Here is a 251,658-nt window from a genome sequence, read left to right on the forward strand (position 1 = left end):
AGATGCGGTGTCAGTGCGAGGGGCGGGGCGGAAGGGCGTGGCCTGTAAAAGGGGCGCGGTCTACGCGCGAGGAGCCGGGGGCGTGGCTTGGCAGGGGGCGGGGAACTAGCTGAGCGGGGTGTGGCCTTGATCAAGGGGCGGGGCTTGCATTACGTCACAGGGAAGCAGCTGTTGCGGTGCGAAGCCCAGAGTATCACAAACACAAAAGGGGCAGCTCAGTAGCACGTAGATAGCACTGTGACTTCACAGCGCCAGTGTCTCAGGTTCGATCCCCCATTGGATCACTGTCTGTGTGGAGTCTGCACGTTCTCCCCGCGTCTGCATGGGTTTCCTCCGAGTGCTCTGGTTTGGGTTTCCTCCGAGTGCTCCGGTTTCCTCCCTGTCCAAAGACATGCAGGTTAAGTGGATTGGATAGGGTAGAAGCGAGGGCCTAAGTGGGTTGGTGCAGACTCAATGGGCCGAATGGCCTCCTTCTGCACTTCTACATTCAATGTTCTAGGCTGCACTACTCCCTTTTTAGTCTCTTGACTACCCTTTTGCTGAGGTTTTGTTTGCACTTCAGTCCCACGCACCTGATCTATGGGCACCCGGTGCGAAAAAGGCAGGGAAAGCGGTGGACTTGCTCCTGGGCCTGGCAAAACTCGCCATCACCAGGTCCAGGCAGCAGGCGACTGAGGGTGTCATCCGGCCAGACTTTCTGCCGCTCTTCCGCTGCTATGTTTGCGACCGGGTGTCCCTAGAGAGGGAGCATGCGGTGTCATGGGCACCATCGAAGTGGTGGCCACCGTAGAGGCTGGATTGCTTTATAGATTTTGATTGGATATTTGGCAAGTTTCTGTTGCTCTTTGTTTTGTTCGGGCAGTGCCCCTACCAGGAGCGTCCCCTTTTAAGTTGTCTCTGAGCTTGTTTCTGTTCTTATATTAAGTTGATCAACCTCAAAAGACCGCCAACACATCCCAGCAACAAATAAAATAGCTATTTACTTGCATAGGCACACCACAACTTTGGCCAGGAGAGCAGGCGCCTAAGAAATGTATTACTGTTTTGATTTGGACCAATGATTTATATTCCGTTTTCCTTTAATGCTGTATTTCTGGGAACCAGCAAACTTTTAATCTGTAGACAGAAACAAAGTCAAATTTCAAATAAAAACGTGAGTTCAGTTGTTGGGAATCCTGTGGCAAATAGCTCTACTCCTGGCTTCTTCATGCCTGTCCAACGTACAAGTCATGTGTGATGGAATACATCAAATCAAGGTATTCAAGATGATAAAAGGCATGGATAAAGTATATGTGGAGTGGATGTTTCCTCTTGTGGGGTATTCTAGAATGAGAGGTCATAGTTTTAGGATAAGAGGTAGCAAATTTAAACAGAGTTGAGGAGAAACTACTTCTCTCAAAGGGTTGAGAATCTGTGGAATTTGCTACCCCAGATTGCTGGGACAGTGAGTAAATTTAAGGAGGACTTAGATTTTTAATTGGTAATGGGTTGAAGGGTTATGGAAAATGGGCAGGACTGTGGAGTTAAGGCCATGATAAGATCAGCCATGATTGAATGGTGGAGCAGACTCAAAGGACCAAATGCTCCTAAATCTTATGAACTTCACAACTTATGGACTGCAGTAGTTCAAGAGAGTAGCTCACCATCACTTTATCAATGACAAGAAAATACTGGACAATCCCAGTGGGTCTGACAGCATCTGTGGAGAGAGAAGGGAGCTAATGTTCTGAGTCTGGATGACTCTTTGTCAAATGCTTTGAGGACCTGTGTTTGAATCGCACCATGGCAGATGGGGAAATTTGAATTTGATAAAAATCTGTAATTAAAAGTCTAATGATGACCATGGAACCATTGTCAATTGTTGTAAAAACCCATCTGGTTAACTAATGTCCTGTAGGGAAGAACATCTGCTGCCCTTACCTAGTCTGGCCTACATATGACACTTTTATTGCCCTCAGGGATGTGCAATGAACATTGGCCCAGCCAGTGCTGCCCGCATCCCATGAATTAATGTTTTTAAAAAAGGATCACGAGTAGGAGAGCATAAATCTAAGGTAATTGGCAAAGGAATAAGTGGAGACATAAAGAATAACGTTTTCATCCAGCAAGTGTTTAAGATCTAGAATGCCCTGACTGAGAGTGTGGTGGAGGCAGGTTAAATGAGCGCATTTTAAAAGGAATTGGATTATTATCTGAACTCAAGAAGGAGAAATGTGCAGGGTTATGGGAGGAAGGTGGGGAAATGGCACTGGATGAATTGCTCATTCCGAGAGGTAATGGAGACATCATGGGCCGAATGGCCCTCCCGTGCTGTAACAATCCTGCGATGCCAGTCCAACAACTAAACTAACCATTCATTCGAAATTTTAATTTATTTCTGCCTGCAGAATAAAATGGTTGTCGGTTCCCATAACAGGATGAAGCAGGAACAAATCCTGCATTAAATAAAATGCAAATGGATTATAAACGGAATATGAGTCATTGGACCAAATTAAACCAGGAATGAACTTGGCGCGACTCCGCTTTAAGAGCTGATTGGTAGCGGGAGCCAATCGGAGCTGGGGAGGGCGGGACGTCCGGTTAGACGGGGCGGAAGTTGAGCTGAGAAGATGGCGACGATCAAGGTGAAGCAGGACTTACCCCCTCCAGGGGGGTATGGGCCTGTGGATTACAAAAGGAACCTCCCCAAGAGGGGTCTGTCAGGTAGGATGGAGAAAGAAGCATCTTTACTTTAAAATCAACCTTATTTTTCCACAATAAATGGGAGAAATGTAAAGGAACAGAGGGACCTTGGATTGAATACCCACGAAAGAGTCAAGGCAGGTGGATAAGGGTGGACAGAAGGCCTACAGAATATTTACCTTCATTTGCTGAGACCTCGAGTGGAGGAGAAGTGAGGCTATGGTCCTATATTCCTCTAATTCTGCTACTTTGTTTAATGCCCACCATGGTCTGAGGGACCTTATCTGAAAAGGGATATCATTGCGTTGGAAGTGGTCCTGTGAAGGCTTGCTTGACTCGTTCCGGTGATGAAGAAAAGTTGAACGGGTTGGGCCTCTTGGAGTTTAGAAGAATGAGAGGTGATCATGTTCGCCGGATTGTCACGGTGGAGAAGGAGGCCACTCGGCCCATTGTGTCTGCACCGGCTCTCCAAATGAGCACCATGATTTGCTGCCGCTCCCTTTCCTGTTCCTTGTGCCCCTGCACTTGTTTCTATTCAAGTAATTGTTTAATGCCCTCTTGAATGCCTCGATTGAACCCGCCTCCACTACATTACCAGTTGTGTCCCCCAAACCCCATGCACTCGCTGTGTGAAAATGTTTTTTCTCGCATTGCATGTGCTCTTTTGCGCATCACTTTGAATCTGTGCCCTCTTGTTCTTGATTCTTTTAACTAGTTCACAGTTTCTCCCTATGTTTTTGAAACATGTAAAATATTCAGGGGTGGGGCAGCGGCCCTAGCCCGGACCTTGGTGCCCCAGGCTACCCCCTTTTTCTTTTTGACACGAACGGTCCCTTGGGATCATTTGCTGTCAAGATCCGACATTCATGCTGTTCCTCTTTGTAACTGGGATTGTCTGCGAGTAAGTTAGGTGTTCTGGTGCTCTCAACTGTTGTGTCACAGCCTTGGAGCATTAGTGTCCACAGGTGGGCAGTGCAGTGGGAGCACTGCAGTCTCATGGCGCCAAGGTCTCCGGTTTGATCCTGGCTCTGGTTCACTGTCCGTGTGGAATTTGCACATTCTTCCTGTGTTTGCGTGTGCTTCGCCCCCACAACCCAAAGATGTGCAAGATAGGTGGATTGGCCACACTAAATTGCCCCTTAATTGGAAAAAATGAATTGGGTACTCTAAATTTAAAAAAGAAAAATGAATGTCCACAGGCGGTTAGCAAAGGACATGTGATGCTCCCCTTTCCTTTGCCTGCTCTTATTCGGACATTCTGTTGGGTCCTCTCTACTGTATCCCATGGCCATTTTCATTTCCTTGAATGTTCCACCTGGGTCTGGTAATGCTAAGCTTTCCAAAGATGTGCAAGTTAGGTGGATTGGCCATGCTAATGTTATGGGCCAGGGTTTAGAGAACCCCAAAGCTTATCATGAAGTTCACCTGACCCACAACTTTTAATAGATTGTGGTATGGGGAGCACATGGCCCACTCTACAGGTGTGGTACAGCAGAAATTGAAAAGTATTTTTTAAAGCAAAACAATGTTTATTCTATGAACTCAAGTTAACCTTTTGAAAACATACAGTGAACATCTTAGCAACCATTAATTCAAATACAACCCCCAAAGAGTACAACACTAAGTAATGCTTACGCTGTCCTTTTAACATCCAGAAGACTTACAAAAAACATAACCTTTAACAGAAGCACATCAGGTTAAAGTCGCTACTGAAAACATTTATAATTCTGATTTCACCAAATGATCAAGCGATAGTCTTTTCATGGCAGAGAGAACAGCAGTACACTTGCTCTGTCTGGCTTCAGCTCCAACACTGAAAACGAAACTAAAACACACCCTGCAGCAAACAGCCTAAAACGAAATTAAAAAGCTGACAGACAGCCCAGCTCCACCCACACTCTGACATCACTGATAAACACCCATTTCTTAAAGGTACATTTCTTAAGCACCCATTTCTTAAAGGTACTCTCGCATGACACTAAATTGTCCCGTAGTGTTCAAAGGTTAGGTGGGGTTACGGGGTTGTGGGAATCATAAAAGTGTCTGTGAACCTATTGTAAGAACTCAACAGAGTTCACGAATGTCCCATTAGAGAGCTGGAAACCAGCCACTATTATCTCTGAGACCACGCAATTTCAGTCTCACATGACTGAGACCACGCGATTTCAGTCTTGCATCAATGTGGGTGACTTAACCTGCCTTCTGAAGTGGCCTCGCAAGTTGCCCAGTGGCAGCACCACCATGGCAACTAGGAGACGGGCAGTAAATGCCAGACTTGCATGTAATATTCACCATATGCATTCAATATGAGTCATACAGCCCATAGGGGTTCTATATAATTCCCCTCCCATCAGTGCCCTATGGCCGAAAGGTCTTAGACAGTGACCTTTTTCCCCCATTGCGCCTCAGCTGTGGCTGCCCCAAGCTTTAATGCGTTCCTCAGCACATTGTCCTAGGCTTTGGAATGCGCCAGTCTGCAACGCTCAGTCAGGGACAACGCTTTGCACTGGAAGACCAACAGTTTCAAATAGGCCAAAGAGCAATTTTTAACTGAGTTGATTGATGATCCTCCAGAAATAGCTGATGTTTTGTCTCGGTGCCTCTGAATGCAAATTGATCAATGAAACAACTCAAAATACCGTTGCACCATTTGTAATGACCCTTTTGTATTGTCGGTAACGCTCCTTTGACTGGACTGAAGCACCTCCAGAGTGAAAAGTGTATGTAGAAAACCCTGAATATTATTGCGAATTTGTGATCATTTTGAAGCACAGAAAATAGAAGCAGGAGGAGTCCATTTGGCCCTTCGAGCCTGCTCCGTGCCATGCAATATGATCATGGTTGATCATTCAGTTCAGTAACCTGTTTATGTTTTCCCCCATATTCTTTGATCCCTTCAGCCCCAAGAACCACATCTAACGCCTGCTTGAAAACATACAATGTTTGGCCTCAACTGCTCTCTGTGGTCGCAAATTCCACAGGTGTACCACTTTCTGGGTGAAGAAATCTCTCATCATTTCAGTCCTACAAGGTTTAGACAATATCCTAGGACTATGGCCCCTGGTCTGAACGCTCCAGCAATCGGGAACATATTTCCTGCATCTAGCTTGTCCAGTCTTGTTAGAATTTTGTAGGTTTCTGAGATTCCCCCTCATTCTTCTGAACTCCAGCGAATACAATCCTAACCGATTCAATCTCTCCTCATATGTCAGTCCTGCCATCTCGGGAATCAATCTGGTAAATCTTCTCTGCACTCCTTCAGTAGCAAGAACATCCCTCCTCAGATAAGGAGACCAAAACTGCCCACAATATTCCAGGTGTGGTCTCAACAAGGCCCTGTATAATTGCAGCATGACATCCCTACTCCTGTACTCAAATCCTCTCGCAATGAAGGCCAGCACGCCATTTGTCATCTTTACTGCCTGCTGTACCTGCATGCTTGTCTTCAGTGACTGGTGTACGAGGACACCCAGGTCTCGTTGCATATTCCCCTCTCTTAATTTATAGCCATTCAGATAATCTGCCTTCCTGTTTCTGCTACCAATAACTTCAGATTTATCCACGTTATACTGCACCTGCCCTGCACTTGCCCACTCACTCAACCTGTCCAAATCACACTGAAGCATCTTTGCATCCTCCTCACAGCCTCTCGCCCAGCTTTGTATCGATTGCAAATTTGGAGCTATTACATTCCGTTCTCATCTAAATCATTCATTTTATTGTGAATAACTAAGGTCCTAGCACCAATCCCTGTGGTACTCTACTAGTCACTACCTGCCATTCTATCCATCTCAATACACTATCCCCAATCCCATGTGATTTAATTTTACACGCTAATGTCTTGTGTGGGACATTGTCAAAAGCCCTCTGAAAGTCCAAATAAACCACATTCACTGACTCTTCCTCACCAATTTTACTAATTACATCCTTGAAGAATTACAGCAGATTTGTCCAGCATGATTTCCCTATCGTAAATCCATGCTGACTCTGATCCTGCCACTGTTTTCCAAATGCACTGCTATTAAATCTTTGATAATGAATCCGAGGGGACTTCCGGTGGCGGCAATGAGCGAGTGAGCCGCACAATCGGGGGCTCTCACTCCGGCGGGATTTGAGGACCTCGTTCCCTGGTTTTGCGGTGAAAGGACGGCCACGGTGGGCTAAGGAGCGAGCAGAGCTGCATGGAGCTGCGGGAGAGTAGAAAGCAGCGCAAACTGGAGAGGAAGGGATAAAGGCAAGGTGCAGGGGAAGCTGACCCGGGAGCAAAGATGGCGGACCTGCGGACCTCGGACCCGGCGATCTAGCAGGCACTGGAAAACATGCTGCAGGTGATAAAGAGAAGTTTTGAGTTGTTGAAGCGGGATAACTTGGACCCACTTCAGAAGGCAGTGGATCAGCTGAACCAGAGACTGGATGCCCAGGACGAAAAAGTTAAGGAGCTGGGGCAGGCGGTGGAGGAGCAGGCGGACGCGCAGATGATTGCTGCGCTAGAAGTTGACGGGTTGAAGGAGAGACAGAGAAGACTGCTGGACAGAGTAGAGGAGCTGGAAAATAGAGCCCACAGACAAATCTGAGGATCATCGGCCTACCGGAGGGGGCGGAGGGAGCTGATGCCACAGCGTTCGTGGCGGACCCGTTGATGCAGCTGATGGGGGCTGAAGCCTGTCCGCGACCGCCGGAGCTGGAGGGGGCACACAAAGTACAGGAGAGACAGGTGTGTGTCCCCCCCCCCCCCCCTGTCTGATGGTGATTAGGTTGCAGAGATTTGTGGAGAAGGAGCGGGTGCTGCAGTGGGCAAAGAGCGCTAAGAGCAGCATGTGGAATAACAGTGTCCTTCGCATTTACCAGGACCTAAGCCAGGAGGTGGCCAGGCGGCGAGCAGCCTTTAAACAAGTTAAGGAGGTGTTGTTCAAAAAGCACGTGAAGTTTGGTCTACTCTTCCCGGCCGGTCACCTTTCTGTGTACACAGTTGGAACTGTATTGTACCTGGAGCAGCCTCTCGTTGCTGTTTGATGTTTACATCTTGTTTGATGTTTACATCTTGTTTGATCTTTCCCATCTTAGTGAGACTGCTCCAGTGGGTCGGAGTGGGGGACAGTGTGCTGGGGAGTGGGGAGATGAGGTCGGGGAAGCAATGGAAGTGAGACAAGGGGGCGCCGGAGAGATGAGTCACCAGGCTAGCAGATTGGGGGGATCTGAAGTAGGTAATGCAAAGGAGGTCGGGGGTGGAGGCAGCCAAGAGGCGAGCCAGGAATGGCACGGCGCATGGGCCGGGGGCGGGGCCCAAGAAAGGTTATGGCTGACCGGTGGGGTGGGGGGGGGGGTGGGGGGGGCGGCGAGGGTGAACATATATGCGCCGAACTGGGACGACGTTGACTTTATCAAAAGAGTGCTGGGGAAGATCCCGGACCTAGACTCCCGTAAGTTGATAATGGGGGGGGGGGGGGAATGGATGGGGGACTTTAATATGGTCCTTGACCCGGGGCTGGACCGGTCATGTCCCAGAACGGGCAGACTCCCAGCAATGTCAAGGGTTCATGGAGCAAATGGGGGTTGTGGACCCATGGAGAGCCAGACAGCCGACGGGAAGGAGCTACTCGTTTTATCCGCATGTTCATAAAGGATATTCTAGGATTGATTTTTTTTTAATCGTGAGCAGGGACTGTGTAGTGGAGGTAAAGAATACGGAATACTTGGCAATCACTATCTCGGACCATGCCCCACACTGGGTGGACCTGCAGGTCGGGGGGGCGAGTTACCAACGCCCGCAATGGAGGTTAGGCGTAGGACTGTTGTCGGAGGAGGGGATATGTGAGAGACTTCGGAAGTGTATGCAAAATTACTTGCAGGTGAACGATACGGGAGTGGTTTCAGCAGCGACCCTGTGGGAGGCATTGAAGGCAGTAGTGAGGGGGGAGCTGATCTCAATTCGGGCTCACAGGGTCAGGGCGGACAGAGCAGAAATGGACAGATTGGTTAGGGAAATTCACTGGATAGACGAGCATGCGGCGCCCCGGGGGAGGACCTACTCGGGGAGAGACAGAGATTGCAGGCGGAACTGGGGGTGCTATCCACGAGTAGGGCCGTGGAACAACTTAGGAAGGCGAGGGGAGGGGAGTGGTGTATGAGCATGGGGAGAAAGCCAGTAGATTGCTAGCGCAGCAACTCGGGAAGAGGGAGGCGGCCAGGGAAATAAGTAGAGTGGTTGATGGGGAGGGGAGCAGAGTGGAGGACCCGGCAGGACTGAATAACGTATTTCGGGACTTCTATAGTAAGCTGGACACTTCAGAACCCCCGGAAGAGCCGGAGGAGATGAAAAGGTTCCTGGATGGACTAACCTTCCCAAAAGTAGGCAGGGGACGAGTGGACGGGCTGGGGGCCCCGATTAGAGCGGAGGAGGTATTGGGGGGCCTAAAGGCCATGCAGTCAGGGAAAGCCCCGGGACCGGATGGATACCCAGTAGAGTTTTACAAGAAGTTCTCGGAGATAGTGGGACAGGTCCTGACAAGGGTTTTTAATGAGGCAAGGGACAGAGGGACCCTGCCACCGACTATGTCGCAAGCCACCATTTCGCTGATACTGAAACGGGACAAGGACCCAGAATCCTGCGGGTCATAAAGGCCAATCTCCCTGATCAATGTGGTTGCCAAGCTCCTGGCCAAGGTCCTGGCGATTAGAATTGAAGACTGCGTACCGGAGGTGATTGGGGACGATCAGACAGGGTTTGTGAAAGGCAGGCAGCTGACAGCTAACTTGAGAAGATTGCTTAATGTGATCATGATGCCCTCGACGGGCAAGGAGGTGGAGATAGTGGTGGCAATGGACGCTGAGAAGGCCTTCGACCGGGTGGAGTGGGGCTATTTGTGGGAGGTGCTTGGACGCTTTGGGTTCAGGGAGGGACTGGTTAATTGGGTCAGACTATTGTACCAGGCCCCAAAAGCTAGCATTAGGATGAACAGGATCATGTCAGATTATTTCAGACTACACCGCGGGACCAGGCAGGGGTGCCCACTCTCCCCGTTGCTGTTCGTGTTGTCGATGGCGTTGACAGCTGCGAAGGGGTGGAAGGGAATGACTTTTGGGGGGGGGGGGGGGGGGGGGGGGTGGAACATAGGGTCTCTCTCTATGCGGACAACCTGCTCCTGTACGTGTCGGACCCACTGGCCGGGATGGAAAATATACTGGAAACATTGAGGAAGTTCGACCGGTTTTCAGGGTACAAATTAAATATGGCCAAGAGTGAGATGTTTGTGGTGCAGGCAAGGGGCCAGGAGAATAGACTGAAGGAGCTGCCATTTAGGCTGGTGGAGGAAAGTTTCCGGTACTTGGGGATACAGGTGGCACGAGACTGGGGCAGGTTGCATAAGTTAAATTTGACTAGGGTGGTGGAACAAATGAAGAGGGAGTTTCGGAGATGGGATGCACTCCCGCTGTCACTGGCGGGGAGGGTGCAGACTGTAAAGATGACAATCCTCCCTAGATTTCTGTTCATCTTCCAGTGCCACCCGATCTTTATCCCATGGTCCTTCTTAAAAAGGACTGGCAAAATCATCATGAGCTTTGTCTGGGTGGGAAAATCCCCGCGGGTGAGGAAGGCGATGCTTGAAAGGAGCTGCAGCAAGGGGGGACTGGCATTGCCGAGTCTGATAAACTACTACTGGGCGGCTAACATAGCCATGATAAGAACATAAGAACTAGGAGCAGGAGTAGGCCATCTGGCCCCTCGAGCCTGCTCCGCCATTCAATGAGATCATGGCTGATCTTTTGTGGACTCAGCTCCACTTTCCGGCCCGAACACCATAACCCTTAATCCCTTTATTCTTCAAAAAACTATCTATCTTTATCTTAAAAACATTTAATGAAGGAGCCTCTACTGCTTCACTGGGCAAGGAATTCCATAGATTCACAACCCTTTGGGTGAAGAAGTTCCTCCTAAACTCAGTCCTAAATCTACTTCCCCTTATTTTGAGGCTATGCCCCCTAGTTCTGCTTTCACCCGCCAGTGGAAACAACCTGCCCGCATCTATCCTATCGATTCCCTTCATAATTTTATATATTTCTATAAGATCCCCCCCCCTCATCCTTCTAAATTCCAACGAGTACAGTCCCAGTCTACTCAACCTCTCCTCGTAATCCAACCCCTTCAGCTCTGGGATTAACCTAGTGAATCTCCTCTGCACACCCTCCAGTGCCAGTACGTCCTTTCTCAAGTAAGGAGACCAAAACTGAACACTATACTCCAGGTGTGGCCTCACTAACACCTTATACAATTGCAGCATAACCTCCCTAGTCTTAAACTCCGTCCCTCTAGCAATGAAGGACAAAATTTCATTTGCCTTCTTAATCACCTGTTGCACCTGAAAACCAACTTTCTGCGACTCATGCACGAGCACACCCAGGTCTCTGCACAGCAGCATGTTTTAATATTTTATCATTTAAATAATAATCCCTTTTGCCGTTATTCTTACCAAAATGGATAACCTCACATTTGTCAACATTGTATTCCATCTGCCAGACCCTAGCCCATTCACTTAGCCTGTCCAAATCCCTCTGCAGACTTCCAGTATCCTCTGCACTTTTTGCTTTACCACTTATCTTAGTGTCGTCTGCAAACTTGGACACATTGCCCTTGGTCCCCAACTCCAAATCATCTATGTAAATTGTGAACAGTTGTGGGCCCAACACTGATCCCTGAGGGACACCACTAGCTACTGATTGCCAACCAGAGAAACACTCATTAATCCCCACTCTTTGCTTTCTATTAATTAACCAATCCTCTATCCATGCTCCTACTTTCCCCTTAATGCCATGCATCTTTATCTTATGCAACAACCTTTTGTGTGGCACCTTGTCAAAGGCTTTCTGGAAATCCAGATATACCACATCCATTGGCTCCCCGTTATCTACCGCACTGTTAATGTCCTCAAAAAATTCCACTAAATTAGTTAGGCACGACCTGCCCTTTATGAACCCATGCTGCGTCTGTCCAATGGGACAATTTCCATCCAGATGCCTCGCTATTTCTTCCTTGATGATAGATTCCAGCATCTTCCCTACTACCGAAGTTAAGCTCACTGGCCTATAATTACCCACTTTCTGCCTACCTCCTTTTTTAAACAGTGGTGTCACGTTTGCTAATTTCCAATCCGCCGGGACCACCCCAGAGTCTAGTGAATTTTGGTAAATTATCACTAGTGCATTTGCAATTTCCCTAGCCATCTCTTTTAGCACTCTGGGATGCATTCCATCAGGGCCAGGAGACTTGTCTACCTTTAGCCCCATTAGCTTGCCCATCACTACCTCCTTGGTGATATCAATCCTCTCAAGGTCCTCACCTGTCATAGCCTCATTTCCATCAGTCACTGGCATGTTATTTGTGTCTTCCACTGTGAAGACCGACCCAAAAAACCTGTTCAGTTCCTCAGCCATTTCCTCATCTCCCATTATTACATCTCCCTTCTCATCCTCTAAAGGACCAATATTTACCGTAGCCACTTTTTTGTTTTATGTATTTGTAGAAACTTTTACTATCTGTTTTTATATTCTGAGCAAGTTTACTCTCATAATCTATCTTACTCTTCTTTATAGCTTTTTTAGTAGCTTTCTGTTGCCCCCTAAAGATTTCCCAGTCCTCTAGTCTCCCACTGATCTTTGCTACTTTGTATGTTTTTTCCTTCAATTTGATACTCTCCCTTATTTCCTTAGATATTCACGGTCGATTGTCCCTCTTTTTACCGTCCTTCCTTTTTGTTGGTATAAACCTTTGCTGGGCACTGTGAAAAATCACTTGGAAGGTTCTCCACTGTTCCTCAACTGTTTCACCATAAAGTCTTTGCTCCCAGTCTACCTTAGCTAGTTCTTCTCTCATCCCATTGTAATCTCCTTTGTTTAAGCACAAAACACTAGTGCTTGATTTTACCTTCTCACCCTCCATCTGTATTTTAAATTCCACCATATTGTGATCGCTCCTTCCGAGAGGATCCCTAACTATGAGATCCTGAATCAATCCTGTCTCATTACACAGGACCAGATCTAGGACCGCTTGTTCCCTCGTAGGTTCCATTACATACTGTTCGAGGAAACTATCGCGGATACATTCTATAAACTCCTCCTCAAGGCTGCCTTGACCGACCTGGTTAAACCAATCAACATGTAGATTAAAATCTCCCATGATAACTGCTGTATCATTTCTACATGCATCTGTTATTTCTTTGTTTATAGCCTGCCCCACCATAATGTTACTATTTGGTGGCCTATAGATTACTCCTATCAGTGACTTTTTCGCCTTACTATTCCTGATTTCCACCCAAGTGGATTCAACCTTATCCTCCATAGCACCGATGTCATCCCTTACTGTTGCCCGGATGTCATCCTTCAATAACAGAGCTACACCACCTCCCTTACCATCCACTCTGTCCTTCCGAAAAGTTTGATACCCTCGGATATTTAACTCCCAGTTGTGACCATCCTTTAACCATGTTTCAGTAATGGCCACTAAATCATAGTCATTCACGATGATTTGCGCCATCAACTCATTTACCTTATTCCGAATACTATGAGCATTCAGGTAAAGTACACTTATGTTGGCTTTTTTTACCTCTGTTCTTAATCTTAACACCTCGATCAGTAACCTCTCCTAAGTTATATTTCCTCTTAACCTTTCTCCTAATTTTCCTTGTCGTCGAACCCACATCTTCCTGTAACAACCTGCCGCATCACTTACCATTAATGTTTTCACTTCCCGTTTTATTTCTTTTAGTATTCCTGGTCCTATTCACTGAGCTCCCCTCAGTCACTGTACCTTGTACTGTCGCCCTTTTTGATTTTTGACTATGGCTTCTCTGCATTACACTTTCCCCCTTACTGCCTTTTATTTCTGTCCCTGTTTTACTACCTTCCAACTTCCTGCGTCAGTTCCCATCCCCCTGCCACATTAGTTTAAACTCTCCCCAACAGCTCTAGCAAACACCCCCCCTAGGACATCGGTTCCAGTCCTGCCCAGGTGCAGACCGTCCGGTTTGTACTGGTCCCACCTCCCCCAGAATCGGTTCCAATGTCCCAGGAATTTGAATCCCTCCCTCTTGCACCATCTCTCGAGCCACGTATTCATCCTCTCTATCCTGACATTCCTACTCTGACTAGCTCGTGGCACTGGTAGCAATCCTGAGATTACTACCTTTTGAGGTCCTACTTTTTAGTTTAACTCCTAGCTCCCTAAATTCAGCTTGTAGGACCTCGTCCCGTTTTTTACCTATATCGGTGGTGCCTACGTGCACCACGACAGCTGGCTGTTCACCCTCCCGCGCCCAGAATGTCCTGCAGCCGCTCCGAGACATCCTTGACCCTTGCACCAGGGAGGCAACATACCATCCTGGAGTCTCGATTTCGTCCGCAGAACCGCCTGTCTATTCCCCTTACAATTGAGTCCCCTATCACTATAGCCCTGCCATTCTTCTTCCTGCCCAGCTGCGCAGCAGAGCCAGCCATGGTGCCATGAACCTGGCTGCTGCCGCCTTCCCCTGGTGAGCCATCTCCCTCAATAGTATCCAAAGCGGTATATCTGTTTTGCAGGGAGATGACCGCAGAGGACACCTGCACTGCCTTCCTACTCTTGCTCTGTCTTTTGGTCACCCATTTACTATCTCCCTCAGTACCTTTCACCTGCGGTGTGACCAACTCGCTAAACGTGCTATCCACGACGTCCTCAGCATCGCGGACGCTCCAAAGTGAGTCCATCCGCAGCTCCAGAGCCGTCAAGCGGTCTAACAGGAGCTGCAACTGGACATACTTCTTGCACGTGAAGGAGCCAGGGACAGTGGACGTGTCCCTGAGCTCCCACATCGCACACGAGGAGCATGACACGGGTCTGAGATCTCCTGCCATGTCTTAAACCTTCGGTTAACTTGAACAATTTCAATTTCCCCCCAAAAAAATTTAACTAAATAAATAAACAATGAAGAAAAAATAAATAAATATATATATATATATTATATTATATATACCAATGAAAAGAAACAGAAACACTACTTACCAGTCACTTACCAGGGATAAAAAAACACTTCCCCCCCCCCCCCCACCCAGCTTTGAATTCCCACCTCGATTCAAATTCCTAAACTCACTCTTTGCTGTCTCACTCTGGCTGTCTTCTCTGTCTCACTGTCTCATAAGGAAGTGGATGGTGGGTACGGGGTCTATCTGGGAGCGAGTGGAGGCGGCTTCGTGCAGGGGCACCAGTTTGGCAGCCCTGGTCACGGCTCCTCTACCGCTGTCGCCGGCCAGGTACTCCACCAGCCCGGTAGTGGGGGCGGCCCTGCGGATATGGGGCCAATGGAGGAGGCATGTGGTGGGGGGGGGGGGTGCGTCTGTCTGGGCTCCAATATGTGCTAACCATCGATTCGCCCCCGGGAACATGGATGGAGGGTTTTGAACATGGAGAAGGTGGGCGATATGTTCCTGGAGGGGAGCTTTGCGAATTTGAGGGGCTTGGGGGAGAAATTTGGGTGGTAAGGGGAAATGACTTTAGGTACTTACAGATGCGGGACTTTGTGCGCAGACAGGTCCCATCCTTCCCACGCCTCCCGCCAATAGGGATCCAGGACAGAATAGTCTCTGGAGGAGAGGGTAGAGTCTCTGATATTTACAAGGTGCTCATGAAGGGGGAAGAGTCCCAGACGGAGGAACTGAAACTCAAATGGGAGGAGAAGTTTGGCGGGGAGATATAGGACGGGCTGTGGGCGGAAGCCCTGAGTAGGGTTCAGTTTAAGGTCGTTCACCGGGCCCACATGACGGTGGCTCGGATGAGCAAATTCTTTGGAGTAGAGGACAAGTGCGCTAGATGTGTGGGAGGACCAGCGAACCAAGTCCACATGTTTTGGGCATGTCCTAAGCTTAGGGGGTACTGGGTGGGATTTGCAGGGGTCATGTCCCGGGTGCTGTAAACAAGGGTGGTGATGAGTCCAGAGGTGGCAATTTTCGGGGTTTCGGAAGACCCGGGTGTCCAGGGGGAGAAAGAGGCCGATGTTCTGGCCTTTGCTTCCCTGATAGCCCGGCGGCGAATACTGCTGGCATGGAGGGACTCAAAACCCCCGAAGACCCAACTATGGCTTTCGGACATGTCAGGTTTTCTGGGTATGGAAAAAATTAAGTTCGCCTTGAGGGGATCTGTACTGGGGTTCGCCCGAAGGTGGCAACCATTCATCATCGACTTCGCGGGAGAGTGAACGCCAGCAGGGGGAGGGGGGAGAATAGAGTAGAGTAGGAGGGATAACTAGGCGGGTAGTGTCTAGGGGAGAGGAGCGGGCATGTGCAGTATGGTTTGATTGAAGTATTGGTTTTGTATTGATGTTTGCACATTTCTGTTATCTGTAACTGTTTACAATGCCAAAAAATACCTCAATAAAATTGTTTGTTTATAAAAAAAAAAGATAATGGATCCCAGCATTTCCCCCACTGCCAACGTCCGGCTTACTGGTCTATAATTCCCTGTTTTCTCTCCAACTCCCTTTTTAAATAGTGGGGTTACATTAGCTGCCCTCCAATCTGTATGAACTGTTCCAGAGTCTATAGAATCTTGGACAATGACCGGTAATGTATCCACTATTTCTAGGGCCTCTTCTTTAAGTAATCTGGGATGTAGATTATCAGGCCCTGGGGATTTATCGGCCTTCAATCCCATCAATTTCTCCAACACCATTTCCCTACCAATAATGATGCCTCTCAAGTTCCTCCCTCTCACTAAACCCTGTGTTCTCCAACATTTCTGGTATTTGTCCTCCTTTGTGAAGACAGAACCAAAGTGTGTATTTAGTTGCGCAGCCATTTCTTTGACCCCCATAATACTCTCCCCTGTTTCTGATTGAAAGGGACCTACATTTGTCTTCACCAATCTTTTTCTCTTCACATATATCTATAGAAACCTTTACAAGTCAGTTTTTATGTTCCCTGCAAGCTTACTCTTGGACTCCCTATTTTCGCCGCCTTAATCAATCCCTTGGTCCTCCTTTGGCTGAATTCTAAACTGCTCCCAGTCTTCAGGTCTATTGTTTTTCTTGGCCAATTTGTATGTCTTTTCCTTGGATCTAATACCACCTCTAATTTCCCTTGCCAGCCTTGGATTGGCCTTTGCACCAGACAAGAATAAACAATTGTTGCAGTTCACCTATGCGCTCTTTGAATGTTTGCAGTTGCCGATCCACCTTCACCCCTTTAAGTAACATTTCCCAATCCATCAGAGCCAACTCTCACCTCCTACCATGTTGTTTCCTTTTATTAAGATTCAGGACCCTAATCTCAGAATCTACTATTCACTCTCCATCTTGATGAAATGTTTTGAATGGTCTTTCAGATGTTTTACAAATAAAGTATATTCTTGCAAAAAAAAAAAGTAAATGTCAGGCTTGCCAGAGACACCCAGGTGTCGAGGAGGACTTTGGTCTCAACGTAAGCTGTTCTCATTCATCTTGATCTTCTGACGTAAACTTTCTAATGTCTGCATTATTGGCCAGGAGTTCTGCCACAGTTACTTGTACTTCAGTACAAGTGTGCTGTTTGTGGGGACCAAGTGCAGGTCAGGTGATTTGTTTTACAGAACCCCTCCGTTCAGTCGGTCACCTGTCAGTTTAATTCTCTGGTCACTCTGTCGGCCTCTGACACTGATCCAGTGAAGCTCGAGGATAACTTTCCAGACTCCGCAGTGAGTTTGACAATTTACTTATCCCATTATCATCTAATTTTGTCTTGCACCATCATTCCCTTTCGTCAGTTAACCTCTCCTGCTTCCCAACCTTTAAAAAAAATTTTAGAGTACTCAATTATTTTTTTTCCAATTAAGGGGCAATTTAGCGTGGCCATTCCACCTACCCTGCACATCTTTGGGTTGTGGGGGTGAAACCCATGCAGACACGGGGAGAATGTGCAAACTTACACACGGACAGTGACCCAGGGCCGGGATTCGAACCCGGGCCCTCAGTGCCGTAGTCCAGGTGCTCACCACTGTACCACCGTGCTGCCCCTCTGCTTCCCACGCTTAATCTCTCCTGCTTCCCACCCTATCACAGACCATTCCTTACGTCCCCGTCCCCCCGCTTCTGTACTTTATTCAAACCTGTTCTGAAGGTCAGCAACTTGAAATATTAACTCTGTTTCTCTCTGCGGATGCTGCCGGACATTTCTAGTATTTTCTGTTTTTCACATTGCAGTCGCCACCTGTATTTTTATACCCGATAGGTTATAGCATGTTTGGGATTGGAATCGGAATTTTACTCTTTGGATACTACAAGCTGTTTAAGTGGAACAGGGAGAGAAGGTACGTCGAGCATGTGATGTCTCAGATACTTTATTCTTGGCTCAATTAAAACAATTGTGTTTTAAAAGTCAAAACTTACACTGTAGTTCTTCTGACCATTTAGTTTTGGAGAAACATTCTGAAAGCTTACCACATCCACAGTGTCTTTGTTTATTTTTTTTAGTTATGTGCTGTTTGTTGATCGCAGTCAGTGTCAGGGCTGGCGGGGTAGTTACAAAATCTCACCAGTACATGAAAAGGAAAGGTGTTGGTGGGTTGGGTGCTGGTGGGAATCTAATTGGATAACTTTCTCAGAGCAGCCACGGGCTCAGTGAGCTGAATGGTCTCCTTCTGATAGCTCTCTGGTGACCTCTGCTGGAGAATGTGCATATGTACACAGAATGGCCTGCCTCTGTGCAGACCCTTCGATGAAATCCACTGTCAAAAAGCAGAATTGGCAACTTGTGGAAGATATTGTGCCCTCTGGTGGAGGTCAGAAGGCAAATCTTCAATTTGGGAAATTAGTTACTTTTCCCGGAGGTTTCTCCATGTGAGCCACCTACCGTAATCAAACTTTATTCATCACTGCTACCCTCATAATAGCCATCTGTTTCAAACCACTTGTTTATCTCCCTTTTTAAAGAAACATTACAGACCCTACTTCAACTGCAGTTTTCAGCAGAGAATTCCGCATTCCAACCTCCCCTAATTAATTTTGCAATTATTCATTTTATAATCTCAAAGACTTCATCACTTCCAGTGGAAGGACAAGCCCTAAATTTTAATCTCTCATAATCTTTGATTTATAGTGACTCTCCGCTCCACCTTCTCCATTGTATGAATGTTCGTTCTGTAGTGGGGTGCTATGTCTATCAGATTGACCAGAGTTGCTGGATTATACAGCAGGTCAGTTAGCAACTCAAAGATCCGCTCCTTCGCTGAAACGTTATGCTCAGATGTGAAAGATCCAACAGTGTTATTTCAAAGTGGGACCAGGGGAGTTCTCCCCAGTGTCCTGGCCAATATTTATCCCTCAACCAATGCCACTAAAATATTGACTCATAGAAATTGCCACACAGGAGGAGGCCATTTGAGCCATAATGCCTGTGCTCGCTCTTCACCTGTAGCTAGCTACAAGTGTCCCATTACCTTTCCCTTTCGCTGCGTCTTTTTATATTCTTCCTTTTATAAATACTTCCACGATTCCCTGATTTTAGAGTTCGATAGCTCCAGTCGCGAGCAGCAGAAGATGGGGAGGGCCAAGACGTAGTTGGATGATTAACCTCATGTTGCTGTTGTTGACAAGCTACAGTGACGTGCGAGGAAGGCACAGGACAGACGAGGGTGACTACAAGACATAGGGGCAGGTGTAGACCCTATGTCCTGTTGTGTCTGCTTTGCAATTCAATATGATCATGGCTGATCTTGGGCTCCAGCTCTGTTTTCCCCACCTGCTCCCTGTATCCCTTAAAGAGATCAAAAATCTGTCTGTCCCAACATTAAATATATTCGATGATGGACCATCCACAGCCCTCTGGGGTAGAGAATTCCAACTATTCAAAACCCTTTGAGTAAAGTATTTTCTCCTTATCTCAGTCCTAAATGATCAGTCGCTTATGCTGAGAGTGTTTTAAATTCCCCGGTCAGTAGGAGATATGGAGGAGTAAGGCCATTCAACGTTTTCTGTGTCTGCAGTATCAGGCCCCTTCTGAATTTTGTAGGTTTCACTGATATCGCCCCTCATTCTTCTAACTCTGGAGAATATAAGTCCAGTTTACTTGGCCTCTCATCAAAGGACAACCCCTTCATCCCGGAGATCAATCTAGTGAACCATTGCTGTCCTGCCTCCAGCACCGGTATATCTTTTCTTAAATGTGGAGACCAAAATTGCGCACAATATTCCAGATGTGATCTCGGCAAAGTCCTGTACAACTGCAGCAAGGCTTATTTTTATTCTTTTACTCCAAACCCCATTGCCATAAAGGCAATTATCTGAGCATGATCACATTGTTGTTGGCGCGATCTTACTGTGTGCAAATTTCTTGTTTCCTGCATTACAACAATGACTCCACTTCACTTTGGAACATCCTTAGGTTGTGAAAGATACTTTAGCAATGCAAGCTCTTTCTTCATTTACCTTCTATGTCATTCCCGTACTGATAGCCGCATCTTAAGAGGATATTTTATATTTGTTTCCACAATGAAGAATGAATTTCTGTTTTCATTAACCAGTTTTAATTTTGGTTTTGTGAGTCTTTCTTCTGCATTCATCCTGGGTCACATTTCCTGTTTGGTATATTTTTTTCCAGGCGCCTTCAGATTGAAGACTTGGAAGCCCGTGTAGCATTGCTACCTCTGCTGCATGCAGAGCAGGATAGGAGGCAAGTTTGAGAGGAGTCGCAAAGTGTATTTTAGTGAGGAGATGGACCCATTTGGAGTCACAAAGTGTAATTGGTGTTAAATAAACACAGGCTTGGGTCAATGAGAGTCTAATCGTTAAGTAACCACAAACTCGGGTCAGTGAGAGACCAATTGTTGTTTTGGAGATCTTGGCTTGTCAGTTGTAGGCTGCAACTCCGATTAGCATTGATTGTACAGACAGAGATAATAACAGTCTACACCCTCCAGAGTTTCTACACAGTCGAACCCCATGCTTGACTCCAGGAAGCAGCCATACTAATGCTACCTCAATCTTAAACAAGAGCTTTGTCATGCAATATGATTGGTAGTTAGGGAGCTGCTTTCTTCAATGGTGAATGCTGAAATTATCGCAGACAGATTTCGGGGAAATAATGTTACATTCCTCAAATAATATCAAGGCCATCATAATAAACCTGCCTTTTGAACTCGGGCAGTTTTTCATTTTCTGTAATTAGAATAAAAATCACAAGGCCAGGCTCCCAAGTTCACGTTTACATTCCTCGGCGTGTTTTTACACAGGCACCTTTTATTAATTTTTTAAAAAATATATTTTTATTCTCCACCTTTTCAGCAAATATACACCCAACAACACATAACCAATAACAAATACAATAGCAATCCCCCAATCAACAACCCGTTCATCATACAAACCCAAACCTCTCTTTCCTGCCCCCCCCCCAACCCAAATACAAAACAAGAAAGAAAATGAGAATCCACGGTGATCCCATACATTGTAAACAATAAACCGTACGCACATCCCGCCTCCCCCCCCCCCCCCCCACTTAATGTTCAATGGCATCTGATTCTTGAAAGAGCATGATAAACATTGCCCATGAATCGTAGAATCCTTCCATCCTTCCCCTCAACTCGAACTTCACCTTCTCAAGTGTTAAAAATTCCAGCAGCCCCCACCCCTCTCCCCGCCACACTGAGGCCCAGGGCAGAGAAGCTGAGCTCCACCCAACAGGACCCACCTTCGGGCAATCAGTGCAGCGAAGGCAAAGACATCCATCCCCGCACCCGCCTCCAGCCCAGGCTGGTCCGACACCCCGAATGTGGTTTCTCGGGGCCCTGGTTCGCAACTCACTTGCAGCACCTCCGAGATGACCTTAAAGACCCCCCTCCAGTTTCGGACAGGCCCAAAACATGTGAACCTGGTTTGCTGGGCTCCTCCCACAGAGCTCACACAAATCCTCCATCTCCTCAAAGAGTCGGCTCATCCTCGCCCTCGTGAGGTGTGCCCCTATATACCACCTTCAACTGTATCAGCCCCAACCTTACGCATGAGGTTGAGGTATTTGCCCTCTGGAGCACCTCACACCCCAGCCCTGCCTCCATACCCTCTCCCACTTCGCTTTAATCCCTTCCAATGAAACCTTGTCCTCCCCCAGTATCACCCCATAGACGGGCACCTTTTATGTAGCTTTTTCCAGAATGGGAAGTTTAGATCCTGTTAAAGTCTTGATCGAAAGGATAACTAGAAATCCTGTATTTGAAGAAGTGCTGTAGCAATGAAGATACGTTTGTGTATCTCTACGAATAAAAATTGTTGAAATTTGTCTTTCTGTTCTGTTTCCCTTGCATTTCTCTGATGCTCTGCCTGTATTTTATTAAGGACTCTGCGTCTCTTAAGAGAGAATCTGGAGGAAGAGGCTAAAATTATGAAGGATGTTCCAGGCTGGAAGGTAAGTGGGGCTCATTTCATGTATTTGCTTTTCTTTGTAACAAGAAACTATTACAGTAGTGCTACTTTGTTTTAATTCATTCAGGGGATGTGGGCCTCACTGGCTAGACCAGCATTCATTTCCCATCCCTAATTGCTCTTGGGAAGATGGTGGTGAGTTGCCTTCTTGAACTGCTTGAACAGTCCACGTGGTGTAGGTACACCCACAGTGCTGTTAAGGCAGCAGGTCCAGGATTTTGACCCAGCAACAGTGAAGGAACGGCAATATATTTCCAAGACAGGATGGTGTTTGATTTGGAAGAGAACTCGCAGATGATGGTGTTCCCATCTATCTGCTGCCATTGTTCTGGGTGGTCGAGGCTGCGGGTTTGTAAGGCGCTGTTGAAGGAACCTTAGATGGCCTCAGAGATCGGGACGTGGAGAGGATGTTTCCACTTGTAGGAAAAACTAGAACCAGAGGACATGATCTCAGACTAAAGGGACGATCCTTTAAAACAGAGATGAGGGGGAATTTCTTCAGCCAGAGGATGGTGAATCTGTGGAACTCTTTGCTGCAGAAGGCTGCGGAGACAAAATCACTGAGTGTCTTTAAGACCGATAGATAAGTTCTTGATTAATAAGTGGATCAGGGGTTACGGGGATGAGAAAATATCAGCCATGATTGAATGGCGGAGCAGACTTGATGGGCCGAGTGGCCTAATTCTGCTCCCATGTTTTATGGTCTTAACGAATTGCGGCGATGCATCTTGTAGATGGTACACTGCTGCCACTGTACGTCAGTGGTGAATGGGGTGCTTTGTCCTGGATATTAGGCACGTGATCCAACGGCACACTGAATCCGATAAACAGCTTGCCGAGCGCAGCATGGCCGAGAAAAGCGGGATCTACCTGGCTCACAATGCCTAGCAAGATGTTGTGATGTAAATCCTGCCCATTTTGGGCAGGATCATTTTTTTGCCAATCTGCATATTCGGGCGAGGCAGTAAGTCTCACTCTCCTAATGTGCAGATTCGCGAGGTACCTGACGCTTTGGGATTCATCCCCTTCACCTTGGAGATTCCCACAAACGGGGACCAGAAGGAACGGCACTTGTGGGGCAACTCCCGCTGCTGTTGGCCACCTCCAAGCCTGTCACTCTGGGCGGTGACTTCAACTGCATTATCAGTGCGGCTGGACGATCCAGCAGAGCCAACAGCAAACTAGACGCTGCGTCCAGGCTCCTCGTGGAAACGGTAAAAGACGCCAAGCTGCTCGACGTCTTCAGCAACCTTGCAGACGGAGCGCAGCGTAGATACACATGGTCACTGCCAGACGGGTCCGTCCGCTCCAGGATAGACTTCTTCTTTGTGTCCCGTGCTTTCACAGTCCGGTCCACCGTCGTTAAGCCGGTGTTCTTCTCTGACCACTGCCTCCTACTGGCCGACTGCCACCTGCAGGAAAACCAGGGGGCGGGCAGGGGGACATGGAAGCTGAATGTAAAACTGTTGACTCCAGAGAACCTCGAGGAAAGGGATTACAAAGGTTGGAGAACCGTGAAACCCCTCTTTGAGTCTCCCCATCTCTGGTGGGAAGCAATCAAGGGGAACATCAAAAGGTTTTTCATCCTCAAAGGCATTCAAAAGGTAAGAGAGAGACGAGGGGCCATGTCCAGGCTCCAGAAATGTATGCAGAATTTGCTCCAGCTGCAGTCGATGGGGGTGGAATGTCAAGGAGGATCTCCAAGAGGTGAAGAGCCAGCAAGCCTCGCTCCACACCTCAGAGGCCTCCAAGGTTATCTTCCGTTCCAGAGTCCGCTCCATGGAGCAGGATGAAAAGTGCTCACGCTTCTTCTTCCAAAAGGTGCACAGAGAGACCTCTGTGATCAGCAGCCTGAAGGAAGAAGATGGCTCTGTAAAGTCATCGCAGTCTGACATCCTGAGGATCAGCAAATCCTTTTATGCTGGACTGTATGATCTGAAGTCAACAGATAACACTTTCCCAGACCTTCCTGTCGTCTATCATGGAGGTCTTGGGCGACAGCGAACAGGAAAACCTGGACACACCGCTAACTCTGGAAGAGCTGACAAAGGCCGTCAGGTCCTTTTGAGACGAGTAAAACTCCCGGAAGCGATGGCTTACTGGCTGAGTTGTATTCGGCTCTGTGGGACTGGATGGGCCCAGACCTGCTGGAAGTGTACGAGAGTATGCTTCTGGATGGCAGCATGACAGAGTCCATGAGGAAAGGCATCATCACCCTCATCTACAAGCAGAAGGGGGAAAGGGAAGAAATTTGAAATTGGCGCCCCATTTCACTATTGAATGTGGATTATAAAATTCTAGCCAAGGTCATCGCCAATCGGGTCAAGTCTGCTCTGGAGTCGGTGATCCACCCTGACCAGACCTGTGCTGTACCCGGCAGGAAGATCTCAGATAGCCTCGCGCTACTCAGGGATACGATCGCCTACGTGCAGGACAGGAAGGTGGACACCTGCCTCATCAGCCTTGACCAGGAGAAGGCTTTTGACAGAATATTGCACACCTACATGATGGATGTGCTCTCCAAAATGGGGTTTGGGGAGGGAATTCGCAATTGGATCAAACTGCTCTACAGTTTCAATCAAGGAGTGGGAATCAGAAAAGTTCCAGATCAAATCTGGAGTCAGGCAGGGCTGCCCTCTCTCCTCGGCCCTGTTTGTGTGCTGCATAGAACCCTTTGCTGAGTCCATAAGGAAGGATCCTGGTATAAGAGGAGTGACGATCCCAGGCAGCGGAGATGTGCAAGTTAAGGACTCCCTGTACATGGACGACGTCGCTGTCTTCTGCTCGGATCCCGCTTCTGTGCGCTGGCTCTTGAATTCCTGCGACCAGTTTGAACTGGCCTCGGGAGCCAAGGTAAACCGCGGCAAGAGCGAGGCCATGTTCTTTGGTAACTGGGCCGACCAGTCCTTTGTCCCCTTCACTGTCAGGTCAGCTTACCTGAAGATGCTGGGGATATTGTTCGGAGTGGCTGGGGCGTGCACCAAAAACTGGGAGGAGCGCATCGCCAAGGTAAGACAGAAACTAGGCTGGTGGGAGCAACGCTCCCTCTCCATTGCGGGCGAAACCCTGGTCATCAGGTGTGAGGCACTCTGTGTTACTGCACGTAGCGCAGGTCTGGCCCATTACCCGACCCTACGCCGCAGCAGTCACCCGGGCCATCTTCAAATTCATCTGGAGATCCAAGATGGACCGTGTCCGAAGGGACACCATGTACAAACCTCGGGAGAAGGGAGGGAGAAACGTACCCAACGTCTCCCTCATCCTGTTGGCCACCTTTGTGTGCAGCTGCATCAAGCTGTGTGTGGACCCCCAGTATGAAAACACCAAGTGTCACTACTTACTGAGGTTCTACCTGTCCCCGGTGTTACGAAGGATGGGCCTGGCCTCATTGCCGCGGAACGCTCCAAATAGTTGGACCGTGCTGTACCACCTGTCGCTCGTGGAAAAGGTTTTGAAGAAAAACACCTTTGACCACAAGGCAATGAAGCAGTGGTCAGCACGTAATGTCCTCGAGGCCCTCGGTGGGGGGTGCGGGGGGGTGGAAAGAGAGAGAGAGACTGTGGAAGACGTTGGACGGTTCCCCAGAACTTACAAACAAGCACCAAGACCTAGCTTGGCTGGTGGTGAGAAAGGCCCTCCCTGTCAGGCTCTTCATGTACACCCGAAGGCTCAGCGCCGTTGCACACTGCCCTCGGAGCGGCTGTTGGGGAAATGAGACGGTCACCCACCTCCTTGTGGAATGTGCCTTTGCAAAGAAGGTCTGGAGAGAGATGCAGTGGCATTTGTCAAGGTTCATCCCGAGCAGCTCTGTGACACAGGACTCGGTGCTCCACGGACTGTTTCCAGGGACACACACCGAGACAAACCTCAACAGCTGCTGGAAGGTCATCAACTCGGTGAAAGACGTTCTTTGGTCTTCCCCGAACTTGCTGATCTTCCAGTGCAAAGAACTGTCCTCGACCGAGTGTTGCAGACTGGCACATTCCAAGGTCCAGGATTACGTGCTGAGGGACGCACTCAAGCTTGGGGCAGCTGCCGCCAAGGTGCAATGGGGAAAGACCACTGTGTAAGGTCTTACCAGTGTAAACCCCCCTCGGTCTGGGTCATTAACACTCCAATGTATAAAAGAAACATGACAATGTAAATGTTTAAGAAGGAATTGTAACATAAAGAACGGTATGTGTGTAAGGTTATCAAAATTGAATGGAAGAAGGTCAAGGGATTGTGTAACTCTGATGGAAATGTCCAGTCAAGACAATTCAAAATGTTCTGTAATGTTTATGATAGATTTTATGAATAAAGTATATCTTTGGGGAGGGGAAACTTGTGGGGCAGCACGGTAGCATTGTAGATAGCACAATTGCTTCACAGCTTCAGGGTCCCAGGTTCGATTCCGGCTTGGGTCACTGTCTGTGCGGAGTCTGCACGTCCTCCCTGTGTGTGCGTGGATTTCCTCCGGGTGCTCCGGTTTCTTCCCACAGTCCAAAGATTTGCATGTTAGGTGGATTGGCCATGATAAATTGCCCTTAGTGTCCAAAATTGCCCTTAGTGTTGGGTGAGGTTACTGGGTTATGGGGATAGGGTGGAGGTGTTGACCTTGGGTAGGGTGCTCTTTCCAAGAGCCGGTGCAGACTCGATGGGCTGAATGGCCTCCTTCTGCACTGTAAATTCTATGATAAATTCTCCGACTCCCAGGGGTTCAGAGACCCTCAGCGGCATGCCCTTTGGGCAGGGTGGTGCCCTGGTACTGTGGGTGCCAGCTTGGTGCTGCCAAGGTGCCCAGGTGTCAGTGCCAGCTGGCATAGGCACTGCCAGGGCGCTAAGCTAATTTTTTTGCATGTGCGATTAGGTCGGGGGGTGCCCTGTGTGCGTGTTGGGGGTGGGGTGCTGGGGATCCTCCCATAGTGCATTCGGGCTGGGGGGATGGGGTCGGGGATTACTTTGGGGGCCTCGGAGATCGGGATGCCATTTTAAAATGGCATCCCAATCTCTTGTTACACTGGGGAGGTCCGGCAAGAGGAACTCCTCTGTATAAAACAGGGCTACGTGCGGCCTTGGCCCCTTATACTCGAATAGCCATGTGTTTCTCGGTGCTGCGAGTGCCGGGAAACACTCCGTTAAATGCGCTCACTATGCGACTTTGTTCCCATTTAGTTGACTCAAGCCCGAAGTTTCTTGAGTGAGAGCAGCTCTGAGTGGAACGCATATTTATCACATTGCTGACTTGGGTGGGGTCACACGTCAGGTGCTTGATGTTAGTTCTGGAACTTGGGTTTAAAACCAGCCCGGATCGATGCAGTGTTACCATTGTCTTTACATTGACTGTAACAGTCACATGCAGGTAGCCCAGTGGCTCTCAAGCCTATCCCAAAGATCGTGGACAGACAGGTAATGCTGGGCTGATCTAAGAATGGGAAATGGAAGAAAAGTCTTGCATTGATGAAGTAAAGGACAGTCTTCTAGGGTTAGGGCTGCAGGAGGCTGTTGAAGCAGGCTGGTGGGTTTTCATAGCTTGGCTTGAAGTAGTGGAAGCACCAAACATCAGTATTATAGCAAGAGGAATAAGGCCATTTAGTCCCTCAGGGTGTCCGTCATTCAGTTGGATCATAGCTGATCAGTAACTTGATTCAATTTCTTTATCTTCCTTGTGATACCAGCAAAAAGGTTAAGAGTTTGCTCCTGACCAGCCTTATTTTAAGGCTGTGCCTCCCTGTTTGTGATTTTTCTCACTCGTGGAAATAGTTTCTCCCCCATCAAACCCTATGAACATTTTAAACACCTGAATTAGTTTGTCTCTCAGTCTTCTAGTTCATTCAAGCTGTCCTCCTACAAACCCTTGGTGTACTGTTCCGGTGAGTCTCTGCTGCACTTCCTCCAAGGCTGCTCTACACTTACAGATTGATTGAAGTGGGGGTGGAGAACGGTGAGTTTTATCTTGATGTAAGTAACAGTGCGTCTGTATCTTCTGTCGCAGGTCGGCGAGAGTGTTTTCCACACCGATCGCTGGACCACGCCATCGGTGGAGGAGCTGTATAACCTACGACCTAGGGAGGAATATCTGCGAGCAAAGATTGGATTCCAGTGGTACGTGTGAGGACCTTTACCAAGGATCTGACCTTTGCTTCCCTAAAGGCTATCTTCGCAAGAACTTTTGTTCCAACTGTGGTGTTAATAAAATTAATGTATGTATTTTGGAAGCTGCTTTTTGTTTTGTTTTTGTTCAATTTGCATTATTATAAGAATTATCGGTTTAATCTGTGTGAAAGGCTGAGAGCCTTGTGCGTATTTGTCACATCAGGAAGCCCCAAAGTGTTTTACAGCCAATGAAGTACTTTTTTGACATGAACTCACAGATAACGTACATGAAATGTGGCAGCCAAACTGCACATGGCAACCCCCGCAACTAGTAATGTGAGAATCAGCAGATAATCTGTATTCTGGTGATGTTGATTGAAGGATGATTATCATCCAGGATGCTGGGGTAAACTCCCTTTGCTTTTCTTATGTAATGCCATGGAATCCTTTACATGATTGTTAGGCAGGAATTTGGCTTAATGTCTCATCTGAAAGATGGATTAGACAAGACTTGAAACACACTTGATAAATGTCTTTAAGAATACGAGTGGGTTGGACAGGGTAGATGTGGAGAAGGCATCTGTACATGTGGGAGAATCCACATATGGGGTAATAAATACGAAAGCTACTAATAAATTCCCTTGATAAATAAGAATTTTTTTTCCGGAGAGGTTAGACTTTTGAACTTCCTGCCGCAGGAGCGGTTCAAGGTAAATTGCTTGCATGCTTTCAAAAACAGACTAGACAAGTGAATAAGAAAAAAGGGATTAGAGCGATTTACTGAAAGGCTGAGATGAGGTAGATGTAATAGGCGTGTAGACACCAGCACATCCTGGCTGGGCCGAATGGCCTGTTTAAATACTGTAATTTCTCCCTCGCCCATATCAATACAATTTAGCAGAATCCGGAAATAGCCAGGATCCATCATTGCACTCCAATCCATGGGTCCTTCCGTGCAATTTATCGTATGTACTGACCCTGTCACTGGTTGCACCAGGACCACATGTGGGAGCTGTAAGTGGATTTAGTTCTGAAAGGACGACGTGTTCCTCCTTTGTCACATCGACCTTCGGAATTAAATACTGAGCCGAGAACAATCCCTGTCCCAAACATAATAATCTTTATTAGTGTCGCAAGTAGGCTTACGTTAACACTGCAATGAAGTTACTGTGAAAATCCCTTAGTCGCCACACTCCGGCGCCTGTTCGGGTACACCGAGGAAGAATTCAGAATGTCCAATTCACCTAACAAGATTCCAGGGTCCCTGTGTAGGATTGTTTTTTTAAATCCGTCTCAAGCAAGAGTGTGATTTTATATGTTGTGAAAATGTAGCTTTCAGATCATGTGTCTCTGGTTTCTCCTGTTGATTTGTCAGGAGGCAGCTCCGCATCTTCAAAACTAATTGGGTGAAATTCATCAGGGAGGGACATGATGGTTGATGGAAATTAGTTGGGACAAGTGTACAGTGCACAGTTGGGTGTCAAAATAACAAAGAATGACATTGACAGATCAAGGAAGTCCAGCAGGTTAGGCACCTGTTAATTGCTGATCGCTGCTGAGCAGAAATCTAGCCAGACTGCACCCCTGGGCCCTGTGCCCAGCTCTGTCCAGACCGCACCCCATGTCCAGTTTTAGTCATCGAGTCTGGCAGGGTCAGAGGTAATACGGGAAATGGGCTTGAGATTCATCCCTCGGCCTGACGGACTGCGAGAGGAATTAGTACCACAATTTGAGATTTTCAAAGTGGTGTAGTAGAAATGGTAGGTTTGAAACACTAACTTTGACCCTGTATCTCCTGATCCTGAAATCAAATTTAGGGCAGATGATTCAGAAGGATGTCAATACTTGGACCAAGGACCTTTTGGGTGTGAATCCCTTCTGCAATATTTCAATGTTAAATTCTGTTCTCTAGTTTACTAATTTGTCACATAACCACACTACCATAACCTGTGCAGAAAATACTGGAAATGTGCAACACATTAAGCATCACAAAGATGTTCAGTGTGGACCTTGACACAAGATGCAGTCACGCCTGGGAATCCCGAGCCATCCTTTCTCATGCTGGTTGGCACTGCTCCAGCAATTTGCTTTGTCCTCTTATGATTGACGGTGAGTTACTCACTGCTACCTGTGTTGTGCCACCAAGGTCTCAAATGTGCTTATCTATTTGCTTCAGCTGTTCCAGCTCAGAAAGCTGCCAGTTGGAAGGGATTAAACTCCTAATGTAGGTTGACACTAGAGTGCAACATTTCAACGTCGGAACTTGCGGCCAGTTACTGGAAGGGCTCTTTTGGCAATTTAGCTTGTTGTTCAAATTGGGACAAATGAGATAGGATCTCCGTATTGGTGGATGGTATCCTGTATGAGAGTTTATGCAGAGAAACCGCATTCTTTTGGAAATCAAATTGCAGGGTCCCTGGGAGTGTATCAGTGTTTACAGCAGGCCCCATGGGAGTGTGCTTGCGTTTTTAGGAGGTTTAACAGGTGTATTTCAGCATTTACTGGATATTTCATCGGTATATGGGAGTGTGTCGGCAGACACAGTGCGATCCCCGGGGAGTGTATCAGCATACACAGGGCGATCCGGGGAGTGTGTCAGCATATACAGGGGGCCTCCGGGGAGTGCGCCAGCATTTCTAGGGTATTCACCCAAACATGTTATGGAAACCACTGGCTTGAAGTCCTGCAACTCTCCAAGAAGAGCAAAAAGTTCTCTGTGTCTGATAAACATTCCTTCAACATAAATTAATTAGTCCTCCAAATGCAAAAAGATCCCATAAACAGTAATGAGATGAAGTGGTTACTATATTTGCTAACAAAACAACCATCACTGCATTTGCAATTATATGTGAAGCACGTCAAGACATTTCTGAGATGTAAGTGAGCGTCATATAGTCCTCAATACCGGAGCCCCGCAAGGCTGCATACTTAGCCCCCTAGTACATTCCCTATATAAACTTGGCAAAATTCGGCTCCAACTCCCATCTACAAGTTTGCTGATTTCACGACCGTAGTGGGTCGGATCTCCAACAACGATGAGTCAGAGTACAGAGGGGAGATAGAGGACCTAGTCGTGTGGTGCAAAGACAACAATCTCTCCCTCAATGTCAGCAAAACGAAAGAGCTGGTCATCGACTTCAGGAAGCAAAGTGTCGTACGCACCCCTGCCTGCATCAACGGGGCCGAGGTGGAGATGGTTGACAGCTTCAAATTCCTCGGTGTGCACATCACCAACAATCTGTCCTCGTCCATCCACGTTGACGCTACGACCAAGAAAACACAGCAAAGCCTATACTTCAGGAAACTAAGGAAATTTGGCATGTCCACATTGATCCTTACCAATTTTTACAGATGCACCATAGAAGCATCACAGCTTGGTATGGCAATTGCCCGGCCCAAGAACGCAAGAAACCACAGAGTGTCGTGAACATGGCCCAGTCCATCACGTGAACCCGCCTCCCATCCATTGACTGTCTACACCTCCTGCTGCTTGTGGAAAGTGGACAGCATAATCAAAGACCCCTCCCACCTGGGTTATTCTCTCTTCCAACCTCTTCCATTGGACAGGAGATACAAAAGTCTGAGAACACGCACTTACAGTTTCAAAAACAGCTTCTTCCCCGCTGCTACCAGACTCCTGAATGGTCCTCTTCTGGACTAAATTGATCACTCAACGCATCTTCTCTACTGTATAGCTCTGTATGCTTCACCCTATGTCTATGTATTTACATTGTGTATCTATCGTATATCCTATGTTTTTCATGTATGATATGATCTGCCTGGACTGTACGCAGAACAATACTTTTCACTGTACCTCGGTACACGAGACAATAAATCTAAATCTAAAAGCAACTCTCTGAAATTCATGCCCATCACTGCATTTACACAAGTTATGCCTTTCGTCTCCACTGGAGGTCAGTATATGTCTTCTGTTTTTTACCTTTAGTCCAATCTGCTGCTCAATGTTTTTATTGCGAGGTGTTGTGCAAGGACTGCTACTAAACCACACTCTAATTAAAGCCCCCACATCTCTAAAACTGCATGGTTTAAATCCTAGAAGCAGGAATTAATCAAGTTGTTGAAAAACTGTCGGGTAACTTTAAAAGTTAGGTTAGGAAATGCTGCAGAAACTCAGTGGGTCTTGCGGCATCTAGAATCATAGAATAGAATGTACAGTGCAGAAGGAGGCCTATTGGGTCTGCACAGGCCCTTGGAAAGAGCACCCTACCCAAGCCACACCTCCACCCTATCCCCGTAACCCAATAACCCCACCCAACCATTTTGGACACTCAGGACAATTTAGCATAGCCAATCCACCTAACCTGGCACATCTTTGGATTGTGGGAGGAAACCGGAGCACCCAGAGGAAACCCACGCAGACATGGGGAGAACGTGCAGACAGTGACCCAAGCTGGGAGTCAAACCTGGGACCCCTGGAGCTGTGAAGCAACTGTGCTAACCACTGTGCTACCCATCAAGAGAGAGAAACAGGGTTAATGTTTCGAGTCTGTACGACTCACTACAGACCCTTGTTTTGTTGTTTTGACGATTGAGGGATAAATATTGGCCTAGGGGGAGCTCCATTGTGCTTCGAAATGTGTCATGGGATTCTGGGTGCCCAGCACAAGATCCATTTATGTGTCAATGATTTGGACTTAAAAATAAGGAAATGATTAAGTTTACTGACAATGCCCAAATTGGCTCTGAAGAAGAAAGATATCAAAAGATTGGTCAGGTGGGAAAATGGAACTAATGTGAAATTTTTTTTTTTATTCATTGATGGGATGTGGGTGTCGCTGGCTGGGGCAGCATTTATTTTAAAACAAATTTTTTTTAATAAACATTTTATTGAGGTATTTTTAGTATAGTAACAACAACAAAATAGTAAGAAGTCTTACAACACCAGGCTAAAGTCCAACAGGTTTGTTTCGAATCACTAGCTTTCGGAGCGCTGCTCCTTCCTCAGGTGGCCTGGTGATGTAAGACTTCTTACTGTGCTCACCCCAGTCCAACGCCGGCATCTCCACATTGTCATAATTTACACCAGTATATCATGGTGTGGACACACAGTGGGACCAATCAACACACACAACACCGCAGCCAATCACCAGTGAGAGCACACGCACTATAAAGACAGGGGGCATCAGAGTTCCCGCTCATTCGAGTTGCAGCTAGCTCGGAGGACGGAGCTCACAGCCTGCAACACAGACGTTCACCATGTGCTGAGTGCATCGACTGGTTAGGACAAGGCAAAGGTCTTTAGTTAAAGCTAGTATCCTATTAACCCACAGTCTAAGTAAGTTTAAACAGTTAATGATTCAATAAAATAGAGTTGCACTATTTCAAGTGTTGGTGACCTGTATGTGATCCAGAACACCCAACACATCACACATCATGAACAACAAAATAAACATTATACATGAAACCATAAACATAGCGCAAAAGCCATTTACATCTCGTACAGGTCCGACCCTTATTGACCCCCTCTACTCTATAATCTAAACTACTCCCCCCTCTCTCCCCCCCCCCCCCCTCGCTTCTGCTGCTGATTAATTTCCCGCGAAGAAGTCGACGAACGGTTGCCACCTCCGGGTGAACCCCAACAGTGACCCTCGCAAGGCAAACTTGATTTTCTCCAAACACAGAAAGCTAGCCAGGTCTCCGACTTCGGGGGCGTTGAGTCCCTCCAAGCTAATATCCCCCATCCTCTCAATCCCCGCACTCCGCCATAACCGGAACCCCCAGTCCATATTCCCCGGAGGAAACCGGTGATTATCACAGATTGGGGCCCAGACCGATGCTCCCACTGCTCCCACATGCCGCCTCCACTGGCCCCAAACTCTCAGGGCCGCCACCACCACTGGACTGGTGGAGTACCGTGCCGGAGGGAACAGCAGAGGCGCAGTTACCAACGCCCCCAAACTGGTGCCCTTACATGAAGCCCCCAGGGGCAGCATTTGTTACCTATCCCGAATCGCCCTTGAGCTGAGTGGCATGTCCGGCCATTTAAGAGTCACCCACATTGCTGTGGATGTACTCCAGACCAGGTAAGGATAGCAGATTTTCTTCCCTAAAGGGCATCAGTGAACCAGATGGGTTTATACGACAATCGACAATGGTTTCCTTGGCACCTTGGACTCTTTGTTGCAGATTATTGAATTCAAACCATCCGAGGGTCAGAGGCAGGCTTCCTCAAAGCATTGGGGCAATTTGTCAGCTTGTTCCAAGACCTGCTCGAAGCCAACAATAACTAGAAAGGAAGGGAAAAAAAATTAAAAGAATACTGACAAGAATACACAACCCTGGGGGAGGGGGGGAGGAAGGAAGGAGGGATCCTGAGGGAAATGAAGGGAACACCACAGAGGGTGGTATCCGCATAACCCAGTAACCCCACCCAACACTTAAGGGCAATTTTGGACACTAAGGGCAATTTATCATGGCCAGTCCACCTAACCCGCACATCTTTGGCCTGTGGGAGGAAACCGGAGCACCCGGAGGAAACCCACGCACACACGGGGAGGATGTGCAGACTCCGCACAGACAGTAAGCCAAGCCAGAATCGAACCTGGGACCCTGGAGCTGTGAAGCAATTGTGCTATCCACAATGCTACCGTGCTGCCCAATGACTTTATATGACTTTCTAACTCTAGGTGTGAGCGCCACATCGGTGTTGGCACATTAGGGCCGGGATTCTTCGAAATCCCGGCCAAGTGTTGATGCCGGCGTCAAAACCAGTGCGAGCGGCACCGGCGTCAACGGGCCTCCTGGCCAAGGCATTCACCCCTTGCTCAGGGGCTAGGACGGTGCCGGAGTGCTGAGCGCTGCTTCGGCGCCGAACGCCGGCCCGCCATGGCCGGCAGGATCCGCGCATGCGCGTGCCAAGGCCTGGCAGGGGCCTGGCGCGGAGGAACATAGGCCGCCTGGAATGAGCCCGTCTGGCGATCGGCTGCCCCCCGATCGAGGGCCTGGCCACTGTGGAGGTCTCCCCTGGAGTCGGCTACCACGCCCCCCCCCCCCCCCCACCCACCAGGACGGCCCCCGCAGCCAGAACGCCGAGGTGCCGCCGAGTAGGACCATACGCAAACGATGATGGCGGGCACTCGGCCCTTCGAGCATGGAGAATCGCCAGGGGGCCACTGCGGTGACCGCGCAGGCGCAATGGGGGTGAATCTCCGGACACCGGAGAATCGGCGGCCCATCGCGGGATCAGAGAATCCCGGCCCACGTCTCTAACTGAGGGCCTCAACTCTTAAGCCAGTTACATTTAATTATAGCAAGGTGAATTGCTGTGTTAGTGAAGGCAGATAATGTCATGATTAGTGAAGCAGATTTAGAGATCCAAATATCGCACAATCCTGCCAGCCACCTGGCAGTAACAATAGGAAAAGTCGGGGCCTGTGTGGTGGAGTGGGACAAGGTGCTGGCCTTGCTCCTCTCATCAGTTTAAGTCCAGTGTATACTGACATGGTTCAAATCTCTTCAGTGAAAGTGGTGTCATCCATTCACAATCCGGTTGGTCAAAGTCCCAGACTCCAAAAAGAATTGTGATTCTCTCTAACAGGACAGGTATAGCACAGGGTTAGATATAGAGTAAAGCTCCCTCTACACTGTCCCCATCAAACACTCCCAGGACAGGTACAGCATGGGGTTAGATACAGAGTAAAGCTCCCTCTACACTGTCCCCATCAAACGCTCCCAGGACAGGTACAGCACAGGGTTAGATACAGAGTAAAGCTCCCTCTACACTGTTCCCATCAAACACTCCCAGGACAGGTACAGCACGGGGTTAGATACAGAGTAAAGCTCCCTATACACTGTAACCATCAAACACTCCCAGGACAGGTACAGCACAGGGTTAGATACAGAGTAAAGCTCCCTCCACACTGTCCCCATCAAACACTCCCAGGACAGGTACAGCACAGGGTTAGATACAGAGTAAAGTTCCCTCCACACTGTCCCCATCAAACACTCCCAGGCCAGGTACAGCACGGGGTTAGATACAGAGTACAGCTCCCTCTACACTGACCCCGTCAAACACTCCCAGGACAGGTACAGCACGGGATTAGATACAGAGTAAAGCTCCCTCTACACTGTTCCCATCAAACACTCCCAGGACAGGTACAGCACGGGGTTAGATACAGAGTAAAGCTCCCTATACACTGTAACCATCAAACACTCCCAGGACAGGTACAACACAAGGTTAGAGACAGAGTAAAGCTCCCTCTACACTGTAGCCATCAAACACTCCCAGGACAGGTACAGCACAGGGTTAGATACAGAGTAAAGTTCCCTCCACACTGTCCCCATCAAACACTCCCAGGACAGGTACAGCACAGGGTTAGATACAGAGTAAAGCTCCCTCCACACTGTCCCCATCAAACACTCACAGGACATGGACAGCACAGGGTTAGATACAGAGTAAAGCTCCCTCCACACTGTACCCATCAAACACTCCCAGGACAGGTACAGCACAGGGATAGATACAGAGTAAAGCTCCCTCCACACTGTCCCCATCAAACACTCACAGGACAGGTACAGCACAGGGTTAGATACAGAGTAAAGCTCCCTCCACACTGTTCCCATCAAACACTCCCAGGACAGGTACAACACAGGGTTAGACACAGAGTAAAGCTCCCTCTACACTGTCCCCGTCAAACACTCCCAGGGCAGTACCAGCATGGGGTTAGATACAGAGTAAAGCTCCCTCTACACTGCCCCGATCAAACACTCCCAGGACAGGTACAGCATGGGGTTAGATACAGTGTAAAGCTCCCTCTACACTGCCCCGATCAAACACTCCCAGGACAGGTGCAGCACGGGTTAGATACAGAGTAAAGCTCCCTCTACACTGTCCCCATCAAACACTCCCAGGCCAGGTACAGCACGGGGTTAGATACAGAGTAAAGCTCCCTCTACACTGTTCCCATCAAATACTCCCAGGCCAGGTACAGCACGGGGTTAGATACAGAGTAAAGCTCCCTCTACACTGTAACCATCAAACATTCCCAGGACAGGTACAGCACGGGGTTAGATACAGAGTAAAGCTCCCTATACACTGTAACCATCAAACACTCCCAGGACAGGTACAACACAGGGTTAGATACAGAGTAAAGCTCCCTCTACACTGTAGCCATCAAACACTCCCAGGACAGGTACAGCACAGGGTTAGATACAGAGTAAAGCTCCCTCCACACTGTTCCCATCAAACACTCCCAGGACAGTACCAGCATGGGGTTAGATACCGAGTAAAGCTCCCTCTACACTGCCCCGATCAAACACTCCCAGGACAGGTACAGCATGGGGTTAGATACAGTGTAAAGCTCCCTCTACACTGCCCCGATCAAACACTCCCAGGACAGGTACAGCACGGGGTTAGATACAGAGTAAAGCTCCCTCTGCACTGTCCCCATCAAACACTCCCAGGACAGGTGCAGCAGGAAACACCCAGGTTTATGTCAATAATTTTGTGCTCTTCCAAAAAGTTCTGCTGTCTAACCCGTGCAAAGTCCTGTTCACCCATCACCTGCTGTGTTCACTGACTTACGTTAGCTCGGTATACCAGTTTATTTCCAAATCCCTCACCATCTCTAATTTTCTGCAACCCCCCTGTTTACGGCAAGCTCCAATTCCGGCCTCTTGGTCAACTGCGGGTTAGATTGAAATCTGCAAGTGATGCTTCTCAAAGACAAATCATATAGCTTGCCAATTCCCATTTCCTACTCCTGGTATTGGGATATGATCACTTTGGCTGAGGTCTGGGCATAAGGGCCTTGCCCCTGTCTACCTGCATTTTCAGGATTTGGGAGGGAGAGAATTGGAAATGGGACAATAGGAATATGTGAACGTGATAAATTGATACTCAAAGCACATTCTTACATCTTCCATAACCATTTTAAACCCCAAATTAATTTGAGTGAAGTGAAGTCGAAGAATGAGCAAAACCTCCTTAGCTATTTCATTGACAGTCTTCTCAAGCTCCTGTTCCCCCGCCAACAGCCCCATTCTGTTTCCTCTTCTCCAATAGTTTTGTGACTAATTGACAGTAAATGGAAAATGGATACCTTTGTCAACACAGCTCATGATTTTTCCCTGGACAGCAATGTTCTGGAGATATATATCAGGAGTCCCATTGGGACTCCAGGGAGCTCCTGGAGAGTTGGAAACCCGCAGCTGTCTTTCACACACTCTTCCTCTTTCTTTTTCATTGTGTGAAAACCGTGCCCTGGTGCTCTCTCAGCCTCTGATTTACTCTTACACCAAGTCCACAGGGACCCTCAGCTCCCACACTCTTCCCTCTCCCAGAACCCACACGGTTTTAAAACCCAGGTTTGACATCAACAAATGACTACCTCGCCGTCTCCATCATTGACACTCCATTCTATTTCTTAAGCTTGGCGGCACCCTGCACTCTGACCTTGGCGTCAGTTTGGAGTGGTAGAGCCCAGGTCTCTCATAGGCACTGCACATGGTTAAACACTCCTAGCTACAAATGTAATCGGATATATAGAGAATAGGAGCAGGAGTAGGCCATTTGGCTCCTTGAACCTGCTTGGCCTTTCAATAAGATCATGGCTGATCGGTTTGCGTTTCGAGTTCCATGCTCCCACCTACCCCCGATAATCTTTGATTCCCTCGCCTAAAAAGAATCTATCTCTGCCTTTAAAATATTCAATAACCCCCACCTACACCACACTCTGAGGCTGACAGTTCCAAAGTCGCACAGCCCTCGAGAGAACAAATATCTACTCATCTCTGTCCTAAAAGGGTGAACCCTAATTTTAAAACAGTGCCCCCTACGGGAGGAGGTGGGATACCGGTATTTTCACTGGACAAATAATCCTGAGACCCAGGACAATGCTCTGATGGTGAAACTTGAACTCCATAAAAATATGGAATTAAATATGGAATTAAACGACGACCATGAAACCATTGTCGCTTTTCATATAAACCCACCTGGTTCACTAACGCCCTGCAGGGAAGGAAATCTGCCATCCTTACCTGGTCTGGCCTACATGTGACTCCAGATCCACAACAATGTGGTTGACTCTTAACTGCTCTCTGAAATGCCCTCGCAAGCCACTCAGTTCAAGGGCAATTAGGGATGGGCAATAAGTTTGTGGCCCAGCCAGCGACAACAACATCCCACGAACGAAAAAAAAAGTTCAGGGCTCACCAACAAGAGGAAACATCCTTTCCATGTCCACCTGGTCAGGATCTTATATTTTTCACTCAAATCACCCCACACTCTTCTAAACTCCAGTGGAAACAAGCCCAGTCTGACCAACCTTTCCTCAAAAGTCAACCGCTCCTTCCAAGTACCAATCTAGTAAACCTCCTCTGAACCATCTCCAACGCATTCACATCCTTCCGCAATTAAAGAGACCCAAACTACACACCAAAGCCCTGTACAACTGCAGCATAACATCTTTACTTTAATGTTCAATTAGCCTTGTAATAAAGGATAGCATTCCATTAGCTTTCTTAATTATTTGCTGTACTAACATTTTGTGACTCGTGCACCAGGACACCTAGATCCCTCTGCACCTCAGAATTCTGCAGCCATTCTCCATATCAGTGGTACAGGTTGAAAATCCCTTATCCAAAATGTTTGGGACCAAGTGTGAATCGGATTTCGGAACTTTTCGGATTTCAGAATCTATTGCGCATGTGCAGTGCATATTGGGAACTGCGCATGCACAGCATGTTGGGAACTGCGCATGCGCGGCACGTGTTGGGAATTGTGCATCGCCTGGGAGCCTTGTGGGATTTCTCACTTGTGACGTCATGTTGGTGCTCAAAAACAATTGCCGATTTTTGCAATTTCGGATTATGGATGTTTAACCTGCACTCTGCCTTTTTATTCTTCCTGCCAAAGTGAACAACTTCACATTTTCCTAGAGTTTTGGGCACCAGAGAAAGAGATGGGGTGAGATGGTTTGATTGATTGGCTGGTGGCCAATGAATTGGCCAAAAGGCTGTACTCTGCCCAGTACAAGGTGGTGATTGGATCCTATCCCAGTGGGATGGCTTTCAGAGACCTGAGGGAGCAGTTGAGTCTTAGACACAGAAAGACAAGATCCTGCTTTCTCTCCATCTCCAGAAAGGCTGTGAGTGCTGGAATCCTGAAGCTGCAGAGAACCTGAATTAATGAATTTACAGGTGAACCATTACAGGCTGTAAAGAAAATCAAGAAATTACCCTTTCTCTCTCTCTTTCCAGAAAGGCTGTGTGTATATTTTTGAAACTACAGAGACCAGAATGAATCTACAGTAAAACCTTGAACTGAAAGCAAAGTTTGAAGAGCAGTAAAATGCTAGAAACCGCCATCTGAAACAATGACTCTTTTTTCCCTTTTACTTATGATATTCCCTCCTTTCCTTCCCTCTGTGTTTGTCTGTCTTGTGAGTGTGTGTTGGGGGGGGGGGGAGGAAAAAGTGGGGAATTAGATGATAGTTAATCAGTTGTATTTCATTACAGTCCTTGGTATAAGTTAACTGTAATTGTGCTTAAATTTACAAACCTGGTGACTGTAATTATTATGTGGCGATGCCGGCGTTGGACTGGGGCGAGCACAGTAAGAAGTCTTACAACACCAGGTTAAAGTCCAACAGATTTGTTTCAAATCACTAGCTTTCGGAGCAAGCTTTATAGCCAAGTTCCGCACACGAGTACGACCTCAACCGGGACCTTGGATTCATGTCGCATTACATTCACCCCCCACCATCTGGCTTGGGCTTGCGAAATCCTACCAACTGTCCTGGCTTGAGACAATTCACCCCTCTTTAACCTGGGGTTGCCCCTTTCTTTGGCTCTGTAAAGACTTAATCACCTGCAAATGCTCGCATTCAAAGTATCGTCTTGCATCTTTGACTTTGTCTATATAAATGTTTCTGGAATCTACCTCGTCATTCACTTGAGGAAGGAGCAGTGCTCCGAAAGCTAGTGATTTGAAACAAATCTGTTGGACTTTACTGTAATTATTGGGCAGCCAAGGGCCAAAGACTTTGGGTATTTTTCTAAGAATTATTGATTCATTCACTTGTGCTGTGATTCCAGGTCAAGTTGGGCTGGAAATGACCGTGTACTAGCCCAGGGTGTCTCAACAGTATATATACACTCACAGACAGGCACATATATACACACTGACCAATCCTGATATGCTTATGCTTCAGGCCAATCTCTTTCCTGTCTATTGAAGCTGGTGTGCTTCCGATTGGCTGATCTGCCAGCCAATGAGCAAGGGCACTGAATCACAAATCACTGTATTACTGAAGGCACAGATTCTGACAGCAGCTCACAGCCTCACAGCCTCAGCATCAGGACCCAGCAGATTCTCCCCATCTCCCCACACAAGAACAGTGACAACTGCACGAAGATATGGCCAACACAAACCACGGTGCTACACATCAGGCAGCATCCACCGAGCCTCTCAAATTCCTCAGGTAAGCAGGCGTCTGTGATAAATGTGCGGATGGCAGCCCTTTCTTGCTGACTGAATAGAGGTTTATTGATTCCTCAAAGGTTTAAAGCTCTGTGGTGTTTGACCTGCATCATTGCAAAGGGTTTAGAGCTATCTAAATGAGCGACCTGAAATGACTGAGTCTTAAATGTTCCCCTGCTTCAGGTTCAAATCTAATTTGCGTCCTGACATCCACGGCTGAAAGGCGGGAGCTGGTGATTGTGTACAGGGATCGTTAATGAGATGATCAAATGACAAATACACACTCGCCCAGCAAAACAAAGAGCGCGATGTGAACTTTCTAAATTTGCTTTTTCAGCACAGCAGGTGCGCACAAGATAAAAAGTCACACTCATTCAAATTTATTACTGTGGAAAACATTGAGGATCCCCGGAATCCTGGCGATCAACTCTGATTGCTTTGGGGTGTGTTGGGCAGGCGTGGAGATGCGAGTTTAAACCCCAGCCCCTCACGCAGCTGTCCTGGAACCTCTCTGACCACCAACTATTGCAGGAAACACACAGGGTGTTTGTTTTAAACCAGGTTTGAATACAAGAGGCTGGCTTGGGTGTGTGAGGGAATTATCCAGCATTGTTAGGTTGGTGGTTACGAGTCTGTGCCAAGCACCGTCAGCACAGCCTATGAGATTGAGCTCAAGAGATTGAATGATATGGAGGTAGGCGGGGTGGGGTGGGGTGGGGGGTGGGGGTCTGCAATGTAGAAGAATATTTACACAAAGCTCAAGCTCTTTGTACAACACCATCAATGACCTTTAGCATCCATCATATATTTTACGGTTAGCGTGCTACAGGTGACTTTGTAAAGCCATGCTTGGAGACAGTCAGGCTGGTTACTTCGCTTGCTGCTCAGGGAATTCCACAGAGGGAACGGAACACGGTGGGTTTAACCACATTGATGCCAAATGGCGCTTCTTGGGTTCGTCCACCGATGCCCTTTCCTGCGCACCCAATGGGGAACTTCGCTGATGGGGATGAGGTGATGAGGGGAATGGTGCACCGTTTCATAGCCCTAAATCCCAACCTACCCTCCAACTGAGCAAATTACTATTAAACTATTTTGCTGGTAGGGACAGCTGGTTTTCAAACTCGTAGAAGGGCAGCACAAGAGAATCGATCCCATTACTGTGCCCTGAACTCCCTCATCACTCCCTGTGTAAAAGTGTCGCAGGCGAGAGGCAGCTCATCAGCCAGAACATTCAGAGGATGAGGGTATCATGGGCATTTATTGCCTTGGCCGGGCTGGTTAAGCATGCTGTGGGTTTGGAGTCACATGCCGGTCAGTCAGACCACCTAAGGATGGCAGATTGCTTCCCTATTAATGAACAGATGGATCTTTATGACAATCAACAATGGTTTCATGGCCATACTTAGACTCTTAAAATTCCTGTTTTTTACTGAATTCAAATTTCACCATCTGCCAATGTCGGGATTTGAATCCCGGGTACCCAAAGTATAGCCCTGGGTCTCTGGATGATGAGTCCACTAGCAATCCCACTACACCACCACTTCCCCTAAGGTGCAGGGCTCTGTCAATTCTGGACACTGCACCTCATGAAGGATATTTTGGTCTTGGAGGGGGTGTCATGAAGATTCATCAGAATGATACAGGGGGTAATAGGGTTTAAATTACGAAGGCAGGTTGCACAGACTAGTCTCATTCTTAAAATTTAGGCTTGAATTTAGAAGGTTGACAGTGAAAATATCAAAGGCTTAGGGCAGCACGGTGGTGCAGTGGTAGCACTGCAGCCTCACGGCGCCAAGGTCCCAGGTTCGATCCCAGCTCTGGGTCACTGTCCGTGTGGAGTTTGCACAATTTCCCTGTGTTTCTCCCCATGGGTTTCTCCCCATGTTTGCGTGGGTTTCGCCCCCACAATCCAAAGATGTGCAGGGTAGGTGGATTGAACACGCTAAATTGCCCCTTAATTGGAAAAAATGAATTGGGTACTCTAAATTTATGGAAAAAAAAATATCAAAGGCTTTAAAATGTTAAAAGGATTCAACAGTGTCAATAGAGGGGAACCATTTCCTCTGCTGGGGATGGATGAGGGGGGGAGGGGAGGAGTCCACACAAGGGTGCAGAACCTTAAATTTAGAGCCAGGCCATTCAGGGATGCCCCCCCCCCCCCCCCACCCCTACACACACACACACACACCCTCACACACGCACACACATCAAGATGCTGGGGGTTCAACTAAATATTCAAGTTTGAGGTTGATGGATTTTTGTGGGGTAAGGGATCAAGACTTATGGAGTAAAGATGGTGAACAGAGTTGAGACAATGGTCACTCATGATATGACGGAATGGGGGGCTGGACAGCCCTGAGGAGCTGAATGGCCTCCTCCAGTTCCACGCTAAATTGCCCCTTCGTGTCCAAAAGGTGAGGTGGGATGACGGGGATAAGGCCGAGGTGGGGTGCTCTTTCAGAGGGTCGGTGCAGATTCGATGGGCTGAATGGGCTACTTCTGGCACTGTAGGGATTTCATTATTCTATGAACGGATCACACCCAAACTAGCAATTGTGCTCAAGGTTCCTGTGGGTTAGGTGGAGCATGAAGGGGATGAATCATTGGGGGTTTCTGTTCGTTTGCACTATGTAGTGATCCCGGTCACACAATGTTACTGCATAGACCTGGGGGATTGGGACTATCAGCTTTGCTCTGAAGCTCTCCCACAATTGGATACCTTGACTGAGCTCACAGTCCTGGCTATAACATGCCATTTGTGGAATTTAATCCAGGCAATGCTTACAGTACAAAGACAACCCCATTCTCATCTCCCACACTTTGGGGGCTAAATTCTTTCAAGCCCCAAGATCCTTGTGCCTTTATTTCAAGCCAAAAGGAGCTAACTCATTCAGGGGACTATTAAATATAACCCCAATAAAACAGATTTGCTGCATTGAAGGGTGAGTTAGAAAAGCACATCAGGAAAAAAAATTAACAGACATGAGGTGGGAGGAGCAGGATTGTGTGCAGCAAAAACACTAGCATTGATCAGTTGGGCCAAATGGCCTGTTGCTGTGCTGTACCCTCAATCTCAGGTGGGACAAATATAGGGCGGGATTCTCTCAGCCGTGGGCGGGCCGGAGAATCCCCGCGACAGGCGCAAATCGCGCCACGCCGCCTCGTCGCCGGCGTGGTTGGCGCGCCGCCGGTCGGGGGCCGCTCTACGCGGCCGGCCCGCCGATCCTTGGCCCCGGGATGGGCCGAGCGGCCATCATAAAAAAAGGCCGAGTCCCGCCGGCGCCGTCCACACCTGCTCTCAGTCGGCATGGAAGGGTCGGGGGGCAGCCTGTGGGGGTGGGGGGGAGAGGGGACCCGGCCCCGGGGGGGTGCCATCCGATGTGGCCTGGCCCGCGATCGGGAGCCCACCGATCGGGGGGCTGCATCTCTGGCTGGGGGCCTCCTCTCTTCCGCCCCGGCCCCTGTAGCCCTGCGCCATGTTGCATCGGGGTCGGCGCGTTGAACAAAGCGGATCCCGCGGCGCCCAGTTGATGCCGGGGTCAGCAGCTGGAGCGGCGTGAACCGCTCCAGTGCCGTGTAGGGGACCAGAATTGCTGTTCCTGAGACCGTGTTGACGCCATAGAGAAACGCGACGGCATTTCCGACGGCGTCAACACTTAGCCTCAGGATCACAAAATCCCGCCCACAAAATGTGGGCAGCCCCGCATTCAGAAACAGGAACAGGATTAAAATAACGAATCTGACCCCCAAGATCATAATAAGAAAATCCCTTTAATAGCTTTACTCCAGATTGTCCAGGACTCCAGGTTGGTTGTGGGCCAACAACAGATCTAAAAAAAGTTCCATTCATTGTCCAAATGCGTGCAAATGTCAACCCAGTTGCATTGTAACAGCCTGATGTGATCACAGGGTATCTGATGTCGCACTCTACATCATCTACCCTGTTGTGTCTGTGGTATTTTTAATGTCATTTGAATCATGACCAGCAGGTTGCAGAAAGGTTATTTTTCATATTTATTGCAAGAATATCGTTCCTCCCCTCTTGGCAGGCAGAAAAAGGTTCTTGCAAAAATGAGCAAAGTGGGCGCTCGCTAATGCTGCTCCAACGTTCTGTTGCCCTCTCAAAGAACAATAGAAAGAGGAAGAGAGAGACAAAGGGGAAAGAAGGAGAAAACAAAAGGGTTATGGGAAAGACAAAACAAGAGCTTGTGCTTGTTTTGTGTTTTGTGTAACCTCTGAAAGAAAAAGTTGGAGCTGGAGGGTGGTTCAGGGAGGGATCAGCACAGCGAGGATGTACAGAGGATGAGAAAGGCGAGGGGATTAGGACAAGGCAAACACCAAGGGAGGAAAGTTCAATGGAGCTCTGTAGTAAGGTTGAAAAAAACGTTTAGGTGAATGAGGGGTAGAGGGTTGAATGCTTGAAATGGAAATGAAAAGAAAATCGCTTATTGTCACAAGTAGGCTTCAAATGAAGTTACTGTGAAAAGCCCCTAGTCGCCACATTCCGGCGCCTGTTCGGGGAGGCTGGTACGGGAATTGAACCGTGCTGCTGGCCTTGGTCTGCTTTAAAAGCCAGCAATTTAGCCCAGTGTGCTAAACCAGCCTCCGATGAGAGAAGAAAGAGTGTGTAATTAGGTGAGAATCCTTTTATTGTGTCTGGCTCCTGAATGTGGGAGAGGTGTTGGGGCAAACTCTGGGAAATTGCCCACATTACATCTCTGGAAGTGGCATTAAATAAAACCTTGTCTCTTTTAAGACATTTATCCATGCTCATGTCGATGTATTAACATCTCCGCTCTAATTTGCCAGCAATCCTCATTTCACTCAAGAACTTGTTAAGTCAGCGTCCAACCACCAGAAATATTAATAATTTCATGTCTTAAAGCACTGCCGCTTTGGAGGGACTTGGAAGTTCAGTGGTGTTGCATAGCTACCTAGATCAATGATTGGTCATAGCAGTATTTCAGGAAGCACGACTGCCAAAAGGTTCAGAATAACCGCCTTATTGAAAATGAAGTGCTCAAGATGGGCCGCACGGTAGCACAGTGGTTAGCACTGTTGCTTCACAGCGCCAGGGACCCGAGTTCAATTCCCGGCTCGGGTCGCTTTCTCTGCGGAGTCTGCACGTTGTCTGCGTGGGTTTCCTCCGGGCGCTCCGGTTTCCTCCCACAAGTCCCGAAAGACGTGTTTGTTAGGCAAATTGGACATTCTGAATTCTCCCTCTGTGTACCCGAACGGGCGGCGGAGTGTGGCGACGAGGGGATTTTCACAGTAACTTTTCACTGCACTGTTAATGTAAGCCAACTTGTTGCACTAATAAAGGTTATTACTGATTAAGCTCAGGGTGGCTTGCCTTTGCTGTTAGTATTGGCTACTGGCATTTGTCATACTTCTGTTCTCACCGGCAGCGCACCGCCACCCATGGGTTTCCCAGCGACGTGGAGTGGCTTCACCGGGAATTCCCATTCTCAGCGGCAGGAACAGAGATTCCAGTGCCAGCGAACTGCACGCCATCTCCCACCGCGGAGAAACACGTGGCTGGGAGGCCGGAGAATCCCACCCATAGTGACCATTTTTTCTGCAGAAAATATTTGGAGATAGAATTACACTGAAATGTCTTAAAGCAAAGTGCAGTCATATGATCCCTCCATGGGCTTTCAGAAGTCGGGATTATTTCCTGGTCCCTAACCCTCTCCTAAGGGAAGCTGTCACTCATTTGGAATTTCATGGGGAATTTAATTGGCTGGATACAGGCTCACCGTCAAATTAAGGGCAGTGGGTGGGCTTCTGAATCTGGTGGGCTAATCACAAGTCATCTAACTTGCAAAGAGCATTAAGCTGCTCAAATTTTCAAAAATATTTTCGTATTAAAAAATGTTTTTTTTGGGTTAGCACTGCTGTCTCATAGAGCCGAGGACCCAGGTTCGATCCCAGCCCCGGGTCACTGTCTGTGTGGAGTTTTCACATTCTCCCTGTGCCTGCGTGCGTCTCACCCCCACAACCCAAAGATCACACAGAATCATAGAATCCCTACAGTGCAGAAGGAGGCCATTTGGCCCATTGGGTCTGCACCAACCCTTTTTGAAAGGGCATCCTATCCAGGCCCTATCCCCGCAACCCCACCTAACCCAAACACAAAGGAGCAATTTAGCATGGCCAATCCACCTAACCTGCACATCTTTGGACTGTGGGAGGAATCCGGAGCACCCGGAGGAAATCCACGCAGGCGCTGTGAAGCAGCGGTCCAAACACTGTGCCAATGTGCTGCCCTCATGTGATGGGTAGGTGGATTGGCCATGCTAAGTTGCCCCTTAATTGGAAATTTTTTTAAAAAATGTTTTTGTGCAGCCTGGTCACCACTTTGGGGGATGACTCCTTCCACAGTGCGGTCTCTGGCTGCTCCTGCACCCAAGAAAACAGGGTGGGCCTCAAAGCCTCTCTGGAGCACTGGGCTCCTGGCCTGCTGCAACCTTCCCACCTCCAGGCAACCGCCAAGGCACCCGCCATCTGAAACTCACATCCAACCTCCTCTAATTGGCCACAGCTAGAACTGTTCAGCGCCACATGCTGACCCTGAACCCATCTCCGTTAAAACGGCTCAGAGGTTGGATGGAGTTGGGGAACAATCACTTTGGCTAGTGGGTCTGTTTTTACCCCCTGCCCAGCTGCTTTCCCAGCCCCACTTGGGTTGGGCGGAGAGAGAGCGAGAGAGAGAGAGGGGTGGGATGGGGTGGTGGGGGGGGTGGAATTAAACTGCAGCCCTAGATTTTTCTTTAAAAGGACGCTGGAACAGCAAATGGTTAAAGGCTAATAAGGTAGGCTTTGATATTCTGATTCTTCTGAGACAGAATATAATAAGGAGCTTGCCAGCCTGTCTCAGAAACTAATAACGCCTCACACCCATTGTAACTGGAAGCCTCTGCCTCCTTTCTCGCTGTGAACATAAGAAATTGGAAAAAGACAAAGATGCAGACAGACCCAGAAAAGGCTGAAGTTAGAATGCAGGCGGGTGCTGTACTTTGCTGAAGTCAAACAAGGAGACTCACTGATGGGGGGGAAATATAACATGTTCATTATTTTAGATTTTAAGTAAAGACAAACTGCACTGATTAACCCAAGTCCACCAGATTGTAACTGCTGTCCCCTTCATAATCGTATCATCTCACACAAGGACTGTGGACACATTTACAAAGCCACATAGTTAGTTCAGCTGACAATTGTTACACCCCCCTGGTCATATGACCCTGGAGTAAGACAATGGGTAACATGGCCATCTCTCAAGATGTAAGACACCCAGATCCCTTTATAAGAATGACGAACAGTGACAGCCACGTGTACCATCTTCGGGAACCACCTGCAGGAACTAGCCAAAGCCCCATTAGGCAGCACCTTCAATCCACTGCCATCTAGAAGGACAAAAGCAGTAGATACCTGGGAAGCCCACCACCTGGAGGTTCCCCTCCAAGTCACTCATCACCCTGACTTGGAAATATATCGCCGCTCCTTCACTGTCTCTAGAGCAACATCCTGGAACTCCCTCCCTAACAGCACTGTGGGTGTACCTACACTTCAGGGACTGCAGCTGTTGAAGGGGGCAACTCACCACCATCTTCTGAAGGGCAACTAAGGATGGGCAATAATTGCAGTGATCTAAGCCGGGAATCGAACCCGGGTCCCTGGTGCTGTGAAGCAACAGTGCTAACTACTGTGCTACTGTGCTGCCCATAGGACTATTGCGATTAAGATCATTTGTTTGTGTGGAGGGTAAACACTCACACAAGTTGGTTGGGCCAAATGGCCTGATTCTGTGTTGGAAACTTAATTACATGTGCATAAGATGGAAAGACAAAGAAACAGTTACACACAACAACAACTTGCATTAATATAGTCCCATAGCATAGTAGAGCATTACGAGGCTCCATAGGAACATTATCCAGATAAATTTAAATCCTGCCACATTAGGAGAATTTTTTCTGGGTACTTGGTCAACGGGGTAGATTTTAAGGAGTGTCTTAAGTAAGAAGGGAGAGGCAGAGAAGGTTAGAGTCATAGATGTTTACAGCATGGAAACAGGCCCTTCGGCCCAGCTTGTCCATGCCGCCAGTTTCTATCACTGAGCTAGTCCCACTTGCCCGCATTTGGCGCATATCCCTCTATACCCACCCTGCCCATGGAACTGTCTAACTGTTTTTTAAAGGAAAAAATTGTACCCGTCTCTACCACTGCCTCTGGCAGCCCGTTCCAGACACTCACCACCCTCTGTGTGAAAAAATGTCCCCTCTGGTCTCTTTTGTATCTCTCCCCTCTTACATTAATCCTATGCCCTCTAGTTCTAGACTCCCCTATCTCTGGGAAAAGGTGTTGTCTATCTACCTTATCCATGCTCCTCATTATTTTATGGACCTCTATAAGATCACCCCTAAGCCTCCTACGCTCCAGGGAAAAACGTCCCAGCCTATCCAGCACTCTCCTTATACATCAGACCATCAAGTCCTGGTAGCATCCTCGTAAATCTCTTCTGCACTCTTTCTAGTTTAACAATATCCTTCCTATAATGGGGTGACTAGAACTGAACACAGTATTCCATGTGTGGTCTTACCAATGTCTTGTACAACTTCAACAAGATGTCCCAACTCCTGTATTCAATATTCTGACCAATAAAACCTAACATGCTGAATGTCTTCTTCACCACCTTATCCACCTGCGACCTTCTAAGAGCTATGAACCTGTACCCCTAGATCTCTTTGTTCTGTAACTCTCCCCAACTCCCTACCATTAACTGAGTAGGTCCTGCCCTGATTTGATCTGCCAAAATGCGTCATCTCACGTTTATCCAAACTAAACTCCATCTGCCATTCATCAGCCCACTGGCCTAATTGGTCAAGATCCTGTTGCAATCTTATATAACTTTCTTCACTATCCACCATGCCACCAATCTTGGTGTCATCTGCAAACTTACTAACCATACCTCCTACATTCTCATCCAAATCAGTAATATATATATAACAAATAACAGTGGACCCAGCACCAATCCCTGAGGCACACCGCTGATCACAGGCCTCCAGTTTGAAAACAACCCTCCATAACCACCCTTTTTGACTTCGGTTGGCAAGCCAATTTTGTATCCAATTGGCTACCTCACCCTGGATTCCGAAAGATTTAATCTTTTGCAACAACCTACCATGCTGCATCTTGTCAAAGGCCTTGCTAAAGTCCATGTAGACAATGTCGACTGCACTGCCCTCATCTACCTTCTTGGTTACCCCTTCAAAAAACTCAATCAAATTGGTGAGACATGACTTTCCCCCGACAAAGCCATGCTGACTTTCCCCAACTAGCCCTTGCCTGTCTAAATCCCTGTAGATCCTGTCCCTCAGAATACCTTCTAACAATTTACCCACTACAGAAGTCAGGCTAACCGGTCTGTCTTTCCCAGCCTTATTCCTACAGCCCTTCTTAAACAAGGGCACAACATTTGCTACCCTCCAATCTTCAGGCATCTCTCCTGTGGCTGTCGATGATTCAAATATCTCAGCTGGGGGGCTGGAAATTTCTTCCCTAGCCTCCCACAATGTCCTGTGATACATTTCATCATGTATGTGGATTTATCTATCTTGATGCGCTTTAATACCTCCAGCACCTCCTTCTCTGTAATATGTACACTCTTCAAGACATCACTTTTTATTTCCCTAACATTCGTGTCTTTCTCACCAGTAAATACTGATGAGAAATATTCATTAGGACCTTTCCCATCCCTTGTGGATCTGCACATAGGTTCTGGGAGATAATTCCAGGTTCAGAGCCCAGATAGCTGAAGGCATGGCTGCCAGTGGTGGAGTAAATCTATTCCGGGATGCTTGAGAGGCCGGAATTGGAAGAGTGCAGGAGGGCTGGGGGAAATCACAGCTGGGCGAGGACACACTGGGTTTGTAAGCATGAACGACAGTTTTAAAATGGAGGCGTTGCTGGCCTTGGAGTCAATGTGGGTCGGTGAGCACAGGCGTTATGGGTGCACAGGATCAGTGCCCCAAAGAAAGAGAGACAGGCAGGAGCAGACACAGAAATGAAAAAGATAAACTTTGATGAGCAGAGAGAGAGAGAGACGGAAAGAAAAAATCTTGAAAAGAAATGTCGCAGGCATATCGAGACCCAAGGGTTAATTATTCCGCTAGATTTTCACATGCCTGCGGAACCACAGTGGACTGGAGATTAGAATCGGAGCTTAACCATGGGCTGTGTCATAATATACACCAGTATATTATGGTGCAGACACACACACACTGATGGACATGCAGTGGGACCAATCAGCATACACAACACCGCAGCCAATCACCAGTGAGAGCACACGCACTTAAGACCAAGCTTACTACGGCCCAGGTATTGGCATTTTTTGATCCCATGAAGGAAACAAAAATTTCAACGGATGCCAGCCAATCCTGCATGGGGGCGGTGCTCCTGGAACGCGATGAGGCCTCATCATGGGCCCCTGTTGCATATGCGTCACGTGCCATGACCCCCACGGAACAGCGCTACGCACAGATCGAAAAGGAGTGCCTGGGCCTGTTGACTGGGGTCGACAAATTTCATGATTACGTGTACGGCCTCCCCAATTCACTGTCGAGACCGACCATCGCCCGCTGGTCAACATTATACAAAAAGACCTGAATGATACGACTCCTCGCCTCCAGCGCATTAAACTCCGGCGGTACGATTTCCAGCTCCTGTACACCCCGGGCAAGGACCTGATCATAGCCGACGCTCTGTCCAGGGCAGTCAACACCCCGTGTGACCCAGAGGGGTTTGTCTGCCAGGTTGACGCCCATGTGGCCTTCATGGCCTCCAATCTGCCGGCCACGGATGAACGCCTTATCCACATTCGCTGTGAGACTGTGGCTGACCCCCTACTACAGCGTGTCATGCGCCATATGATGGAGGGTGGCTCAAGGGCCAATGCCCGCAGTTCTACAATATCAGAGACTATCTGGCAGTAGTCGATGGTGTCCTCCTGGAGCTGGACCGCATCGTGATCCCGCACAGCATGCGCCAGCTCGTTTTGGAAAAGCTACACGAGGGCCATCTTGGCGTGGAGAAGTGCTGACGGAGGGCCCGAGAGGCTGTGTACTGGCCCAGCATCAATGAGTACATCGCCAACACGGTGCTCAACTGCCTCACCTGTCAACGGTTCCAGCCGGCCCAACCACGTGAGACCCTACAGCCCCATGAGTTGGTCACGTCCCCTTGGTCTAAGGTAGGCGTTGACCTGTTCCATGCGCTCGGCAGGGACTATGTTCTGATTGTAGACTATTTTTCAAACTACCCGGAGGTCGTACGCCTGCACGACATCACAACATCGGCGGTCATCCGTGCCTGCACGGAGACCTTTGCTCGTCACGTCATCCCACTCACTGTGATGTCGGACAATGGCTCCTGCTTCGCGAGCCAGGAATGGTCCAACTTTGCCAGCAAGTACAACTTTGTACATGTGACATCCAGTCCGCTGCATCCCCAATCCAATGGCAAAGCGGAAAAGGGCGTCCACATCGTCAAACGGCTCCTCTGCAAGGCTGCCGATGCAGGATCCGACTTCTACCTCGCCTTGCTGGCCTATCGTTCGTCCCTACGCGCCACGGGCCTGTCGCCAGCCTAGCTGCTCATGGGTCGCACCCTCAGGACCACGGTGCCGTCCATTCACGTCCCAGACCTCGACCACGTTCCGGTTCTTCAGCGGATGCAACAGTCTCGTGCACAACACAAGGCGGCGCATGACACTCGGGCGACTGATCTCCCTGCTCTGGCGCCAGATGACAACATCCGCATCCATCTTCTGGAGGGTGGCTGGTCTGCAACTGCCGTGGTTCTTCGGCAGGTGTCTCCCCGCTCGTTCCTGGTTTGTCTGCCAGATGGTTCCATTCGCCGTCGCAATCGGCGTGCCCTTCGTCCCGTTCCACGCTCGCTACGTGATCCTCCATCGGTGCCACGCCCTCCTGTTGTCCCCAACCTGGACTATGTGGGGATTCCGAATACTCTGCATCCTCCTCACTCTGCCGTGGCCCAGCCCGGTCCTCAGCCGTTGGCTCCTGACCCACCCTTGAGGCGGTCAGCCAGAATTCGTCACCCACCTCAGAGACTTGACTTATGAGTTTTACAATGTTGGATTCTTTGATCTGTTCTGTTATCCTCTTTCATCATTCCAGTAGTTTGTATATAATGTTCATTTCGTTGTTGGTGTGACACCCTATTTCTCTGCACCAGGCACCTTCCCGTGTAAATAGATTAGCCTCATGTACATAGTCATGTAAATAACACGCACACTCATAGTCAGGTATATTCACTACACAATATTTATTGTCACGCAGGCACATGTTCTTTATATAAAAGGGGGGATGTCGTAATATACACCAGTATATTATGGTGCAGACACACACACACACACTGATGGACATGCAGTGGGACCAATCAGCATACACAACACCGCAGCCAATCACCTGTGAGATACACGCACTATAAAGACAGGGGACAGGAGAGTTCCCGCTCATTCTAGTAGCAGCCAGCTCGGAGCACAGAGCTCACAGCCTGCAACACAGACATTCACCATGTGCTGAGTGCATCACCTGGTTAGGACTAGGCAAGGGTCAACAGTTAAAGTTGGTATTGCATTTTCCCCCAATTCAAGTATGTTAATATAGTTAACCTTATAATAAAATAGAGTTGCACCACTTCCAGTGTTGGTGACCTGTTTGTGATCCAGAACACCCAACACATCAGGCTGGAGAGTGGAACAGAGCTGAACGCCAGCAATGAGTCATTTAGATGTTTTAACAAGCGGCGATGGTTTGCTGTTTTGTGCAAATTGCCAAAACCTATCAGCAACTGCACAGAAGCGGCAGGCGCTATTTTATTTGACATCCTCTGCACGGAGCGTACGTTCGAGGTGAGGGCAGGCCCGTCAATCGCCTGATTGACAGAAAATTAGCCCTTCAGTGAAGGAAGAATTGAATGAAGCAAAGGCACGAGGAGAAAAATAATGACAATCTAATCTGTTCCTTAATTGTGTGTTTAAAGAGAATGCTGATTGTCAGGTGGTTCAAATTCCTTGGAATAAATATTCGTGTGTCCTGAGCTGTGTGTGAAAATAAATAGCGTCGCGATAAAAAATAACATTTTATTTTTCCACTCCAGTATCTTTCATCTTGTCACCTGAACATAGTTTATTTCCGCTTGTGGGAGGGTCGCCAGGCAGAGGATAATCGGCAAAGGACCCACAGGGAGCTGAGGAAACATTGTATTTACACAGCGAGGTATGATGATCGGCAATGCACTCGCTGAAAGAGCGGTGGAATCAGATTAAACTGTGACTTCCAAAAGGGAATTGAAAAGAAAAGGATTTGCAGGTCTACGGGCAGAGAGCAGGCGATTAGGATAACTGTCAAGGAGCTGAAACAGAAACAATAGGCGAAATGGCCTCCATCTGTGCTATAAGATTCTATGATTTCACTAAGAGTTCTGTCCCAATGGGCTCTCTTCATTCTCACCCGTGTGGCCCTTCTTCAAGATGCCTACCTGCAGTGTTAAACTAGATCTGACACTCCTAGTGCAGTACTGAGGGAACACCACACTGTGAAAATGCCTTCTAGATGAAGCCTTTAACAGAGATACCATCTGCTCTTTCGTATCAGCGTAAAAGGTCTCAGAGACACAATTTAGGAAGAGCAGGGACGTTTTCCCCCACGCCTTGGCCAATATCAATACCTCAACCACTTAATGGCATGGTAGCACATTGGTTAGCACTGTGGCTTCACAGCGCCAGGATCCCAGATTTGATTCCCGGCTTGGGTCACTGTCTGTGCGGAGTCTGCGCGTTCTCCCCATGTCTGCGTGGGTTTCCTCCGGGTGCTCCGGTTTCCTCCCACAAGTCCCGAAAGATGTGCTTGTCAGGTGAATTGGACATTCTGAATTCTCCCTCTGTGTACCCGAACAGGCGCCGGAATGTGGTGACTAGGGGATTTTCACAGTAACTTCATTGCAGTGTTAATCTAAGCCTACTTGTGATAATAAAGATTATTATTATAACTATCAGTCAACTCATTTGTGGAACCTTGCTGTTCATCGACTGGCAATCTTCAAACACTTCAAAATTAGTTCATTGGCATTGAGGTCCTTTGGCACAACTTGAGGATGTGAGAGATTCTACAAAAATGCGAGTTCTTGCGTTTTCTGAGGAACAGTAGTCAGGTCCAACCCTGTCATTAATTGTGAAGTCAGAAATCGTTGTCTAATAACCTTATAAAATATTCAGAAATTGAAGGAATATTAGAGAAATAGCTCATGTTCTGTCTCTCTCTGTCTTATGACGAAAGCTTCCATGGAATCTTGCTGGCTGACAAACACAGGCCAGGCCTGTTAGCTCTGCGAAGGACTTGTCTCCGGCACATGCCCTGAAATAAGATTTTTCCAGCATATTTCCAAGTCAGGATGGTGTGTGATTTGGAGGGACACTTGCAGGTGGTGGTGTTCCCATGCATCTAACATTGGAAGGAAAATCTCACAGTGTCACACAAATTGTGACCAGAGCCTAGAGCTAAAAGTGCAAAATAAAACACAAATTACGTTTGTAATTAAATAGATTCATAGAATTCATAGAGTCACTACGGATCAGAAGGAGACCATTCGGCCCATTGCGTCTGCACCGATCCTCTGAAAGAGCACCCTATCCAGGCCCATTCGCCCATCCTATCCCCGTAACCCCACCTAACCTGCATTACTTTGAACACTAAGCGGCAAATTTAGCCTTGCCAATCAACCTAACCTGCACATCTTTGGACAGTGGAAGGAAACCGGAGCACCTGGAGGAAACCCACGCAGGCATGGGGAGAATGTGCAAACTCCACACAGACAAGCCACCCAAGGTCGGTATTGAGCCTGGGTCCCTTGCGCTGTGAGGCAGCAGTGCTAACCACTTTGCTGCCCAAATAATTTGACATTTGTGATTGAAATTTATGCAATTCTCGTCATTCTTGGGGTGTGTGCATGTTGGCAAGCTGACATTTATTACTGATCCCTAGTAATCCTTGAAAAAGTGTTTTTTGCCCTCCTCCTCGAACTGCTTTAACCATGCGATATAGATACACTCACTGTGCTATAAGGAAGAGATTTGGACTCAGTGCAGTGGCTAGTATATATCCAAGTCAGGATGGTGTGTGATTTGGAAGGGGACATGAGAGTGGTGATGTGCCCATGCATCTACCGCCCTGTCCTTCTAGGTGGCAGAGGCCTGGGTTTGGAACGTGCCATTGAAGGAGGCTTGTAGATGATACACACTGCTGCCACTGAGCACTGGCGATGGAAGATTTCTCAATACTGCCAGAATTCAGCTGAAACGCGCCTACAAATTCTTTTAAAGCCCACGTCATCACTGGCCAACATTATTTTTTCAAATAAATTTAGATTACCCAATTATTTCTTTCCAATTAAGGGGCAATTTAGCGTGGCCAATCCACCTACTCTGCACATCTTTGGGTTGTGGGAGACCCAAGCAAACACGGGGAGAATCTGCAAACTCCACAGGGACAGTGACCCGGGGCAGGATCGAAGTCCGATCCTCAGTGCTGTGAGGCAGCAGTGCTAACCACTGCACCACCGTGCGGCCCCTAACATCATTTTTAAAAATTGAAATTATATAGGAGTGATGCATTTTGAGAAATACGTGTGTGCTTTTCCACTAAACAGCTTGTTATGTTAGCTTCATGGTCAACAATGGGCTACCAGTTTGCATGACTGGCCTGTACATCATTCTGATAATTGTACGCGTCCTTGCCTCAAATTGTTGCCAATTTCCTTTGAAAGGAAGGAGAGTGTCCCCCCCCGGGAGGGAGGTTTGTTGCTGTTTGCCACAGTGTGAATGGCTTATACCTCCGACTGATGTAGACCTGCACTCAAGGAACAAAACTGATTCTCCGCCGCACATCCCACTATGTCGCGGGAATTCCAGGAGAGGCCCAAAACGGAATTTGCGCCGTGCGCCAAATATTTTCTGATGCTCTCGGCCCGCTCGAGCTGGTGTGATCTGGCTCATGTCATCGCGGGGTGTGAACCAGGTTAGCACATTTAAATCTTCATTTAAATGCCGGGCACAATTCAGCGGACTTGAGTTAAAGTCAGCTGAACGGTAGGTTTAGCGGGGAGTTTTTCGGTGTCTGCCCCGTTATTCAATGGCACTTTGCTGTTTCTTTGGCCTCTGTCTGCCGAGGCTGCACTTAGGGGGATTTCCTTTATGGGAGGCTGGCCCAATCTTTCCCCCCCCCCCCCCCCTCCACCTCTCAGACACCCCCCTCCTGCCCATTTTTGAACCCCCCCAACCTTGGGGAAGCCCCCGGGAACTGCCCCTCACCCCCCTCTACCTGGCAAAGCCACACCGGGCCCAATCCCTTGCAGTGTCAACCTGGCACCTGGGCACATTGACACTGCCAGCCTCACATGCTGGTAGTGCCTCTGGCACCCTGGCAATGTCTGGGCGGCACTGCCAGGGTGCCCCACTGGCAGTTCAAAGATGTCCAAGTGCCAGTGAGAGAGCCTGGTTCCCACCCTGCCCCGTTCTCAACCACCCGGGGGGGGGGGGGGGGGGGGGGGGGGGGGGGGTCCCCAGTAATGACAACAGCCTGTGTTTGAGTCTTTCCATCTGAATGAACAAAGACTAAGCAAAGATATTGCTACAAAACGGGTGTGTGGCCTTTGTGATCTCACTTCACTTGTGTCCAATCAGCATGATAAATCCCAACCAGGGACAAAAGCAACTGCCTCTCTTGCCACTTTATTGACAAGTAGGATTCATTGGGAGAGCATTCCTACTGGACCGTTATTGGCACCACGTCGGAGCCTCTGTCCCGCTGTCATTCCCTGTGGAGAACCCAATCAAAAAATCTCCATTGACAACTGCATAATCATCATTATGATGGTTCCTCTTCTGTCCCTGGAAATAGCTTGATTCCGTTCCAGTGCACATTGGACCGCATTCTGCAGCTTAACGTTTGGCTGGGGAACTGGAGGGAAAGGGCAGTTGGACAGAGCAAAGGCAGTAATGAATATTTCACATATTGCTTGGAGATTAACTTTTAGCACTGACACAGAACGCACCATCTGCATTGAAAGCTATTGTCAACAAAGGAGCCATATAGTGAGGAAAGACATGCTGTGATGTATATAGTTTAATAGAAACATAATGATCGGATTCTAGCCTGGAAATTATTCCCTCCTCTTCCACCGCACACCCTTACCCCCTTCATGCCCTCTGCCTCCTGTCCTGTGCAATCCTGGAACAAGAAAAGAAAGAACTATTCATTTCTATAGCACCTTTCGTGACCCCAGGATGTCCCAAAACGTTTTACATCCTGAGGGATAAATATTGCTCAGCTCACTGGGGAGAATTAGTCTAATCTCTGTGAAAATAGCGGCCATGGGAAGTATTATGCCCACCTGAGGGGGGCAGACAGTGTTTGGTTTAACATTTTACCCAAAGGACAGTGGCCGGGATTCTCCAATCCTGTGGACAAGCTCTGATGCCAGCGTGAAAAGTGGCGTGAGCCACTCCGGCATCAACGGGCCTCAACTGGCAGCTATCCACCCCTTCCTAGGGGGCTAGTATGGTGCCGGAGTGGTGTCCGCAGCTCCGGCGCCCGAAAACCAGCGCACCACGGTTCGCGCATGCGCGTGGGTTCCCGTCTCCACGCCAGCCCCTGGGCAATATGGCTGAGCCCTACAGGGGCCCGGTGCGGAGGAACATAGGCCCCCACGGAACTAGCCCGCCCGCCGATCAGTAGGCCCCCCATCGCGGGCCAGGCCACCGTGGAGGCTCCTCCCCGGGGTCGGATCCTCCCGCCCACCCACCAGGACGGCCCTCGCAGACAGAACTCCGAGGTCCTGCCGGGTGGGACCTTCGTGACCCACGCCGGCGGGACTCGGCTGAACTTGGCCCGTCGAGGCCCGTCGAATCACCGGGGGGGGGGGGGGGGGGGAGGGGGGGGGGCGCTTTCAACGACCGGCGCGGTGGCGATCCTGCGGGCGCCCAAAAAATGGCACCGGAGAATGGGCTAGCCAGCGTCGGGTGGTATGGCGCGATTCTCGCGTCCCCGTCCCCCCGCCGATTCTCCGACCCGGCGCGGGGTCGGAGAATCCTGGCCAGCACCTCTGACAGCACAGCACTCCTTCAGTGCTGTACTGGGCACTGGCCATTGATTATGGCTTAAATCTCCTGGAGTTTGACTTTTAATAATAATCTTTATTGTCTCATGTAGGCTTACATTAACACTGCAATGAAGTTACTGTGAAAATCCCCTAGTCGCCACACTCCGGTGCCTGTTCGGGTACACTGAGGGAGAATTCAGAATGTCCAATTCACCTAACAGCACCTCTTTCGGGACTTGTGGGAGGAAACCGGAGCACCCGGAGGAAACCCACACAGACACAGGGAGAATGTACAGACTCCGCACAGACTGTGACCTAAGCCGGGAATCGAACCTGGGACCCTGCCGCTGTGATGCAACAGTGCTAACCACTGTGCTTCCGTGCCTGAATCCATGACCTTCTGACTTAGAGGCCCGCTGTGCCCTGGTTGCTCAAGCTGTAGGCACTCTCACAGGCACTGAGAGTTTTGTATCGACATGAGATTAACCCCCAAAAAACGTTGAAAAATCTAGAATAAGAAGGGTAGGAAAATAATAGAGTAATGGGCAGCATCCCAGTTGTGATATTGAGGCAATCAGACTAAATATTCATTCTCTATGTTATCAGGATTGCATGATTGACTTCAGTGAGGAGCCCGACCATGCAAACAGCAACAAGGGGAATGATAAGCGAACCAGCTTTTGCACGGTATCGCTGAACTACTGAAGCATTCACCTGCACTGACAGTACAGAAATGGTTCAACATCTCAGTAAAAGACAGCAAGGAAGAACCTGCTCTGTTAGTAGCAAATAAGCAGCCAGTTACACTCAATTCAAATAAATTAAAGGGTAAAACAGGTAGTCTAGAGTGAGCTGCCAATTCTTTATCTAGTGCCTGTTTCAGACTTTACCCAAAGGCAGATTTAATTTCCAGTACCGCAGTTGTCCACCTGTAAACACTTGGTCAGATGCCACAGTGGGACGTGAACCCACTTTCTTCCTCGTGGTCCCGCCAACTCAGACAAATTGGTCATCCTTTCCCTCCTTTCATCCAAACTGTGTTCATCACTGCTCAGTACTTTCTTCTCTTCACCCGCGCTCTCATCGCAAAATGAACCCAAACTCCAGACAGCTGGAGGTGGCACTTATTTGTATTGCTGTCAAAAGCTGAAGGTTAAAGCAGGCATCTTTGCACCTGAGGGGCTGATTGGTCGACTGCATAAGATTTTAGAGCTACAATTCAGGATGATGAGCGACTTAAATAAATGCAAACTTCTGGGGTCAGGTCTCTTTTTTTATTTAAATGAGAGACTTCTATAATCTGAATCAGCTAGAAAAATTAGAATAAATTAAAATGATTGAGTAGAATTTATCTGCTCATTTCCTGGCTATCCCCATCAAACACTCCCAGGACAGGTACAGCACGGGGTTAAATACAGAGTAAAGCTCCCTCTACACTGTCCCCATCAAACACTCCCAGGACAGGTACAGCATGGGGTTAAATACAGAGTAAAGCTCCCTCTACACTGTCCCCATCAAACACTCCCAGGACAGGTACAGCATGGGGTTAGATACAGAGTAAAGCTCCCTCTACACTGTCCCCATTAAACCCTCCCAGGACAGATGTACAGCACGGTGTTAGATACAGAGTAAAGCTCCCTCTGCACTGTCCCCATCAAACACTCCCAGGACTGGTACAGCATGAGGTTAGATACAGAGTAAAGCTCCCTCTACACTGTCCCCATTAAACCCTCCCAGTTACAGATGTACAGCACGGTGTTAGATACAGAATAAAGCTCCCTCTGCACTGTCCCCATCAAACACTCCCAGGACAGGTACAGCACGGGGTCAGATACAGAGTAAAGCTCCCTCTACACTGTCCCCATTAAACACTCCCAAGACAGGTACAGCACGGGGTTAGATACAGAGTAAAGCTCCCTCTACATTGTCCCCATCAAACACTCCCAGGACAGGTACAGCACGGCGTTAGATACAGAGTAAAGCTCCCTCTACACTGTCCCCATTAAACCCTCCCAGGACAGATGTACAGCACGGGGTTAGATACAGAGTAAAGCTCCCTCTACACTGTCCCCATCAAACATTCCCAGGACAGGTACAGCATGGGGTTAGATACAGAGTAAAGCTCCCTCTACACTGTCCGCATCAAACACTCCCAGGACAGGTACAGCATGGGGTTAGATACAGAGTAAAGCTCCCTCTACACTGTCCGCATCAAACACCCCCAGGACAGGTACAGCACAGGGTTAGATACAGAGTAAAGCTCCATCTCCAATGTCCCCATTAAACACTCCCAGAACTGATGTACAGCACGGGGTTAGATACAGAGAGTAAAGCTCTCTCTACACTGTCCCCATCAAACACTCCCAGGACAGGTACAGCACGGGGTTAGATACAGAGTAAAGCTCCCTCTACACTGTCCCCATCAAACACTCCCAGGACAGATGCAGCATGAGGTTAGATACAGAGTAAACCTCCCTCTACACTGTCCCCATCAAACACTCCCAGGACAGGTACAGCTCGTGGTTAGATACAGAGTAAAGCTCCCTCTACACTGTCCCCATCAAACACTCCCAGGACAGATGCAGCATGAGGTTAGATACAGAGTAAACCTCCCTCTACACTGTCCGCATCAAATACTCTCAGGACAGGTGCAGCACAGATTAGGTAAAGCAATGCTCCTCGCACACTGTCCCACAAAACATTCCCAGGACTGGTGTAGCACTAACCTATTAAACACTTCTAGTGAGTCCAAACATTCAACCATCTGGGCCCTAAGCTCTGGAATTCCTTCCCTAACCTCTCTACCTCTCTCCGCTACTTTAAACTGTTCCTTAAACCTAACTGTATTGGCAAATCTATTAGCCATTTGACTGGGTACCTTCTTATCTGGTTCACTGTCAAATTCGTCTGATTATGCTTTTGTGAAACACCGTACAATAGCGTATTACCGTAAAGGTGCTATATAAATGCAAATTACTGCCGTCCTTATTGGGTGAGTGGTAGCCCGCCATTGTCCAGTGGCGGAATCGTCCGGTCCTCCGACTGTCAATAGGGAACCTGCGGTGTGGGCTGCGGTCGGTGGGACAGGACAGTCCCACCAGCGGTATAGCTGGAAAATCCCACCCATTAACTCTGTTTTTGCCTCTCCATAGATGCAGCCAGATTTGCTGAGCTTTTTCCAGCATTTTCTGTTTTTATTTCAGATTTTCAGCATCTGCATTATTTTGCTTTTATTTAATAATATTCTTCTTTTCTATTCTTCCTGCCATAGAGGGTCAGTTCACATTTACCCACATTAAACCCCATCTGCCTATCCTTTGTCTACTCACTTAGCCCATCTATGTCCATTTGCAGACCTCTTGGCCGGGATTCTCTGACCCCCTGCCGGGTCGGAGAATCCCTGGGGGGAGGCGCAAATCCCGCCGCCCCGCGCCGGCTGCCGTATTCTCTGGTGCCGTTTTTCGGGCAGGGGTGGAATTCCTGCCACGCCGGTCAGGGGCCGTTGACAGCGCCCCCCCCCCCCCCCCGGTGATTCTCCGGACCCCGATGTGCCGAGCGACCATCCATTTTTGGCCAGTCCTGTTGACGTGCATTACTCACCTCACGCACAGCGGGACTTGGCAGGTGAGTATGCAGGGGCGGTCCTTGAGGGGGTGCGTGGGAATCCGACCGGTGGCCTGGCCCGTGATCGGGGACTACCGATCTGCGGGTGGGCTTGTTCCATGGGGGCACTTCTACCTTCTGCGCCGGGCCCCTGTAGGGCTCCGCCATATTGCCCAGGGGCCGGTGCGGAGTAGAGAATCCCCTGAGCATGCACGAAAATACGCCGGCTGGTCTGCGCATGTGCGGAATCACACCAGCCGTTCCGCGCATGCGCGAGGTCATGCCGGCTGTTCCGCGCATGCGCGAACTCGCGCCGTCCATTCGCTGCCGGCTGGAGCAGCGCCAATCTTTCCGGCGCCCACCTAGCCCCGTAGAAAGGTGAGAATTCCTCACCTTGGGGGGCCGTTGACGCCGGAGATGTTGGCCCCAGATTTCCCGCTGGCGTGGGGACTTAGTCCCAAGAAGGGAGAATCCCAGCCCTTATGTTTTCTTCACAATGTACGTTCCTACCTATATTTATGTCGCCTACAAATTTAGCAACCATAGATTTGGTCCCTTCATCCAAGTCATTGATGTAGATTATTAATACAGTAAGAAGTCTTACAACACCAGGTTAAAGTCCAACATGTTTGTTTCAAACACTAGCTTTCGGAGCACTGCTCCTTCCTCAGGTGATTCACAGTAAGAAGTGAATCACCTGAGGAAGGAGCAGTGCGCCGAAAGCTAGTGTTTGAAACAAACCTGTTAGACTTTAACCTGGTGTTGTAAGACTCCTTACTGTGCTCACCCCAGTCCAACGCCGGCATCACCACATCATAGGTTATTAATAGTTTAGGCTCCATGCACTGGTCCCTGTGGCACTCCACTGGTTCCAGCTTGCAAACCCAAAAATGACCCAGTGATTTCCATCTTTGCTTCCTGTTAATTGATCAATCCTCTATCGATGTTAATCTGTTACCTCCTACAACATTAGCTGGTAAGTTGTGTTGTAAACTTTGATGTTGCACCTTATCAAATGCCTTTTTGACATCCAAATACATCACATCTGCAGGTACCCCCTTATCGATGTTGCTTGTTACTTCCTCAGAGATCTCTAATAAATTAGTCAAGCATGATTCCCTTTCACAAAACCATGTTAGCTCTGCCTGATTGCATTACAATTTTCCGCGTGCCCTGCTATTGTCTCCTTTAATAATAGATTCTAGCATTTTACCAATGACCTGTTGTTTCCTGCTTTCTGTCTCCCTTTTGTTCTCGGCTAGAGGAGTTACATTGGTTATTTTCCAATCTGAAGGCATCTTTCCAGAATCTGTGGCCAGAATTTTCTAGTCTTTCATGCTGGCAACATCTTGTAGTCCCGCCGATGTGAACAGAGATTTCAATGGCTCACCGGTCCTGCCCAGGATTTTTCTACAGCAGGGGCGGGGGGCTGGAAAATTCCAGCATATACATGAGCCAGTGTTTGCATCTGTGTAATGTGTGAGAGAGGGAGAGGTACAGAGGCTGTATCAGTCTGTGCTGTATGAGTCTATGCCTGTCATAGTGTGTGTATGATTGTGCGTGTGAGAGACGCTGTGCCTGTCTGTGATGTGTACTGTGTGTCTATGCCTGTCGAAAGTATGTATGATTATGTACATGAGAGTGTGTGTGTGCCTGTGTGGGAGTGTGCGAGTGTGTGTGAGTGTCTGTGTGAGTGTGAGTGAATGAGTGAAGGTGGCACAGTAGCATAATAGTCAGCACTGTTGTTTCCCAATGCCAGCTTGGGCCACTGTCTCTGCGGAGTCTGCACGTTCTCCCCGTGACTGCATGGGTTGCCTCCGATGCTCCGGTTTCCTCCCACAAGTCCCAAAAGACGTATTGGTAGGTGATTTGGACATTCTGAATTCTCCCTCAGTGTACCCAAACAGGTGCTGGGGTGTGTCAACTAGGGGTTTTTCACAGTAACTTCATTGCAGTGTTAATGCAAGCCTATTTGTGACACTAATAAAGATTATTATTATGTGTGTGTGCGTGAGTGCGTGTGTGAGTGTGTATGTGTGTTTGCATGTGTGTGTGAGCGTGGGTGAGGGAGTGAGTGTCTGTGTATTCTCATGTGAGAGTACCTTTAAGAAATGGGTGTTGAGAAATGTACCTTTAAGAAATGGGTGTTTAGTACGGCAGTGATGTCAGAGAGTGGGTGGAGCTGGGCTGCCTGTCAACTTTTTACTTTCGTTTTAGGCTGTTTGCTGCAGGGTGTGTTGTAGTTTCATTTTCAGTGTTGGAGCTGAAGCCAGACCAAGCAGGTGTACTTCTGTTCTCTCTGCCATCAAAAGGCTATCTCTTGATCATTTGGTGAATTCAGAATTATAAATGTTCTCAGGAGTGAATGTAAACCTAATGTGCTTCTGTTAAAAGGTGTTTCTTTTGTCTTCTGGATGTTGTTTGGGGCGTTATTAAGGATTACTTAGTGTTGTATTCTTTGGGGGTTGAATTTGAATTGATTGTTGCTAAGATGTTCACTGTATATTTTAAAAAGGTTAACTTGAGTTCATAGAATAAACATTGTTTTGCTTTAAAAATACTTTTCCATTTCTGCTGTACCACACCTGTAGAGTGGGCCGTGTGCTCCCCATACCACAATCTATTAAAAGTTGTGGGTCAGGTGAACTCCATGATACACTTTGGGGTTCTCTAAACCCTGGCCCATAACAGGATATGTGTGTGTTTGCATGTGTGTGAATGAGCGGGTGTGCGAGTTTGTGTGATTGTGTGTTTGTGTGTGTGTCAGTGTGTGTGTGTGTGATACCCTCATAATCTTGAAGAATAGTGACTTGGGTGAATAAGCAAAGATTTTGGAGCCTGGATTATTGTTCCATTAGAGCCAGCTCCTGATGAGCTGAAGGGGAGAATGTTGAAGAGAACACAGACAGTGAAGGGGAAGTTGGAGGGGTAACGCATGAAATAAATCATGTGCCCAGGCCAAATGTCCACACCCAGCAGCTTCTTGCTGTCAAAGTAATTATGGACTCCACAGGCAGGGAGGTGGAATGGTCGAGTAAGTTGAGTTGGGCACAGCCCTGGTGATCTAAGTCTCATTTGATTACAGAGCGGAGCCGGAGGAAAAGATTGTCCTCAGTAAACACTGACAGAGAGGGAGGGCTAGAGATGATCTTACAGGAGAAAGAAAATCAAAATAAAGGGAGGGATGTGCCTTTAAATCCAAGGTATTCCAGCACTTTAGAAACTGCTACCATGACAACCACTGCTAAATATAGATGACTATCAGTGCCTTGGAGTAACAAGTTATGTGAGTGGAAAAAACAATTAACCCCTAAGTGCAGCTGCCCCCACTCCGCTTTACTCAATAACTTGTATTTATTGAGCACCTAGAATGTAGATAAACAGCCCAAGGTGCATCACAAGGTAAGGGACTAAATTGTTGCCAAGCCTTTGAAAGGGAGTGAGCTGTTTTTCAGCGAGGGAAAGCATTCAGGCCTCTGAGTCAAAAGGGAGAGAGTTCAATTAAATTCTACCCCAAACTTGAGCCTGTAATCTTCGGCACTTCTCCCAGCCGGCACCACTGAGGGAGCGTGGCACTGTTGGCAGTGCTGTCTTTGTGATGAGATGTTAAACTGAGGACCTGTCTGCCAGGTCAGACGCATGTAAACGGTCTCAAGGTGCTGTCGTGAAGAAGACTAAGGGAGTTCTCCCTGCTGCACCGGCTGATATTTATATATTCCCTCAACAAACATCACTTATATGGGCAGCATGGTGGCACAGTGGTCAACACTGTGGCTTCACAGCACCAGGGTCCCAGGTTCGATTCCCGGCTTGGGTGACCGTCTGTGTGGAGTCTACACGTTCTCCCCGTGTGGTGCGTGGGTTCCCTCCGGGTGCTCCGGTTTCCTCCCACAGTCCAAAGATGTGCGGGTTGGGTAGATTGGCCATGTTAAATTGCCCTTAGTGTCGAAAAAGGTTAGGTGGAGTTACTGGGTTACGGGATAGGGTGGAGGTGTGGGCTTAAGTAGGGTGCTCATTCCAAGGGCCGGTGCAGACTCGATGGGCCGAATGGCCTCCTTCTGCACTGTAAATTCTATGATTCCTATGATAAAACCTGATTGGCTTGAGGCGCAAAATTAGGTGGGATCTTGCTGTGTGCAAATTGGCTACCACATTCCTACAGTGCAACAGTGGCTGGTAGGAAGTTGCTTTGGGACATTCGGAAGTCATGAAAGGTACCGCATCAATGAACTTTTCTTTTCCGTTCTTCATAGTCCTTGGGCACACCGTGCTGGAGTTCACACATGGTTGTGCAGAGAATTGGTGATAGTGAGGGATATAATGAGGCACAGGAGCAGTGATGGGCAACCCTGCAGCCCACCTGGATGCTGAGTGCGGCCCACGAGACATTTTATTGACGTTTGGGTTTCCGCTCGTTTCCGTCCACATAGTTTAATTCCTACCTGTATGACTGAAATCACACGCACATAAAACAAGAGCACGCAATGTGAGGTGTGTGCTGATTGCTCACAACACTGACCGTGAGAGACATGCACTCCCTCTGTGTCCAATCAAAGTGCAAATATGTATTTTATTATTACCATTTGAAGTTGATGGCAGTTCTATTAATACATGAATGATTAAACATTTTCTAGAACTCATTTTGAAATATGCAGCGTGTATAATAGGTATTCAATCTTATTCTTGGGGTCATGGTTAATGAATATGGCTGGCTTCAATCTTGCGGCCCACTCAGGTGAAGGAGCCCACTCACCAGCCTCGGTTGCTCCTCACCGCAGTGGAGGAATGTGCTGGTATACAGCAAAAGAAACCATTTCCTGACACTCAGATTCTTTTCCAGGGTTTTCCCGTATATTTTTCCTGTATAATATTGGCCATTAGCTCTGACCTCCATTTTCAAGCAGCTGGCAACCTTCACAACAACATTCTACAAGGGGGAATTAAGATGCCTCTAGAGTCAAGGACGCACTTTAATAACATCGCCTGCTCATAGCACACAGATACAATAACAGACTGACTCCCACCAACTACAGGGCAAAATTCAGAAGTGTGATGGAATACTCTCCAATTGTCTGAATGAATGCTGCTCCCATAACACTCAAGAAGGTCGACAACACCTAGGACAAAGCAGCCACTTGACCGGCACCCAACCACAACCTTAAACATTCACTCCCTTCACCACTGATGCAGAGTGACAGCAGTGGGTACCATCTACAAGATGCACTGCTGCAACTCACCAATGCTCCTTAGGCAGCATCTTCCAAACCCACAACCACCCACCTAGAAGGACAAGGGCAGCAGATGCATAAGAACATCACCATCTGCAAGTTCCCTCGCAAACAACACATGATCCTGGCTTGGAACAAAGAACAACGAACAAAGAAAATTACAGCACAGGAACAGGCCCTTCGGCCCTCCGAGCCTGCGCCGATCCAGATCTTTTATCCAAACCTGCCACCTATTTCCCAAGGATCTACTTCCCTCTGTTCCCCGCCCGTTCATATATCTGTCTAGATGCATCTTAAATGATGCTATCATGCCCGCCTCTACCACCTCCGCTGGCAAAGCGTTCCAGGCACCCACCACCCTCTGCATAAAAAACTTTCCACGCACATCTCCCTTAAACTTTCCCCCTCTCACCTTGAAATCGTGACCCCTTGTAATTGACACCCCCACTCTTGGAAAAAGCTTGTTGCTATCCACCCTGTCCATACCTCTCATAATTTTGTAGACCTCAATCAGGTCCCCCCACAACCTCCGTCTTTCCAACGAAAACAATCCTAATCTACTCAACCTTTCTTCATAGCTAGCACCCTCCATACCAGGCAACATCCTGGTGAACCTCCTCTGCACCCTCTCTAAAGCATCCACATTCTTCTGGACGCAGTCCTGGAACGGTATCATCATCCTTCACTGTCGCTGGGTCAAAATCCTGGACTCCCTCCCTAACTGTGGATGTTTCAGCAGCTCAAGATCGCAGCTCACCACCTCGTTCTTGAGGACAATTAGGGAGAGGTGGGGATAAGGGACATATTAAGAACATACACTGGAATACAGTGGGGAAGTACAGTAAGGTGATAGGGTGAGATGAAAAAGTGGAGAGATGGGTTGAGACCAGTTTTTGTTGCACAGAATCTTTGTCAGGAATTTTCTTGATTGCCCCTCGTAACCTCAGGAGAAGATTGGCAGAAACTCTGCCTATACCACGTAAACACATCCTACTCAATCCGAGCCAACGCAATCCACTCCGACACAACCCATTCCACTCTTTCCAGCCCTACTCACTTTAATAAGATTATGAGGGAACTTGACAATGGGTAAATGCTGAGAGGATGTTACCTCTCATGGGGGAATCTAGAAGTAGGGGTACACAGTCTCCCAGGATATGAGGAGAAATTTCTTCTCTCAGAGAGGGCCGTTAGTCTGTCGAATTCACTTCCCCAAAGAGCAATGGAGGCTGGGTCATTGAATGTATTTAAGGTTTAGTTAGATGGATTTTTGATTGACAGGAGAGACAAGGGTTATGGGGACAAGCAGGAAAGTGGGTTAAGACCCAATCTGATCAGCCATGATCTTATTGAATGACGGAACAGGATCAAGGGGCCGAATGGGTAGTCCTGCTCCCATTCCTTATGTTCTTTTGTTGCATCATCCAGCTCTTTTGAACAATAACAATTTGCTTTTAAATGGCATCGTTAATGTGGTAAAACGACCTGAGGAGCTTCGCAGGAATTTTTATAAAACAAAATTTGACGGCAAGCCACAGAAGGAGATATTGGGCCAAAGCTTGATCAAAGAGGAAGATTTTAAGGAGAATCTTAAAGGAAGAAAAAAAGGACTTCCGGTGATGGCGGGCGGAGGCAGCTGCACACTGGAGGGCTCCCACTCGGGAATAGAAATTTCGGAGTTGTTTTTTAAAAAAATTCAGAGTACCCAATTCATTTTTTCCAATTAAGGGGCAATTTAGCGTGGCCAATCCACCTAGCCTGCACATCTTTGTGTTGTGGGGGCGAAACCCACGCAAACACAGGGAGAATGTGCAAACTCTACACAGACAGTGACCGAGAGCCGGGATCGAACCTGGGACCTCGGTGCCGCGAGGCTGCAGGGCTAACCCACTGCGCCACCGCGCTGCCCCGAAATTGTGACGTTTTAACGCCCGGCCCCAGGGGCAATGGAGGCTGAAAAGGCTGTAAGAAGGCGCAGGGAGGAGAAATGTCCAGGTTTGGGAGAAAAACGGCCGTGAAATAGGGGATTAACGAAAGTCCGCCGGGGAGTGAAAAAGTCAGCGCAGGAACGCTAAGGAAAGCGGAGGCTGGACACCAGGGGAGGCCGCATTGCTCACAGCCGAAGAAATGACCAAGGTGATGGCTGTGGGACTTGAAAAACAGTTCACAAAACCCATGGAAGCGATGAAGAAGGAGATGGGGGTGGCATTGAAAGTGCTGGTGAAGGAGGCAATTGCCCCGGTGAGGGCGACGGTATCGAGCGCAGTGGCGGAGGTGTGGGAGCAAGTTGAGACACTGAAGGAAGTGGAAGAGGCATTATCGCAGCACAGTGATCAACTCACCTCAATGGGGAAGGAGCTGCAGAGGGTGATAGAGACCAACAAAGGTCTGCGAGCCAAAATGGAAGACCTGGAAAACAGATCCAGGCGACAGAATCTGAGGATTGTGGGTCTGCCCGAAGGGGTGGAAGGCCCAAGGCCGACGAAATATTTTGCCACGATGTTGGCGAACATATTGGGGGAGGGGGACGATCCCTCCTGATATGAACTGGAGCGGGTTCATCCTATACCAAAGGCGAGTGAGCCGCCAAGAGTAGTAACTCTGTGTTTCCGTAGGTACAGCGTGAAGGAGAAAGTCCTGTGCTGGGCCCAGCAGAAGCGGGTGGTGCAGTGGGCTGGAGCTGGTATACGCATGTACCAGGACTTTACGGTGGAGCTGGCGAGGAGGCGGGCTTCATTAATTTGGGTGAAGAAGGCACTGTACATCAGCAAGGTGCAGTGTGGCATAGTATATCCAGCTAAGTTGAGGGTGACCTACAAATCCAAGGACTTTTAATTTGGGACAGCGGAAGCAGCAGAGGAGTTTGCGAAGGCAGAAGGACTGTGGCAGAATTGAGAAATGGTCGTGTACCGATGTAGCCTCATTTATTTTTTCACTGTGTGTTGGTGTATGTACTAAATGAGTCGACGCTGTATATATTTAGACAAGGGAAGAGTTGGGACTTTCATTTGCAATGATGGTTCTTTGGGGCTTGGGTGTGTATGCTGAGGTTGTGTGCTAAAGGGGATTTCTTGGTTTTCTTGGGACTGGGCAAGGGGGAAGGAGACCCGGGCGGGGGCCTACATGCTGGCTGGTTTAAACCGGCCAGTGAACGGGAGTGAGGTGGGGGGAGGGGCTGCGGCCATCGGAGCCTGGTAGAACAGGTTTCGGTGAGTCTAGCCGGGGTGAAAAGTTGGAGGAAGGAACCGAGGTTGGGGGGAGAAGTTTACAAGAGGAAGTGGAGGGGAGGAGTTTGGAGGGGGGGGTGTTGAGGGGCAAGGGGTTTCTACAATTCATGGGTGTCATTCACGGTACTCTTTTGGGGATTGGATGGCATTGAATATTAGGGGGGGGGTTGGGGGATGGACTGCATATGTCAATGGTGACCATAGGCAATTCCTGATTCCTTTTTCTTTTTTTCCACCTGTGGTGGTATGTATTAGGGGTAATATGGTACCTGTGAAGCCGAGAGGCTATTGGCTGACAGGTCCCGGGTCCTGGTTGGATCTGCCGACTTCTGGCTCCGCCCTGAAGGCGGAGTATAAGAGCTCGAGTTCTCCCAGCAGCCGCATTCTGTAACTGAGCTGCTGGGGAACAAGTCTTGCTTAATAAAGCCTCGATAGACTTCATCACTTCTCGACTTGTATAAGTCATTGTGCGCTACAATTTATTAAGCAAGCTTAAAAGACTATGGAGCTCCGGATCGCCCCGGAGTGTCTGCGGATCAGCCCTCATGCAGCAAACTCGGCGGCCGTGTTTAAACACTGGCTAGCATGCTTCGAAGGCTACCTTCAAACGGCCCCCGGCCGGACCACGGAAGATCAGAAAATGCAGGTCCTGCATTCCAGGGTGAGCCAGGAGATCTACACGCTCATCGAAGACGCGGAGGATTTCCCGACGGCGCTCTCCATGCTGAAAGGAGTCTACATTCGGCTCATAAACCAGGTCTACGCACGCCACCAACTCGCGACGAGACAGCAAATTCCCGGAGAATCGCTCGACGAATTCTACCGCGCACTGCTGATTTTGGGACGAAACTGCAACTGCCCGTCGGTGAGCGCGATCGAGCACATGGACCTGCTAATCAGAGACGCATTCGTGGCAGGGATGACTTCTCCCCAAATTCGTCAAAGACTTTTAGAAAGAGACTCGATAGGACTCTCAGAGGCACGGGCCCTTGCGGCCTCCCTCAATGAGGCCTCACAAACTGCCCGCGCCTACAGCCCGACCGCGCGGCAGTCCCTTGGGCTCCGTGGACCCCCGTTGCGACCGACTCCCCGGCACCCTCCACTCCCCAGCAAGCCTGCGCGGCTAGAGCGTCAGACCATCCCGGTGGGGCCCGCTGCTATTTTTGCGGGCAGGCGAAACACCCCCGGCAGCGCTGTCCGGCCCGCGCAGCTATTTGTAAAAGCTGCGGCAAAAAGGGCCATTACGCGGCGGTGTGCCGGTCCCGGGGGTTCGCCGCAATCCCCAGGGAAGAACGAGGACAGCAGATTCAACCCCCCCCCCCCCCAACGATCCATGCGCGACCCGACATTTTGGGTCCCGGACACCCCGAGGGGAGATGGGTGCCGCCATCGTGTGACCCCCCGGCCACGTGCGATTCATGGGGGCGGCCATTTTGTTCACCCCCGACCGCGTGCGATCCATGGACGCCGCCATCTTGGCTGACAGCCAACGGCCCCAGCATAGACTGCTTCATGGGGTCCGAAGAAAACGCCGCGATGCTACTACCACGACTGGCCTCAGTGACCCTGGACCAATCATGGCCCCGGACGCTCCAAATGTCAACAACAACGGTGCTGGTCAACGGGTACGAGATGCCATGCTTGATCGACTCTGGGAGCACGGTAAGTTTTATTCACCCGGATACGGTAAGACGCTGTTTTCTTTCCATTCGTCCAAGCGCTCAAAAGATTTCCCTAGCTGCGGGATCCCATTCAGTAGAGATCAAAGGGTTCTGCATCGCGAACCTAATGGTGCAAGGGAGGGAGTTTAAGAACTATAGCCTTTACGTCCTTCCCCAACTCTGCGCGCCCACATTACTGGGGTTAGACTTCCAGTGTAACCTCCAGAGCCTAACATTCCAATTTGGCGGCCCCATACCCCCACTCACTATCTGCGGCCTCGCAACCCTCAAGGTTGAACCGCCTTCCTTGTTTGCGAACCTCATCCCGGATTGCAAACCCGTCGCCACTAGGAGCCGATGGTACAGCGCCCAGGATCGGACATTTATCCGGTCGGAAGTCCAGCGGCTGCTGAAGGAAGGCAAAATTCAGGCCAGCAATAGTCCCTGGAGAGCCCAGGTGGTAGTTGTGAAGACAGGGGAGAAGCAGAGGATGGCCGTAGACTATAGTCAGACCATCAATAGGTCCACGCAGCTAGATGCATACCCTCTCCTCAGCATATCCGACATGGTCAATCAGATTGCACAGTACAAGGTCTTTTCCACCGTGGACCTCAAGTCTGCATACCACCAGCCCCCCATCCGCCCGAGTGACCGCAAGTACACGGCCTTCGAGGCAGACGGGCAGCTTTACCATTTTTTAAGGGTCCCATTTGGCGTCACGAACGGAGTCTCGGTCTTCCAACGGGAGATGGACCAAATGGTTGACCAGCACGGGTTGCAGGCCACGTTCCCATACCTCGACAACGTAACGATCTGCGGCCATGACCAGCAGGACCATGACGCCAACCTCCAGAAATTCCTCCAGACCGCTAACGCCCTGAACCTCACATATAACGAGGAAAAATGCACCAACCGTCTGGCCATCCTGGGATACATAGTGCGCAACGGAGTGATAGGCCCCGACCCCGAACGCATGCGCCCCCTTATGGAATTTCCCCTCCCCCACTGATCCAAAGACCTGAAACGCTGTCTGGACTTCTTTTTGTATTATGCCCAGTGGGTTCCCCAGTACGCAGACAAGGCCCGCCCGTTAATCCAGTCCCCTACCTTCCCCCTGTCGACAGAGGCCCGCCAGGCCTTCAGCCGCATCAAAGCGGATATCGCAAAGGCCACGATGCACGCAATCGACGAGTCCCTCCCCTTCCAAGTCGAGAGCGACGCATCCGATGTAGCTCTGTCGGCCACTCTCAGCCAAGCGGGCAGACCCGTGGCCTTTTTCTCCCGGACCCTCCACGCCTCAGAAATCCGCCACTCCTCAGTGGAAAAGGAAGCCCAAGCCATAGTGGAAGCTGTGCGACATTGAAGGCATTACCTGGCTGGCAGGAGATTCACTCTCCTCACCGACCAACGGTCGGTAGCCTTTATGTTCGATAATGCACACCGGGGCAAAATCAAGAATGACAAGATCTTGAGGTGGAGGATTGAGCTCTCCACCTATAACTATGAGATCTTGTATCGTCCCGGAAAGCTGAATGAGCCGTCCGATGCCCTATCCCACGGCACATGTGCCAACGCACAAGTAGACCGCCTCCAAGCCCTCCATGAGGACCTCTGCCACCTGGGGGTCACTCGATTTTACCATTTCATAAAGTCCCGCAACCTTCCCTACTCTGTGGAGGAGGTCCGTACAGTCACCAGGAACTGCCAGATCTGCGCAGAGTGCAAACCGTACTTTTTCAGGCCAGATAAAGCGCACCTGATAAAGGCTTCCCGTTCCTTTGAACGCCTCAGTTTGGATTTCAAAGGCACCCTCCCCTCCACTGACCGCAACGCATACTTCCTGAACGTGGTGGACAAGTACTCCCGTTTCCCCTTCGTCATCCGCTGCCCCGACATGACAGCGGCCACAGTCATTAAAGCCCTTGGCACCATCTTTACACTGTTCGGTTTCCCCGCGTACATCCATAGCGACAGGGGCTCCTCCTTCATGAGCGACGAGTTGCGTCAGTTCCTGCTCAGCAAGGGCATTGCCTCGAGCAGGACGACCAGCTACAACCCCCGGGGGAACGGTCAGGTAGAGAGGGAGAACGGTACGGTCTGAGATTCCTCCAATCGGCTATGCAGTCACTGGAATGTACCTGGCACCCCACCCTGAATGTAACGGCTGTGTCCTATCATCTGCACCAGTTCTGGGAGAACCTTGTCCAGAGGCTTGAGAGCTGACTGGGGCCCAGCTGGGACCTGGGATCCAGCAGACCTCTGACTGCTGACTCTCTTGGATGTTCCTGCCTCCACCTCATGTGCATCAGCAACTGTGTGGTGCTCACCAGATTGTGCCCCAGAGGCCTGTCCTCTAATGTCGCCCACTGAGGTGTGTGTTTCTGCGCTGGTGGAAGGTGGGGGTGATAGCTGTGGCGCTTCACCAGTGTTCTCCTAGGAGCTCTCCTCCGAGGTGGTCTCTTGCGTGGCAGAGGAGGAACAACTCCGGATGGCCTCATCAGACGGTGATCCTCAGAGACAATGGACATGTGGTCAGTGAGAGAGAAGGATTATTTTGTCTGACATGAACTACTCATGTCATCTGGGCGAAGGGGCAATGGGTCCTCACCTCTGTGGCACAGGCCAACCTCACTATCGGTGACTGCTCTCTCCTCGGTAAACCCCATGAACTCCAGGGCCTGACCCTCACGGGGGGGTGAGGACTCAGATCTCTGGTACTCTGCCCCCCCCCCCTCCCATCTTGGCCTCTCTCATTTATTATGGGCTATCTTCTCCTGCGGGGACAAAAAGAGGGCATTGTGAGCTGCACACTTGATGGGTCAGGGGGTCTATAGCAGGTGGCGTGTGTGGGCACCACATCAGGACATGAGGGGGTTGTGCTGGTGGATACCAAGGGGTTCTGAGGAACAAACAAGAAGATTGGTGTGGCGAGAGTGCAATATGTCAGCCAGTGATCTGTGATTGGGGGGTGGTTGGGAATTTGAGTGGTGGCAGGCGGAACTGATGCCAGAGGAGAGGTGGCAACCTACAGCTCAGTAGAGGTTGTTGGTCTTCTTCCAACATTGGACGGCAGGCCCCCTGGTCATGCTGCCCGTACTGACAGCCGTTGCCACTGCCACCCAGGCGGCATTGCTGACCCTGCTGCCGGTTCTCCGTCAGCCTCGGGGGAACAATATGTCCTATCGCGCATCCACAGCGTCAAGAAGCCTGGCCTGGCCGTCATCTCCAAAATGAAGAGCAGAACTGCGTGCTGCCATGCTTCTGTGTTGGCTGGGAGTGAGTAGTGAGGGAATGTTTTAGAGCAGCTCCCCCTTGTTAGCGGCAAGATGCTGAGGCGTGAGTCTAGTGAATCAGGCAGTGAGACAGCCAGTAATGGCGAGACTCAAGTGGGGCTAATTTTCACCACTAAATGCCGTTGGATACAGGCCGCGATCATGTCTAAGCGGTTGTCAAGGAACACCCCGCCAAACGCACTCCGTGCAGAATTCTCTGGCCGTGCCCACCCAGAGACCATGGGCGGAATTCTCCCGACCCCCCCACCGGGTCGGAGAATCGCCGGCGGGCCGCGCGAATCATGCCACGCCGCCCCGATGCAGAGACATGATTCTCCGCAGAGCAGAGAATCGGCGCCACTTGGGTCGGCGTGGTCGGCGCGGCGCCGGTCAGGATATGTGCTGACTCTCCAGCTTGGGCCAGCACGGGCTGGCGTGCCGATTCTCCGGCCCGGATGGGCCGAGTAGCCGTCATCAAAAAGCCGAGTCCCGCCGGCGCCGTTCTAACATCCTCTGCGTTGAAGGGGCCGGGGAAGGCCTGTGGGGGGGGGGGGGGAGGAGGGGTCCGACCCGGTGGGGGGGCGGGGGGGGCCTCCGTAGTGGCCTGGCCCGCGATCTCTGCCTCCCGTCCTCCTTTCCTCCACGCCAGCTCCTGTAGCCCTGCGCCATTTGTCGTCGGGGCCGGCGCGGGGAAGAAGGCCACTGCGCGTGCGCTGGTTGGCTCCGGCCCAACTGCGCATGCGCGGACCTCGAGGCGCCGGGTTCACGCAGGAATCAGCAGCTGGAGCGCCGTGGGCAGCTCCAGCGCCGTGCTACCCCACTGTGGGCTGCAGAATGGGGTCCCGGAACGGGCACCGACACAGTAGTAAAACACTCCCGTTTTTACGCTGGCGTCAGCACTTAGCCGCCCGATGGAAGACTCCCGCCCCAGCAATTCCCGCCCGAGGTCAATGGACCTTTACATGGTCCGCGTGCCGCGAGCGGGGCAAAAGAATCCGCCCTTAGAAAAGTTTCCATTGAATTGCGTCCAAAGTCTTCTCAAAATCCCTATAATTTTGAATGCCTCAAATAACCTTCTCTGATCTAAGGAGAACAGTCCCAGATTCTCCATAATTGAATTCTCTTATCCTTGGTCCATTCTGGTAAATCTCCTCTGCCCCTTCTCCGAGGCACTGATGTCCTTTCTAATCTGCACAGCCCAGAATTGGACACATTACTCTGCTGAGGCTTCACAAAATGTTTACCAACCTCTACCTGCCGGTCTTCAAAATAGCACTTTAGCCTTTCAGAATCCTCAATCTAACAGCACATGTAGGCTCTGCTCTTTGCTAAGGGAGGTAGGGTGTAGTAACTAGGATGTGTTGGCTCTGCGCCCAGTTTTGGGTTGCTGAGTTGCTTAATACACCTCCTGTCAAAGTCACTCCCCGCTGCTCCCCTCCTACTCGCCCACCCCCCACACCCTGTATCGCCTGCCCTGCTTCACACAGTCACCTGTGAAAGTGCCGGAGGCACAATGGGACCAGCCGAACTGTAGCTATCGCAGCAAGTGGGGGGGGGGGGGGGGGGAAGTCTGGCAGGTGATGCTCGAGAAGTGCTGAATAATTGAATAGGAAATGAAGATCACGCAGAGGCTCAGCTCCGAGGGGCTGGCAAAATTTCTCAACTCGCGCAACCAAAACAAAAATCTAAACGAAAAATTGGCTTTGCAATTGATAAAATGGGCCTTAGGCTGTGAGACGCAGCAGAGATTGTAGAGCCTTTGCATTGACCTTATGCGAGGTTGGACCTGGCTTTATTTCAACATACTTTATTTCAGATGGGACATTAGACTGAGGTTCTGCCTGTCCTCTCGGATGGACTTAAGGCCGGTATTTTGAAGAACAGCCGTAAAGCTCTCCTGCTGTCTTGTCCAATATTCATCCCTCGATCAACGTCACAAATACAGATTATCTGGTCGTTATCACATTTGTGGGATCTTGCTGTGTGTAATTGGTTGCCGTACCTCCTGTGTTACAACAGTGATTACATTTTTAAAACGTGCTTTATTGCCTGTTACAAATTTTGGAATCATCTGATATTACAAAATATTTTCTGGAAAGGCAAAATTCCTTTTTCTTATTGACGATGCAACCTGTCCCAATATTTTTGATAAATTGGCCAAAGAACCATTTGAGGCCTACCTTCCCTCTCAATCTTTCCCTCCCTCTGGGCCTTAGCTGCTCCATACGCGCTAGCCAATATTTATCATTCAATCAACATCCCTAAAAAGACACATTATCCAGCCATTATCTCAATGCTGACTGTGGGATCTTGCTGTGAGCAAATTGGTTGTTGTATTTCCAATATTACAGTAGCAACTACTCCTCAATAAGTACTTGATTGGCTGCTCAGCGCTTTGGGCGTATCTTGAGGTCATGAAAGGCGCAATATAAATCCAAGTCCTTGGGTGGGATTTTCCGGCCCTTCCTGCCGGCGGGATTGTTCCGTCCTGTGGCGGTGTCCATCCGAAGACATGCCGCGGGGAGGGGGGGGGGGAGAGTTCCTGTGGAGAGAAACTTTCCAGGCCAACGATGTTTCATCGGAACTGGAAAATGTTATAACTGGAAAACAGGTTGAGATCAGATGGAAGGCAGGAATTGTTTAAATGCACACAGGATGATGCTGCAAAGGTAAGGTGGGTAGGAACGGAACAAGTAAAGAGACAATAGATGAGTCTGGAGAACATATCAATGGTTCGGTAGAACCATCACCAGAAACCATTACCAGAACATGGGCAGCACAGTGGCACAGTGTCAGGGACCCTCTTCTACTATTATTGAGAGCTTTTTAGTGTCTTCTACTTTAACGACAGGTACAAAATAATTGTTCATGTTCTGCCATTTTCTTGTTTCCCAACTCCCCGATCTCATCCTCTATGTGAGCAATCATATTGTGACAATAGACAAGAATACACGGCACATAAAAAGGTTTTTTGAAAAACTACCAGAAAACACCAGGAAATGCTTAGCCGGCCTGGCAGGGTCTGGGGAGAGAGAGAAACAGAGTGAACAGGTCAGTGACCTCCCATCAAGGGGCTGGTTTAGCACAGTGGGCTAAACAGCTGGCGTGTAATGCAGAACAAGGCCAGCAGCGTGGGTTCAATTCCCGCACTGGCCTCCCCGAACAGGCGCCGGAATGTGGCGACCAGGGGCTTTTCACAGTAACCTCACTGAAGCCTACTTGTGACAATAAGCGATTATTATTATTGTCAGGCCTCAGCTCCTTTTACTCCTCTTCACATGGAGACATCGGAATTATTATGAAGCCTTGTCAGCTTTAATTCACTTTTTGCTGTAGAAATGGAAAGCAGTCTCCAGCCTGACAGGTAAAAGAGGAGCCAGGAAATCATTGCTCCGCCTCAGCAATGGGGGTGGGAGGGGCGATGCGGGCATTGCAACATCGACCATGTGAGGGAAAGGGTCTATTTTTAACAGTATTCATCGATCACACTGCTAGAAATCTGCCCCTGATCCTGCATTACTGTGGGTCAGTATATCAGATCTATTTAATTACTACCATGATAATGTTTGACGGGTAAGGTCTAATTATGATCTATTTTTGCTCTTACGAAAGTGCAATGCTAGGTGATTGAATCCTATTAGCTTTTTATTAATATCATTTCAGTGCTAAAAACAACCCCTGCTGCTTGGGACCTTTTGTGAAATATTTCAAATTGTCATCTGATTTTACACACAATGTTCATGCCCATATTTCATATCAGTATGGGCGTAGGGAATACATGCTGGCCTTATCAGCAACACCCACACTCCATGAGTGAAGAGAAAAAGTCCTAAATTCCAAAGTTGTTTTCCCCTCTGTCTCCTTCTCTCTCACTCTCTCAAGAAGGACTGGATTTGTGATGGAGTATATTCCACTTGCCTGGATGGGTGCGCTCAGGAAGTTCAACTTCATCCAGAACAAAACAGCCCACTGTCTCACCCACCTTGAACATTCACTTCCTCCAACAGCACACACAGCGGCAGCAGTGTGCACCATATGTAAGCTGCACAGTCTCAACTTTCCAAGACTCCTCCCAAAACCATAACCTGTCAAGGACAAGGACGGGAATATCACAAACTTTAAGCAAGACCATAATGGCAAAAGAATTGAGCAGGAATAAACCACATGGGCCATCGAGCTTGATGCTCCATTCAATATAATCATAGTTGATCTTTGTGGCTTCAACTTCACCTTCCTGTCTGGTCCCCGTGTCCCTTAATTCCTTAAAAGACCAAAAATTTGTTGATCTCAGCTTTGAATATATTCAGTGAGGAGCATCCATAGCCCTCTGGGTTTGAGTATTCCAAAGTTCACAACCTTGTGAGTGAAGAAATCTTTCCTGATCTCAGTCCTAAATGATTGGCCTCGCAGTTTGAGATTGCTTTCCCCTTGTTCTAGATTCCCCAGCTAGGGGTAAAAAAAACTCCCTGTGCCTACCCTGTCCAGCCCCTTCAGAATCTTGTATCATTCATTGAGATCACCTCTCATTCTTCTAAACTCCAGTGAATATTTAGCCAATTTACTCAGCCTCTCTACATAGGAAAAAAACCCACATCCGATGGTTCAGTCTGGTGAATCCTGCTTCCAATGAAAATATTTCCTTTCTTCAAATCAAATGCCAAAACCCATGCAAACACGGGGAGAATGTGCAAACTCCACATGGACAGTGACCCGGGGCCGGGATCGAACCTGGGACCTCGGCGCCGTGAGGCCACAGTGCTAACCCACTGCGCCACCATGCTGCCCATATATTCAATGTTTTAATATCAACTACTTCCTGTGGTAATGAATTCCACAGGCTCACCACTCTTTGGGTGAAGAAATGTCTCCTCATCTCTGTCCGAAATGGTTTACCCTGAATCCTCAGACTGTGACCCCTGGTTCTGGACACACCCACCATTGGGAACATCTTCCCTGCATCTACCCACAGGGGCAGGTCCCAGATCTACCACAGCCGGAATAGGATTTGACCCATGCTGTTGGTACCATTCTGACCTGCGTGCTGGCCATCCAGACAACTGAGTTGTCCAGCCTCTTAACGCAAGCAGTAATCCGACTTAATTTGCGTTTGATTAACAGGGAAGAATGTAGCAGACAATTCCCTCAGGATATTTAAGGGACTATTTGCATTGGGGTTCCTTTTTGTGATTTAGCAGTAAGGGACAGCACACGTCCCTGAATGACTGTGAGACAATGTTCCGCACAATGTGTTAGGCCTTGACTGACCTCAGGTTGTGAACAGTTTCAGGAAAAGTCTAAAAATATCCATCAATCATACCCACTGGAATATGGAAATGAAGAGACAAACTGCAGCTACCATTTGTAGCAGTGGATTAAGGAGGAAAATCCTTCAACTGAGAGGAAGTGAAAAATGCATTTCTGGTGTTTCTTAGCTCTTTAATCCTTTATTCTTTTCTCTCCCGTTTCTTGCAAGGTGCTAAGTCTGGCTCTTGCAGATCGTGCATGGAGACCAGTTTAATCTAATATCTAAATTAGCACTTTACACATTGGGTTGCCAATCCTCCAGGATTACCTTGGAATCTCCAGGAATTAAAATTTAACCCCAGGACATCAGCTGCAAGCAAACGAACGAGAAAGATCATAGGGGCATTAATTATCAGTTGTTGAAATTTTGGAAATGGGGAAAAAGGGATGTTTGATGAACCTGGGCAGGTGCTAGCAGGGGATCACGTGATGGAATCTCCAGGAATACCTCCAACTGAAGTTGGCAACACTTCTGCATGCATCTTTTTTTTCCTAATGTTTATTGTCACAGGTAGGCTTACATTAACGCTGCAATGAAGTTACTGTGAAAATTCCCATCTAGACAATGAGGGGACGCCAGACTGGGTCAGTGAACTACCATCCAATAACCCACACACCCACTGTGCTTGATATCAGGATAGGATTGAATTGTGATGGTCCCAATGTTTTCAGATTCCTCCTCTTCCTATCTCTGGAGTGCAGACCTTATAGCTGAAAGACTGCCTAAAGGATGTATGAGGGTATTTTCTATGAGGACAGATTCTATACAAAGAGCCTATGAAGAATGAGAAGTGATTTCATTGAAATGTATAAAATTCATAGATACCTTGGCAGTATAGACTGCTGAAAGGCTATTACCCCCTGGCTGGGAAATCAAGAATTGGGATTCATAGACTCAGGATAAAGAATCCACCATTTAGGACTGCGATGAAGGGGCAGCACGGTGGCGCAGTGGTTAGCATTGCTGCCTCACGGCGCCGAGGTCCCAGGTTCAATCCCGGCTTTGGGTCACTGTCTGTGTGGAGTTTGCACATTCTCCCCGTGTTTGCGTGGGTTTCGCCCCCACAACCCAAAGATGTGTAGGGTAGGTGGATTGGCCACGCTAAATTTCCCCTTAATTTAAAAAAAAGGACTGAGATGAGGAGAAATGTCTTCACTCAGACAGTTTGACCTCGACTATTTCTGATTTTAATTGCTCCATCATTGGCAGCCGTGCCTTCATTGTTTGGGCCCTAAGTTCTGGAATTCCCTCCCTAAACTGTTACATCTCTCTATTTCCTCCTTTAAGACACTTTTTAAAACATGGCTCTTTGACCAAGATTTTGATCAATATCTCCCTTATGTGACGCTGTGCTGTATGTTCTTGTGAAGCGCCTTGGGGTGTTTCACTATGTTAAAGTCACTATATAAATGCAGGTTGTTGTTGTTTGGAGTTCTCTAACTTGGAGGGAGTTGTGAATGCTCAGTCAATGAGTATATTCGCAATCTATAATAATAAAAATCTTTATTGTCACAAGTAGAATTACATTAACACTGCAATGAAGTTATTGTGAAAAGCCCCTAGACGCCTCACTCCGGCACCTCTACCACATTCGGGTACACAGAAGGAGAATTCTGAATGTCCAAATTACATAACAGTACGTCTTTCGGGACTTGTGGGAGGAAACCGGAGCACCCGGAGGAAACCCACGCAGACACAGGGAGAACGTGCAGACTCCGCACAGACAGTGACCCAAGCCGGGAATCGAACCTGGGACCCTGGCGCTGTGAAGCAACAAGTGCTAACCACTGTGCTACCGTGCTGCCCATAAGAGAAGGGCTCAGGGTGGGAGGATCAGATCATCCCTGAACTCTGCCCTTAAGGTCACCCATTATGTGCCCAGCACTTTTGGGCTGCGGACCCATTAAAAAACTAGACTACGGTGAAAATATTCCCTACCTTCACCACATTCCAGATCACATCTCATCACTGTGCAAAAATATATTGCTGTTCCAAACTCAGTTCGCGTACCAGCATTACAGACCGTGGGGGATTTCAGCCCTTTGAACCAAGGCGGATATAAAACTGGGTCCCTGAGGTAAGGCTGACAATAACAAGGTTTGAGTTTTGTTAATGATCCAGCACCTGTGACCATGAGATTGACATCAGTGTCACACTGAGGGAAAATAAACAATACCTCTGTGCAATACAAGTGGTGTGCGCTGTTTGTTGTCTTGTTGTTACCACGGCCATGTGGTAATAAATCTCAGAAAATGTAACTAACTTTGCATGCTGTTAAAATTGATAACTGCCCAGAAAGGGAAGCAAGGGTCGTCGGGTGGATGGCCTGAATTTCAGGATGGCGAGGGCTTGGCACCTGCCACCCTGAGAGTTGGTGTGGCACCCATCCCTTCCGACTCTGACAGGCCCGCCGCCACTTTACGCTCCATTGATGCTGGTTGGCAGCAAACGGGACTTCTGACCGCCCTCAGACAGAAGCCTCGCCTTGGCGAGATGACAGCCAATCAGATCGGTCGATCAGAAGAGGTACTGAAGTGCCATGTCTGAGCCTAAGTTCCGGTACCACACTTCAGTTAAGCACCCGAGGGTGGGTGGATAGAGAATACCCTTGGGCGTGAGGAGGGAGGTGATCTCGGTGTCGGGGGGATAGGGCAGGAGCTGGAGCTCCCAGGTCCCAGAGGGGAGGATGCCCCAAGACTGAGATTGTAAACCTTTTCTACTTGGCATCCTGCTTCAACGGACGCCTGCCAGCTTAAAAGTTGAGGCTGGGTGAGAAAGGCCCTCAAGAGGCCATTAACTGGCCTTAATAGGGACCTGGGCGGGCTTCCTGTCTGCCCCACTGTGAAATTGCACTGGATCATGGCGGGTGGGATCCCAGAAGGAATCCTATCCATGCAATTTTATGCTCGCCCCCACCCTACTCCCCGCTTTAGAACCCGCCAGAAGGAGGGAGCGTAAAATTCTGACTGATGTGTTTGCTTCATAGAACAACAACAACTTCCCATAGAATCCCTACAGTGCAGAAGGAGGCCACTCGGCCCATCGTGTCTGCACCGACCCTCTGAAAGAGCACCCTACTGGAGCTGCTGTTCCTCTCACTATGGTTCCACAAGAGATTATGCTAAACCTGGAATGGATCAGATCTCACACAGTGTTGCTAAATTAAGGAAAGATGCTGTGGTCTTGGAGAGGCTGCTGATCCTCCCCCTCCTGCCTGTTCCCCACTGCCCAGCAACCTTTTCCATTCAAAATTTATCCAGTTCCCTTTCGAAAGGTACTGCTTGCACCAGCACCACATTCCAGATCAGAACTCATCACTGTGCAAAAATATATTCTCCTCATCTTCCCCTCTGTACAGAGGGTGCAAGGTAGGACACATAGAATCATAGAATTTACAGTGCAAAAGGAGGCCATTCGGCCCATTGAGTCTGCACTGGCCCTTACAAAGAGCACGCTACTGAAGCCCACGTATCTACCCTATCCCCGTAACCCAGTAACCCCCACTTAACATTTTTTGGACACTCAGGGCAATTTAGCATGGCCAATCCACCTAACCCGCACATCTTTGAACTGTGGGAGGAAACCGGAGCATCCGGAGGGAACCCACGCCGACACGGGGAGAATGTGCAGACTCCGCACAGACAGTGACCCAGCCGGGAATGGAACCTGGGACCCTGGAGCTGTGAAGCAACTGAGCTAACCACTATGCTACCGTGCTGCCCAAGACACATGTCTTGAATAAAATGGGGCATGCAGATCGGTGGATTGTAAACTCAGTCCTTTGCGACCAAAGACATCCCAAAGCTCTTTACAGCCAATTAAGTACTTTCAAAGGTCTAATGTTTTGGATTTGCAATTGTTGCAATGTAGGAAACATCGCAGCCAATTTGCACCGAGCAAACTCTTGCAAACAGCAGTGTGATAATGATCAGATAATTTGTTTTAATTATCTTAAATCTGTGTCTGAACCAACTGGAAATAGCTTCTCCTCATTGACTCTATCAAAACCGCATTCTACAGCAATTCTGAACAGACGTATTAACTCCCCCCCCCCCCCCCCCCCCCCCCCCCACGGCAGCACGGTGGCACAGTGGTAGCACTGCAGTCTCACGGAGCCGAGGTCCCAGCTTCAATCCCGGCTGTGGGTCACTGTCTGTGTGGAGTTTGCACACTCTCCCTGTGTTTGCGTGGGTTTCGCCCCCACAACCCAGAGATGTGCAGGGTAGGTGGATCGGCTACGCTAAATTGGCCCTTAATTGGAAAAAATGAATTGGGCACACTAAATTTATTTTAAAAAAAGAAAAATAACTCCTCTTGACCTTCTCTTGTTTGAGAAGAACAACCTCAACCCCTCCAGTTTCATCATGTAACTAATATCCCGCATCCCTGGAATATTTCTCGTAAACCTACTCCTGCATTTTCTCCAAGGACTTGACATCCTTACGAATGCATGGTGCTCAGAATTGGCGACAACCAGTAATTTGGTGTGCCAAATTCTCTGCTCTAGCTGGTAGTGATGGCGGGACGAACTCGGAGCAGAGAATCTCGGCCACGGTCTGCCGTCTCAGATAGGGCGAAGCGATCGCATTGCCCTATTTCAGAGAATAGTGCAATTCTCCCCAGTGTCCTGCCCAATATTTATCCTTGAACCAACATCATATTAATAATAATATAATCTTTCTTGGTGTCACAAGGAGGCTTACATTAACACTGCAATGAAGTTACTGTGAAAATCACCTAGTCTCCACACTCAGGCGCCTGTTGGGGTACATAGGGGGAGAATTCAGAATGTCAATTCACCTAACAAGGTTGTGGAAGGTGCTATATAAATGCAAAACTTTTCAGTTGTTTGGAAGTGCAGAATTTGAGTATTGCTGAAAAAAGACGTATTGTCGAAGGTTTTTGGCTTGTACTCATCAGGGCAATCACAAAATTGTCTGGGGAAACAACAGCTTTGTACTGTATGAAAAGAGAGTGCTGAGAAGAACCAATCAGTCCACTTGCCAACCTTTCAGCACTCTCTTCCCATGCAGTATAAAGTTGTTGTTTCCCCTGACATTGTTATTATTGTGACTGCCCTGATGCGTACAAGATGAAAAGCTTCGACAAAACGTCTTTTCTCAGCAATACACAAAGCTTTCTCTTTCCTTTATTTACAACTGTCAAAAAGTATCCCACCTGCAAATTTATTCAAATGAGAGATTAGGCAATGGTGTGCAGAGTTACAGATCATGCTGCCTTCTCCCGCTGGTCTAAATTTGAACTTGGCCTTTGTTTGAAAGCACCAGGGGATCAGAGAAACTACAGGGGGGGGGGGGGGGGGGGGGGGGGGGGGCTGGGCTGCTGTGCAAACTGACTTAAGACCCAGCACGGGAAGATCGCAGGAAAGTCACGAAGAGGAGCTGTGTGGATTCCGACTGCTTTTCGTGCTCAGCTGCCTGCTCCTGTTTACACAGCGGATGTGTTGATCCATCACCTGCTCGTGCATTTCCACAAACACCTCTTACTTCTGCTGCACTGGCTACACACCTCGTGGGCTCGCGTCAATGTTGCACAGAGACATGCTGCTTTGCGTTTTAGCTGCTGTTTTCCCCACAAAGTTTAAAGTTTAAAGCTGCAGTCTGTTGCAGACAGAATAACATGCAGTCTGAAACACGTCACGCACAGAATGGGACCAAATCAAACACTTCTTGGCTAAACAGCTCTCCTGATTTAGCTCAGTAGGTAGCACTCCTGTCTCTGGGTCTGGGGTCTGATGGTTCTAGTCTCCACTACAGAGACTCAAGCTTCTGAAGAGGCATAGCACAGTAAGTGTTGAAGGAATCTAGAACTGGGGGGCATTTAATAATAAGGATTCTGGGGCAGCACGGTGGTGGAGTGGTTAGCACTGCTGCCTCACGGCGCCGAGGTCCCAGGTTCGATCCCGTCTCTGGGTCACTGTCCATGTGGAGTTCGCGCATTCTCCCTGTGTTTGCGTGGGTTTCGCCCCCACAACCCAAAGATGTGCAGGGTAGGTGGATTGGTCTGCTACATTGCCCCTCAATTGGGAAAACTGTGTTGGGCACTCTAAACATTTATACAATAAAAATAAGAGTTCTACCGTTTAAGACAGCGATGAGGAGGAATTTGTTCAGTCAGATGTTCAAAAAGCAGCTCTGTGATAATGGTACTTAAAGTGGATTGAGAGCTGAGATGTTTTATCTTGTTGATTGAGGGGGATTAAATATAGCGGTTGAGGGTAGTGTATTCATTGTATTGAGTAGCAGTGATTAAAGGGAAAATTGTAAACTATTTTCTGGTGTGATGTTAAAGATATTTTAATACTGTGTTCACAGAATCATAGAATTTACAGTGCAGAAGGAGGCCATTCAGCCCATTGAGTCTGCACCGGCCATTGGAAAGAGCGTCCTACTTAAGCCCACGCCTCCTCCCTATCCCAGTAACCCCACCTAACCTTTTGGATACTAAAAGACAATTTACCATGGCCAATCCATCTAACCTGCCCATCTTTGGACTGTGGGAGGAAACCGGAGCATCCGGAGGAAACCCATGAAAGACATGGGAAGAAAGTGAAAACTCCACACGTGATGTGGAGATGCCGGCGTTGGACTGGGGTGGGCACAGTAAGAAGTCTTACAACACCAGGTTAAAGTCTAACAGGTTTATTTGGAATCACGAGCTTTCGGAAGGCTGGAGGGGCTACGCTCCAAAAGCACCCGATCCATAGCCCTATAGCCAGGTGCAGATCCAGGTACTTTTTAGAAAGGTTTAGGGTCTCTGCCTCCACCACCAACTCGGGCAGCGAATTCCAGACTCCCGCTACCCTCTGTGTAAAAATATTCCTCCCCATGCCCCCTCTACACTTTTCTTGAATCTGTGTGTCTATATAATTGGGTTTCTGTCCAGTATCCTCGCCACTGGTGGGGTCCGGTGTGGTATCGTAGTATTAGTCTTTGGAATTCACTTCCCGATAGAGAAGCGGAAGTTGTGCCATTGAATATATTTAAGGCAGAGTTAGACAGATTTTTGAGTGACAAGGGAGTCAAACGGTATAGGCAGGAATGTAGGGGTAAGGCTACAATCCGATCAGCCCTGACCTTATTGGACGGGGAAGCAGACTTGATGGGTTGAATGGCCTGCTCATGCTCCCATTTCATATCATCATAAACTCACATGAATCTATAATCCAGGCTGACACTCCCGGTGCGGTATTAAGGGAGTTCTGCACTAAAAGCAGCAGCTGGTGGAAGTGCCAGCTCCTAGCTGAATTTTTAAATTGAGCTTCTATTGGTCCTGTCAGATAGATGTAAATAAGATCCCACAACCACGATTTGAAGATGGACGGGGAGTTTATGCCTGGTGCCCTGGCCTATGTTTATTTTTCAATCAACATAATCCTGTGCTCTGCCTGTCCTGGGAGTGTTTGATGGGGACAGTGTAGAGGGAGCTTTACTCTGTATCTAACCCCGTGCTGTACCTGTCCTGGGAGTGTTTGATGGGGACAGTGTAGAGTGAGCTTTACTCTCCAGCTGAGAATTCTGAATTCTCCCTCCGTGGACCCAAACAGGCGCCGGAATGTGGCGACTAGGGGCTTTTCACAGTAACTTCATTGCAGAGTTAATGTAAGCCTACTTGTGACAATAAAGATTATTATATTATTATTATTATTATTGTGCTGTACCTGTCCTGGGAGTGTTTGATGGGGACAGTGTAGAGGGAGCTTTACTCTGTATCTAACCCTGTGCTGTACCTGTCCTGGGAGTGTTTGATGGGGACAGTGTAGAGGGAGCTTTACTCTGTATCTAACCACGTGCTGTACCTGTCCTGGGAATGTTTGATGGGAACAGTGTAGAGGGAGCTTTACTCTGTATCGAAACCCATGCTGTACCTGTCCTGGGATTGTTTGATGGGGACAGTGTAGAGGGAGCTTTACTCTGTATCTAAACCCGTGCTGGACCTGTTCTGGGACTGTTTGATAGGGACAGTATAGAGGGAGCTTTACTCTGTATCTAACCCCGTGCTGTACTTGGCCTGGGAGTGTTTGATGGGGACAGTGTAGAGGGAGCTTTACTCTGTATGTAACCCCATGCTGTACCAGTCCTGGGAGTGTTTGATGGGGACAGTGTAGAGGGAGCTTTACTCTGTATCTAACCCCATGCTGACCCTGTCCTGGGAGTGTTTGATGGGGACAGTGTAGAGGGAGCTTTACTCTGTATGTAACTCCGTTCTTTACCTGTCCTGGGAGTGTTTGATGGGGACAGTGTAGAGGGAGCTTTACTCTGTATCTAACCCCATGCTGTACCTGTCCTGGGAGTGTTTGATGGGGACAGTGTAGAGGGAGCTTTACTCTGTATGTAATTCCGTGCTTTACCTGTCCTGGGAGTGTTTGATGGGGACAGTGTAGAGGGAGCTTTACTCTGTATCTAACTCCGTGCTTTACCTGTCCTGGGAGTGTTTGATGGGGACAGTGTAGAGGGAGCTTTACTCTGTGTCTAACCCCGTGCTGTACCTGTCCTGGGAGTGTTTGATGGGGACAGTGTAGAGAGAGCTTTACTCTGTATGTAACTCCGTGCTGTACCTGTCCTGGGAGTGTTTGTTGGGGACAGTGTAGAGGGAGCTTTACTCTGAATGTAACCCTGTGCTGTCGCTGTCCTGGGAGTGTTTGAGGTTGAGTGTTTGAAAGAGAAAAGTGCAGCAATTGCCATCCCTAACATCCTTTACACCGATGAGTCAAAAATTCATGAGAGAAGAACATCTTAACTTGGCTGACTGAACTTGTTGAGTAAAAACACCCTTAGGATTGTGTTGACTGTGATTCTGCAGCTGTTATTGAGAACTGTACTTGTGCTCTATTGTCATCCCTGTTGTTTTGAATGTTGTGCTTTTATCTAATAGATTTTGTTTTGAAATATGTTATGTTAGTTAAACATTCCTGCTATTCCAGGTCCTACTTGCACACTTGTTTCAAAGCATATTTGAAAGCATCTGATTTTAATTTTATTTAAAAATGTTTCCATTCTAATGAGAGACCAATGACTCATTCTGTTTAGAGCAGAGAAGGTTAGGGGAGATTGAATAGAGGTACAAGGAGAATTGTCAATCAGAGTATGGATGAAATAATAATCCTGAAGTATGTTGATGATATGGTAATTGTTGGTCTCATCATCAACAAGGAAGGAAACTATCAAAACTCAGTAGATAGGTTCATAGAATGATGTGTCAACATTTCACTTAAACTTAATGAAAACAAGACCAGGGAATCATAGACTTTAGTAAAAAGCCAGTTAATGATATTGGGCTAAATAATATGGGGAGGTGTGGATGGCATTTCCTCCTGGAAACTGCGGTAAAGGCAGATCGACAAGGGCCGAGTGGGACATCCGCTCCTCGTTGGGGAGAAAGCCCTCCCCCATCCCTCATCAGTCCCGGCAGCGCCAGGAGGATGTCAGTGGCCGCGGCTGGGACTGCAGGAGAAGACCAAGGCTCATGGGTACATGGAATAGATAAGTCCAGATTGCTAGGCTGGGAGGGTTAGGGTAACTTAGGGCGAGGGGCAGGGGGGTGAGGGTTGTTTTAAGGGAGAAAGTGTATAGGAAGGAAGGGGATGTTTGACGTAAGGGGGTCACCCCATAATCAATAAAGGGCAGCACCCGAAGAGCAACCCCTCCCCCTCAAAATCCCCCCCGCCCTGCCACCTTTCGTTCCTTCCCACACTTTAAGCATTTTAATGGAAATGATTTAGTTTCCCAGTGGCGCCCGGCTGCCCACGCCAAATGTTTTATGCCATGGGCAGCGTATTATCACGCCCAACAGGCTGGATAACAAGCCTAACTGACCCTTGATTATCCATTTCAATATGGCGGGTAGGCTGCTGATTTCAGCATCTGTCCACCACCTCCCCCCCCCCCCCCCCCCACTCTTCCAGTATTATGGGCATGATCTCGGGGTGGGAAGATGGTGGGGTGGGCCCTCACCCTATGTGACATGCCCCCCCACGGGAAACATGCCCACTAGGGGTGGGGGGGGGGGGGCACATAAACCTCAAGCCATTGTTCCTGTGAAGATTCATGATGTGGATGTTGAAATAGTTACTATCTGGGGCTGCGCAGTGGCGCAGTGGTTAGCCCTGCTGCCTCACGGTGCCGAGGTCCCAGGTTCGATCCCGGCTCCGGGTCACTGGAGGTGGTGGAAGCAGGGACGCTAGTGACATTTAAGGGGCATCTTGACAAATACATGAATAGGATGGGAATAGAGGGATACGGACCCAGGAAATGCAGAAGATTGTAGTTTAGTCGGGCAGCATGGTCGGCACGGGCTTGGACGGCCGAAGGGCCTGTTCCTGTGCTGTACTTTTCTTTGTTCTTTGTTCTTTGTAATAAATAGATCAGCGGAACATATGCAGTATGGAAAATTTGAGCAAAGTGTTTGGGGGTGGAGGTCGAAAGCAGGTTAGAAGTCTTCATGAATCCAGGGAAGCACGGTGGCCCAGTGGTTAGCACTGCTGCCTCACGGCACCAAGGACCTGGGTTCGATCCCGGCTCTGGGTCACTGTCTGTGTGGAGCTTGCACATTCTCCCCATGTCTGCATGGGTCTCACCCCCACAACCCAAAGATGTGCAGGGTAGGTGGATTGGCCACACTAAATTGCCCCTTAATTGGAAAAAAATGAATTGGGTACTCTAAATGTATTTTTTTTAAAAAAATAGTTACTATCTATAAGTATCACAATTGTTATGGGCCAGGGCTTAGAAACTCCAAAATGTATTATGAAGTTCACCTGACCTATAATCTTTATGGTGAATTTAGCTAGGATGAGCACAAGAATCTTCACTTCAGGTGAGATTTATCAGACTTCCTAGGTGCTTTTATCAAAACAAAATTTATTATAAGAATGTAGTTAACATATATAGAATCATAGAATTTACAGTGCAGAAGGAGGACATTCGGTCCATCGAGTCTGCACCGGCTCTTGGAAAGAGCACCCTACCCAAGGTCCACACCTCCACCCTATCCCCAGAACCCAGTAACCAAACCCAACACTAAGGCCAATTTTGGACACTAAGGGCAATTTATCATGGCCAATCCACCTAACCTGCACATCTTTGGACTGTGCAAGGAAACCGGAGCACCCGGAGGAAACCCACGCACACACGGGGAGGCTGTGCAGACTCCGCACAGACAGTGACCCAAGCCGGAATCGAACCTGGGACCCTGGAGCTGTGAAGCAATTGTGCTATCCACAATGCTACCGTGCTGCCCACATATAAAACACAGCAAGAATTTGTTATCAATTACAAACATAAAGAAAACACAACAGCTACAGTAATCTATGTATATAATTCTTAATGAATCCCCCTTAATAACTGTTCCAATTCAATACAAAGTCCAATAAACCAAAACCCCTTTCAAGGGAGTGGCCCAGCACAATGTAATGTCACTTGAATGAGACTGGTCCTTTCCCTGAGATCCAGACTCCAACCAGCAGATTCAAAACTCCTTCCAGACAGCAACTCTACCTTTAAAGTGACCAAGGCAGTTTGCCACACCCAATGTGCTTTCAGTTCCCTGGAACAGCTTTAAAATGAAAACAGGGAAACACTGTTTTTTTTCTCCTGCAGTCCAAAACAACAAACCGAAACTGAAATCCAAACACTAAACCCCCTCTCACCTGACAGCCACAGCCCAGCTCCACCCACAAATGGCATCACTGAAGCCGTGCTACAAGTCATGTGGTCAAACAAAACCTTTCTTAAAGGGACACTCACGTGACACAATAGATGACAAGTTGAATCGGAAGGAACAGTGTACAGATGTGGTGGCCAAGGGCCATAAATGATTATATTACCGTAGAATATAAAATTAAATCATTATGAGTAAATTCAACAATCATGGAGCTCTTCTAAACATGTGTAGCTGAGAGTGCAATTGTTGTTGGGTGTCTCTGTTATCTTAGGAAATGTTATCTTAGGAAGATAAGGGGACAGAGACTATTGAAGCAGGTGGGAAGGGTATTTGATGAAAAGACCTTTCTTGACAAAAATCTGCTCTCGAAGAATTTTGATAAAAATAAAGAGTGTTATGGAGCGTGAGAATCACCCCTTGTCTCGGTATTACTGCTGGCTGCATTCAGGGAATAGACTACAATTCGTCAGATTCAGGACAAAATCAGTTCCTGAACATGTTTGTGCCCCTCTTTATAAGAATATCTAACAGGAGATTGATGTATGGATGAGGATGTGCACTCTGGGATGCGACTCTTGATTAATTATTTTAATGCATTGGAATAGTTATTGACACATATTTTAATTAAAGTTAAATATCTGAGTTTGTTCATTTATGTATATTTCTTTTCTTGAATGAGAATAGTACCCGAAATAAATTTCCAAATGAAAAATAAAATGAAATTGAATGAATTGAAAATGTTTCCAGCGACAGAGGGAGCAGCAGGGGACACGAGTTTAACATAATTGACAAAAGGTTTGCTGAAATGAGAACACATTTTTTTCACACAGAGAGATGCTGTGTTCTAAAATGAAATGGCGCTAAGCAGATTCAGGAGTAGCTTTTAAAAGGGAACGAGATAACTACCTCAATGGAAGAAAATTGCCAGACTATACACTGACTCTTCCTGGGGTACGGGTCTATTACGAACCCAGGCCAGGCCCCAACAGTTGCTGGGATACTGCACCAAAACCTCAGCATTTTAGATTATTTGTAGGTCTTTGGGAAAGAATGATTTGCTTCAGGAGTAATTGCATTAAAAAAATAGGGATTTCTAAAACAAAACTTTATTATGAATACAATATTAAACTTTGAACTTCACACCCAAAAAGAACAGCTGACAATTACCCCTTAACACAACCATGCAATTTCACACTAAATAACAAGAAAAGAAACATATAGCTCTTAATCCAGCTTAGAATTAACAGGGCATAGTGTAATACTTGTGGTACAGAACAGATTCTGGCTCTTGTTAGAACCCCTTCAGACTCTGGCTGAATATCTTCAAAGAATTGCTTCAACTTGGTTTCAGCCTCTTCCTTGTCTTCAGGCAAGACTGCTCTGCTTTAAAATATTATTACTGTTTTTATTAACTATCCCACTTGGAAAGAATGGTGAGCTCGAGTCAGGCAGATCAGAACTCAGCTCCTCTCTCTCTCAAAGCTTCTCCCAACTCACTGCCTCTCTGCCTTTCTGAGCTCCACTCAGCAATTACCGGTCGAGCTGCAAAAGCACATTAATTCCCAGGGACCTCCCCAGACAAACCAGAGCCTAGTAACCTAGACTGAAAAACACATCCTTGTCAATTTCATGCTCTATTTACCAGAAGCAAAACAAAATACTTTTTCAAAGCACACAATATCCCCAGGCATTTAACTCTTAACTTGCCCCAACATTTAGAAGTCAATATTCCTAAAATCCTCCAATTGTCACAGGATCCACACATACTGACTCTCACTAGGGTACGGGTCCCACACACACTGACCCTCATTCGACTATGGGTCCCACACACATTGACTCCTATTGGAGTACAGGTTCCACATACAATAACTCTCACTGGGGTACAGATCCCACACACACGCTGACTCTCACTGGGGTATGGATTCCACACATAATATCTCTCACTGAGGTACGGGTCCCACACACACTGACTCTCACTTGGATCTGGGTCCCACACACATTAATTCTCACTAAGTAACGTTCCACACACACTGAATCTCACTAGGACAAGGGTCCCAGGCACACTGACTCTCACTAGGGTATGGGTTCCACACACACTGAATCTCACTAGGGCAAGGGTTCCCACACACACTGACTCTCACTATGGTATGGGTTCCACACACACTGATTCTCACTGGGGTATGGGTTCTATCAGAAGTGGACATACACTTTTGTGGGCTTTGCACTCTCCCACTTTGTGAGGCCTCCACATCATGCCCTGCCCTCTGGTGACGTGGTGGACCACCCCAAATTACACCAAGCTCTGCCTCAAGTTGTAAAGCACTGCCCCACTGACATCAAGCCATGCCCCCAATTACATCAATTCCTTCATGACCACGCCTACCCTCAGATCACACAATGCAAGCCACAAAAACCCTCTAAAATCGCAATTTAACTGCTCTTTAAACTTATGGGAACACGCCTGTAATTGATACATTGAAATTCACAATGCAATACCAAAAAAAACCAAAATCACTGCTTAACTGCTTTAGTGCTTTTTAACTTATGAAACAATCCTGTAATTGATTCATTGAAATCCAAGTCTACCTGTTGCCAGTATGAAGGTAGAGATGGTCAACATTGTGACCTATGTGTCTTGAGGCGAGAAAGCATGAACTGGCTGATGAGGAATGGGACGGGGAAATCATCTGATGATATGACTGAAGCATAGCATAGGCCAGTGCAGGACAGAATAAGCCAGGAAACGTCCAGTTCAAGAGCAAATACTCAAGTGAAGTGGAGTTTTCAGTCTAAGTCTAATATCAGTGGCTTTGCTGGCAACTGTCTGGCAGGATTCCGTTCTTTCTCCAGAAGAGAGGAGAATTTCTGAAGGCCAATATTGAGAGTGACCAGCGTTGGCAGTTACTCGCCAGTTATAACTGTCTCCATGTGACCACCAGCCATTATATCAGACCAGCATATGTTCTCTTTTGAAGAACAGAATTGAGACTGGAGAACATGGTCGAGGGACAGATTTTTAAGATTTTCTTGCTTCATCAGTTGTGTACAATACATGGCAAATTAGATAGCTTTCCTTCAGAACCTTTTCTTCACCAAATCATCAATAACATCATAGTAGGTAAAACCTTGTAGGGTTGCATTTACAATCATCAATATTGCTGAAGTGAAATGTTGTTGACTCGTTCTATTTCGTTGATAATTTTTCATTCTTTGCAATACAGTGAAAGAACTTCGGAGCAGACCCGATGGGCTGAATGGCCTAATTCTACTCCTGTGTCTTATGAATATTTGCCGGAAGCATTTGTGACAAGTATTGTTAAAGATATTTTCAGAATGGTTTCCACATTTGGAAAGGTTGCTGGCAAATCATTACGTACAAGTCTTTACAAATTAGCTGGTGATCTCAAAGCACAGATCTCATCATTATTGATGAAATTAATTAATTGTTTCACTTCATCTCCAAAAATATTTGGGTCTATGTCCTCCTGGTAGAATTCAATTAATCTCTTACTGCAGTGGTTCTGAGTATTTTCATCCAAACCTTTGTCAAAAAACATGCAAAATAATTTAACAGTTTTCTCCAGAGATTCACTTCTACTCTGCCATTGCACCATCATTGTGTCACAAATAACACTGACAATCTCAATGATGGTCTTCTCTTCCCCTTTTAAAATGATTTAATTGTCTGTAGTTTCATCAAAAAATAACTTACTGTGTCTTGTGCATCATCATCATCAGAGGGATCTGTATTCTTTGTTAATATTAGTGTCTCTGCTTTCACTCAAGTATGGTAATTTTGAACTTCCATGATAAAACTTCTAATTAAGGCAAATAATTTTGGAGCATTCATTAAAGCTGTTTGAACATCTTGCAATGATTTGCATTAATTCTTTGAAGTGAACAATTCTAGAAAACAATAAAAATTGCAATATTGTACTTTTCAAACTTCTCTGCTTAGGATTTTGCTTCCGCTTTCACACATGGTTTCTCTGATTTTGCGGTTGTGTCTCATAAGCATTCCTTTATATCGACAAAGCTCAATCTCAAAGCCAAAACAGCCCCTGCACGAGCGGACCACCTGATATCACAAGTTCTTTTGACCGTCAAGTATGACGTTCCAAGCGTGATTGCAACATATTCTACGATGCATGGAAACCCAAAAAAAAGACACAAGTTTTGAACAAAGGCAAAAAATGTATGGCTGCCTCACATGATTCAGCTGCTGCATCACAGATTAAATTCAAGGAATAACTGAAACATGGGATGAATAATGCATAGGGGTTTGCATTGTTGAGTCTTGCTTGTCTTTCCTGCAATATTTGCAGCATTATCGAAGCTCTGCACACGGCAATTTTTGATGTCAAAACCTAAACTTGCAATGGTTTCCAAAACAGTTGTCTCCAGGCACTCAGAAGTGTGGGATTGTAGCTGGACAAAACTGAGAAATCGCCCTACAACTTCACCATCACTCATCACATATCTTAAAATTAATGTTAATTGGTCCACATGACTCACATCTGCTGTTGAATCAACTATTGTTGAATAATATTTGGCATCTGTTACCTCATTAGTGAATTGGTTTCTGAGCCATTCTGCTGTTATAGTGATGAAGTCATAGTAGGTTCTGTGTGTTAAAAGTTGCTCTTCTTGAGCCACAATATTGGTAACTTTTCAAACGCTCTTTGAGAAGCTTGTCAAATTCACTGAGATATTCAAGTCAGGCTAAATAATTACCTCTTTGAGCTGACAATGATGACTCATCATGTCCTCTTAAAGAAAGTTGCAAAGAAGACAGAAGTTTGACTGTGGCAACAATATGTCTCAGCACTTCCCTTCAGTAAGATCATTCTTTTTCAAACTGAGTCGAAAACTTAGAATCGGTTCTTCCAGATAATTTACATCTTTGAATGAATGCACACACAGCTTTAAGGTGAGCTTTGGAAGTTTCATGATCAGCAATGTCTATCCAACATTTCTCCAGTTGCAATGCTCATCGACTAATGCTTGTTTCCCTTAACTAGCCTCAGGATCAGAGGATCCGACCAGGATTCATGAATACTTCATTTTTAAAAATGAAATGAAAGTGCCCAATTCTTGTTTTCCAATTAAGGGGTAATTTAGCGTGGCCAATCCACCTACCCTGCACATCTTTGGGTTAAGAGGGTGAGACCCACGCAAACACGGGGAGAATGTGCAAACTCCACACGGACAGCGACCCAGAGCCGGGATCGAACCCAGGTCCTTGGTGCCGTGAGGCAGCAGTGCTAACCACTGGGCCACCGTGCTTCCCTGGATTCATGAAGACTTCTAACCTGCTTTCGACCTCCACCCCCAAACACTTTGCTCAAATTTTCCATACTGCATATGTTCCGCTGGTCTATTTATTACAAAGAACAAAGAATAAAGAAAAGTACAGCACAGGAACAGGCCCTTCGGCCCTCCAAGCCCGTGCTGACCATGCTGCCCGACTAAACTATAATCTTCTGCATTTCCTGGGTCCGTATCCCTCTATTCCCATACTATTCATGTATTTGTCAAGATGCCCCTTAAATGTCTCTATCGTCCCTGCTTCCACACCTCCTCCGACAGCGAGTTCCAGACAGCCACTACCCTCTGTGTAAAAAACTTGCCTCGTACATCTCCTCTAAACCTTGCCCCTCGCACCTTAAACCTATGCCCCCTAGTAATTGATCCTTCTACCCTGGGGAAAAACCTCTGACTATCCACAAAATATTACAAAATATTCAATCATACCCAGGTTTGACCACAAGGCAATGTTTCAGGATAGGTCTCAGCATTATCCTGTGGTTCTATTCCCATTTCAGAGTGAACCACTTCTTCTTGTACAAGTTTTTCAGACATTGTATTGTCTCTGAAATCAAAGTCCTGAGACAAGTCACCAAATCCTTTGGGCGGATGTTGTTGTTGAGGATGAATGTTCAGTTTGGGCACTGCTCAAACCTTTTAAAGTAATGTGCCAATTTTTGCCTAGCTTCGTCATCTTGCCCCACCTTCAACTTTCTGCGTTTTTGACTGCCAGGTCCATAGATCAGCAAATAGGAAGAGACCCTGGGCGGGATTCTCCCCTACCCGGCGGGGCGGGGGGCTCCGGCAAAATGGAGTGGCGGGAACCACTCCGGCATCGGGCCGCCCCAAAGGCGCGGACGTCTCTGCACCTTTGGAGGCCAAGCCCTCACATTGACGCGACGGAGCGGTTTACGCTCCACTGGCTGGCGGGAAAGGCCTTTGGCACCGCACCAGCCGGGGCCAAAAGGTCTTCGCCAGGTGACGCGGGTCGGCGCATGCGGGGGAGCGTCAGCGGCTGCTGGCGTCATCCCCGCGCATGCGCAGGGGAGGGGGGTCGCTTCCGCCTCCGCCATAGTGAAGACCATGGCGAAGGCGGAAGAAAAAGAGTGCCCCCACGGCACAGCCCCGCCCGCGGATCGGTGGGCCCCGATCGTGGGCCAGCCCACCGTGGGGACACCCCCCGGGGCCAGATCGCCCCCCCCAGGACCCCGGAGCCTGCCTGCGCCGCCTTGTCCCGCCGTTCAAAAGGTGGTTTAATCCACGGTGGCGGGACAGGCATTCCAGCAGCGGGACTTCGGCCCATTGTGGGGCGGAGGTGGGCCAGCCGACTGGCGCGGTGCGATTAATGCCCCCACCGAACCTCTGCTGGCGGAGACTTCGGGACATGGCGGCGGCGGGATTCACGCCAGCCCCCGGTGAATGTTCGACCCGGCGGGGGGTCGCAGAATCCCGCCCACTGTCTCGATTTCAACGAATTCGAATTTTAAGAAAGAACAGGCTTCTTTGATCTCCTCAGCACTGGCCTGGAGTTCGGGTCACCCCTGCAGCTGCTCCCCACGACAACCCAAGCTTGTAGCTGTGCCTGTGTTGCCTCACTGGTTGCCTGGATGCTGCTGGCTATCTGGACTGACCTCTGCCCTCGCTCTCACCTGTCCGGTTGCCGCCCAGCTCTCTCATTCTCAGCCCTTTCTTCCAGTCGAATTGCCCAGCTGCTCCACACACACTGACTCTCACTGGGGTACGGGTCCCATACACACTGACTCTCACTGGGGTACGGGTCCCACACACACTGACTCTCACTGGGGTACGGGTTTCACACACACTGACTCTCACTGGGGTACGGATCCCACACACACTAACTCTCACTGGGGTACGGGTTCCTCACACACTGACTCTCACTGGGGTACGGGTTCCTCACACACTGACTCTCACTGGGGTATGGGTACCACACACACTGACTCCCACTATGGTACAGATCCCACACACACTAACTCTCACTGGGGTACGGGTCCCACACACACTGACTCTCACTGGAGTACGGGTCCCACACACACTGACTCTCACTGGGGTACGGGCTCCACACACACTGACTCTCACTGGGAAACGGGTCAGACACACACTGACTCTCACTGGGGTACGGGTCCCACACACACTGACTCTCACTGGGGTACGGGTTACGCACACACTGACCCTCACTGGGGTACGGGTTCCACACACACTGACTCTCACTGGGGTACGGGTTCCACACACACTGACTCTCACTGGGGTATGGGTCCCACACACACTGACTCTAACTGGGGTGCAGGTCCACACACACTGACTCTCACAGGGATAAGGGTCCCACACACTGACTCCCACTGGGGTACGGATCCCACACACACTGACTCTCACTGGGTTACGGGTCCCACACACACGGACTCTCACTGGGATGCGGGTTCCACACACACTGACTCTCACTGGGGTACGGGTTCCACACACACTGACTCTCACTGGGGTATGGGTCCACACACACTGACTCTCACTGGGGTACGGGTTTCACACACACTGACTCTCACTGGGGTACGGGTTCCACACACACTGACTCTCACTGGGGTACGGGTTCCACACCCACTGACTCTCACTGGGGTATGGGTCCACACACACTGACTCTCACTGGGGTACGTTTCCCACTCACACTGACTCTCAGTGGGGTACGGGGTCCACACACACTGACTCCCACTGGGGTACGGGGACCACACACACTGACTCTCACTGGGGTACGGGTACCACACACACAGACTCTCATTGGGGTACGGGTACCACACACACTGACTCTCACTGGGGTATGGGTCCAAACACACTGACTCACACTGGGGTACGGGTTTCACACACACTGACTCTCACTGGGGTACGGGTTCCACACACACTGACTCTCACTGGGGTACGGATTCCACACCCACTGACTCTCACTGGGGCATGGGTCCACACACACTGACTCTCACTGGGGTACGTTTCCCACTTACACTGACTCTCAGTGGGGTACGGGGTCCACACACACTGACTCCCACTGGGGTACGGGGACCACACACTGACTCTCACTGGGGTACGGGTACAACACACACAGACTCTCATTGGGGTACGGGGTCCACACACACTGACTCTCACTGGGGTACGGGGTCCACATGCACTGACTCTCACTGGGGTACGGGTTCCACACACACTGACTCTCACTGGGGTACGGGTCCCACACACACTGACTCTCACTGGGGTACGGGTTCCACACACACTGTCTCTCACTGGGGTACGGGTTCCACACACACTGACTCTCACTGGGGTACGGGTCCCACACACACTGACTCTCACTGGGGTACGGGTTCCACACACACTGACTCTCACTGGGGTACGGGTCCCACACACACTAACTCTCACTTGGGTACGGTTTCCACACACACTGACTCTCACTGGGGTACGGGTTCCACACACACTGACTCTCACTGGGGTACGGGTTCCACACACACTGACTCTCACTTGGGTACGGTTTCCACACACACTGACTCTCACTGGGGTACGGGTTCCACACACACTGACTCTCACTGGGGTACGGGTCCCACACACACTAACTCTCACTTGGGTACGGTTTCCACACACACTGACTCTCACTGGGGTACGGGTCCCACACACACTAACTCTCACTTGGGTACGGTTTCCACACACACTGACTCTCACTGGGGTACGGGTCCCACACACACTGACTCTCACTGGGGTACGGGTTCCACACACACAGACTCTCACTGGGGTACAGGTTCCACACACACTGACTCTCATTGGGGTACGGGGTCCACACACACTGACTCTCACTGGGGTACGGGTCCCACACACACTGACTCTCACTGGGGTACGGGTTCCACACACACTAACTCTCACTGGGGTACGGTTTCCACACACACTGACTCTCACTGGGGTACGGGTCCCACACACACTGACTCTCACTGGGGTACGGGTTCCACACACACAGACTCTCACTGGGGTACAGGTTCCACACACACTGACTCTCATTGGGGTACGGGGTCCACACACACTGACTCTCACTGGGGTACGGGTTCCACACACACTGACTCTCACTGGGGTACGGGTTCCACACACACTGACTCTCACTGGGGTACGGGTTCCACACACTCAATCCTGTACGTCTCAGTGTGGAAAACCTTACTCCAAACACCAGACAGAACCAGAACCCCAGTACCTTCATGAACTCCAGTAGCCTTTTAGATGACAGACAGCAAAAATTGTAATGAGTAAAAAAAAAATCAGTTATAATGTTGAAAAACTGTTGATTGGTCCCGACAGGTTGGATTGTTGGAAATCTGTTGTACTGATGAAACTGTCAGTGCAGGATATTAAGAGGTGCAGTTTTAATAAAGCACTGCCTAGTCTGGAGCTCACTTCGCAAACAAATCTGAACACACAAAACACAGACTAGTGAACACACAGAACACAGCAGCCAATCACCAGACAGGACACGACCACTATAAAGCCAGAGGGCACTAGTTTTCCCGCTCTCTTGGGATCCAGCGTCTGAGACAGTCAGAGCCCGTGAGCAGCAACTATAACATACACCATGTGGCAGTAAGATAGTCTGGTCAGGTTAGCCTCAGGTCTCCAATCCAGTCAGCATAGTGTCAACCCGCAGTTTAAGTATGTATGATAGTTAAGAGTTCAATAAAATCGAGTTGCATTTCTTCAAGTGTTGGAAGCCTGTCTCTCTCACTGCTGCAGTAAACGCAGTCCTCGCAGACCCGGCATACCCAACACATCAGTAGTCACTCGTTCTCCTGGTTAGTACTCCCACACTAGAGACCTGCGCAACTAATTCTGGCTGACCCATTCAGTGCCAGTCCTGAGGGAGTGCTGCACGATCACAGCTGAGAAGCTATGCCCACACCCTCTCAGTCCGCTCAGGTGGGTGTTAAAGACCCTAATACACTATTTTGAGTGTCCAGGGTCAATGTTTATTCCTCAACCAACACCACTAAAAAACACCACCTGATCATTCTTTTTGTTGCTGTTTGTGGGTCTATGCTGTGCACAATTTAGCTGAACCTGTTTCCTCCATTACGACACTTCAAAAAGTACTACATTGATTGTAAAGTGCTTTGTGATGTTCTGAAAGGCATGATATAAATGGAAGTTCTTACTCTGTCCACCACCCAGCATGAGTTCCTGTTCTTAATGCATTAACTTGCCTGAGTTGATTGCTCTTTTGTTTCTGGGTCAGCTCGTGAGTGCTAAATCGATGGGCCAGACTCCCCAGGGTGGTGGCAGAAGCAGAGAGTGTTTTCTTTATAATTCATTCTCGGGATATGGCATTGATTGGCCATCCCTAGATGCTCCATAAAGGAAGCTGAGTGGTTTACTTGACCACTTAAGGGCAGTTCAGAATTGACCAAACTGATGTTATTCTGGAGTAACATGTAGACCAGAGAGCAGGTGAGCATGTCAGCTTTTCTTTCCAAAAGGACATTAATGAACTAATTGGATTGTTTTGACAATCAGCAGGTTCAAGGCCACTTACACTGATACAGGTTTTTATCTTGAGATTTTTTTAAAGGCTTGAAATTGATTTCCCAATCTTCCCTACTGGATTTAAACCAATATTCCACGTTTATTGGTCCAGAATTTTGGATTATTATTTACTTAACTGTAACATTACTAGATCTTATAATTCACATCACATTGGATAGACTACTTTCATAAATAGCATTTTGAGATTTGATCTTTATGTAATTGGAGACATGACTTCTGGCAAGAAAAGGGGGATTAGATGATATCAAACCTATGGGGTGGGATTCTCCAATAATGGGGCTATGTCCCCACGCCAGCGTCAAAATGCAGGCATTTCACTCTGGACTTTCCTTAAGTCCAGAGTGATTCTCTGTCATGATATGCAGACATGCACATAATGAGATACAAACAGGCAGCTAGTGAACACAGAGAACAGGACATCACCAACCAGCAGGCAGAACACTTGAGGGTGGTTTCCCACTATAAAAGGCACGAGGCACTCACACTCCGCCTCTTTCCACTGGGGACATCTACAGAGTGAGTCAGGGTGTATATATCACATAACCCCTCCAGCATGTGGCTAAGAGCTAGTCTGGTTCAGTCAGAGTAATCACACTTAGGATAGCAGAGAGTCAAACTCACAGAGAACTGTGCTAACTGTGTGACAGGTTCAATAAATCAAATTGAACTAACTTCAAGGTCTGGAGTATCTTTCAGTTAAAGCTGCATCCAGTTGTAGCCCGTGTTATCTCAGTGTGCTTAACACGACATGGTACCAGAAGACTGCTATCCCTAGGTGGTTTACCTCAATCTGTTCCGTGACGACCAGCAAATGTATCCCAGCACCATGGAGAAGATCCAGGCTCCTCAGCAGCAGTGGACCTCCGGCAATCTCAGTGCCAACTGGCGGACTTTCAAGCAAATGTTTCTGCCTGAGACCTCGAGGGTGCGTCTGATGCAAGAAAGATCGCGCTTCTCCTCTCGACAGCGGGTGATCAAGCCATCCAACTCTTCAGCTCGCTTAACTTCCCCGATGGCCAGGACAAGACAAAGTTTCAGACCATCCTGGACAAGTTTGATAGTCATTGTGAAGTGGACACCAATGAAATCTTCGAACGCTATATATTCAAACAACGCCTACAAGGTAAAGATGAATGTTTCAACTTCTTCCTAACTAATCTCCACCTACTAGCGCTGTCCTGAAACTTTGGTGATATCGCTGACTCCATGATCAGGGACTAGATCGTTTTTGGAGTTCACTCTGATCCTCTGAGAGAGCAGCTTTTAAACATCAAGCATATGACCCTGTCAGTCGCGATTGAAACATGTACAGTGCATGAGCACGCCAAAAATCGGTATTCCCAATACAAATCGGCTGAAAATGAGAAACTTGCCTCCCACGAGGCAGCGAGTGTGCAGGCCATCTCCCAGATGCAGCGCCTCAGCATTGATGAAAGCGGCCATTTCGCGCGCTCTTCCCGGAGCCCCACACATGCGCGATGCGAATGGGATAATGAAGCGGCCGATCACCGCACTGTGCATGTGCGACGACGCACGGAGCGTAACGACGTCATGACGTGCCTGTACTGCGGCACCGCCCACTTAAAGAAACACTGCCCTGCAAGAGGCCGGCGATGTTTAAATTGCGGGAAGCAGCCTTGTGCAGGTCTGCACCACCAGTCAAGGGCCAGTGCTCCCAATTCCAATGCAGGCACGTTCGGAGTGTCCAACAAGATTTATCTGGATTCTGATCCTGGCAGTACAACGGATCCAGAGGACGATTGCCTGGAGTCCCCCTACCATGTGGGCATCATTACCACACGTGAATATGCCTCACCGACATCATCACGACGCCTGTCCATCCTCACTGTGGATTCTGCGGACGAATGGCGTGTGGTGATGCAAGTAAATCAATGCTCAATCCAGTTCAGGCTGGACACAGGTGCTTCTGCCAATCTCCTTTCACAGGCAGATTTCAACCGCATCAAGAAACCACCCAAGCTCCTTCCAGCAGCCTGCCAGCTCCTGGACTATAACGGCAATGCCATCACAGCACTGGGATCCTGCCATCTGCTCTTCTCCAACAGGAGCAATCACGCAAGGCTAAGGTTTGAAATCGTCAAGCCAGACAGGGCCTCCCTGCTCGGTGCACATGCATGCAAGCAGCTAAAGCTTGTGCAGCGGGTCTACACAATGACCTCCCTCAACATGGATCTTCAAGCCGGCATTGACGACATCCTCGCTCAGTATCCGGAGGTGTTTGACGGGATAGGCACTCTGCCATATTGGTACAAGATCCTGCTACGGCCTGATGCCACTCCTGTGGTCCACGCACCACGCCGGGTCCCGGCTCCACTGAAGGAGCGCCTGAAGGCACCGCTGAAGGATCTTCAGGACCAGGGCATCATGTCTAAAGTTATAGAACCGACGGACTGGGTCAGCTCGATGGTATGTGTAAAAAAGCCTTCGGGGGAGCTGCGCCTCTGCATTGATCCCAAGGATCTCAACCAGAATATAATGCGGGAACACTACCCCATCCCGAAGCGGGAGGAACTCACAAGTGAGATGGCACACGCCCGGTTTTTCACAAAGTTAGATGCGTCACAGGGATTCTGGCAAATCCAGCTGGATGAGCTCTGCACCTTCAACACACCGTTTGGCAGGTGCTGCTACAATCGTATGCCGTTTGGCATTGCCTCGGCCTCGGAGATCTTTCATAGAATCATGGAGCAGATGATGGAGGGCATTGAAGGGGTTCGTGTGTATGTGGACGACGTTATCATATGGTCCACGGCCCCTGAAGAGCACATCTCTCGTCTCTAGCAGGTATTCCGCCGTGTCCATGCCAATGGCCACAAGCTGAACAGGGCCAAGTGTTGCTTTGGCATGCCGACACTTAAGTTCTTAGGTGACCAGATATCTCAGCAGGGCGTGCGCCCGGACGCAGACAAAGTCAGGGCCATCGAAGCCATGAAGACCCCTGAAGACAAGAAGGCGGTGCTGCGCTTCCTAGGCATGGTAAATGTTTTGGGCAAGTTTATCCCAAACCTGGCCTCACACACCACGGCCCTCAGAAACCTGGTGAAAAAGTCCACTGCCTTTGAGTGGCAGGCAGCTCATCAAGCAGAGTGGTTGGAGCTAAAAGCCAAGCTCACCACTGCACCTGTGTTGGCATTTTTTGACCCTGACAGGAAAACGGAAATCTCGACAGATGTGAGCCAGGACGGCATTGGCGCGGTGTTGCTCCAGGGTGATGACACCTCATCCTGGGCACCGGTTGCCTACGCATCACGGGCGATGACACCCACCGAGCAGCGGTACGCCCAAATTGAAAAGGAATGCCTGGGCCTTCTCACTGGAATTTTCAAATTCCACGAATATGTCTACGGCCTGCCGACGTTCACTGTCGAGACGGACCACAGGCCTCTGGTCCACATTATCCACAAGGACCTGAACGACATGATGCCCCGGCTGCGGCGCATCCTCCTCAGACTCAGAAGGTATGACTTTGAACTAGTGTACACGCCTGGCAAGGAGCTCATTATTGCGGATGCCTTGTCCTGCTCCATAACCTTGCCTGCTGACCCGCCGGCATTCATCCAACAGATCGAATCACAGGTGCAGCTGTGGGCCAGCAGCCTCCCGGCGTCGGATGAAAAGGTGATTCCCATTCGCGAGGAGACAGCCAAGGACCCTCTTCTGCAGTGTGTCATGCGCCACCTCGCCAATGGCTGGCAAAAAGGGCAGTGCCCTCAATTCTTCAATGTGAAGGATGACCTGACGGTGGTTGATGGCATCCTCCTCAAGCTGGACCGCATTGTCATTCCACTCAGTCTCCAGAGCTTGGTGCTCCGGCAAATCCACGAGGGACATCTGGGTGTCGAGAAGTGCAGGCACAGAGCCAGGCTAGCTGTCTACTGGCCTGGGACTAGTCAGAACATCTCAAATATGGTTCTCAACTATCCAACCTGTCAACGCTTCCAGCCAGCACAGAGCAAGGAGATGCTTCAGCAGCACAAAATCGTGACCGCCCCGTGGTCCAAGATGGGCATTGACCTCTTTCATGCCAATGGTCGTGATTATGTGTTAATCATTGATTATTTTTCCAACTACCCAGAAGCCGTGAAGCTCTCGGACTTCACATCCAAGACCGTCATCAAGGCCTGTAAGGAGATGTTCTCCAGGCATGGTATTCCACTCAGTGTCATGAGTGACAAGGGTCCTTGCTTCAGCAGCCAAGAGTGGTCAAGATTTGCCCAGTTATATCAGTTTAACCACGTCACTTCCAGCCCACATTACCCGCAGTCCAATGGGAAGGTTGAGAAAGGAATGCACATTGTGAAACAGCTCATCTGCAAGGCCACAGATTCTGCTTCTGACGTCAACTTTGCGCTGCTTGCATACAGGGCAACCCCTCTGTCTACCGGCATGGTCACCGGCTCAACTCCTGATGAACAGGGACCTGCGGACGATCTTCCAGCCATACACTTGCCTGACCTGGATTACCTCCCGGTGCTGCAGAAGATGCAGAAACTCAGGGACCAGCAAAAGCAGGGCTATGACGCTCATGCCACCGATTTGCCTGTGCTATCCCCGGCGGATGCTGTTCGGATCAAGTTACCTGATGGAGGCTGGTCTGCTCCAGGTTTTGTTGCTCGACAGGCTGCTCCTCGATCGCATGTTGTGCGTATGGCTGATGGCTCTGTTGTGCGGCGAAACAGATGGGCACTGCGAACAGTTGCCTGCCCGCAACCACATTCTTCATTGTTTCCATCTGCTATTGTGCCACCTCCTGATACCTCGAACCACAAGGCCACCAGTCAGGCTTCAATCCCGCCTATCAAGGCGCCGTCACCCCCACCACCACCTCTCCGGTGGTCGACCAGGATCAGACGCAAGCCCTAGAGACTGGACTTATAAACATTTGTTTTGCTTGCTATGTTCTGTTTTCGCACATTAGACACCTGTTTTTACATGTACATATGTTCCCATCTGACATTGTGTGTAAATAAGTTAGTTTTTCGGCCTACACATGTAAATACTTTCACATCTGCTACAGAAAAACATTTCAAAAGGGGAGATGTCGTGATATGCAGACATGCACGTAATGAGATACAGACCGGCAGCTAATGAACACAGAGAACAGGACATAACCAATCAGCAGGCAGAACACTTGGGGTGGTTTCCCACTCTCAAAGACACGAGGCACTCACACTCCGCCTCTTTCCACTGGGGACATCTACAGAGTGAGTCAGGGTGTATATATCACATAACCCCTCCAGCATGTGGCTAAGAGCTAGTCTGGTTCAGTCAGAGAGAGTAATCGCACTTAGGATAGCAGAGAGTCAAACTCACAGAGAACTGCGCTAACTGTGTGACAGGTTCAATAAATCAGATTGAACTAACTCCAAGGTCTGGAGTATCTTTCAGTTAAAGCTGCATCCAGTTGCAGCCCGTGTTATCTCAGTGTGCTTAACACGACATTCTCCAATTTGCAGGGGGCTAGCAGGGCCCCGGGGTGCTTCTCGCAGTTCTGGCTGCGGATACGGGGCCCTGAACGTCCGGTCGGGAGTCCGCGCATGCGCATGGCGGTGGCCTGTGGCGGCCGCCCCATGCGACATGGCGAACTCAGTCTGCGGAGCGGCATGAGAAATGTAGGTCCCCTGGAGATCGAGCTCGCCCGATGAAGCCCGATCGCTTGCCTGGCCGTCTGTGAGCCCCCCCCCCCCCCCCCACCCCCGGTGAAGGATCCTCCCGCCCTCCATCAGGGCGGCCGTGGACTGAGTCCGCAGCTGCCACCGGTCGTTCGCGACAGGCAAAATGTCGTTAGAATCACGCCGTCGGGAACTCGGCTGGTTGTCCTCGGAGAATCGCCGCGGGGGCCTCTGTCAATGGCCCCCTACCTGCGCCGCGGAGAATCGCGGGAGCAGCGGCGCGCCGGATTTCAGCGTCAACGCCCATTCTCCGCCCCCACGCCGATCGGGATTTTAACGCGGAGGCTCGGAGAATCCCGCCCATGCCTCCCAAAGCTCTCCCCCAGGGGGGTTTTCCTCACCTCATGTTTGGGTCTGTTGTTGACTCAATGATAGAGATTGATTGCTGTGATTGGTCAACACCCCTGTTGCTGTTGCATGTGAGAAGGGTAGAGGGTGGACAAGATGAACTCTGGTATTTAATTGTCAAGGAATTCCTCAGTTCCCATGGGTCAGAGGTTTTGTGACTTCAGATGCGTGAGCCTATAATCTGGGTTGACACTCCCGGCGCAGTACTGGTGGCGATGTACAATGGATAAGAGATTAAACGAACATGAATATTAAAGATTGCGTGGCAGTCTTCAACAAAGAACAGAGATCCTAGTTTTTAGAATTTTAAAAGGAATTTAGAAGGAATTATTTAAAGAGAAATTGCTTCCAGTCACCGCAGGGTCAATAACTAAAGAGCACAGATTGAAGGTAATATAATATAATAATCGCTTATTGTCACAAGTAGGCTTCAATGAAGTTACTGTGAAAAGCCCCTGTGACTGTCAAAAGAAGCAGAAACGACATGAGAAAACTTTATTTCCACAATAAGCCATTAGGATTTAAAGGTGCTGCCTGATTGAGTGATGGGAACAAATTTAATATTAGTCTTCAAAAGAAAATTGTTTCAAACTTGACTCCCTAGCCATTACCTCCATCCAACTCCCTGGCACCAGCGGTCTCAGGCCGAACCAGACTGTTTGCAGCCTTGGCATCATATCTCAGCTTCCAACCACACTCCAATCACTAAGATCACCTATTTCCACATCCATGATATTGCTTGACTCTGAAAATAACAGGCGCTTTGAAAAGGCATCTGCTGCCGTGTGCAGACTGACAAAGAGGATGTGCGAAAATACCGTACTCACAAGGAACACAAAAGGTGCAGTGTTTCAAGGTTGCGTCCTCAGTGTCCTGCTTTATGGCGAGTGAGGGCTGGACAATGTATGCCAATCAAGAACGACGCCTCAACATAGTCCATCTTCGCTGCCTCCAACGAATCCTCGGAATCAAGTGGCAGGACGGCATCCCCAACATAGAAGTCCTCGGGTAGCTAACATCCTCAGCATGTACGCCATACTGAGCCAGTGGTGCTTGAGACGGCTTGGACATGTCCCCCCCCCATCTGCAAACGCGGCATGAAGTCCTGTGACATGGACCAGAAGCATTCGGAGCAAGTTGCCAGTGGTCGCCAGAGCTGGTGGGCAGCAGTGAAAGACGGAGTGAAAAGAGGCAAAGAGATGTCGCAGTTGGCAAGACATTAGACGACACTGCAAAGAAGGAGCCAGATGATGTCAAAGCAATCAGTGACCCATTGGGGTGCACCCATTGTCTCTCAGGGCAGGGAGGTTTCAAGTGGACTTGGGCAGGCTGAATGAATGGGCAAGCACATTGAAGATGGAACATAATGTGAATAAGTGTGAAGTTATCTATTTGGGTAGAAAAAACAGAAAGACAGAATATTTTGTACATGGTGAGAGATTGGGGAGTATTGATGTCCTTGTTCGTGAGTCACTAAAAGCTAGCATGCAAGTGCACCAAGCCATTAGGAAGGCAAATAGTATTTTGGTCTTCATCGCAAGGGGATTTGAGTATAGGAGTAAAGATGTTTTGCTGCAATTGTATAGAGCCTTGGGGAGATTTCACCTGGAGTATTGCGTACAGTTTTGGTCGCTTTATCTAAGGAAGGATATGCTTTCCATAGAGGAAGTGCAGTGGAGGTTCACCAGACTAATCCCTGGGATAGTGAGATTGTCTTATCCAGATAGATTGAGGAATCTGGGCCGGTATTCTCTATCTTTTCGAAGAATGAGGGGTGATCTCATTGAAACTTACAAAATTCTTACAGGGCGTGACAGCGTATTTGTGGATAGGATGTTTCCCCTGGCTGTTGAGTCTAGAACCAGGGGGGCACAGTCTCAAGATAAGGTGTAGGCCATTTAAGGCTGAGATGAGGAGGAATTTGTTCACACAGAGGACTTTGGAAGCTCAATTACTACTGAGCATCTTCAAGACAGAAACTGTTGATTTTGGGAAACTAGTGGCATCAAGGGGTATGGGGATAGCACAGGAAAGTGGCTTGAGGTAGATGATTAGCCGTGAACAAATTGAATAGTGGAACAAGCTCGATGGGCTGAATGGCCTACTCCTGTTCCTATGTTGCTGTGAATCAGCTCTTTACATAAAGGATGGTATAAAGTTGGAATTCTCTCCCTCAAAAAGCAATGGGTCCTCGTCCAATGGATCATTTAAGTCTGAGATTATTTTTAGACAAGTGTATGGGTGGAGCTTTTTTAAAAAAATGTTTTTTTATTCTCCTCCTTTTTCACATTTTCTCCCACATTTACATCCATCAACATAAACAATAATCAGCAAGATATGTCAGTCCCCATAATAACAACGATCCCATCTACCCACCAACCCCCAAACCTCAACCCGCATGTTTACATAAACAAATGGCAAAAAGGAATCAGGGATTACCCGTCGTCACCCTTAATCTTACTCTACACCCGCGCGCAGTGATACAAAAAAGAAGAAAATACAGTCATGAGGTTACATCGGCACATGGCCATTCCTCAATTTGTCAGTTCTGCCACAGTCCTTCTGCTTTCACAAACTCCTCCGCTGCTTCCGCCATTCCAAAATAAAAGTCCCTGAGCTTGTAAGTCACCCTCAGCTTCGCTGGATATACAATGCCGCACCGCACCTTGCTAATGTACAGTGCCCTCTTCACCCGGTTGAAGGCAGCCCACCTCCTTGCCAGCTCCACCGTAAAGTCCTGGTATACACGTATGCCAGCTCCAGCCCACTGCACCACCCGCTTCTGCTTGGCCCAGCTCAGGACCTTCTCCTTCACCCTGTACCTACGGAAGCACAGAGTCACTGCCCTTGGCGGCTCACTCGCCTTTGGTATAGGCCTCCACGACCGATGAGCCCAATCCAGTTCATATCGGGAGGGATCCTCCCCCTCCCCCAATAATTTTGCCAGCATCGCGGCAAAGTACTCAGTTGGCTTTGGTCCTTCAACTCCTTCGGGCAGCCCCACAATCCTCAAATTCTGTCGCCTGGATCTGTTTTCCAGATCTTCCATTTTTTCTCGCAGATCCTTGTTAGTGTCCATCACCTTCCGCATCTCTTTCCCCATCGAGGCAAGTTGATCGCCGTGCTGCAATAACGTCCCCTCCACTTCCTTCAGCGCCTCCCCTTGCCCTCGCACCTCCGCCACTGCGCTCGCCACCTCCGTCCTCACCGGGTAAACCGCCTCCTCCACCAGCACACTCAAAACCTCTCTCATCTCCTTCCTCACCGTCTCCATGCATTTCGCAATCTGCGGCAACTGCTTTTCAAATTCCGCAGCCATCACCTTGGTTATTTCTTCAGCCGTAAGCAGGCCCTGGTGCTCCAGCCTCCATTTTTCCTGGTGACCCCGCGGTGACCTTTTCACTCCCCGACGGACCTCCAGCTGTTTTTTTTCCGGCCGTTTTCTTGCTCACCCTCAACATTTTTCTTTGTTCCTTTTTTCCTCCTGTGTCTTCCCTGTGCCTCCACCGTGCCTTCTCCCTTCTTCTGCCGCCTCCGCGGACCCTGGGACCGGGCTTAAAGCCCCGAAAATGCCGTTGCCGACCGGGAGCCCTCCATTGTGCGGCCGCCTCCCGCCCGCCGTCACCGGAAGTGGTCGTGTATGGGTGGAGCTAAGGTACGGATGCATGATCTCATTGGGTGGCAGAACAGGCAGCTGGGCCGAATGGTCTCCTGACTCAATGTTCAGAGGCACGAGACACAGGCTAGATTGGCCAGTGGGTGTTTTTCTGTCTACTATTGTCCGTAAGCGACCTTGTTTGTGACAACTCGCATCACGATCTCCTCGCCCTCACATCCCTCCCCTCCCTCAATCGGGTGGCACAAGTGAGAACACCAGGTCGACACAGTCTGCACGCAATTGAGTCAAAGTGTTACCATGATGATGCAGTACCTCCCCCCCTCCACTCTCCCTCTCTCCCCAATCACCTCTCATTAAATGCTCCTCAGGAAGAGAGTGGGTGTAGTATTCTAATTAAAGCTGAACGCTGATAAGGGATCAGATGGGAAACATGTTGAGTCATAACAAGGCTGTTTCAATCATCAGTCCCAATTTTAAATTGGAGGTACCATTCTGAATTGTTTTAATTGGCCAGTGGGCTGTTGTTGGAGCTCGTACTGTTACTGCTGATCATGGTCTATTCTCATGCAGACAGTTCCCTAGTCACTGTCAATCTGTGCCTGGAGCTCCATGTGATTCCAGAGGATTTTCCCCGGTTTTCTCTATATTCCCCCCAGAGGCTACCTGGTAATTTTGCTAATTGAGCACTTGGGTGAAGCTTGATTGGATGTTGATACAGAAATCTTTAAAGGTGGCAGAACACGTTAGCAAAACAATCAATAATACCTATGGGATTGTGGGATGTATAAATAGGAGCATTTAGTGCAAAACCCAGGAAGTTACCTTAAACAAATCTAAAACACTTGTTCAGACCCAGCTGGAATATTGCCCAATACAGGACATCGCACTCCCAGGAGAACAAAAACCATCAGAATATAATTTGTTAGATTGATACATCAGGGATGAGAGACTTCCGTTACATCGATAGAGTGGAGAAATTGGGGCTGGGCTCCTTAACGCTGACAAAGTTAAAAGGAGATTTGATAGAGATATTCAAAGGATTTAGATAGAGTAAATAAAAGAGATTGAAATATAAGTTTATTTCCCCGAACATTGAACCTGACTCCCTGTGGCGATGACTAATATTTCTACGGATGAATTTAAAACCACCTGTGTTCAGATCAATTGATGCTAATTATCCTGCGGAACATCACTGCAGTTTATATTCCGGCAATTTTGGTTTGCGTGGTCTAGATCTCATCAGCAGGTAAATCCCAGCTCTTCACTGCCCTGGGAAATTTGCCCTAGTTTGTCACCGAGGCAATTTTTAAAACCGAGGAATGGATATTTGAGTGAGCGAGTGAGTGGCCAACGTATGTATCAGAGTCTCTCAGGAGACAGAGGTACCATTCAGTATTGACCGATTCAAATGCAAGTTAGATAAGGTTACTTCTGGACAGAAACATTAAGGAATCTTGTGTCCGAGTGATCGGAAACACGTAGTGTAGAACATAGAACATACAGTGCAGAGGGAGGCCATTCGGCCCATCGGGTCCGCACCGACCCACTTATGCCCTCACTTCCACCCGATCCCCGTAACCCAATAACCCTTCCTAACCTCTTTTTGGACACGAAGATCAATTTAGCATGGCCAATCCACCTAACTTGCACATCTTTGGACTGTGGGAGGAAACCGGAGCACCCGGAGGAAACCCACGCAGACACGGGGAATCGACCCTGGGACCCTGGCGCTCTAAAGCCACAGTGCTAGTCACTGTGCTACCGTGCTGCCCTTGTGTAGTGTTACCGTGCTAGCCACTATATGTGTAGTGAGTGTAACATGTATGGACATATTTCATGACTACTTAACAACTTAGCACCTATGTTTTTTAAAGCTCTCCAACATCTGGGGCTGGGAGGGGAGGGGTGTCATATCTCATGCCTGGATCTGTTGTAGACTTTTTGAAAGTTCGTCCTCATGATGAATGTCACTGGCAAACCTGATACTTATTGCTATCCATTGCCCTCTTGAGAAACCACTCAGCCCCGTGACCTCTACCACCTGGAAGGACAATGGCAGCAGGCACATGGGAACACCGCCACCTGGAGGTTCCCCTCCAAACCGCTCACCACCCTGACTTGGAAATTTATCGCTGTTCCTGGGTCAAAATCCTGGAGCTCCCTCCCTAACAGCACCTTGGGTGTACCTACGCCATGTGGTCTGCAGAGGTTCAAGAAGGCAGCTCATCACCACCTTCTCACAGGCAGTTAGAGATGGGCAATAAATGTTGGCCTAGCCAGTGACACCCAAAATCCTGTGAATGAATAAAAATAAACTGGATGGTGGACCTGCATCAGTGTGGTGCAGGCATTTCCACATTGCTTTTGTGAAAGGAGTTCCCGGATCTTGACACAGCAACCATGAAGGAAAGGTTCCCAAGGTGGGATGGCACACGCGATTTGCAGAGCAATGTGGAGATGGTGACATGATGCTGCCAGAGTCAACTAGCCAGGCAGTGTGTAAGGACTGAATGAATCACAATTATGTTGGTTATCTATCCCACAATGGTGCGATAGGGGAGAAGATCAGTGAAGGGGCAAGATGTGGAGGATGTGTGAGGGACAGCAAAGATATTCTATGATATACAAGGATATTCATTAGGTTAGTGTGTTCCATAGCAAAGAGCCTGAGGGTTTAATAAAAGTTGCAATAAAAATGCTTAGCAGACTATTCCTCCACACAAAAAAAACAAATAAATATGATGTGCGGATGGAACGGTGAGAGTTGTACAGCTCCTATGGGAGAAGGATGAGAGCAGATGCTGGTTCTGTCATCAATGTCACTAGAGCCTCCAATTCAAGCAACCTCATTTACAGCTAATTACATTTCTAGCAATAATTTTTGCTGCGAGAATATGCTATTTCTTTGGAAACTGTAGAAAGTCCCTGCTGACTGCAGCAGCTGTTACAGATGGTGCTTGCTGCAGCTAATGTGCTGTGTTTCAGATGATCAGGTCAACAGTGTATATTTTTAACAAGCTGTTTACTGACGGACAGTGTGGGGAGAGGGTCTGAATTGGAGGGGGAGCTTTGCGAGACACAATGAGACCATTCAACATCTGAAAGACAACGGGCGGAATTTTTCAGGCCACCCCCATGCCGTGTTTTCCAACGGCTCGCCGTTGGCTGCCGAAGGGATCATAGAACCATAGAATCGTTACGGTGCAGAAGGAGGCCATTCGGCCCATCGCCCGACCCTCCAAAAGAGTGCCTAGCACTCCCTACCCTAACCCTGTAACCCCGCGCATTGATCATGGCCAATCCGCCTAACCCACACATCTTTGGACTGTGGGAGGAAACCAGAACACCCCACACAGACACAGGGAGAACGTGCAAACTCCACACAGTCACTCAAGGCCGGAAATGAACCCAGGTCCCTGGCACTTTGAGGCAGCACTGCTAACCACTGTGCCCCGGTACCACCCTGTTCCAGTCCCACCGATGTCTACAATGATTTCCATGGTTCACCCATCCCGTGGCTGGGGAACCCACCGCAGGCGGTGGACATCGGCGGCACTGGAAGATCCCACCCTGTACAGTCTAGTGGAATCCATGTCATGTTTTTTTTACAATCCCAGCTGATGGGATTTCATTTTCATTTTCATGTTAATATTGGACAAGTCAGATCCCAGAGTGAAACCGTGGGACGGCATGGCACCACAGTGGTTAGCACAGTTGCTTCACAGTTCCAGGGTCCCAGGCTCAATTTCCGGCTTGGGTCACTGTCTGTACGGAGTTTACACGTTCTCTCTGTGACTGCGTGGGTTTCCTCCGGGTGCTCTGGTTTCTTCCCACAATCCAAAGATGTGCAAGTTAGGTGGATTGACCATGCTAAATTGCCCTTTGGTTAGGTGGGGCTGCTGGGTTATGGGGTTACGGGGATAGGGTGGAAGTGAGTGCTTAGGTAGGGTGCTCTTTCCAAGACGACGGTGCAAACTCGATGGGCCAAATGGCCTCCTTCTGCACTGTAAATCTATGGTTCTATGAACTGTTTTATTTTAGAAACCCGTGGAAGGAAATTACTGGGGAAATTCACAGGAGTGTGCTCATGAACTTTTTTTTTGAAAATATTTTTATTCGTTTTTAACATTTTATACATAAAACAAAACAACAAAAAGCAGAAAAACAATCACCCCCCCCCCTCCCCTCCCCCACACTCTACCAACCAATACATATATGACTCAAAATATAACTCCCCCCAACCCCCCCCAAAATTTCTCCAACTTCAGACAGGACCAGAACATGTGTACATGGTTGGCCGGGCCCTTCCCACACCGCTTACAGGTGTCCTCCCCGCACCCTCCTACAGTCAGGTGCGCTCTGTGCATCATCTTTAATTGTATGTACCCTAATCACGCACATGAGGTTGAGGCTTTCACCCTCCTCAGCATCTCGCATCACAACCCCTCCTCCAGTGCCACCCCCAGCTCCTCCTCCCACTTGGCCTTAATCCCCTCCAACGACACCGTATCCTCATCCAGAATCCTCCCATACATCGCCGTGGTGACCCCCCCCCTCCAGCCCCATCACCGACAACGAGGAGGATAGTGTCACCGGAAAAGTCGGGAAAACCTTCCCTGCAAAATCCTGCACCTGCATATACCTAAAGGCTTCCTTCTGTGGAATCCTAAACTTCACCGCCACCCCTTCCAAACTCGGGAACTACCCTTCCAGAAATAAGTCCTTCATTTCCACCACAGCCATGAAACCCGGCATCTAATCTCACTGGCTCAATCAAATGATTCTCTCTGATTGGCATCAACTTCGACCCTGACCCTAACTTAAAATGCTGCCAAAATTGGCTCCATATCTTCAGTGTGGCCACCACCACTGGACTACTCAAAAAGCTCCCTGGGGCAAACAGGAATGGCGCCTTTGGCAGTGCCCACAACCCTGACCCCCTACAAGATCCTGCCTCAATCCTCACCCACAAAACCTCCAGCTCCCTACCTCAACCCCACACCATCTCAGCTTTCAGCACCCAATCATAATACATCAGATTCGACAGAGCCAAACCCTCTGACTGTCGTCCTGTCTGAAGCACTGTTTTCTGAATCCTTGCTACCTTACCAGCCCAGACAAATGTGAACTTTTAACGCAATGAATAAAATATTTATCAAACAAGAAAAAACTTAGGGGTGGCACAGTGGCGCAGTGGTTAGCACTGCTGCCTTACGGCACTGAGGACCCGGGTTCAATCCCGGCCCCGGGTCACTGTCTGTGTGGAGTTTGCACATTCTCCCCGTGTTTGCGTAGGTTTCACCCCCCACAACCTCAAAAAGATGCGCGTACGTGGATTGGCCATGCTAAATTGCCCCTTAATTGGAAAAAGAATTGGGTACTCTAAATTTAAAAAAAAACAAGAAAAATTGAAGTGTATTGCACCAGTCAAAAAGATAAGTAAGATCACAAAACAAACACAAGAAAATGATCCAAACTCACACTATTCCTTTTACGCCACCAATATCCTTACAGATACATATAAATTCAGACAGATAAACAATTTATAATATTTACTCTATACTCTAACATTCAGGGTAAGTATGAAATGTGAAATAACAGGCAAACGATGACCAGATGCACCATACTACAAATGCGACCAAAGCAGATTCCATGGATTTCTCAACAATGGACTCAGATGTTTGTCTCGGTCTCACGGAAACTTTGTCTTTTTCAATTGGGTTTACAGTTTCCACATTTGAAGAACTTACCTTGGAATTCTCTCCAAGCATTACTTCCACTTGGGCGGTTTTGATAAACATCCACCTCCAAGGTCCCAATCTCAACTTTTGAGATTCCTTTTCCCTGCTTCTCGGAGTACACTCAAGTTTCAACTGACAAGTGCAATTTCAGGTCTTCATTCATGCCAAGCAGAACTCCACTACTCCGAAAGGCCCTCAGCAAAGTTGCACCAACCTTCGGCTGTCTCCCCAGATCTTCAGGACTGATGGCGAGCTGCCCAACTCACTCCACCCGGCGCGATCTGGATCTTGCCCTCACTGGCGGAGATCCAGATCTGAATATCTGAATGATCCCAATGGCTCATTTAAGTACCCAGATGGCGGATTCACCTGGCGCCTGGGACTCACTGGCCGCACCTGGGAGAACTTGCCATGCAGGCATTTTTTACTGGCCCACACAAATGTGGACCAGGCGTAAAGCCACCTGGGGTGGGGGGCTCTCCCAGGACATTGGAGACTCCCGGGTATTTGGCGATGGAGCAGGGAGGTACCTTAGCACTTTCCCTGGCACCTGGGTACCATGGCACCGCCAGCCTGGCATTCTGACTGTGCCACCTGGACACCCTTCCCAGGTTGGCACTGCTAGGAGTTGGGTCTAAGTGGCTTTGCCAAGTAGAGAGGGACTAAGGGGGTTTCCCAGGAGCCTTCCCAAGGTTGGGGAGGGTGATGGGGGGGGGGGGTCACAAAAGTGAGGCTGAGGCAGAAGATCAGGGCTGCCGGACAAAATGGTGCCCTGATCTAGCGAGGATCCTTTCCTGAATCTCGCCAGCAGGAAATCCCTCTAAGTGCGGCCTTAGCGGGGAGTAATTCCCCGAGGCCAGAATAAATGGCGGAGTGCCGCTGCATAACGGGATTTTTCTGGGTGCTGCAGTCGCTGACAAACACCCCGCTAAACGCACTCGACAGCGGACTTTAACTTCACTCCGTTGAATCGCTCCCAATATTTCTTCTTGTATGCAAGAGACTAACGAGAGGACATCAACATAATGTGGTCACCAAGAAATCCAATTGGGAATTCAGGAGAAAATTCTTTACCCAAAGAGTTTTTTAAAAAAGTTCCAATTAAGGGGCAATTTAGCGTGGCCAATCCACCTGCCCTGCACATCTTTGTGTTGTGGGGGTGAGACCCACGCAGACACGGGGAGAATGTGCAAACTCCACACGGACAATGACCCGGGGTCGGGATTGAACCCGGGTCCTCAGCACCGTGAGGCAGCGGTGCTAACCACTGCGCCACTGTGCCGCCAGAGTCAATGGGAATCGGGGAAAACTCTCCACTGGTTGGAGTCATACCTAGCACAAAGGAAGATGGTTGTGGTGGTTTGAGATCAATTATCTCAGTCCCGGGACATTGCTGCAGCAATTCTTCAGGGTAGTGTCCACTGCCCAACGGCTGATGATTGCACAATGTCAGCCCTATTTGCGATTCCTCAGGTACTGAAGCAGTTCATGTCCATGTACAGCAAGGTCTGGACAATATTGGGATGATAGGTAGCAAGTAACATTTGTGCCACACAAGGGCCAGGCAATAAATATCTCCAATAAGAGAGAATCTATCCATCTTCCCTTGACATTCAAAAGTATTACCATAATTGAATCCCCAACTATCAACATTCTGGGGATTACCATTGGTCAGAAACTGAACTGGACTAGACACATAAATAGTGTGGTGACAAGAGCAGTTCAGAGGCTAGGGGTTCTGTAGAGAGTAACTCACCTCCTGATTCCCCAAATTGTGTCCATAATCTACAAAGCACAAGGCCTTGATGGAATACTCTCCACTTGCCTGCAAATTTGCAGCTTTAATTTTGCAGTCTGGTCCCTGTTGTAATATTGGGCAATGCAGCAACACAGCAAGATCCCATAAGCTGCAATGAGTTAACCATCAGTCAGCTGATGTTTTTAGTGGTGTCAGCTGATGTTAAAATATTGGCCCAGAATTTTGGGGAGAACTTCCCAGCTCTTCTTCCAAATAGCAACATGCAATCTTGAATGTTCACTTGAGGAGGCAGATGGCATCTCCAATGGTGCAACACTCCCCCAGTACTGCCATTGGGTTAACCTGCCTTGGGCTGGGTCTTGAGAGCCACCCGCTGACACCTTAATGAAAATACCTAACGATTGTTGTTCTGTTGTGTAGCTACTGATTCACAGAGATCCAGTACTTATTGACCATCCTCCTGGGTCCTTGTCAAGTAGCTGCTCCTCATGGCTGAGTCTAGCTATTCAGCCATGGGCCGGTCATGAACAACATGGCAAGCCAACACTGCTCTGACCCAACGTATAAACATGCACACATATACTCCCACATCAGATCAATGATTGAGAGAGGGAACCTTGGCTGATTTTCTCCAGTCTCTTGCTCCTTGTTTGGGGGTGACCAATGCTCTGGGAGCAGCTTGTCCTGGTCAGTGTGGTTTCCAACGTTGTCACTGCTGAACTCGCCCTTGCCACCATTAATAAATCAAAAGGCCCAGGAGTAGGTTTCCTATTTGCAGAATGACACATCACAGAAGGAGGCCATTCAGCCCAGCAAGCCTGTGCTGGTTCTTTGAAAAGGATTTGAAAAGTTATGTCCAATTCCTTGCTCTTTCCTCGTAGCCCTGCAGATTTTCCCTTCTCAAGATGTGGCCAATTCCCTTTGAAAGTTATTTATGAATCTGGGTCCAGTGCACTTTCAGGTCATGGGCACGGTTTAACCAAAAGGCCTGCAAGTGTGGTAGCGAGCGGGAACTGCCGCAGGATTCCCATCGTTTGGACCGAGGAGGCCGTCACCGCTGTAAAATGTTAATTGGTCCACTTTATGAGGCCCAACTGGCTTTCATGCCGCAAATTTATTTAAAAAAAATTTTTTTTATTCAAATTGTTTACATATTTTCAACAAACCCCCCCTGACAGAAATCAGAAAAAACAAAGAACACATAAATAAACATCTTATAGGAATGTCACGTATTCCCCCAATATACAAGCCCCCCATTAAACGATAATAAACACAGTAGTAAACACAAAGTAACCCCCCCCGGGTTGCTGCTGCTGCTGACCACCTCCTAACGCTCCGCTAGAAAGAAAGTGTAGGAATGGTTGCCACCGCCTGAAGAACCCTTGCACAGATCCTCTTAAGGCAAATTGTACCCTCTCCAATTTAATGAATCCTGCCATGTCGCTGATCCAGGCTTCCACGCTTGGGGGCCTCGCATCCTTCCACTGTAACAGAATCCTCCGCCGGGCTACCAGGGACGCAAAGGCCAGAATACCGGCCTCTTTCACCTCCTGCACTCCTGGCTCGTCCGAGCCCTGGCTCATCCGATACCCCAAATAGTGCGAGCCCCCAACTCGGCTTAACCCGGGTGTTTACCACCTTAGACACTGTCCTCGCAACGCCCCTCCAGAACCCATCTAGCGCTGGGCACGCCCAGAACATGTGGGCATGATTTGCTGGGCTCCCCGAACACCTCACACACCTGTCCTCCACTCCAAAAAAACAACTCAGCCTTGCCCCAGTCATGTGCACCCTGTGCAGAACCTTAAATTGTATCAGGCTAAGCCTGGCGCAAGAGGAGGAAGAATTTACCCTACCCAGGGCGTCCGCCCACATACCCTCGTCTATCTCCTCCCCCAGCTCCTCCTCCCATTTACCTTTCAGCTTCTCCTCCTCCTGCATCTCCTGGTAGATCGTCGAGACCTTGCCTTCTCCAACCCACACCCCCAAGAGCACCCTATCCTGGATCCTACATGCTGGCAGCAGCGGAAATTCCCTCACCTGCCGTCTTACAAACACCCTGACCTGCATGTACCTGAAGGCATTTCCAGGGGGGAGCCTGAAATTTTTCCTCCAACACCCCAAGGCTCGCAAACGTTCCATCTATAAACAGGTCCCCCATCCTTCTAATACCTGCCCTGTGCCAGCTCAGGAACCCCCCATCCATTCTCCCCGGGACAAACCGATGGTTCTCTCGGATCGGGGACCACACCAAAGCCTCTGCCTCCCCCCTGTGGCGTCTCCACTGCCCCCAAATTTTGAGGGTCGCAGCCACCACTGGACTAGTGGTGTACCTTGTCGGCGGGAGCGGCAGCGATGCTGTCACCAGCGCTCTCAGGCTCGTGCCCACACAGGACGCCATCTCCAGCCTCTTCCACGCTGCCCCCTCTCCCTCCATTACCCACTTGCGTATCATCGCTACATTGGCAGCCCACACAGATTAGGCAACGCCGGCCCTCCTCTGTCCCTGCTCCGCTCCAGAAACACCCTTCTCACCCTCGGGGTCTTTTTCGCCCTTACAAACCCTATGATGCTCCTGCTGACCCGCTTAAAAAAGGCCTTAGGGATCAGGATGGGGAGGCACTGGAATATAAAAAGGAACCTCGGGAGCACCGCCATCATCACCGACTGTACCCTACCCGCCAGTGAGAGTGGCAGCATATCCCACCTTTTAAACTCCTCCTCCATCTGCTCCACTAGCTTCGTCAAGTTGAGCTTGTGTAGGGCCCCCCAGCTCCTGGCCACCTGGATCCCTAGGTACCGAAAACTCCCTTCCGCCCTCTTCAGTGGAAGCTCATCTATCCCCCTTCCCTGGTCCCCTGGGTGTATCACGAATAGCTCACTCTTCCCCATGTTGAGCTTATACCCGGAAAAGTCTCCAAACTCCCTGAGGGTCCACATCACTCAGTTTTCTCACTGGAACAAAGGAGGTTGAGGGGCGACCTGATAGAGGTATACAAAATTATGAGGGGCATAGACAGAGTGGATAGTCAGAGGCTTTTCCCCAGGGTAGAGGGGTCAGTTACTAGGGGGCATAGGTTTAAGGTGAGAGGGGCAAGGTTTAGAGTAGATGTACGAGGCAAGTTTTTTACGCAGAGGGTAGTGGGTGCCTGGAACTCACTACCGGAGGAGGTAGTGGAAGCAGGGACGATAGGGACATTCAAGGGGCATCTTGACAAATATATGAATAGGATGGGAATAGAAGGATACGGACCCAGGAAGTGTAGAAGATTGTAGTTTAGTCGGGCAGTATGGTCGGCACGGGCTTGGAGGGCCGAAGGGCCTGTTCCTGTGCTGTACATTTCTTTGTTCTTTGTTCTTTGTTCTATCACCTCCGGCATCCCCCCAACTAACGAACCCCTCCCCGAACCCGAACCTCCTCAACACTTCCCACAGGTACCCCCACTCCACCCTATCGAAGGCCTTCACCGCATCCATAGCTGCCACTATCTCCGCTTCCCCCTCCACTGCAGACATCATGATTACATTTAGGAGCCACCGCACATTGGTGTTTAGCTGCCTTCCCTTCACGAAACCCGTCTGGTTCTCGTGGATCACCCCCGGAACACAGTCCTCAATTCTGGTAGCCAACACCTTCGCTAACAGCTTCGCATCCACGTTGAGGAACGAAATTGGCCGATACGACCCACACTGTAAAGGGTCCTTGTCCCGCTTCAAGATCAGCGAGATCAGCACCCTGGACATCGTTGGTGGTAGGACCCCCCTCCCTCGCCTCATTGAAAGTCCTCACTAGTAGTGGGCCCAACAGGTCCATATACTTCCTGTAAAATTCCACTGGGAACCCATCTGGCCCCGGTGCCTTCCCCGCCTGCAGACTCCCCAGCCCCTTAGTCAGCTCCTCCAGCCCTACCGGTGCCCCAAGCCCAGCCACCTGCTCCTCCTCTACTCTCGGGAACCTCAGCCGGTCCAGAAAACGACGCATCCCCGCCTCCTCCGTCGGGGGCTCAGACCTATACAGCCCCTCATAGAAGTCTCTAAATACCCCATTTATTCCCATCGCACTCTGCACCGTGTTCCCCCCTTTATCCCTAACTCCCCCAATCTCCCTCGCTGCCTCCCGCTTCCGAAGCTGGTGTGCCAACATCCGGCTAGCCTTCTCCCCATATTCATACACCGCCCTTGCGCCTTCCTCCACTGCACCGCCGCTTTCTTGGTAGTCAACAGGTCGAACTCGGCCTGGAGGCTTTGTCGCTCCTTGAGTAATCCCTCCTCGGGGACCTCTGCATACCTCCTATCCACCCTTAAAATCTCCCCCACCAACCTCTCCCTCTCTCTCCTCTCCTTCACCTCCTTGTGGGCCCTAGTGGAGATTAGCTCTCCCCTAATCACTGCCTTCAGCGCCTCCCAGACCACCCCTACCTGCACCTCCCCATTATCGTTAACCTCTAGGTATCTTTCAATGCACCCCCGGATCCGCCCGCTCACCTCCTCATCCGCCAGCAAACCCACCTCCAGGCGCCACAGCGGGCGCTGGTCCCTCTTCTCCCCTAGCTCGAGCTCCACCCACTGCGGGGCATGGTCTGAGATGGCTATCGCCAGGCCCAAGATCTCGTTCTCGTTCTCGGAGGCATTTTTCCACACCTTCCGGATCGCCGCCCCTTGGGCCTTCTGAGTCTCGAGCAGCTTGTCGATCGAAGCCTTCATCGGCTCCAACAGCTCTGCCTTCAATTCCGTGAAGCAGCGCTGGAGAAACTTCTGCTGTTCCTGCGACCACTGCGCCCACGCTGCCTGGTCTCCACCCGCCGCCATCTTGGTTTTCCTCCCTCGCACTTTTCGCTGCTCCAAAACTACTTTTTTCACCGCTCCACTCGTGGTCCAATCCATACAGAGCTGGGGAAATGTTACTATCACCTTCCCACACTGGGAACCGTCGAACAAATGCCGCTGGGGGCCCTAAAAAGAGCCCAAAAATCCGTTTCTGTCGGGAGCTGCCGAATGTGCGACTTAGCTCCGCATAGCCGCAACCGGAAATTCACGCCGCAAATTATGGTGCCAGTGCTAACCACTGCACCACCGTGCCGACCTCCACGAGGATCTACTTGGGAGCGGTGAAGTGCTCAATTAACTGCGATTGCCAATTCCCAATTAGCAATAGCCTTCAGCTGCTTGGCCAGAGACCTCCACCTCAGTCGGGGTTATGAGTGGTCGGTGGGGCAGGTGGGCTGGGGTTGCCCCAGGAACGGGAACACATGGCCCAGGGGTTGGCATGGCAGACCTGCGGGCACTGAGACACCCATCCCCCCCCCCCCCCCCCGCCATTGAGGCCATGGGCAGCCAACCCCCTCCCCCCACCGATGGCAGCACATCCCGACCGAGGCTGGCCCCCCGGGGGCTCCCCCACGCTCCGCCAAGCACTGGGGCAGCAACTGCTGTCACCCAGGCTCATTGCCCAGCGGTGAGGATAGCTACTCACCTACTGGGGTCCCTGCTGCAGCCCTAGCACCAGCTTCACGTTTTTAAAAAGGGGTACTAATCGGCACTTGTTGGGGAGGCCGTTAGATCGCGGGAGGCTGTTAGATAGTGGGTCGCTCACATTAATTGTATGGAGCTTGGCCTTAAGTGGTGATTATTGATTTAGTTGGTGGGATCCTGATTTCGCCAACGGGGGCGGGCCGGTTAGATCGCAAACAGATTGCCGCCTAGCGTGGTTCTCGGTTTTGGCCCCTCCCGCAATTTAACGGCACCCTTCCTCCGTGCCAAAGATACACTGAGGTCCTTGTGATAGAATGGCAGAATGATTTTCTAGATGGATAGAAGCTACTCCAGTCAGAAAGGTTACAGCCAAAGTCCTATGCAAAGACTATATTCCCAGATGGGGAGTACCAGCTAGCATTGATTCAGATAATGGAACCCACTTTATGGGTGTTGTATATCAGGAGGTGTGCAGGTTAATTGGAATTTGCATTGTCCTTATCATCCAGAATCATCGGGACTAGTGGAACGCTAAAAGAACCTTAAAAGAACGACTGTCCAAATACAGCCAAGAAGGCATGAGCTGGATTCAAGCTTTGCCCCTAGTACTGTGCAGTATCAGAGCAACCCAAACAGAACCACAGGCCTAAGCCCATTTGAGGTCATCACAGGCAGACCCATGCAGACCATTAAATCGCACCCCGTGTGTTCTAGAACGCAAGTTGGTGTGTCGTTACTGACCCTGCAGCACTGGAACAGTTGTGCCCGCTGATGCACTATCAATTACTACAAAGTCGAGAGTAGTGGAATAATCGAGGCTTTATTGAGCAAAGATGTGTTGCCTCCTGTAGCTGGAACCAGAATGGCTGCAGCTCGGAGAGCACACACATTTATACTCCGCCTACTGGGCGGAGCCAGCAGGCAGGGATTTACCCATGTACCTCCTGTATATGAGTCTTACCGTACTACATCCAATACAGTTAGTGGTGACTACCACACCCGCTCTACGTCTATCAAATGTCCGCATAATTATTTTCAACACGCCATTAAATCTTCTCCATCTTCTCTGGTCCAAGGAGATCAAGCCCAGTGTCTCCAGTCTCACCATGTGACTGAAATCCCTCATCCCTAGTTGCATTCTGCATAAATCTTCTCCGCAGAATCTCCAAGGCTTGGGCATCCTTCTGAAAGTATGGTGCCAGAACTGAACACAATATACCAGCTGGGCCGACAGAGATTTATAGAAGTTTAGCCAAACCCCCCTTGCCTTATTTGTGCTTCTGGTGACTTTGTAAATAAGTAACTATTTCCCTCTCGTAGACAGCAAGACAATATCAACAGCGTAGCAAGGGTTAATCCATTTGCATCAGTGACTGAAGATTGCTAACTGCAAGGATTGCTGACAGTTCACACAGACACTGCTGTACAAATACCAGGTTTAATTGGCCAACGGTGTTTTAAGGGTCATAGTTTCTTCATATTTTGCCTCTAATTGGAGCTGTGATCAGCATGTCCTGTCACTGTGTGTCTCACATGTACCTGACAAAGAACACACAAGCAAGCTGGCAAAGGGAAGTAAATGCATGTCCGACTGGAAGGTTCCATGGCAACAAGATGGATTTCTCCTTCTGGTAAGTTGGTTGGCTGGATAGAAATTGACAGGTGCTCAGGGTGAGAAGCGACTAGTTATAAGACTTTTTTGATATAGTACAAGTTAGATACAGAGTAAATCTCCCTGTCCCCATCAAACATTCCCAGGACAGGTACAGCACGGGGTTAGATACAGAGTAAAGCTCCCTCTACACTGTCCCCATCAAACACTCCCAGGGCAGGTACAGCACGGGGTTAGATACAGGGTAAAGCTCCTTCTACACTGTCCCCCATCAAACACTCCCAGGACAGGTACAGCATGGGGTTAGATACAGAGTAAAGCTCCCTCTACACTGTCCCCATCAAACACTTCCAGGGCAGGTACAGCACGGGGTTAGATACAGAGTAAAGCTCCCTCTACACTGTCCCCATCAAACACTCCCAGGGCAGGTACAGCACGGGGTTAGATACAGAGTAAAGCTCCCTCTACACTGTCCCCATCAAACAGTTCCAGGGCAGGTACAGCACGGGGTTAGATACAGAGTAAAGCTCCCTCTACACTGTCCCCATCAGACACTCCCAGGGCAGGTACAGCACGGGGTTAGATACAGGGTAAAGCTCCCTCTACACTGTCCCCATCAAACACTCCCAGGGCAGGTACAGCATGGGGTTAGATACAGAGTAAAGCTCCCTCAACACTGTCCCCATCAAACACTCCCAGGACAGGTACAGCACTGGGTTAGATACAGAGTAAAGCTCCCTCGACACTGTCCCCATCAAACACTCCCAGGACAGGTACAGCACGGGGTTAGATACAGAGTGAAGCTCCCTCTGCACTGTCCCCATCAAACACTCCCAGGACAGGTACAGCACGGGTTTAGATACAGAGTAAAGCTCCCTCGACACTGTCCCCATCAAACATTCTCAGGACAGGTACAGCACGGGGCTAGATACAGAGTAAAGCTCCCTCTACACCGTAGCCATCAAACATTCACAGGACAGGTACAGCACGGGGTTAGATACAGAGTGAAGCTCCCTCTGCGCTATGATGCATTACCCTTAGCCACAGGCGCCAAACCCTTCCTCACAGATTTTGCTTTTGACTTAGGCTAACAACAATACACCAAACCATGCCAGTTTTCACTAGAAACTCGTTTAAGGTCACCCAAACCTGTTAAAAATTATAACTCTTACAGCCAACGAGAGCAGTTTCTTTGCGCTGATATCTGGGAGGTAAGAGAACAGTTGTTAATCCATTTCCCACAATTCTCCAAAACACGAGCTGAAACTGAGGCCTGACTTCCTACCTCCCGGTTTAAATATCAGTTTCACTCTCTGTGATGCAAAGATAAACACTAAGATTACAATAAAAAATTACAAGCACTCATATTCCTGCAATAAATGACCAGACTCGTGTTCCAGCAATAAATCACAAACACTAAAAGTTGTCGTCATAAATGACAAGCCTGAAATATACATTAATTGATCACAAACACAACGATTACAGTAATAAATCATTAACACCAATATCTGGTATTAATTCACACACAGCAACATGATGGTAATAAATCTTAAACTCTAAGATTGCAGTACTAAATCACAAACACTAAAATTACATTAATACATCAGAAATACTGATATTACCATAATCTAGAGCTTGAATGTATGAAATGCTGCGATTGCAGTAATCACAAATATGAATATTGGTAAGAATTAAACTTAATGATAAGTGGCAAAAATTACAAACAGGAAAAGAAATGTATATTTTAACATCCCGTTAATGTGAATTTTATATCAATTGTGTTTAATTATATGCAGATGGAGGACTTTAATTGGGATTTTACTGGAGTACATATGAAGAGATATTTGGTAAAACTGGGTGGTGGTTGAGTTAGGAGGTATATGCTTACAATGTTTAACTCTGCAAAGAAATATTGGGTGCGATTCTCTTGCCGTGTTGCGCTCAAGCGAGAGCACAACGTGGACGCAGAATCCCGCGAGTGATCTCCAGCAGACCTCCTGTCAGAACATAGAACATAGAACATTACAGCGCAGTACAGGCCCTTCGGCCCTCGATGTTGCGCCGACCTGTGATACCACTCTAAAGCCCATCTACACTATTCCCTTATCGTCCATATGTCTATCCAATGACCATTTGAATGCCCTTAGTGTTGGTGAGTCCACTACTGTTGCAGGCAGGGCATTCCACGCCCTTACTACTCTCTCAGTAAAGAACCTACCTCTGACATCTGTCTTATATCTATCTCCCTTCAATTTAAAGGTATGTCCCCTCGTGCTAGACATCACCATCCGAGGAAAAAGGCTCTCACTGTCCACCCTATCCAATCCTCTGATCATCTTGTATGCCTCAATTAAGTCACCTCTTAACCTTCTCTCTATCGAAAACAACCTCAAGTCCCTCAGCCTTTCCTCATAAGATCTTCCCTCCATACCAGGCAACATTCTGGTAAATCTCCTGTCTCTATGCTTCACGGGATTCCTGGAGTCGGAACCAAAAGGGGTGGGGCCAAATGATGCTTGCGGATGTAGTTCTTAAACCTACTTATGACCTACCTGCCCGGGATCCACTGGCCCATCTCGATTCTCCACCCTCCCCAGGGAGGTTGCAACCGGGCGCCGATCAGTGCTGGTCCACAAAAACATGGATCAGCTGGAATGGCACCCGGGGGGTCTCCCGGGCCATCGGAGACCCCTGGATGGTCAGGGATAGTGCAGAGTGCTCCCCTGGTTACCGCCCTGGAACGTGGGCACCTTGGTACTGCCCAGCTGGCACCTTGGCACCGCCACCCTGGCACTGCCAAGGTGCCCATTGATGTGTTAGGCAGGTTGGTTCGATGTGGACTGCACTCGATGCAGGGAAGCTCGAAACAGACGTCTAACACAGGAGAAGATCCAACACTGTTTTATTCAACTAGATGAACTGCTGTACATATTCAGCTGTGGGTCGACACCATACTGATCTGACTAGTGACCTTGTAGTAGCCTGACCAGACTTACTAGCTACCGCATGGTGTTTGTGCTTGCTAGCTCGTGGACTCTGACTGTCTCAGTAGCTGGGTCCCGAGAGAGCGCAAAACCTAGTGCCTTCTGGCTTTATAGTGGCAGTGTCCTGACTGGTGATTGGCTGTGCTGTGTTGTATGCTTACTGGTCATCCTATGTGTCAATCACGGCCTGTCTGCATCTCATTATATACGTGAGCGGATATTATGGCATCTCTCCCCCTTTTTTGTTTAGTTAAATAAATACTGAGTTATGTATATATATATATATATATATATACGCCTGACTATATACAAACGGTGATTGAACAAACGTATATACATGGGAAGGTGTCGATAGTGAAGATACATGGCAAACTAAGCAATATTTACAAGAGTTAAGTCGATGGATTCAGTCACACAATTTACAAAAGTTAAGTCTACAGATTCAGTCTTTGTGGCGGGCGACGAATTCTTGTCGATCGCCGCAGTGTTGGATCAGGAGCCACCTGCATGGAGAGGTGGGATCGCTGCCATTGCGGTGGTCGTGTGGGCCGGCAGGATCGCTGGCAGGTCGGTGGCCCCGTGGCAGGGTACGTCCGGAGGAAGCATGATAGCCGGCGGAGCACTGCGGTCAGGTGGTGGGCGTGGAACTCTTCGCAATGCCCGTCTGTTGCGCCGTAGCAGGGAGCCATCAGCCATGTGAAGAATGAAAGACCTCGGGGCAACTTGTTTGACAACAACAGTGTGGCTGACCAACCGCCCTCAGGCAACTGGACACGAACATGATCGGCTGGAGCCAGCTCAGGGAAATCCGTGGCATGAGCATCATATGTGGCCTTCTGTTGGGCCCGGGACTGCTGCACTTTTTGTAGTACCGTGAGGTGGTCAAGGTCTGGAACATGGATGGCTGGAACTGTGGTCCTCAGAGTGCGATTCATGAGCATCTGCACTGGAGACAACCCAGTGGACAGTGGGGTTGCCCTGTATGCCAGCATCGCCAGGTTGAAGTCGGAGCCTGAGTCTGCAGCTTTGCACAGCAACCGCTTGACAATATGGACCCCTTTCTCGGCCTTCCCGTTTGATTGCGGGTAGTGGGGACTGGAGGTAACGTGACGGAAGTTGTAGGACTGTGCAAAATCAGACCATTCTTGGCTGTAAAAGCATGGACCGTTGTCACTCATTACCGTGAGCGGTATCCCGTGCCTGGCGAACGTTTCTTTGCAGGCTTTGATGACCGCCTTCAATGTGAGGTTGGACAGTTTCACCACTTCTGGGTAACTGGAGAAGTAGTCGACCAGGAGTACGTAGTCACGCCCCTTGGCGTGAAAAAGGTCTACACCTACTTTGGACCACGGAGAGGTCATGATCTCGTGCTGTTGCAGTGTTTCCTTGGGTTGAGCCGGTTGAAACTTCTGACAGGTGGGGCAGTTGTCAATATCCTGGTTAATGCCCGGCCAGTAAACCACCTCCTGAGCTCTGCGTCAGCATTTCTCGATTCCAAGGTGACCTTCGTGGAGTTGACCCAGCACCATAGACTGCATGCTTTGAGGAATAATGATCCTGTCGAGTTTCAGAAGGATTCCCTCCACAACCGTCAGCTCGTCTTTAACATTAAAGAATTGGGGACATTGTCCCTTCTGCCAGCCATGGGTAAGGTGCTGCATCACACGCTGCAGTAAAGGATCCTTGGTGGTTTCCTCACGAATTTGGACCACCGTTTGTCAGAGGCTGGGAGGTTGGTGGCACACAATTGCAGTTGCGCTTCTATGTGGCAGATGAAGTCACCTTGTTCACATGGTGTGGTGATGGACCGGGTTAGGGCATCTGCACTGATCAGCTCTTTGCCTGGCGTGTAGACAAGTTCGAAGTCATAGTGGCGGAGTCGAAGAAGAATTCGCTGTAACCGAGGTGTCATGTCATTTAAATCCTTCTGGATTATGTGGACTAGAGGCCTGTGGTCCGTTTCCACCATGAATTTCGGCAGGCCGCAAACGTAATCATGTAACTTGACTATTCCTGTCAGGAGACCCAGACACTCCTTTTCGATTTGGGCATACCATTACTCAGTGGGCGTCATGGCCCTGGAGGCATATGCCAGTGGAGCCCAGGACGAGGAGTCATCTCGCTGGAGGAGCACCGCCCCAATGCCGTCCTGGCTTGCATCAGTTGATATCTTGGTTTCCTTGGTTGGGTCGAAGAACGCTAGAACTGGGGCTGTGGTGAACTTTGCCTTCAGCTCACGCCATTCCGCTTCATGTGTGGGCAGCCACTGGAATTCCGTTGACTTCTTGACGAGATGGCGGAGGGCCGTGGTGTGGGATGCCATATTGGGAATGAATTTCCCAAGAAAGTTGACCATCCTGAGGAAGTGGACGACCGCCTTCTTGTCCTCCGGGGTCTTCATGGTGTTGATCGCCAAGACCTTGTCGGCGTCTGGCCGCACACCCTGCCGCGAGATGTGATCGCCGAGAAACTTTATATCAGAGTGACCAGATGAGCACTTGGCCCTGTTGAGCTGGAGACCATGTTCATGAATTCGCTGGAAGACCTGCTTGAGGCGAGCGATGTGTTCCTGGGGTGTTGTGGATCAGATGATCACGTCGTCCACGTATACTCGTACCCCCTCGATGCCCTCCATCATCTGCTCCATAGTGCGATTAAACACTTCGGACGCAGATATGATACCGAAAGGCATGCGGTTGTAACAGTAGCGGCCAAACGGGTTGTTGAATGTGCACAGCTTGCGACTGGACGCATCCAGCTGTATTTGCCAAAAACCCCGGGAGGCGTCCAGCTTAGTGAAGAATTTGGAATGAGCCATCTCACTGGTTAACTCTTCACGCTTCGGGATCGGGTAGTGCTCCCGCATGATGTTGCGGTTTAGATTTTTCATAGAATTTACAGTGCAGAAGGAGGCCATTCGGCCCATCGAGTCTGCACCGGCTCTTGGAAAGAGCACCCTACCCAAGGTCAACACCTCCACCCTATCCCCACAACCCAGCAACCCCACCCAACACTAAAGGCAATTTTGGACACTAAGGGCAATTTATCATGGCCAATCCACCTAACCTGCACATCTTTGGACTGTGGGAGGAAACCGGAGCACCCGGAGGAAATCCACGCACACACGGGGAGGATGTGCAGACTCCGCACAGACAGTGACCCAAGCCGGGAATCGAGCCTGGGACCCTGGAGCTGTGAAACAATTGTGCTAGCCACAATGCTACCGTGCTGCCTTTGGGATCCTTGGGATCAATGCAAATGCGGAGCTCCCCTGATGGCTTCTTTACGCATACCATGGAGCTGACCCAGTCTGTTGGCTCCATGACCTTCGAGATGATGCCCTGGTCTTGGAGGTCCTGTAGTTGCTTTTTCAGACGATCCTTGAGGTGTGCCGGCACCCGGCGTGGTGCATGGATTACAGGGGTGGCGTTCGGCTTGAGCAGTATTTTGTATCGGTACGGGAGCGTGCCCATTCCATCGAATACACTGTGGTACTGCGTGATAATGTCGTCTATGTTGGCTTGCAAATTTCCATCGGGTGAGGCCGTCGCCGGTGACGATGACATGGTGTGGACTCACTGAACCAGGTTCAGGAGCTTGCAGGCGCGAGCACCGAGCAGGGACGCCCTGTCAGGCCTGACGATTTCAAATCATAACGTTGCCTTGATCGCCTTGTTGGATATCCCTAGTTGACATGAGCCACTGGCAGCTATGGCACTGCCATTGTAGTCAAGGAGCTGGCAGGCCGGTGGAGGAATGCTTGGTCGGGCCCGGATGGTGTCGAGGTCGGATTTTGAGATGAGGTTCGCTGATGCGCCGGTGTCCAGTTTAAATCGGATGCGAGCCTTGTTAACTGTGAGGACAGCACACCACTCGTCGTCGGGATCCACACTGAGGATCGAGAGGCGTTGCGCAGGTGTGGTGGAGGCCAGCTCATGTGTGGTCATGGTGCCCACCCGATATGGAGACTTGAGGCAGTCAGCGTCAGGGTCCGTTGGGCTGTCGGGATCAGAATCTGGCATGCCTTGTTGTATTGAGCGGACACTTCTGCGCCGCAGCTGGGATTGCTGGCTGCTGAGCAGTGGAGTGGATCTGCAGAGGGCTGCGTAGTGGCCAAAGTTGCCACACTGGAGACATCAACGTCCTCTTGCCAGACATTGCCGCTTTAAGTGGGCGGATCCACAATTCGGACATGTCAGTGCGAGCCATGCACCATTGTGCATGTGCGGTCGGCCGACGTACGCAGTCGGGTTTTCGGTCTCGTCGTCCACTCGGTCGTGGCGCGCATGCGCTGGGATCCGAGAAAAGCGTGCAAAACGGCCACTCTCCTCGATGCTCAGGCCCTGCATCTTTGCAATGGCCTGCACCCTTTCTGCCTTGTCGGATGCTTTAAGAAGCATCTTAAAGAAGGAGAAGAAGATCGAGGGAGAAGAAGAGCGAGGGAGAAAAAGATCGAGGGAGAAGAAGATCAAGGGACAAAAAGGGATAGGGAGGGAATCCAGGAGCTGAGGACCAACCATCTGAAGGCACATCCACCAATGATGGAGCGATTAAAATCGGGGATACAAGAACGGGGCAGCGGAGGAAAGGAGGTCCTCCTTCAGAGAGGCCAGCCCGCCGATCGGTGGGCATCGATCGCGGGCCAGACCCCTTTTGAAGCCGCCCCCGGTGTTGGAACCCTCCGCCCCCCTCCCAGCGTTCCCGTGCTGTTCCCGCCGGCAGCGACCAGGTGTGGACGGCGGCGGGGGGAACCTGTCATGATGGGCTGGCCGCTCGGCCCATCCGGGCCGGAGAATCGCCGCTTGCCCGTTACAAACGGCGAGCGGCGATTCTCCCAGCGGCCAGCCGTGATTCTCGCCACGCCGGTTTTGGTGGGGCGGCGTGGCGGGAATTGTGCGGCACCCCGACGATTCTCCCACCCGGCGTGGAGGGGGGGGGGGGGGGAGAATTCCGCCCCCGAGTCGCCACATTCCGGCGCCTGTTCGGGTAGGCTGGTACGGGAATTGAACCGTGCTGCTGGCCTGCCTTGGTCTGCTTTAAAAGCCAGCTCTTTAGCCCCTACTAAACCGATGAACGGCTGCCATCTCCAGGCAAACACCTCCACAGACACTCTCAAGGCGAACCTTATCTTCTCCAGCCTGAGGAACTCAGCCAGGTCACCCATCCAACCCCCAGTTCCGGCGGTCCTACGTCCCATCATTCCAAGAAGATCCGTCTCCGGGTTACCAGGGAGGCAGAGGCCAGGAGCCCCCCGCCCTCCCCACAACAAACCTATGATTCCCGCAGATCGGTGCCCAAACCGAGGCCCAGAAAGCCATGGCCAGATTTGATAGATGCCAGGTCATTAATTGCCTGAGGTCATGGCTTTCACTGCCTGAAGCAGGAAGGTCCCACCTCCAAGAGCTGCCAGCCCCAATGGGGAGCCCTGGCGAAGGCTGGGCTGGAATGTAAGTGGGGCAACCTCGCCAGGGCGAGTCCTATAGAATCTGGTGAGTGGGAAGAGGGAGCGATTGGGTCGAGGCAAAGGGGTTTCGAGCAGGGGTGGGCCTTGCTCTGTAGATGGGCATTCCGTTAGGCAGAGGTTGTCTGAACAGGATGGACACCCCACCCCATCCCATCACACTTAGCCCACGGCCAGACCATAATAGTTTAACAGTGGTGATGGAGGAGGCCCTTAAATGGCAATGAATTGGTTCAAGGGTAGGCGGCCCATGTGACATCTCACTGCCGCTGGTAAACTTGTAGCCAAGGCGGGGAGGCGATGGGCATTCCTCCCCCCCTGCGACATGAGGCAGATCTGTGGGTGTGGGTGGGTAGAATAATTAAGACTTGTCTCCTGTCCTCTCTTGATAGCTACATACTAGCAGTTGCCAGGGGAAGTACCGAATAAATAATTGGGTGTTTGATGCCTGGCTGATTTTCCTCCTCTGTAACCTTGGAAGCTAATTGTCACATTCGCACAGTCAGCTATTGCAGAACCAAGTAAAAAGAAAGATAGAACTTGAATTTACCTAATATCTTTCCCCATTCCTTCAGTATCTCTCTCGCTCCATCTCCGGTCCTCCAGCAGCTTCAATCCTTCAGTGCATCAAGCTATTCATTTACTGGGTGGAATTTAGTAGTTTCTGTGGTGGATTTGGTGGCGGATCGGGGTGGGGGGGCATTTAATCGGGCGTTAGGGTGGCAGGTGGGGACACTGCTGCCTTCCCACCTCTGCCTGGATGAAGTCCAGGGTGGTAAGGCTCAAGGCTGCCTTCCCTCCCCGCTGTCAAATTGAGGGCCTTAAGTGGGAATCTAATGTTCTGTTGCTGCGGGCATTCACTCCGAGGTGGGCTGCATCCCGCCACGTGGGAAGCCCGTCGCAGGCTTCCAGGTTTAGGGTGAGCGGGCAGGGGAGGGAGGGAGGGAGGGGGATGCACCCTGGGAGACTTGGCACAGTTGGGGGGCGGGGGGGGACGACAGCGAGTATCCCTCTTGCTCAGCCCCCAAAACCTCCATCCCGCCAAGGTCCTTCATCACCTCCATTGGTGGGCTGCACGGTAGCATTGTGGTTAGCACAATTGCTTCACAGCTCCAGGGTCCCAGGTTCGATTCCCGGCTTGGGTCACTGTCTGTGCGGAGTCTGCACGTTCTCCCCGTGTGTGCGTGGGTTTCCTCCGGGTGCTCCGGTTTCCTCCCACAGTCCAAAGATGTGCAGGTTAGGTGGATTGGCCATGCTAAATTGCCCTTAGTGTCCAAAATTGCCTTTAGTGTTGGGTGGGGTTGCTGGGTTGTGGGGATAGGGTGGAGGTATGGACCTTGGGTAGGGTGCTCTTTCAAAGAGCCGGTGCAGACTCGATGGGCCGAATGGCCTCCTTCTGCACTGTAAATTCGATGAAATATTGCCCAACTGCCCAGTACGTTCACCTATCCATCTCTATTCATTCACTGAAATTTTACATTTGGTAACTCGGGCTTGGCTGGCCCACAAAGAGTGACTGCACTCAAACATGTACCTCTCTTCATGCAGCGTTGAATTGGACGTGATTTCGAGAATGACAGCCAATGTGTCTGAACATGGTGAGCAGGAGCAATCACTCAAACCAGACCCTGACACATTCATTTCCAGATAAGTGACAACAGAATTGAATCCTCCCTCACGAACATGATGGATACTTCACCACAGAACAAAGCAATTTTCATGTTTTTTGCTCATGTCTTGGACTATTATTTTCCAGGTATTTTTCTCTTCCCTCTCCTGTGACCAAGTGCTGTGAAATCACTCAGATTCTAGCTGGCCTTCCCTCAGCTTGCTTTCACAATGTCATGTATCCAACTCTTGAAAGTAGAAAATTATTTTGAGGTCAGGGTACAGGCGACATTAAAGAATTTCTCTCCCTGCTATTTTAAAACAAAGTTAATACCCTGACTGAAGCAACAGGTAAGGGAATGTTTCAGGGACACATTAAGCATCTGTCCACCACTATCATTATCACTCCCAAGTTAAAGTTTAAGGGCGCGATTCTCCCAAATGCGGAACAATGTCCCGCCTCGAGCGCGCTTAGCCGTGTGTTTCCCGGCTCTCGCAGTGCAAATAAGGATCCTGAATGGGGAACGCGCGGCCGAGCCACACATAGCCCCGATTTGTACAGGGGGGGGGCTCCACTCGCAGGAACTCCCCAGTGTAGCGAGAGATGATCGGGACGCCAGTTTCGCCGAGGCCTCTGAAACCATCCCCAACCCCCAGCTGGAATGCAATATGGGGGGGTCCCCGCCCGAGGGTCCCGGTCGAGGGTCCGCCACCGCCCCCCCCCCCCCCCCCCACTCCCACACAGGGCAACCTCGGCATTGAATCTCGTGAGACGTTGCAAGATGGGTAGATCCCGGGAACCGAGTCTCCTGACCTTCAATGGCTGCGCTGCGTCGCGGCGAGCTGCTTTTCCGGTGCAACGTGGCCCGAGCACACCCAAAATAAATGTCTCATATTATATAGAATTTACAACACAAAACAGAATATTTGTCCAAACAGGTCCATGATGGTGTCCTTGGTGCCAACAAACCTCCTCGCATCCTACCTCATATCATTCTTATCAGTATATCCTTCTGTTTCGTACACACACCCACACACACACACACACACACACACACTCAGCTTCAATTCCCGGCGTGGGGCCCTGTCTGTGCGGAGTCTGCACGTTCTCCCCGTGTCTGCGTGGGTTTCTTCCGGATGCTCCGACTTCCTCCCACAAGTCCCAAAAGACGTGCTTGTTGGGTGAATTGGACATTCTGATTTCTCCCTCTGTGTACCCGAACAGGCGCCGGAGTGTGGCGACTAGGGGCTTTTCACAGTAACTTCATTGCAGTGTTAATGTAAGCCTACTTGTGACAATAAAGATTATTATTATTAGAAATAAGGTGGATAGTGGGAAACTATTTTGGCAGTACGACTAATAGTGGCATAGCCTAACAATTAGAACCAGACCTTTCATGATGAAATTAGGAGATCATTTCCACACACACGGATGGCAGAATTTTGGAAGCAAACGATAGATGTTGTTGGGTCAATAGTTAATTTTCAATCTGAGATTGATAAGTTTTGTTCACTGAAGGTATTAAGGGATAAAAGGGGGAATATGGAGTCAGGTCACAGATCAGCCATGATCTCATGGAATGGAAGAACAGGGGTCAAGTGGCCTCCTCCTGAGCCTACGTTCTACTAAAAGTGGAACTTACTGGGGGACTTAAGTCCTGTTTAGTCCAGTGATCTAGCTGGCTTTTTAACGACAATGTGAAGAACATTGGCGATGATACGTGTCTTGTGAGTGAGTGCCATGTGATAGTATATTCACCACTGACTCTCCAGTGACCTGTAAAGTTGAACCCACCCAAAACTCTGATACCCGTAACCTAAGTTGCACCAAGTCCAGTTCACCCACTTCCCCCTATGCTGGCTGACTTAAATTGACTCCTGGTCTGACAACAGGTCGATTTGAAGATTCTTGTTCCCATGTTCAAATCTTTCCATGGCATCATGTGCTTCATATCATTGTAACCTCCCCCCCCTCCAACCCTCCGAGGTCTCTGCGGTACCCAAACACTAGCCTTTTGCCCATCGCGACTTCCTTCGTATCAACAATTGCCGGCTGTGTCTTTTGTTTCCTGGGCCCTAAGCTCTGGATTCCATCCTTTTTTAAAAATTTTATTTAAAACAATAAAAAAATTTAGAGTACCCAATTCATTTTTTCCAATTAAGGGGCAATTTAGCATGGCCAATCCACCTAGCCTGCACATCTTTGGGTTGTGGGGGCGAAACCCACGCAAACACGGGGAGAATGTGCAAACTCCACACTGACAGTGACCCAGAGCCGGGATCGAACCTGGGACCCTGGCGCTCTGAAGCAACAATGCTAACCACTGTGCAACCGTGCCGCCCCTGTGATGTACCTTGGGAAATTTTGCTCCGTTAAAAGCGTTATAAAAATGTGGTCGGGCAGCACGGTGGCACAGTGGGTTAGCCCTGCAGCCTCACGGCGCCGAGGTCCCAGGTTCGAATCCCGGCCCTGAGTCACTGTCCGTGTGGAGTTTGCACATTCTCCCCATGTTTGCGTGGGTTTCGCCTCCACATCCCAAAAGATGTGCAGGCTAGGTGGATTGGCCACGCTAAATTGCCCCTGAATTGGAAATAATGAATTGGGCACTCTAAAATTAAAAAGAAATAAGTAAAAATAATCTCTGTTTGTTGATTTTGAGTCTCAAGAAGATTATGTCATTAACTTGCAGCACAGGGCCGACTGCGTGAGTTTTGTTTAAGTGCATGTGACAAATGACAGATATAGATGCTTCAGTAGACACCAGCAGCGGCACAGAGGGTTACCAGATTCACAAAATAACAGTTAATTGAACAAGATAACGAGGGGATTAATTGGCTCTTGAACCAATCCGTTCGTTGTAACTCTCAGAGTTGTCAGGAAACCTCATTAACTTTTCAAAGTCACATCTTCTTTCATTTAAGACTGGCAGCCAGAACTGTGACAATCCTTTTTTATTCCAGATTGCAGTGCCTTTCACAAAATGAATCTTTTCATGATGTATTCCTTTCTGTTTAGGCATATGCAAACCTTTGAAGGAAATTGATTATTTTTATCCTTTGACTCATTGTAAAGAGAGACAGTCAGGAAATCATTCTGATCCTGTGCATCAATTTAAGTGACGACTTGTCACATGGACAGAGAAGGCTGGAGGGATTTGTTGGGGGGGGGGGGGGGGGGGTGTCTTTCTTGTAGCATTTACAGCAGAGTAAATGCCATTCTGCCCAACTGGTCCACGCTGGTGTTTACACTTCAACGAGCTTCCTCCGACCCCTCTCCAAGTCACCCTTATCAATAACTTTTCATTTCTTTCTCCCTCAAATGTTTATCCAGCTTCCTGTTAAAGACATTCACATTATTCAACTCAACCACTCCCTGTGGTAACGAGTTCCACATTCTCATCACTCTCAGAGTAAAGATGTTTCTCCAGGCTTCGCGATTGAATGTGTTAGTGACTACCTTATATTTATGACCCCTTGTTCGGGACCCCTGCACGTGAAAGCGTCTTCTCTTTATACCACATTAAACTCTACCTAATCTTAAAGACTGTGGTGATTGCCCTTTTAAGGGCAACACTGCAGAGTAAGGGTCACATGGCCTAGGTGACCAATTGTGACTCAGGGTGTGGAATCCCCCTAGGGTGAGAAAGGCTCCTAGGCAGAGACGTTTTGGGATCTAGCAACAGCCATGAGGCTACTGTACAATTCTTATTAATAAATTAATGTTCACTAATGAAGCCTGTGAAAGTGCATCATTACGTCTGGCGACGAGGATAAATTATCCTGACACTGCCTCTGGTCCGACACCTGTTTTGATCAATGTCTAAAAATAAAGTACTCCCCAGAATGTCTCTCTTTGGGTGAATAGACCCATGTGACTCCTCCATTGAGGACTGGACACAATACATTGAGTGCCTTGGGTATTATTTCCAAGCAAATGAAGTACGGGAGGAGGCAAAATGCAAAGCAATCCTCTTAAGTGTTTGTGAAAGTCAGACCTATAACCTTATTCCCAGTCTTATAGCTCCAAGCGCGCCTGACTCCAAATCATTTAAAGGGCTCATGGATTTAGGGAAGGCTCATTTGCAACCTTAACCATTAGTCATTCTCCAGAGAATCAAATTGAATTTGAGGGTGAGAGTCCAGCACGATTTACATTGCTAAACTGAAGCAATTATCTGAGAATTGCGATTTAGTGCCACCCTAAATGACACTTACGGGATATGTTAGTCTGTGGCATGGACAACGACGCTACTCAACGCAGATTGCTTGCAGAGATCAACAAAACTTTTAGAGCAATTTTGGGACCTAGCGACAGCCATGAGGCTGCAGTACAATTCTTATGAATAAATACCTTTTGTCTTCACGAATGAAGTCTGTGAAAGTGCATCCTTACATCTTAAAGACCTTTATCAGGTTACCCTCTCAGCCTTTTCAAGATCCCCACCCTGTTCGGTCTTTCCTGATAGGTATACCCGCCCAATTTTGATATCGCCCTTGACATTCAATGGCATTACCATCGCCGAATCCCCCTCAATCAACATCCTGGGGGTTACCATTGATCAGAAACTGAACTGGACTAGCCATATTAATACTGTGGCTACCAGGGCAGGTCAAAGGCTAGAAATCCTCCGTCGAGTAACTCACCTCCTGACCCCCCCAAAGCCTGTCCGTCATGTACAAGGCACAAGTCAGGAGTGGGATGGAATCCACTTGCCTGGATGGGTGCAGCTCCAACAACACTCAAGAACCTCAATACCATCCAGGACAAAGCAGCCCCCTCCACGACCGATGAACAGTGGCAGCCGCGTGTACTATCTACAAGATGCACGGCAGTAACTCACCAAGGTTCCTTAGACAGCACCTTCCAAACCCGCGATCATTATCATCCAGAAGGACAAGAGCAGCAGATCCCTGGGAATCCACCACCTGGACGCTGTTCTTTCACTGTTACTAGGCCAAAATCCTGGAACCCCCTCCCTAACAGCACAGTGGGCGTACCTACACCTCAAGGACTACAGCGGTTCAAGAAGGCAACTCACCACCCCTTCTTAAAGGTAACTAGAGATGGGCTATACATGCTGGCTAACCAGCAATGCCTACTTCCCATAAATGAATTTTAAAAATATCATCCATATGAACTTTTCTTGCACTTTCTCCCGATGCTGTAAAGTAAGCGTGAGACCACTCCCCCTGCCCAACCCCGATCCCCAAGCATGTCTGTGAGCCTTGACGCGAGGTGATCTTGGTACAGCCCCGAGAGACGAGTACCTGAGAAGTGTCTTAAATTCATTCTGGGACTGTTGGCAGCTGAAACTTGCTCATTTTAAGATACTAAGGAATTTAAGAGCCATTGAGACCAATGGTACAGCTGGTGACCTGGGAGAGATTGTCTGAGTCAGCACCAGCCAGGACTCAAGCCCAACACCTTCCTAGACTGTATATTAGGCAGTTGGGACAATATGGGCGGCACGGTGTTTAGCACTATTGCCTCACTGCGCCACGGACCCAGGTTTGATTCAGGCCTAGGGTGACTGATCAATGAGCGGGGGTTGCAGAGATAGGATGTAGGAGTGGGCCTAGGTAGAGTATTCTTTGTAGGGTCAGTGCAGATTTGATGGTCCAAATGACCTCCTTCTGCATGCTAGGGATGCTATGGATAACATAGGAACTGGAAGAGGTCATTCAGGTTTGATCATGATTGATCTTCTTGAATTCCACTCTCCTGCCTTGTCCCCATATCTCTCGATTTCCTTAGTAACCCAAAAACCTGTCGATCTCAATTTTGAATATACTCAGTGACTGAACGCTCACTGCCTCGAGGATGGAGAAACCAAAGATTCACAATCTGAGTGCAGGAATATTTCCTCACCTCAGTCCGAAATGATCGACCCCTTATGCAGAGATTGTGATCCCTGATTTGTTATGTTGTAGGTGTAACATAAGCGGCTTCCTTGTGGTGCACTTGACAAAGGAAGGTTCAGACGTGGAAATAACTTCAACACGTTTATTAAACTATTTACACTTCTATTACTCGGGTTCGACACTACTGCTAATCCTACTATAGGTACCCAGACTGACTAACCAGTTGCTGCAATCCACGTGGTGGGTCTAATATTGAATCAACCCTGTGCCTGTACTCATTGGCTATCTCCACTGGAAAGAGGCAAATCATGTGTATGGTGTCCTTTATATATAGGTTGGTGTAATGCCCCCCTGTGGTTGTGTCACCTCCTTGTGTATCGTGAATGTCCATTGGTCATGTCCTATCTAACTGATCTATTGGTTGAGTGTGTGTGATGTCATTGGTGCTCCTTCTAGTGTCTAGCTAGCCTACATGCATTTACATTGATGCACATCACCACAATCCCATGACAATCATTGTCAAGCTCCTTAAGAATTTTACATGTTTAAATGAGATCACCCCTCATTCTTCAAAACTCCTGGGAATGCAGGCCCATTTTGCTCATCCTCTCCTCCATGGAAGACTCGCCCATCCGAAGAATCCCAAGAATGAGTCCAGTACATGTGCTGTATTTTCCTTGGTCGGATATTAATTGACAATCGACAGGAGCCAGAGTTAGGCTGGAACCTCTGATCACCAGTTGTCAAAACCTTTGTTTCAGATGAGCAGATGCCACAAAAATATCCCCCACAAAATCCTCTTTCTCTAACTCTGTAATTGTAGTAATTTATCAGATTACCGAATCTCTTCTGAGCAAGCACTAGCTCATTTGGAGTCCCCCTTATTAAGTCCTCCTCACACAGTGACAGCAATCTGCAGGAAGATGCAGGGGGAGAGGAGGGTGCGTTGGGGGGGGGGGGGGGGGGTGAGTGACATCCATTAGACACAGAGACAAAGCAAAGAAGCAGAAATAACCAGGAAGGAACAAAAGGAAACTGCATGAAAGAGAAGGGGGATTAAACAGAGGGATGAACAGAACAGGGAGAAGGAAACAAACAGAAATGCATCTCCATTTTCCAAGAGGAAAAATATCTGGATACTAATGAGATGCCGAGGTGAAGGTGGAGAATCATAGAATCTACAATGCAGAAGGAGGCCATTCGGCCCATCACGTTTGCACCAGCCCTGGAAAGGGTACCCTACCTCAGCCCACACCTCCACCCTATCCCCATAACCCAGTAACCCCACCTAACATTTTTGGACACTAACGGCAATTTAGCATGGCCGATCCACCTAACCTGCACATCTTTGGACTGTGGGAGGAAACCGGAGCACCCGGAGGAAACCCACGCAGACACAGGGAGAACGTGCAGACTCCGCACAGACAGCGACCCAAGCCGGGAATCGAACCTGGGACTCTGGAGCTGTGAAGCAATAGTGTTAACCACTGTGCTACCATGCCGTGGAGCGACAAGGGAGGATCAGGAACCAACACATCAGGGGGTCACTGAAGATTGCGGGAACATCAAAGAAAACAGCTGAGAAGAGATTGGAAATATTGGTGGTCATCTGTTGTAGAGAGGGAGAGGGGAAATGTGGGGAGGTGAGTGATGGAGATGGGACTGGCGGGAAGGAAGAGAAGACGAACGCCAAAGACCAAATGGAAAGATGCAGTGGTGAGAGATTCAACACAGCAGGCTTGGCAGGGAAATGGGTAACTGGCAGGAGGAGATGGTGGAGGGCGATCAACCCAACCCCAACTATAATGGAAGAAACTGAGGAAAGGAGAGGGAGATAAAGGAATGGAGAGGAAAGCAGAAAAGAAAAGAGACAGAGACAGATCCAGAGAGAAAACCTCCACAGGATAAAACGGTGCCAGAGATAGAGGGCGTGATTCTCCCAAAAGATTTTTACGTTAATTTGTGGTGGGTTTTTCAGGGAGTTCCCCACCGCTATTTAATGACACTTAGTCACTGTTTTGGGCCCTGGGAAGTTTCTCACCGTTTTAGGCCACACTTAGAATTTTTTGTACCACTGGGGACCTGAACTCAGAGATTGGGCCGCCATTTTGAAAGGGTGTCCTGACCTCTAAGTGAACTTGTGGATACACCCCCACCCATGGGCAATGTCACCCTCCACACACATGGACACGACCCCATACCCCCCAAGTGAGGACACCCCGTTATGGAGTCTCTGGGGGTCCCCTCTGTTCAGGCCCCATTACAGCAGCCCCTCGCTTCTAGGGCCCCTATCCATCACCCACCCAATGCCCCGGACGCCCCTACTTACATGCCCTGCACTCCTCCTCCACTCTCATTTCATGGGCATGGACCCCTCACCCCCTGGCCCTTGGCAGTGACACCCTAGCATTCAGATACCCTTTCATTGCCACCCTGGCACCCAGGCAGTGCTCCTGCCAGCTTGGCAGTGCCACCCGGCACCTTGGCAGTGCCAGGGTGGCAGTGTCAAGGTGCCAGCTGGGCAGTGCCAAGGTGCCCACGTTCCAGGGGGAGAGCCAGGGGGCCACCCTGCATTATCCCTGACCACCCAGGGGCCCCCGATAGACTGGGAGACCCCCCCGGGTACCATTCCACCTGGCCCAGGTTAATGTGGACCAGCACTGACCGGCGCCCAGCTGAAGCCTCCTTGGGAAGAATCGCCGGAGAATCGAAGGAAGCCGGTGGATCCCAGGTAGGTAGGTCGTAAGTATGTTTACGACGTACTTCCGCATGCGGCATTCGGTCCCACCCATTTGGGGTGGTGTTCCGACTCCGACTTCTTGTGGGACTTGGGAGAACCTCGCGAGGTGCGAAGGCTGTCAGCTGGGTCGCTGCAGGCCTCTCCTGGGATTCTCCAGCCGCTTTGTGCTCCCGCTTCAGTGCAACACGGCCGGGGGATCATGCCCAGGGAGAGAGAGACAGGAAATAAACTGAAAGGTAGAGGGATATCATCAACAAGGATAAACCTGTTGACTAACGGGCAATCCTCTCAGTCTCTATCAACAACACCATGCATTCATGTACCACTGTTAACCAAATAAAAAGCTCCAAGGTGATTCACAGGACAGTATTGGACAAAATTAGACATCGATCCACATGAGGAGAAATTAGGTTGGTGACCAAGAGCTTAGTCAAAGAAGTGAAGTTCGAAGGAGAGTCTTAAGGGAGGAGGGAGGCTGTAGCTTTCCTCACATTCTGCTACATTTCCTCATATTCGTGATCCTCTCCTGTCCCCGCCCAGCTCCACTTTGCATTCACTGGGGCTAATTTGTGACTCCTAATGTTGGGGCGGTAGAGGGTCCAGAGTATCATGGGGATGATGCCAGTGGGGGTTGGTGGTTCGTGCGTACAGGGATGTGACAAAGATGATCATTAACATTTGCAGATTGACTTCAAATAATGCAGTTAGGTGCTAAACACGGTTTCCTCCTTTGTCCACATGCATCCACCTGTCAATAAGCCAGTGTGTTACCAGCCATTCCCAACAGTATTTGTAGAGGTCCAAGGTTACAATGAGGGAAATCGGGTGTCAACCTTGCCGCTTACCTTTACTCTGGTCCCATGTGTATGTTGGGCTTTAGATTTATTTCCAACATTTGAACAACTTGCTGCAAAATGTTTCCCTCTCTTTAGCTCTGAAGGAGAGTCATACGGACTCAAAACGTTAACTCTGTTTCTCTCTCCACAGACGCTGTCAGACCTGCTGAGGTTTTCCAGCATTTTCTGTTTTTATTTAGATTTCCAGCATCCAAAATATTTAGCTTTTATACGAAAAGAGATGATCTGGTCACCATCATATTGCTGTTGGTAGAAGTTTGAAGTGTACAACTTGGCTGCCCTAATTCCTTTGTTGTAACAGTTACTCTTCAAAAAGTATGTCATTGGCTGTGAAATAGTTTTGCTGCACCCAGAGATCATGAAAGATGCTAAATAAATACGAGCTCCAATCTCTTGTTTAAAAACTTGACTTAGCCAGTGCTCCCTGATTCACCTCAGCTTCCTTTATAAGCGCTCCCCCTTTGCCCCCTCTCCCTTGATGCTATCACATCGCAAAAAAAATGTATTTATTTAATTTGGAGTACCCAGTTAATTTTTTTCCAATTAAGGGGCAATTTAGCGTGGCCAATCCACCTACCCTGCACATCTTTGGTTTGTGGGGGCGAGACCCACGCAAACACGGTGAGAATGTGCAAACTCCACACGGACAGTGACTCGGGCCGGGATCGAACCCGGGTCCTCAGTGCCATGAGGCAGCAGTGCTAACCACTGCGTCACCGTGCCGCCCATCGCAAAAATTTATTGAGCTCACTCTTCAAAGTTCCAATTGTCCCCCAGCGTTGACAGATTTTTAAAAAACATTTTTTTTTAGAGTACCCAATTTTTTTTTCCAATTAAGGGGCAATTTAGCATGGCCAGTCCACCTAACCTGCACATCTTTGGGTTGTGGGGGTGGGTTGTGGGGGTAAAACCCACGCAGACACAGGGAGAATGTGCAAACTCCACTGGACAGTGACCCAGGGCCGGGATTCAAACCCGGGTCCTCAGCGCCGTAGTCCCAGTGCTAACCACTGCGCCACCGTGCTGCCCCCAGTGTCCACCGATTTTAGTAGAGAGAGAGTTCAAGATTTCTATTACCTTTGGTGTGAAGTAATGCTTCCTGATGTCACCCCTGACCGGCCCAAGTCTAAGTTTAAGATTACGTCATCTCATTCTTACCGAATCCCACTCTCATTTTAAACACCTTCAGATCACCCTTCAATCTTGTATCCTTGAAGGTACAAACATCAAGTTTATCCAACCAGTCAATGCTTAACCCTCTGAAGTAAGGGCATTATTCTGACTGTCTGTTTACAAACGCTTGGGAACATTTCTGTAGATGTTCAGCCAATGGTGAAGGTAAAAACAATCCTGGGAATCAAGTGCGAAAAAAAACCTCTTTTGCTGGAATATTCCATGCCACTTTATTCATGTTCAACGTATGAGGTAATTATGCGTTCAGAATCCTATTTGCTGCGAAGTATACTGGAGTCAAAGGAGCTTTCTTCCTTCACAAGGAAGATAAGATCATCTGTCTAGACTTCAGATCTCAACACAAATCTCTGCCAAAGTTATCACTAGCTCAGAGTTGTTAAAGACTTTCCATATGCTTTACTGCTCTGTGTTTAACTGTTAGCTTGCATCGAGCACGTAAGCCTTCAAGGAGATCGTAGTAAAGCTGAGATCTGCATCAGTTACTGAACACTTTCTAATACGTCCAGTTCCTTTCTGAGGTAGGGTGACAGAAATTCCACATTGGACTCTGGAATTGACCTAATTGGTGAACTGTGTGCTGCCAGTATAAGTTGATCCGACTTGGAGTTCAGTGTCAGAAATTGCTCTATTTACATTGAATTTGCAGTACGTAAATAAGGCCTAACTAGTGTCAGCGTTAACACGCCTAAAGCGCTTCCTCACACTTGACTTCATCTTATCCATTGACATATCCTTCTGTTTCTCCCAAATGTGTTTATCTAGTTTCTCCTTAAATGCACCTATACGATTTGTCTCAAACACTCCCTGAGGTAGCAGTAGGACCTTGATGAGGCTGATTTTGAAAAGATGCTTCTTCTGGACTGGCAGCCAAGGAGTGAGTGGTCAGACACAAGGCGGCTCGGGCTCGAAGGTGTTGGTTTTGGACCCGTGTTTTGGGTAGTTTCGGCAGTAAAGTGGAGCGGAAAGTGTGAGGGACGAAGTTTCCCCCTGGATTGGCATGTTTGCCGGCTATCAGGCCCGGCAGAAGGCAGTGGGGGACCTGGCGAAGGGGTTGGAGGAGACACGTGGTGCAGCATTAATTGTAGAATATGCTTCTCCTGGCTGGGCAATTTAGAGCTAAGGGTCAAACACCTTCAAATAAAGGATCAGCCATTTAGGACTGAGATCATAGAATCTACAGTGCAGAAGGAGGCCATTCGGCCCATCGATGAGATGAGGAGAATTTTGTTCCCTCAGAGGGTTGTGAATCTCTGGAATTCTGCGATCATGAAAGACACTAAATCGAAGCCCCGTGTGTAAACTTCCATGCTTCCCATCAGTGGCGGCACCGTGGACTCTCAGCCTGAATTGCGGAAAATCCAGAGTGTCTATTGACACCCCTTTGTCAGCCAATGAGTTGGAGGTGAGGATGGGACCTACGGCGGAACTCAATAGTGCCTATTTAATAGTGTCTATTGCAGCAAAAAGTCAGTTTGAACAGAGTCCCAATGAAATATGGCAAAAAAAACCTCATGACCAAAACTACAGCAACTTCTCCCACAGTTCGGAGGGTGATTCCCAGTCATTCTTGTGGTATGGACATGATTGACAGGAGAATTACCCAATCATTCCCATTCCAATCATGAATAGCACCACCCAGAGACACGCTTAAACTCCAATCAACTCTATTTCCCTTTTATCCAAACTGCTATAGGTTTCTGCCATCTAACTGTGAATGATATGAAATTGATGTATTGTGTTGTGGCATGACATTGCGTATTACATCAAATTGAAAATTGACTTGTATCTGTGTGTCTAGATCCAATTATTTCCTAACCCTCTAACCCCTCCTTTCCTAAAGGAATTCACTAAGGGTGGGATTTTTCAGCCCTTCCTGATGACAGAATCTTCTGGTCCCACTGAAGAAGACCCCTCTGCAGCGGACTCCCCCGCGGCAGGTCGGGCAAGCTATGAAAACGCCACGGCCCGCAGCAGGACCAGAGGATCCTGCCTGTGGCCAATGGCGACCTGCCTTCACCACTGGAAAACACGCTGCGAGGGAGGCCGGGAAATCCCACGTCTTCACAGTGTTAACCATGTTTCAGCGAGTAGAGCTCTCGCCTCGGAGTGAGACGTTCATGGGTTCAGAGATTTGAACACAAACTCCAGTCTGATACTCCCAGGGCAGCACTGAGGGAATGCTACACTGGTGAAGTAGACCAGAGTGGTCTTTCAGTTGAGATCACGAGCTGAGGCCCTCTCAGGTGATCATAACAAATCCCGTGGCACTAATTCTAAGAAGAGCAGGGGAGTTCTCCCCAATGTCCTGGGCAATATTTATCCCTTAGCTACAATCACAAAAATAAACAATGTAGTCATTAATTACCAGTTGGTGGCAAATTGGCAGCTGCGTTTCCTATATTACTACACTTCAAAAAGTACTTCAATGGCAGTAAAACCCTCTGCGTGTTCCGAGGATTGTGAAAGACGGTATCGAAATATATAAGTCCTTTTTTCACTCCTCGTGGTGCTGCGCTGCAGGAGATTGAGCTAATCATATAAAAAGGAAGAAAATTGGCTTGGCAATGGATGGCAGAAGGTGATAAAAGGCGAGGATTCTTGCTGAGGTGGAGACGGGGGCGGTGACTAACAGAGCTTCGCAGGGATCTATTCCTGGTGCTTAAAGTATTCATAAAACTCACACTCACCGAGATGCAAAGAAAATCAGCTCACTGCACTGAAGACTTGGCCCGGCAACAGGACTGGGGTTGGAGCGTAACACAAAAGGTAACAAACACTGGCTATTAAAGACTGGAATATGCCAGTCTATGATTTTCTGCTTCAAATATCTACACAATTCATGTGCACTGTGCGTCGCTGTTGAAGGAAACTCACACGGTGCAGTGTGCTTTGGATGAACAGCTCATTCCTAAAGTTCTCCCCCCCACCGCCCTCCCAATTGGGGGTTTTCCTCACATGCCATGGTTGTCAATTCAGTGATCGAGACCGATCACGGTGCTTAGTTAATTACTCCATTATCGTCTACCAGGGAGGTTAAAGGTGAACCACATAGGCCTTGGACATTTTCTGTCCCATCATTCCTCTGTTCTAAGCAGATGCCTTTAACCATGTCAATGTGGTTTGCCAGTCGCAACTTGCAGTGACATAAAGCATTCCAAAGAGCATTATCAAACAGAATCTGACACTGTGCTGTGGAAGTAGAACCGGTGTCCAAAAACTTGGTCAAAGAGATACGTTTTAGGGGGGGGGGGGGGGGGGGGGGGGGGGGGGGGAGGCGGCATGTGACGCAATGGTTAGCACTGGGACTGTGGCGCTGAGGACCCGGGTTCGAATCCCGGTCCTGGGTCACTGTCCGTGAGGATTTTGCACATTCTCCCCATGTCTGCGTGGGTTTCACCCCCACAACCCAAAAGATGTGCAGGCTAGGTGGATTGGCCACGCTAAATTGCCCCTTAATTGGAAAAAAATAATTGGGTACTCTAAATTTATTTTTAAAAAGAGATAGGTTTTAGGAAGCGTCTTAAAGGCAGAGAGAGATGTAGAGAGGCAGAGAGGTTTTCCACGACTAACCAGCTCAATCAGTCAAACATCCTCCCTATTTCTCCCTTTTCCAATATTTTTTAGATCAAGAAAAATTTAAACTGTTCAAATAAGTTCTTTGTATTTCATGCACTTATGGGCGGAGTACAAACAGTGTCCTGGTGATAATTCTCAAGACTCCAGGCCAGTTCTACTCCTCTTTCCCGTGGCTAAGGCAATTTTCAGGTTCCTTCTTCCTCAGCATTGGATTTCTGTCCCTAATCCTCAAAAAAACCTTCCCTCAAAACCGACATCCCTGTCAGTTCTTTCAGTTGCCGTACCCCAAACGCTGGTCTCTGATCAAAGGTCCTATGTAAATATTAGTTGTTAATTATCCTCTCGTGAACATTTGCTGGTTTGAAATTCTACGCCTCTGTACTGTTATTTTTGTCATTAGTCTCAATCAAAAAATCAATTCTAATTGAACATTGATTAATTAAACCTTCCATCTACAATCTGCAGTCACTTAAAAACTAAGATAAAATCAGGCCTCCTCTCCTATTCTTTTCGACTTGTTGACTACCTACTGTGTGGCTCTTGGCCTTTCACCTGAGTTTCTCAGTTTCTGTCAGTTTACACAATGAATAACCCACGTGTTATCCTGTGTCCAGCAACGCGCCTCACAAACCTTATTGGTCGTGCCTCACAAACCTTATTGAGTTCTTTGAGAAGGTGACCAAACAGGTGGATGAGGGTAAAGCAGTTGATGTGGTGTATATGGATTTCAGTAAAATATTTGATAAGGTTCCCCATGGTAGGCTATTGCAGAAAATACGGAGGCATGGGATTCAGGGTGATTTAGCAGTTTGGATCAGAAATTGGCTAGCTGTAAGAAGACAGAGGGTGGTGGTTGATGGGAAATGTTCAGCCTGGAGTTCAGTTACTAGTGGTGTACCACAAGGATCTGTTTTGGGGCCACTGCTGTTTGTCATTTTTATAAATGACCTGGAGGAGGGCGTAGAAGGATGGGTGAGTAAATTTGCAGATGACACTAAAGTCGGTGGAGTTGTGGACAGTGCGGAAGGATGTTGCAGGTTACAGAGGGACATAGATAAGTTGCAGAGCTGGGCTGAGAGGTGACAAATGGAGTTTAATGCAGAAACGTGTGAGGTGATTCTTTTTGGAAGGAGTAACAGGAATACAGAGTACTGGGCTAATGGTAAGATTCTTGGCAGTGTGGATGAGCAGACAGATCTCGGTGTCCATGTACATAGATCCCTGAAAGTTGCCACCCAGATTGATAGGGTTGTTAAGAAGGCGTACGGTGTGTTAGCTTTTATTGGTAGAGGGATTGAGTCTCGGAGCCATGAGGTCATGTTGCAGCTGTACAAAACTCTGGTGCGGCCGCATTTGGAGTGTTGCGTGCAGTTCTGGTTGCCGCATTATAGGAAGGATGTGGAAGCATTGGAAAGGGTGCAGAGGAGATTTACCGGGATGTTGCCTGGTATGGAGGGAAGATCTTATGAGGAAAGGCTGAGGGACTTGAGGCTGTTTTCGTTAGAGAGAAGAAGGTTAAGAGGTGACTTAATTGAGGCATACAAGATGATCAGACGATTAGATAGGGTGGACAGTGAGAGCCTTTTTCCTCGGATGCTGATGGCTAGCACGAGGGGACATAGCTTTAAATTGAGGGGAGACAGATATGGGACAGATGTCAGAGGTAGGTTCTTTACTCAGAGAGTAGTAAGGGCGTGGAATGCCCTGCCTGCAACAGTTTTGGACTCGCCAACATTAAGGGCATTTAATTGGTCATTGGATAAACATCTGGATGATAATGGAATAGTGTAGATGGGCTTTTGATTGGTTTCACAGGTCGGCGCAACATCGAGGGCCGAAGGCCTGTACTGCGTGTAATGTTCTATGTTCTATGTTCAACATCATGTCCCAAACCCACGAGCTGTACTGCCCAGAAGGACAAGGGCAGCAGGAACATGGGAACACCACCGTTGCCAATCCCCCTCAAAGGCCAGAAGCTCAAATTTCTGCAGCGAGGGTCGCCCCCTCCTGACTCTCCAAAGAATGTCCGACATTTCGACAAAGTACAAGTCAAGAGTGTGATGGAATACACCTGGATACGTGCAGCTCTAACAACACTCGAGAAGATCCACATCCAGGACCAAACAACCCAATTGATTGGCATCCCAATCCACCACCTTAAGCATTCAATCCTGCCACCACTGACGCACAGCGGCAGCCGTGTGTACCATCTATAAGATGGACTGCAGCAACCCGCCGAGGCTACTTCGACAGAACTTCCAAACTCTACAACCTCTACCACCTAGAAGGACAAGGATAGTAGAGGCATGCAGGAGGCATCTTGCAGGTTCTTGTCCATGTCACACCATCCTGACTTGGAATTATATTGCCGTCCCTTCACTGTCGTTGGATCAGAATCTGATTGAATCCCACAACCTAAAAATGTTCAAGCTAGGTGGATTGGCCACGCTAAACTGCCCCTTAATTGGAAAAAATGAATTGGTTACTCTAAATTTATAAAAAATTAAGAAAAAAATATATCTTTGGGTCGTGGGGGTGAAACCCACGCTGACACTGGGAGAATGTGCAAACTCCACATGGAGAGTGACCGTGGGCCAGGATCAAATCCGAGTCCTCGACGCTGTGAGGCAGCAGTGCGAACCACTGCACCACTAGGTCGCCCGTAACGCAGTAAATTAAGAAGGCAACTCGCCAGCACCTTCTCAAGGGCAATTGGGGCTGGGCAATAAATGCTGGCCTAGCCAGTGGTACACATCTCATGAATGAACAGTGACTCCACTGTGGGGGAGGCACCTCACACCCCTTCCAATTTTCAGGCAGGTGGTTCATGTTGCCTCAGAGGAGCCGTGAACCATATTGTGAATTTGAATGTCAGCACTCCCTCAGCACTGACCCTCTGACAGTGCAGCACTCCCTCAGTACTGACCCTCTGACAGTGCAGCACTCCCTCAGTACTGACCCTCTGACAGTGCAGCACTCCCTCAGTACTGACCCTCTGACAGTGCAGCACTCCCTCAGTACTGACCCTCTGACAGTGCAGCGCTCCCTCAGCACTGACCCTCTGACAGTGCAGCACTCCCTCAGCACTGACCCTCTGACAGTGCAGCACTCCCTCAGCACTGACCCTCTGACAGTGCAGCACTCCCTCAGCACTGATCCTCTGACAGTGCAGCACTCCCTCAGTACTGACCCTCTGACAGTGCAGCTCTCCCTCAGTACTGACCCTCTGACAGTGCAGCACTCCCTCAGTACTGACCCTCTGACAGTGCAGCACTCCCTCAGCACTGACCCTCTGACAGTGCAGCGCTCCCTCAGCACTGACCCTCTGACAGTGCAGCACTCCCTCAGTACCGAACCTCTGACAGTGCAGCACTCCCTCAGTACTGACCCTCTGACAGTGCAGCACTCCCACAGTACTGACCTTCTGACAGTGCAGCACCCTCTCAGTACTGACCCTCTGACAGTGCAGCACTCCCTCAGTACTGGCCCTCTGACAGTGCAGCACTTCCTCAGTACTGGCCCTCCTACAGTGCAGCACTCCCTCAGCACTGACCCTCTGACAGTGCAGCGCTCCCTCAGCACTGACCCTCTGACAGTGCGGCACTCCCTCAGTACTGACCCTCCTACAGTGCAGCACTCCCTCAGTACTGACCCTCCTACAGTGCAGCACTCCCTCAGTACTGACCCTCTGACAGTGCAGCGCTCCCTCAGTACTGACCCTCTGACAGTGTGGCACTCCCTCAGTACTGACCCTCTGACAGTGCAGCACTCCCTCAGCACTGACTCTCTGACAGTGCGGCACTCCCTCAGCACTGACCCTCTGACAGTGCAGCACTCCCTCAGTACTGACTCTCCTACAGTGCAGCACTCCCTCAGTACTGACTCTCTGACAGTGCAGCACTCCCTCAGTACTGACCCTCTGACAGTGCAGCACTCCCTCAGTACTGACTCTCTGACAGTGCAGCACTCCCTCAGTACTGACCCTCTGACAGTGCAGCACTCTCTCAGCACTGACCCTCTGACAGTGCAGCACTCCCTCAGTACTGACCCTCTGACAGCGCAGCACTCCCTCAGCACTGATCCTCCGACAGTGCAGCACTCCCTCACTACTGACTCTCTGACAGTGCAGCACTCCCTCAGTACTGACCCTCTGACAGTGCAGCACTCCCTCAGTACTGACTCTCTGACAGTGCGGCACTCCCTCAGTACTGACCCTCTGACAGTGCAGCACTCTCTCAGCACTGACCCTCTGACAGTGCAGCACTCCCTCAGTACTGACCCTCTGACAGCGCAGCACTCCCTCAGCACTGATCCTCCGACAGTGCAGCACTCCCTCAGTACTGACCCTCTCACAGTGCAGCACTCCCTCAGTACTGACCCTCTGACAGTGCAGCACTCCCTCAGTACTGACCCTCAGACATTGCAGCGCTCCCTCAGCACTGACCCTCCGATAGTGCAGCGCTCCCTCAGTACTGACCCTCTGACAGTGCAGCACTCCCTCAGCACTGACACTCTGACAGTGCAGCACTCCCTCAGTACTGGCCCTCTGACAGTGCAGCACTCCCTCAGTACTAACCCTCCGACAGTGCAGCACCACTTCAGTATCGACCCTCAGACAGTGTGGCTCTCCCTCACTACTGATCCTTTGACAGTGCAGCACTCCCTCAGTACTAACCCTCCAACAGTGCAGCACCCCCTCAGTACTGACCCTCAGACAGTGTTGCTCTCCCTCGCTACTGACCCTCCGACAGTGCAGCACTCCCTCAGTACTGACCCTCTGACAGTGCAGCACTCCCTCAGTACTGACCCTCAGACAGGGCAGCGCTCTCAGTATTGCACTGGAGTGTCAGCCTGGATTATAGGTTCATGTGTTTGGAATGAGACTTGAATCCATTACCTTCTGACTTAGAGGTGGGAGTTCTACGATTGCTATGGTAAGAGGGTTCAGAGACCAGGAGATTATTGTGTTCTCACTGTTTCCATCTCCTTGTATATTGTGCAGTAACGAAGAGGCGAAGGCACTGGAGGAGGAACTCTATGAAGAATACAAATTTGGGCAGCAGCAGTTGATAGAGATCTCTGGGCACAGCTGTGCCATGGCAATAGCCAAGGTAAGTAACTCGCATACACCCTCTTTTATAGAGACATAGAAAACAGCAGTGGGTGGGGACCATTCAGCCTTCGAGCCTGCTCCAACATTCATTGTGATCATGGTTGATCATCAAACTCAGGAACCAGTTCCTGTTGTCCCCCCATATTACAGCGGGACAGCTAGTCTCAGTCTAATATGCAGTTCCCTGAGGAAACCAAGGCGTCGGGATCTAACCCCTTTGTCTTGGAGACCTCGGACGAGCACCGTTCAGCACTGGTCTCCACAAACAGGCACCAGTTGGAACGGCACTCATGGGGGCTTCGCAGGGGATCGGAGGCCCCCAGATGCTTGCCCTCTGGGTGGCACCCTGGCACTGTCAAGGCACCTAGGTGGTGCTGGCAGGGGCACTGCCAGAGTGCCAGACTGATGGTGCCAAGCTGGCATTGTCACATGGCAGTGATCAGGATGGGGGGGGGGGGCTGAGAGTGGGTGCTGGGGGGGGCCCTTATAGTGAGTTGGGGTTTAGGGGGATTTTGGGGGTTGCGCTGTGAGCTTGAGAGTTTGGGACACCATTTTAAAACTCCACCACATTGGAAACATTCTTCCTGCATCTACCCTGTCTAGTCCTGTTAGAAATTTATAGGTTTCTATGAGACTCTCCCCTCATTTTTCTAAACTCCAGAGCATGTAATCCTAACTGACTGAATGTCATTTATACCTATTCTTTGTTTCCTGTCGGCCAATCAGTTTTCTATCCATCTCAATACACTAACCCCAATCCCAAGCACTTTAATTTTAAACGCTGATCTCTTATGTTGTCAAAAGCCTTCTAAAAGTCCAAATATACCACATCCAGTGGCTCCCTCTCATCAACTTCTGCTAGTTACATCATCGAAGAATTGCAGTACGTTTCTCAGGCATGATTTCCCTTTTGTTAATCCGTGGTGGCTGTGCCTGATCCTGCCACTGTTTTCCAAGTGCTCACTATAAAATCTTTGATAATGGTCCAACATCAGGCTGACTGATCAATATTTCTTGTTTTCTCTCGACCTTCCTTTTTAAATAGTGGGGTTACATTAGCTACCCTCAAATCTGCAGGAACTGTTCCAGGGTCTATAGAATCTTGATAATGCATCCACTATTTCTAGGGGCACTTCCTTAACTTCACTGGGATGTAGATTATCAGGCTCTTGAGATTTATCGACCTTTAATCTCATCAATCTCCCAAAACCCCATTTCCCTACTAATTCTCATTTCCTTCAGTTCCTCCCTCTCACTGAACCCTGTGCTCCCCAACATTTCTGGTATGTTTTACGTGTCCTCCTTTGTGAAGGAAGAACCAGTTGGTCAGCTATTTCCTTGTTCCCCATTATAAATTCCCCATTGTTGACTGTAAGGGGCCTACATTTGGCTTCACCAATCTTTTTCTCTTCACATACCTATGTAAGCTTTTACAGTCAGTTTTATGTTCCCTGCAAGCTTACTCTCATAATCTATATTTCCCTTCTTAATCAATGCCTTTGACTTCATTTGCTGAATTTTAAGCTGCTGCCAATCCTCAGCTTTGCTGTTTTCTCTGTCCAATTTGTTTGCCTCATCCTTGGATCTAATACGATCGCTAATTTCCCTGGTAAGCCGTGGTTTGGCCACTTTTCCTGTTTTATTTTTGCGCCAGGCAGGAAGGAACAATTGTTGCAGTTCACCCGTGCGCTCTTTAAATGTTTGCCATTGCCTATCCACCGTCATCACTTTAAGCAACGTTTACCAATCTATTATAGACAAATTGTGTCTCATACTACCATGGTTTCTTTTATTTTTATTCAGGACCCGAGTCTCAGAATCAGGGGCGAAATTCTCCCGAAACCGCGCGATGTCCGCCGACTGGCGCCCAAAACGGCGCCAATCAGACGGGCATCGCGCCGCCCCAAATGTGCGGAATGCTCCGCATCTTTGGGGGCCGAGCCCCAACATTGAAGGGCTAGGCCGGCGCCGGAGGAATTTACGCCCCGCCAGCTGGCGGAAACGGCTTTTGTTGCCCCGCCAGCTGGCGCGGAAATGACATCCCCGGGCGGCGCATGCGCGGGAGCGTCAGCGGCCGCTGACAGTTTCCCACGCATGCGCAGTGGAGGGAGTCTCTTCCGCCTCCGCCATGGTGGAGACCGTGGCGCAGGCGGAAGGGAAAGAGTGCCCCCACGGCACAGGCCCGCCCGCGGATCGGTGGGCCCCGATCGTGGGCCAGGCCACTGTGGGGGCACCCCCCGGGCCTGATCACCCCGCGCCCCCCCCCCCCCCAGGACCCCGGAGCCCGCCCACGCCGCCTTGTCCCGCCGTTCAAAAGGTGGTTTAATCCACGCCGGCGGGACAGGCAATTTAACGGCGGGACTTCGGCCCATCCAGGCCAGAGAATCGAGCGGGGGGGCCCGCCAACCGGCGCGGCCCGATTCCCGCCCCCGCCGAATATCCGGTGCCGGAGACTTCGGCGGGGGCGGGATTCACGGCAGCCCCCGGCGATTCTCCAACCCGGCAGGGGGTCGGAGAATGACGCCCCAGCTATGTAACTCCCCATGTTGATGAAGAATGTTATCACATTATGGTTGCTCATCCCAAAGGATCTCGCACAACTAAGTTGCCAATTAGTCCTTTCTCATTACACAATACCCAGTCTAGGATGGCCTGTTCTCTAGTTAGGTTCTTAATGTATTGGTTCGGAAAACCATCCCCTATACACTCCAGGAATTCCTCCTCTACAGTATTGTTATTAATTTGATTTGCCCAATCTATGTGCAGATTAAAGTCACCCATAATTACAAATGCTCCTTTATCACATGCGTCTCTAATTGCCTGTTTCAATTTCCTACTATATACAACCCCCACTAACATTTTTTGCCCCTTGGTTTTCTCAGCTTTACCCATACAGATTCCACATCATTGGAGCTAATATCCTCCCTCACTGTTGCGTTAATTTCCTCTTTAACCAGCAATATAAGCCAACAGCCTTTTCCTTTTTGTCTGACCTTCCTAACTACTGAATACCCCTGGATGTTCAATTCCCATCCCTCGTCACCCTGCAGCTATGTCTCCATAATCGCGACTATATCATACCCGTTTATATCTATTTGTATCATTAATCCATCTACTATATTGTGAATGTTCCACACATTAAGGCAGGGTTTTGGAAACTGCGGGTTGCGACCTGTGGGTGGATCGTAGGAGGGTGTTGGGAGGATCGTGGCATTCCCAATCGCAGAAGTTCCCAATGGCCATGACCAGCTGTTAAGAATGCCGGCCGCAATCGGCTTTTAAGTTGAGAATGCCGTCCATGCCGAACCGGTTTCTGGTCACGTGCGGATTAATTCCTTTCTCCGGTTGCTGCATGCGTGGCTCTCCTCTCCGGCACTATGTCTGTGGCGCGGAACACCCTCAACCGTGACTCTCACGTGGAGCTGAGCCGATTCCAAGACCAGCACTTTCAGGGAAGCCAATATGAGCAGGAAAAATTACTGAGATACAGCTACACTCTCTGTGTAGGGCATCAGCCGTTTTACGCTACCGAGGAACAGATCTATGAATTCTTCTCAAAAAGCAGTGATGTGGGGCGGCACGCTGGCCTGTGGTTAGCACTGCTGCCACATGGCACCGAGGACCCGGGTTCGACCCTGGCCACGGGTCACCATCCGTGTCTGTGTGGGCCTCACCTCCACAAACCAAAAAGATGTGCAGGGTAGGTGGATTGGCCACGCTAAATTGTCCCTTAATAGGAATTTGTTTTAAAAAAGCGGTGATGTTAAGCGAATCTTCATGGGTTTGGACGAAGTCAAGAAAACCTAGTGCAGATTCTGATTTGTGGAATGTTACACACGGTGATGCTGAACGATGCATGAGATTTATTAATGGAACATGCTTGGATGATTGAATCATCAGAACAGACTGAGATACAGGCTTCAAAGTGGGCAGACAGTTTGGTGAGGGAAATCCGGTGGTCAGGTACGTGATGAATGTAGGAGAGATTAGAAATCTGGCAGAGGTGGATTTGGAAAACTGGTCCAGATGCAGAGAGTCCCAGAAACAAGACAGAAATTCTAGACTTACACTGACTGTACGTTTGAGATAATGAAGCTAGAATCTTCACAGAAACCTGGGATTGAAGAATACAGCTGAGAGGTTAATGCCTATAGCTTTGTGCTGCTCATTCTTTGATCGGCCCAATTAACTATTTTTTTCCCATTTTTTATAAGTTTAGAATACCCAATTCATTTTTTCCAATTAAGGGGCAATTTAGCGTGGCCAAGCCACCTACATTGCACATCTTTGGTTGTGTTCTTTTCAAAAAAGAAGTGCCCAGTTTCTGAGCTGCAATCATTGTTTCCAATTTTGTTTCCTTCTAAAGTTGGAATTTTTCCCAGCCCCGGGTCACTGTCTGCGTGGATTTTGCACATTCTCCCCGTATCTGCGTGGGTGTCACCCCCCACAACCCAAAGATGTGCAGGGTAGGTAGATTGGCCACGCTAAATTGCCCCTTCATTAGAAAAAAAAGAATTGGGTGCTCTAAATTTATTTTTTAAAAGTTGTGATTTTTGTCACCTAATGAAAACGGAATAAAAACCTGAAAAAAAGAGAATGCTGGCTTCGACTGGGTTTTAAATGCGAACGAAGCAGTCTTCCCGCCAGAAGAGGCAGCAGAGATCAGGTCACGCACCCTGTTCATCCGTTCTTTTGCTGCTAAATTACGGAGGAGAGATTCCCCCATTTTCTGGTTGCAAGCAACAGGACTGTGAAGAACTGAAGATGGATCATTTTGTTATAAGGAAGAGAGGGCCAGAGACACAAACAGGCCAGAATCTCACAACAGAATCTGCAGGAGAGAGCTGCTCAGTAGAGTCCACGGTGTAGGAGCAGTTTCAAGACCTGTGTATTGAGTCAGCTTCCACGCGGGGTTATTCCCTGTGGCTCAACTCAGTACAGAGAGGAAAAAAACACATCGACAACCTGGACAAGATGGCTATTTAATCAAGTTTGTTACGTGCACATGGAGAACAAACCTGGATGGTGGCCAAGATCTGTTCTGCCGAACAAAGACCAGAACATTGTACTTATACAATTTTCAAAAATCAATAGCCCACCCCAGTCGGACACAATCCAATCCCTGAAGCTGCTACATTTAAACTTATCCAATAGATTGCAAGCAATGTTTAAACTTCACCCAATAGAATCGCAAGCAGCGCATGATTGATCCTCATCCTGACAGCTATGCTTACAAGTAATTTGCAGTGCACTCATTGTCTGTGAAAATCAGGGCAGCAAAACCAGCTTCCTGCATTGTTTCACAAAGACAAGATATCAGAAGTGATGTCCTTCCAGACAGGTTAGCTATCCTAAATCCCATTTTATTTTTATTTTTGTTAATAAATTTAGAGTACCCAATTAATGTTTTCCAATTAAGGGGCAATTTAGAGTGGCCAATCCACCTACTGTGCACATCTTTGGGTTGTGGGGGCAAAACCCACGCAAACACGGGGAGAATGTGCAAACTCCACACGGATAGTGACCCAGAGTCGGGATCGAACCTGGGACCTCGCGCCATGAGGCAGCAGGGCTAACCACTGCGCCACCGTGCTGCCCTCCTAAATCCCATTTGATTACTTATTACTTCTATGTCCTAAAAATACATGTTTAATGGTTAATAATGATTACTCAGTTCTACCATTCCCAGACTGCTTCACTGCAATGCTGACTGCAGGACACCGTTCCCAGGTTGCTTCACTGCGATGATGACTCCAGGACACAGTTTTCAGACTACTTCACTGTGATGCTGATTGCAGGACACTGTTCCCAGATGGCTTCACTGCGATGCTGACTGCAGGACACACTTCCCAGGCTGCTTCACTGCAATGCTGACTGCAGGACATTGTTCCCAGACTGCTTCACTGCAACGCTAACCACAGGACACTGTTCCCAGACTGCTTCATTGCAATGCTGACCGCAGACTGCTACACTGCAATACTGAATGCAGGACACTGTTCCCAGATTGCTTCACTGTGATGCTGACTGCAGGGCACTGTTCCCAGACTGCGTCGCTGCAAAGCTGACTGCAGGACACACTTCCCAGACTGCCTCACTGCGACGTGACGGAAGGACACACTTCCCAGACTGCTTCACTGCGACACTGACTGCAGGACACTGTTCCCAGACTGCTTCACTGCGACACTGACTGAAGGACATTGTTCCCAGACTGCTTCACTGCGATGCTGACTGCAGGACAGCGTTCCCAGACTGCTTCACTGTGATGCTGACTGCAGGACACTGTTTCCAGACTGCTTCACTGTGATGCTGACTGTGGGACACTCTTCCCAGACTGCTTCACTGCGACGCTGACTGCAGTATAATCTTCCCAGACTGCTTCACTGCGACGCTGACTGCAGGACACACTTCCCAGCCTGCTTCACTGTGATGCTGACTGCAGGACACACTTCCCAGACTGCTTCACTGTGATGCTGACTGCAGGACACACTTCCCAGCCTGCTACACTGTGATGCTGACTGCAGGACACACTTCCCAGACTGCTTCACTGCGATGCTGACTGCAGGACATTGTTCCCAGCCTGCTTCACTGTGATGCTGACTGCAGGACACACTTCCCAGCCTGCTTCACTGTGATGCTGACTGCAGGACACTGTTCACAGACTGCTTCACTGTGAAGCTGACTGCAGGACACTGTTCCCAGATGGCTTCACTGTGATGCTGACTGCAGGACACACTTCCCAGACTGCTTCACAGCAATGCTGACTGCAGGACATTGTTCCCAGACTGCTTCACTACGACGCTGACCGCAGGACACTATTCCCAGACTGCTTCACGGCGATGCTGACTGCAGTACACTGTCCCCAGACTCCTTCACTGCGATGCTGACTGCAGGACACTGTCCCCAGACTCCTTCACAGCGATGCTGACTGCAGGACACACTTCCCAGGCTGCTTCACTGCGATGCTGACTGCAGGACACTGTCCCCAGACTCCTTCACTGCGACGCTGACTGCAGGACACTGTCCCCAGACTGCTTCACTGCGATGCTGACTGCAGGACACTGTTTCCAGACTGCTTCACTGCGACACTGACTGAAGGACACACTTCCCAGACTGCTTCACTGCGACACTGACTGCAGGACACTGTTCCCAGGCTGCTTCACTGTGATGCTGACTGCAGGACACACTTCCCAGACTACTTCACTGTGATGCTGACTGCAGGACACATTTCCCAGCCTGCTTCACTGTGATGCTGACTGCAGGACACACTTCCCAGACTGCTTCACTGCGATGCTGCCTGCAGGACATTGTTCCCAGCCTGCTTCACTGTGATGCTGACTGCAGGACACACTTCCCAGCCTGCTTCACTGTGATGCTGACTGCAGGACACTGTTCACAGACTGCTTCACTGTGAAGCTGACTGCAGGACACTGTTCCCAGATGGCTTCACTGTGATGCTGACTGCAGGACACACTTCCCAGACTGCTTCACAGCAATGCTGACTGCAGGACATTGTTCCCAGCCTGCTTCACTGTGATGCTGACTGCAGGACACTATTCCCAGACTGCTTCACTGCGATGCTGACTGCAGGACACTGTCCCCAGACTCCTTCACAGCGATGCTGACTGCAGGACACACTTCCCAGGCTGCTTCACTGCGATGCTGACTGCAGGACACTGTCCCCAGACTCCTTCACTGCGACGCTGACTGCAGGACACTGTCCCCAGACTGCTTCACTGCGATGCTGACTGCAGGACACTGTTTCCAGACTGGTTCACTGCGACACTGACTGAAGGACACACTTTCCAGACTGCTTCACTGCGACACTGACTGCAGGACACTGTTCCCAGACTGCTTCACTGTGATGCTGACTGCAGGACACTGTTTCCAGACTGCTTCACTGTGATGCTGACTGTGGGACACTCTTCCCAGACTGCTTCACTGCGACGCTGACTGCAGTATAATCTTCCCAGACTGCTTCACTGCGACGCTGACTGCAGGACACACTTCCCAGCCTGCTTCACTGTGACGCTGACTGCAGGACACACTTCCCAGACTGCTTCACTGCGATGCTGACTGCAGGACATTGTTCCCAGACTGCTTCACTGCGACGCTGACTGCAAGACACACTTCCCAGACTGCTTCACTGCGATGCTGACTGCAGGACATTGTTCCCAGACTGCTTCACTACGACGCTGACCACAGGACACTATTCCCAGACTGCTTCACGGCGATGCTGACTGCAGGACACTGTTCCCAGACTGCTTCACTGCAATGCTGCCTGCAGAACACTGTTCCCAGACTGCTTCACTGCAATGCTGCCTGCAGAACACTGTTCCAAGACTCCTTCACAGCGATGCTGACTGCAGGACACTGTTCCCAGACTCCTTCACTGCGATGCTGACTGCAGGACACTGTCCCCAGACTCCTTCACTGCGATGCTGACTGCAGGACACTGTCACCAGACTCCTTCACTGCGATGCTGACTGCAGGACACTGTTCCCAGCCTGCTTCACAGCGATGCTGACTGCAGGACACTGTCCCCAGACTCCTTCACTGCGATGCTGACTGCAGGACACTGTTCCCAGACTGCTTCACAGCGATGCTGACTGCAGGACACTGTTCCGAGACTGCTTCACTGCAATGCTGCCTGCAGAACACTGTTCCCAGACTGCTTCACTGCGATGCTGACTGCAGGACACTGTTCCCAGACTGCTTCACTGCGATCCAGACTGCAGGACACTGTTCCCAGAATGCTTCACTGCAATGCTGACTGCAGGATACTGTTCACAGACTGCTTCACTGTGATGCTGATTGCAGGGCACTGTTCCCAGACTGCTTCACTGTGATGCTGATTGCAGGGCACTGTTCCCAGACTGCTTCACTGCGTTCCTGACTGCAGGACACTGTTCCCAGACTGCTTCACTGTGATGCTGACTGCAGGGCACTGTTCCCAGACTGCTTCACTGCGTTCCTGACTGTAGGACACTTCCCAGACTGCTTCACTCTGATGCTGACTTCACAACCTGCTTCCCAGACTGCTTCACTGCAATGCTGACTGCACGACCCGCTTCCCAGACTGCTTTACTGCAATGCTGACTGCAGGACACGCTTCCCAGGCAAAGCTTTCCTTTCAAAGCTTCCTACCTCCCTAATGAGCCACTAAGACTGGTCCAACCCAACACAACACACGACAGGTGTGCAAAGGACATCTAGCATCATTGCACAACCTGTAATCACATTGCTCCTCCCTCTGCCCCATAATGGCGAACCCACAAAGATAGGGAAGGGGTTGTAGGTCAACCCGGTGACAACATCAGGGAATGCCGAGTGTTTGAAATGCCCCAACAGCTAACAGCAAGCGATCAGTGAATTGTTAAGTGTTTGATTCAACTTTTATGTTGATTTTGTGGCAAGTGGTTTTTAAAATCAACTTTCAAGGAATGAAACATTAAGGGTTGGCACGGTGGCGCATTGGTTAGCACTGGTGCCTCACGGCACCGAAGTCCCAGGTTCAATCCCGGGCCGGGTCACTGTCCGTGTGGAGTTTGCACATTCTCCCCGTGTTTGCGTGGGTCTCACCCCCACAACCCAAAGATGTGCAGAGGAGGTGGATTGGCCACGGTAAATTGCCCCTTATTTTATGGGCCAGTGTTTAGGGAACCCCAAAGTATATCATGGAGTTCACCTAGCCCACAACTTTTACTAGATTGTGGTTTGGGGAGCACACGGCCCACTCTACAGGTGCGGTACAGCAGAAATGGAAAACGTATTTTTTAAAGCAAAACAATGTTTATTCAATGAACTCAAGTTAACCTTTTTTAAACATACAGTGAACATCTTAGCAACCATTAATTCAAATACAACCCCCAAAGAATACAACACTAAGTAAACCTTTAAGCTTTCCTTTTTAACATCCATACGACTTAAAACCTTTATCAGAAGCACATCAGGTTAAAGTCACTACTGAAAACATTTATAACTTTGAATTCACCAAATGATCACGAGATAGTCTTTTGATGGCAGAGAGAACAGCAGTACACTTGGTTGGTCTGGCTTCAGTTCCAACACTGAAAACAAAACTAAACACACCCTGCAGCCTGCTCAAAAACGAAAGGAAAAAACTGACAGACAGCCCAGCTCCACCCACTCTCTGACATCACTGCAGTAATAAATACCCATTTCTTAAAGGTACTCTCACTACAGATATTTATATACACACCCATTTATAAACACCCATTTCTTAAAGGTACTCTCACATGACACCTCCCCCCAAGAAACAAAAATAAACCATCAACTTCAAGATGGTTTTATTTTTCACCTTTTCACCATCCATTAAGAAATTCACACAGTAAATATACTTTTTAATTTCAAAAAACAACACACGCAAACAGATATAATAATATAGTCAATTTTTTTTTTCTTCTTCCTCCAACTGGAATCCTTCTCGATTGACAGTCTCTTTGAACAAGAAGGTCTCTGCACGATCCGTCCATTTCTCTATGCCTCGGCATTTCTCTTTAAAGTCAGATACTTTAGTTCAATGTGATCACAGAGTCCCTTGTAATTCTCCAACACAGGAGCATTGGTTATCACAGCTTTCAGGCTGTCAAATGCCTGTTGAAAGTCCACTGTCCATTGAAATTTTCGACGTTTCTTCAGCAAGTCCATCAGTGGAGCAATCACACTACAAAACCTTTGCGCAAATGTTCGATCAAATCCACTCATGCCAAGAAATCGCATTATTTCCCTTTGTCTTGAGGGTATTGAAAACTCCTCAATAACTGTTGGTTTCACATCCCGTGTGACCATTCGACCCTGTCCGATTTCCAAATTCACTTTTGGCTAGGTTTATCACCAAACCCGCCTCCTGAAGTCGATCGAATAACTCCATCAAATGTTTTAAATGTTCTTTCCATGTCTGGCTGAAAATTACCAGATCGTCGATGTACACCGCACAATTGGGTAATCCTGAAACGACTTTGTTAGTTAACCGTTCAAATGTGGCTGGGGCGTTTTTCATACCAAATGGTATAACTTTGAATTGGTATATACTATCTGGAGTCACAAAAGCTGAAATCTCCTTCGCCCTTTCGCATAAAGGTACCTGCCAGTAATCTTTAAGTAAATCCAGTTTGGAAATAAAAGCCGATTGTCCCACTTTCTCAACGCAATCCTGCAAACATGGGATAGGATAAGAGTCCATTATTGTAACTACATTAACATTTCTATAGTCCACACACAACCGTTGGGTACCGTCTGGTTTTGGTACCACCACCACTATGGGTGGACTCCATTGGCTGCAACCCACTTTAATTATGCCATTTTAAAGCACACTCTAAATCTTTTTGTAAACCTGTGTCAATTTTAAAGGGTTAAGTCTGTATGGATGTTTGATTGGAACAGCATTTCCCACATCTACATCATGTATAGCCATTTTACTACTTTTCAATTTATCTCCACAAATATGCCCATGTGCTATCAATAACTCATTCAGGTCAGTCCGTTTTTCCTGTGGAAGGTAACTCAACAATTTATCCCAATTTTTAAGAACATCCTCGTTTTCCAATTTAATTGGAGGTATGTCAAATTCACAGTCATCTGGATTTGGTTCGTCACTTTGAGTTAGAATCATTAAAACCTCCTCCTTTTTCTCTCCTTCCCTTTCAAAGTACCTTTGAAGCGTATTCACATGACACACTCGGTGAGTCTTCCTTCTATCTGGTGTTTTTACCACATAATTCACCTCACTTAATTTCCTTTAAATCTGATGAGGTCCACAAAACGTTGCTTTTAAAGACTCAACTACCACAGGTAACAATACTAAAACTTTATCTCCACTGGCAAAACTACGAACTTTGGATTTCTTGTCCACTACCCGTTTCATCACATTTTATGCAACTTTCAAATGCTGTCTAGCCAATTCACCTGCTCTACTTAATCGTTCCCTGAAATTTTACACGTAATCCAATAATGTAATTTCCGATTTCTCACTCACCAATTTTTCCTTAATCAATTTAAGTGGTCCTCTTACCTCATGACCAAAAATTAGTTCAAAAGGACTAAATTTGGTTGACTCATTAGGTGCATCCCTAATTGCAAACAGTACGAATGGAATTCCTTTATCCCAATCCTCTGGATAATCGTGACAATAAGCCCTCAACATTGTCTTTAATGTCTGATGCCACCTTTCTAATGCTCCCTGCGATTCTGGATGGTACGCAGTTGATTTAAATTGTTTTATTCCTAAGCTATCCATAACGTCTTTGAATAACCTTGAGGTAAAATTTGATCTTTGATCTGATTGAATTTCTGTGGGTAGTCCATATCCAGTAAAGAATTTAAGTAACTCCTCCACAATCTTTTTAGCTGTAATATTACATACTGGAATGGCCTCTGGAAACCTAGTAGATACATCCATTATAGTCAAAAGATATTGATTCTCACTTTTTGTTTTAGGAAGCGGTCCTACGCAATCAATTAGGATCCTTGTCAAAGGTTCTTCAAATGCTGGAATGGGTATTAAGGGCGCTGGTTTTATCGCTGCTTGAGTTTTCCCTATCACTTGACATGTGTGACATGATTGACAAAATTTAACTACATCTTTATGTAGTCCAGGCCAATAAAAATGTTTTTGGATTTTAGCTTGAGTTTTCCTTATTCCCAAATGACCTCCCACTGGTACCTCATGTGCAACTCGCAACACCTCCTTTCTATACCCTACCGGCAATACTACTTGATGAACTTCTACCCACTTTTCATCCGCCTGCATATGTAAAGGTCTCCATTTTCTCATCAAGACATCACTTTTATGGTAATAACACTCTAGTATACACTCAAATTCCTCTTCCGTGTGTGCTTTTTGATACAAACGTTTTATTTCTCTATCTCTTTGTTGTAACTCCGCCAATTTTCCTGAACTAAAAATATCCGCCTCATCCTCCACCTGTTCTTGTTCTTTTTCAATCATCTGATCAAAAATTGTTTCTGATAATTGCACTTCAACTTCATCTTCACTCTCTCCTCTTGTCTTAACCTATGACTTTGCGACCTTGTTACTACACAATCCGGAAAAATCCCAGGATATTCGTCCTTCAACACTTCAGTTGTCTGATTTTCCACTGGCTTATCAACCACAGTAGGCATCACTCCCACCTGCGATCCAGCTATATCATTACCCAAGATAAACTGTATTCCTGGACAAGATAGTTTCTCTATTACACCCACTACCACTTCACCACTCTTCACTGGACTTTCCAACCTTACCTTATATAATGGAACACTACTCCTCTCACCCTGAATTCCACATATTACCACCTTTTCTGGCAACATTCTTCCCAAACTACATAACTCCTCATCTCTTACCATGAAAGATTGACTAGCTCCCGTATCTCTTAAAATTGTGACTTCTTTACCTGCTCCTCCTGATACACATGAGTAAACTTTACCCACACAAGTAAATTCTTTAAAGAGATCTGGCACCTTCTTATCAATCACCTCTTGATCAGGCTGTACAATCTTTTGCACCTTTCTGCAGTGAAGCTTTCCTTCACCACTTTAACAAACCTCACTTTCTTATCCTGTTTTACACCAGCCTTCCCAGTGCTTTTCTTCAACCACCAACACTGTGACTTTACATGGCTTAGTTTATTACAGTGAAAACATTTGACATTTTTCATGTCTCTTCCACTCTCCTGGATTTCTTTTTTAATCTGAGGTACACTCTCCTTATTATCTCCCATCAGATCACCTTTGCCTCTCGCACTTGCGTATTTCTCATGTCCCCAGTTTCGATCCCTCACAGGTTGAACTGATGTCGGAAACCAAGCTTTGATTTATGAACTAATTCCTAATCATCTGCCATGTCTGCTGCTAATCTCGCAGTTTTAACCCTCTGCCCTTCCACATGAATTCTCACTACATCAGGAATTTAATTTTTAATCTCCTGCAAAAGTATAATTTCTCTGAGAGCTTCATACGTTTGATCTATTTTCAAAGACCTTATCCACCTATCAAAATTACTCTGTTTGATTCTTTCAAACGCCATGTATGTTTGACCAAATTCTTTCCTTAAATTCCTAAAGCTTTGGCTGTAGGCTTCAGGCACTAGTTCATGCACCGAAGATGGATTTTTTCACCTCCTCAAACGACTCAGATACCTCCTCTGATAGTGATGCATACACTTCACTAGCCCTACCTACCAGCTTTGTTTGAATCAGTAATACCCACATCTCCTGTGGCCATTTCATTTGTTTAGCTACCTTTTCAAATGAAATGAAAAAGGGCTTCTACCTCCTTCTCATCAAACCTTGGCAATGCTTGGACATATTTAAATAGATCCCCACTAAGCCTTCGACTATGACGCTCTTTATCACTATCCTCATCACTATCACCCAACTGTATGTTTCGCTTTACGCCTGCCAATTTTAACTGACTGTCATGTTTCATGGCCATTTTCTGAAGTTCAAACTCTCTCTCTTTATCTTTTTCCCTGATATGCATGTCCCTTTCTCTTTCTTTTGGTTCTGCTAGGGCTATTCTTTCTGCTTTTCTTTCTTCTCTCTCTTTTTCCTCTCCATCTGTTTCTCTTTCTCTTTCTCTTTCTTTTTCCTCGCTCTCTCTTTCTCTTTCTCGTTCTTTTTCCTCTCTCTCTCTTTCGTATTCAAGCTGCTTTAATTCATTCTCATGTTCCATTTGTTTAATTTGCAACTGAATTTTGCCATTTCCAATGAGTCAAACTGTATCTCAGGCAACTTTAAATGCTTAGCCACCTCCATAATTACCTCATCTTTTCGCATTTTGTCAGGTAATGTTAACTGCAATGTTTTTGCCAAATCTAACAGTCTGCTTTTGGTCTCTGTCCATAAGGTACTGAGTGTGACAGTCTCCTCCCCCAAAAACTTCTGAGTCTTTGAAAGAGCCATTGCTCACAACACACTCCCTACTTAAACTAGAATACCACACCTGGAAAGCACCCACAATATGCTCACCCCTCACTGTCTTTAAGTTCACTAAGTCAATCCAATAGATAGACATTTATCCCGGACGAGCCCCCAATTTGTTATGGGCCAGGGTTTAGAGAAGCCCAAAGTGTATCATGGAGTTCACCTGACCCACAACTTTTACTAGATTGTGGTTTGGGGAGCACACGGCCCACTCTACAGGTGTGGTACAGCAGAAATTGAAAAGTATTTTTTAATGCAAAACAATGTTTATTCTATGAACTCAAGTTAACCTTTTTAAAACATACAGTGAACATCTTAGCAACCATTAATTTAAATACAACCCCCAAAGACTACAACACTAAGTAAACCTTTAAGCTTTCCTTTTTAACATCCATACGACTTAAAAACAAAACCTTTATCAGAAGCACATCAGGTTACAGTCACTACTGAAAACATTTATAATTCTGAATTCACCAAATGATCAAGAGATAGTCTTTTGATGGCAGCGAGAACAGCAGTACACATGCTTGGTCTGGCTTCAGCTCCAACACTGAAAACAAAACTAAACACACCCTGCAGCCTGCTCAAAAATGAAAGTAAAAAACTGACAGACAGATGGTTTAGCACAGGGCTAAATCGCTGGCTTTGAAAGCAGACCAAGGCAGGCCAGCAGCACGGTTCATTTCCCGTACCAGCCTCCCTGAACAGGCGCCGGAATGTGGCGACTAGGGGCTTTTCACAGTAACTTCATTTGTAGCCTACTTGTGACAGTAAGTGATTTCCAGCTCCAGTCACTCTCTGACATCACTGCAGTAATAAACACCCATTTCTTAAAGTTACTCTCACTGCAGATATTTTTAGAAACACCCATTTCTTAAAGGTACTCTCACATGACAATTAATTGGAGAAAATATAATTAGATACTCTAACTATATTTCAAAAAAGGAACAAAACATTACAAACAGTTTGCAAGTTGCAGCAGGGATGTTGGAGCACAATGGACACAATATTCAAAGATAACATTTTCAATGCAATTTATTTGACTAAAATAGAAACATTCTCGCCTAGTTTTCAAATGGACAATGGACAATGTATGTTCATAATGATTTAAGACTGGTGGATGTTAATTTCAATATCATACATTGTTTGCTCACACTGTTGTCATACTGTGTACATTGTAGTACTTATTCACCACTGATATGTACATCAATCTGGGATTAATTAGAGAATAATAGCTGCTGGCTTGGAGAGATTGTCAATTGGCAGATGCTTTTAAATGAATGGCTCCAGCGTTGCCAATTCACCTACCCTGCACATATTTTTAGGTTGTGAGGGTGAGATCAATGCAGACACGGGGAGAATGTGCAAACTCCACATGGGCAGAGACCCGGGGCCGGGATCAAACCCGGTTCCTCGGCGCCGTGAGTCAGCAGTGCTAACCACTGCAAAACCGTGCCACCCTCCAATAGGGAATTCAAGAGAAACATCTTCACTCGAAGAGTGGTGAGGAAGTGGTACTAATTACCACAGGGAGTAATCGAGTTGAATGATATAGATTCATTTAAGAGGAAACTAGGTAAATTAACTAGGGAGAAAGTAATATAATGATACGGTGCAATATCACAGCGTACCTGTGGGAGTTTACATGGCAGAGATCTCAGGCCAACATTTGCAAGTATTAAAAATATGAGAAATAGGTGAAGGAGTAGGACATTCAACTCTCCAAGCCTGCTGTGCTATTCATTATAACAATGATTCACCATCTGTCCAAAGTCTACCATCCCGCACTATCTCTTAATTTTAGTACCCGAAAATCTAAGAACCTCTGTCTAGCATACACTCAATAACTGAGAATTCACAGCTCTCTGGGGTAGAGGATGCTAAAGATTCGAAACCCTCTGAGTGAAGGGCGGCACGGTGGCACAATGGTTAGCACTGCTGCCCACGCAGCGCCAGGGACCCGGGTTCAATTCCAGCCTCGGGTGACTGTCTGTGTGGAGTTTGCACATTCTTCCCGTGTCTGTGTGAGTTTGCTCCTATTTCCTCCAACAGCCCAAAGATGTGCAAGTTAGGTCGGGTTATGGGGATAGGGCGAGGGAGTGGGCCTAGGTAGGGTGATCTTTCGGAGGGTCACTGTAGACTCGATGGGCCAAATGGCATCCTTCCGCACTGTGGGGATTCCAATAAAAGATAATAAGAAATTTCTCCCCATACCAGTTGTAAATGGCTGTCCCCTAGTCCTCAGACTATGACTCTCGTTCTAGACTCTGCAGCCAGGGGAAACAGCTTCTCAGCATCTCCTTCATACAGACTGATAGTCACTGATTCTGACTCTCTTATTTCAAACTATTAAAAGCCAATTAATTACCCAATGCCAACAGCTCCCAGTTTCATAGAAGGAGGCCATTCAGCCCACTGTGGGATAGAATTGTCCAATTAACCCCAAGTTTCTTGTAGTTCACCCGAGCAATTTAATGAAAGCATCCACGCATCACGACCACTGGGAGCTGGGATATGAAGGTTTTATCTTGGTTTGATCCATGTTCCTAAACCCATCTTGGCAAAGCAAACAGCACCTTTGCTCTCATTAGTTGGAGCTATTTCCTCCCATGCTTTTTCCATTATAACCAGTTAAGACGACAGGTTGTCCGACCGTTAATAAAAATGTAAACCATAGCGGTTTTCCAATCATCTGGTCCTTGTCTCATATTTAATGAGCTGCAAAATATTTCAACCATGGCTCCCAATATTCCTACCTTTCTTTCTTTGATTATTATTGGACCCATTCCATCTGAATATTCCAATTATTGTAGTGGCCGTTTTATGATTTTCCTGCCTCATTTTGCTCGCGTCCCTCTTGATGAAGCCAAGGAACATTACCTCACCCAGCTGGCAATTCTCCAGGGCTGAACAAGGCAGTGAGCGCTAACGGCTATTGGACTTTGCGGTTTCCACTGTTGAAGCTGACCCTTTCCTGGCCCAGTATGTCATTCCCCTTGATACCCCTCCATGTAGCTTCCAGTGGGGCTGTTGATTTACAATCAGAAAGAAGGAGGTTTGGGCGGCACGATGGCGCAGTGATTAGCATTGCTGCCTCACTGCGCCGAGGAACCGGGTTTGATCCTGGCTCTGGGTCACTGTCTGTGTGGAGTTTGCACATTCTCCCCGTGTGTGCATGGGTCTCACCTCCCACAACCCAAAGATGTCTCACCTCCCACAACCCAAAGATGTGCAGGGTGGGTGAATTGGCCACGCCAAATTGCCCCTTCATTGGAAACGTTAAGTTAAAGAGAAGAATGAAGGAGGTTGCATTTAGATAGCACCTTCAATGACCACAGGATGCCCCACTGCCCTTTCCAACAACAATTTATATTTATTTAGCCCTATTAATGTAATGAAGGCGTTTCACACAGGTGTTACTAAACAAAGTAGGAAACTGAGACACATTGGGAGATATTAAGTCAGATGACCAAAAGCTTGGCGAAGGAGGTGGGTTTGAAGGAGTTTCTTAAAGGATGAAAGTAAGGTGGAAAAATGGAGGACTGTAGATGGGCTTACCAGGCCGTGTGACCCAGGAAGTTCAAAGCACCAATGGTGGAGAAAATAAAATTGGGGATGGTAAAGAGGCCAAAATTCAAGGAGCGCCGGAATCTTAGAGGTTTGTAGAGCTGGAAGAGATTACAGAGATAGTGAGGAGCAAGCTCAGAGAAGTATTGTAGCAAATTAAGTATTTCTGACGTGTAGCCACTTTTGTAATATCAGAATCATGGATGCCAATTTGCACATGGTAAGGCCCCTAAACAGCAATGAGATTAAGACTAGATAATCTGTTTTATTTTCAGTTGGTTGAGGGATTTTACACCAGGGAAACCAGCTGTGTTGAAGAGCATAATTTACATCCACCAAAAAGGGTCATTAGTCCACATCCGAAGCACAAGACCTCCAACACTCAATTCATTTTGTGCAGTGGTTGGAGCTTTGTCATGTGTCTGGAGCGAGGCCTGAACTTACAACCTGCTGACTCAGAGATGAGGATGCTATCCACTGAGTTATGCCTGACTGACTGACGCTGAATTCAGGAGCACTAACACTCATACATTTATGCTGGGAGATTGAGGTCTTTTGTAGCATTGCCTCCTGCTGCCACACTCATATCAGCTCATAGATTCAACCTTCTGGATTTGATTAGGTGCAGTTACTTCCCAGGCCACTGGAGGGAGCAGCATATCGGTATCCATCTGCTTCTTAACCTGGGGTACACCTCGTCCACTCGTCCACATAATTATAATAATCTTTATTGCCACGAGTAGGCTTACATTAACACTGCAATGATGTTACTGTGAAAAGCCCCGAGTCGCCACATTCCGGCGCCTGTTCGGGTACGCAGAACACAGAACATAGAACATTACAGCGCAGTACAGGCCCTTCGGCCCTCGATGTTGCGCCGACCTGTGAAACCACTCTAAAGCCCATCTACACTATTCCCTTATCATCCATATGTCTATCCAATGACCATTTGAATGCCCTTAGTGTTGGCGAGTCCACTACTGTTGCAGGCAGGGCATTCCACACCCTTACTACTCTCTGAGTAAAGAACCTACCTCTGACATCTGTCCTATATCTATCTCCCTTCAATTTAAAGCTATGTCCCCTCGTGCTAGACATCACCATCCGAGGAAAAAGGCTCTCACTGTCCACCCTATCCAATCCTCTGATCATCTTGTATGCCTCAATTAAGTCACCTCTTAACCTTCTCTCTAACAAAAACAGCCTCAAGTCCCTCAGCCTTTCCTCATAAGATCTTCCCTCCATACCAGGCAACATTCTGGTAAATCTCCTCTGCACCCTTTCCAATGCTTCCACATCCTTCCTACAATGCAGCGACCAGAATTGCACGCAATACTCCAAATGCGGCCGCACCAGAGTTTTGTACAGCTGCAACATGACCTCATGGCTCTGAAACTCAATCTCTCTACCAATAAAAGCGAACACACCGTACTCCTTCTTAACAACCCTCTCAACCTGGATGGCAACTTTCAGGGATCTATGTCCATGGACACCGAGATCTCTCTGCTCATCCACACTGCCAAGAATCTTACCATTAGCCCAGTACTCTGTCTTCCTGTTATTCCTTCCAAAATGAATCACCTCACACTTTTCTGCATTAAACTCCATTTGCCACCTCTCAGCCCAGCGCTGCAGCTTATCTATGTCCCTCTGTAACTTGTAACCTGCTTCCGCACTGTCCACAACTCCACCGACTTTAGTGTCATCTGCAAATTTACTCACCCATCCTTCTACGCCCTCCTCCAGGTCATTTATAAAAATGACAAACAGCAGTGGCCCCAAAACAGATCCTTGTGGTACACCACTAGTAACTGGACTCCAGTCTGAACATTTCTCATCAACCACCACCCTTTGTCTTCTTCCAGCTAGCCAATTTCTGATCCAAACTGCTAAATCACCCTGAATCTCATGCCTCTGTATTTTCTGCGGTAGCCTACCGTGGGGCACCTTATCAAACGCTTTACTGAAATCCTTATACACCACATCAACTGCTTTACCCTCATCCACCTGTTTGGTCACCTTCTCAAAGAAGGTTTGTGAGGCACGACCTACCCTTCACAAAACCGTGTTGACTATCTCTAATCAAATTATTCCTTTCCAGATGATTATACATCCTATCTCTTATAAACCTTTCCAAGCTTTTGCCCACAACAGAAGTAAGGCTCACTGGTCTATAGTTACCGGGGTTGTCTCTACTCCACTTCTTGAACAAGGGGACAATATTTGCTATCCTCCAGTCTTCTGGCACTATTCCTGTAGACAAAGATGACTTAAAGATCAAAGCCAAAGGCTCAGCAATCTCCACCCTAGCTTCCCAGAGTATCCTAAGATAAATCTCATCCGGCCCAGGGGACTTATCTATTTTCACACTTTCCAGAATTGCTAACACCTCCTCCTTATGAACCTCAAGCCCTTCTAGTCTAGTAGCCTGAATCTCAGTAATCTCCTCCACAACATTGTCTTTTTCCTGTGTGAATACTGACGAAAAATATTCATTTAGCACCTCTCCTATCTCCTCGGACTCCACCCACAATTTCCCACTACTGTCCTTGACTGGCCCTACTCTTACCCTAGTCATTCTTTTATTCCTGACATATCTGCACTTCTGCACTGTAAATTCTATGATAATCTATAGAAAGCTTTAGGGTTATCCTTGATCCTACCTACCAAAGACTTCTCATGTCCCCTCCTGCCCTCTCTTTAGGTCGTTCCTAGCTAACTTGTAACTCTCGAGCACCCTAACTGAACCTTCATGTCTCATCTTTACATAATCCTCCTTCTTCCTCTTGACAGGTATTTTGACTGCTTTAGTAAACCACGGTTCCCTTGCGTGACCACTTCCTCCCTACCTGACAGGTACATGCTTATCAAGGACACGCAGCAGCTGTTCCTTGAACAAGCTCCACATTTCCATTGTGCCCATCCCCTGCAGTTTTCTTCTCCATCCAATGCATCCTAAGTCTTGCCTCATCGCATCATAATTGCCTTTCCCCCAGATATAACTCTTGCCCTGCGGTATATACCTATCTCTTTCCATCACTAAAGTAAACGTAATCAAATTGTGGTCACTATCACCAAAGTGCTCACCTACCTCCAAATCTAACACCTGTCCTGGTTCATTACCCAGTACCAAATCCAATATGGCCTCGCCTCTCGTTGGCCTATCTACATACTGTGTCAGGAAACCCTCCTGCACACATTAGACAAAAACGGACCCATCTAAAGTACTCGAACCATAGCGTTTCCAGTCAATATTTGGAAAGTTAAAGTCCCCCATAACATCTACCCTGTTGCTTTCGCTCCTATCCAGAATCATCTTCGCAATCCTTTCCTCTACATCTCTGGAACTTTTTGGAGGCCTATAGAAAACCCCTAATAGGATGACCTCTCCTTTCCTGTTTCTAACCTCAGCCCATACTACCTCAGTAGACGAGTCATCATCAAACGTCCTTTCTGCCACCGTAATACTGTCCTTGACTAACAATGCCACCCCTCCCCCTCTTTTACCACCTTCCCTGAGCTTACTGAAATATCTAAACCCCAGCACCTGCAACAACCATTCCTGTCCCTGCTCTATCCATGTCTCCGAAATGGCCACAACATCGAAGTCCCAGGTACCAACCCATGCCGCAAATTCACCCACCTTATTCCGGATGATCCTGGCATTGAAGAAGACACACTTTAAACCACCTTCCTGCCTGCCGGTACACTCCTGCAACTTTGAAACCTTACTCATGACCTCATTACTCTCAACTTCCTGTATACTGGAGCTACAATTCAGGTTCCCAAGCCCCTCCTGAACAAGTTTAAACCCTCCCGAAGAGCATTAGCAAATTTCCCCCCCAGGATATTGGTTCCCCTCTGGTCCAGGTGTAGACCATCCCATTTGTAGAGGTCCCACCAACCCCAGAATGAGCCCCACTTATCCAGAAATCTGAAACCCTCCCTCCTGCACCATCCCTGTAGCCATGTGTTCAACTCATCTCTCTCCCTATTCCTCGTCTCGCTATCACGTGGCACGGGTAACAACCCAGAGATAATAACTCTGTTTGTCCTAGATCTAAGTTTCCACCCTAGCTCCCTGAATTCCTGCCTTATATCCCTATCCCTTTTCCTACCTATGTCGTTGGTACCTATGTGGACCACGACTTGGGGCTGCTCCCCCTCCCCCTTAAGGATCCCGAAAACACGATCCGAGACATCACTGATGTGTTGGGTGTTCTGGATCACATACAGGTCACCAACACTTGAAGTAGTGCAACACTATTTTATTAAAAGGTTAACTATTTAAACATACTTAAACTGTGGGTAAATAGGATACTAGCTTTAACTAAAGACCTTTGCCTTGCCCTAACCAGTTGATGCACTCAGCACATGGTGAATGTCTGTGTTGCAGGCTGTGAGCTCTGTGCTCCTAGCTAGCTGCTACTCGAATGAGCGGGAACTCTGATGCCCCCTGTCTTTATAGTGCGTGTGCTCTCACTGGTGATTGGCTGTGGTGTTGTGTATGTTGATTGGTCCCACTGTGTGTCCATCAGTGTGTGTCTGCACCATCATATACTGGTGTATATTATGACAATCACGCACCCTGGCACCTGGGAGGCAACAGAGGGAGAATTGAGAATGTCCGATTCACGTAATGGCACGTCTTTCGGGACTTGTGGGAGGAAACCGGAGCACCCGGAGGAAACTCACGCAGACACGGGGAGAAAGTGCAGAATCCGCACAGACAGTGACCCGAGCCGGGAATCGAACTTGGGACCCTGGCGCTGTGAAGAGCGATTTATATAGGATTTACATAAGACACACGGCAGAGAAACAGGCCAGTCAACCGATGCAGGTGTTTAGGCTTCACTAGAGTCTCCTATCTCTTTCCATCCAAATCTCCCAGTGTAAACCCTCCCTCATATACTTATCGAGTTTTCACTTAAATGCTGCGCTATTCATTTTAACTTTGGTAACGACTTCCACGTTCTCACCACTCTTTTGGGGAATTTCGTTCCGAATTCCCGATTGGTCTTCTTGGTGACTCCCTTATATTGACGGTGTCGGGTTACGCTCTTCCCCACAAGAGAAAACATTCTTTGTGACCACTCCATCAAAGCCTTGCAAGACTTTAAAGACCTCTATTAGGTCTCCCTTCTTTTTTTTAAAAGATGTGTCCCAGCTTGTAGATCCTCCCTTGATATGTAAACCCACCCATATCTGATACCATCCTCGTAAACCTTCTCTGCACCCTCTCCAGTGTCTCAACATATGTCCTTTTTATAACATGGAGACCAGAACTGCACACAGTACTCGAAGTGTGGTCTAACCAAGGTTTGATACTGGTTTAGCATTCCAAACTTCAGAAGACTGATGGGATTGGACACAATGCTGTTTTAACGTCCTGTCAGATTTTTACTCCCCGTCGAAGAATGTTGAGCAGGGTGTAAACCCGGGTTTGAATCCCACCACGGGAGATTTGAATTCATTAATAATCAGGAATTAAAAGTCCAAAGATGACCATGAAACCATTGCCGATTGTCGCAATATAAAAACCCAACTGGTTCACTCATGTCCTTTAGGGAAGGAAGTCTGCTGTCCTCATCTGGTCTGGCCTACATGTGACTCCAGACCCATTAAGAGTGGTTGACTCTCAAATACCCTCTGAATTAGCCTCGCAAACCACTCAGTTCAAAGGCAATTGCGGATGGGCTGTAAATGCTGGCTCAGCTAGCGACACCCACATCCTATCAATGAATAAAACAATTCAGCGCCCTCAGGATGTAAAAAGATATCAGTCAGCATCTGCACTGCATTCGTATTCATTTCCCCAATTTCTTGCATTCAAAGTAGCCCCACTTTCTTTTTGTTAACAGCTGTACCCATAAAGGAACTAGGACTAACTGAGTTGCTCTTGGAAAGAACCAGCATAGACACAATGGTTTAACTGCCTCCTTAGGTGCTGTAAATCTATGATTTTCTCTAATATTCTATGCTGACCACCAACTTCCACCTTTTATCCGAGACATACCTTAGGTTTAATGGAGTTTTTCTTTTGTTTATTGTATTTTCTAGATCTGCTTATCTTTCCTAACCCCAATAACAATGCCTCCCAACCCCGTTAACTCTATCACCCAAGGGCGGCTCGGTGGTGCAGTGGTTAGCCCTGCTGCCTCAGGGCGCTGAGGACCAGGGTTCGATCCCAGCCCCGGGTCACTGTCCGTGTGGAGTTTGCACATTCTCCCCGTGTCTGCATGGGTCTCACCCCCACAACCCAAAAGATGTGCAGGGTAGGTGGATTGGCCACGCTAAATTGCCCCTTAATTGGGAAAAAAAGAATTGGGCACTTTACATTAAACAAAAAAAAACTCTACCACCCAGAGGGCCAAGGAGGTAGGTGCGTGTAAATATACCACTTGCCAGCTCCCGTCCAAGTTGCAAACTATCCATCATGACTTGTATCAGTGTTCCTTCGATATCACTGGGTCAGAATCAGGGAACCTCCCTCCCTAACAGCACCAGGGGTACACCTCCACTACACGGACTGCAGCAGTTCAAGCTGCCAGCTCACAACCACCTTCTCAAAGGGCTAGTTAGAGATGAGCAACAAATGCTGGCCTAGCCACTGATACCCATATCCTATGGAGAGAAAAACAAAAATGTGGAGAATAAATAGATCTGTTGGCCGGAATTCTGAATTGTGTATTCTGCATTGTGTATTCGAGTTGTGTACTCTGTGACGTATATTCTGAGTTGTGTGTTGTGTATTCTGAGTTCTGTGGAACACAGCATCAGGTGATGGACTTGGGCCAGGATGTCTGAATAACTTTGTACCACACCCAATAATGCATTTACCAATTAGATCACAAACAAACTGTTGCCTTAGCTTCTATTTCTCTCTCTCTGCCGCTTTTCTCCCCCACGGGTTGATGCAGGATAATAGGCACCGTTTTAAAGACTCGGGATAATAATGTCAATGGGTGTGCTGGCAGGAGGCCGTATTAAATCCAGACCCAAGTGTAGCTTACTGTCCGTGTATCCTTCTGAAGATCTCTGGAATGCTTTTTAGTTTGGCGGCCTGCTGGTGTGCGTGAGAATTAAAAAGAATTCATCCCTTTTATTTGCAGTTGTGCTCAATACAACCACAACAGAATGACTGGTCATTCGTCTAGGAACCAGGATAAGGTCATTCAGCCCATCAAGCCTGTTCTGTCACTCAATGAGATCATGGCTGACCCATGACCTCATTTCATACCCTCACCTTTGCGCCATATCCCTTGATACCCTTGGTAAACAAATTTTAACCATCTCAGATTCAAAATTAACAATTGGCCTAACATCAGTTGTAATTTATGGAAGAGAGTTCCAAATTTCGACCATTCATTGTGTGTTGAAGTGTTTCCTAATTCCAGTCCTGAAAGACCGGTTCAAATCTTTTGATTATGCCCCCTGAGTCTGAGACGCCCAGCAGTGAAAATTGTTTCGCTCTCTATCTACCCTGTCTGTTCCCTTTAACCTTTTATATTACACGGAAAGCAAACCTAAATTTGTGTAATCGCTCCTTGTAATTTAACCTTTGCAAGTCGAGGTATCATTCTGGTAAATCTGCGCTTCACTACCTCAAAGGCCAATGTATCTTTCCTAATTAAGGTGATCAGGACTGCACACATTATTCCAGGTCTGGTCTAACCAGGTCTTTGTTCAGCTGAAGCATGGCTTCACCCCCTGCGCCCCCCAACCCCCACTCCGCCCCCCCCCCAATCCCCCCCCCGCCCCCCCCCCCCAATCCCCCCCCCCCCCCCCCCCCCCCCCCCCCCATCCCCACCCCACCCCCCTTGTATTCTAGTCCTCTAGGTGTTAAGGTCAAAATTGCAGTAATCGTTTTTTTGATTATTTTCTGTGTTTGCTCATGATGTTTCAACAATCTACGTCCATCAATCCCCAAGTCTCTTTGGACCTCCACTCTTTCTAGCTCTTCACCATTTAGAATATACCCGAATTCAGTCCGTTTGAAGGTCCAGAATGGATGATCTCACACTTGCCTACATTGAACCCCATCTCGCAGCCAGACCCCAACTGAGAATTATTGAGGCCCCAGGACACCAAAATTCAGTTCCCTCGCGCACAACATACCACCCCACCACCCCCATTGGGCAACACGGTGGCACAGTGGTTAGCACTGCTACCTCATGGCACCGAGGTCCCAGGTTCCATCCCGGCCCTGGGTCACTGTCCGTGTTGAGTTTGCACATTCTCCCCGTGTCTGCGTGGGTTTCGCCCCCACAACCCAAAGATGTGCAGGCTAGATGGATTGGCCACGCTAAATTGCCCCTTAAATGGAAAAAATGAATTGGGTAGTCTAAATTCATTTATTTTTTAAAAAAACATACCAATCCCCGCAACCCATCAAAACCAGTCCTAATGTAGGAAACTTGGTCACTTCCCTCTGGTGCCATGATTTGAGTGTTAACAGGTGGCGTCATGCCCTCCTGTTTGATTTGTCCCTGGATCTCATGCCATAATGCCACCCCTTTTTGATGCTGTTTGCAGGCTTTTATCTTACTTAACTCAGTAAGGCTGCTCGACGCCCTGTCACTGTATATCATGTCTTGTCCCAACTCTCAGGAGCATATCTAAAGGGTTTTAAGAACAAAGAATTCCTTTCAAGTGTGGTCATTGTTGCTTTACAGGCAATCATGAAGCCCTTTAGGCTCAAAGAGTAAATTAGGCCCAATACGTGGTTAAATCAGGATCAAAGGGTTAATTAGACTCAAACAGTTAAATTAGGACCAAACAGTTACAGGCTGTAATAGTTAAAGTAGGCCCAAACAGTAAAGTAGACCCAAATGGTTAAATTAGGACAAAACTGTTAATTTGTCTGCAACAGTTAATTAGGCCCAAATAATTAGTTAGCCCCAAATGGTTAAATTAGGACCAGTTACAGATAATTAAGCCCAAATGATTAAAGTTAATTTGAGCATGTCGGGCCTACCCGGGGAAGGATAATTGTAGGGTTGAGCAGCTGTCAGCATGTTCTCAGAGAACAAAGGGCCATGTAGCTAATTCTTCAGCCGTACCTTGTAAGTGGATCTCACGAATCACTCCTCAAATTGTTAAATCCCTGCACACACCTTTTGACCCCATTTTTCCTGTCTCATTTGATGTCTTTCCTTGGTGACTTATCCCATTGTTTTAATTATTCTATCATTGAAAAGTGCCTGTCTTATGTAGAATTTTATAGTTTAGCAACAGGCCTCCCCTGGTCTATTTATACTCCACATTAACCTCCTCCAACCCCTCTTTTTCTTTAATTCATTCACAGGATGTGGACATCGCTGGCCAGGCCAGCAGGTATTGGCCATTCCTAATTGCCCTTGAGAATATGTGGTGGCGAACAATCCTCTGTTCCCTTCCCCCTCGTGCATTTACCCAGCTTTCCCCTAAATGCATCTATGTCACTTCCACTACTCCATGTGGCTGAGTTCCACGGTAAAGAGGTTTCTCCTGAATTTCCTATCGATCTTATGAGTGGCCATCTTATATCTATGTTCCTCCGTTATGGTCCCAAGCCCTGGGCCCCCACAAATTGAAACATCGTCCCTATGTCTGTCCTTCATAATGTTAAGGCATGAGGGGGCGGCATGTGGCGCAGTGGTTAGCACTGGGACTACGGCGCTGAGGACCTGGGTTCGATCCCGGCTCTGGGTCACTGTCTGTGTGGAGTTTGCACATTCTCCCCGTGTCTGCGTGCGTTTCGCCCCCACAACCCAAAGATATGTAGGTTACATGGATTGGCCACGCTAAATTGCCCCTTAATTGGAAAAAAAAATAATTGGGTGCTCTAAATTTATATTTAAAAAATGTTAAGAAATGAGGTCATCCCCGCAGCCAGTTCGATCATCCCTGTGATAATCTCTCAGTCCTGATATCTTTCCAGTGAATCTTTTCCTCAACATTCTTCAGTGTCCCTCAATCCTTTTCTATTCTATGTAGATTAGAATGAATTGCCCTTCTGTCATCCTTTTTAACCCCAACATTCTGAATCCAGAATTCCCATCGGGGTTTCCCCAATCCCTCTGCCTGGGACCAAAGGAACAAAAATGGTTGTTCATGTCTGTCCAATTCTCCCAGCTTTCCGGCAATCTATCAGAAACGTTCCCACAAAGAGGTTTGAGGACACCCTGCGTGATCTCTCAGCCCCTCCTACCCCTCACCTTGAACCTCTCATGTTCCTGATTTGCCTTTGTCAGTTTCCTTGTAAATTCAATGCGATTGCCCTCGCAATCAGGAATTGAAGGGTTGGCCTCGTTTTCGCAATCATTTTACTGCTTCTGATAAGAGTTTCCAGAATTTACACATTAATTCTTACCTGGGTTGGCAACTTTGGCTGGATGTTTTTAAAAAGATGTTCCTCTGATAGGCTGAAGACCCGAATGTATTGCCCACCCCAAAACCTATTGAGAAGGCGGCAGTGGGTCACTTTCTCAAACCTGCTGCAGTCCATGTCGTGTAGGTACATCCACAGTGCTGTTAGGAAGGGCGTTTCAGGATTTTGACCCGGCGACGGTGAAGGAACGGCAACATATTTCCAAGTCAGGGTGTTGTGTGGCTTGAAAGGGAACTTGCAGGTGGTGGTGTCCCCGTGTATCTGCTGCCCTTGTCTTAAAATTCTCGGAGATTTTGGAATATTCTTGGGAGGTTTCGTCACATGATCTTCGACCTCCAACTGCTCCACCTCCCATCTCCAGTATTCGTGTGTCTAATAAATAATATTTTTGAAAATTCGAAACATAACATCCTTATGATTTTCCTCCTGGGAATTGGGCCCAACAACCAGAAATTTAGCTTCAATTTCTGGGGACTCCATGTCAATCCTGGAGAATTGTCAACTGCTAATTCTTACTCTTTTAACAACATATATTTAAAATCCATCCTTAAGGTTACAAAGCTGATGCACAGAGTGGACTGGGCAAACCCTTAGTCCATCTCATTGCTTGCTCCAAAAACCAATCCAAATTCAAATTGAATCCAATTCATGGTTTTCACAAGAGAGACATATGCAATCCAAGCTGACACAAAAAGGCATTGCCCCTCATCTTGGGTTTCATCTGACTATTGATCTTAGCCAAAAGGCCGAGAAGCGATTGCTAATTCTTTTTTTAAAAATAAATTTAGAGTACCCAATTCATTTTTTCCAATAAAGGGGCAATTTAGCGTGGCCAATCCACCTAGCCTGCACATCTTTTGGGTTGTGGGGGGCGAAACCCACGCAAACACGGGGAGAATGTGCAAACTCCACACGGACAGTGACCCAGAGCCGGGATCGAACCTGGGACCTCGGCGCCGTGAGACAGCAGGGCTATCCAATGCGCCATCGTGCCGCCCTGCGATTGTTCATTCTTACTCGTCCAAATCCTTGGTGTGCAGGAGCCTGTCTAATTTTCTGCCGGGCCACTGGTCCCACTAGCAGGACGGTGGGTAGCCAGAGGATACAGATTTAAGATAATTGGTAAAAGAACCAAGAGTGAAATATGGAGAATTTATTTTTCGAAGCATTGCGTTGTTGTCATCTGGAATGTGCTGCCTGAAAGGAGATTTCCTGCAGGGGGTGGGGGTGGCGGGGGGAGGGGGGTGTTGGCTTGCCGTGGAAATCTCCGTTCACGTCAGCGGGATCGGAAGATCCTGAAGCGCTGGAAAATTCCCGCCAGAGCCTTGAAGAGAAACATTCAGCAGGATTCTGGGGAAATGAGCAGGAGGAGTGGTACTGATTGGATCGCTCTTCTCCAAGAGTTGGCACAGAGGAGGATCGAACCTGGGACCTCGGCGCCGTGAGGCAGCAGCGCTAACCACTGTGCCACCATGCTGCCTCAAGTGGCATATATTTTAAGACCTTTCTCTGATAGTTAGAAAATTATTAATATTGTTGCTATTCTAAGATGTTCTCATTACCTTGATCAATGTTGGTCATTTATTCTTTGCAGTCACTCAAACTAAGGTTTCTTAATATAATTTAATGGCACGATTTATAAAAAATGGGAACCAAGTCCTTTAGCGAGTGCGTTTAGCTGTGTGTTTCCCGGTGTTGGCAGCACCGCGAAATACAGGGCTATAAAACGCGACTCGCGTTTGATGAAGGGCCTCAACAGACAACACGCAGCCAAGGCCGCACCTAAGCCCCATTTTGTCACTGAGGAGCTCCACTCACTGGAACTCCTCAGTGTAGCGGGAGATCAGGACCCATTTTTAAATAGCATGCCAATCTCCAATAATAAAAGCAAATTACTGCAGATGCTGGAATCTGAAACGAAAGAGAAAATGCTGGAAAATCCCAGCAAGACTGGCAGCATCTGTAGGGAGGGAGAAGAGCTAACGTTTCGAGTCCGATGACTCTTTTGCTGAGATTTTCCAGCATTTTCTCTTTCGTCCCAATCTCCACCCTGCCAAGTTAGCAATGCCAGTGTGCCTGGTAGCACCAGCAGTGCCAGGGTGCCACCCTGCCAAAGGGCATGCACATGGGGGCCTCTGATCCCCTGGGAGATCCAAACATGTGCCATTCCATCTGGAACAGCACTCACCCAAGGTCTCCAAGGCAAAGAAGATTGATCCCACGCCTTGGGTAACTCGGGAATCTGCACATTAAAGTGAGACTAGCTGCCTTGCTGTAATAAGCAGATTTGCTACAAAGTGCTCCCGCCCACAATTGGCGGGATTTACAATGCAACGTCTCGCGAGATTGAGTTAGATCTGGCGAGGCGCTGCGAGCAGGATAGATCCCGGGAGCGGGGTCTCCCAGCTCTGATTGGCCGTGCTGCGTCTCGGCTGCTTTCCAGGCACATCGTGGCCATAAATTCATGCCCAATATCTAAAGGGGTGTTGGATTTCACTGAGAATTTTAATTATCTTGAACAAATCAGGAGAAGAGGTCAGTGAATTGATATGATGCCGAGAGAGACACCGGTTAGATTTCGACACACTGAAACTAGTCATTTAGTCCATTGTGCATGCCAATTCTTTAATGGCACTTTTCCACGGATTCCACTACCCCTCATTCTTTCCCATGCCTCTTAAATTCGGCCTTTTCAAGTATTTATCCAGCATCCTATTGAAAGTTCCCATTGAATCTGCTTCCACCCTCCTTTCAGGCAGCGCAAACCTTTTAGTAACAACTGGCTGCAAAATAAATTCTCCCCATCTCCCTCCCTGCTCTTTTGGTAATTACCTTAAATCTGTTACTGACCCTTCTGCAAGTGGAAACACTTGCAGAATGGTCATAAGAACATAAGAACATAAGAACTAGAAGCAGGAGTAGGCCATCTGGCTCCTCGAGCCTGTCCAACGTTGTCTACCTCATACGCTGCAGGAAAGGATGTCCCGAAGCGTGGTACATTGGCGAGACCATGCAGACGCTGCGACAATGAATGAACGGATATCGTGCGACAATCACCGGGCAGGAATGTTCCCTTCCAGTCGGGGAACACTTCAGCATTCAAGGCCATACAGCCTCTGATCTCCAGGTAAGCGTTCTCCAAGGCGGCCTTCAGGACGCGCGACAACGCAGAATCGCCGAGCAGAAGCTTATAGTCAAGTTCCGCACACATGAGTGCGGCCTCAACCGGGACCTGGGATTCATGTCGCATTACATTCATCCCCCACCATCTGGCCTGCGAAATCCTACCAACTGTCCTGGCTTGACACAATTCACACCTCTTTAGCCTGGGGTTACCCCATCTCTGGATCTGTAAAGATTTAATCACCTGCTAATGCTCGCATTCCAAGCATTGTCTGGCATCTTTGAATCTGTCTATATATATGTTTCTGGAACATACCCCTTCATGCACCTGAGGAAGGAGCAGCGCTCCGAAAGCTAGTGACATCGAAACAAACCTGTTGGACTTTAACCTGGTGTTGTAAGACTTCGTACTGTGCTCACCCCAGTCCAACGCCGGCATCTCCACATCATGACCATTCAATAAGATCATGCCTGATCTTTTGTGGACTCAGCTCCACTTTCCGGCCTGAGTACCATAACCCTTAACCCCTTTATTCTTCAAAAAACTATCTATCTTTATCTTAAAACATTTAATGAAGGAGCCTCTACTGCTTCACTGGGCAAGGAATTCCATAGATTCACAACCCTTTGGGTGAAGAAGTTCCTCCTAAACTCAGTCCTAACAGTCAGTAACAGATTTAAGGTAATATTTACTCTATCAGAATTCCTCTTTACTTTAAGTCTCAACTCTATTCTAAGGAGAACAATCCCAAATCTGTCAGTATAACTGAAGTCCCTCAGACTTGATACCGAGTAAGTTTCCTCGTCCTTAATAAACTGCAGTGCCCAGAATTGGATTCAACATTCCAGCTGAGACCTTATCAGTGCTTTATAAAAGTTCAGCACAATTGCCTCACTTTTGGGCTGATGGCTCTGCTTATCAAGCCCAGGTTCCTGTGCTTTTTAAAGCCTTGTCAAATTGCCTCACTATACTGTCCATCGAATTGGAATGCAGTTCCACGACCACTATTAACCTTCCGTGGCAACTGGAAGTAACAGACTGAGCAATTTCATTCAGAAAGTCCACATGGAGAGATTAGGTCAGAAGTTGAAAATTTCACATGGGTGCAATAGAGGATGTTCTTTTGAGGTTGAAATTGAGATGTATTGTTACACAGCATAGAGGGAGCTTTACTCTGTATCTAACCCCGTGCTGTACCTGTCCTGGGAGTGTTTGATGGGGACAGTCTAGTGGGAGCTTTACTCTGTATCTAACCCCATACTATACCTTCCCTGGGAGTGTTTGATGGGGGACACTGTAGAGGGAGCTTTACTCTATATCTAACCCCTTGCTGTACCTGTCCTGGGAGAGTTTGATGGGGACAGTGTAGAGGGAGCTTTACTCTGTATCTAACCCCATACTATACCTTCCCTGGGAGTGTTTGATGGGGGACAGTGTAGAGAGAGCTTTACTCTGTATCTAACCCCGTGCTGTACCTGTCCTAGGTGTGTTTGATGGGAACAGTCTAGTGGGAGCTTTACTCTGTATCTAACCCCATACTATACCTTCCCTGGGAGTGTTTGATGGGGGACACTGTAGAGGGAGCTTTACTCTATATCTAACCCCTTGCTGTACCTGTCCTGGGAGAGTTTGATGGGGACAGTGTAGAGGGAGCTTTACTCTGTATCTAACCCGGTGCTGTACCTTCCCTGGGAGTGTTTGATGGGGACAGTGTAGAGGGAGCTTTACTCTGTATCTAACCCCGTGCTTGTCCTGTCCTGGGAGAGTTTGATGGGGACAGTGTAGAGAGAGTTTTACTCTGTATCTAACCCCGTGCTGTACCTTCCCTGGGAGTGTTTGATGGGGACAGTGTCGAGAAAGTTTTACTCTGTATCTAACCCAGCACTATACCTTCCCTGGGAGTGTTTGATGGGGACAGTCTAGTGGGAACTTTACTCTGTATCTAACCCCATTTTATACCTTCCCTGGGAGTGTTTGATGGGGATAGTGTAGAGGGGGCTTTACTCTGTATCTAACCCTGTGCTGTATCTGCCCTGGGAGAGTTTGATGGGGACAGTTTAGAGGGAGCTTTACTCTGTATCTAACCGAGCTGTACCTGTCCTGGGAGTGTTTGACGGGGACAGTGTAGAGGAAGCTTTACTCTGTATCCAGTGGGTTGGATTTGTGCAGCGAGGTACCTGTAAAGGGTTAATGCCTGGAATTGTTGACAGAGGAACATCCCACCTTCCCGGTACCCCGCAGACTGGTCTGAACCCGTAACTTTGTGATACACGGCAACGATTGATCTTGACCCTGGGCCCCAGTCTTAAATCCCTCTCCAAAAATCTCGCCCACCTTCAGAGGCTCAAATAATAACATAGCCACTAAATTGTAAAATGAAACAAAGGGTTGGAATAGTCGGAGGTCTGAGTTTAATGTGCGTTAAATCTGGTGAATGAATTCCAAGGGCAGACTTCAGAGAACTAAAGTCTCATTATTAGAGCTCCTGGCCTTCTACGTTGATAGACTATCGGTCAGAGCAAGGCAAGGATAAAACAATTCAAAAGAAAAGTCCATCAGTTTGCTGCCACACTTGTTAAATATATTACCGGACCTATAATAATCCGTGGAATTTGGGAATATTTGCAGTCTCATGTGGAAAAGTCATTAGGTCAGGCTCGTCTCACACTAAAGATCCTTCCTCATGTTCAGTTGACTAATCTGAGCTTTATTGAAACGGGACCTTTGTTAAAACTTTGGGGCAAAATGGGGGGCAGAAACTGGCACAGGTCTCCAGGTGGTTTGTGCTGGTGTCAAGAATGCAGACCGAGATTATTTAAAAGGCTGCATCTCTTATCTAAAGCGACCCCTGCATCATGTTCTCTGAAGTCTGCCCTTGTAATTCATTCACCAGATTTTACGCACATTAAACTCAGACCTCCGACTATTCCAATCCTTGTGTTTCATTGTATAATTTAGTGGTTATGTTGTCATCATTTGAGCCTCTGAAGGTGGGCGAGATTTTTGGCGAGGAATTTAAGACTGGGGCCCGGGGGGCAAGATCTATCGCTGCCGAGCATGGCACAGTCACGGGTCCAGACCAGTCTGCGTGGTACCGGGAAGGGGGGATCTTCCGCTCTCAACACCCACCCCCCGCTCTGCGCATCCCGTTGTCGATGGTGATTTTCGTGCTGTGCGTGTTCATCGTAGAGGTAGAGGATGGTGTGTTTCAGAATCAACATTTTGAGGGAGTGGAATCTCCTCCTCAATTGATAAAAGATGTCCAGCAAACTATACGGGAGATCGCAAGGCAATGTACATGGGGTTTGTAGCACTTGCAGATGAAGCTTAGTCTTATATCACCCCACTTCTCACTGTACATGGACATGGAGGGAGAGCTGTAATTTAAACACATAATCCAGGCTGACACTGGCAGTGGATGACTGAGGGGGTTCTGTACTGTCAGAGCTGCTGTCCCTTTGTGAGACTTTAGACCAAAACCCTCTCTATTCTGCCAGGTTGAGGTAAGAGTTCCCACGGGCACTATCTGAAGAGGAGCAGGGGGAGTTCTTCCCAGTGACATGTTCACTGTTTGTCCCTCGACCAACGTCACTAAACGAGATTCGCTCATGGCTCTTTCTGTGCAGCGGGCATCGATTGGCTGTCCATTCCAATGGTGTGCCTCATAATTGTGACAAATACTTCAAAAGTACCTCACTGGGTATAAAACACTTTGGGATTGAGGTGGTGAAAGGTGCTATAGAAATGCACATTTTTTTTACTCCTGGCATAGTGAGTGCGTGTAACCTCCCTGAAGCAGCAGTGGACTGACTGCGAGCTGGGAGATGTTGCTGATGTCTCCCGTTGTAGCCTGAGAGAAGCTTTGACAATGCTGCAACAATCCACGTTTGTGACACCACCCTGGGTCTGAAGCAGCCGCAGGCTCCCCTTACACCTCAAAAGGAGCAACAATGCCATGTACTAAAAGGCAAATGAATAAAACTTGCAGCTTATTTCCCCAAGAGACAAATTACATTTACTTTTCCAATCACGCAGGCCACCTCTGCCTGGCTTCACCCCAGATATTATTTTATCAGATGTTACTTGCGACTTGTGTTCCATTGGGCTCATGGGAAGAAAACTGACCTGTGAAGCACTTATTGCAAGTATTTAGTTTCCTTATGGTTGCAATGGGGGGTCACTCTCGCTCCTGGGTCGGACGGTTGTCGGTTCAAGTTGACTCCGGAGTCTTGAGCACACAATTCCAGGCTGACACTCCCAGTGCAGAGGTCAGAGGGAGTGCCACACCATCAGACAGGACATCTTTCAGATGAGATACTGAACTGAGGCACTGCCAGTCCTCTCACACGACCATAGAATTCCCACTTCTTCAAAGGGCATGGGAATTGCCCGTGCTGTCCTGGGATTAATGTTGAATCCCTCAACCAACATCACCGAGACGCAGATTATCTGGTCAGTGTTTGTTTCAGTGCACAACTGGCTGCTCCATTTCCGACATTGCTAACATTTGAATAATTCTAATCTCTGGGCAGGATTTTCTGCCCCCCCCCCCCCCCCCCCCGGGACACACGTCATGTTTTTGCGGAGGTGAAGGCAGCCTGCCACTGGCCGGTGGCGGGAGCTTTTGGTCCCACCGTTGTCAATGGGGTTTCCCCATTGGTCACACCCTCCACCGCCGGGAAAGCCGGGGTGTGGGCTCGCCAGCGGTGGGACTGAACGATCCCGCCAGTGGGAATGGACGGAAAATCACGACCACTGTTTCTTACCCAAATGTTCATTCTTTGTTTGAGAATCTGGTCAATGACTGTTTCGTCGTGAGGCACGAAATAGTCGCGGCCAATGTCAGTCACGCTCTCATCCCGCCACAAATCGTCAGCCCCCTTCCAGCACGACAGACTTGAGTCCTTCACAAAGTACCACCCGGTATTATTATCATAATTAGTGTCATGAGTAGGTTTACATTAACATTGCAATGAAGTAACTGTGAAAAGCCCCTAGTCGCCACATTCCGGCACCTGCTCGGGTACACTGAGAAAGAATTCAGAATGCCCAATTCACTGCAATGAAGTAACTGTGAAAAGCCCCTAGTCGCCACATTCCGGCACCTGCTCGGGTACACTGAAAGAGAATTCAGAATGCCCAAATCACCTAACAAGCATGTCTTTCGGGACTTGTGGGAGGAAACCGGAGCACCCGGAGGGAATCCACGCAGACACAGGGAGAATGTGCAGACTCCGCACAGACAGTGACCCAAGCCGGGAATCGAACCCGGGTCCCTGGCGCTGTGAAGCAACAGTGCTAACCACTGTGCTACCGTGCCGCCCATACAGAGAATGCCTCAGAGAAACATTGGTATACGAGCAAGCCATTATTTTCCCTTGTCCCCTTTTTCTTTAAGTCATTTTCTGTCTTTAGTCACTTGTGGTAAAACATTCCCTTTTCAAATAACTTTTTTCATGAAAAGGAAACTCCTGAACTCTTTATACTTCCACTTTTAATCCTAAAAAGTTGCTTTCTTGTTCTTGATGAGCGAAAATAATTCTCAAAACTTTGCACTCCTCTATTAGATTGCACATTCTTTAATCTTCTGCAGTCCCACTATTGCATCAGAATTATATCCCCCATCCCAATCTTTTCCATGATTCCAATATTCTTTCCAATTGGCTTCTCAAAACATTTAAACAGCTCATTGTTGGGGATATGAGCTTCACTGGCACTTACTGCCCTGGTATGTTCTTCAGAAGATGGTGGAGGGCTTTCTTATGGAAACACTGTAGTCTGTACAGTCACAATGCTTCCACCATGATATTAGGGGGAGGTTTCAGGATGTTGACCCAGTGGCGATAAGCGAATGGGTGGTGTGTGTCCAAGTCAAGATGGTAAGTCACTTGGAGGGAAGTTTAAAGGTGGTGATGTTCCCATGTGGCAGATGTACTCACCTTTCTGAGTGATGGCGGGCCCCAGAATTTGTAGTGACCCTTATGAACCTCAATCTCACTTTCCATCGTTTTACGTGACCTATTGATCGACCAGCACGGTAGAACGGCAGCATTGTGGTAAGCACAATTGCTTCACAGCTCCAGGGTCCCAGGTTCGATTCCCGGCTTGGGTCACTGTCTGTGCAGAGTCTGCACATTCTCCCCGTGTGTGCATGGGTTTCCTCCGGGTGCTCCGGTTTCCTCCCACAGTCCAAAGATGTGCAGGTTAGGTGGATTGGCCATGATAAATTGCCCTTAGTGTCCAAAATTGTCCTTAGTGTTGGGTGGGGTTACCGGGTTATGGGAATTGGGTGGAGGTGTGGACCTTGGGTGGGGTGCTCTTTCCAAGAGCCGGTGCAGTCTCGATGGGCCGAATGGCTTCCTTCCGCACTGTAAATTCTATCATTCAATGACCACAGCATTAACTGTGAAATAATGTTTGTGCTGCTCACTCCTGCCATTCTGAGGAAGACGACATCTCCCTGAGTAACAAGCCTGTGGAGGGAAGGCTTCTAAACTACAATCTTGTTATCTAAGATAAAAACAGTTCCCACACTTGCAAATTAGCGTGAGATTCCTGGAGGAATTGTGTCAAAAACAAACAAATTACCCTGTTGAATATTTTGAGCAAAGAATTTATTCTTAACAGCCCTTGTGTATCCAGCTGATAATTGAACACGCTGTGATACTGCCAAACATTCTGCAGACAGTGGCGGTGGGGTGGAGGTGGTAAATTGAATAGAACATTGATATAACTAGGCAGGGTATTCAAGAAAGATAAGATCAGATGGAGTGAAGGACTTTTTTCTTTTCCTTCAAAGCTTTGGTTGTATGAGGAACGCTATAGGAGCCATCACAGCATTCTGAGAGTTCGCCATGGTTTCTTCCCAACACCCCTCAAAAGGACGAGAAGCTTTTAGCGTCACGATTGATCAGAAAACTAACATGGAATCCTGAAGAAATAACATGTTTGATCAAACTTTAAACCAGCACCTCCTCCTTCAGGTACCATGCCCTAAGAGGGCGTTGGCAGCCATGGACTTCCATTGGATTGGTCAATAATGATGCTTCCCAAAGTATTGCAGTGGCTTCCCATTGCCTTTTACAGCCTGGAAACTCTCCCACTCTTACCGCCTGCTGTCAGGTATACTGGAAATATTTACAGGCTGATAATAAACGTGATTGGCCACATTGTGAACGCACCTTCTGTCATCACCAAGTCCTGAAGTGTGCCAGGTTGGCAGTGCCAGGGTACCAGGCTGGCACCAGCAGTGTCAGGGTTCCACCCCACCCAAAGGTCATGCACCTTGGGGCCTCTGGTCCTCTGGAAGACCCCCACAAGTGCTGTTCCATCTGGTCCCCATTTGTGGAGACCAGCGCTGAACATCGCTCGCGCGAGGTCTCCAAAGCGAGGGAGATTGATCCCACACCTCAGGTAACTCAGGAATCTGTACGTCAAACTGAGTCTATCTGCCTCGCTTTAATAGGGAGGGACCAGTGCTGAACGGTGCGTGCCCGAGGTCTCCAAGGTGAAGGGGATGAATCCCAAAACTTCAGGTACCTCAGGAAACTGCACATTAGAGCGAGTCCAACTGCCTTGCTCTTAATATTCAGATTTGCCAAAAAGCGATCCAGCCCAATTAACTTTGCAACATCTCACGAGATCACATTGGATCTCGCGAGGCGTTGCGTGCCCGGGAGGGGAGGGGGGGGTCTTCCGGCTTTTATCCGCCACGCTGAGCCGCGGCAATCTGCTTTTCCAGCGCAGCGCGGCCAATGGATCGCGCCCTTAGTCATTATTTGGGATTATTGCCCCCAATGATTTTGTTCCGGGAAAAGGCTCGTCAGCTGTTTAATCTTTCTTTATTTAATTCTACTTGGCCATGGGATACACATGTTGTTACTTGGATTTCTATGAAATGTGACACAGGGTGTGTAATAATTTCACAGCTTGTCCACGCAAACATTCAAATGTACAGCTACAGATCCCACTGCTCCATAATCGAGTTATGTCGGAAGAAAGCATCTTGAACTAAGTGACCCGAGGGTGTGCAGGCCTGTCACTGGTGTAAGATGAATGGACAAGTAGCACACAATGTTTTAAGTGGTGTAAATGTGAATGACGGACTAAGTAATTTCAGTGTCTGCAGTGGAACATTAAACCTTAGCTGCAAACATCTCTTACAACCCCCGGTCAGGGCTGGCAAACATACTCTACCCACGATCTTTTCACAAAACCAGACAAATTAGCTCTGTAAAATCTTTCCATTATTTCATTCTACTTGGTTAGTGGGATCCAGGTGTTGCCGCTTTGATCTCTATGAAATGTCACACTGTGGGTGGAATTTTCCATTCCGGAGGCTAAGTTGGGTGGCGGATGGGAAAGTCGGTGTGATTCCTGCTGGGCCACAGGGTGAACACGCACCATCATCTGCTTTTCAGCTCATTAATTACGCATCTGTGAGGAGCTCGGGGAATCTCGTGGCGGGAGCGGGCAGGACGTCACCTGCCCCAAAGTTACCTCATGGGGTCCAAGGTCCTGGCGCCATATTTAAATGGCACCCAGACAGACAGTCACTCGTTGCAGGCTAGGAGCTCCACATCACTCCCCTAGAGTCTGTGTGGCCTCAGCTCATACTGGAGAAGTTGGCAGATGCGAGGTTACCACATCCCGGGACATACGAGGCGCCTCCGACACTGACTTTCACTCATCGCTAGATAAGAGCACTGTCGATGATACACTCACGGTCGGGCCAAGCTCACTGTTGCAATGTTCCATGTTGCCAGCATCGTGATCTTATGGAACTCCCGCTGCCTCTTGCTGTTCAGGCCCTTGCTCCCCCTGGCCCTGTGTCACCCAGCCACAGACTCTCCTTCTCCACATCTGGGTGAGCAGCCATTACCAAAGCTGGGTCACCTTAGTGTATATGTGAACAAGTGAAGTGATATGTTCAGTAAACACGTCCTTTACAGCTTCCCCTCCATCTCAAAGCCAACAGACAAGTGCTAATCCTTTCACCTGCCATCTATCCAGACATGGCATCCCCACCTCACCTTTCCAGGTAAAGGACATCCTGGAGGACCAGAGATGGATGCTCCTCCCATTCATACATGAATGTGTTTCGAGACATTGCTCTGTGACCAGGGTAATGAGAGTCATATGCAAAAAGCCTCACATGGACACTTTTCTGCTTATCTCCACCAGTCTCGAATCTCTGTGGCTTGGCAGCATAGAAAGATTGATCACATGATCCCTCGTCAGACACGGCCATTCAACCGGGAGGCCGGTGTTTTGGAGTCGTGAGTTGGCTGCCTCCCACCAGCTGTGCCCCTTGGAGGCATCCACCTCCCTCCCTCCCTCCCTCCCTACCTCCCTCCCTATCTCCTCCCTTCACCTCTGTCTTGAGCTGCAGCTGAGGGTAAATGGACAGAAGGAATGGCAGCTCCACACATTGCTGGGATCTCGATGTTATGAGATCCCTGAATTGGGAACAAACTTGCTGCAAAGCGGCATCACCATAGAGAGGAGAGCACATGTGAGCATCTTTGACATCCAGTTGCCTCATAATTATTTTAGTTGCCCCTTTAGTTGGCCCCTTACTGGCCTTGAACTCTGCCCATCCGGATAGACCCTCCTCCTACATCAAGGGATCTGGCTGGCTAACTGCGTGGTCCAGGTCAGTTTGGGAAAATGGTGCAAGTCACTTTACAAACGCATTTCACCTTCTACCCGCCCCGTCACCCACCAACTTCCCCTATCACAATGGGCCCATGCAGTACCACCATTCCTCTGCTCGCTGCCACCCTTGAGCCTCCCCCCATTACCCTGGACCCTAATACAATCCACCTTCACAACGTTCCCTCCCTTCAGAGCTGACGCCCGCTACCGTGCCCATTCCCACCCTCGCCCTGTTCTCTCCCATTATCCGAGCCACTTGTCTTGTCCCCTCTGTGACTCACCCAATGAGACCTTCACCTACCAGCCTCATCCTGGATCTGCAACCTGATTGCAACTCACTCCCCCCTCTGACTCTCACTGTTCCCTCCTATCACCGGTGCCCTGTGTTCTCCCACCAGGACCCCACCATCGATATCAATGATCCGGCCCTCTAAGTCACTGCACCTCTCTCCCCTTCCCCCGGACACTCTCACATATCCCCCCCCACCCTTACACTGACATTTCCTTCCCCCCACCCCCTCTTCTCCGGACCTCACCCCACGCTTTCCCCTGTAAGCCCATTTACCCTGTCCAGCCCACGCCCCAGCCTTCCACCCCCCCTCCCCCCCAGGCAGCCCCCCACCACTTTCAGCCTTTGCCGGACTTCCTGTCCAGCCTTGGTGCGCAGTTTGCCATCGGCACTTAATCTGGCGAAAGTTACGCGAGGTCACCAAAACGGAAAAAGCAAACATCCAATGATCTCCAAGTTATGGCAGAGATGAAGATCGCCAGGTGCACACCTCTTATCTGCAGTCATGAAACTGAATGTTACAAATTCCCGCCAGAGGGATCTCACTTTGCAGGGGGAGCGTAATTCCAACAATGTGGCCTCCAACGAGCATGTATCAGATGCTGATTGAATGCAAACGAATCTCCCTACTTCGTTCGGACGAATATCAACCACAAAGAGGGACCAGACGAAGCGGCGCCCATGCAGGCCCCCAGGTGCCTGTCCTCTGGGCAGGCTTGTACACTGGCACTGGTATCCTGCCAAGATAGTATTTTTGCACGGTTTTGGCTTGGGGATGGTCGGGGGTCACGTTGGGGACTCGAGGAATGGCGCCCGGTCTCTCACCGCAGCGAGGAGTTCCGGCGAGCAGAGCTCCTCAGCGCAGAAAACGGGGCTAAGTGCGGCCTCGTCGGGGAGTTCCCCGCTGAGACCCCCGGTCTATCCGGATGGGCGTTAGATTGCGGGGTGCTTCTCAGCACTCCGAGCGCCAGGAAACACCCGGCTAATCTCACGCTAAGAGCCTCTGTCCCCATTCGTGTAGATCGAGCCCAGTGCCAGTGATCTGTTTCAGTGATGTTGATGAGAATTAAATATTGGCCAGGACACCAGGATAACTGTTGCTTGCCTTTGAAATAAAAGGTTTTACATTCATTCACGGGGCCTGGGCAGTGCTAGCTAGATCCACATCCTGTGAACTAATAAATATTTATTTATATTTCAAAGATAAGCAATAGAGTTATCCCTGGTGGCCTGGACAATATTTTTAAAAAATAAATTTAGAGTACCCAATTCATTTTTTCCAATTAAGGGACAATTTAGCGTGGCCAATCCACCTACCCTGCACATCTTTGAGTTGTGGGGGGCGAAACCCACGCAAACACGGGGAGAATGTGCAAACTCCACACAGACAGTGACCCAGAGCAGGGATCGAACCTGGGACCTCGACGCCGTGAGGCAGCAGGGCTAACCCACTGCGCCACTGTGCTGCCCTCGACCAATATTTAATGATGTCATGGGATCCGATGCCCACCTGAGAGGGCAGACAGGGCCTCAGTTTAACATCTCATCTTAAAGATGGTGAGCGCGGTTTGGTGAGCGCGATTTAACAAAATGGGAACAAAGTCGCATAGCGAGCACATTTAGCCGCGTGTTTTCCGGCTGCGCAGAGAAACACCTCGCTGTTTAACGCGGCCCCGGCTAGATGGGGGGCCTCAGTGGGGAACGCGGGGCGAGAACGTACATGGCCCGGCTTTTGCACTGAGGAGCTTCACTTGCCGGAATTCCTCGGTGCAGCGAGAGATCGGGACCCCATTTTTAAATGGCATCCCGATCTCTGGAACCCCCGACGTAAGCCCCCGACCTCCCCCCCCTCCCCCAATCCCAACTAACTATGAAGGAGTCCCCGGGCACCCCCCCCCGCTCTCCCCAACACCCGCGCAGGGCACCCCTGGGAGACCCCACAAGTGCCACCTGGTCCCTGTTTGTGGAGGCCAGTACTGAATGGCGCACGCCCGAGGTATTCAAGGCGAAGGTGATAAATCCCAACACCTCGGGGTGCCTCGGGAAACCTGCTGTCTCACTCTAATATGGGGATTTGGCAAAAGGTGATCCCATCCACAATGGGTGGGATTCACATTGTAACATTTCCTGAAATCACATTAGATTTCTTTATTTGTTCATAGGATGAGGGTGTCACTGGCTGGGCCATCCCTGAGGACATTTAAGAGTCAGCCACATTTCTGTGGGTCTGGAGTCACATGTAGGCTAGACGGGGTAAGGATGGCAGATTTCCTTCCCTGAAGGACATTAATGAACCAGATGGGTTTTTACGGCAATGGTTTCATCGTCACTTTTAGACTTCTAATTCCAGATGTTTATTCAATTAAAATTTCACCATCTGCCATGGCGGGATTCAAACTCAAGTCCCCGGAACATGATTCCAGGGGCGGGATTCTCCGACCCTCCGCGCCAGAATTGTGCCCGGCATGGGGGCGGAGAATAGCCGTTCACACCGGAAATCCGGCGCGACGGCGCTTCCGCGATTCTCTGCGGACCCGCCAGTCCCGCACGCGCAGTCGACCCGGCTCCGGTCGGGGGCCGTTGGAGCAGGGCCCCGCGGCGATTCTCCGCGGCCAACTGGCCGAACTCCCGCCAGCGTGGTTTACATGTGGTACCACCCGGCGGGAGCTGGGACCCGCGGACGCAATGGCGGTCCTGGTGGGGTGCGGGGAGAACCTGACTTCGGGGGGGGGGGCCTCAGCGATGGTCAGGCCGCGCTCGGGGGCCACCGATCGGCGGGCCATCGTGATCTGGGAGGGACCTACCTTCCTCCACGCGGGCCCGCTAAGTGGTTCCACCATGTCTGCAGCACCCGCGCCAAGATGGGCGCACTGTGCACATGCGCGGCCGCGCGGTCTGTACAGCAGGGCCCTGCCGGCAGCCAGAACCGCGGGACAAACGCCGGGACCCTACTAGCCCCCTAGAAAATGGAGAATCACCCCGGACTTTCGAGGAAAAAGTCCAGAGTGATTCTCGCCCCATTTTCCGACGGACGTGGAGACTTGGTCCCCAAAAGAGAGAATCCCGCCCTGGGTCTCTGGATTATTAGTCCAGCGACAATACCACTACGCCACTGCATCCCCTGAGCTTGCGAGGTGTTGCGAGCTGGGTAGTTCCTGGGAGCGGGGTTTCCCAGCTTCTATTGGCCACGGCGTGCCACGGCGCACTGCCTTTCAGGCGAAACGTAGCCATTCGATCGCGCCCGGTACCTCTGACAGTGCAGTACTCCCTCAGTACCCCACTGGGAGTATCAGCCTGGATGAAGTCTCTGAATCAACAATTCTCTAAAACAGACGCAAGAATGATTAATCATCAATGATTACACCTGGGATTCAGGTAACTACTTACCTTGATGTTTCAGAGACCCAGATGAATGTGTTTCAGTGTGTGTGTGCATATATCTCTCGCTCTAATTCCTTGGCTCTTTCTGTAATTTCTGCAAGATGCTGATAGTTCCTGAATAGGAGTTGCACACTCCCCAGGAATTAAGCGTTAACTTGCAGTCATGGAAAAAAAATTTAAATTCTTCCGTGGGATGTGGCCACCGCTGGCAAAGCCAGCATCTGTTGCCCATTTCTTAATTCCCTAGAACTGAACATTTCCGAGGGCAGTTTTTATAATCTTTATTATTGTCACAAATAGGCTTACATTAACACTGCAATGAAGTTTCTGTGAAAATTCCCCCAGTCGCCACATTCCGGCGCCTGTTCGGGTACAACAGAGGGAGAATTCAGAATGTCCAATTCACCTAACAGCGCGTCTTTCGTGACTTGTGGGAGGAAACTGGAGGAAACCCACACAGACACGGGGAGAACGTGCAACTCCGCACAGACAGTGACCCAAGCCGGGAATCGAACCCGGGTCCCTGGCGCTGTGAAGCAACAGTGCTAACCACTATACTACCGTGCAGTTAAGAGTCAACCACATCGCTGTGGGTCTGGAGTCACATGTAGGCCAGACCGGGTAAGGACGACAGATTTCCTTCCCTGTAGAGATATTAGTGAACGAGGTGGATCTTTACAAGAACTGATCTACCATTACTGAGACTAGCGTTCAATTCCAAATGTATTAATTGAACTCAAATTCCACCAGCTGCCATTTGAACCCATGACCCCAGAGTGTGAGCCTGGGCCTCTGGATTACAAATATGAGCTTCGGCCTCTTGATTACGAGTATGAACCTGGGCCTCTGGGTTCCGGGTATTAGCCTGGGCCTCTGGGTTACGGGTATTAGCCTGGGCTTGGGCCTCTGAATCACGAGCATGAGCCTTGGCCTCTGGATTACGGGTATTAGCCTGAGCCTCTGGATTACGAGTATGAGCCTGGGCCTCTGGGTTACGGGTATTAGCCTGGGCCTCTGGATTACGAGTATGAGCCTGGGCCTCTGAATTACGAGTATGAGCCTGGGCCTCTGGATTACGAGTATGAGCCTGGGCCTGGGCCTCTGGATTACGAGTATGAGCCTGGGCCTCTGAATTACGAGTATGAGCCTGGGCCTGGGCCTCTGGATTACGAGTATGAGCCTGGGCCTCTGAGTTATGAGTATGAGTCTGGGCCTCTGAATTACGAGTATGAGCCTGGGCCTCTGAATTACGAGTATGAGCCTGGGCCTCTGGATTACGAGTAGCCTGGGCCTGGGCCTCTGGATTCTGAGTATGAGCCTGGGCCTCTGAATTACGAGTATGAGCCTGGGCCTCTGAATTACGAGTATGAGCCTGGGCCTCTGGATTACGAGTACGAGCCTGGGCCTCTGGATTACAAGTCCAGTGACATTACCACCATGCCACCATCTCCTCCATCAGAAAATTTGGATTTTAAAACCTTTTCTTTGAAAACTTCTGTATAGTTAGAAAAATATTAGAGGGGACAATAGAAGGCTATGCGACCGAGAGTTATTATGAATCTACTCAGCGGGTACTGAACAGATTATTCACCTTATGATTAGCTGTGAGAAAGTGAGATGCTGTGAGGATGGAGGTGCCAGGTGATCAACAGCAGGAACATGGGACATGGTAATTGAAGGCAGGATCCTACAGCACTATGTTGGAGGGGTACAGTAGTGGTGCTTTCCCTCTGTCCTGATCTAATAGTTGGAGGTTTTGTGCAAATCCGTTTCCGATGTTATGACAGTGGCCACGCTACAAACAGTGCTTCATTGGCCGCAGAGCACTTTGGAGTGTCCTGAGCTCAGAAAAGGGGCAATAGGAATAAGCAAGTCTTTGAGAAATGAATGGAGAAGAGAGTCGGTAACCGTAGTTCTGACGTTAAGGTTAAGAGTTGGTAAGGGCACTGATGGTCTTTCTCTTTCCTCCTCAGGCTTTTCCACGGAGCTCGCTATCAAAGAAGCAGCCAACGATATTGGTGATCTGTGGCCAGGAGCAAAATGGAGCCATCGGCCTAGTGTGCGCGAGACACCTTCGTATGTTTGTAGGTATCTGGGATGGTGGGGAGCCTAAGTTTTCTGACACTGGGTTTCTTCCGCAGGTTTTGCTGTTTGACGGGGATGCTGACATTGTTCAGAAAGAGCAAGTCTGCAAACAAAAATTGATTTATTTCAAAATGATTTGTAACTTATCATTGTATTAGTTGACACAGAATCGTTAAAAAAAAAGGTTTGCATTGCCATAGCCCCTTTCACATCCTCAGGACATGTAGTAATCTCAGGATTGCTACCAGTGCCACGGGCTAGGCAGAGTAGGAATGTCAGGATAGACAGGGTGAATGCGTGGCTTGGGAGATGGTGCAAGAGGGAGGGATTCAAATTCCTGGGGCATTGGAACCGGTTCTGGGGGAGATGGGACGAGTACAAACCGGATGGTCTGCACCTGGGCAGGACTGGAACCGATGTCCTAGTGTTTGCTAGTGCTGTTGGGGAGGGTTTAAACTAATGTGGCAAGGGGATGGGAACTGATGCAGGAAGTAGGAGGGAAATAAAACGGGGCCAGAAACAAAAAGCAGTAAAGGGGAACGTGTAAGGCAGAGAAGCCATAGTCAAAAATTAAAAAGGGCCATAGTACAGGGCATAGTGACTGAGGAGAGTGTGAAAAGGGAGGTGGCCAATGCAGGATTGAGGATGTTGTACCTAAATGCACGCAGTAAAAGGAACAAGGTAAATGAGCTTGTTGCGCACATTGAAATTGGCCGGTACGATGATGTGGGAATCACAGAGACGTGGCTGCAAGGGGATCAGGGCTGGGATCTAAATATCCAAGGATATATGTCATATCGAAAGGACAGGCAGATGGGCAAAGGGGGCGGCGTTGCATTGTTAGTAAGGAATGAAGTTAAATCAATAGCAAAGAGCGATATAGGATCAGAAGGCATTGAATCTCTGTGGGTAGAGTTGAGGAATCGCAAAGGCAAAAAGACCCTGATGGGAATTATATACAGGCCCCCTAGCAGTAGTCAGGATGTGGGGCAGAAAATAAATCAAGAGATAGAAAAGGCAAGTAAAAAAGGCAATATTACAATAATCATGGGGGACTTCAATATGCAGTGGACTAGGAAAATCAGGTTGGTAGTGGATCCCAAGAAATGGACTTTGTGGAATGTCTAAGAGATAGTTTTTTGGAGCAGATTGTGACAGAGCCTACTAGGGAACAGGCAATTCTGGATTTGGTGATGTGTAATGAGGCAGACTTGATTAGGGAACCTAAGGTGAAGGAACCCTTAGGGAGCAGTGACCACAATATGATAGAATTTACCCTGCAGTTTGAGAGGGAGAAGCTGCAATCAGATGTAACGGTATTTCAATTAAATAAGGGTAACTACAAATACATGAGGGAGGAGCTGGCCAGAGTTGATTGGAAAATGAGTCTAGCAGGGAAAACAGTGGAACAGCAATCAGGAGTTTTTGGGGGTTATTAGGGAGGCACAATAGAAATTCATCCCAAGGAGGAGGAAACATGCTAAGGGGAGGACAAGGCATCCATGGCTGACGAGGGATGTCAAGGACAGCATAAAAGCTAAAGAAAACACATACAAAGTGGCGAGGATTAGTGGGAAGGTAGAGGATTGGGAAGCCTTTAAAAGTGAGCAGAGGACAACTAAAAAAGCAATAAGGGGGGAGAAGATGAAGTATGAGTGCAAGCTAGCTAGTAATATAAAGGAAGGTAGGAAGAGTTTTTTTCAATACATAAAAGGTAAGAGAGAGGCAAAAATAAACATTGGACCACTGGAAAATGTGGCTGGAGAAGTAATAATAGGAAACAAAAAAATGGCAGATGAACTGAATAGTTACTTTGCATCAGTCTTCACAGTGGAAGACACCAGTGGGATGCCCGAGCTCCAGGAGAACCAGGGGGCAGAGGTGAGTGCAGTGACCATTACTAAGGAGAAGGTTCTGCGGAAACTGAAAGGACTGAAGGTGGATAAGTCACCTGGACCAGATGGACTACACCCCAGGGTCCCGAAAGAGATAGCTGAGGAAATTGTGCAGGCATTAGTGATGATCTTTCAGGAATCGCTGGAGGCAGGAAGGGTCCCAGAGGACTGGAAGGTGGTGAATGTAACACCACTGTTTAAGAAGGGAGGGAGGCAGAAGACGGGAAATTATAGGTCGGTTAGCCTGACTTTGGTCATTGGTAAGATTTTAGAGTCTGTTATTAAAGATGAGATCATGAGGTACTTGGAAGTGCATGGTAAAATAGGACTGAGTCAGCACGGCTTTGTCAAAGGGAGCTCATGTCTGACAAATCTGTTAGAATTCTTTGAGGAGGTAACGAGGAAGTTAGACAAAGGAGAACCAGTGGACATGATTTATTTAGATTTCCAGAAGGCATTTGACAAGGTGCCGCATAGGAGACTGTTAAATAAGTTAAAAGCTTATGGTGTTAAGGGTAAGATCCTGGCATGGATAGAGGATTGGCTGACTGGCAGAAGGCAGAGAGTGGGGATAAAGGGGTCTTTTTCAGGATGGCAGCCTGTGACTAGTGGTGTGCCTCAGAGGTCTGTGCTGGGATCACAACTTTTCACAATATTCATAAATGATCTGGAAGAAGGAACTGAAGGCACTGTTGCTAAGTTTGCAGATGATACAAAGATCTGTAGAGGGACAGGTCGTATTGAGGAAGCAAGGGGGCTGCAGAAGGATTTGGACAAGCTAGGAGAGTGGGCAATGAAGTGGCAAATGAAATACAATGTGGAAAAGTGTGAGGTTATACACTTTGGAAGGAGGAATTTAGGCATAGACTATTTTCTAAATGGGGAAATGATTAGGAAATCAAAAGAACAAAGGGACTTGGGAGTCCTTGTTCATGATTCTCCTAAGGTTAATGTGCAGGTTCAGTCGGCAGTTAAGAAGGCAAATGCAATGTTAGCATTCATGTCAAGAGGGCTAGAATACAGGACCAGGGATGTACTTCTGAGGCTGTATAAGGCTCTGGTCAGACCTCATTTGGAGTATTGTGAGCAGTTTTGGGCCCCGTATCTAAGGAAGGATGTGCTGGCCTTGGAAAGGGTCCAGAGGAGGTGCACAAGAATGATCCCTGGAATGAGGAACTTGTCATATGAGGAACGGTTGAGGACTCTGGGTCTGTACTCATTGGAGTTTAGAAGGATGAGGGGGGATCTTATTGAAACTTACGGGATACTGCTAGGCCTGGATAGAGTGGACGTGGAGAGGATGTTTCCACTTGTAGGAAAAACTAGAACCAGAGGACACCATCTCACACTAAAGGGACGATCCTTTAAAACAGAGGTGAGGAGGACTTTCTTCAGCCAGAGGGTGGTGAATCTGTGGAACTCTTTACCGCTTAAGGCTGTGGAAGCCAAATCATTGAGTGTCTTTAAGACAGAGATCGATAGGTTCATGATTAATGAGGGAATCAGGGGTTACGGGGAGAAGGCAGGAGAATGGGGATGAGAAAATATCAGCCATGATTGAATGGCGGAGCAGACTCGATGGGCCGAGTGGCCTAATTCTGCTCCTATTTCTTATGATCTTATAGGACATCCTTAGGTGCCTGTGAAATAATTTCGAAGCTTTGCCACTGTTAAAATGTAGGAAAATCGATAGCCAAAGTGCGCACAGCAAGATCCCACAAGGAGCAATGTGATAATGACCAGGTGATCTGCTCTTTTACTGTGCTGATGTTGATTGAGAAATAAATACTGGGCCCGGGACACAGAGGAGGCTGAGGTAAATTTAACCAAGGTGTATAAAATTCTGAGAGACATGGACAGAGTGCAGAGGTAGGATATATTTCCATTAGCAAAAAGGCCAATAAGTGTAGATTCAGAAGGATTAGAGGAATGCTGAGGAGAAATCTTTTCAGTCAGGCGATGGTGGGGGTCTGGAACCCACTGCGTGAGGGTGGTTGAGGGGGAAAGCCCAATCAAACTTTTAAGAAAGAAACCTTGAATCTTTGCTTGAAGCACTGTAACCTACACGACTACAGACTAAGAGACAGGATGGCATTCCGTGGGCTGAAGGGTCTCTTTCTACACTTCCATGATGCAAGGAATACCCCCCTACCGTTCTTCAAAATTGTGCCACGAGACCTTTCATATCCCCCATCTGAAAGGCAACACCTCTGAGCTCCCTCAGTGCTGCACTCGCGATGTGGGCTTGGGTTTTTGTGCGCAGATCCCAGCGGTCGAACACACAGGGCGCGGTTCCCCGGCCTCGCTACGCTCTCGGTCAAGCGAAACGAGGCCGGTGAATGGCGGGAGAGGCCAAAAATGAAAGCCGTGCCAGGAGCCAAACAGTTTGCGATGCAACCGGCCTGCTCCCATATGCGAAGCCCATTATTACAACATAAGCCCTATTTCCTTACAATTAACAAAAGCCTGCCCATATCCAACGGCCTTCCGTCAATCAGCGGCCTCCCCAGCAGGTGATCACGCTGGCGTTGATTTGTACTCCTTTTAAAAACGTGAACCTGGTGGAAGGGGTTCTGTGCGGAGCTGAGGAGGTGAGTAGCCATCTTTGCTCACAGGCAAAGAGCCCGGGGGTGCTGGGCTTGCCACCCCAGTGCTCAGCGAGGGGGTGGGAGACCCTCGGTTAGGGGTGGGGTTCCCTCCACAGGGGTGGGCCGCCATTGGAGGGGGGGGGGGGGAGGCGTTGGTGGCACCGCCATGCCAACACCTGGATCATGTGACCCCCTTCCCGGGGGCAACACTTGTCCCTGCCCGTCTGCTCCACCAAACACCCATAACCCCCACTGACTGCCGAGGCCTCTGGTCGTGTGGCTGAAGGGTATTGACAATAGAGAATTGGTATTTGTGGCTAAGTGAGCACATCACACAACCCATGTGGATTGCTGGGGTTCAACGAGGGATGGAGGGGCAGCTGGTTCGAGCCCCACTGCCCCTGCATGATCTGGCTCTGCCAGCCCTGGCATTTCCCCGATGCCTACACCATCGTGTCGATGCCCTCGGCGATGCTCCTCAGCGACTGGGACAAGCTCCGCAGAGTCTCCGCCATTCCCATCTGAGAGCAGGATCTGTCCCGCAGAACCCCATCAAGGTCAGCCTGGTACTGGGTCACATCCCCCAGAGAGTCAGACAGTCTGTCGAGACCCTTAGCCATGACCGACACTGACTGCGCGACACCTTGGGCACCTTCACTAATGGTGCTGACGTTGTGCACCAAGCTCTCCACTGCAGTCGCCACCCAAGCAGTGTTGGCCTCAGTGCCATGCATTGCCGGTGACACCTCCTGCGGCTTTAGCCTCTGGGACTCCTCCATGTAGCTATGGACCTGCTGGAGTGTTGCTGACATCTCCCTCTGAATGTCCCGGTCGCTCCCTATTGTCTCCATCAGCTGTGGGGTAGCCTGTTCCACAGGCTCAGCATCAGGCTGGGACCCAGCTGGGTCCTGGGATCCAACAGACTCCCGACTGCTGTCTCGCCTGGGGGTTCCTGCCTCTACCTGATGGACAGATAGTCAGTGGGAGGGATGGGTCAGTCAGTAAAGCAATAACAACTCACGTTTGGCAGTCCTCCGGGTGGGGCCCGGTGGTTCCTTAACTCTGTGGCGTCCGTCAGCCTCCGCGTTGGTGACCGCTCTGTCCTCGGCCACCCCGGTCACCTCCAGGGCCCGCTCCTCGAAGCTGGTGAGGATTTATATGTCCGGCACCTCTCCGCCAGTCTGGGCCCTCTCCCGACGGTTGTGGGAGAGCTTTTCCTGATGAGACACGGAGAGGGCATCGTTAGCCACACGTGGGGTTCACAGTGGTGGGAGGGGGTGGGTGAAGGAAGAGTTGGGGGGGGTTGAAGGCAGAGGGGGGGGGGGGGCGGGGGATGAATGGAGGATTGGGGTTGGGGGGTGAATGCTCGCTTGGGGGCGGAAAGGTCTTGGCGGGGTCATCTCTCCTGGCCTCCACTGTGTCCATAAGCCTCCCAGGTCAGCAACCCTGAATCTTGGAGCTGGTCTGCTGGGCACCATTGTTGCGAGCTGGCTGGGGTTGGCTGAGCAAGTGCAGCTTCAGTGCTGCTCAACCTTGTTAGTGAGGGGCTGGACAGCACGGTCCCGGCGAATCAGCTGGCGAGCCTTCATTTACGGCGAGAAAGTTGTAGCTTGTTTGTGTCAAGGTCCACTCGACCGGAGTCATGTGCACTGGGAACTTCCTGCAGTTATCCGAAATGGTGCCCGTGGTCGCGTTCTCAGGCGGTAACCCAAATATGCTTAGAACTACCTTTAATGTATCAAACTGTCTATTTAAGCAACCTTATTCAGCATCAGTGTTACACTGGAAGTTTCACTTGGATGCTTCTGTGATGAAGCATTTGAAATAATTTATTCTTGAGCCTGTCAGGTTCATAGAAGATTCAGAGGCATCAGCGTATCAATGCTTTCTGCAGACCTTGGCAGGGTTAGGATTCTGAATTCAACCTTGAGACTGTTTCATGTCCCTCATGAAGAAATTCAACCAACAAAGTGGATAATTCTGAAAGTAGGCCGTTATTGTCACTGATTTGCAACAGCAGGACAGAATCAATCTCCCGGCAGTTGTCACGGGCACAAATCTTATTTTAATTTCCTCTCAAGAGTGTGGGCAATGTGAGCAATGTTGAATGTGTTACCTCGTTCCCCCATTCCTAGTTGCCTCTTGAGGAGGTGCTTGGCCCTTCTCCTTCCCACTGCAGTCTGGGTAACGACGACGTTCCGACAATGATGGAAGGCAAATCCTCGAAGGGAAATGCTTGCAGGTGTTTGGGGGAAGGAGCCGTGGAATGGGTCTTGATGTGTTGGGTAAGCTGGATCTGCGAGGACTGCGTTTATTGTAGAAAAGAGAGAGACAGGCTTCCAACACTTAAAGAAATGCAACTCTATTTTATTAAACTCTTAACTATTAAACATGCATGAACTGTGGGTTGACACTATGCTGAGTTGACTGGAGACCTGAGGCTAACCTGACCAGACTATGTTACTACCACATGGTGGATGTTCTAGTTGTTGTTCACAGGTTCTGACTGTCTCAGAGGCTGCATCCCAAGAGAGCGGGAAAACTAGTGCCCCCTGGTTATATAGTGGCCGTGTCCTGTCTGGTGATTGGCTGCTGTGTTCTGTATGTTCATTGGTCATCCTTTGTGTCACTCACTGTCTGTCTGTGCACCATCATATACTTGTGTGTATATTATGACAGGTCTATTTGGGATAGATCTGTCCCAGTGTCAGAACCGGCACGATGATCCGAATGGGCTCATTGCCTGCTGCATCACGCGATGATTCTATAACGAAATTAAAATTCTGGAGTTCCCTGTGAAACATCACTCGATGACAAACACCTTGGGCGCGATTCTCCGCTCCCGCTCCGAAGTGCCCACGCCGTCGTGAACGCCGTCGAGGTTCACGACGGCGCGAAACGGCCCCTATCCCGACCGATTCAGGGCCCGATAATGGGCTAGGAGCGGGGCCGCGTCATTTACACGCGCCAGGCCTTGTCGCCACGTAAAGGCGGCGCCGCATACATGACGCGGCCGGCGCCGCATAACTGGCGTCACCTGCGCATGCGCGGGGCGGCCGGCGCCGCATAACTGGCGTCACCCACGCATGCGTGGTTGCCGTCCTCTCCGAGTCCGTCCCGCAAGAAGATGTCAGACGGATCTTGCGGGGCTGTGGAAGAAAGGAGGTCCTCCTTCAGAGAGGACGGCCCGACGATCGGTGGGCTCTGATCGCGGGCCAGACCCCATTTGAGGCCCCCCCCGGTGCAGGATCCCCCCCCCCCCCCCCCGCCCCCCCCCCCCCCCCCCCCCGCAGGCTGCCCCCCCCCCCCAGCGTTCCCGCGCTGTTCCCGCCGGCAGCAACCAGGTGTGGATGGCGCCGGGGGGATCCTGCCGGTTTGGCCTGGCCGCTCGGCCCATCCGGGCCTGAGAATAGCAGGGGTGCCGGAGAATCGCCATTTTGGGTGTCTCGGGCGATTCTCCGGCCTGCGCCGCGTGGAACCCGACGGGGCCGTTCTCGCCGCTTGGGAGAATTGCGGGAGGGCGTCGGACCGGCGTCGCGGGAAAATTCGGCGACCCAGGCGATTCTCCCAACCGGCGCGGGAGCGGAGAATCGCGCCCACTTTATGTCCTCAGTGATTCATTCCTTTATATACCAAGCAAAATATTAAAGTTCCGATAAAACAAGTCCCACGCTAATTTAATGTGAATTATTTCTTGCCGCTGATTAATCAGTTACCAGCACCTTGTCATAACTAACATTTTTAATAACCTGCATCTCTTAATAACCAATATCTAACAGGGCTTATTAATTAAAAAAAAAATTTTAGAGAACCCAATTGTTTTTTTCCCATTAAGGGGCAATTTAGCGTCACCAATCCACCTAGCCTGCACATCTTTGGATTGTGGGGGAGAGACCCACTCAAACATGGGGAAGATGTGCAAACTCCACACGGACAGTGACCCGGGGCCAGGATCGAACTCGGGTCATCAGCGCCATGAGGCAGCAGTGCTAACCACTGCTCCTACATACCTTAATACTCAATACCTTTTGATAATAATCTCCATTTAGTGGCTAGGATATTTTAGTGACTAGCATGTCTTAATAATTAGTATATCTTAATAACTTACATTTCTTTTGTTACTAGCACCTCTTTATACGTTACATTTCATAATTAGTGGTGGTGTGTGCTACAGTTCACTCAGGAACTCTGAATTGCTGTGGCGACGTACACTTTTACGATTAGGTTGTAGTCTGGAGCTGTGGATAGTGACTGTCGAGGCTCCCACTTTCTTTCCATCCCATGCCGTTGGAGTATGTTGAAAGGATTTACAAGTTGATGCTCAACCTGTTTAGCCATGTTTTGAGCCCAGGGCTTCTAGCTCAGAGCTAGCGACACTACCCACTGCGCCATAAGTCCTCCGTTTCATCATAAATAGCATTTCTTAAGTTTGAAACTTGTAATAACTTGCTGTTCTTAATACTGAGCACCACTAATGAAATAGCACCAAATAGACATTCTTAGCAATTACCATATGTTAGTTACTAGTCCCTCTTAATAACCAACATTTATATGACAGGCAACTCAGAAGCTAGTGATATAAACTGATTTCTAGTATCAGAAGAAACATTTTATTATTATTTAGAACTATTCAGATGGATTTGTATTCCTTTCGAAAGGTGGTTAGCATTGCTGCCTCACGGCGCCGAGGTCCCAGGTTCGATCCCGGATCTGGGACACTGTCCATGTGGAGTTTGCACATTCTCCCGTGTTTGCGTGGGTTTCGCCCCCACAACCAAAAGATGCGCAGGGTAGGTGGATTGGTGTCGCTAAATTGCCCCTTAATTGGAAAAAAATGAATTGGTACTCTAAATTATTTTTAAAAAGGTGGGGAAGCGGAAATCCTCCAGGTGTCCCAACTCGTCTCTGTGTCAAGAGGCTAGGAGTTCAAGTCTGTTGTCCAGGTCTCAGGTTGCTCTTGTTGGAGGAGCAATTCCTGGGAGGAGATAGTAAACCAGGACCCCAACTTTCTGGGATTTTCATCCCACTGGGATTATCCCGGGAGTCTCCAGGATTGAAAGGTTTTAATCTCTGTGATGTTCCAGCAGGAAATAAGGTATTAAAATAAATGTATTTTATTCACTTCCTTTGACCATTTTCATGTATTTATTGTCAGGATATTGGAAGGTGGGGAATAAAGACAGTTGGGGCATTAGATGATGAAATCAGATGCCAAGCCAGAGTTGGCAACTGCAGCTCAACTGGGAGTAAAATAAATCTCAGGATCACGATTGGAAGAAAAACACGGGAGTTTTCTCTGGTGCCTGGGTCAATATTCCTCCTTCCAGCAACAACACTGAAAACAGATTAACACATCATTCATCTCATTGTTTTTTATGAGTTCTCGGTTTTGCCAAAGGGGCAGCTGCCTTTCTTTAAATAATAACGGTCACTATTTCTTCGAAGTAACCCCCCCCCTGAAATATTTCCGGGTGGTGAGGTGGGGGGGCGGGGGGGGGGGGGGGGGGGGGGGGGGGATTTTAAAAATTAAAGGCTTGCATTTATATAGCATCTTTCCCAAAGTGCTTTACAACGAATGCAGTACTTTTAAAGTGTAGTCACTGTTGGAATTTTGGAAACGTGACAGCTAATCTGCACACAGCAAGCTTCCACAATGTGATCACAACTAATCATCTGTTTTTGGAATGTTGACCCAGTGAGTGATAAATATTGGGCCTGGACCCCAGGGACGAGCTCTTTCTTCAATAGTGGCGGTGAGATCTTTTCTGTTCTCCCGACAGGGCGGCCGGGGCCTTGGTTTAACATCAGATCGAAAAAGACAGCACCTCCAACAGTGCAGCACTCCCCCAGCACTGCACTGGGAGCGTCAGCCTGGATTATGAGCTCAAGTCCTGGAATGAGAACTGAGCTTTTCATTATTTTTTCACAGGATGTGGGCATCTCTGGCAAGGCCGGCATTTGTTGCCCGTCCCTAATTGCCCTTGAACTGAGCGGCTGGCTTCGCCATTTCAGAGGGCATTTAGGAGTCAGCCACATTGCCTGACATCACATGGAGCCCGGGTGATAGATTTATTTCCCTAAATGGCAGTGGGAACCAGATGGATTTTTATAACAATCAATTATGGTTCCACAGTCAACGTTTCCGAGTTTAGTTTTACAGTTCCAGATTTATTAATTAAACTCATTTACCAGCCTGTGTCTCTGGGTTACCAGTCCAGTGACATTCCTACCACACTACCAGCTCTCAACCCTGAGCCTCAGCGAGAAGAGTCATACCAACCGAGAAACAGCTGAATATGAAAAGTTGCTTTGTTTAAAAATAAATCTCCCTCCAATAGATTTGTTCTCCACATAGTGGTTTAATTATGCAGATAGGACCCCAGCTGACCGCAAGAGCCCATCCTGACCTCCATTAGTTTGATACCTGTCACCCTTTGATGCTGAATCCAGGTGGTACATTCTATGCTTGATTCAGATTCAGTGCCTGATGAATGGCGGGAGTAATTCTTGTTGAGTCCTCACTGTAACAGGTGAATGGAGGTGGGGGAAGGGAGCAGGGCTGCGTGTCAGGGTTAAATGTGAAATTGATAACTGCTGCCAGGGCATGTTTTAATAATACGCACATACTTCATAGGAAATTATTCCTGCAATCTTTCCTGAGGTGAAATATAGATCTGTCAACCCACCGTAAAAAGAATATACCTCTGTCAAATTCACAACTTAGGAACAGGAGAAATGTTATTAAGAAGGGATTCGTCCATTTTCTAATGGAACTGAACTACACTCACCTGCCTTTTCACCTCTAAGTCTCTCTAAACCTCGTTCATCATCGGCATGTCACATACTCCAACCCAACTCCAGAAATTCTCTTAACGTCTCTTGACCTCATTTACATTGTTCTTTCCAGGTAATTTATACCACAATTTGAGTGTTTTCTTTTTGTACTTTCATGGTCTTCCCTCAGAGTGTGAAGAGCAAAGATGTGGAACAGGAAGAGGCCATTCAACGCTTCATGCCTGTTCCACTGTTCATTGATTGATCGGCGGCCCAACTCCATTAACCTGCCTTTGCCCCAAACTCGATTACAAAAAAATCTATCAATCTCAGCGTTAAAATTTAGAATTGTCCAAACACATCAGTTGCAGATTGTGGGACAGAGAATTCCAAACGTCAGCCACCCTTTGTATGAAGAAGTGCTTCCTAATTTCACCCCTGGAAGACCTGGCCCTAATTTTTAGTCTATGCCTCCCTAGTCCTCGACTGCCCAACCTACGGAAATAGTTCCTCCCAGCCTTCTCCATCTGTTCCTCATGACAGCTTGAAAACTTTGATCAGATTGCAGGGGCTGTTTAGCACAGGGCTAATTCGCTGGCTTTGAAAGCAGACCAAGGCAGGCCAGCAGCACGGTTCAATTCCTGTACCAGCCTCCCCGAACAGGCGCTGGAATGTGGCGACTAGGGGCTTTTCACAGTAACTTCATTTGAAGCCTACTTGTGACAATAAACGATTTTCATTTCATTTCATTTCATATTAAGCAGTTAAAATCCAGGGAATACAATTGTAGTTTGTGCATTCTCTCCTCGTAGATTAACCCTTGCTGTCCAGGTATCAATCTGGTAAATTTTCACTGCACTCCTGAAGAATTCGCAACGCTGATTCACGGTCTGACGGATCATGATGAAAACACTTCTGCCTTAACGCTAACTATCTCTACACTAGACAGTGGATGACTAGTCCTGTATGGCAGCAGGATCCTGAACGAGAGGGACAAAGGGAAACTCTGAGGAATATTTTTTCGCACAGCGAGTTGTTAAAACTGGAATGTGTCATGAGAATGTCGCTTTAAGAAATGTTTGGCTGCTCATATTACTGCAGTGATGTCACAGTGTGGGTGGAGCTGGGCTGTCCTTTCAGCTTTTTACTTTCGTTTTTGAGCAGGCTGCAGGGTGTGTTTTAGTTTCATTTTCAGATCTGGATAGCTGCAGTCACAGCCAGAAGGTGTATGAATCTCTCTGTAAATCTAAAGAATGTCTCTTGATCATTTGGTGAATTCAGAATTATAAATGTTCTGAATAATGGCTTTAACATAATGTGCTTCTGTGAAAAGGTGTTTCTTCTGTCTTCTGGATGTTGTTTGGGAAGTTATTAAGAATTACTTAGTGTTGTATTCTTTGGTGGTTGTATTTGAATTACTGGTTGCTAATATGTTCACTGTATGTTTTAAAAAGGTTAACTTGAGTTCATAGAATAAACATTGTTTTGTTTTTAAAAATACTTTTCCATTTCTGCTGTACCACACCTGTAGAGTGGGCCGTGTGCTCCCCGTACCGCAATCTATTAAAAGTTGTGGGTCAGGTGAACTCCGTGATACACTTTGGGGTTCTCCAAACCCTGGACAATAACAAATGCACGAGGGGCTACAGAGGCAGATTTTAAAAAAAGAATTAAATTAGTGTTTCAAAAAGGAACAGTATTAAAAGGTTACGGGAAAAGGGAAGGGAGATGGGGTTAGAGAATAATTTGACTGCTGAAGGTGCACCAAGGTGCATCACGAGCAGCATAATCAGAAAATAACACTGAGCCACATAAGGAGACATCCAGGACAGGTGGCCAAAGGTTTGGGTCAATGAGGCAGGTTTTAGAAGCGTCTTAAAGAAGGAGAGAGAGGTAGAGAGGTGAAGGGTGGGAATCGTAGAGCTGAGGCAACTGAAGGCATGGCCTTCAATGGTGGAGCGATTCAAATCTGAGGCCAAAATTGGAGGAGTGCAGATATCTCAGAGGGTTATAGGGCTGGAGGAAGTTGTAGAGACAGGGAGGGACGAGTATATGGAGGGATTTGAACATTTTAAGATGAAGATGCTGTCCGACTGCTAATGCAGAGCTGGAAAACAACATGCTTATAAACTGTGCTTTGGTTTTCTGACAGAACTACGAACCGACCATCTATTACCCAAAGCGTTCCTGCAAACCCATCTTCCTGGACTTCACGGTTCAGTGTGAGAAAATGGATATTCCATTTCTGTCCTACCTTCCAGCCGAGGTAATCAATATGGAGAATGTCAATTCCTATAATATGGTGGGAGGGATACAAACAAATCATTTTCAAGATCCCTTATTCTGAGCGTAAGGAACCCAGGAATACACATACTGACGAAGATTCTTTTAACTTTCCGGTAATAGAACATAGAACATTACAGCGCAGTACAGGCCCTTCGGCCCAATAATTGTGATGTCTATTTTACATCCATAACATTGGCACAATTTGGGTCAATTCCTACCCTAGTAAGGTTTATGGGTGCACAAAGCGGGAGCAATAAGGCCCAATTTCAGGAGCCAATGTCCAGAACCCAAAGGATGCCTAAGAAACATTTGACCTGATATTGGCTCAATTTGGGCCTGAATGAGACATTCTGCAAGAATTAGGCCTCATTGGCTATGATTCCTGATTTAGGACCCCTCACAGAAACTGGGCGGCAAAGAATGTGGTGGGCATTGATTTGGAAACTAATAATAAGGGTACCTCTCCCAGCCACTGACTCCAAGATAATTGCCCCTTGTTGTATGCTGCAACCATCCCCAACACTGACACCCCCCCGCCCCCCCCACCACCACCACCCCTTTCCCATGGGTTAACTTCCAGCCACTGCCAGTGAGGAAAGAGGCTCAATATTAGTCATATGCGCAACGGATGAACTTCCTGCAGTGATGAAATGCCCATTCCTTGTTAATTAGGCCTGAGGCCCAATTTCAGGACTTCTCCGTTGGTAGGCACTACCTGCTCAACACTCACCTAAGGTCTGGCACATTTCCCAATCTTAGCAGCGAAGATAATAATAATCTTTATTATTGTCAGAAGTAGGCTTACATTAACATTGCAATGAAGTTATTGTGAAAATCCCCGCGTCCCCACATTCCGGCGCCTGTTTGGTTAGACAGAGGGAGAATTCAGAATGTCCAATTCATCTAACAAGCACGTCCTTTGGGACTTGTGGGAGGAAACCGGAGCGCCCGAAGGAAACCCAGACAGACTGAAGGAGAATGTGCAGACTCCGCACAGACAGTGACCCAAGCCGGGAATCACACGATTAAATACTTCCATGGCACGTACAGCATGGGATTAGATACAGAATAAAGCTTCCTCTACACTGTCCCCATCAAACACTCCCAGGACAGGTACAGCACGGGGTTAGATACAGTGTAAAGCTCCCTCCTGTCCCCATCAAACACTCCCAGGACAGGTACAGCACGGGGTTAGATACAGAGTAAAGCTCCCTCTACACTGTCCCCATCAAACACTCCCAGGACAGGTACAGAACAGGGTTAGATACAGAGTAAAGCTCCCTCTACACTGTCCCCAACAAACACTCCCAGGACAGGTACAGCACGGGGTTAGATACAGAGTAAAGCTCCCTCTACACTGTCCCCAACAAACACTCCCAAGGCAGGTACAGCACAGGTTTAGATACAGAGTAAAGCTCCCTCTACATTGCCCCCAACAAACACTCCCAGGACAGGTACAGCACGGGGTTAGATACAGAGTAAAGCTCCCTCTACACTGTCTCCATCAAACACTCCCAGGACAGGTACAGCACGGGGTTAGATACAGAGTAAAGCTCCCTCTACACTGTCCCCAACAAACACTCCCAGGACAGGTACAGCACGGGGTTAGATACAGAGTAAAGCTCCCTCTACACTGTCCCCAACAAACACTCCCAGGACAGGTACAGCACGGGGTTAGATACAGAGTAAAGCTCCCTCTACACTGTCCCCAACAAACACTCCCAGGACAGGTACAGCACGGGGTTAGATACAAAGTAAAGCTCCCTCTACACTGTCCCCAACAAACACTCCCAGGACAGGTACAGCACGGGGTTAGATACAGAGTAAAGCTCCCTCTACACTGTCCCCAACAAACACTCCCAGGCCAGGTACAGCACGGGGTTAGATACAGAGTAAAGCTCCCTCTACACTGTCCGCATCAAACACCCCCAGGACAGGTACAGCACGGGGTTAGATACAGAGTAAAGCTCCCTCTCCACTGTCCCCAGTAAACACTCCCAGAACTGATGTACAGCACGGGGTTAGATACAGAGTAAAGCTCCCTCTACACTGTCCCCATCAAACACTCCCAGGACAGGTACAGCATGGGGTTAGATACAGAGTAAAGCTCCCTCTACACTGTCCCCAACAAACACTCCCAAGGCAGGTACAGCATTTGGTTAGATGCTCCAAACACATTGTTAGGATATTGAGCAGCAGGGGTTTGGACAAGTGTGTTAACCTGTTTTGCTCAAACTCTGCCAATATTGAAATGTTGTTTGTCATTAAAGCTGCTTTCTTTCCCCTATAGGTGCAGTTGATAAATGATGCTTATAACCTGATAATAGATGCCGTACTGGGGCTGTCAGATGAGGCGGGACTGAAGGAGCTCTACACCAACATTCTGACAACAATGAAACATGTGAAAATTCCCATCATCAGCATTGATGTCCCATCAGGTGAAAAAAGATTATTCATTCCATTGTAGTAGTGGCACTGTGATAGAGCAATCAATTTAGTCTCACTTTTCCCCTAGTGTCGCGCAAAGATTTCCCTCTTCAAGTATTTATCTAATTCCCTTTCTGGAGGTGAATTTCCAGCCCCGTTACTCTCTGGCGCAAATCCCGTTTTGGCCGGAAACTCACGCAAGAGGGCCTTAACAGGATTTGCGACGGGTGGATCTCAGAATGAGATCTTCACAACCCCCTGTCTGCGATGTAATCAGGTTCACGCCTCTGATTACCATACTGTGGTAGCATTGGCCCTTTAAGAGGCGTACCCTTGTGGTCCATGTGACTGGCTCACGGCCTATCATCTGGGAGCACACGAACCCTGACCAATGAAGGATCAGCATGGGTCCCGGGGAGCAGGGGTCTAATCAGAGTGAACAGGCAGCCAGAGTGTTAACCCCCAAATTAGAGTCTCTGTGCCTGTATGTAAGTTATCCTTGTTAGTTGCCAATAAACACTTTGTTCTTTATTACTACTGTCTATGTGGCATTGTCTTGAGCCACCATATTGGCGATGAGTATAAGCTGGATCAATCACAAGCCCGCAGTCGCCAAATTCGAGGGGGGAAGGAAATGCCCTTGGCATACACAGAGTCAGAAAGCATTGACAATACCCGAGAATGAAAAGGTAACATGATTGAGAAGTTAGACCCAATCGATCTGGGCCGAAGACTGGAGCCAGTATATTGAGCAGTCCTGTTACTTAATCACAGCAAATTAAATAATGGGGGAGGATAAACAGAAAGTTATCCTATTAAGAGTTTGTGGGCCAACAACCTTATAAGAAATTTGACATCCCCAAAGGCTCCAGACATGAAGTCATTTGACCAGTTGGTGAAGCTGGTCAAGGGGCATTTCAACCCCAGCCTCTCGATCATACTACAGCGATACAAGTTCAATTCGCTGTCAGGGACCTATGAACAACTATCTCCTTCTTCGCTGCCGCACTCAGGCAATTGGCTGAGCATTTCGAGTTTGGTGTAACACTGGGCAACATGCTGCGTGATCGCTTAGTATGCGGTATTAACAAGATAAGTGTGCAAAAGAAGCTTCTGGCTGAAATGAAGATTACTCTAGAAGGGGGTGATTGAGATCACCCAGGCAACCGAGTGCGCTGAGAGGGGTGTGTCAGAGCTTCAAAGCGCGTGCGAGGGCGAGGTGAACCAATTGTGGGGCAGTATGGCTGCAAGATGCCTAGCGATGTTGACAGGCACAGACGAAATTCATCTATGATCCTAAGAACAGGATCGTAGTTGGTGGCCAGGAAATAAATTGGGGCATTAGCTCAGGAGTCAAGATGACTGTTATCATTGCAGGAGAGGTCACCCCCAGGAATTGTGCCGCTACAGAGAGTTTATTTGGTTTTGGTGCAATAGGAGGGGCCATATCCAGGCATGTTGCCGTGTCCACCAGAATGCGCCAGTTCAAAAAAAAGGAGCAAAACAGTGAACAGAGTGGAGAAGAATTCAGACGAGGAGTCTGAAACATACGCATTAAAAGTGATGAGAGTGAGCAAAACAGCCCCAATTGAGATACTCCTCTCAGCAAATGGAAGACCACTAAAGATGGAGATAAGCGCCAGGGCATTGGCTACAATTGTGGGTGAGCAAACATTTAAATATCTTTTATGAGGTTTTCGGACTTGAGTGAGACTACAGTCAAGTTGGTGACATATACGGGGCAGACCCAAAAGATCCTTGGAGACAACAGTGACCCCAATGTCACATCAGCAACAAGATACCCAGTTGCCTATGGTCATTGTTAAGGGACATCGACCAAGCCTGATTGGGCAAGATTGGTTGCGCCAAATCAAGTTGAACTGGTTGGAAGTTTTAAAATCTCAGACAGCATCTTTCAGGAAGTCTTGAACAGATACAAAGATGTGTTCCTGAATGAGATGGGTCAATTAAAGACAGTAAAGGGCAATATTTTTGTTAATCCTTTAGACCTTGCATCAAAAAGTAGAAGCCGAACATAAACGCCTAGAAGAACTGGAATCATCACACCCGTGCAGCTTTCAGAGTGGGCAGTCCCATCATTCCTGCATTAAAGCTGGACCACTCCATTAGGTTATGTGGAGACTGCAAGCTTACAATCAACCAGGCAGGACAAGTAGATAAAAACCCAATACCACAAATTGAAGATCTTTATCCAAAATTGGCAGGGGCCTTCACATGCACAAAACTTGACCTCACTCGTGCGTACTTGCAACTGGAACTGGATGAAGAATCCCGAAAGTTTGCGACAATTAACACGCATAAAGGCCTGTTTCAATACACCAGATTACCTTTTGGCATCTCCTCGACCGGTGCGATATTCCAGCACGCAATGGAGAACCTCCTCCAAGACATCCCAAAGGTTGTGGCCTACCTGGATGACATCCTAATAACAGGAACATCACATGAAGAGCACCTAGCAAGTTTAGAAGAGGTGCTGAGAAGATTCAGATACGGGAATCCGACTGAAACACGAGAAGTGCTCTTTCCAAGTTAGTGAGGTCACTCAGCTTGGGTTTAAAGTAGACTCAAAGGGCCTGCACACACTTGAAGACAAGGTGAGAGCCATAAGAGAAATCCTGGTACCTAAGAACCTGGCAGAGTTTAAAAAATATATTTTTTATTCTCCTCCTTTTTCACATTTTCTCCCAGATTTACACCCACCAACAACAAACAATAATCATTAACAAATATGTCAATCCCCATATCAATAACAACGATCCCATCCTCCCAAACCCCAAACATTAGCCCGCATGTTCACACAAACAAATGACAAAAAGGAATTAGGGATCACCCATATCCACCATTAACACACACAGACCCCTCCCCCCAACCCTCCCACCCACACGCCCCAACTAATGTTCGATGTTATCCAGTTCTTGAAAGTGCATAATGAATAATGCCCATGAATTGTAGAACCCCTCCATCCTTCCCCTCAGTTCAAACTTAACCTTCTCAAGAATCAAGAATTCCAACAGATGCCCCCGCCACACCAGGGCACAGGGTGGAGAGGTTGCTCTCCAACCTATCAGAATCCGCCTTTGGGCGATCAACGAGGCGAAGGCTACAACATCTGCCTCCGCACCCGTTTCCAACCCTGGCTGGTCCAACACCCCGAATATGGCCTCCCGGGGGTCCGGGTCCAGTTTCACGTGCACCACTTTAGAAATTACCCTAAAAACCTCCTTCCAGTAATCCTCTAGCTTTGGACAGGACCAAAACATATGAACGTGATTATTCTCCCCCCCCCCTGCAACGTTCACGCACATCTTCTACTCCTTCAAAGAATACCTTCAGCTGTATCAGCCCCAACCTCGCGCACGAGGTAGAGACATTCACTCTCCGGAGCACCTCACACCAGACCCCCTCCTCTATAACCTCTCCCAACTCTTCCTCCCACTTTGCTTTGACCCCTTCCAGTGGTGCGTTCTCCTCTTCCAAAATAGCTCCATAAACCGCTGACATTACCCCCTTCTCCAGTCGCCCTGTCGTCAGCAACTCCTCCAGCAATGTGGAGGCCGTCTCCACCGGGAAACTCTGTATCTCCTTTCTGGCAAAATCTCGAACCTGCATGTGTCTAAACATTTCCCCCTGCTCCAGTCCATACTTCGCTTCCAGCTCCTTCAATCCTGCAAACCTACCCCTAAGAAACAAATCTTTTAGTGTCTTAATCCCCTTCTCCTCCCATTTCCGAAAATTTCCATCCCACCTCCCTGGCTCAAATCTGTGGTTCCGCGAATCGGCATTTCCCTTGACCTTGCCCCAAACCCGAAGTGTTGGCGGAACTGCCTCCAAATTCTCAATGAAGCTATTATTACCGGACTCCCTGAGTATTTCCCCGGGGCTAGCGGGAGCGACGCTGTTGCTAGCGCTTTCAATCCCGACCCCCTGCACAAACTCTCCTCCATTCTGACCCACTGGGAATCAACCCCTCTGACCCAGCTCCGCACCTTCTCCACATTCGCCGCCCAGTAGAGAACCTGGCAGATTTAGAGGGCAGGATTCTCCGTTGGCCAACGCTGAAATCGGGAAAGGTGATTGGGCGGAGAATAGGTTCCGACGCAAAAATTGCAGCAGGCGCCAATTTGACGCCAAATTGCAATTCTCCATCACCTCAACAGCGCCATCAATGCGTTCCGGAACGCATGTACACTAAGTCCCACCCCAGGGCACCCCCTAGGTGCCCTCTGGCCCCAGTCATCACATCAGCTGTATGGGCCTGCTCCAGCACAACCAGTGCCATCTTGTTGGCTGGCACTGCCAAGGTGCCAGGCTGGCATTTTCTGCGCCCGTGCGATTATGCCAGGGTTGCCCACTGTGGGTGTTGGAGGGGTGCGAGTGGGGACCAGGGGACCATCCCATGTTGCGTTCGGGATGGTGAGAGGTCAGGGATTTTATTTGTGGGACTCGGAAATCGGGACGCCATTTTTAAATGGCTCTCGATCTCTCGCTGCAACGGGCAGTTCCAGCCAGCCGAGCTACCCGTTGTAAAAAACGGGGCTATGTGTGGCCTCGGCCGTGCGTTTCCCATTTAGGCCCTTTATTTAACAGGAGTAGCATTGAATAGCCACGTGTTTCTCAGCACTGCGAGTGCCGGTGAACAGGTAAACGCGCTCGCTAGGGAACTTTGTTCACTTTTGGAAAGATTGTGCCCATAGCTTCCCTGGATTATCTCGCAGCTCTTTGCAGCCCCTGTGCTACCCTAAGTCAAATATACCAGTCCCCTCAACTCCTGCCCCAGCTACTTTTTTTTCAAGGCTGTTTCCAGGGACACCATCACACCCTGCCTGAATAGACATGATTGTGTAATCATCCTGTCAATCACACCTGAAGGGAACCCCCCTGTAAGTGACTGAGCTTGATTTCTTGCACTTCATTAATTAGTATTCTGTAACTATCATCCACTCACTGCCTTCTCTGGAGAAGTAATCCTGCTTTTATCAGGAGACTTTACTGTAGTATTTGCATGAGTTCCATTTGCTGCAGTTCTAGGGCTGGTTTAGCTCAGTGGGCTACGCAGCTGGTTTGTGATGCAGAACAAGGCCAGCAGCACGAGTTCAAATCCCGTACCAGCCCCAGGTGCCGGAATGTGGCGACTAGGGGCTTTTTACAGTAACTTCATACTTGTGACAATAAAAGGTTATTATTATACAGACTCTTTAAGTAGACTCTGTTTGCTGTAATTGGACTCTCTGCTGTCGTACATCCTGCCATGCTTCCAGCTCATTGGCTGGCATAGAGGTATCATAGCAACACAAGAAACAGGAACATGAGTGGGCCATACAGTGAGCCTGCTGCATCATTCAATATGATCATAGCTGATCTAATCCTGTCCTTGACTCCACTTCCCTGCCTGTTCCCCATTACCTTCACTCCCTTATCATTCAAGAATCTGTCGATGTCAGCCTTGGGTATATTCTCAGCCTCAGCTCTCTAGGGTGGAGAATTTCAAAGATCATCTAAGAGATAAAATGGCGCCGAGGTCCCAGGTTCGATCCCGGCTCTGGGTCACTGTCCGTGTGGAGTTTGTACATTCTCCCCGTGTTTGCGTGGGTTTCGCCCCCACAACCCAAAGATGTGCAGGCTAGGTGGATTGGCCACGCTAAATTGCCCCTTAATTGGAAAAAATGAATTGGGTACTCTAAATTTATTTTTAAAAATCAAAAAAAAAATCTAAGAGATAAAATTCCTCCTCATCTCAGTCTTATGTAGGTGATGCTTTATTCTAAACATATAGCCCATAATTCTAGATTCCCCATGAGGAGAAACATCCTCACATCATCTACCCTGTCAAGACCCCTCAGAATTTTATATTGTTCAATAAGATCACCCCTCATTCTCTAAACTCCAATGAGCATCGACCAAATCTGTTCAAACTTTCTTCATAAGACAACCCCCTTCATCCTAGAGTCAATCTGAACTGTGTCCAATACAAGCTATGTCCCTCCTTAAATAGGGAGACCAAAACTGTACTCTAGGTTCGGCCTCGCCAATGCCCCATGCAGTGTCAATGCTCACTTTGTCTTTAATTCATTCTCTGGATATGGTCAATGGTGGAAGGCAGGTATTTATTTCCCATACTCAGTTGCCCCTTGAGAAGTTAGTGATCTTGAAGCCCTATAGTTTGTGTGGTGAAGGTTCTCCAATGGTGCCACTAGGCTCGGAGTTCTGGAATTTCGATCCAGTGACCATGAAGATAAAGCTGAGATGGGCAAAAGACAGAGTCCAACTTTCGAACTTGTACAGCTGAACCTGAACCACAGGACCATAGTTTTTAATCAGACTTGACCTGACTTTAACACAAATTAACTTTTTTTTAACAGGCTGGGACGTAGAGAAGGGGAACAGTGATGGCATAAGTCCAGAGGTCCTGGTTTCCCTGGCAGCGCCAAAGAAATGCGCCATGCAATTCTCCGGAAAGTTCCATTTTCTAGCTGGCCGCTACTTGCCCGATGACCTACAGAAGAAATACGAGCTTAATCCCCCGGACTACCCAGGAACTGACTGCATTGTACAACTTTAAGGAGAAATTGTTTTAAGGTGATGGATTCAAACAAGGCAAAAAACTGACCTGAACTGAAAGCAGATGCGAGTAAAATGTGGCATCTGCTCTGACAACAGGAGCTGCATTCTCCAGAAATCCTGGAACCAACTCAACAAGTTCCTTAAGAAAAAAATCTGGAAAATGCATCTCCTCAAATGCGGATTCGGGCTGTGTTCTACATCAGCACAAATCACTTTTGTTTCATTTATCTGGTCCAGATTGTGTGTGTGTTTCTTTTTTCTTGAGAAATATGACTTACCTTTTTTCTCTTTTAAATTTCATCAAAGCTTCTTTGCTGTAGAGAATGATCTTTATGTCGTTTTCGGGATTGGGCAATAGTGTGATGGTCGGGCCCAACTTTGATGTACTTTTGTGATCTTTTTATGTGAAATTGGTGTTACTAGTGCTTATTTCACGTGGGGACCAAGACACTTTGCACATGTGCAACCGTTTCTTTCAATGAGCCTGGAAAATGTCGACCTGTTCAGGAGAAGTTGGTGTGTGCTCAGTTTTGGAGGTGGGGGGGACACTTCAGGTGGTTATGAAGCTTCCTACTTTGGCCTGAGTCTACGAAGGAGTAACTGATGTCACCAGGGCCAATGCTAGGGAGCATCATATTTGATTTCCAGTGATCTTATCAAGTGGTGAAGGTTATGGTTGGAGGGAAGGATTTCCATGATTGAGATAGCATGTAGAAAGTGTGTATTGGATAGGCTGAATAACCTTTGTCTAGTTCAAGCTTCTTGTGAGAGGCAGAACAAGTCCGTCAGTGCCTGAACAACAGAAATAGATGGGATATTAATTCAGATGGAGTCAGAAATTTAGCCTCCCAAATTTCTTTCTGACGCTGTTTGACCTTCCAATATTCCAATATAGATGGAAATGAGCCTGGGGACTCTATATTTGAACCCAACCAGGGTACAGTAATCCAACAACCTCCCCAGCCACCACCACCATCCCCACCCGCCACCCTCCCAACCCAACCTTTCCTGGAAGTGTACACATAGAGGGAACTTGGGTGAGGACATGGTTAGAGTTAACAGTGGTGGACCCCATGGTCGATGAACATGGTGGTGTTCTCCATGGTGATGAACTCTCTCTATTTATACTTGTACACAAATAACAGCTATTCTGAGCAAGGCATTTGTTTACGAAACTCTCTACAGAAGCAAGCTTGTGGGGTGAACAGGAAAGAGAAGGAGGATGTAGGGGGATAAGGAAATAAATGTGTATCTCAGGATGGTCACTATCGCCCCCGGGGCCACATGGCAAACCTTCTCTTTGTGTTAAAGTGGCTCGCTGTAATGGTAATGTTTGAACTGTGTTGTGCTTCACTTTTGGTGAATGGCTGATCACTCTAATGGTGAAGGGATAAATGAGAGGTAGATTAATGATCACCACCACCTCCCATGGGGAGGAGAACAGGAGGGAGGTCAAATTGAGATAGGTGTAATCATTCCCACAATAAATTCTGCAACATAATCCATGCATGGCATGAGAATAAAAAATGTTATAAAAATGGAGACACCTTGCTCTTTGTACAATGAGCTTGAGATGCAATTAAAAATTAGACACATCTTGGACAAGATTGGGAGATGTAATTAATTTTAGAATACGGTGCACAGGTTAGACCATCCTACCTCATAGAAAAGGGTGTAGATGGATTAGAAAGGGTCAAAGGATGAGCTACCTGGGTGATTTCTAGCCGCAAGATACTAAAGTCAAGAGGAGAGGTGAGGGCGATTGACTCACTGGGGACAATAGTGAAAGCTGCTAATGGCGTGGGAGGTTGTTAGACTGTTTAGCTTGTCGAGTGAACTTAGAACATGATGGTCACAGAACAGACACATCGCAAGCAAGCTCAGCGATTAAAGTGATCTTTCGATCTGCCCACACCATGGAATAAACTTCCAGGGGCTGGTTTAGCACAGGGCTAAAGAGCTGGCTTTTAAAGCAGACCAAGGTAAGCTAGCAGCACGGTTCAATTCCCGTACCAGCCTCCCTGAACAGGCGCCGGAATGTGGCGACTAGGGGCTTTTCGCAGTAACTTCATTTCAAGCCTACTTGTGACAAGAAGCAATTTTCATTTTCAGAAAAACTTATGATTCCTGGGCCAGTTGTTAGAAAGGAACTGGATCAATGTCTGTCGAAAGAAAGGTAAAAGAAGGTTACAGAGAGATTTATTTGATCATGAAGAATTTGGTGGGATGGTGGACGTTGTGGAGGGAGGAAAGGAAGGATGTCCATGAATGAGGCAGCTTGTAGAAAGTGTTAGTTCAATCTTCATTGCGGGAGGCAAAACGAGCCCATCCGCGCCTGAAAAACAACAACTGGTGGGACATGAATTCAGATGGGGACCAGAAATATTAGCTTCTCGTTTCTCCTTCTGATGCTGTTGACCTGCCCATATTCCCAGCGCTTTCTGTTCCCATTTCATTTCTCCATGTTTCTTTCTATTTTGTGAGTTTGTTATAATTCAAATATCTCCCTGTTGGTTGTACAAATTTAATATATCACGAGTAGATGTCCCATGGTGCTGCTAATGAGGGGTTATGACCAAGTATAGTCTTTGAGTGATATGGGTATAGAGAGTGGGTGTGGGGGGGTGGGGGTGCATTGTTAATTAGACCAGGAAGTGCAGGTGTTGTTTAGTACTCCCTATTTAAAGTCATAGGTTTTAGAACATTATTTTTAGATTTTCTATTACAAAGTCATCGCTTCACAATTACAATAGAAAACATCTATGTAAACATGTCACACTGTAATTGTGGCCTTGCGTCAGTGATGGCGTTGCACAGCTCCTACTCAGGCAATGACGTTGATTACAGCTTGACAAGTTTACATACAAATTGCCCATTATAATTGTTAACATGGGACTTTATAATGAGGGAAAATGTCAACAGTGTGCTGATATAAAATTTAATATATTATAGATATTTATATATAGATAGATTCCAATATATATGGGTATTTGTATTGTTGGTTTGCACTTTATTAAAGCTACATTTTTGAGTGCTGGGTAGAGTGTGTTTGCCAGCTCTAACTATGGGTTGTAAAACATGTTTTCAGCCAACGTCCAATGTTCTACTTCTGTCCCTGAAATTACTGAGTGTGTCATTCACATTTACACCACTTACTACACTTAACGTGTGCTACTCATGAGCCATTCATTCATCTTGCATCAATCATTGAGAGGCGACAGACCCATTGGCCGAACATCTTGTTACATCTTCCGACTGTTATTATCAGTCTGGTATACTTTGATTCATAAAGTGTTGTGAAATTTACTATCCCCAAATTCTAGTTATGCTGTAAACTCTACCCAGTTCTGAGGCAAGCACACTATTGAGTTAAAAGTCAAATGAATTTTAATGTTGTTCCTTCTACCAGGTTTTGAAGTGTTGCTGAATGAATTTGATACCTGTAATAAATAGAAGTTATGCCCAAGACTTTTGATGTGTTTTTGTTGACTCTAGATGGAGCATTCCAATATCTCCCCGGCAGGCCTCCTATCTTCCAACCTCCAGAAGGTTCAGCTCGTCCAAACTCTGCCGTCCTGAATCCCAACTCACAGCAAGTCCCATACACCCACTGACCAAAAGTTAAAATCAATCCCCCAAGAGGCAAAGGCCAATGAGATTCCAGAAAGACTCGGACGGGATTCTTCAGCCTTCCCCGCCCGGCAAATGGAAAATTCCCACCGGAGGTCAGTGGACTTTTACATGGTCCAGGTCCCATCATTGGCAATCTTACGGCAGGGGTGGTGGAAGAATCCAGCCCTTTGTCATATAGTCACACAGCACAGAGGGAGACCAATTGGTCCATCGAGTGTCCACTGTCTCTTTCAAAGAGCAATCCAGTTAATCCTAGTCCCCTGCTCTGTCCCCATAACATAGAACATACAGTGCAGAAGGAGGCCATTCGGCCCATTGAGTCTGCACCGACCCACTTAAGCCCTCACTTCCACCCTATCCCCGTAACCCAATAATCCCTCCTAACTTTTTTTGGTCACTGAGGGCAATTTATCATGGCCAATCCACCTAACCTGCACGTCTTTGGACTGTTGGAGGAAACCGGAGCACCCGGAGGAAACCCACGCACACCACGGGGAGAACGTGCAGACTCCGCACAGACAGTGACCCAGCGGGGAATCGAACCTGCGACCCTGGCGCTGTGAAGCCACAGTGCTAATCACTTGTGCTACCATGCTGCCCGATAAACATGAACCACAATTCCACAATAACTCCACAATTCCTTTCCTTCAAGTATTCAACCACTCCCCTTTTGAGTCTCAAAACTAATTAGGAATGGGGCAATAAATGTTGGACTAGCCAATGATATACACATTCCTTAAACATATTTAAAAGGTCTGTATCCACCATCTTGTAAGGCGGTGCATTCCAAATCCTAACCCCTCGGTCTGTAAAAGATGTTTCCTCATGTCGCCTTCTGTCAATCGCCCAAAATGTATCCTCTCTGGTGATGGATGAAAGCTAAGCTGCTCAAGAGGGAGATATTTATATCACTTCCTTCCAATGACTCCCATTCATAAGGATCAAATTGGCTTTAAAGTGGTTTGGAGCACCCTGAGGTGGTGAAAGCTGCTATATAAATGCAAGTTCTTTCAATTTTACATCAGCTGTTGATTAATGCCAGAGGTTCAGGTTTGTCTGTTTAGGTCATCAGTAGCTTACTTGATCTTGTCCTCTCTACCTACGGCCTGTCATGTGCTGAACAGCAACATGCAGGACCAAAGGGCCAGGCGAAGGCCCAATCCCTTGAACCTGTTTCAAAATTCAGTCAAATCATGTTGATCAACCTCTCAACTCGACTTAGCTGCCCCCGCTTCATTTTTCTTGTCACATTTCCCTCCCTCCCTGACTATTCTTCTCTTCAGACAAATAAATTCTACACCAAATTGCAGTGTTGAATGAGATAGGGGAGGGAGATTTTTCCTTGGATAACTTAGGTGTTAAATAGTAGCACCCCCTGCACTCCCTCCAAACATCCTCGAAGGACTTCACCAAAAGAGAGTCAGTGTTGTGTTACTCCATTTATTGGACACTTTATAGGAATCATAGAATCCTGGAATCCCTACATTGCAGAAGAAGGCCTTTCGGCCCATCGCATCTGCACCGCCCCTCTGAAAGAGCACCCTACCTTGGCTCAATCCCACACCGAGGTGCAATTTAGCATGTCCAATCCACCTAACTGGCACACTGTTGGACTGTGGGAGGAAACTGGAGCATCCGGAGGAAACCCACGCAGACACGGGGAGGAAGTGCAAACTCCACACAGTCACCCGAGGTTGGAATTGAACCCGGGTCCCTGGCTGTGAGGCAGCGGTGCAAACCACTGTGCCGCCTTGCCGCCCCAGAGGAAAGGGAGTGTTCATGAGTATCTTGCTAGGAGGACCATCCCCCCCCCACCCCCCATGTTGGTCTGCAGGAGGACTTGAGGCTAAGAGGGTAAACAGAGGGCCAGATGCACTATCAATTACGACAAAATGAGAGTAGAATGTAATCGAAGCTTTATTACACAGAGATGTGTGGCCTGCAGCTTACGAAATGGCTGCTGTTCGGGGAGCACACACATTTATACTCCGCCTACTGGGCGGAGCCAGCAGGCAGAGATCTACCCCCGTACCTGTGGTACAGGGGCCTTACCGTAATACCCATATATACAATATAATACAACAGTGGTGACTACCACAGGGCCAAGGAGGGCTTTTCCCCTCTGAGGGCACAGAACATCCCTCCTCCACTAGGCCCCCTTCACCAGGACCTCCAGTGCTCAGAATCTGTGTGAGCACGCCCTCTGTCCCTGAACTATCCGGCTGCTGTGTGTCAGCCAGTACAATCCACACCTTACGAGGAAATGTGCGTGAAAACTGCGTCACAAAAATTGTGACTAATCATCACTTAAGTGCAAATCCTGCAGATTCCTGATTAGACCCCTTCAGGCAAATTCAACTTATGATCATCAGTAATTAGGTCCAAATTGAGTCTCAATTTGGCTTCCTGCACTTTGATGCTGACCCGCTAAATCTGTGGCACTCGACACAAGCGGCCTGTTTGAAAAATGTACAAACTTTTATTTCAAATAAAGGTCAACGTGAGGGAATGGCGGGGAGGCTGCACGACATTCCAAGTCTTTCCCATTTGGTTCTACTTCTTGCCTCTCTTGGGACCATCAGAAGCACCTCGGAGAATTCATCAAACGGCCAAAGGAAATGTTCCAAAAGCTTTGATGTTGCTACTTCACATCAGCTTCAGAAAGAACTGTGCTGGTGATGTTCTGTCTGAGTGATTAACTCCCCCACTGAGTATCCTCCACTCAGCCTCACTCAGTAACATAAGAACACGAGGTGGTCATCAGCAACCCCTCCAAATCTATTCCACCTTTCAGTCTGATCATGGCTGACATGTATCTCAATCCCATTTACCCTCCTTTGCTCCATAATCCCTGTACCTTCAATCAAACAAAAATCTATTCACAGAAACAACTTGCATATATATAGATCCTGTAACATATATAGCAACACGGTGACACAGTGGTTAGCACAGCTGCCTCACTGCGCCAGGGACCCGGATTCAATTCTGGCCTTGGATGACTGTGTAGAGTTTGCACATTCTCTCCTTGTCTGCGTGAGTTTCCTCCGGGTGCTCCAGTTTCCTCCCACAGTAAAAAGATGTGCAGATTAGGTGGATTGGCCCCTTAACGTCCAAAGGTTAGGTGGGGTTACGGGGGTAGGGCGGAGGAGTGGCCCGAGGTTATGGGTGCTCTTTCAGAGGATCGATGCAGACTCAATGGGCCAAATGGGCAGACTCCATACAGGCAGTGCTAAGGTTTAGGGAGGGGAATTCCAGAGTCTGGAGCCCAGGCAGCTGAAGGCATCAATGGCGGTCAAATGGAGTGGAGACTGCTCAAAAGGCTTGAGTTGGAGGAGCATCAAGACCTCAGAAGATTGTAGGGCTGCAGGTGATGGTGTCAACCACATTGACACCATCTCGCCAGGCCAACTAGGAATGGACAATAAATAAGGTACATCTGCACTGCCTTGGGCTTGAGAATAAATACCTTAAACAAACTTTTCATTGGGGATCTGAAACATTTTCCGAAATCTTCAGGACATGAATGGTCATATTTCAATGCATGTTATTTATTTTGTGCATGATAAATCCTCACAGAATAAAACCATTGAGTTTCTCCAGCTATTCTCCTGCTCACCTTCCATAACATGGAGAGGGGAGGGGCAGCACGGTAGCACAGTGGGTTAGCCCTGCTGCCTCACGGTGCCGAGGTCCCAGGTTCGATCCCGGCTCTGGGTCACTGTCGGTGTGGAGTTTGCGCATTCTCCCCGTGTTTGCGTGGGTTTCGCCCCCACAACCCAAAGACGTGCAGGCTAGATGGATTGGCCACACTAAATTGCCCCTTAATTGGAAAAAATTAATTGGGTACTCTAAATTTATAATTAAAAAATAAATTAATAAAACATTTTTTTTTAACTAAAAAAAAACATGGAGAGGGGAGAAATTCCAGGGGAAATTCAATGCCTATGTTTCTACGATGTGACATAAATCTGTTAAGGCCATGATTATCTTATGACAGTTCCTCTGCAGTATGATAATTCTTATTCTCCATGTCGCAAGGTCACAAACAGATAGGATGAGAAAAGCCCGTGTAGCTCACATAAGTAGATACGTTCTACACCTCTCACCCTGCCCCCAACAATCATTCCATCCAATATTTTCTTGGCTCATTAACATCAGCAACAACATATCTGAGGAGCCTTTAGCACCTTTGGTATCTTATCTCTGCCATCAAAGCACATGCCTCTACTATCTTCAATCAAAGGTCATTTCTCTAGTACCCCAACTGTCTTATCGAACCATAATCCAATAACTTTAAAATGCTACCGGACACATCAAAGGTACATTAGTCAAATAAAAAGGATGCCAAGCCAACTCTCTCATTGAAGATCATCGCTCCAGTTGAACTGATGAGGTGAATTAAGAGGCAGTGGTTAGCTTACACCAAGCTTGGCTTCTGAACGAGCGGGGAAAGGAAGGCTGAGTGAGGTGAGGACTTCTACATTTCTGAGGTCTTGGGAAAGAGACACTTAAAGTAAAAGATGTTGCCAAGATTCCAACTTAAAACTCTCATCGGCTGTTGCAAGGCTTAAACAATATAACGAGCTACAAAGCAAAGGCAAGTAGAATCTCCGGCAACAGAGCACCCCTACCCGATGAACTCAATACATTCTATGCTCTTTTCAAGCAGGAAGCCAACAAGCTATTATCAACCGCCCCAGCAGCCTCGGACACACCGTCGCAGCCTCAGAAGTCAGATCGACCTTCTTGAAAGTGAACCCATGGAAAGCAACGGGTCCTGACAGAGTCCCTGGTCGTGCACTCAGATTCTGCACGGACCAACTGGCAGGTGGGTTCGCAGACATCTTCAACCTCTCCCTACTCCATTTTGAGGTTCCCACCTGCTTCACGTAGACTACTATCATACTGGCGCCAAAGCAGAACCAGGCAATGTGCCTCAACGACTGCTGCCCGGTGGCCCTGGCATCTATCGTTATGAAGTGCTTCGAGAGATTAGTCATGAGACACATCAACTCTATACTTCCAGATTGCCTTGATCCACTGCAATTCGCATACCGCCACAACTGGTCCAGAACAGACGCTATCTCCCTCACCCTACACTCATCCCTGGAGCATCTCAACAACAAGGACTACGTCAGACTCCTATTCATTGACTACAGCTCCGCCTTCAACACCATAATCCCAGCCAAATTTATATCCAAACTCCAAAACCTAGGACTTGACTCCTCACTCTGCAACTGTATCCTCGACTTCCTGACCCATAGACCACAATCAGTAAGGATAAACAATGACACTTCCTCCACGGTAGTCCTCAATACAGGGACCCTGCAAGGCTGCGTTCTTGAGCCCCCTACTATATTCCTAATACTCACACGACTGTGTGGCAAAATTCAGCTCCAACTCCATCTCCAAGTTTGCTGATGACACGACCGTAGTGTGTCGGATCGCCAACAACAATGAGTCAGAGTACAGGAAGGACATAGAGAACCTAGTGGCATGGTGTAAAGACAGCAATCTCTCCCTCAATGTCAGCAAAACTAAAGAGCTGGTCATCGACTTCAGGAAGCGAAGTGTCATACATGCCCCTGTCTGCATCAATGATGCCGAGGTGAAGATGGTTGACAGCTTCAAATTCCATCACTAACAATCTGCCCTGGTCCACCCCCGTCGACGCTACGACCAAGAAAGCACAACAGCACCTATACTTTCTCAGGAAACTAAGGAAATTCGGCATGTCCACATTGACTCTTACCGATTTTTACAGATGCTCCATAGAAAGCATCCTATCTGGCTGCATCACAGCCAGATATGGCAACTTCTTGGTCCAAGAACGTAAGAAACTACAGAGAACATGCATTAACAGATTCAAAAACAGCTTCTTCCCAATGGACTGAACTGATCTGTTTCCTGTTAGCACTATACTCCATATGCTTCACCCGATGTCTATGCCTATTGTGTATTTATGCATGTCCAATGTTTTTGTTATAACCTGCCTGCTTACCACTGGCTGGGGACTAATGGCAATCCCACAATCCTTGGGGAGTATGAGCTTCCCCAATGAGGGGGGCGGAGAAATCATTAGCAGGTCCCTGCATAAATAAAGCTGGCCAGTATGGAACCAGCTAGAGAGGAGTGAGCAGCAAGGAAGTTACTGCTGCTTTTGTATATATCTGTTATTGTAAATAAAGTTTTCTTTCTGTTCTACAAACTCGTGCTGGATTCTTCATGGCCCTCACAAAACTGGCGATGAGGGTTAAAGTGGATAGCTGTCTACGCTGCTGAAGCCAGCTCCCTGGATTTTTGTTGGATACAGGTTGGAAGTTTGTTTTCTGTCCTCTTTATGGACGTTTGGATGTCTTTGATGCTGCGCTGGAGAGTTGGAACCAGTACGCACAACGGATGCATTACTATTTCCGGGCAAACAACATCACCCAAAACGAGCGGCAGGTGGTCATTTTGCTCACCGCCTGCAGCCCGCATACGTTTGGAGTGATAAGGAGCCTTACGTACCCAGCTGCGCGGACACCAAGACGTTTGATAAACTTGTGACCTCAGTGGGGCAACATTTTAACCCAACCCAGTCCATGATATTCCAGCGTTACTGGTTTAATACCGCTGAGAGGACCACAGGAGAATCCCTTGCAGAGTTTCTAACCAGGCTATGTAGGATTGCGGAGTACTGTGACTATGGTGAAACATTGTCAGAAATGTTACGCGACCGTTTGGTTTGCAGTATTAACAATGCGGCCACCCAAAGAAAGTTGTTAGCTGAGTCAACATCGACTTTTCACCAGGCCACTCACATATTATTGTCCCGAGAGAGCGCAGAACGGGGAGTACAGGAGCTACAGGGAATGGAGGTGCACGCCTTGGGGCGCAACCCCTTGCGTCCAAAAGCGTCTCCCCGCACCCCTGCCGTACCTTGGGCGGGGTGGCGTCCTGATCGACGTCAGTAGCCGCCGGACGCTCCTCTCTGAAGGGAGCCTTCTCCAGAACCGATGGATGAGGAGCCATGTCAGTGTCGGACTTGTGGGTGCCGACCCCGTCGCGGATGCCAGTCTTGGGGGCGCCAGAGGCATCGTCGTTCCGACAGAAACTGGGGCCAGCCCAGGAGCCGTACCTTCCATTTGGATGAACCTGCGGGGACTACTCCCGAGGACGTGGAGACGGAGGACGACTGCCTGCAGCTGCATTGTGCGGCAGCTCCCCGTGTGGCCCCCATTAAGGTGACAGTATGGGTCAATGGTCACCCGCTTGAGATGGAGTTGGACACTGGCGCAGCGGTCTCCGTGATCGCCCAGAGGACATTTGACCACATCAAGCAGGGTATACAGACCCTTACATTAACCGATACACAGGCCAGGTTGGCCACCTACACGGGGGAACCATTGCACATCGCTGGAACTACGATGACTCCTGTTGTTTATGATGCCAGGAGAGGCGTTTCTCACTTATCATGGTGCGCGGCCACGGACCCAGCCTGTTGGGTCAGGTCTGGTTGCGCCATTTGCGGCTGCAGTAGCAGCACATCCTTCAAAAAGGTTCTGGAGGGTTGACGGAGGTACTAGGATGGTACCCAGATATATTCCAGCCCGGTTTGGGGAAGATAAAAGGGGCCGTAGCCCGTATCCAGGTCGAACCAGGAGCCACGCTGCACTATTTCCGGGTGCGCCCGGTGCCTAACGCCTTGCTCGAGAAGGTAGAGCTCATTCGTTTGGAGTCCTTGGGTATTATCAGGCCTGTCCGTTTCGCTGACTGGGCAGCGCCAATTGTACCTGTAATGAAGCCAGATGTCACAGTTCGCTTGTGCGGCGATTATAAACTTACAGTGAATACGGCTTCCCGACTCGACCGAAATCCAATGCCCCACATAGACGATCTCCACACGAAGCTTGCAGGCGGACTCTCGTTCACGAAATTAGATATGAGTCACGCCTACCTACAGTTGGAGCTGGACCCTGTCTCCCGGCCATACATAATTATTAATACACACAGGAGCCTGTATGAATATACACGGTTGCCCTTTGGGGTATCCTCTGCCTGCGCTATCTTTCAACACGTCATGGAGGGCATCTGAGAGGCTTACCACGTGTCGCTTTCTACTGAGACGACGTTTTGATTACAGGGACGTCGGAGCAGGAACATTTGGAAAGTTTGGAGGCAGTCCTTAGACGCTTCTCAGAGGCTGGAGTCCGTTTACGTCATACAAAGTGCGTCTTTCAGGCGAAGGAAGTGGTCTACCTGGGTTATCGGGTGGACCACGAAGGTTTGCGCCCCGTCGCAGAGAAGGTGCGTGCAATTCAACAGGCCCCCGCCCCGACTGACACTTCGCATCTTCGTTCTTTTCTTGGCCTTGTAAATTATTAGGGGAAGTTCCTCCCCAATCTGGCAACTACGCTGGCCCCGTTGCAACTTTTGCTAAAGAAGAATCACACCTGGGTTTGGGGTCAGCCGTAAAGAAACCGCTTTCCGGCGGGTAAAACAGTAATTGTCGTCGTTGGGGTTCCACTACGAACCTGGAAAGCCTTTGCTCATCACGTCTGATGCATCCCTATATGGTATTGGGGCCGTCCTGTCCCACAAGATGGAGAACGGGGATGAGCGGCCGATAGCTTTTGCCTCCCGCACATTGACTGCAGCGGAAAAGAAGTACGCGCAGATCGAGAAGCAGGGTCTGGCGGTGGTCTTTGCGGTGAAATGCTTCCACCAGTATGTGTATGGCCGCCATTTCACTATCGTGACTGATCATAAGCCTCTACTGGGACTTTTCCGAGAGAATAAGCCAATACTGCCCATTGCTTCCGCACGGATCCAGTGCTGGGCTTTGTTGCTCGCTGCCTACGAGTATTCTCTGGAGCACAAACCAGGAACCCAGATAGCAAATGCCGATGCACTGAGCCGATTGCCTTTGTCGACTGGCCCCATGTCGACCCCCACGACAGGTGAGGTGGTTGCAACCCTAAATTTTATGGACTCCTTGCCTGTCACGGCATCACACATCCGTGAGTGGACCGAGACGGAGCCAGTCCAGTCAACGGTTCGGCACATAGTCCTATATGGTGGGAAACATAGACACCTCCCAGGCGAGTTGCGGGCATTTTCCTCCAAGCAGTCAGAATTTAGCGTGGAAGATGGTATCCTCTTGTGGGGGACGCGTGTGGTCGTCCTGGAAAAAGGCCAGGAGCTGATACTACAGGACTTGCACAATGGGCATCCGGGTGTGACCAAAATGAAAATGTTGGTTCGGACTTATGTCTGATGGCCAGACCTCGACTCCGACATTGAGAAGGTGGCCCAAAACTGTTCCATTTGCCAGGAACATCAGAAGCTTCTGCCGACCACGCCCCTACATCACTGGGAATGGCCAGGGCGGCCTTGGGCGCGCTTGCATGCGGATTTCGCCGGCCCTTTTCAAGGATCCATGTCCCTTCTATTAATCGATGCCCAGTCTAAATGGCTAGAGGTGCATAGGATAGTAGGCACAACGTCCTGCGCAATGATCGAGAAGATGCGTTTGGCTTACAGTACGCATGGCCTCCCTGAGGTGCTCGTCATGGACAATGGCACTCCTTTCACAAGTGAGGAGTTGGTGAGGTTCATGAAGATGAACGGCATACGCCATATCCGTACTGCTCCATACCACCCGGCTTTCAATGGGTTGACGGAGGGCGCAGTGCAGACATTCAAACGGGGCCTAAAGAAGCAGTCTTCCGGGTCTATGGACTGGCTCGCATTTTGTTTTCATATAGGACCACTCCACATGCGGTGACTGGGGTAGCTCCCACGGAACTCCTAATGGGCCGGAGACTTCGCACCCGCTTTAGCATGGTTTCCCCGGATGTTAGCGCAAACGTACGCCGCACTCAAGAACGGCAGGGAGATGGCCTTTCTCAGCATCAGCCGATTCGGCAGTTTGCGTCTGGTGACCCGGTGTTCATTCGAAATTTTGCTGGTGGTGCCCAGTGGGCCCCTGGCATTATCTTTCAATTAACAGGCCCGATCTCTTCCCAGATGCAAGCCCAGGGTCGTCTCCAGCGCAAGCATGTAGATCACGTTCGGTCTAGAAGGCCGCCTCTTCCAAAGATTCCCTGCCCCGGAGCTCACTTCTACAGCCACAGAGACCAGACATACTGGAAGGTGTTCCTCATGATCTTCCTCCAGCACCGCACTCCTGCACAGGGTGTTAAAGAACCACGTGGAGATAGGGACACCGAGATGACAGAGGCTTTAGACTCCGACTCCAAGAAGGAGACACAGGATGCCTCAGAAGGGGAGCCCTCGGTCCCACGGGCTGTGGATGTACAACTGTTACGCCGTTCATCACGGAAGCGCCGTTCTCCGTCTCGTTACACGCCGCCCGATCTAGCGCCTCGTGAAAATGGTGCTGGCCGGTATGGAATCAGCTAGAGAGGAGTGAGCAGCAAGGGAGTTACTGCTGTTGTGTATATATATATATATATATATATATATATGTTATTGTAAATAAAGTTTTCTTTCTGTTCTACAAACTCGTGCTGGATTCCTCGTAGCCATTACAAAAGTTTTCATGTACAGAACACTCTGCCTGGACTATATGCAGAACTATACTTTTCACTGTAGCTCTGTACATGTGACAATAAATCGAAATCTATCTAATGGAGGTAGAATGTGAGGACGAACAGATTTTTTTTAACAAACAATTTTATTGAGGTATTTTTTGGCATTGTAAACAGATACAGATTACAGAAATATGCAAACATCAATGAAAAACCAACACTTCAACCAAACCATACTGCACATACCCGCTCCTCCCCCATAGACACTACCCGCCTATTTATCCCTCCTACTCTACTCTAATCTCCCCCCCCCCCCCGCCCCCTGCTGGCGTTCACTCTCCTGCGAAGAAGTCGATGAATGGTTGCCACCTTCGGGCGAACCCCAGTACAGATCCTCTCAAGGCGAACTTGATTTTTTTCCATACCCAGAAAACTTGACATGTCCGAAAGCCATAGTTCGGTCTTCGGGGGTTTTGAGTCCCTCCATGCCAGCAGTATCCACCGCCGGGCTATCAGGGAAGCAAAGGCCAGAACATCGGCCTCTTTCTCCCCCTGGACTCCCGGGTCCTCCGAAACCCCGGAAATTGCCACCTCTGGACTCATCACCGCCCTTGTTCTCAGCACCCGGGACATGACATCCACAAATCCCTCCCAGTACCCCCTAAGCTTAGGGCATGCCCAAAACATGTGGATGTGGTTCGCTGGTCCTCCCGCACATCTAGCGCACTTGTCCTCTACCCCAAAGAATTTGCTCATCCGAGCCACCGTCATGTGGGCCCGGTGAACGACCTTAAACTGAACCAGGCCGAGCCTGGCACATGTTGCGGTTGAGTTTACCCTACTCAGGGCGTCCGCCCATACCCCGTCCTCCATCTCCCCGCTGAGCTCCTTCTCCCATTTGAGTTTCAGTTCCTCCGTCTGGGACTCTTCCCCCTTCATGAGCACCTTGTAAATATCCGAGACTCTACCCTCTCCTCCAGAGACTATTCTGTCCTGGATCCCTATTGGTGGGAGGCGTGGGAAGGATGGGACCTGTCTGCGTACAAAGTCCTGCACCTGTAAGTACCTAAAGTCATTTCCCCTTTCCAGCCCAGCTTTCTCCCCCAACTCCCTCAAACTTGCAAAGTTTCCCTCTAGGAACATATCGCCCACACTCCTCACCCCCGCCCGCCGCCATGTTCGAAACCCTCCATCCATGTTCCCGGGGCCAAATCGATAGTTATCGCATATTGGAGCCCAGACCGACGCACCCACCTCCCCTGCATGCTTTCTCCACTGGCCCCATATCCGCAGGGCCGCCCCCACAACCGGGCTGGAGGAGTACCTGGCCGGCGACAGCGGTAGGGGAGCCGTGACCAGGGCTGCCAAACTGGTGCCCCTGCACGAAGCCGCCGAGGACGAACACATTTAACATACAGGAGGAACAGCAGAGGAAACTCGGCGGTGGTACAGATCGCTGTTTTATAGAGATTAGAAGGTTGTAATGGAGGCAAAGATGTTAAAGGGCAGAGGTGGAAGATGAAGTAAATACTACAACTGACTTTTTTCTATGGGTCCTCTTCCCCGCTCGCAAGCTTCACTTCATCTTGTTTTATTCAAGTCCTAATGTTTGCATATCTGTAAATCTGGGCTGCCCTTTTAAATATTCTAATCAACCTTGGCCCATCTTCAAAAGAAACCGTCATAATACATCTCATCCACACTGTGACTATCTGCATCTTGAAGCTCTTTTGCACAAATTATCAGATTTTCATGGTATTCAAATTGGGAAACACGGAATGCTTTAAAGATGAAATTCCCACACATTCTTTAATTGTGTACAGGCTTAAAATCTCAGTTCCATCTTCATGCAAGCGACTGATCTATTAAACAATTGCGAGCAGCAAAAAGTTCCATTGAAATCAAAAGGAATAATCCTTTTCCAGACTTAATAGCTCCCTCAGTGGAAGATCCTGCACCCGTGTTCACACAAATTAATTTCCCAAACGTGTGACCCAGATCTCAAAGTATTTATTTCTGTTTTCAGCCACTGAATTGCAATATGTGACATTCCAGAATTGTTGGACAGAATGAAAGTAAGAACTGGGACCAAGAATAGACTATTCAGCCCTCAAACCTACTCCATATTTCAATAAGCTCATGGCCGATTTTATATCTCCACTTCACGTTCCTGTCCTGTGCACCTTCCAAATCTGTGGCATAATGGCCTAGAGCAGGCTTCTCTGACGGCGGGGGCGGGGGGTCCGGAAGATCCGACCAGTGAGAACAGCCGGAAGATCTCGATTAATCTTTTAAAAAGCTGACATGTGAAAAGAAACACTTGCTGACCCAAAAAATGTCACCACAATAAGCTGATCATTAAAGAATAAGCAATAAATAAAGGTAACAATTAGAGGGTGTAAGGGTGAGAGTAACTCACTCCCAGTCTCATGGTGTTCGCCCACACACCCTCACCCTCAGTCAGAGTGGGTCAGAGTGCCTTTTGATGTGTGGCAGTAAGGGTGAATGAGAACCCTGAGCCTGGGAGTGAGCCAGACAAACACTCAGCCCTCTCCCATTGCTCTCCCTGCCTCCTACCTCACACATGCCCTCCCACACACAAACACACCCATCCTCATTCACACGTGCTTCCCCCACACACATGCACACACAATCCCCAAATGCACAGACACACTCCCCACACACAATCACACACACACACACTCAATCCCCCCACACACAATAACTCCCCCCCCCCACACACACACAATCCCCCCCCACACATTCCCCACACACACAATCACACACACACAATCCCCCCACACACAATAGTCCCCCCCACACACACAATCCCTAAACACTCATTCTCCCCACACACATTCCCTACACGCACTCACCTCCCACACACACAAAACCCCACACACAATAGTCCCCCCCCACACACACACACAATCCCTAAGCACTCATTCTCCCCACACACATTCCCTACACACACACACACTACCCACACACATATTTCCCCCACACACAAACACACATTCCCCCCACACACACATTCCCTACAAACACACACCTCCCACACACACTCCCCAAACAGATTCCCCACACACAGCCACACACTCATCCCATAAAACACAAGCACACACATGTCCTCCCACACTTACAAATTTAGAGTACCCAATTATTTTTTTTCCAATTAAGGGGCAATTTAGCGTGGCCAATGCATCTACCCTGCACATCTGTGGGTTGTGGCCATGCAGACACATGGAGCAAACTCCACGCAGACAGTGACCCAGGGCCGGGATTGAACCCGGGTCCTCAGCGCCATAGGCAACGGTGCTAACGACTACGCCACCGTACTGCCCTAGCCAACCCCTTATTTTGAGATTACAATCCCTAGTTCTAGATTCTCAACTCTCAGTAATCGGACTTGAACCCACAAACCGCTTCGACTGCATCACAGTTAACACCATACTGGAACAGGAAAGCAATATAGGACTCTGCAAAAGGAGCAGGGCAGTGGGATTATTGAATAGCTCTATGAGCTGCCATGGGAATGATGGACTGAATGGCCTCATCCTGTCCTGTACAATTCCAGGACTTTACTTTGAACAGGACAATATACACCAAAGACTTACTAATCAGACAATGGAATTCCTCCAGCCCAACACACATAAACCAGTGAAAAATTCCAAACTCTCCAATCACTTCCCAACCCTCACATTACATTGAAACGCTTATGAATCGAGCATTAAAATTCCAAACTCCTAAATCACTTCCCATTGCACAGAAGTTCTAAACCAGACAGAACATGTAAACTTTAATGTTTGTGTCCAAGAAATAAAAAACTCTAGGTGCATTGGGAATGAGGTTACTGGAGTCTGTCTGCACATGTAATCATCCTTAACTCTTTTACTCTGAAAGCCATTCTTAATAAAATCCCTTTCTCTGTTTCCATTCATGCACAAACTGTGTAAACCATCTCTTTTTTAAATGCATTTTTGTTTAAAAATGCAAACGTTTTGCCTTTCTTGCTCTAAGTGTTGGTTTCAAGACCTCCAGGTTTGGCATTGCACCATCAAATGTGCTTAAGGTTTCCTCTGGTTTAGCACTATTGTGCTGAGGACCCAGTTTCAATTCCGGCCCCGGACCACTGTCCGTGTGAAGTTTGCACGTTCTCCCCGTGTCTGCGTGGGTTTCACCCCCACAACCCACAGATGTGCAGGTTAGGCAGATTGGCTACAGTAAATTTAGCTGGCGTGGAACTCAGAACAAGGCAGCTGCGCGGGTTCAATCCCCGTACCAGCCTCCCCGAACAGGCGCCGGAATGTGGCGACTAGGGGCTTTTCACAGTAACTTCATTGCAGCCTACTTGTGACAATAAGCAATTATTATTATTATTAAATTGGCCCTTTCGTGGAAAAAAAATAATTGGGTACTCTAAATTTAATGCAAAAAAAAAAAGGTTTCCTCGGGTTTTCTCCTGTGAGATCCATTGATACTGTTCACACATGGCCAGGTGGATGGCACACTTGCCTCTGAATCAGGTGGTTATAAGGTCAAGCCCAATGATCCCACTAACTCTTTTGTGCTGTGGACAGTCTGTGCAGTTCAATGTGTGGTACCATTAAATGCTTTTGCTTGGCCGGTCATGCACAATATCTCAAAAAGTGCAATTGTGAGCAGCCCGCCAGGTTCATTCCGAGTTGCTGTGTCCCTACGGCACCTTGAGGGAGCACGAGTCAAATTAAACTTTGAAGTCCAGGGTAGATGGATTGGCCACGCTAAAGTACCCCTTCATTGTAAAATACAGAATTATTTTTTTTTAATTTAGAGTCATTTTTTCCAATTAAGGGGGCAATTTAGCGTGTCCAATCCACCTACCCTGCACATCTTTGGGTTGTGGGGGCGAAACCTACGCAGACACAGAGAGAATGTGCAAACTCCACAAGGACAGTGACCCAGAGACGGGATCGAACCTGGGACCTTGGCGCCGCGAGGCAGCAGTGCTAACCATTGCGCCACCATGCTGCCCTGTCTGCCTCCATAACCCTTGACTCCATTGTCTATCAAAAAAATCTGACTAACTCAGCCTTGAATAAATTCAATGACCCAGCCCCCACTGTGGAAAATAATTCCACAGACTAACAACACTGAGAGAAAACAAATCTCATATCTGTCTTAAAAGGGAGTCCACACATTCTTTAACTGTATCTCCTGGTTCTAGTCTTCCTCAACAAGAGGAAACAGTCCCCTGGTATTCACTCTATTAAGGCGCTCGGGAGCCTCTATGTTTCAAGAAGATCATCTCTCATTCTTCTAAATTCCAATGGGTATTAGCTCAATCTGTTCAACCTATCTTCATAAGATAAAACTTTCATCTCCAGAATCAGTCGAGTGAACCTTCTCTGAATTACTTCTGATGCAATTGTATCCTTTTTCAAATAAAGAGGCCACAACTGTATCGAACTCCAGATGTAGTCTCAGCAAAGGCCCAGTATACCCACAGTAAATCTTCTCTCCTTTTATATTTGATTCCCTTTACAATAAAGGACAACATTCCATTTTCTTCCTTAAACTCTTGCTGCACCTGTATACTAACATTTTGTGGTTCATGAACCAGGACATCCAGATCCCTCTGTACCACTGAGTTTTGTGATCTCTCTCCATTTAAACAGTAAATAGCTTTTCTACTTTTTTCTGCCAAAGTGGATAAGTTCACAGTTTCCCACATTGTACTCCACCCACAATTTATTTGCCACTCACTTAACCTGTCTCGATCCCTTTGAGGACTCTATCCTCCTCTTGACAACTTACTCTCCTACCTATCTTGGTGTCATCAGCAAAGGTAGCGACAATACATTTGGTCCCTTCATCCAAGTCATTGATATGAAACCCCAAAGCTGATCCCTGTGGCACTCGCTAGTTACTGTTTGCCAACCTGGAAAAAAAAACATTAATCCCTATTTTCTAATCCCTGTTAGCTGATCAATCCTGTATCCATGCTAATATGTTACCCCTCACACCATGTGTTCTTACCTTGCGAAAGTAACCTTTAATGTGGCACCTTATTAAATGCATTTTGTAAATCAAAATACATTACATCTACAGGTTCCCCTTTATCCATGTTACTTCCTCAAAGAACTCTAACAAATTGAATAAACGTAATTTATCTTTCACAAAACCATGTTGACTCTGCCCGATCACGTTATAATTTTCCAGGTATCAAGCTATAACTTCCTTAACAATGGATTCCAGCAATTTCTCTGTGACACTAGTTAGGCTATCTGGCCTAAAGTTTCCTGCTTTCTGTCTCCCTCCTTTCTTGAATAAAAGTATATATTTGCTATTTCCAAACCCAGAATCTAAGGAATTTTAAGAGATTATAGCCAATACCTCTACTATCTCTTCAGCCACTCATTTTAAGACCCTAGGATGTAGGGCTGGCCACTTGCCTGTCTTTAGGTGTAATACTTTCCTCAGCATATTTTCCCTGGTGATGATGATTGTGTTAAGTTCCTCCCTTCTTTTCATATCTTGATTTTCAAATACCTTTGGGAATTTTTCTAAGCCATAGGCATTTGAAAAATGAAATGAAATGAAAATCGCTTATTGTCACAAGTAGGCTTCAAATGAAGTTACTGTGAAAAGCCCCTAGTCGCCACATTCCGGCGCCTGTTCGGGGAGGCTGTTACGGGAATTGAACCGTGCTGCTGGCCTGCCTTGGTCTGCTTTCAAAGCCAGCGATTTAGCCCTGTGCTAAACAGCCCCTATTTGGACATTTGGACAGATACATGGATAGGGAAGGTTTCGAGGGATATAGGCCAAATGCAGGCAAATGGGGTTAGCTTAGATGGGCATTTTGGTTGGCATGGACCAGTTTGGGGCGAAGGGTCTGTCTCCGTGCCATAGATTGCATGACTCTACAGTGAAGACACAAAATGCCTGTTCATCGCCTCTGCCATTTCATTGTTTTCCATTAATTCCCCAGACTCGCTCTCCAGAAGACCAACACTAGCTTTAGTTTCTCTTTACATATTTAAATACTTGTAGAAATGCTCAGAATCTGTTTTATGTTACTAGCTAGTTTTCTTTCATACACTAATTTCTCCCATTTTTAAGTAATTATTTGCGGGTTCTTAAAATCTGTTCAATCTTCTGACCCACCACTGATCTTTGCAGACTTGTCCAGTGTTTCTTTCAACTTGATACTATCCTTAACGCACTTATTTATCCACAGATGATGCAGCCTTCCCAAACAGCCGTTGTTTCCCATTGGCCTAACTCTTTGCTTTAGAGCTATTAAATATCTCCTTAAAACTCTACCATGGCATCCTGATTGACTTAACTTAAACTTAGCTTCATAGTTCACTTCAGCTAGCTCTGTCTTCATACCCTTATTTAGGTTTAAAACACTTGTCTTAGGCTCACAGTTCTTCCCTTCAAACTGAACATGAAATTCTATCATGTTATGATCACTGTCACCTAAAAGCATCTTTCCCATGATTACTCCTGGGCAGCTAAAATCTGCAGGTTTCCTACCTGGGAGCTGATCACGTGGGATTTCCATAACAGGCGGGAAGTACACCTGGCCCAAAGCCAGTGGGACCCAATTGCTCTTCTTGCCAGTAAGTCTGGACGAGAGGTAGCAGGACTTTTCCTGCCTAGCACAACCCAGTGTGAGTGAGGAACTGGGCCGTGGAGAAGATGGACTGCTCCTTCAGGCATCCACACAAATCTTGGGCTGAGTCTTGCCCAATCACACTTCCTGTCACCATGTCCAACCCTTTAGATTCATAAGAGAGGAGGTATTGGGGAGGGAGGAGGCTCCCCCCACCAGTCCCTCCCTCCCCCACTCCCCGGGTGGTGGTGGTGGTCGTTGCAGATCCGGCCCGATTTCTGCCCATTCTGACAGAATCCTGTCAAACCTCCATGGGAACAGCCACAAATTTTAAGCCCCCAAAAATATTCAGAATTGAAAATATTCTCAAGCAGGGACTTGAACAGACAACGTTTAGAAAGGACGCACTCCCGACTGAACAAAACTTGGGAAAAATAGGAGGAAGAGCTAGGGATGGAAATAGGGTGGGGATTCTGGAGCGAAGCACTGAACAGGACCACCTCCACTTGCGCAAGGCCTTATGCAGCTGAATGTGGTGCACAGAGCGCACCTGACCAGAACCCGAATGAGCAGGTTCTTCCCGGAGGTGGAGGACAAATGTGAACGGTGCCAGAGGGGCCCGGCCAACCACGCCCACATGTTTTGGGCATGCCCCAGACTTGCTGGCTTCTGGATAGCCTTCTTTGAGGCAATGTCCAAGGTTGTGGGGGTGAGGGTGGAGCCGTGCCCCAAAGTGGCAGTCTCCGGGGTATCGGACCAGCCAGAACTACTCATGGGGAAGAGGGCCGATGCCCTAGCCTTTGCTTCTCTAATCGTCCATCGGAGAATCCTGCTCAGCTGGCAATCAGCACCACCACCCACAGCTACAGACTGGCTGGCAGACCTATCAGAATTTCTTTACCTGGAGAAGATCAAGGTCACCATTCAAGGATCAGAGGATGGTTCCCACAAAATGTGAAGGCCATTAACCAACTTCTTCTAAGACCCGTTTGAAGCCAACAGCCAGTAGAATGGGGGAAGGGGGTCAGCGGGATCCAATGGGATCACAGGGAACAGACAGGAAAGGGAGGGGGGAGAGGGGGCAGGGGAGGCTACCGGAAAAATAAGAGGAGGCCAGAAAACAATCGACACAGAGGCTAGAGCGTCTATAACACGAACACAAGAAAAGGAACCCCCAAGGGAAGACGAGTGGGGGGGGGAGGCCCAACAACAAAAGGGGGGGAAGGGAGAGGACCACCCACTTGTAAATTACAGATAACTACCCATTGTACAGTGAAGGGCCCAGGAAAGGACCCCGAAACAATGGGTGAAGGGGGTAGGGAGATGGGGAGGGACCAAGAGGGAGGAGGGGAGGGGGGACTGGGGGAAAGGAAATGGACATGTACATTGTAATCGGCACTGTTACCCTCACTGCTTGTCTAGTGTATAATATGTTAAAAAAACTTTGATAAAAACTTCTTTAATTCTTACGCAAAGATTGGAATAAGTGGCATTTTTTACTTCGGCATTGAAAAAACCTCAAAGCATCAAATACAAACTGACTGGTCTTTAGCGACTGACATTAAAGAAATGTCTGGCAGCACGGTGGCACAGTGGGTTAGCTCTACTGCCTCATGGTGCCGAGGTCCCAGGTTCGATCCCGGCTCTGGGT

General features: G+C 48.4%; 2 protein-coding genes and 1 pseudogene across 2 annotated transcripts; all 3 read left to right on the forward strand.

Moving 5' to 3' along the window:
- Positions 1–2,575: 2,575 nt before the first annotated feature.
- Positions 2,576–28,285, forward strand: ndufa13 (NADH:ubiquinone oxidoreductase subunit A13). The gene is made up of 5 exons (XM_072482316.1): positions 2,576–2,703; positions 17,908–17,986; positions 20,275–20,346; positions 22,002–22,071; positions 28,063–28,285. The coding sequence occupies exons 1-5, from the start codon at positions 2,610–2,612 to the stop codon at positions 28,180–28,182; spliced, it is 435 nt and encodes a 144-aa protein (XP_072338417.1). The 5' UTR covers positions 2,576–2,609; the 3' UTR covers positions 28,183–28,285.
- A 13,161-nt stretch (positions 28,286–41,446) lies between these two features.
- yjefn3 (YjeF N-terminal domain containing 3) lies at positions 41,447–231,705 on the forward strand. The gene is made up of 6 exons (XM_072482318.1): positions 41,447–41,605; positions 158,160–158,268; positions 205,576–205,686; positions 219,097–219,210; positions 221,521–221,668; positions 228,038–231,705. The coding sequence occupies exons 1-6, from the start codon at positions 41,541–41,543 to the stop codon at positions 228,235–228,237; spliced, it is 747 nt and encodes a 248-aa protein (XP_072338419.1). The 5' UTR covers positions 41,447–41,540; the 3' UTR covers positions 228,238–231,705.
- On the forward strand, positions 161,648–162,332 carry LOC140395009 (nuclear cap-binding protein subunit 2-like; annotated as a pseudogene).
- Positions 231,706–251,658: the final 19,953 nt, after the last annotated feature.

Source organism: Scyliorhinus torazame, chromosome 18 (genome assembly GCF_047496885.1).
Source record: "Scyliorhinus torazame isolate Kashiwa2021f chromosome 18, sScyTor2.1, whole genome shotgun sequence".
In the NCBI taxonomy this organism is placed as follows: domain Eukaryota; kingdom Metazoa; phylum Chordata; class Chondrichthyes; order Carcharhiniformes; family Scyliorhinidae; genus Scyliorhinus; species Scyliorhinus torazame.

Bases quoted from the DNA above. Each gene is read 5' to 3' on its own strand.
- yjefn3 (XM_072482318.1), top strand. From the start codon at position 41,541: ATGGCCAACACAAACCACGGTGCTACACATCAGGCAGCATCCACCGAG. The intron at 158,269-205,575 runs GTAAGTAACTCG...TTTCCTCCTCAG, and splicing joins GTGCCATGGCAATAGCCAAG to GCTTTTCCACGGAGCTCGCT. The intron at 221,669-228,037 runs GTGAAAAAAGAT...TTTTTTTAACAG, and splicing joins CAGCATTGATGTCCCATCAG to GCTGGGACGTAGAGAAGGGG.
- ndufa13 (XM_072482316.1), top strand. From the start codon at position 2,610: ATGGCGACGATCAAGGTGAAGCAGGACTTACCCCCTCCAGGGGGGTAT. The intron at 20,347-22,001 runs GCAAGTTTGAGA...TATTTTATTAAG, and splicing joins CATGCAGAGCAGGATAGGAG to GACTCTGCGTCTCTTAAGAG. The intron at 22,072-28,062 runs GTAAGTGGGGCT...CTTCTGTCGCAG, and splicing joins AGGATGTTCCAGGCTGGAAG to GTCGGCGAGAGTGTTTTCCA.